At 34.1% G+C, this 249783-nt stretch overlaps 2 protein-coding genes and 4 long non-coding RNA genes across 6 annotated transcripts; 4 read left to right on the top strand and 2 right to left on the bottom strand.

The window, feature by feature from the left end:
* Positions 1–12283: 12283 nt before the first annotated feature.
* LOC106614757 (uncharacterized) lies at positions 12284–102404 on the top strand. The gene is made up of 4 exons (XM_070108863.1): positions 12284–12290; positions 101882–101946; positions 102030–102084; positions 102157–102404. The coding sequence occupies exons 1-4, from the start codon at positions 12288–12290 to the stop codon at positions 102304–102306; spliced, it is 273 nt and encodes a 90-aa protein (XP_069964964.1). The 5' UTR covers positions 12284–12287; the 3' UTR covers positions 102307–102404.
* Positions 102405–102993: 589 nt separating this feature from the next.
* LOC138855653 (uncharacterized) lies at positions 102994–103739 on the top strand. The gene is made up of 3 exons (XR_011396138.1): positions 102994–103229; positions 103299–103344; positions 103416–103739. It is a non-coding gene; the product is annotated as an uncharacterized lncRNA (long non-coding RNA).
* Positions 103740–112132: 8393 nt separating this feature from the next.
* Positions 112133–112726, bottom strand: LOC138857164 (uncharacterized). The gene is made up of 2 exons (XR_011396180.1): positions 112637–112726; positions 112133–112559 (listed from the first exon to the last, which is right to left on the bottom strand). It is a non-coding gene; the product is annotated as an uncharacterized lncRNA (long non-coding RNA).
* Positions 112686–113812, top strand: LOC138857163 (uncharacterized). The gene is made up of 4 exons (XR_011396179.1): positions 112686–112777; positions 112855–113238; positions 113302–113347; positions 113407–113812. It is a non-coding gene; the product is annotated as an uncharacterized lncRNA (long non-coding RNA).
* Positions 113813–114645: 833 nt separating this feature from the next.
* On the bottom strand, positions 114646–115543 carry LOC138856991 (uncharacterized). Its single transcript, XR_011395971.1, has 3 exons — positions 115240–115543; positions 115116–115158; positions 114646–114866 (listed from the first exon to the last, which is right to left on the bottom strand). It is a non-coding gene; the product is annotated as an uncharacterized lncRNA (long non-coding RNA).
* A 41537-nt stretch (positions 115544–157080) lies between these two features.
* stan (Protocadherin-like wing polarity protein stan) lies at positions 157081–242307 on the top strand. Its single transcript, XM_070108011.1, has 8 exons — positions 157081–157237; positions 185946–185971; positions 201810–201887; positions 220376–222345; positions 222436–229708; positions 229798–230337; positions 230497–231960; positions 242164–242307. Exons 4-8 carry the CDS (start codon positions 220560–220562, stop codon positions 242195–242197), a joined length of 11097 nt encoding a protein of 3698 aa, XP_069964112.1. The 5' UTR covers positions 157081–157237; positions 185946–185971; positions 201810–201887; positions 220376–220559; the 3' UTR covers positions 242198–242307.
* The last annotated feature ends 7476 nt before the right edge of the window (positions 242308–249783 follow it).

The raw sequence follows: 249783 nt of genomic DNA on the forward strand, positions 1-249783 counted from the left end.
ACTGCAGTAATTTGTTACACTAAAACAATTGAATTCGCCTCAAAGTAACCTTTAACAGAATAAAAACGAATTGGCCACCTACACATCACAATATTATGCAGGTTACGTATACGCAGTGGCATATATTTATGACTAAAAATACAGCAACTATTAGTAAAATAGCAGAAAAAACGGAAACAAAAATTAATTAACTATAGTACATAATCTTTTAAAATACATTTAATTTTAATACAAATTTATATTACCACTACTTGTGCAATTTTTCTCATAATTTGCTTCATTTTAATCTCCCTGAAGCACTCTAAATGTTATTACTTAAAATATGCAAGCCAAGGGCGCATTTAAAGGCGATATTTTTTCTAAATTATATACTTAGTATTTTTTTCATTTCTTCCAATTCTACTTCTTCAACTTTGTCGAGAAAAAATTGCTGAGCAAATGTGAAAAAGTGCAGGGTCCAAGAAAAGTAAGTACACAATTTGCAATTCTAGTTATTAATGCTACTGAATTGTGGCATTAGGTGGTGAATAGTGAGTTAGCCTTGGGTTGGCTACGCAGCATTGCCGCCAAAGTTGCTGATATCAGGGAAAATTATGCTAATGTGTACATACTAAGTAGGTATATAGTATATTTGTGCAATCGCATTAAAAAAGAGAGTGTGAATAATAAGTAAAGGAAAAAATTTGCTGCAATGTCAGCTACTTTCTAGCGATTTTTTCCATATTACTTTTGGGTTTGGCGCAATTTTTTTTTTTAATATAGAGGGGAAAAAAGATTTAAAGAAATCATAATATTTTAAGCGAATGCAACAATATGAAAGGTAAATTCAAATGACCTTTTTTAAAAAACTGGCGAATGGTTAAATTGCTCATTATAGTTGATTTACGTTACATACATTTTTGTACTTACAACAACAACAAAGTTAAATTATTATTGTACGTTTTTATAAAAATAATAATCAGGATTTTGGCTTGCTTCTCATATAATAAATATTTTTCTCATACAATTGTTAGGTGGTGAATAAATTAAATTTAATTCGAATGAAGCCTTGGTTACACTTTACATAAATTCAATTGACTGTACCTGATGGCCTATGAAATTATTATTATTATTTTGTTTAGGTCATATATAAATGCGAGTAATTTCGAGTCATGTAGACTTAAACTCTATGGGAGCCCAGCTTGATTTTTACATAGAATGGACTAACGAACGTGTATTGTATAAAACTTGCAAACTTTTTTAAGCACACCTAGTGTGAATTTTAAAAAATCCTTTATTTCATATATTAATAAAGTAGATCTTTAAAAAGAGTATACTAAAATCTTAAATCAGCGCTAATAAAATTGAGAGACCATCCTATTCTATTAATAATGTATCTGTGTGCCTAGAATTGATAAAATCGGGAAAAAGCTTGCCCTAGACACCATATAACTAATATTAGGATTTTCAAACATCTAGCTGATTTTACTCCTTATATATTTTATGGTATATGAGATACCTCTATGAAACTTAGACAGCATCTTTTTCTGTTAATAATATGTAGTAATGCCAAAAATAGATACAGTCAGATAATACTGCCACTATCTACCATATATCTAATAAAAGAACTTTAAACTTCCGGTTGGCTTTATAACATATATATAGATCAATATTCATCATCGTCATTGACCTCATAAAATTAAAAAAAAAAATATTAATTGACCTCATAATTTGAACAAAGTGGTTATTGACCCCAAATGTAAATAATGATTTTTGACTTGGCTAAATGTATAGAAAGGTTTTGAACTTGGCTAAATGTTAACAAAGGGGTCATTGACTTCGGCAAAATATAAACAAAAAGGTCATTGACATCATAAAAGGTTAACAAAGCGGTCATGAAGTGAGAATCTTGATTAGAAAGGTTGTCTCATATGAGTTGTACAGCAATATTTCCTAACGATTGATATCTTCGTAGGATCCTATTTTGATAGAGAAATTATAAATCTTTTAATAATCTCAACTGATATGTGATCCGGTAGAGCTGAGCATTACATAAAATATTCGATTTAGAATGTCTTAGAGTTCGCAAATTTCTGCCAAGAATAAGCTTTGACTTTTAAGCGTTTCAACCAGCAAATTTTTGATGCGTTACTTTATAGTTCGTCGTTTTCTCTATCGCTCTCGCATTAAAATAGTAAATATCTCCGAAACTATTTTATTTTTTATCTATATATATTTAAAGCATAACGAACGATGCAGTTAACTATTTGTTAACTACGCTTAAGCGCACTTTTAACAAAGTTTTTTTCTTAAAGTCATAAATCTGGCAGCACAAAAAGTGCGGGTTGAATGAAACGAAATGCAACGCTTGGGAAAAGTTTCACTAAACGACTTTAGACTTTTGCTCGGTTGTCAGCAACAAAGGGATGGCGTAAGTTTGTAAGTACAGTTATGGTTATATTTATAGCAAAGTTGGCCGCTGTTTAAGTTAATGCAGTATATTTTGAATTCTTTGTTATTCATGTCACTTTCATGCTACTGGCTTTAAGAACTTTTAGCTAACTTTGCAGATGTGGTAAAAAACAGGTGTTGACAGTTTTAGTGGGAATTGCGAAGCATGTGTATGACTGTATGTTTATCTGTGTTAAAAGGCGAAATATTGGAGGGTTTGCAAAAAAATTTGAAGCAAAAAGTGTGAACTTCTGTGTATGTATGCTTTCTACATCAACATTGAAGTATTTTTTGAGTATTTTTTCCATCAGAAATCATTAATGCGCCATATTAAGTTAATTACCGCACTAATTGCTCTTTTAAAAGCCAACTATTTTTATGGGTTTATGCGTTTTATAGAGCATTACAAATTAAGCTTATGCATGCACATACACTCATTCATATGTATCGACAAGTAAATAGTAGTACATTTTATTGCAAGCTCAGCGACAATTTCAATTCATTAAATTCATTAGGGATTTTCTATAATCTACAAAAGACTTCAATTTCCTGTAATTTATAGTGCAATTAACAATTCCGCTTTATGGTTGCATTTCCGTGGCAGCAATCAGCGCATCTCCATGGAAACCAATTGACGGCAGCAGCGCCGCAGCCGCAATAATAAAAGCTGAAAGAAGCGGGCAAATATAAAATTGAGCATCAGCGAGTCCAAGAAAAGTATGCAAATTCGTATGCCGCTGATGATAAACATCGTGTGAGTCACATTGCCCAGCAAAGGCCGGACTCACTACAGGGCCGCAGCAAAAGCACAGTATCCACAAATAAAAAAAAAAAAACAAAAAAAGGAAGTAAAAAAGAAATCAGTTTTCTTGCCATATTCGCTGATTGAAGTCATAAACTTCGTTTGCATCGTCGCCACAGCGCTGCGTAGACCACAAAGAGAAAGAGAGAGATACCGAGAAATAGAGAGAGAAAGCGGGCAAATTAAATCAAGAAAAACAAAATGAAACTAAAAGAATATTATGACACAAAGGAAACAGAATACAGGCAATCACACGCCGCAAAGTTCTACGCTGCCGACTTGCTCCCTTCTACTGCTCCAGCTCCTCACTCACCTCCGCGAGAGCACACTTTGTGGCCAGCAACCGCAAACTTTTGGTAATACTAATGAATTGCTCAACAATTTGCTTTGATTCAGTGAATTCCCATTTTTATTTTATTTTGATTATAATCTTTTTTCTCTATGGTAATAAGTAGAATTAATTTGTTTGCGATTTCTTTAGGAATAGTTATGGCGAAAATAAGTTAGTAAGCAAGTGCTAAATGACTGCAGTAAATTATGCCAATTGAGAGCGTGAAAAATGGATAAGTTTATTCTCGAGCGTTTAATTATTGTGTGCGATAATCAAGCCAGCTCAGCACAACTTGGCAGCAATTAATGTGCTTATTGACATCGTCCCCTTACTACTTAATAGTGGAGATGAAACTACATGTTTGATAATTAAGTAATAATTTTCACCGCAGTTGAATTTTTGGAAGCTAAACTTTGGGTTTTTAAATTTTTTGAGTTTAGAATATTAAACTAAAAACTAATCGTCAGCCGTTAGGTGGCGCTAAGTTATTACCAAGAAGGGGTTAAGGTCAGTCTCTCATAAGTAATAGTAATATTAATAATAAAACATAAATATATGAAGATTTTACGAAGAGCAAAATGTAACAGTAAAAGCATAAAAGGAGCAACCTACAAGTTTGTACGATGATCTCGAACCATTGAGAAATTTTATGAAAATTTTTATACTTTGAACAGTGTATATTAATTTTGCCACGAAGTTTGTAACATCCAGTAGAAATTCTCGGAGACCTTATAAAATATATGTAAGTAAAAATTATCACTCTGACGGACAGTGTTGATTTAGTCATATCCTTAGTACATATATACGCGTACTAGTCCCTCAGTTTTTGAGATATCGATCTGAAATTTTGCACACATACTTTTCTTTTCAGGAAGCTGCTAATTTGTTGGAGCTATCAATATTGGACCACTATAACATATAGCTGCCATACAAACTAACTGATCAAAATCAAGTTTTTGTATGGTAAACTTTGTTTTTGACAAGATATTATAGCTTTGATGCAGCTGAAGTTGAGGATTTTTCTTGTTTTATTATTAGAGTCTTTCCATAATGAAGGGGCTGTCGTTATTAGAAAAAGTTTTTTGGCGTTCGTCGGAACAGAGATTGAACTTTTATCATGCCTAGAGATAGAGAGCATCTCTAATCGGTTTTATATACTAGTCTAATATAGTATAATATGCATGCAAATTGATTTCATTTTTACTCATATTCTCTGGAGTTAAACACAATTTCGGTTTTATTAAATTCCAATATTCAATTGATGATTTCGGCAACACAATTGCAAATGATGCGAAAAACGCAAATTTAATTTTGACAATCAAATATCGAAAAAAGAAAACCGAAATAAATAAATGTTTGATTTTAAGTTCCTTTCACCTTAGCGTTCACACAATGCATCTCTCCCCCCGACAACTAAAAGCTGCTATATTTATTCGATTATTTGCTGAGGTGTTCGACATTTAAATAAACACTTGATTTCATGCCAACCTCAACTGGCTCTCCTTTCGGTGCACAGACAGACAACGCTTTTGTTTTTCTTTCTCACCTCTAAAATAACCGCAAAATGGCGTTGCAGAGGAAATGGGGTGAAAGCTGCTGAATGGAAATGAAATAAAATTTGAACACGAATGCCGTTAGAGCATTTCCATTTCCGTTCGACATAAATAAATTCCTCTTTTACCAGCTAACCTGCGCAGGTTGGTGAAAGGTTGGCGAAAGCAGTAAAAAGTGAAAGATATTTAGGTAAGCAAAAACCAAAAAAAAAAAAAAAATAATAGTTTAAGTACATACATATATAAGCATTTTATTTAACTCTCTAGTTGTATACGAGCAGAGACGGGGTTAACTTTAATTCGGCCATTTAAAAGTGTGAGAAACAGAATAGAATAAATTTCAATTTGAAAGTGACAAAACAAATCCAATAAGAATGCTGGAGTAGCAATGCAAATAACAATAAAACCGTTAAGAAAATATTGCAATCCATTAAAATGCCAGTTTTGGGTGATGAAGGCAGTTGGATAAACAAGTGTAGTAGCCGCGCGCGAAAGTCAGCTGAAAGGGGAGAGAATAAAAAAGCGAGGCAACAGAAAGTTAGTTGAAACTGATAAAAGCGACAACAGACAACAACAACTTGCGCTAAACAGCAATAAAGTGTATTAACGGAAGCAAATTTAGCCTTAACCATGTTTATTTCGGCTGGAAGGCAACCGTCAATGGGACTTAAATGACAATGAGTAAACGCTAAACGGTTGAAAGACCCTGCTGGCACACAAACGCCTCACATACATACACACACAAAGAGATACCGCATAAAGTTGCTAAAAAATAGTGAAGAAAAAAGTGTAGGAGTCGCAGAAAGCGAATGCCAAACACACTATAATAAAAAAAATCAAACAGTTACAGCTTGTCAACGATTTCAAGCGAATTTATTATTTTTTTTTTGTTTTGGGAATGCGCTGGAGTTCGCCGAGGCATACACAATTTGGGAGAAATATCGACTGCCTCGCCACATTTATTTTGACCACAAGTTTTCATTGCAAGTATTTTTAATATCAACGCAATAAAAATTTCAAGTTTAACAAATAACGGATCAAAATAATACTAACACAAGGAATTCAGCAGTTTTTGTGCGCTTTCGAAAGCTTGCGGCTAAGTTGACGAAAGGTATATATACAAGTATACATTTTATATATGTATATGTGTGCATAAATATACAATTGATTCGTTGACATGCACTGACTAAATAAATAAAATCCCTTTGCGGACATTTATTTATTTATATTAAATTTCTGTGCCAAAATAAATCAATGCAATTGTAAGAAAGCTATCAACCAGAAAAGTTTTGCAATTCTATAAAATGAATTCGAAGTTTTCTTCTCTTGAATTGTGTGGACTTTGACGATGACAGTTTAATATTGAAGCACTGATGCATACATTGGCATTAAAAACTTTTTTAAAATGAATTAAAAAAATATCCAAATAAAGAATGCAGCAAAACAATGCATTCGAACTTTTCAAACTTTAAATGTTTGTACATAATAGAGTATAATTTAAGCACGCTCAGCTGTAACTTCCGAGTATAATTCTGCCATTAAAAATCTCCTTATTAAAATTTCTGTTTAAAACTCTATCTATATCGAATACCAAGATTATATCACATATAGAAAGAAGTCCCGGCAAGCATTCCGCAGGCAGCCATAGCTAGAGTTAGGTTAAAAAGTCTGATGTGACAACGTGTATATAGCGATAGGATAGTAATACAATAAGTATGCTACGAGCTACTTAAAATTCAACTTAGATTACATTGGTAAAACATAGTCTCGTCTTGTATACAACTCATCACCAGTAATAATGTGTTGTCAAGCATCTCCTTTGCGACCTCTACTCGATGTTGTATTCGTAAAGGATTAAGATCATTTGGTATGAGTGTAACATTAACCAAAATCTGTTGAGTCGATCCATAAGAGATTTTGAGATTCTCTACTTTATCTCTGATTCCAACACGATGATTTTCAAACTCGTCATTTTCAGAGTTGGATGGACGACCCGCTTGAGGCAAGTTTCCGTTGACTTCACGACCTCCACTGCAACAATTTTAACAATTCCGAATCAGTCCTAGTAAAATTTAATCAGTTATTGCTATTAAGGCAGATCTGCTTCTTATAAGCTTCTCAGTTCAGAAAGCCTAATATGCTCGCTTTATATGGCTGAGTGTCTAGAATCTTACATGCTCTTAAACTGTTGAACACCTTTAATTTGCTAGTTAAGGTTTATCTATATGGTGAACTTAACACTAGAATCAATCAATGGTTGAATTTAAAAATAAGCTTAAACTTTGACAGCTGTTAAAGCCATTGTTCAATACAAATTTTATATAGATCATCAGTGAAAAAGGCTGAGTGAAAAAAAAGACGAAGTGAGAAGTTTTTGCCACATTAACCACCACTCAAGCAGCAGACAGAATGCCAATCGCTCAACCAATCCATCAATCAATCTTACAATCAATCACGCCTTACTTACACGCGTATCTGTCATGTAGCTGTCACTTTAATTCAAAACAAATAAACAAATCCCGAAAAAATACAAAAAAGTTAACTGCAAAAGCATACTTTCAGCATTACACCGCGTCCCAGTTCACCTGCGCATGCATAAAACAATATTTGTGGTTATGTGAGTGACAAAGTGTTTTCAACGTAAACAAATCATTTTATATTTGCTGTGTCCACTTTACAAAAAAATTTGTGTGTATATTTGCAAGCGCAAATATTGCTCATTTATTTCTGAGCTTGGGACCCAGCTTATTTGTCCCTTGGTTTATCATCTCGGCATTGATTCATTTTAAGTGTGAATATTTGTGCGTGGGTATTGGAAGAACGTGACCAAAGCTCAAACCGGAGGAATCAATAACGAAGCACGAATTGTGGCAGGTGCAATGTCCTTGTTTGTAACGGGACTATACAAAATAGAAAATTATGAAATTTACATGACGAATTTGCATTTGTTGGTAATAAGTTGGTTTTACTAGAATTATGTAATAAGCTTCTAAATCGTAGTAACCTTTTCATTAAATGAATCAAAAGGATATTTATGCGGTTTCATCGCGGCTGGTTATGAATTCTCATTCGAGATGTCTGATATTAAAGTCAGTTCCGACCTTTCCTTCCTTTCCGACGTACTCATGTAAAAGCGAAGATTTACCACTCCGATTCCCATATTTGACTTATGACTATGAGGCAGTGTGTTTAGAGCTGACTAGCACAGGAAGGAAACCAATCTCAACCGCTCTAACTTTGTGATGTTGGGTTAGGTATGCATTCTGGGGCTTGGACGGAGGCATCCTTAACATTACCCTGCTAATCATGGTCATGCTGGTCATTTTTTCTGAGTGTGGTGCATACTCAGCTGTGCAGCAGAATTTTGCGGCTACCAACCCAGGGATTAATAACTGAAAATCAATGCTCCGTAAGGGTCCTAAAATGCCAAGAAAGCCGTAAGGCATGTAGCTTTGCTTAAGATGCACTACCAGAACCTAGCCGCCTTACATTCCTGAATTTTATCGAAATGGATCCTTATCTTTCTGCAGCCCATATATGTAGGTACATTGATGTCAAAAATGAATGCCGGAAGCTTCTCTTGCGAATTTAGGTGTGATTTCTGTTAGTTATATTTCACTGTTAGAGGGGAATCCACATTTTTAAGAAGAGACCTTAAAAGTGATAAGGTTAATTACAAGTTGTATTATTAAAAAAATTTCTATCGATGCGAACTTCATTAAAATAAGGTGAGATTAATCGCTTTCGAAACAATTGAACTTTACTTTGTTAAAATAACAAATATATTTAGTGAAGTTTATTTATTGAAGAATATAAATTACGTTATTATGAGAAATGGCTAGCATTTCTGTACGCTTTCACTAAAAACGTAAAATCTGTTATTTAATGCAGCGTAATTGGCACTTTTCAATTTATAAGATAATTTGAAGCTTCAACTGCTGTCAATTGCACAAGCGCCATGTTAAACCTAATAGTAAATATTTAACGCAGAATGTTGCTTCCGCGTTTAATTATCCTGTTAATAATAGGATATCTAATTATTTTGTTATACTGCAGCTGTTTACGTTTTTTTCTCAAACTCATATATATATATATATTTTGTAAAACTCGCTTATTGTATTTGTTTATAGTGCAAAACATATATTATCTATAGAATTTGGTTCACAATCAATAGTTTTTATTAAACAACATTTTCATACACGCCTTGTGTTATTCACCGTTCAGTGCGTGACCGGTTTTTTCCCCATTAATTTAACCATTGCAACTCTGTAAATACACTCTTGCGATGTTAATTATTTTTGCTACAAACAACTAAAGCTATTTAAATGGAATTTTTTTTATAATTCAGTGTGTCATTTTATTGATTAATTAAATTCTTTACTAATACACTTGCACTTTTTATTTAAAGTGAAGGCAAAAAGTAAACTGATTTTTGACACCTGCGTCATTCGAAATTCTTCATGTTTTTTTTATTGAAGTAACTCTATTGTATTCTCATATAATCAAAATTGCTATGTCAAACACACCTTTACAAAATACAAACAACAACAAAAAAAATTTACAAATTGCAATGATTGATGCTTCCTGTGTTTTTTTACAGCCACTGTTGTATACCATAGTTATTTTTGTTTGAGCATATATATGTATGTATGTATATATCATATGTTCATTTGTTCACATATTTGTACTGATTACAGCAACAAATTAATAATAAAGCCTGTTACTCACATTGGTTTGATTATGTGAAAGTGTGTTTGTTGAACGATTATGGATAATTACTAAGCTAATTACAACAATGTGTGTGGGATTTGGTTACAAGCACATATACTAATTACACAGGACAACAAAATCATTGTTTTTTGCGCAAGGGTTTTAGTTAATATATTCTGGTTATATAAGCAAATGTATATGGGAAAGGACGATTTTATCGGTTTTCGTATACATTACAAATTCGTCCTGGAATCTGAACCATAAATAACATGTCTCATCAACTTTGAAGACTGATTAAATAAGAGACTTAAACTATCAAAAACTAATGAGTTTTTGATATCACGAAAAATTCAATGGAATTTGCTGAATTCTGATGTTCGCAAATCCTACGAAAGAAAATGACATGAAAAATTTTCTTGTTTCTTCAGTAAGGAAGATGAGCTCTGTTGCCGTCATTATGTGAAAGGTTTATTTGAAGAAATTGGTATTTTTTGTCGTACAATTGAATGGCGCCTTTTTATGCTCTTTACTATACAATCGAAACAAATTTCCATCTATTCCATTGGTACATTCCGTATATCTCATATAATATTATATTACGACAGTATTAATATGCTATTAACGGCAATTACATACTCATATATGAATTATAAGTGGACTGCAAGGCATGGTGGGTATACTAAATACTCCTGTTATCTATGCCTGTGGGATAATAGGAATGATGCTGCTCACTGCTGCCGAAAACATTGTCCAGTACGTACCGATTACGAAATGGGAAAATGCAATATTAAGTGGGAAGCAATTGTCGATCCTCAAACTATATTAATGCAGCCAATGCATCATATTTATTAACAATAGGTATTATTTAATAATTTGTAAGAACTCGTAATCATTAGTCCGAAGTTTACAAATATTTGATGAATTTTTTCAAAGCATTCAGAGTCGCAGGAATCTTTGTGAAAATGTCTCAAAAAAAAAAAATTGTCATATTTTCCTGAAATTACTGAGCAATGTGGAGTAAAAAGCCTGGAACAGTTTTAAGGCATGGATGACTATATGTTGGTGACTATATGTTGGAGGTGACAAGAAAAGTACAATTGTTAATTTTAAAGGAATTGGAATATATTTTAAAATGTTTATTGTAAAATAAATCCAAAACGGATGATCCGTATCTTTTCTATTTTTTATACATAAAAGCGAATTAAAGATACTTTTTTTTCTTATTTTGAGGTGTTCTTACGGAGGTATTTGTGTCTTGTAAATATAAAAGTGCGTTTTTGGCAAATGAGATTGATTTATGCTGAATTGCCAGCCGGTATTTTGTTTTGTCATCGTCAATTAAATCATTAAAATGGCGAATAATTGATCGAAAAATAACAAATAATTGTTATGTTTAAATATGTAAATATTTGGATGCAAGTTATTATGAGTTAAAATTATACTTTAATGCAGTTGAAGAGGAAAGAACTGGTTAAAGTTCGAAACATTCATATTTGGTTCATGCACTTGATGGTTGAGAAGAAAGCGGTTGAGACAATGTATGAAACAAAATATTTATAATAACATGCATATTTCTTAGAAAGGAACCCATATTATAATATCCCTAAAATCTATATATATAGAAAAGAGTTGCTGTAATAGTCTCGCTAAAACTAGGGGACGGCTTAATCGATTTGGCTAATTTTAGTCTTGAAATATGAAACTGTGGAAAAATTGCGAAGAAAATACTAAAATTAATGACATTTTTATTTTCCCATACAAACTGATGTTCATCCAATTACTGTTCGTTAGTCTCACTAAAACTTGAGAAAAGCTGGACCAATATGCAGCTGATTTTGGATTTGGAATATTTATCGTGGTACCCGAAGGTGAATTTTCGTAATAAAGTTGAACAATTTGTAAACGTTGGAACAAGGTTTTCATTTTTATTCATAAATACAACTATACTGTGTTGAATAGTTTATAATTAATGTATACCTTAGCCACAGCAAGAGAGGACGGGATCCTCTTGTAAATAATAAAAAAGACAAAAAGCTAATTTTTTTTGATCTGTCATTTTGAATGGCAGATATATGTTATAGAGGTCTGATCTGAATAATTTACTCGAAGATTGAAACTTAGCCATGGAAAATAATACGTACCAAATTTCGTCAAAAAACGTGTGCTACATTTTATACTGATATCTTAAAAACTGAGGAATGGTATATACAGACGGACAAACAAGACAGATAGACATGGCTAAATTGACATAGCTCGTCGCCTTTATTTGTTATTTATACTTTATAAGTTCGCTGACGTTTTCTTCTGGGTGTTACACACTTCTTGGCTTCTTGGTTGTATTTGATCAGCAGATCTTTAAAATTTAATTCCGGCGTTTATTTTTTTTGTAACGAATGAACTAACAAGTCTGTAAGGTTTTAATTATACAATGACCTTTATGTGAAAAATATAATTTTGTAAAATGGCAGACTTTGAAAAAAATTCGTCAAATATAATCGTATATACAAACTGAACTGTCGAGATATGCAAATTTAAAAAAAATTTGATTATTTTAAATAATTTCACACAAGATGTGCCCTTTAAGTGATTTGCCGATGGCAAATGAGATCTTGCGAAGTGTAATAAAGATCGCACGAAGATCATGTGGCGATAAGAGTGATCTGCTTCCAGCCTTACATGAAAGGTCTATAAGCATTTGAACGATTGTTGAACGAAAACAAGGATATATGAAAGTATTTTTGAATGGAGTTTACTAGAAAAAGTTAGAAAGCGAATAAAAGTCATGTGGGTTACCCTCAATGTATCTATGATGATTTAAACTAATTTTCTTACAATTATTCTTTTTGCATATTTAATTTTCAATTTCCAAACTATGCCGTATGCGGCTCTATTAACTAAACTTATTGAAACAATTTAAATTCGACCGTTTTCTGTTCAAAATTCTCTTTCCGTCTGTCTATGTGCCATATGTCGAGGAAGGTTTTCAATTATCGCGGCGAAATTCGAATATGTTTTACAATTTTTAATTGCCTTCGCGCAGCATTGTCTATTTGGATTTTTTGTTCTCCAAAACTCTAATTGCTCGGAATGAAATGGCAAAAGACGAGGGTAGTACTATAAAGTGGGCAATTTTAAATTTTGTGCTCATAAATATTATTAAAGGAAACTTGACAAGTAAATCGAGAAGGGACAGCTAGTTTCGATCATCTATACCATTATTTAATGAATAAGACCACTTCGAAGACTTGAGACCATTAAGTGATCTGAAAACACCAGGTACAGCCCTCATACCGGCGAAACCCTGTGAGAATATTTTAATTTCAGCTCGCGCCAGATTGAGTTGAGCCAACGCCAACGGTAACAGCAACAAATTGAGCAAAACTTCATTTCATTTTGCTACAAGAGTACAACAACAAAACGAAGAAGCTAGTTTTGGTGTGGCAGTAAACGCGCGCAGTAAACGGCAAGGAATATGATGGGAATTAGGAAAGGCAGAAAGGGCAAACAATGTAATGAAAGTGCTGAGCTTTGCTTTGCTTTGCTGCGCCAAGAAATATATCCATAAACTAAAGTAAACTAATGAGCGAATGTGAGTGCTTCCTAGAGGCTGGAAGTAGAATGAAATACTCGGTTACTTTGGAGCGTAGTTTAGCAGACAATCACTGAATGCTGGTAAAATCGCACGTACCTTATATCAAGCAGCGGTCAAAAGAAACCGTTGTTCGGTAAATGGAAATATCAGTTTGTGTGTATCAATGTACAGACGCAGGCGACAGAAGTATGGCTAGTTGTAGCTTCTGTACATATCTACATGTTTGACAGCTCCTTTCATGTTTTTACAGTTGCTGTCGGCCAGCTTATGCCGGCGATAATGGTATGAGCTGTTGTAAATGTAGACATGATAAGCGCAGCACGAGTCGAAACAATAGCGCTATCGCTACTGCTAACTGCAATCTCTGCACAGCCGAAGCGTCGACTCCCCGTTGTTGGCCCGTGTAATTTTGCTGCGGCACGTTGTATGTTGTTGGTCTCATCGTTTTGTACTGCCTCTTTGGCAGCTTGCGTGTATATCTTTCTTCAGCTTCCGTGTAGTAAATAGTTTTTACTTAGCAGCTCTTCCCTTATTAGCACAAACTTTGCTTTTATATCCATGAACGCCTCCAGTGTTTACAGTGAAAGGTTTAAGGTTTGAATTTCATTAAAATCTGTGTTTGTTTGTGTGATGGGCTTGCGCTTTTAGTGAAAGTGAACTCAAATTAAATTTTAAAGAGCAAGCAACATTTTCGGAAACAAATAATATTGGAAGTTGCACGAGCAGAATTTTTTTGGATATACATATATGTATATTAACTGAAAATTTACAAAAATCTGACTTAGCACAGAAACGTTCAAAAAATAATGATTAGGATCCATTAATTGAGTCTACAGTTTAGGTCATGAACTCGCTTCGTATGATATTTAATTTCTTGGTTCAGAAAAGTAGGAATACATGAGATGATCTACGAAGACATCATTTGAAATGGATTGAAGAGAGAATAATTATAGTTTTTATTCTACAATTTTGTTTTCCATATACTGATCTTTCCTAAAATCAAAATTTCCTAAAATTTTGATAATTAATGGCCTGCCTTCGATTTTTGATAACATCAAAAACGTAGCGCTACAAGTATATATGGAGATCCATATACAGAACATGCAGAAAAAACTTAATATTAGTCGGATCTTTTGCCTACGATAAATCATCATTAAAGTAACTTCGAAAAATTCTGATTCAAGAAAAACGCGTTTAAAGTTAAACTGATGGAGCTGATTAAACTGCGCGGTTACAATTTAGAAGGAACTTAAAAGTATTTGAGATACAGACTTTAAATGTTATTTTTAAATATATAACCTACCGAAATATGAAAACATACCAATTTGTTAAATATTACATACTTGGTGTGCCCCTGCGTAACAACATAAACTCTCCTCCGAGAACTCGCAAATGTAACAGCAAATCAATAAACTCTTTACGTCGAAATGAATGTTGCTTTAGATAAGAAAAATAGTATATAGAATAGTAATAGAAAAAAGGATAAATATAACAACAAGCGGAGCGATGAAATTTATGGCTGACGCTAAAATCAAATCATAATAAAAATGAAACGAAAGTCTAACACATCAGCAACAGCCAAAAAAAAACAACAAGAAGAGTAGCAGTAGCATCAGTTAACAAAACAGAAAATACCGAAGGAAATAAAACAATTGCAACAAGTGCTTAAACACTGAGTTAATCAAATTTCCGCATCATTTGAAGCAACACAGCAAATTGGCTGTGCGAATATGCCAAGAAAATTAATGTGTGCGAATAAATACGAAAATTTGTTTGTGTACATTTTTACAAAAGTGTTAAACGTATGTGCATATGTACGTGGGTTATTTATATAATATATAATACATATACTATTGACATCGCCTCATACTACACATATGTATGTACGTAATGAACACATGTGGTGCACAAATTATTAATGAAAAACTCAACGTAAAACTTAGTTTTATAATTTTACTTGTCGAAATGAGCGTAAAGTAAAGGCGTAATTAATTAGATTGTTGTTTGCACGCATTTTTGCATGTGTGTGCAATCGAATATATATTCATAATAATAGGAAGCTGAGCGTAAATTAATTACTTGTTGGTTTTCATCAGAGTTTGCTTGTAGCGAGTTCATTGGTTTAGTGTGTCTGCAATCTGTTAGCACCCTATATTTATGTACAATATTAAAATCAAATCAGTTTCAAAAAGGGTATTAGCGGTATTTTTAATATTGATGGTATTTGTACTTAGTCATATAACAATTTTTTGTAGAAAATAAATTAAAATTAGTTCATACCCAGAGCTCTACATGTTCTAAGACAGTTCTAATTAACGTTTCTTTAAATAAAAATTTAGATATTTCCACTAATTGCTAAGCCAGTTATGAGTGCAAAATCTTGTAATAATAAATCCATTTTTTTGCTTTAAATTGAAGACTTTATTAAGCATAATTAAAAGGATAGGTTTTATGTCAAATATGTACCCAAAAATTGGGACAGTCGATTTTTAGTTGGAGCTTCTAGCAAAACACTATCGGTGTGTGAGACCTGGCGTTGTCCTAAACACAGTTCCTCCTGGGTAATCCAGACAGTGTTTAGATGACGGTCGGACTTAAATATTACCATTATTTTATCGATATTTTCGATAACTGGTTTTCAGGAGCGTTTATTTTATGTTTATATTAGAATATTCCCCCACATTTATATAATCATCCACATAAGCTTATTCTCATTTATTTTCATGCATTTGCTTCTGATCTAAAGTATTTACACTTATGCTTTACAATATTTCAAACTTTGATTTTACATCTATCCAACACATCAGATTTTATTTGATACCGTCTTTATATATCTTTATATGCAATGCACATACACATATACAACTGCATATGTAGATTTACGAGAACATACGTGCACGCTATTGCTGCAAGTGTCATTGGAGATAAGTGAATGTCATCGATACTATCAGCGTGCGCATGTGTGTGTGTGTGTCGCCCTTTGCCGCTGTTGTCCTGCAAATACTCATGACATGGTGTAACTTATGCTTTGGCAAATGCTAACAAATTGCATTCAATTTATCTGATTCGCTCAAGTTGCGTTTGCTAGCTGCAAGTCAACTTGCCACTGTCCTAAGTACGAAACGCCACTCTAGACTAATTTGCCAGCACTCTCTTGTGATCTTTTTCTACCTTTACACTCGTAATCGCATACATATAAGTGATACATAGTAAGCTGAGCTAGCTACTTGCTTGCGTGCGTGTGCTCTTTTTATGTTTATATCCCCGCGTCTGAGGAGCTTACATTATTTATTCCCCGCTAAGGCGTGACTGACATGCAAATTGTTGTAGATGCTGCACAAGAAGCCTCTGCAACACTCGCTACTATTCTTAGCAGCTCCGTGCGCATGTACTTGTATGTGTGAACCCGCTTGAGTCGCTGCTCATTAGATTCAAAGTAAACGCTCTCCACCAACATTGTGCTTCTTCTGGCACGTCGTCCACCGCCAGGCAGCCAGCCAGCATTCTCAGTTGTCACTCTCAGTAAATTACCATGATAAGGTTTATCATGCTTTCGTCAAAGCTTGGTCTTTACTGAAATTGAAAATGACACAGTGATAAGCTAAGTTGCGCTAAATACACTCATCTGTACATATGTACGTCTGTTTGTATGTGAGCGAAGTGCTTACCATACATTTTAGTGCTGAGATATAAATTTATATTGTCACATCTAATGGTTGAGGAAATTTAATGATATAAGAATGTGTCAGCGTACAATGCCAAAGTACATATGTATGTATATTTGTATATGCAGTCTCATACTTCTACATATATGAATTGTGTGCAATTACATCACTGTGTGGGGAAAGTTGGCGCAAGTGAATGACATAAAGCTGTCGTGGCAAAAATTGAGCTACACTTGAGGGTTCTTAAAGTGCTTTTTCGCTACTGTGGTTTTGTGTTTGTTGTAGTTACAAAGTTGTGGGTATTAATGAGCATGACTTTAGTGCGTTCGTGCAGCGGGTGGGGTGTTGCATGAAATTAATATCAGTGCTAAAGTTTGTTTAATCGCAAGTCTCACTTAACGTGCGGAGAGTGCGAGCGCTGTAGTAGCTTTTAGATAAAATAGTTATTTTATACGGGTATCTGATAGCTATACGTTTTTTGGGTGCAGCTCATATATTTGGCATATATTTGCTTTGAGCTTTACTAAGTGTAGCGTAAACAAGTAATAAAGAGCTAATTTAGGAAAAAAGTGCATCAAAGAATCTCCCAAATTATGAGAGTTTAAGAACTGTATTATATTTAGAGATGTCAGCAAAAATTATTGATTAAACATTTTTTTTTGAAATCAGCAATTTGTATTGAGTACTGACTTGAGACTATATTTCTAAATTAGCTCATGGCGAAGTCTATATGACTTTTCCTTCCAAAAATTTTCTTAATTATCCGAGATATCCATTTTAAAGTGACTCGCACGAGAGATGAAGACTGAATGGACGGAAATCTTTCTATTTATCTAGTATAGCGGAGTTAGTAGGAAATACTTAAAGAGTTTACTCAATTTCAGCAAGAAATTAATTTAGAGTGTTATTTTTTTATCCGTTAAGTTCTGATATCTCTCATTTTGCGAGAGCTATCTGTCATATTCAAAGTCCATTACACATTTATTCAATCTAGTTTTGATAATCCATACGTTAGGAAACTTCTCATACTCTGTCTCTCTCTGTTTCTCTGGGAACAATATTGTTTTCAGCAAAGTTTGCGGAGAAATCTGCAGTAAATTCCTTGGAAAGTAGGGTTAGGACAAAATAACGGAAACTTCACACACTTCTTCCATTTATAATATTTAAGTTTTTAGTTTCATTTGTTCATTAGTAAAATTATATAACTTTGTGTAGTTGTAAATCCTATCCTCTGATCAAATTTGACCCGGAGTGTCCCATTGCATGCGCAAGCCGAACCGATAAAACAAATTTGCTTAGATTGGTATAACCGTTCTCCATGTTCGTGTGAAATTTGTTCTCCATATATTAATTAATGTATGTGGCAGCTTTTTGTTCAAGCGCAACAAGAAGGTCGTAAAGTCTTCGAAAACTTGCCTTATGAGGGCCATCCATCGACCTCTGTTAATAACGAAAACATCAAAAAAGTTTACAAAAAAATGCTTGAATCATGTTGGGATCAGGGAGATAACAGAGGACTTCAAAATATCTATCGATCGAATTAATTTTTATAATTTTTGGTTAATATTTTGAGCATAAAGTTTGTCACTCGTACGAAAAGACCAGAATCTCTTGCAAAAACGACGTCGAGCAGAGGTCATAAAAGCGATATTTGACAACTTAGCTCAGAACCTTACACTCATCAAACTCATAATTGCTGTTGATGAGACATGGGTTTATGAAAATGACAGCGAAGCTGTTTAACAATATATCGAATGGCGCTTAAAAAATGAGCCGAAGCCGAAAAAACCAAAATTCGTTGAAAGCAATGAAGGGCGTCCGAGCCGAGACTTCGAACAAGTGAAGTAAAAAGTTCAGGAGCCTATTTCGAAGAAAATAATAAAGATTTGTTATTAAAATATGTGAAAAATAATTTTTTATTGTCAGTACGGGTCAAGTGAGATGAGATTCTATTAATCTTATATATAACAATTAAACGCTATTTCGTTATGTACTCGCAGAGCGTCCGAACCACAGCACGGAGAGACATAAAAATTTGCATAGTTATTACTTGATTCATGCAGAAGATCCTTACAGAGGCTTTTTCGCAAAATCATTGTCGATTTTGCAATCACTTTCGATGAATGTTGAACAAAACATTGCCATGCAACGCGCCCTTTTCTGCTCCGCTCCTGCACCATTTTACACTATAACTACTATGTACAGTGGATAAGTTATAAGTAAGGCAGGGTGTTGATTTACATTACGCCTCATATATCACATTACGAAAAATCGATTCATGATCGTATTTTGATCGTAATCGTTGAAGTTTGTGATTGTGTACGTGGAAACGTCTATTTATTCGCCGTAATAAATAATATTATATAATTTAAATATATCTTAGAAAAAATATATGTATTCAAGGTTTTAACAAGTTTAGGGAGACCATATTGAGGTTAGGTTTTCTCTTCTCAGGTTTTGATACCTAATCGCAAATTTTTAAGGCACACGAATAGGGCATATTAATTTCTGATATTTTCCGACATTTTTTACATACACTATCTATTGATTCTGTCTTACAGACTTTGCAATTTTAGAGGTTTAATTTACGGAAGCGATCCGAAAAAGCTAGGTGTGCCCCTTAATCATTTATTTTCTGTTTTGCAATAAATTGGCATTTTTCAAGTAATTCGTTGGAATTTGATTTTACTATTTTTATCAAAAAAATCGGCGAAATTCTTTGTGTTCAACTTGTCAACTTTCTCCTACCAAAAATTCACTTTCAACACTGTTATTGTGTGCACTACTGCCAGCGCAGTCACTTTGATTTTATCTTTTTCCGACGGTGAGCTGCTCTTCCTTTTCTTTCGGCATGATAAACTGCGGCTTTTGGCAAATTAAATTTAGACTTTTGAGCGAATTGCAATACATTCAGCCGACAAATTGCCTAACACACACCAAACACACACACCCTTGTGTTGGCTCTACTCGTGTTAACCTTTGTAGGTGGCCAATTCAGCGCACAATGAAGAACTGTGGCGCGCCGGTCAAAAGGAAGTCAATTTAAAAACAAAAATAAAATAAATTAAATGAACTAAGCAAGTGCCATTAAAAAGACTACACTACACAAAAACCATACAAAAACCCTACAAACACACAAATCTTTTGCACTGCACAACAATTTTTTCCGAAAGTTGGCTGCGACTGCTGACCTATATTCGCAGCGAGTTTAGAAAACCAAAAACGAAAACAGCAATGGAACTGTGTAGAATTTATTAGCCGTGAATTTCGCGGGTAATTTTGCACGTTCTGAAACGCTGTGCGCAAATATTTACATGTTTTTGGTCGGACATGTGTGTGTGTGTGTGTGTGTGTGTGTGGGAAATACTTTCACTTAACACTCTTTCGCTTGCATGTGGCGCTCTTTGATATTTGATTAAATTTCTACTAAAATTCTACAAAATATGGATAGTGGGGAATTTCGTTATTGAATATAGTTTTCATTTACAATTCTTCATAAGTATTTTGCAATCTATTTTGGTATTTATCGATTTTCTCTCTTTTTCCAGCAACTAAGCAAATAAAAGCTGGAAATGTAACGAACTCTATTGCGCGATCAACCGTAATCTATGTATCATAGGAGTATGGAGTGGAATCGCACAAAATCCTGGAATATATTTTCTATATTTAATTGGTATTTTTGGTATTGTTTAAGGGATTTTATTTTAGTTTTTACGAATGAAATTTTAAGTTGTTAAATTGATTTTTCAGCTGCAAACTAAAATTGAAAGTTTACTTTTGAAAATATACTTTTGTAGCATCAAAGTATTTAAAATCGAAATGAGAGAGGAAATGTTTTTAATCACTTATTGAATAAAAAGTGTACAGTTCGGATGGAATATTATATAAAGTAGTATAAAGATTATGAATTTTAGTTTTATATGGTAAGGACGACCCATAGTGATTTATTATTACGAGCGGTTCATACAAGGTCATGTGTGTTTTATTATTATAAAAGTACAGATTAGTGAACCTAATTCTGTGTTCGGCGAGAGAGGAACTAGTATGCACCCTTTTATATATTTTATGATTAAAAGGAATATATTGAACCCTAAAAAAATTAATTTTATTGTACTTAAATAACCTCGAACAAAAACATCAAAAAGCAATAATAAACATATAAATTCGGAACATAAGTTTTGAAGCCCACAGATAATATGAATGAATATGTGACCCCAGTGCTCACCTGATTTTTTTAAGAAAATTTCGGCCAATTAGTGAGATATATTAGTGCAAAGAGCTTTTTTTTGGTGTCAAAAAAATTTAAAATCTGATCAATACTTCCCATAGTCCCCATATACCTAATAGTTATAAGGATACACAAAACTCTGGTTATCTTTTTATCGTAAATATCGGCCAATATGTAAGATGTCTTAACGTGATTTTGTTATGATTTTATCATCATTTTACCCGACAGAAATACGTGGGCTAACAAATTAAATCCACTACTACCCTCTTTACTTTTTGTTGCCAACAGGTTTTATCAAAAAATGACCGCAATAGTATTGCCTACATTTGCTAATCTATCATGACATTTATATTTAAATCCATTTAATTTGAATTACCTATAATTCACTTAGAAAATAAAATATTTTAACGCAGCTGGCAGCAGCAAACGTCTCGCTTTTGATTTATGAATGCGTTTATACGAATACTCGTACTTAAAGCACCTAACTCATTGTATACTTTCATGACTCCTACCCTGCTTATTCTCTACTCCCCCCTATTTCCGGGCTTTTCATACCCAACTACTTATACTCGCTCTATGCGTTGCTGAAATTGATGCAGCTCATTGGATTGGAAACGAGCGAAGTGCAAAAGTGATTTATCAAATGATGTTCAACCAGTCAACAAAGAATCATTGCAGTGACCGAACTTAAGGTTAATTTGGAAAACAATAAAAAAAATTAAATTGAATACGTTGGTGTATAAGATCTACTTAAAAAAGGAAAAAGTAATCAAAAGAATTTAAAAGGAGAGTGATACGTTGAATGTTTTTCGACCTTCATCAAGAGTAAACAAGTCGAAACAAAGAGTGTTTAATCGAGTGGCTAAGTGGAGCTTGAGCAGAAAAAAGGATTATAACTATGAAAGCTACTTAGCAAAAGGTGAAGCAGAGACAAATTGTTGCTGGAATGAGTATGACATAATCAACTAAGCAGGCAATTATCTTGAGAAAATGAGATTGCCGGTAACTGAGTGAGTTTAAAATGAGTTTTAAGAGTTTATTTTTTATTTAATTGGACGTATAATTCTCCATCAATATTATTAAAATTTCAATATGGAAAAAAAATGTAATCACTTGTTGACCACGATTTGAAATTAGTTGTTGAACTATGAAAACTAATGGCTTCAACTGTTGTCATATTTTAGTGTTTTAAACTGAAGTGGCGGTCGTTGTGAGTCGGGGTTGCGAATTTTCTAATTAAAAAATTTTGCACTAAATGTAAATAAATAAAATATTTTTCAAATCAAAAATTGGAGTGAAAAGCCATAGACAAGGAAATCAGGCATGTTCTAGAAACCGAATGAAATTGATGTGAAAGCGGTATTTCTATCGCTACCTTAACTGTAACTACTTTAGCTTAAAAAATACTACAGTGGTCTGGTATCCTGAAGCTAATATTAATGGAGATCTCTTGATAGAAAACTCTCCCTCCAACCTTCCTTCGCCCACATAAACCTTTTTGATATGTACGCAGAGAAGAAACCTCACATTATAAGTTTTTCGTTTTTAAATTACATTTAAATTTGTGAATGCGGTTTTCAGAACAAGACTTTTCACTTTTCCAAATTTTATTAAAGAGAAGCTTTACTTTAGTAAAGATTAAAGTTTTATTTTTTTGAACATTTCGTATAAAATTAAATCAATTATTTTTCTTAAATTAGTTTTTGAAAGTATTCTTTGTTTGAAATGCTGATCATTTAATTATTAGATATTGTATATCTGATATTGGCAGAAAATGTCACGTGTTTTAAGAAATTTTTTTTCTTTTGTAGACAAATAAATTTTGTGGACTAGTATATATTACACCGTACAACACTCGGCTGGCTATTGATCAAGACAATTGCTTTTCGCGAGATTCAGTCAAAATTAAAAAAAAATTATTAACTTCGGTTTTCGAAGTTAGCATCTAAAATCGAAATATTTGCCTTAGATTTTCGTAATTGGGCTTATTGCAAACATCATTATTAGTGCTAGTATCCAACTAACTAAAAAAGTAAAAATTTGGGCATGATCCATATTTCTGCTAATTTCAATGGTGTTTACTGTATTTATGGTTAAATTTATATTATATCACAAATATTAATAGTTTTTTTTATTAAATTGAATCTTATTGATCAACATTGAGCGTAAGTATGGCCACGTTTCACACATGTGCATACATTTTCATATACATACAAGAGTATGTTATACCACTACTTAGCAACAATTAAGTCACTCTGTACGTAAACGTCGAACGCATATTTGGACATTTAATATTAAAAAAAAATAATATCTATTTGTATTTACTTTAGAAAAATGACAACCTTAAAAGACTATTTTTGGGAAGTTTTTTATATATGCTTTAAATTGCTTTAAAATTAAGGGTGTGTGTATTTACATATAGTTTAATAATACATTGTAAGTTTTTGAAAAAAAATAATGAATTTTTCGAGTTACACGCGATCTTTGACGGCGCTAAAGAATAGTTCTCCACTGCTGCAATAATTCTAGAATTTTTCGGGACTGAAAAGTAAGAAAAAAATTTAAAATAATATTTTATTGTGGGGCCGTTAAAGAATCGTAATTTGATTGATCCATTTCCAAAAAGAAATTCTGCTATAAAAAAATATATGACCAATAAAGCAGCACACGTACATTAAAAAATATTATATATTTATGTTAAACCATAATTACAAATTCCTTTTACCAGATCAAACTATACTGCTGATATCTTTAAAAGCAATAAAGCGAAAAGCCAGCTAACCGGAAAGAAGGAATAAAACTGTAAGCTTTGCTCTACACACCGTTGCCCTAATTCAGCCAATCAAATGTGTGTACACTAAGGCTAATGCACTCATATTTTTGCGAAGTACGAACACTTAGAGGCGAAGATAAGCAACATCACTGCTTGAGTGGTAGTTGTGGACGAGTGTGTGCAACACTCTTGGCAACACTTGGTAACTGGAGTGCATTTGTGGCACACCTATATGTATGTGTGTATGTGTATGTGCATGCGATGGTAGCAATAACAATGAGGCACATCACCGCAGACGGAAATTACAAACTGTGACAACTGTTGCTTGCAATTTTTATGTTTTCTGACATGCACATCTACATATGCCGTTATGTGTAGGTGTGCACATTAAAATTATGCTTGTAATAGATTTAGCACACACACACACATACATGCATCGCCAAATGGACACAATAGAAGAGCAGCAGCTGCTAGTTAAACCAAATGACAAGAGAAGTGTATATTCCATTTATGTATCAAGTGTGTGTTTGTTGTTGTGCATGTAGTTGTGTGCAAAATAGAATAGAATATTATATTTTTGTTGCTGTTGTAGTACATGCTGACTGCATATTTCCTTTTGCATGTGCGCACACATTTCAGTTGAAGCATCTGAAAATCACTTCCGGCCAGCTGAGGAACGCACATATGCAACGTAGTTATGCAACTAAGCATGTGTGTGTGTGTGTGTGCTCACATAAGTTTGCCAATAAATTGCATTGTAAGCAACTGTAATTTGCAAGTAGAATGCATTTTGCCATTGAACAAGGTAGCTGGCAGCAATTTTTGCAAATTTTTGATTGAAATTGCTCAATCACAGGGGTGCGACCATCGTGCCACAGCACCACAAAAACACAGAGCCACAGTGCCTCATAGCCACAAGTATATTATTTACCATACTCCGGCTGCATGGACCTCACTGCCGGCAGCGCATATTGTAACACAATTCCGAAATGTCGAAGTGCAGGCGAGAGAGGGAAATGAAACTTATAGAATCGTTAGTATCGATTTCGTTGTTAGAGTTCGAGCTTGCGGTGGTAATCTATGTATGTGCAAATGTGTGTGTGCATGCATATTGTCGCCCTCGCTCGAGCATTTATAGGGGCTATTCGCTATTTTCATGAAAAAGTGTTGAAATTTGTGGAAATTCGCTGATTTTTAGCCCGAAAATCATATAGCGGCACATATATGTCTATGATAGTGTACACATGGACAGTTCATGGCTGTTAGCGGGGCTCCCCTTTCGCCACCTTCAAATTTGTTTCGAAATCATATCCGTTGAAAATGCGCGCGCATAAATTCGCGGAAAGCTCGACTGGTTGTTGGCTTGCCAAGTTTCCGCTCATAAATATTCATGTGACAGTGTTGCGTCTTGTTCGCAGCTGTAGTCAGTCAGCTGTGGGTGGTAAAGTATATCTATAGCCCTTCCTTTAGCCAACAGCTTTCGAACAATTTTCACTTTTACACCATTCTCCCTGTAGTTCTCCAAGTGGCACATTTAAATTAAGCGTCACCAATTTGGGCTTGCTTTTTTTTCGCAACGTACGTACTTTGCCAGCCTTTTAGCGCTTTTAAATTGTAATCTGGAATGTTTTTATGCAATTGAAAAAATATTAAAAGAAAATTAAACCTTAGAGAGGTGTAAGGCTGCACTGTAATATGCTCCCAAATGTAGGCAAAATATTTCGAAGTCACAGTAATTTGGTACTTGGTAATTTGGTCAGGTTCGCCGAAGATATGAGTGTAGAGGTGTCTTCTTAGTCTTCCAAAAGATGGACAATAGAGAGGAAAGTGCTTAGATGTTTCCACTTTACATCCCTACATGCAACTTTGACCATTAAGTAACAACTTCTACTTAGGTCAGTACCCAGTTATTGAACAGCGATTGCTAAGCTCGCACAAAGTCCAAAGGTTTGGTGCTAAAACGCAAGAGGAAAACGGATTCGTAGAGCTAAACCTCCTCCCAATAGCTGTTCCATTGTAGTATTAGGCAACGGATGCCTTCCTTACTCTCTCTTCAATGTTTGGCTTTCTCTCACGGATAAAGGATTTCTGTTTTACTTGGGTTTATGGTTAATCCGATTTTATTCACTCAGTTGGACACCACGTTGAGGTAACCTTCGGTTAGCTCGTAATCGATTTTGTCCATGAGAGCAACGTCGGCATCGAAAGCTATCACCCAACAGAACCCCAACACTAAGAGAATAATGTTATCCATGAGGATCAAGCTGTTCTTACTATGCCTTTGGAAGCTGGTATGTGTGCAGTAGTGGTCTTTCGCCGCAAAAATCACAACCTCGAACTTTCTCATACACACATAAGAGCAATTAATTTAGTTCTCAGTTAATTTAGTGCTACTTCTATAAAGATATACGAGTATTCACCGTTATATAGGGTATATTTTCATTTTAGAAATGATGTCGATAATGTCGTCCATTGTTTCTTAAAATTATTTAGAAGTTATAGCAATTAATAAAAAACGTTGGCTTTATATAGGAATGCATATATTTTATAGCTTTCAATCAAACTCAAATTCTTTTCAACAAACAATAACAATTGTGGGCTACAACCGTTCACAGCGGTTGGGTCTAAAACCAATTCATTACAACAATCCTTTCCATTTGATGCAGTTTTCCATACAAATAGCGTCGCCGCTTGATTAATCACTGCTATTTGTCGACGATTAGTCGACTCGAAGCTTTGGCGGTGGTTGCGCGTGTAAATCAAAAATCACTCCGACGGTCTCTGCCCCCCTTGACAACAGTGTTGGTCGTTTAAAACAATATGGCTGAGTATCCTTTTATTCTTTTGTATTTTATTGCGTTTTTTTTTCATTCCTCGGCAAGGAGTGCGGTGTCAGCATCAGCTGCCAAACAAAGCGCTAACTGACAACCCTGACCACTGGGGCTAACCTGTGCGCAACGAGTACACTCCCAGTGACCATCTGCGTGAGCGAGTGTAGGTGTGTGTGTGTGTGAGTGAGTGCAACTGACAACAATAAAGAATATGATTACTTTCACAAGTGGGATACTATGGGGTAAGGGTGCGCTCGAGTATGGTGTTTCTTTGTTTTCAAAATGTGACAATTGCGGTCACGCACACTAAAAGCCGCAAAAAAACGATACAGTTACGATTACAAAGCGGACAAAGCTGCTGCATGAATCCGGACACATACACACACACACACCCATATACATGTGCATGAGTGTTTTTTGTTTAAGCATTGCTTTGTATGTTTTTAGTTACATGCATTAGTGTGATTGTTTGCGTGTATGTGTGTGACACTAATAAATTCAAAGTTTCTGCACATTCGTGGTGAAAAGGATGTGCTGTCGACAACCTCGAGTTGCAATACAATACAGCAACACTTAAACACAAACACACATACATATCTGAGATACAACTCCAGTACAAAGCATATTCAATTTATTATCCTGTCTCTTTGGGGAGTACTCGCCGCCTTTCGCCATTGCTGACAGTTGTTGGCGTTGCGTGACAGTTGTGGGGCAAGTCATTGTGTGTGTGTGCGTGAGTGTGAGTGTGGCGCACAGCAAGACAGGCGTACAACATCACACTTTCAAACGCATAAAAATGCACAAAAACACACGGGTATATGTATATGTGTGTATGTATTCAGGTTGGGGTCCGCTGCAGCGCTTGGTGTGGCCACAAAGTCTATTGCTTACATTTCGCCAGCAGGAAGCAGCAGCAGGAAGTGTGCAGTAAGGTTTGAATAAATGAATGCATTTGTTCCAAGTTGCTTACTCACTCTGCTTTCTGGTGTGCATCGCATGTGGTTATGCTTGTTGTTCTTAGATTTCAAATGCATTTAGGTTAATTAGATTGAAATTTTCAGGCATTGTTGATTGGAAAATAAATGGGAAAATAACAATTGATAAGACAATATGGTTTATCAGCGCTCATTCAATCTACAGTTATGCGGAGGAATGTGAATTGAGGAAAAATATCAAAAATTCCATGCTACTCTTGCTAATTGAAGGAGTGTAAAATGTTTAAAACATTATCATTATATTATATAAATCATTATCTTAACCAAATTTGACATTATTGCGGTAATTAAAAAAAAAGTTGCATCTGATCAAATTTGACTAGGACTGACCCATTTAAACGGCGCGTGCAATACGAATCGATACATTTGTTTGCCTAGATTACAACTAGTTACAGCATTTTGATGTTCGTGTGAAATCTGATCTCCATATGTCAATTAGTGTGTGTTTGACATGTGTTTGTTTTCGTCGCGGCGCGAACAGTTTGTCTGACGATTTTTACCAATGAAACGGAATCGTTGAAAATGCCACAGAAAAGTTTTGGGTGGTCTATTTCATCACGAACACAAGTATTGGAGTAGCACAAAGCATTCAGTGGAGGTTGCGTTGTTATCGAAACTTGTCTTATGCGACCATCCATCTCTGTTAATGACGATAACATCGAAAAAATGAAAGAAATAGCGTTTGAAAATCATCGTGATATAACAAAAGATCTCAACATCTCTAATGCATCGGCTTAACACATTTTGGACTATCAATGCTAGACTCGTACCAAAAGATCTGAATCTTTGCAAAAACGACGTCGAGTAGAGGTTCAAAAAATGATGATGCCAAGGATCATGCATTCATCAAATGCATCATTACTGTTGAAAAGACGTGGATTTATGACCATGACGTCGAAACTGATCAATAATCTGCAGTATGGCACCCAAGTCTGAGACAAAACCGAAAAAACAGAATTTGCTAAATACGCTCAAGGCCTTCTCAACCGAGGCTAATAACAAATGTCTGCAAATTGGATTAAGCATTGGCATGCTTGTGTTCGCTCATAAGGAGCCTATATGAAGGGCGATAATACAAATTTGTATTAAAATACCTGAAAATGTTGGGTTTAGTCAGTCCGGGTCAAATCTGATCAGATAGTATGTTGGTACCAAAATATTACCTATATATTCTTATGAAGATATCTGATATAATTTTTGTGATAAAACAGTATTTTTTTGTGAATAAAATTGAATTATACAAGCAATCGGATCCTGAGAGACATTAAAGTTATAAAGACGTAATATTATATGGATCTATTGATTGCATTTTCAAGCATTGTGAAATTTTTTGTGTTCTTCTAACAAAACTTGCTCACGCTTTTATTTCTAATTTATAATGAAGACCTCAAAAGAATTAAGTCTGTAGCGAAAATTTGGTTGACATGTCGTTATTTAACTGGGCTGATCACGCAGATTAATAGTATTTCTTTAGTAAAGCAATTTTGAATATTTTCATACATTTTTTTGTTTTCCGAATGCCCTCGACGATTATAAAGTTTTGAAAAGTTCTTGGCAAAAGTGCATCAGTTATTCATCCCAGTTGCATAAGAAACTTTGCAACTTTGCACTTCCACTTCGCATGCACACACTTCATATATGCACATAAATGTGTGTATGTATGTGTGTTTACTTGAGTGATACTTTTCTAAGGACACGAATGCAGGGTGACTAGAGGAAATATTTGAATATATTGATTGATTTAGTCTACACATTTTTCATAAATAAATCGTTTATGAATCTCTTTAGTAATTTTATATAATTCCACTAAGACCGTACTTGCCCCTCTTTCCTACGTTGACTTCATTTATTTTAGGTTTTTGAATGGTACACACCACTACATATAAATTGAACTTCGTCCGTTAAAAATCAGTAAAATTAAACCGAAGTAGGGAGATTATTTTCTCCAGAGTTTCAGGCTTAACTGTGAATACATGATACTTAGCCTCACCGCTTTTTCCACAAATTGTTGATTTTATCCTTTTCCTTTTCATTTGCATTCATCGCTGTCAGTCTTTGCTGCTCCAGAAGTTAATAGATTCTACACATTGGAATATATATTTATGCGCGTGTGTCTGAAAGTTGCTTAACTAAAGCGTCCATTACTTTTCATCCAGCTTAACCACATTACCGCTAATTACTCACTTACTTTTATTGTTGCCACAAGTTGTCTCTGCAACCCTGTGACAACAGTTTCGACGATAGCAACTTGTCTCTGACAATTCATTTTAGCATCGTGTAAGTTGTGATTATTTGTGTAATATTTTATGTTTGTTGTTGTCATTTTACACATGCACTCCTAAGTAGTCATAAGCGCGACAGTTACATTGTTATATTTATAGTTTGCTTGTTAGGTTTAAGTGAGAAGCGTGTACTGGTATTATACATTTGTGGAATAGTGAATATGTATATTCTAGTGGTAGAGAGGAAAAATATTTGTTTTTTGCTTAGTCTGAGGGTAAAATCTGTAGATTATAAAAAAAGAACATTTTTGGGCAAAAACAAATTTTTTCTTTAACATCTCACTTTTAAAGTAAAAGTTCGAGCTAAAATTTTTATTTCGTAAAAAATGTTTGATAAGTGTTCTAGAAGCTGTGGAGAGTCCTCTTTCCGGCCAATTAAAGCTTAACAACTTAAAAAAATTTTTGTGGTCATTATTGGAGTTTTAAAAAAAGTCTTAAACGACAACGTTAAAATAATTTTTGAGTCAAAAACTGTCATATTCGGTAATTTTTATAGAAATGTAAAGAGTTTAAACCCAAAATAATTTTTTTTTGTCCAATAAAAATTTTGACTCAAAATTTACAATAAAACTGAGTAGATTATTTTATAATCTACAGATTTTACCCTCAGGCTAAGCAAAAAAAAAAAATATTTTTTTTTCGCTCCATCCTAATGTATATAGTATGACTAAAGTGAGTGAAGTACGAGGGTAGGAACTTTGCAACATTTTTGGTAAGAAAGGTATTAAAATTACCGAAGGTTTATAGAATTTATGTTATACTCTTTTAACATGTTGCTACAGAGTATAAGCGTTTTGTTCACCTAACGGTTGTTTGTATTACCTAAAACGAATCTATTATATCTTGATTGAGTTATATATATATATATATATATGCATATTATACATATATGTATTTTTCATGTAAATTTTTTTTTCGCTACATTTCTTAATATTTTGTCGATACCAGAAGGTATTTCTCTGGCTCTGATCTTTGCAAGTTGCAAGTGTATGAAATGTTCGGTTACAGTCGAACTTAGACCTTCATTACTTGTTTTTTATTAAAATTAGACAGAGAGGAACAAAGAATTGAGGAGAATAAAGTATCTAATAGTTAAACGCGGAAATGGTTTCAGGCAGCATCTTTTTCTAGAATCTATATACTTGCCGCTGAATATGTACAAGTAGTTCCATAACTACTAAATAAATACATCAAAAGTTTTGAACCTTACAGAAAAAATTTGCACGGAATGGTTTTATGAGAGTCAGTGTGAAAGTTCTAATCTCAGGAAGTACTCCACCAATATCAACAAAAGTTAGTGGATAAAATTGCATATCAATATATTAAAAAAATTGTTTGGCAATTGGACTCTCCAAGCCCGCGAAATTTTTATTTTAAAATTCTCGTTATTTTTTGAACACACCACGTATAAGAATTTTCAGACATTCAGTTGATTTTATAATAATAACGGTATGTAGTAAGATAGATTAAGAGACGAAAATTTAGCTCTTCCTCTCTTGTATAATGTTTTTCTTTCGTATTTAAGTTTTTGCTGAAATGTTTAAAATCTAATTCAAATTTTCTTAGAATATTTTAATTAAACCAATAAAATTTCTTATACATATGATATATATAAATGTGTGTGTATTAGTGCTGTTTCAAGTTGGATTTTAAGTTTTAATAACTTCTCCACATTATAAAAATTACTTAACTTTGTCGGCAATTTGTAATGTTTTTTTCAGATACCCAACTGCTATGCCACAACTTTAAGCAGCTAGAAGACGAAATAAGTTTTATATTCTTTTCCCTTAACTATCCTGCCAACTTATGCATATGAATTCATAACTTTGAGATTGCTTTAAATTTTGCACGTTGGCAGCACAACTTAAGGTGTCAACTTCATGAGCAGTCACGCGCAGACACACACACACCTGCAAAATTAACAAGTACAAGTACAGGGTAGCTCTAATATGGCTAATAAGGCTCACTTTGGTTCTTAGAAACTTCAACTAACTGTTGTTGTGGGCTTTGATAGCCCTGTAAATTTAGTACTTGTTCTAGATTTTCTTTTAGAGTTCTGTTAAATATGAAACATTCCTTTGAACTACCTTGTGGTGTATACAGTCAGTGCTTTGTCCTGCAAGTGCTCGCAATTTGAATGAAATGCCACACTGAAGTTGAAGTTGTGCAAAACTTTTGACTTCCACAGACAAACCAAGCACGAACATGCACATTAACAACAACAAAAACAACAACATGTGTACAATATAACGGAATGCATTGGCATAAATCTAGGCGCAAGCAGACATGCATGTAAATCTGCACGCCGACACCTATGGCACAGAGAAGTGTGTATGTGTACACATACATATTTATGTGTATATATATAAATCTGTGTGAATACAGTGAGAATTTGTTGCATGCGTTTGCTAGACTAGCATAGTGGTGTTGCATGCCACAAGTCAGTGGTAAGTGTTAAGAATTACTGTGGCAGTCGAGCAGAAAATATGTAAACTATTTGTTCTTGTTTTTGCTTTTTGCGTAATATATCAACACAAAGGTGTGCTTGTATGTTGCATTTACATGTGAAAGCTTACAGCAGCAATTTACATTTTTCAACTAAATAAGTTAGTTTCTTTTCATTTCATTTCGCATGCTTAAATATGTGCCACAATTTTGCTGCTACAGGCTGAGTCCATCTGTGAAATATATTTGAATTTGAAGGGTTTTTTTTTTGCTGGAATAAAGTTAACTGATGCAGGAAATTTTAGAGAGAAGAGTAGAGGGGCGAAGAACAGATGTTGCGTTTTATTTGAGTTTCCTCATTTGGCTTCTGATTTATATAATATTTATTTCTTGTTTATTTTATTTTTTCAAAATTTTTAACTTGAAATAGATGGAAAATTTTGAAAATTGTATGCAGGTGGTTTATACTTGTATTTAACAAAGTGATTTTTAACACTACATAGAGAAATATTGTAATGGAGAATATGCCTCATATCTGATGGTTTGATGTTTTAGAATTATCAAATACTTTTAATTTGATACCCATGTTGTAGTAAATTTGATTTTCTTGTATGCAATTTTCAGTCACGTGGCAACTTTTAACAGAAATATGTCCGAGCAAATTATTATTGTAATGCTTTAAAATAATATCCATATTGTTATAACTCCCTAACATATTTTTTTAACTTAAATTAATACAAGTGTAAATATGTTGCAACCCTTTGAAAAAATAAATTTGTTTGTTGACTGATTTTATCGAGGAGCAAAATACGGATTTATGTGATACTTTTCATTTGATGTCAATGTTGTAGTAAATTCAATTTGTGTGCTTACGATTTTCAATGACTTGGCCACCCTTAATAAAAATATATCCGTGAAAATTATTTATTGAATTTTTTATGATAATATCCGTATATATACAAATATATCATAAGTGAGGGAGTTCACATTTCATAATTTTTGTTGAATGAACATGTTTAAATAAATCGGGATTCTGCTCAAAAATTCAGCCATTAGCATTTTCATTTAAGGGGTTATACTCGTATCCACTTGCAAGCCAGAAAAAATCGCATTTTATTTAATAAGTATATAAAAATAATGTCCCTTTACAGAATTTAATATTTTTTAATAACCGAAATTCATTTTGAAAAAATTTTGGATTCTCTTGATCCGGTAGCCGATCTGCCAGAGGCCCCCCGAAAAAAGGTGTCTTGCAGTAAAAAAGATTTTTCTGCTGAAAATTTATTCAAATCTAAAAAACAAAAAAAATTATTAATACAACAGATATACAAAATAAAGGTAATGTTCGAAGGAATAGGCCAAAATTTTATTTCTGATAAAATGACAGCTTCCCAGAAAAAAGGTTTTGTTGTGAAGGTTCACATTTTAGAGTGGCTTAAAGAATCGAAAGTATTATTTTCAAATCTGCGATCATTACTTGACAAATATATCTAGGAAGGTTGTGTGTTTATTGGTCCAGCAGTTTAAGATAAATTTTTCTCATAAACTCTGAAAAGAGCGTTTCAATAAAAAACGCATATAAAGCCTTCGGTGCCGATTACACTTAGTTAAAAAATTCTTACAAATACTTGTACGCTCATATCTTCAACACTGCTTGCGGATCACTTTAAAATTATATGGGTGATGGAATTCGGGTGCGCTACACAATTTCATTGCCCAAGAAGTTAAGATTAATAATATGGGTTTAATGAAACTTTAAATTTCTCTTTTTTGCACTAAAACTTCTAATAAAATTTGCTGCTCTTTAACCCCCTAGAAATCCAGCTTTAAAATTTTACATGAATAATTTATGAGCTCATAAGAGGCACAATCTCGGCACACCTGCAGCTGCTGAGACATATGTGCTACATCTTTCTACCCACATAATAGAAGAAGCAAATATGCATGTGAAAGAGAGCGACCACCAAGAGCAAACACTCATATATAACTGCAAAGAAATGTGGTACTAGAAATGGCTAAGGTTAATCACCTCCTCAGGCCATTTGGCGAAAGCGCATTGACATGTCTGTCATTATAGCTGCGCAGTTACGAAAGTGTGTGTGCACATGGAATGTTCTGTTTTCAGCTGTGCCTTATTTTCAAGCGTTTGCGTATGCAATTGGACTTTCTCTAACTTTTAAACTGCAATTAACTACAAATAAACTTTTTACTTAACTTAATGGATATCATAATATAATAATAAAGTCCATATTTGAGGGGAATTTTCTTAAAATATTATGGTCAAAACAAAAAAAAATTGCATTTCTTAAATCAACTAAGTGTATAACTTAGTCTGAAAACGTAATCGGCTAACGGTATATATCCAACGGAGTTGCTAGTTCTTCCTATCCACGTTAATATTTTTCAAGACGAAGTAAGGTTGAAAAAAAATCTTTTATGATGATTTTCGTCTTGATTTTGCTGGGTTAGTTGGTTTGGCAGCTATATGTTTTAGTGGTCCGATCTGAACAATTTGCTTTGAGATTGTAGCGTTGCTTTGGAAAATATTCTATGGCAAATTTCATGAAGACATCTCTTTAAATAAAAAGGTTTTCCATAATTTCTCAAATTATCCTATGAAAAAGATGTGTTTTGAAGGCCTTAATATTGAACTGTTCTGGGGTTGTGGCTGCTCTCTTTGCTGAGAAATGCTTTGTCGCAATACAAAGTTCCGAGTTAAATATCGAAACGACTAATTGCAAACCCTCATTCGATGCGTTATTGATGAGATAAAGTCGATTATACTTGAAAAAAGTGCAAAACTCTGCCGATATGGTTAAATAAAAGAAAAACAAGACCGGAAAATGCTATAAGATTTGCGAACTCGAACTGATGAAGCCAAGACAATGAATTTTCCAAAAATTTTTTTGGGTTTCGTTCTTAAATGTCGCTCTAACAACACCCTTTTTTTTCCGTCGACGCATCGTACAAGTATTTTCGGTTATAATACCCGCAAGCGATCGTGTGCATTAAAGCGATAAAACGAGAACCACGTATCGTAAAAAATGCACAAATATTTATCGCCAATATAGATTAAATGTTTGCAACTGTCAAATTTACACAACCAAATTCACATACAATGTGACAATCATTAAACGAGAATACACTTGAATTACACTCGCTTGAGTTGCAGCCAATTTTAAGCCTAATTTATCACAGAAGAAAGGAGGCATGGCAAGTAGAATGCCAAATTAGCTGCTAACCAAAACAACAGTGATGACAATAACAACTCAAGTAAATTGCAAAATATGTTGAAAGAGTTCATTGTCAAGTCTATGCCTGATAACAGCTGCGACATGCAACACACAACAATGGCGAGCAAATGGAATTGGCAGTCAGCATTCACTAAAATCCGACGCCTATCTTCGGTGCAAGTGTGTGTGTGTGTGTGGGCGTGAGTGTCTATGTGGGTTGACTACATATCACTTGCCATTGGCATAAAGCCAATTCTCCGCTCACTCACTCATCCGATTTGTTCACCCGGCAGCCAAGTATCCAATTCCGGGGCTCATTAAAAAGGAATAAAGCGCACACATATACACACACATACAGACAACCATATGCAAATTATGCAGTTTTTCCCCGGTTAGTTCTCATGTGCCTGCAAATTTATGTGAATTCTGCGCTCTCTTTTTTACTGTCGCACTAGTTTTTTCTGCTTATCATTCCATCATTTATCGCTGACTACAAGGCATTGCGCCAAATTCTGCAAACATGCTCGCATGAGTCAACCAAATGAGCTTGCCAACAGTATAGTGACATTGTGCTGGGGCGGTAATTGCAAGCGTGATTACTTTTTTGTGAGACGGTGATAAAAAAGTTTTGCTTGTAATTTCGAATTGTTATTGAGGGGGAGTTTCAGTCATTTGTGCTTGTGTATTTGTGGAAAACAAATGAAAACTTGCAAAAGTAAATGCATAATTACCAAACAACTGTGTGAAACACATACTGCAGTGTTTGCGTATCATAAGTACTGTTAGTAGATATGTTTTTGTTGGTTGTTTAAACAGGATTAGTTATTGATTTGACTATTATGTAACAGGGAAGGAAAGTGAGCAAATTACGGGATATAAAAACTTGGAGAGAATCATGCATTTTGAAACGGGAAAGAAAAGAAAGGATACGTTGAAATAGGATGCCATCCGACATTGGATGCAATAGGAAAACCTTGCATGGGAAACACTAAAATAGAATAAGATAAGATTTGGTGCGATGAGTTTGAATGTAACAAGATTTGATCTGTTTAGGAAAAAGAAGTATAGGAAAGCTGAAATTTGATGCATAGAAAGGATTAAAATAAAATAATGAAATTATAAAATTAGGTACAATAAGAGAAAATCGAAAAGAACAGGGTGACCTGGATAACATACAAAAAATAATAAAATCAAATAAAATAGAAGAAAATTTGATGCAATAAAATGCGGTAAAAATAAATAATTAATTGATTGAAATAATAAATAAGTTAGAAAACGTTAGAAATGGGGAAATAAAATTTAAGGTTAAGAAAGAAGAAAACACGTTATTTTGGGCGGCACAAAGCTATAATACTGTTCATAGGTGCGGTTTCGATAAAATAAGAAATACTTGAGGAGAAAAAAACATGTGCAAAATTTCAGATAGATATCTCAAAAACTGAGGGAAAAGTTCGCGTATGTACAGATAGAAGGAAAACCGACTCAGTTTATCACTTCAGTAATTATATATATATAAATTATTGGGTCTCCGACATTTCCTTGTTGGTATTACAAGCTTCTTGACAAACTTAATATGATGTGTGACCTGACCTGTGGTTTAAAAAGGTGTATTCTGTCAATCAATTTGGTCGTCTTTGGAGCATAGAATACAAACTTTTATATACTTAGTCCATAAATTCTCCTTGATGGAGAGTATTGGATCTTCCAGCAAGATTCTAAGCAAAAAAACTAAAAGCGGTTGTGAAAGTGAAGTATAGACTAGAGTCCATTGAACTTTGGCTAGAATTTGAGAATATGAACTGTCGTATACCCCACAGAAATTAAGAGGGTGTCAAAAAATCTTTGGTTCGAGCAGCGTAAGCGTCGTCAATCCCAATAGAAACTGTGAGTGCTGCTATTGCTGAATTGCGAAATCTTTTAAGGGCCTGTGTGAAGCCAATTGATGGCAGATGGCATTTCGTATAAATTTTTGCCCATCGCTCATTTAATATATGTATTATGAAATTAAACATACTTTATTAAAAAATGTAAATATTTTATTTTTATAATGGCCTGTGTCATTGCCTTGTAATAGAACTTATGGCAGAACTAAGTATTTACGAAATATATGTATTGAATAAGTTAATTTGTGCTTTAATGATTTTACATTCACTTCACGTTTAATTGTTTGCTTATAAAAGTATTGAGTGTCTAATATAGAGATATAGTCGCATATATAGTCTTAAAAAAATAGTATTTCTGAACTTCGTGCAACTTTCTGACGTGTGCAATTTTCATTGTTTGCAGTAAAACAAATCTAGAATTTCATTTTGAGCAACTTGAGTTGTATTTCAGCTCATAAACGTAGCTCTGTCAATATTTGTGACACTAACATAGTAGAAATTTGACAGGTAGCATGTAACTTCAGACAAGAAACTTCATCAACGTATGGCATATTTGAGCAAACAAAGCGCATTTAATACGAATACGTGTGTGAAAGTGCACTCAGGTGTGTTTGTAGGTAAGTGGGCTGTCGAAAAAATACAGCTTTCAAAGCAATACTGCACAAGAGTTACTCAGCAGCTAAGGCGGCGGAAGTAAGTCGACGGAAGTTTGCTATTAAAGTTTGGCAGCTCCGACTTTACGCACAAATAGAGCGCATATTAAATGGCATAATAGCTAGAATTGGCTGAGTGAAAATACCTTAGAGGCATGCCATGTAAAATGTAAAGTGAGTGGAGAGAGTAGAAAGAAGGAAAAAAATTCACAAACGGAGTGGATGCAAACAGGCGTGAGAGCAAATGTCTTACATTTGACAGCTGGAAAAGTTGTAAACCTTGGCAATGCCGAGGTGGAATATAGAAATAATGAAAGAGATGCCAATGTTCGAATGTGAAACTTGCTGTAACTGTAACTATTAATTTCCAATATGCTCACAATTTCTTCTACATGCTGCAGTTCCATGTGGAATGCCCCCGTAGAAACATATAGAAGCTTAAAAGTATGCGCATACAAATGTTATTGCATTCAAGCTACCACCAGCTGTCTGCTGACTTTGTAAAGCACACGCAACACATACATGCAAATACTTGCTGCCAAATACTGACACGAATACACATACAAACGCATTTGAATGTATGTGCGTACGAGTGAAATCAAATATGCTGCGACATGTCTGCGATTGCAAAAACCACAGAACGCTAGGAAATCGCATGCATAAAAACCTGAGCTGAGCTGGCATAATAGGCGTTGGCACATCCTCCTTACTGCATTGAAATGCATTCACTTATGAAGATTCCAACTGCTGCATGCCACTTGCTTCCTTGCTTTTCTTTCCTCATCGCGCACCGCTGAGCAAATAGTATACGCTGGCACAGAAATGAACTTTTGTTAGGCAAGTGGCGCCTTCGTTGCGGGTGGCGGATTAACTATGCAACGGCGGCGGATTTGCTGCTGCCAATGTGTGTATGTGTGGGTGTGCGTGCTGTGTGCGATAAAGTTGGTAAGCGAATTGCATACAAATCATACAATGTCACTGCATATCGGCAAAGCGTTGAGTAACTGCTGCGAATGCGCACTTTAGCTATCATTTTTCGTATTTTTCTGCAGCAACTTTCAATTGTGTTACTCATACGCCATGGTGCACATTTAAGTGAATATTGTAGACTAGTGCTGTGTGTGTGCTTATTTTTATGCACTTGTTGATTGTTTTTTTTTTTTTTTTTTCAGACACATTTTTTTCTAAGAACGTATATTATGGCTTTAGAAAAGCATAGCGGATAAAACTTTTGCAGCTTTAACTGAAATTAAAGTGTTATGAAAAGTTACGTATACGCAATGAATGTGTTGTTTACTTGGACTCGATGTCGGATGACATGCGAGAAAGATTTAACTGAGACTTAAGGGAAAGTGAATTGAATCATATATAATATCGAGGGATATAAATAGTAATGGTAGAGTATAGAAAGTGGGACCGATTCAGTTATTCTTAATTATTCCCACTGGGCGCATGAGGTTGGTACTGTCAATAAACATGAGCAGAGATCCTTGACCATCACAAGTATTTGTTTCTAGACGATAGTATAAATAAATCTCATAGGCATCCCAAAATTTAAGCGGCTATCTTTCTGTATTGAAGCAATATTTATTCGAACCAATATTGTCTAGACTGGAAGTAGTTAGGAACTTTATAGGCTGTGAAGTGTTGGAGTGAAACAAGCGGTGATAAGAAGGTTTTTTTTTGTTTAATATTGAGTTTTAATTATAAATATGAAAGGTAGAGTAGCAAATAATAAAAAAAAAAATTACTGAATTTTCATGTAAATTATTATACCTTGACCAGGAGATATTAAGTATTCCATGATTTTTGTAACACAAAAGAGGAAACGTCAGATACCCCAGTAAGTGTATCTATATGTCCGTTCGTCGGTCGTCTGTCTGTGTCTATATATGCAAACATATTCCCTCAGTTTGTGAGATAGCGGTCTGAGATTTCTTTTCCGTCCTTTTCTGATCAGGCAGCTGCTCATTTGTCGGAACGGTCGATATTGGATCACTTTCGTATATAGCTGTTGTACAAACTGAACGATATGAATAAAGTGCTTTTATGGAAAACTTTTTCATTTGGCGAGGTATCTTCAAGAGGTTATTGTCCAAGTCAATGGTGCAATTCTCGAAGAAATTATTCAGGTCGAATCGCTATAGCATATAAGTATGTGGCTGCGGTACAATTAAAGTTAACGTCTTTTTATTCCAAAATCGGGAACAAATATTGAAAATCTGCTTTTCAATTTAACTTTTTAAATTTAAAACGTTAATGTAGGTAGGTATTTTAAATATGGTATACCAACTAACAAATTATGGCTTAAAATATAGTAAAAGTATTTCATATACCCACGAGTGTAATTCTTTGGCATTTTCATTAAAATGCTGACCTGTTTATTGTTATTGTCATTACTTCCTTTCAATGTTAATCAAATGCTCTTTTGCCTTGGTGCAAAAGCAATGTTCGCCAGACTCAAAGAAATATATGCTGCCTAACTTTTTATATTGCTTGCTTTCTCTGTTTGTGTTTATTGTCTGCAAAAATATTTTACAAAAACAAAATGGGTTTTCACAAAGCCAAAAGGCGGCAGTTGCTTTTATACAGAAAGGAATTTTTAATTAAAATGAGCGCTGCAATTAGACGCTGAATTCTGTGTTGCTCCTATTGCTACTATTTTTCTTGCTACTTAGGCATTTGTTGGGCTTGATATTGGAAGGGGGGAGGGAGGTGGTTTAATGTGCTCGTGGTGCAGCTACTTCTAAATTAAGACTTTGACAATGACATTGAATGGTTTGTCTAAATAAGCTGTGCTTTTTTATTACTCAAATGTTTAACTAACGGTACATTTTTTGTACTGCTATCACATGACTTTGTGAAACTATTTTTTAAAATAAACTATTTTTCAAGGATGCTAACGGAACAAATATAAAGTGGGCTGTTTGATTTTTTGTTGAAAAGTTAAAAAAAACATGTTTTTTTTTAAATTTAACATTAAATTTCGCATCCTCAGTGAAGATATCTCTTAAGTCCATAGAAATTTATTATTTTTTGCAACAATATTTCCTTTAATTTAGTTGGGAAAATTATGTAGCTCTCTCAAGAAAATTTTTACCTTTCACTCTTCACTGATACTTAAGCCCATTTGTTTCCCATTTGGTTCTTATAATAAGAAAGTACTTCTAATTTTTCCCTTTCTCAAAGCAACTACATTGCCACTTGTCCACCAACAAAGACAGCAGTGCTCGACTAGAAAGACACTGTTAAGTATTTGTTGAGCAGCAGGCGGCTATTTGTCGGTCACTCAACGGTGTCAAGTATTAACTGCAACTGCAATTGTTGCTTAGACTATGGCAAGCCAAATGCTATTGGAAAATTGTAAGAAAATAACGTATGTATATATACTCTTACAAGCGGTGATGCAGTATTTGAAGTATGCGGTAAAGTACTTGTACTTTTCTGAGATAATTTCTAGTTGTGGCTGGTTACAGTGAATGCGCAATTTAATGTAAAGCGAAGCTAGAATATTGTCGTAAATTAAAGCTTACATTTATCGCGACTGTAGAAAAGTACATACGAATGTATAAATGAATGAAAGGGTTGCAGTCTGATTCAGACAACTCTGTAATATATTTTTTGATTTCTTCAACCGTTTTTTCTGACTTTTAAAATCACTAACTCAATATTTTGTTTTCGATGTGCGCACACAGATCTAGCCGTGTGCAAGGTTCTGCGAAGCCCACCTATCGAATGTAGAACGTACGAAAAGATCGGAGCACCGACCCATTCTCATGCTACTAACAGCTAGGCAAGTGTGCCTTTTCCTAAGATTTCGCTGTGGCCTGCTAATCATGCTAGATTTGTCACAAAGTGACTCGATGACATTAATAACGAGGTTAGACATTCCTTAACCAGCCTTGAACGCATGAATAGTGAGCTCAAAGCTAATATTATAACCTCCCTGTTATCAGAGTAGATAGCCTCTTCTTTTAAGGAAGTTGCACTCTGGAGCAGTAAATCTACCGCCTCCTTAATGACAGCACGCCCTTAGTTTGAAAAACGTTACCGCCACTCCTAGAGGTGCTTTTAAGCAGTTAGCTCTATCATGAATTTGATATCTTTTTCGGTCAAAAACATTACTCTGAGCCGATTTGTGAAAGTAAGAAATGTTTTTATTTTATGATGATTGTTTCTTTGTGTTTCCTTCGAATTTTTCGAGATAAACTTTATAACAAAGGACTTTTTTTTTTTTTTGTTTTAGGGAAAGTAGGTGGTTCGGCAGTAAATTAATATTATTCAACTTTTATCAGTATCTTTCAAATAATGAAAATGTTAGCTCATAATTCTCCAGTTTAGATAAAGATTCGAAGCAAATAAGTTCTAGAAAACGTAAATCAAAAAAGTTTATTGTGTGTTTATTTGCTGATTGATATTTGTCAACAATTGTTTTACCAGATTAGTCTTACAAGTATAGATAGACCATCCAATGCTCGTTTCTGGCACCGACAAAATTATTGACCAAATATTAAAGTACATTAAATTCTATAAATGTGCATTATTTTTATTTATTTATTAAATGAAAAGTCTCTTAAAAAATGCACAAAGAATGCCTTTTGTCTGACTTGCAGGTGGATATAACCCCTTGATAATAATTATAAACTTAATAGAGTAAATAAAAAAAATATATACAAATAGAATATAAATAATATTATTACAATACCGAAGATTTAAATAATGAATGAGTGGGTAATTAGCTTCCTTCAATTTATTTTAACAAGACATTTAGAATTCAATTTCTTAAAAAAAAAAATAAACATTTATTTAATAAAAAGGTATCTTATATTTTTGCAATACACACGCACAGAAGTAAGTAAGTCCAAGGCGCCAGCCCCAGCGGGGTTTTAATTAACTCGCCACATCAAAGAATTGGCTCATTAAAATTTAACACGAATGAAAATGTGTTTATTAATTTTAATGACTGCAACTGCGATACCGCCGGGCGAACACACACACATGCTTTTTTATTTACTCATAAAAGTGCATTATATTGGATTTGCATCTGTATGCATGTGTATGTTTATGTGCATCCATACAATTGCGAACGCATGAAATATTTACGTTTACATGTAGATTTATGTCCGCTTATTTTGCCGCTGAGCCCTCATAATGAAATATTTCATCTGTGCACTCCGCATTGAGTAGTAAAACATGCAAAGATTTATGGGCGCTGCAAATACGTTGGACTACGCTGCCTTTGATTGCTGCGTTTTTGCGCGATATTGCCAATATTTGTACGAAAATGCAGAAAAGCGCACCTGTGAGTGAGCGTAAAAGAGACGGCGGCAGAGGCAAAGGCAGAGAGACAACAAGGCTGTCTATCAATGTTGTTGCAACTGTGAAACCTCAGCCGCATTTGTATGTGTGTGTTATCTGCTTGAGTGCCTGTTAATTTATAGGCGCAATTGGTACAGGTGAATTGATGCATTGCACGGTTGGCCGCTCAGCTTGCGGTAACTGTGCGTATGCACTCAACATATGTGTGGGTAATAAGCATATGCGCGTGTATTTGTGTGTTGCAAATGTACGAGCGTGGTAGGAATATTACTACTGAGAATTTTGTTCTCCTGTTTCTCTTCTCTTTTTGAATTGTTGATCAGAAGGGGCTCGAAAATGAATTTATATATTGTATATGAGAGGAGAAGAAAAGAATTATATAATCTAAATTTTATGCTTGTTGAAAATGAATTTTTTGTTCTTTTTGGTCATAAATATAGAAATATGAAAAAGTTTTCTATACAAATGCTTGATTGTGATCGTTCTATTGGTATGACAGCTATATTCTGGAGTGGTCCGATAACGGCGGATCCGACCGATGAGCAGTTTCTTGGAGTGAAAAGAAGGTTTGGAAAATTTCAGCTTCATATCTGAAAAATTGCTACTCTTTCAGTTTGCGTAGTTTTTTGCTGTATATACTGACAGGCAGATGGACATGACTGAATTGACTTGTCACGCTGATCATTTAAACATATATCAACTCTAAAGTATCTCTGACGTTTCTTTGTGTTATAACGGCCGGAAACTATAACCAGAATCTCTACAACGACCTCAAAAATGTGATTGGAATTAATATAAATCGATTTTTCTGGCTTGAAGTCATATGAGGTTGCGTTCAGGAAAAAATTACTGCAGTGTTTTTGATAGTTAAAAGTTAAAGTTAGCAGTCTAAAAAGAGTTTTAATTGCGAGTCTGAATACCTTGAGTCATTAAACGGCAGTGATTTAAAATATTTCCCAAAAGACAACCATTACTATCATTTAAGCATAATAAGTTGTAGACCTTGACTGGGTATGTGACTCCACTAAAACGCAGCCTAATTGTAGGCAACATTTTATGTGACAGTGATTTATATGGAAAAAGGAAGTAATACTATAAATAATAAAAATAAAATTCGTGGCAAACTTTATATGCCCTTACAGGGTATGGAAACTGGAAAAAGTTAAGCTAACTCTCTTTTTCCTTGAAAAATACCTCAAAACTCAGCAGAAAAAGACAAATTTCCAATTATCTATTGTACAAATAGTCCCGTAATGTTTTTAAACCAGCATTAGTTCTATTATAAAATTAATTAAATATGACAATAGAAGAAAAATGCAATCAATAATCTCAGATATAAATATAGAAAATGCTGGTGTAGTGAATATTAATATTTTCATAAAACTCTCGGTACAACATACAAACATAAGTACAAAAGCTGAACTAGATAAATCATTCTTTTCTGCAAACATTTTTTCTTCAGCTTTTATGAAAATTCTTTGAATTGTTCCTTTAACAAATAATAAGGGAAAAAATTTAATAAGAAAACAGATATTCAATCCAATGCAATCACAAAACTGGCAGACAGAATATCAGCAGTAATAAATCCAAAAGAATGATGAGATATACAAATATGTATGAATGCGGGCAAAGACAAAACAGGAAACTTTTATTGTTGAAACTGATATTTTTACCCATACTTCTGCTGCGCTGATTCACTCACAACTCGAAAAGGAAGCAAAATGTAAAAAAGTCAACACGCTCGCAACTGACAGCCAAAGCTGTTGGCTTTTAATGTCCGTTGGAAGTGCTGCTGTTGATGATCTCAACGCCTGCGGGGCGGTGCGAAATATACATATATACATATGTACAAGCACTTGGCACAAAAGTCACAGCGATGCTGCACCACTGCAAACAAGAAAGAAATGAACTTTACGGCGCAAAAATAATTGCATACATTTCAGCGCGGGCGCTACCAAGCGATGTCATTGTTTCGATTTCTCTGTGGCTGTGTGTGTGTGTATTGTGTAGTAGTGTAGATGTGGCAGTAAAAAGATTTAATCCCGCAGGAAAAATTAGTATTGTATTACTTTAATAAGAACTTAGCTCGTAAGTAGTAATATTCTTTGTAATCATACACTGGTTGTGAAACAAGCAAGGTATTTGAATATATTTGTAGTAGCTTAAAAGTGTGCTAATTTTACTTTTTTAAAATATTTAGAAGATTACTTCGCAAAGAATTATTCTCTTCTCACCAATTTAACTTAGTAGTACAGAGTAATAAAGAAATTCAAAACTCTCGCAGAAATAAGCATTCATGTGTTTCCTGTAAAAAAAAACTGATTTTGGAAAGTGCACTTAAGTCGTATTTCGAGGCTTGGGTTATCGTTAGGGTTTGCGTTGGCTTAAAATATTAGTTTCTGTATTAAAAAATTTAAATAAGACAACCATCGTCATCTTCGAATTATGATAAATTTGGTATTTGACACCGCTAAAACGCAGCCTGATTGTAGGCGATGTTTTATGATAAGCGGGTGTTGTCAGCAATAAAACCAAACTAGTGACAGCTATCCCTACAGCTGCATTGCAGTACAAGTGGAAGAAGGGCAGAAGAGCCAACGGTAAAGCATGAATAGGTTTTTTCTCCATTCATAGCTCTCCTTATTACAAGGGTATGTGACTCCACTAAAAAAGAGCCTAATTGTAGGCAACATCTTATGTGAACCATTCCATATGAACCATGGAGAGAGAAAAAACTTGAATAATAAAACTAATCTAGTGACAGTTTTCCCTGCAGGTAGTCTGAAACACAAGTGGAAGAAGTGCCAACGCATTGAAGCATGAATAGTTTCCTCCTCCATTCGCAGTTCTCCTCATTTACGAGAACAAGCGAAATATATTATTATAATAAATGAAAATGTATTTTTATGAATAAACTTAGCTGAGTAAATTAAACAAAAGCGCGAAAGCGGAAGTTTTCGTTGACGGCGTATTGTGTGTGTGTAAGTATATACATTGCTACACAAAAATATATGCATTGTTGCTGTTGTGTTTTTGTTGCTTTCACCACTAGCCATCCTACTAATTGTTATGCCACTTTCTGCACCGGATTTGTTTGCTTGCTTGTTGGTTCATCGGTTTGTTTGGCGGAGTATGTGCGGGTATAAAACTTAGTGGCTGTGCGTGCTCGAGTACAATGAATTGGCGTGAAATCTGACACTACTCATTCACTTGAAACGCTTGAATATAGTGATGGAGTGCACTTCATTTTAACATTATGCGCTGAAATTAAGCGTGTGCGTACCAAAACACAACTGCTAATAAATATATGTGTTGTTGTATTTTGTGTATGTGGTGCTGTATATTGTATATGCGTTTGTATAATATATACTTATATGTATTGTGGTATTACATATATAAGTTGTTGTTGTTTTGTTGTTTGAATGTGTTTGCTAATTGTCGAAGACTTTGTTGTCATGTGCGTGACCTATCAGGCTAATCTAATTAAGTGACTGTGAAGTGAATTTGGGTGTTTTCAGTTGAAGTTGAGCGAAGTGGCTTTTATTTAAGTGACATCGGTAAGGTCAAGCAGTTATGGAGAAACCTTTCAAGTTCAGTTGCGTGTTCAGTAGTAAGTTACTAATATTGTTTACATCGAATATTATTATATATTGTATATGAAGTACAGACCTCGATGGATAACCCTTCAGCCACAGAAGTGTTTTATGTTATCGGCTTATTTTAATAGAATTACCGATTAAATCAATGAAGAATAGGGTTGGTACATGTGTTACTTGGCATTCTGAGGTGGTTGGTATTGAAGACGAGCAAGCTTGATCTATTTTGACGCCCACAATATAGTTTTAGTTGAAAAAGTAATAATAATAATAATGTAATTCGATTTTAAATAAGTGATGAAAGTTAAGAGAGGATTTGTGGTATGACGTTTTTGAAAAGTGGGCGTGGTTCCGCCGTATAGTAGGTTTACGATACATATCACGTAAACTAGCCATATCCACTAAATCTAGTGAAAACACTTCCTTTTAGTATTTCATGGCTCATTGTGAAACTTTGGTAGAACGGGCTAGAGCCATTTCTACTTCTCATATGATAAAATTTATAAACTTTTACTTTATAATAAATAAATCAGATATCAGTGAAAATATTTTAAAAATATTTGCTTAAATAATGTCCTTAATATGTTTAAATTTTCATATTAAAATGAACATCGAAAACTATCCTTACTTTTTCAAGCCCTCATGTACCGAATATATGCCTACGAAAGACTTGATCCACAAAAATGCGATAAATTCCTATATTTTTTTTGAATGATGTCAAGTAAGCATCGTTTCCTGATAATAACGTAACCTGGTGTGAAGAATTGATAAAATCGACTTTGTTAATTGCGAATGCATGAACTGTTTGATTACACTCGAACTTTTAAAGTGGAACGAATTATGCTAGTCCGCCTAAAGGTAGGCAACGGCGAGTCCTTCCCTATATAGGCATTTGAATGGCTGTAAAATTCAAACATCGCAATGAAAAATTGACTCATTCTGACTCATTCCAGGTATTACTTCCTCTAGTATACATGTTTAGTCATGTCGACGAAATGTAAAAAAGCCACATTTTCCAAACCATGAGTAGATTCCTATTAATTTGTTACGCATTTTTCGGTGCCCATCAGAAGCATTCTTTTAACGATAGCCAGCCGAATGCCTCCTTTTTTTGTATCATATTAATGATTGACGTTTGGCTAATTAGAACTATGAGAACCTGCAGTTAGGGCAAATGTATGAATGAAGCCAGCAAATATCGCATTTCTTTAATGGGTGAATAATAAGCCATGAGTAGAGGCTATCGCTTACTAGCCATTACTGGAATGGCAAAGGAGTAAAAATGATCAAAGAGAAATTCTTAACCTTTACGCTTTTAGGTGATTATTATTTACTAATATAAAAATTTATATGAAACCGCGGCCATCAATGATGATGTCGCTTTGCTAAGCAAAAGTATTTCAATTGCAAAAAGCGGTGCATTTTACCTTATTTCCATTTATAAAATAGCTTTTGCTTATTTCTTTAGATATTAATTGCCGCTTTAGAAATGTTTCACTTCAGCAGCTCGTGCATTGTTGAGCAGTCTAGGTAGGAAAAATAAATTTTAGTTTTTACATTTTCCGCAACTATTCGTGCAGCGCTACTCATCGCAAGCTGTGCTCTAGACAAGCAAGACACACTTGAGTATTTACTTAGAAGTTGTCCAACGCTTGTTGGTCACTCAACGGTGTCAAGTGTTGGCAGTTGGCCATTGCAGTCGCCGTTTCAAGGGTGTCAAGTGCAGAGAAAGCTGTTTCTGTCGTTTGTGTTTTCTGTTTCTTGCTCTTTAAATGACTTGCGCTCTTAGGACTCTAGAATGCTAAGCATTTGCTATGCTATTTTAAAGTCTACTGCAGTGTTAAAATAAGGAAATGAAAAATTCTAAAGAAATAACCGCTGGACTGTATAAATATTGATATGTATAGAATGTGGAGCAATTTGTTTTAGTTTTAATTGAACCGAAATTATTTGAAAAAATAGTCTATGCGTAAACATTTAGAGAATTTTTCCTTTGCCAAATTAAAACAAGAAATAGCGTTAACTTCGGTTGCACATAAAAAATTTACATACAAGAACCTGATTTTGATCGTTCAGTTTGTATAACAGTTACATGATATAGTGGTCTAATATAGAAAATTTCTTCAAATATTGTAGTGCTTCCTGGGAAAATATTCCCTGCTAAATTTTGTGAAGATACCTCGTCAACTAAAAAGTTTTTAATAAAAGAACTTGATATTGATTGGTTTGTATGGTAGCTATATGCTATAGTAATCCGATCTGAAAAATTTCTTCGCATATTAGAGCGTTGTTTTTGAAACCAATCAATATCAAATTTCGTTAAAATATATTTTCAAGTAAAATTGTTTTTCATACAAAAGCTTAATTTTGATCATTCGGGCTGACAGCTATATACTATAGTGGCCCGATATCGGTGATTCTGACAAATGAGCAGTGTGCGAAGTTTCAGGTGCATATCTCAAAAACTAAGGGACTAGGTCGCGTATATACAGACGGAGGGACAGTCCGACGGATATGACTAAGCTCAGCTTGTCAGGCTGATGATTTATGTATATAGGAATGGAAAAAAATATTAATAATTTTAAGGTAAGCTTTATATCATTTAAAACTATCAACAAAACTTTCTTTGTCAAAAAAAAAAACGCATGAAAAACATTTCGCTTTTATGGACCAGAGCGCCCTCTATTGACCATTTTTGGCAATAGTAAAATACAGATTTAGACTCTTTGCATCTCAGAATTAATGTTAATAGCAAAATGTGAGCATCGAAATTAATTTAGTTTTTAAATACTCTACCGATAATTTCAAGTTGTGGAAAAATGCTTAAAATCGTTTAGAAAAAAGCCTGGCTCATATTCATAGCCGATCTGCAAAAAATGAAATATGAAAGGATATACTTTCACCTACTCGCAGTTTGGAATATGCTGCAAACTCCACCATTAATTTTCTATATGTTTTGTCGCTTATTTCATTTCCAACTGAGCGGTGTGTGTTTTACACGGCGTATGAGTGACACAAACGCTGGGCGCGTACAAATACAAATTGCAATGAAAAAATGCTCGCTTTTGATGAGAAAATCACATAAACTTTATTATGCAGCGCAAGTATCTACCGTTAGCTGCATACATATTCACCTGCCAGGCGAAATTCACCACTTTGGCTGCTGCAACTGCTGTTGCCTATAATGCTGCTATTGGCAAAGCTTCGATTTGCACTTGTGTGCTGCCGAACGGCAACAATTGCGTGGCATACAAATCGCATTACGTTTTATTGCAGTGCATTTGCAATGATTTTGTGCGAACGCTTCCATGTTGCCAATGCTTGTAACAATATTTGTGTGTGACTTGGCGGGAGATAAAGTCTATGCACATACAAGCAAACAACATGATGCTGCTGTAGCTTGCCTGTCTGCCTGTCTGTCCGTATAGTCGTGGGTGTCATGCCTTTCGTACCGGATGAATTTGGAAATTCATGTGGTCGCTCTGTTCTGCTAGCGCTCAGCGTTAATGACAGCAAACACTCACGTTCTCGAAGGCAAATACTGATTGCTGACATTCATTCTTGCTTTTGTTGGTCGCTCAATGGCAAACGGAGTGCTGGCAACATATTTGAATGCTGCAATTGTTGCCTAACACTGCATATTGTTTGTTTATTTGGCAGATAGTGTGCGGATTGGCTATGTAAATTGGGCAAATTGGTAAGGGCTTGCACTTATTGGACAGCAGGGGATTATTAAAGTGATTTACGAAAGGAGTACTGAGATATTCTCATAGTATCTTTCTTGTATAAAAATATATGTTAGAAGTGTATAGTATTTTAGATAATAATATTTTCAGGGTTGCCGCATTTTTTGAAATAAATGCGTTATAAACAGAGCTACAAATAAAACATTAAAAAACAATTTAACTTACATTTTTTATCCTAATTAAAAATAATTTAAAAATTTTTAGTCCCAATTATCGTACTAGAAAAATTTTTAATTCATTTTTTAATCCAAAATTGTATCAATAACTCTTCCAGAAAATAACTTCCTTTAAGCAGTGTTGCTAATTTTTATATTATTATATAAAAACATTAAGCAATTACAATTTATTAGTTAATTTTTTTAATAATGTTGAATCATTTTAATTTAATAAAGTTTATTTAAAGAAAATCACATGGTGCGATCTAACAAAAATAATCGATCTCTTTGAAGTTGTCTATAATTAAGTAATATATTGAAATATATATTTTTTAGAGTAGTCACATTAAAAAATAAACAATAATTGCATATAATTCGCCGAAATTTTTTCGATCTTAATAACTTTGTTACCATTTCTCTAAGTATTATTTATATTTTCATATATAGTTCCTAGTAGAAAATCAATATTGTGTTGTTCAAATTTAAACATCATTTCTTGAATAGTGGCAACCCTAATTAAAAAGATCTCTAACAAAAATTGTTCTTAAACCTGTTAGTTTGGGACTAATAATTATTAATTTTTTAAATATAATTGAATAAATTTTAAAACAGCTGGCAACTCTCCATCAAAGTATTAATAACTGTGCATCTTCTCAAAAACGTTTAAGTTTAGCACCGTGTTGTGTTATTTGTTTATAATATCTAAGTTTTAACTTCAAACATTCCAACAGGTGGCAACCCTCTAAATTTATTTTCCTTGTATATTTTTAGTATAACGCCGAACAAAAAATAATATTATGATCATGTTACCCTTTACTGTGATTAAACATATTCTGTGTACTGCGAGCGTGATGGAATTTAGTTGCGCTACAAAATCTCGTTGCAATAGATCAGTATTATCATCACTAATAACAAAGTGTTACCTGTAAAACATAATAATCATTGATTGGTATGAGAGTAAAATTCCACAGAAGTTTTGTGGAAAAAAGTCCATATATAGAGTTGCCAACTATTAAGAAAAGTAATAGTTAAAACAAGCTGCTAATATTTTATTATTATTTTATTTTATATCAAGGCTTAAATTGTATACTAATATACAAGAACTTTATGAGCTAAAAACCTTTACGACACCAATTTAAAATTATTAAACCTTTAAGTTATTATTTTATGACGACATTTCTATTAGGACGTGCTTAGTATGCACAGAGCGTGCTATTGTCCAAGCTAAGACACACCTTAACAACTTTCCTTTTTCTTTTTTATTTCCACAATTTTCACCTATTTTATTACGGTATTCGCTTCGATGCTCTCTTTTTGCCTTCTTTGTCTTCGCTTTGCCCCCGGGATCAATACTTTCAATGCACTTGGCTACTTTAGCACCTCGCACGTTTGACTTCTATTTTAAGACAACATTTTTTCCTTCAGCGCATCTTTTGTTGTTGTTATTGCACGAAAAAAAAGAAGTGTGGTCGCTGTGTAGACCTCAAAACCATCGGGACCATTTCAAATGATGGTGTTGCATTCTAAGTCTTTGTGTGCATCGATCTTCTTAAAGCTCACATTGTTGTTGATAGCATTTGTGATATTGGGATGCGGAGGGTGAGTAGCTTGAAAATAGTTAGATTTTTTGCATTTTTTTTTGTGTTTTCCAAATCCTGCACGATTTCCATTTTAACTTTACCAATTCTAACCGGTTCTTCCCGCTACACTTGCTCGGCACGTTCTCGCCCGTTCCACACGCATGCATCTCCTTGCTTCAATTTTGTTTGCCTCGGCTGTTGCCCTGACTTGTTTACCTGCATTGTATGTGCTTTGCTTTCGGCTCTTATTTCTAGGCTCTGCTGTGGCTTGGAAAAATACAAAAAGGGATATTGGCTCAATTTGACAATAGTGGCGAATAATTTGCTGGTCTCTTGAAATATCGTTCGTCGCACTTTTTCTAGTTTCTCTTCTAGCGTTTATTGGCAAATGTGGGTATTTGTTGCTGGGTTAAAAGTGAGAGGTTGTAAAATGTAGTGTCGATAGCAATTTGTGTTTTCCGTTGTTTGTTTATAGGTGAAAAGTTCTTACGATACAAATTCTTGTGGGAAAGTTTTAAAAATGGTTATTCACTGACGCTATTAGGGTAAATGTTTTTCGTTCAAGTTAAGTTTGATTTTTTCGTGCTTTGGAGAGTAGATATTTTTTTTTATTTAAGAATCAGATGGAATTTAAAATTGTGTAATATAGAAAGTTGGCGTGGTTTTTGTCTAAATCCCCTTATTTTTGCACTGCAATATAGAAATGTCAGGATACTATTTCCTGTTGAATTTCGTTGGAATTGGTCGAGTAGATCTCAGGTGCGAAATTGTATGTCTCTGGCGCATTTAGTTGTAGATTTATCGTACTTTATCGTTTTTAATTCTATTTCCACAGGGTGGTTAGGTTTGGTAGAAACATTTGTCCTGGTAATTATAGCTTGAATGGTTTAGAAGATATGTACATTAAACTTATTATAAACATATTTTAAGAATACACAGTAAAATTTTTGAAGAAAAATAATTAAATATTTTTCGGGTAAGACATAATCTCCGACGATACTACGAAAAGGCCTCCCCTGCTGTTTAAGTATCTCTGAACATGTTTATTTTTTAGCATCGACAATGCCAAGGAAGTAAAAGACATACAAGTATATACATAAAAAATTACATAAAATGCATTAACATGCAATACACATGAAATACGCATGCATTCCATTCAATAGTCGATAGTAAAAACCTATTGATTTAAGATAAGAACATGCATATGTTTATATGTACACATTGTTTCCAATTGGTTCTTAAAATACATTAAGGCAATTGCTTGTGTACATCGAAAAGAACCCTTATCACGTAACATAAACAATGAGTAACATACATATTCCCATACACACATACACATGTATTTAGTTAGTTAAGATAGTTTTAAAAATTGTATAAAAAGCCTTCAAAAATTAAATTAAAATCGGAATGAAGTATTTCTCAGCCCAATGAAGGTCTTTTCTGTCCCCCACCAGCGATAAGCTATTTAAGAATCTTCATTGAGTTTCTACACCTGCTGCAGTGAATCCGGTCTTCTCCGTAGATATGACCTATAAAAAACTGTAATGTTTACAATAACCTGTGGTCGAAAAAAATCATAATTTGATAAATTGTTTTTAGAAAAGAGGTTGGCTTTTACCCACAGCTTTGGTCGTTTTTGGCTGGTAAAAATTCGATTTTTGATCAGATTAAATAACTGATAGGTCATTGTTTGGAGAACAATATGCAAAAAATTTGATCAGATCATTCGTCTTCAACAAATCATTTAAGCGAATTTGAAAAACGTAGTTTTGAAAAACTGATGAGGCTGATTGAATTGACCGGCTAGTTTTAAGAAAACTGTTACTCAAAAACACTCTGGCATGTAGTTGTAGTAATTGAATATTTTTGCAATGCTTTAAATATCCGTACGAGTTTCGTCGAATTTGGTCTAAGTTATAGAAATAAAACGTTTCAAACACATGTAAATAATTTTAATGAAAAATACCCTGTCAGAACCTTATATACAATAGCAAGATCCAACTTTTATCCAATATGTATATACCTATATAGTTTATTTTATATTTTAGTAGGTTATTCGTTAACCCTTTAGTATATGGATTAACAGAGCTCTTCTCTTATTCCTATAGGGATTTTTAGTGATTTCTTTGTCGGCTTTTAGTGAGCTATTGTTTACTTTTAGAGTTTCAATATTTTTGCGTTTTTCGTTAAATTTTCTTCACAACCACTGACAGTTATCCTTATTCCTTTGCTATATTATATTTGGTGTTATTAAAATCGGTATTACTAAATAAAATTAACATTTGTATGACTCTAGAGAATATATATATAATATATATATACAAGTATATATTCATACTAACATGTAATATTGCAAGAAGCTTAACTTTTTTCAAAAGAGTCATGATGAATTCGCACGAATGAAACTGCAATTCCAATTATTTGCATTTCACTCATAACACAAGCTTTCGACTATAGCAATAATGCCTGAAGGATATAGTAGATATATATATGTAAATGCATATACATATAATTTAATAAGTCTTCGATCACATGTGGTACATATGTACACATATATATATGTATGTAAATACGTGAAAGCATATGAAAGTTGTGTGATGAAAATGCTGCATTAATTTGACATCCGTCTGTCGGACTTTATTACTATGAATAATTCTTTAGTTAACTATTTTATGAATACATAAATATATTTATGCACTTACTAACCAGTTTATTTTTCCATTCAGCTTAAATTTTTATCATTGTGAATTTCCAACACAACTTACGTTGGCAGATGCGAGTGTGGAACTTTCTTTCCCACAGAAGTGTTGCCAATAAATTCTGAATTGCCAGTTCTGTCCCGTTTAATATGGAAATGTCAGTATATACATAGTATGTATGTTGATTTGCCAAACTTTCACTGCTGACCCAATTTTCGTAAAAGTTGACAGCGACAAGTAATCACTCACTGTGTGTAAGTAAGCTAGGAGAAAGAGTAGATTTGACTACACAACTGTATTTTCGTCTCTTATGCTGTGTGATGTCAAAATGTAATTGAAAGACGATGAGCTTTGCTCTGGCAACGTAAAATTGTTGTATGAGCATAATTTGATTTTGCCGAAATGTACATTTTAGTTAAGTGTTCATAGCTAAGGATGGGCAAGAGAGCAGTAGTGCTTTAGAATTAAGAAATTACTACAGAAGTTAATTAGCGAAATATGAAAATTGTTTTTCAAAGTTATTAGGTTTTATAAAATCAAAACTGAAGAAGTGTTTTCGGTTTTCTCCGTGGATAAAGCCTAAAACAAAATTTTACTAGAAGATGTTATCCGTACCATGAGCTGCGGTCAAAAAGATTCAAAATTTTTCAAAATGGCGGCGTTTTTTTAAGTTGATATCTACCCAAAATCTTGGTAGTTTTTAGCATGCTAAAATTCGACTTGTGATCAGATCAAACTTGTAGGTTCTTGCACGATCATTTTCCTGTGAGCTAGTTACATACCGAACATGCGTAAACATTTTGATTGTAGTCTAAGAGTAATCAGTTAAGCAAATTCGAAAGATAATGTTACGAGAAAAACGCGTTTAAAAATAAACTGACTTATACATATCTTAAGGTATATCAACTCGAAATTCTAGTCTTGCCTATGTAATTTCTTACTTACCTGTTAGTATACATCACTCACCTTAAGCTCGTCCCTTTACTTACTTACTGAAACTTAACTATAGGAAAATATTTATAAACTTTCTGTTTATCACAGATTACATATTAAAGATCTATACTAGGTGGGGTATGAGTTACTCCAGCTTCTCTTCTCAATGTAAGCTTTTTTTTTTGAATTCATATCAATCTTCATATCGATATTTTTAAAGCTCATATCATCATACAAGTATGAGGCTGATAGATAGTTTGTTATATAGTACTAATTAAGATTGTAACGCTATAATGTGTTGCCATAGCCTTATTATATTTTTCAATAGAAGATCGTCAAAATCACGCTGTGTTTTTACAGAACTTGGTCTGGATTGCAAATGACATCTAGTAAAATATTTTTCTGGACTAATGTGAGCAACTTTTTTCATTCACAGCAGAGTAGAGTAGGCTAAAGATGAGCCAGGAGCTGAGCTCTTCTATATTCTCTACCAAGAAAGTATCAATAAATTCAATGAATCCGATTTTTCATGTCCGGAAGATATTCACTTTAATGGACCTCTGTTTTGAGCGCAGGGTAGCTAGTTAGCCTTGAAAGATAACTAGATCAAGGTACATAAATAGTAGATGTTATGATATATAGAGAATAAGTGGATGGACCTCACAATCATAGTAGAATTCAAGAAAAGAAAAAATGAGCTTAACTATACCATTTCTACAAACTTATATTTCCTTTGATGAACAAATTAAATCTACAAATCTATTTGATACTATGTTTCTAGCATACAAAATGTAAAATATATGTGTATAATATGAAATATAAGTTTTGTGCTTGCAAACTTCTTCAATGTAATATATGCCAACCGGACCTGAATGGCTTCTTCACTTTATGCGCCATATTTAGTTCAGGACACTCATTTGCACTAGCAAGGAATCATATTTTTCTATTGCTCGCCTTTCGATTTGCATTTTTCTCACAATTTTCTACTAACTGTTTGCTCAGCGATGCACAAAACGCTGACATTAGCTTCTCCATTTGATTGCTTCCTTGTTTGATCTTATCCTGTGTCGCCTTTGATATGATAGCTTGCTAGCTTTGGCAAAAAGCACAAACGGCTACCACAAAGCTAACTTTGTGATTTGATGCAAATGCCAAGGAGCTGCTGCACTCGCTATAGTCTGCCAAATACCTAACATACAAATGGTAAATAAGTATAATATATATATATGCTTTATATATATAGGAACACAGCATTACAGTTGACAGTCCACTGTAACAGCTTGAGTGCCACTGCCGTCCATTCGTAGTAGTGTGATGCAGAGTGAAGCTGTGCAAGTCTGCAGTTCGTTAAGAAAAATATGCTCACTGGTAGTTATTGATATATCTGTATATATGTATGTATATGCATTTATGAGAAACGTCTGTCACAAGCTGAATGTGCTCGTTGCGCATCTATTTGCTCATTGTCAACATGAAAATCAAACTTCATTGACTTTGGCGTTCATAGCTTTACTTTCGTGATGACTTTTGTGTTCTTCCAGCATACATACATACATACACGAATTTGTAGGGAAAATATTTATATGTCTGCCGTCGAATTCTTTGCTTGTTTTAAAGTTTGCTGAACTCCAGGGCTTTCGGTAGTAAACATATTGAGATTATAATTTCCGGTAATGGCAGAGGTTGCATTAATAAGTTGTCGTATTCGAATTGAACATCTGTTGAAGATATGTTATTCCAAATGATTAGCTTTTATGCAGCGAAAAGTTAAATAAACAAAGAAATGCATGGATTAGACGTTTATTTCAATCATAGAAGAAGTATTACTATGCATTTTTTATGTGGATATATTAATATTGTAGTTATGTATATTGGCAAATTGGTTGTTTAAAAGAAACATATTTTTAAATATAAAAACCCTTTTTAATATTTTTCAACTTCTTATATCTCAATAATGTACTTGGTAAGTAAATTTTTTAATACTTTTTTTTAACAGGTGGCAACATTGTATAACAAAAATGGTTAATTTTAATATTTTTAAACCACTTCAGTTAACTACTCATGTTATAATGTTTCCATATACAATTTATTGCCTAAAGCACGTTCAAATTCTAAAATAACCTTCGAGAAATTTTTTTTTCCATAATTTTTGCCTGAAATTGTATATTATGTGTGCCATGAAGTTTTGTTACACGCAGAAGGAAACGCCGGAGGGCTATAAATTATATACATAAATGATCTGCATGATAAGCTGAGTTGGTTTAGCCATGTTCGTCTGCCTGTCCGTCTGTCTGTATATACGCGAACTAGTCTCTCAGGTTTTGACATAATGATCATAAGTTTTGCATATAACCTTTTCTCACCAAGAAACTGCCCATTTGCCATTATAGCATATAGCTGCCATACAAACTGAACACTCGGAATCAAGTCCTTGTATGGAAAACTTTTTTATTTGACTAGGTATCTTCACGAAATGTAGCACAGATTATTGTCTAAGCCAACGGTACAATCTCTGGTGAAATTGTTCAGATCGAACGGCTATGGCATATAGCTGTCATAAAAATGACATGATGGAAACCAAGTTCTTATATGGAAAGCTTTTTTTCATGACAAGGATATCTTTACGAAATTTGGCATGGACTTTATTCCAAAGAACGGTATAATCTCCAACTTATATATTCAGATGGAATCACCTTGGCATATAGCTGCCATACAACCGAAGTTAACTATTTTGTTTGTTTTTAATTTATTTTGTCATTTTATTTTATAATAAATTTTCAACTAAATGATTTTCAGACATTTTTTCGATTATATGTCTTCTCTTTAGTTTCATAATATTAAATACAATTGCAGATGGCAGTCTTACCCCAAATTGATTTTCAACTGTGAGCATTCGGAATATTTTCTAAATCTCTATTTATAGAATATTGACATTTTTTAATATCAATAAAATAATCGCTATCTTTACTCTATCTTTAGTATATTTTACCGAACACATTCTCAGATACACACTTCTATTTGCTAAGCTCTAATATAATAGGTATATTTTATCGTTTGTGTCCATCAAACATCGAGTTAGAATCTTTAGTCTATGTTTCGCTTTAAATTTTCCGCCACTTTTCATTAATTAACGTATTAAAAGCGTTGCATTTAAATGCTCGCGTATTAAGTAGTGTGAACCGAAGGTGTGCGCACTAACCGAAAGCTCAGCTCAGCAAATGGCACACACACACACAAATACCACATTGTTCCGTTGCGGTTATGGCTGCGGTTGCATCTACTTGCTGTGCGCTGGTATTTTTAATTTCACCCCATTGACACTTGTAGCTTAATTAACGAATTAAAAGCAGATTGCTTTGAAAAACAGCACCACACGGCGTATGATGAACATTTTTTTCGTGTTGGTCATGCAGCTGTGGTTGTGAACGGAGGTGAGTTTTAAGTTAGAGAATAGCAAAAAACTTGTAATATTTGAAACGTATTCAGCAGTGGGTTGCTGGGTAGCAAGATATTTTAGAAGTTGCGAGTACTTTTACCGTTATAATTCATTTATTTTGGAAAACTGTAATATCAAGCAGACAAGAGAAGGCAAATGAAAAAGAAATTAAGTTAATGGATTTCTAAATTGAGATTGTACCAGAATTAGTGCTAATTATAATAATTTATAGAAGGAAATTTGGTATCAAAAGATAACTTCGAATATATGTATAATTTATTTAGCACAAAATCTATTTTTATATATGGACCAGTTTCAACTTTATTATAATTTAAATACTTTGTCTTGTTGGAATAAGTTTTATTTTATTTGCAAAAGAAAGAAATCATTATTACGTGGTATATATAATATACAAATCAAGCACTAGTTTATACATATATCGGGATAAAACGATTATTTCCTTTCAAGCGTGTCTTTTTGTCGAAAATATCGAATAATATAAAGATTTTCGAACTTCCAGTTTACCTTATATCACATATTTCGCTCAATGTGCTAGTTATTTGAATGAAAATGGCATCAAAAATTCTCTATTTTATTTGAATTGGTGGCAACCCTATTAAAAAAAACACATGCAAAAAGATAGTATTATTAATTAAATAATTAAAACAAAATAAACAAGTAAGGAAGGGCTAAGTTCGGATGTAACCGAACATTTTATACCCTCGCAAAGTCAAATGGTATACTCGTTTGAGATTTCTTTGTGGTTTGACTGATATTTTCGGTAGAAAGTCAACTATAGGCACTGGGGTCCACATATTTAGTACTTAGGGGTTTGAACAGTTTTGGTTCGATTTAGACAATTTTTGGCCGCAGGGTGGCATACTTTAATTGCATTATTCACGCAAAGTTTTACCCCGATATAATCATTGTTACCTGATTTGCATAGTGGAAAGTGAAAGAATCAGATGGAATTGAAAATGGTGTTACATGAGAAGTAAGCGTGATTGTAGTCCGATTTCGCCCATTTTCGCACTATGACATAGAAACATAAAAAGAACGTTATGTACCGAATTTGGTTGAAATCGGTTGAGCAGATCTCAAGATATGGGTTTTCACCTAAAAGTGGGCTGTGCCACGCCCACTGACTAATTTTGAACGCGGTTCCTATAAAGCCAATTTATACCATCTCAGAGATAAAATTTAATGTCTCTGGCGTGTTTAGTGCTTGATTTATCGCGCTTTTAGTAGTTTTTAACAGTACCGTTATATGGGGAGTGGGCGGAGTTGCCACCCGATTTCAACTATTTTCACACCGTCAATAGAAGTGCTAAAAACATTTGCTTCCAGTGAATTTTGTTATTATAGCATTAGCGGTTTAGGAGATATGCACATTAAACCTATAAGAGGCGGGACCACGCCCACTTTAAAAAAAAAAGTTTTAACTGCAGATGCCCCTCCGTAGTGTGATCCTGTGTACCAAATAACAGTCTTGTATCTTATTGCGGATCATAGTTATGGCAAGTTATTTGTTTTTTATTAATGGCGTTTTGTGGGCGTGGCAGTTGTCCGATTACGCCCATCTGCAATACCAACCGTCTCACGGCACCAGGAAACATGTCTACCAAAAAGCTATCTCAATTTTTACTCAAGTTAGAGCTTGCACGGACGGACGGACAGACAGTCACCCGGATTTCAACTCGTCTCTTCATACTGATCATTTATATATATATAACCCTATATCTAACTCGATTAGTTTTAGGTGATACAAACAACCGTTAGGTGAACAAAACTATTATACTCTGTAGCAACAGGTTGCGAGAGTATAAAAATAAATAATGTAAAAATTATATTATATTTAACAAATAAAATAAAATAAATTAAATAATCAAATAAAATAAAGTAAAAAAAGTAAAATAAAATAAAATAAAATAAAATAAAATTAAATAAACAAAATAAAATAAAATAAAATAAAGTGAAATTAAATAAAGATTTAATTAAACTTGATTACAATTACTAAATAATTAAAATAAACTAAAATATATTAAAAAAAGAAATAAAATAAAATAAAATAAAGATATAATTAAACTAAATTACAAAATAAAGTAAAGTATTTAATCAAACTATTGTAAAATATAATAAAAAATTAAAAATAAAAAAGTAAAATAAAATAAAATAAAGTTGCTCTTTATATATAAGATTTATATTAATGAAACATAATAAGACATAGCACCGCAGAGCATAAGAAAATCACAATGAAATTTTCCATTTGCTGTTACCTACTAGTCCATACTTTGTTAGGCTCAATACATTAGCAAATGAAAGCTTAGCAACATGCACTCCAGTGTCTACTTGTGTGGAAAACAAGAAATTATACAAAAGCCACATTGTAATTTATTTCATACAGAGATTCATCAGCGCAAGTGCACCTTCACGCAAACACTTGCGCATGTTCGCAGTTTAGTACACAAGGCCATGGGGGTTGGTAGCGGGAATGGCGCGATGGAACATCAAACAAATTCGTATTGCTCCCAGTTAACGTTAACCACAATTCACCGGTGACAAAGGATAAGGCAATAAAAGTAAGAAATTAGCTTTAGTACAACAACAATTACGTTAAGCATAAATATATACATTGTTGAATGTGAGTGTGTGTTTCATATATTTATTTGAGTGGGTTTGTGTGGTCATAAAAAGCATGCATGGGTGTTGGGAATACCATACAAGAGCGTTGCTACAATGTTGTGCTGTAGTCAAACGATAAATGTAAGGTCATGGCAATGGCACACATACACACATACAAATGCACACTGCTTTTATAGATATGCTTGTTTGAGTGCATAGAAACAAATAGCAGGAGTGTAGTAGAACAAGCTGGCAAGCAAAGTTAATTCTTCGTGTCTCTTTTCACAGCCAGAGGCAGTAATAAAAATGGAACATTGCAGATAAGCAGGTAATAAAAACTACAGCTACAAACAGATTGTGGCAGCACAGAGCCAACAGCTGTAGCTCGGCGTGTAATTTCGAGCAATGAATAGTAGAATTACAAATACCTGTCGTATACCATACATATATGTTTGAATGTGTATGTGTGTGTGGGTGTATTTTTATTTGCCGGAAAAAGTAAGTGGTGTAATCAACAAAGCACACCCGCCCGGTGCTGAACTACAGCCATTTGCGCAGTATTAAGTTTAGCAGCAGGTTTACACAAGCAGAAACGACACACATACACATATACATACATGTATGAGTATAAATGTATGTAATTTTGCAATAACTACATGCAACTGCTGTGACACATTAAACTCGGCAACGCTCGCTTAGCTAACAATGTTGGCGAAATTAACCGAGCTGAATTTTGCTAAAATCGGCGACAAATAAACACGCTCACAACACCAATGAGGGGGCTCAACCCCCTTTATCTATAATAAGTGCTTGCTTGCGAGACATTTGACAACCCTAATCCAGCAAGCAGCACACACATACATATGCATCGAGCGAACATTGTGTGTTCGCCAGACGACAATAGGTGCATAATACCGTTACTATACTTTGCTAATGGCTATGAAAAATTCGTTTAGCATTTCATCCGATTAAGTCTAATATTACAAATGCACGAAGAATTCGCTTTTTGGCTCAAACAGCAGTAGCGGCAGCGTCATGCAGCAAACAAAGCAAAGCGCAAAGTCGCAGTTAAAGCTAGAAAAATGGAATGCAAGAAAGACATAAAGTGTAGTCACATTTGCATAGGTAAAGTGCATTAAAATCAATCAGGATTAGAGTTAAGTGCGATGTCCTTGCATGGCTTCCGAGCGGCTAAGGTGTTATGTTGGTTGTTGTTACTATTATTGTTGCTGTTACAAAATATATGCATTTGGTTACAAAGTTGCATTGTTGTTGTTGTTAAAGGATTGGCGCACAAGTTGCTTGGAAATTTGGGTGTGTATGTGTGCGCTGAAATAACTATTTTATTTTTATAGGACGATGTGTGGTCAATACAATTGTTTGTCGTTTTACGGTTTTGTATCAATGATTTCAGGACTGAATGCAAGGTCAAAAAGTTAGCGCTAGTCTACTCTAAACTTATTGAATCGATTATAGGAACTTGATAAACCAATAAGTTTCTGATGCAGTATTTTCTCAGGTTGGCAACTAGTCGTAAGAAAGAAGAAAAAACGTTAACTTCGGTTGCACTGAAGCTAGAATACCCCTTACAAATAAAAAAGTTGCTATAAAAGAGCTTAACTTCAGGTTGTCAATTCGTATGGCATCAATATGCTATAGTGATCCGATTCGATCTTTTTTGAAGCTTGTAGCGCTGCCTGTAAGAATACTCTATGCCCAATTTCGTGGGGACATCTCGCTAAATAAAAAAGTTTTCCATACAAGGACTTGATTACGATCGTTCGGTTTGTATGGCAGCTGTATGCTACAGTAGTCTGATTAAGTCCCTTTAGAGTTTGTAGCGTTGTAGCCATTTCGTGAAGATATCTTCTCAAATTAAAAAAAAAAGTTTTAATACACACAAGGACTTGTTTTGACCAGTGGGAAACTTCAGTTCGGTATCTTTAAAACTGCATATATCTAGACAGACAGACGGACATGGCTATATCCACTTAGCTCGTCACACTGATCATTTTTATATATAGTTCATAGGGTTTTCGACGTTTCCTTCTGAATGCTACAAGCTGCGCTACAATTCTCAAAGAAACCTATAGAATTCGCCTTCACACGGATGTGGGTAGATAGTTCGTAGAGCTCACCTAATTTCCGTCAAAATATTTTTGGGATTTAGTTTCTAAAAAAAACATTTTACCGCAATTGGCATTCATTTGCTCTACTAGTGTAACCTGAGTGCCACGACTTAAGGTAATTCAATAATATAACGCTTGAGGTTTCGGATAAATAAACTAGTTTCATGTTACTGGTAGTTGGAGTCAAAAACCAGATTCCTTAATTTATTAGCAATCAACTCGGAGTGTAATTATTCGTATTTTCATAAACAAAAGAGGTTTTCACGCGAAAACTTGTGTTTTTATCCATACAAAATCTGTCAAACGAAAACACAGTTTTCGCTGAAAACCCCTTGAAAACTTACATTTCACTCATTATAATCGGTGCCTGCTCTAGTTTAATCGATATTATTAGAAGACATATTTTGCCAGCCCTAAATGTCAGTTGACAATTTGTTTACATTCCATAATTGGCTTAAACGTACTCTACAAGAAAGTGCTAATGGGTTCACCAATACGCACACATTTGATATGTCAGTACTGTTAATTTACATTTGCATTTTTAAATTCTATCCACTGATTGGAGAAAGACGTACGCAGAGCTATTGAGAGGAGGATATGGCATCAAGTGAAAATTTATTTTTATATTTTCATATTTTATTATATTTTTTGTTGCATTCCTTTTTATATTTAAGTATATTATTATAACTAATTTTGATTAAAAGTTTGAAATTTATTAAGAAAATTATATTATCTACTGCGCAAAATAATTTTTCACTTCTGATAGCGTTTCAGTCATAACTGACAATATTTATTTTTAAACAAAAAGAAACCAAGGATCTTAAGAAAATGATAGAAACTTTGTTCTGCGCGCTGACAAAATTTTTTCAGCTATGACTGTCATATTACCCATCAGATGACCGTCACTGTTCTTGTAGGGTACATAACAAATGTAAACAAATAGGTGTGTGAACTGTCAATGAAAACTCATCGAAAACACACAATGTCGATCAGAACGCCTTTGGTTCCACAATCCACAAATTGTGTTTTCAAGAGGATTTCAATTCGGTGCGAACATAGTATAACTAACGCATAGGAAAACACAAATTATTACAAACCCAAATAAGGATATTTCGATAGGCAGTGCCTTTAAAATTAAAAGACTAAACATCTAAATATTGTAATTATTTAAAATTTTTTGTGAGTACCAGGCTTCTAAAGTATTCATCTTAATACAAGCTTTTCTCAAAACTACGTTTTTAAAATTTGCTTGAAATTGCTTCCTTGCCTCTAATTTGCTTTGATTTAGTTTGGCTAGTTTCAGGCTTGATTTGATACACCAAAATTGCGTCAAGCACGTTCCAAATTGGGTTTCGATACCTTATCAGAAGAAATGAAATAAATAGTGGCAACTAATAGCAGGACTACACCAGTTGATGAAATTGTAACAATAACTATAGTTATGTGCCACACATGGATTGATAGAGGAGAGTAACAAGTCAGTTATGTTCCAAATTAGATAAGTAAACCAATAATTTTATACGCCAACGAATGAATATAAGTGTATGTTTAAACATATAAAATCTTCAAAACATCAAATTAGTTTAAGTAATACGTTAGTTTTAATATTCAACAGCATTAGTGCTTTCTTTAGAAAAAACACGTTTATCATACGCCCTGTTGTATGCTTTTATTGAAGAACTTTCTTGTGTTAGTGCTAAACTGTCTGCATAATACATTTAGTCAGGTCACTTTAAATTGCAAATACCTGATAATTTTATGTTATCGCTAGACTTGTTGGAGTGTTGTCTAATTTCTATTTCCATCACAATCACAGCCTCCCAAGCTCCTTTCGCTCGTGACCACAAAGTGAGAACTGCAAGAGTACATTTTTATTTAATTTTCGCGCTAATGCCTTTTCATGTTGAGAAATGATGCACAGCGTATGCTTAGCTGGTAATTTAATTAAAAGTGGTGTAGAGTTAAATGGCAAACGCCACTAATTGGTTCGTGATAGCGGACATTCTCAACTCTCTGCCACTCACACTACGCTCGACTGGTGTTAGGAGAAAAGTATTTTAAAGTAATGTGAATCTGAAAAGGTGTATTGTTGTATGTAATTTAACTTGTTATCTGAAAATTAAAATAAAATGGATGGTTAACTTTCAATTAAATAATAGTATAGAAAGGAGAAAACGAATTTTGCTGAACTCTCAATAAATTCGTGAGGTTAAAAAAGTAACACTCAAGTTTTTGATTATATTATATATTACCATATTTATACCTTAAGAGAGTAAACTAAGCCTGCCACGAAGTTTGTAAGACCCAGAAGGAAACATCGGAGACCATATAAAGTATATACCTGGTATATATGTACCATAAATGATTAGCGTGACGAGCTGAGTCGAATTATTCGATTAGTCCCTTAGTTTTTGAGATATCGATCTAAAATTTTGAAGACGTCTTTTAGATCAATTAAGGATATAGCTTCCATGCAAAATGAGCAATGAAAATCAAGCTCTTGTATGGAAAACTTTTTTATTTGAGATATCTGAACGAAATTTGACACAGATAGAGCAAAAGTTGAAAGCTATAATATGTGCACAAATTGCTCAGATCGAATTACTACAGCATATAGCTGCCATACAAACTGATTGCTCAAAATCAAAATAACGATTTTTATCAGTTTTCTGCTATTAAAAAAGCAGCTGTCAAGTATACCTATTATAGTTTTTTTTTTCATTTTATATTTATTTTGTAAGAATACTGAACAGTTGTCATGTATTATTCAAAGATTATTTGAAGTCGATAGTGTAATTCGATTAGTTAAGTTTGCTGGAACTACAACAACAAGATCATCAACTCTTCTTTTACTACTCAACATAATTGAAATTTCCGATTCGAATTCGAGATTACTGTGGTAGCTTATGATTTTTCAGAGGTATTGAGATGAAATTTTTATTAAATTTAGCTTCTATGAAAAGAGAGAGCATATCACATCTGAATGTGAATTCAATATTTTCCGAAAACAAAACAAGCTTTTTGCCGATTTTTATTACAACCGATAAAATATAGTATCGCACACGTCTACAATCCCTTCAAATACTGTAAGCTCAACGACACACTTCAATAACAAAACAAAACTACTTATGTAGAACATAATTTTTGTGGTAGAACAACTTCCTTAATATTATAATCCCAGCAGCTGCTAAAACCAAGTATTGTATTGAAATATGAGTGTTATGTAATCATCTAATCCGACGACGACTGCATTCACTGTGTGTTTAGTATATATTTCTAAGCAAATTCTCGCCAACTTCCAATAAATTCTCACCCAATATGTGCATAACTTTAAGTTCATTTCATGACAATTTCTTGTGCAAACTCCATTGGTCGTTCACAATTGTTACCAAATTCAACATTCAATATTTGTGTCAGCAACGCAGTGAAAGTTTTGGCAAATTTCAACAATTTCAATTTCGAAGAACTAAATTTCACACTATTTAGCTCTTGTTTCTAACACATAGATGCAACTCGTGCTGGATTGCCGGCAGCGGTCATGGTGTAATATCTACTCCTACAACGTAGTAAGTCCACAAAACGTTCTGAAGTTTCGATGAAAATTTGAAGTTGAGTGCCAACAGTTTGCAGTTCGCTGCACATAAGAGACGAAAGAGTTTGTAGGGCATGAGTTGAGAGTGCCAAACACGCCCACACACAATTTACGAAACAGGTACGCGTGTATGTGTGTGTGAATATGCTATCTGAATGTATTTGTTTTAACACACTGCACACATATGTACATAAGTAGATATGTATGCACTTTAGCATGTGGATTTTTGACATTTTCCACAGCTGCATGTCTCTTGACTTCATATGAAGCATGTAAAAGGCTGAAGCGTTGCCACTTTCACGTACCACTTTTCGGCACTTGTATAAATTTTATTCGATGTATAAATTTGATTTGCGCTGAAGTATGTAGATGACTTTGTCCAGCATGGGAAAGTTTTCGTTTGAAGTATTTAACAGCGTCTCAGCTTAGTCCTTTTGCTAGCGCAATGAAAAGTTAGAGAGAAATGTTGTAGCATTTAAAAGCTGAAATTGTCACTCAGAGAGCTAGATTGTTATGGGAGTTTACTTTTACTGACTTGCTGTAAGAACAGAGTATAATGAATGAGCACCGGATTAATATAGTAATGGGGGGTGGGTGTTAAGAGATGAGCACTACTACTACCACGAAGGAGTTGGGCTTCATCAAATAATCGAAGTGGTTTTTCATATCATATACCATTATAATTAGATACAAAGTATTTGGAATACAAACTCGGTAACGAAGTTACCCAAAATGCAAGTTGAAGTCAAGTTATTAAAGTGTAATTTACCGTTACTTTTTATATATATAATTTACCGTTACTTTTTATACATATAATTGATAAAATAGCTAGTAATTGCCATGGGTAAATAATATATAAATTTTAGAAGAGATCAAAGGAGAATGAATAAAAGGCATTAAATATTACAAAAATACCATCTTGTTTGTATGGCGATTTTTAACATGGAAAAAAATTGAATAAAAAGTTTGCTTGAAATTTTTTTCGTTGCAAATGTCGCGAAAGTATTTTTGGGTGTCTACTTTTTCAGGAACATAAGTATTTGATATTGTGAAGACATCGAAAATTTGCCTGATGCGGTTCGTTTATCCATCTCTGTTAATTAGTAGAGCATTTTAAACGCTTTTGTGGATCGACCCAACATATTTCAGTTAATGTTTTGGGTATGGAGCAGGTCAATGCTAGACTCGTAATAAAAGATCTGAATCTTTGACTTAAACGACGTGGAGCAAAGTTAGCAAAAGAGATGTTTGACAAAGTAGCTAAGAATCCTACATTCAGCAAACGCATCATTACTGGACGAGAGGTGGGCTTATGAATGAAACTGTCCAACAATCTTGAGAATGGCGCTCTAAAAAGTAGCCGAAAAAAATCGCTGGTCATCCTTGCTGAAGCTTATAACAATAGCATGCAAAATTAGATTAAGCGTTGATATACTTATATTGGCTCAAGAGCATATTTTGAGGGCAATAATTAAAATGTGTATTAAAATACATGAAAATGGAGTTTCTTTGTCAGTCTGGGTAGATTTTGATCAGACGTACATAAGTCCACCAGTTTATTCTACTTTCTGTTCAATATTGGTATGTTTCCTCCAGACTTTTACGCTAAAATTTTGCCAATCTAGGTCATTAATGTGCATTAGAACCACGTAACAAGTGGTTTTTTTATTATCCCAATTCATGCGCTCGTTAATACTGGCATTAGTCAGATTGTTGAAGTCTTTATTAGCACTCTGATCTGCCAAATAAATATTCACAAATAGCTAAATAACCCTTTGCGCATAACGCTACACAAGCATGTATTTGTGTGTGTGTGTATGCGTGCAAACTATTTGCAATGTGTAACATGGTCAAATTTGTGTAGAAACGCCAAAAGGAGCCTTTTGCTTACTTCTCTCAATGCACTGCGATGCGTTTGCTGTAAAACCAGTATCCAAGGGTCTAGTATTGATGGTCTATCTTAATACGTATACCGAACTGACGCAAAGGCATTTCCAGTTACCCATGACTATTAGTGAAATTCCACGCGCCAAACAGAATGCCAACGTAAAGCGCTCTGCATTCTACGCGGCTCGACTGGGATGCTGTTTATTTGGATGCCGATAACCCTCCATTTAACCAGGCAAACATGAACGAACCAACTGCGACTCGTAGTCACACACATATATGTGGAGCAACCAAACGATTCCATCAAATGAATGTCAATAGTTCGTTGTCGTTTGTGAATGCAAGCGCATTGCTAAGTACCTCCATGCATGTGTGGGTATGTGTGTGTGTGTACATGAGTTTGTGTTAGTATTTGCTGTCATTAGCGCTTAAGCGTACACATTTAGTTGGAATTTGTGGTGGTGAATGCATATGAAAGCACTGCCTCAATTGGAATTCAATTGCATATCAGCAATGATTACGGTACTAAAAGAATTCCCAAGGGATGTGGCGCATGAGTTAGTGGAAATGGTGGGTTGTGAGCTTTTCAAAAAACTTGAATTGATAACATAAATATAATATATTATATAATGATAGACCATTAATGACAAGTGATTTTCAAAAAGTTTATTCATGTGAAAATTTGCGGCGGGGGTTGCCACATTTACATAAGAATATATTAAAAGTTTTAAATTTTTATTGAAATTAATTACTTAGTAGTTAAGTACATATTATAAATAAACTTAATTGAGCTAGATTATTTTTCTGTGCAGGGTTGCCACTTAACATACAATATGTAGGTATATGAACTTTAAATATATCTCAATATGCTTAAAGTTGTGCAAGTGAGTTTTTATAAAGCTTTTCACTGAAATGTTTCTAACGGTGTTGTCACCTTTTTTAAATTAAGTGAAATTTAATGTAGTTTTTTCTAAATTTCATATTGTGTATTTATTATATAATATAATGCATCCCATAGTACGTTTTTGTACATGTTGTTACAGAGTATAAAAGTTTTGTTCACCTAACGGTTGTTTATGTCACTTAAAACTAATCGAGATAGACATAGGGGATTATGTATATATTGATGATCAGGATGACGAAACGAGTTGAAGTTCGATTTACTGTCTAACCGTACTAACGATAGCTTGAGTAAAAATTCAGATATCTTGATAAAACTTGCTACCTAGCACCCAGGTTCGGTCGGTATTGCAGATGGGCGTAATTGGACCACTGCCACGTTCCAAAACTAAGCACTAAATTAAAATACAAAACTGTAGTCTGGCACAGGGTATTACAGAAGCAAGGGACACCTGTGGGGTAAACGTTTTTTAAAAGTGGGCGTGGCCCCGCCCTATAACCGCTAAAGCTACATATATCAACCAACAAGTAATTTTTGCACCAATTACACAAACAACAAATTGTTCAGATCGGATCAGTGTAGCTTATAGCTGGCATACAGACTGACCGATCAAAATCAAGTTTTTGTATGGAAACTGTTTTATTTGTGAGTTATATTACAGTTTTGCTTTTCTGCAAAAAAAAAACTATAATATTATGTTTTAAGCACATTGCTTTACCATATATTAACAAATTTATTTGTAATGCCCTGAATACGGTTTTGTAAAAAAAAATTTATAAAATTTAGTCATAATCTTTATAAAATATATATAAATCTTTTGTACGTGTGTTTGTAATTGAACTCCTTCTAAACGGCTGGGCCGATTCTGATGAAATTTTTGGTGTGTATTCAAGGGAGTTTGAGAGAGGTTTATATTTACAATTCGATCAACTAGATAATGTTTCAACAATGAATTTATTTATTTATAACTTGTTGTTTATGTTAGAATGTTTAAAATAGAAATCCGGCAGACTGCGCTACAGTCATGTCAAATATTTAAAAGTATATTTGAGTTTTAGTTGCGCCTGGTATATGGCGCTGAGATCAGATTCTAAGATAGCATAAGTATAGTTTAAACCATGAAGACTATAGACATGTGTATGGTGTATAGTGTCTAAACATTCATACTGCTATGCTACTATATACGATAGATATCTGAATGAAGATTCAAAAAGGATAATTCGGCTAAACACATTTGTTACTTTGTCGTACATCGATTACTTTATTCTTAAGGATATTACTTAAAACTATTTATTTTGAAATTTGTAACTGTTTTGAAGTACATATTATACATAATTATTTATAAAATTTTCTTAACCTACATAACTATCCTAACACGTCTGTCGGGTCCGCTAGTAAATTATCTTCGTTTATGACGACTGCAGTCAGTTGATTTTAAGTGAAATAGGTAAATAAACTGACAGCGTTTTACTTGACAATTTACACCTTAGGTTACGTATACGCCAAGGCGTCTTTTGTACTATTGCAGACGTGAGGTCAGGTCACAAGGTATTCAAGTTTCTTTTAAAAATGATAATTGTTTAACTAAATAATAAAATGTATATTATGTTTACTACACTCAGTATTACACTCAAAACAGTTTGTTCTTAAAATTTTATTCAAATTAATTTATAATTAATTGAAAAAAAGAACCAAGAGTAAATAAAAATAGGGAAGGAAAATACATTGGCTCTATAAAATGTTATCAATTTATAAATGTTTCTTTGCCATTTGTCTCATTTTGATCGACATGTCGTATGAGTGATATTTATAAGTATAATATTTTATAAACAAGTACAACTAGCGAGTGAAATATAATGACTGGATGCACTCACACTGCCGCAAATGCATGTGAGTGAGAAAATTGAACCTACCTAAGTATATATTAACGTTGGATTTATGCTTTTCGATTGTATAGAATACAATTACACACACAGTTTATTAGTTATGTGATAATGTTTGCTGAGCAGGCATGAAATTGCTCATATACAATTTATTAATTCGCACAGCTGGCTATTTGCATGAGTTAATTTCTTATTACATACACACATATAATTTCGTGCCGAACGCTTCAACCAGCTCATTTCACATGTGCTTTGATTCTGCTTACTCTATTGTGTCAATATTGCACTGATTATTTATATTGTAAATATTTGTATTTATGATTGTGGAAAATCGTTTACATCAATACGTCTATGTGGAGGTATGGTTCGCGGCATATTTGCATACATTTCAATCATAATCTGATGAGAGATTTGTATGCCTCATTAATTTTGCATTTGTATGTGCAAATATATAAGCGTGAGTATGTGTATAATAGCATTACCTCGTGAAAGAACTCGAATAATAATATAACTTAAAATATGTCTACTTTCGTTAAAAATTTCGCAAATATTTTAAATTTGTGTTTTAACTAAATTTATCAATATTTTTGAATACAAATTTTCAAATTCGTGGCAATTTGCACCTATTGTAGCAATTGGTTTGAAGTAGCATTTATTTAATTAAAATTTTTATACAGGTGGCAACTCTGTATACTGATAGATTATCGTATGATGACAGTTATATATAAATACAGTTTTCGTTTACTTCGCCCAGAAATCTATAACTAAAGAGTCTCAAAGTATACAAGTATAAAGCCAGGCTAACTCGCAAATATAGTTTTCTAGACATGGATTGAGTTGTGAAGGAATCGTGAAAATGAAAACCTTCTGCTTAAAATATTATCTCCATGCACTAAGTATTATTATGCCTTAGTCTACATATTAGAAAAAAGCAAAACGAAAATTACTAGGCTTACAGCATTGCCATATAATACAAGTCTATCTTCACATAATTAGTTGCCCCTACTAGATGAGATATGCAAGTGTTATATGTCTAAACTTTGACTTCTTGAAACTTTTATATTATATACTAACCCATATACTGTCGTCTACGTAGGCGAAAATACACTCCATAAACAATTAAGCTAGTTCCTACACCTGTCAACGCCACTCTCGAATGCCTCGCCATTTAATGTCTTCCCGTGCTTGATATGTGCCCAGTGAAATCCATATAAGCACATACAAATTCCTCTGTATGACTTAGACACTACGAATGCTCCAAAAGGTCATACAAGAAATATTCAGTTTTGCTAAAATTTGTTAGCACATATGCTTTGATTGCAGTTTGGCACTGAAAGTTTTGAGCTCAAGAGCACTCCAGAGCACAGTTTGAAGTTAAATTTAATTAAAATGCAAACAAAGCGCTACAAGGACAACGTCAATGTAAAACTAATTTCCATTTATGTTTTATGGTTTAATGTTTGTATGTGAATGAAGTTTTGATTTCCCATTTTCCATATGCGAAATGCGATTTTTTATTGAATTTAGCAGTTGCTGGCAAAATTGTACTTCTTCGGAAAAATATTGTTATTTATCTTTGCATATTTTTTCGAAAATTATTTATTTTTGAGCAATTATTTTCCATGATATTTGACAAATATTTCTTAATAGTTTTACTTAGTTTAGTTTTACTCAGTATTTGGCCTTCTTTTACTACTTCTTGTTGATGAAGGTTATGAAATAAAGTTTTAAAAAAGTGAGAAAAATAGTTCAGAAGTCTCCATGTATACACATACAGTCAAATATTACTCTTTATTTAAAATAAAGTAATACAAGATGAAGACAAAACCTTGATTACTGAGACACTAGATCTCATTGATTTTATGACTTTCAGCCGATGTGACTTAATCTTTTATTGCTACATTACGATATTCCGTATGTTACTCGATCCTCCGAATCACAAAAGTCTTTTTTGTTTTCCTCTATAAATTAAGTTTCTACCTAAGTTTTTTAATGAACCTGATCTACTAGTTTGCTAATATACTATTTTCTTTCCACAGTTTCCCGTGAAACTTTCAGCTTAAGATCTCAGTCTCTTGTCTCTTATATGCAAAAAACTTTAGTTACCTTAAACTAAACTAAGCTAAACAAACAGCGAAGATCCCTTAAAGGTTCAGGGAGTCTGGGTATATGAAAGGGTTCAAACACAAATATTTTGATACGCTCTTCTTTTTCAACTTGAGCGGTGAAAACTTGCTCTAATGCGTCACAGAGTCTACTCCTGATGGCTTTTTCTCTGCTCACATGCCGACAAGAGATATGTTGGTGATTGCAACATGATCGGCTTTTACATTGAGTACAAAGTCACATACACAGTTTTTTCTACGAACTTGTAATATAATATAATGAGAAGACAGACACCTGTATTTCAAAGCGGATTGTGCCACCACTTGGCACACACTGAGATGCACGTAAAACTTTCCATATCACACACACACTTTTTATTTGTATTAGAGAAAAACTATAATTTCTGGCGATGATATATGCTTTTCAACAATCAAAACTTTGTCTGTGCTGAGGTCACAAATATCGCCAGTGCTGCCCAGCAGTTTTGTTATTAAAACGAGTAGAGAATGACTTTTTTATGAATGTGAAATTTTTTTAATATTAAAGCGAAACGAAAAAGCACAAACCCACACACTCACACACAAGTTGCTGACAAAGTTTAATTTGCTTTCCATGACAAGCCGAAAATTTGTCGAAACTTTTATTATCACCTCTATGTAGTGCAGAGGCGATGAATGAGTCAGCCACTCAGTGGTGAAGTGAATGGTGCAAGGTGAAAAGCCAAGCGCTGTGAACACAAACACTTGTTGATCATAAATGCAGCAAGCAGAAAAGTGAACAGACAAAAGGGGGGTAATGATGGAAATGCGCTGAAAAATCTGCCGATGAGAGGCCACTACCTGGCTCAAAGCCAACATGAAACTTGTGTGAAATCGTTAGTGCGAAGTAGTAATTTTTTTATAGCCACTTTTATGAGAGTCGGAAGTGTCTACATAAAATGTTAATATACTATTTAACTGTAAAAAAGTGAAGTGTTTCAGGAATGGCTATGGCTGGGTGAGACAAAGGCAGGATATTTTGAAACTCGTGTGAGATCTTTAACTTTATAACGGTAAGTAATAAATGCGCTGTACACAGTGGCTATTTGGGACTGTTAAAAGTATATGAAGGAGCTGTTAAGTTGTTTATTATTGTTGTGTTGTTGAGGTAAAAAAACAAAAATTGATAACGAAAATAAAATTTAAAACTAACAGAGAATAATAAAATGAAGTATTTTTCCAGATTTGCAGAAAATAATTGAAAGTAAAGAACCAAAAAAAAAAAAATTGTGAAAGCAGAATTATGCAACAGAAATGAAACTGTTGTGAGTGTGTTGTAAAGATAGGGTTTAATATTTAATGTGAAATGTACCGAGCTGAAAAATTCAGTTTTCAGACATTTCAAATATTTCATATCTACATGAAAAACTTCTGAAATACCTATGTAGCTATATTTTACAATAGAATTTGTTTAATCAATTTTTTAATAAAATTTGCAACAGTTGGAAGCCGCCATGAATACCTTTTATAGCAATTCTTTCTAAAATTATTTTGTATAATATGATTTATTTCATAAATTTAATGAGAAAATTTGAAACAGCTGGCAACCTTTTCATTAAATTTTTGCAATTAAAAGTCATATTAAATTGCTTTAGGCGTGCATACGTATTTTAATAATTTACTTTTTATTACGTAATTTTTTTTTTATCTTGATATACACATTTTTAGTAGATGGCAACTTTACTCAAATAATTGTTTCAAATAGTTTTGACAAGCATTGGGAGATTTTAGCGTTTTTATTTTTGCTATTACTTAAAACTTTGAAATAAGTGTTAAAAAAACTTTCAAGAATTATATAGTTGCCACCCATTTTGTAGAAAATTTTTTTAGCGAAAGTCTCTATATATTCTTATATATAATGTATATTGGAATATTTTTTACGAATAAAGTTACAACACATAAGTGATAAAAAATCTGTCAATAATTATAAAGTTGCCACCCATTTCGAAGACAATTTTTTTAGCGAAAGTCTCTATATATTCTTATTATAATGTATATTGGAATATTTTTTACGAATAAATTTACAACACATCTTTCTCTTCCTATATGTTGAAAATTGGTTTATTTAAATTTTTTCTATCAATTAATCGTTTAATTGCCTATTACACTCATATAAAAATAATTTTTTTGTAATAAATGTTTTTGCTCACTTTTTCTTTCGAAAATTTCAATAACCAATTTCCGAATGCCAGCAGCTACATACATTACTAGCATTATGAAAAATACAGCTGTTCCATTTCCCCAATCGCCGCACTTATATAACTTTTTTGCGAAGAAACTTTTTATTTTACAAATATAAACTACGCAAAAGATTTAATTAAAATATTTTCAAATTGCTAACTCATTTTGCGCACTTGGCGTGACGTACACAATATGGCATGCAACACGTAGTGAAGCACGAAAACAAGCTAATTACTAGAAATAGCAAATGAAGTAAAGAAAAACACACAGAAAAGTGCAGAATTTTGAAATGCAACCGAGCAACGAATACAAAACTATGCATTGCGCCAACAGCACATAAGCCACTTTGCACATACATATTTACAAATATATATCTGTAGATATATATATATATAAACATGTTCATATGCAGAGGTGGTTTCCCACAGTAGCATCAGTTTCATGGTTGGCGGAATGGAAAATGTTTTTGGCTAGCCGCTACATTTTTGTCATGGGCAACCATGCGACTAATGAATGGAGCTTTGCTTAGAGCAACAATTAGATACATACATATAACTACATACGCACATACATGGAATGTGAATTGTTAAATTCGGTTGCATGTATAATTAACCATATTTATAAATCAGTGTTAAGTAACATGTTTTAGAGTATATGCATATACATATGTGTATAATAAGTGTATGTATAAATTATAAAAATTTACTTTAGTATAATTGCCACTTGCATTAGTACAAGAAATTATGGTCTGGTTTGCTAATATTTTGTTAGGCAGTGTTATCTTTTTGAAACTGTACATTTTTCAAAAACATTTTCGAATACAAGAATTTTTTAACAGTGGCATAAAAAGGAATAGTTTTTATCTTTGTCCTCAGTTTATCTCTACATACTGTTTTTTTTTACTTTTATCTTTATCTTTCTCTTTATCATTAACTTAATCATCCATCTTCATCTAAATATTTATCTTCATCTTCATCTCCTTCTTCATAGTAAATTTTATCCTATTCTTTATCTTTATTTCTATATTAATTCTTCTTCTTCTTCTCTATATTTATCTTCATATCTTTAACCATTGATATATAAAATTTGTCAGTAGCATCTTAACCGTGACGTGTGTCGATTTATATGTCCGCCGTATACGCGAACTGGTTCCTCAGTTTTGGGAATTTCGATTTGAAAATTTGCGCATATTCTACTCTCCGAGAGAAGCTACTCAATTAATAAATTATTACCCAAGATAAATTTACAATCTCAGAGTACATTATTTAGATCGGACAACTAAAGCATATAGTTGCCATACAAACTGAACGCTTAAAATCTAGATAAACATTTTTTAATCTCTTTTGTTAATATGTCTTACAAGCTATACTATTCCGAAATCTGCTTCATATTGTTATTTAAAGAATTTGTATTGTTATTAAAAGAAAATACTAACTAACTAAATTTATGTAAGAACTGTAAGTTGAAATCATGAAAAACAACAACAACAACTAAACTCCACAAACTCATAACCGCACTACTTTCCTGCAAGTTTTCAAGTTGCCGCTGGAACTGTGTGCCTCTGACAAACAAAAGATTGCCGCACAATCAGCCATCTCTACCAGTCAGCTACGTAAAAAAGCGAGTCAAGCGTGTTGTTATTTACAATAACCATTATCTGCAAATTGTTGCCGAAACAAGGACATTTACTGCTGCGCCGCGCCTACGGACCGCCTCAACAATGACGATCAACAGTTGTTTGACGACACTCGCTGGTCATATTTCGTTTCGAGCACAAGGCGAGTGGCTTAGTATTTATCGCACACAAACAATTGTGAGGCGAAAAAAGTTTTACACTTTCCTTTTGTTATCGTATTTATCCACTCATTATCACCGGAGAAGTGTTTGTTGAAATTTCCTCATGTCTCACATGTTGTATGTGTGTATATGCTGCTATTATTGTACGCTTGTCTTTGCTTTGGCTCAGTTCTTTAACAACACAAAACAAGAAAAGAAATTTAAAAAAAATTTATTTCATTTCGCATGTTCTTGCAACGAAGTTGAGCTTCTATACAATTTAAATGTGTATGTATTCGTGCTGATTGTGTATGTGTGTGGGTTTGCGCAAAATTCATATTTCATTTGCTTGTTCTTAACACTGCTCGCCGCCTCTCAATTGCTTACTCTTGCTTTTATCTCTGCTGGCTCACTTCTCGACATCCTTTTAGTTGCTCCTCGGCGAGTTGGACAATACTTGCCGCCTTCGCTACACTCACGATGTGCGCTTCAGCAGTTGTATTTGTATTTTTGTGTGGGCGTAATAATATAGCTGCTTCTACCGACACACTTTTGTGTGGATGTTTGTGTGAGTTCAACTTGATTATTTAAGCTCTTACTTTCCAGTTAGTCTTATTTGGCTGCATTCATCTTTATGCCTTTTACTTTCATCATATTTTATTTATTCTTCTGATAAAACCCATAATTTTGCCGGCAATTCCTTATTTATGCAGCTTTGTGCGATAAGAAACTGCTGCCAACAAAATTGAGTTGTATGAAATTTTAAAATTCTACCTCCGACTCTCCTTCGCATAAATGTGTTTTGGTACGTGTGCGTCTATTCCCAGCGCAAGCTTACGTTCATTTAGGTGTGAATGTGCGCCCAATTGCTTTGGCATTCTACGAACGTGTCCAAAAATTTTCGAGAATTTATCACGTTTCATCTCCTCAGTACGGAAAATGTGGCATAATTTCAATAACGATCTGTCATATCTGTTGAGTAGGGTCAATGAGACCATTTGTATATTTCCTCTCAGCTGACAGATGATAAAGAGAAAGAAGCACTTAAATAACGCTTTATTTGAGTGCGTAGTCGTAAAATTGTGAGGAAATTTAAAAGTAATTCTTTTAGTGCACTTAATTGAAGCAATTGAAATAACTTTAATGGCTGGCAACTTTAAAGGGTGTTGTGGAGCAAAAGATGGGTTAAGAAATCGGTTAGTACCTTATTCAAAAAATATTGACACAAATAAATTTATATATTTGGTAGAGTTTTTTAAAGACTCGCGGTTTTTTTGTTTTATCAATGTTAGTGAAAATTCTAAATCTTTGAATAGTGCAGAGGATTGTGACGCATTAAGTATAACCTGCTGATCCTGGTGTTATAAGTCTTAATAAGAAAAAATCTTAATTTCGCTTTCACTGAAACTTTAATACGTTTCACAAGTAAAAACGGTTCCATTCAAGAACTTGATTTTGATCGGTTATTTGTATGACAGCTATATCCGATCTGAACAATTTGTTAACAGATTGTAGCATTGCTTTGTAAAATAATCCATGTCAATAAATCCAAAATATAATATTATATATCTTGTCAAATAAAAACTTTTCCATACAAGAATATAATTTAAATTGGTCAGTTTGTATGACAGCTATATGCTTTAACGGTCGGATATCTGCGGTTGCGACAAATAAGCAGCTTTTTACGGATAAAAGAACATGTACAAAATTTCAGATGGGTACACAGACAGACATGGTTAAACCGAGTCAGCTCGTCACCTGATAGTTTATATATATGTTTTTTAGCGACTCCGATACTTCCTTTTGGGTGTTACAAATATCATGGCAAACTACCATAAATATGTATATTTATATCTGTTCATGGTATAAAAAGCATAGAAATAATTTTCTTTTCCAAAAACCTTGTACCTAACTCTCATGAGATCTGCTAGGGAGAGTTTTTTCGGCTTCTCACTCAAGATTTAAGAATATCCGATAACTCGAAAGATCTGTGTCACAGTTTGGTTGCCACTATATATTCATACATAGGGTGCGTTCGTTTTCCTACAACACAACATGTATGTATATAAAGTATATCGCATATCTCTAAAGAGCCAGGCAAAAAATCCGAGGCAGTATTTTAAATAAATATATTTCCTTTAAGAGATATTTCCTTTTCGAGCTCAAAATTATTCGATAAGCAAAATCGTAAATATATCTGCGGTCAACTTATGGAAACAAAAAAATTCAAATTATTAAAAAAAAAAAAACAGTGCACCTGCCAGCCGACTTAAGTGGCGCCTTGTTGCTCCCCTTGACGGGCGCAAGAACTTAAATTCGGAACAAAAATGAAGTTAAAACAACTAAAATAGTTCAGGATTGCACTAGTATTGCGAACGGCAAAGCTTGTGCGCGTCAGTTATGAGAAAGCATACAATAAACATGCTATATTCTTGAATATTTGTGCGTCATACCAAGGCGTCTGAGTGATGCATGGAGTGCCGGTGTATGACGGACAGCAGCTATAAATAAATGCTTGTGTCTGTGTACGAATATTTCATTATAAAACTGTTAAGAGAGCTATGTTAAGTGCTGCATTGAAAAATATCACGAGATTTTTTCATGACTTGGCGCGAATGATTGGAATGTCCTTTCAAATGCACAACGAATTGCTGGTGTTAATGTGCAACTCTGTTTATGTATGGCAAGTAAGTGTTAATTGTATTTAAAAAAAGTTGTACCAAATGTGTTTTTGCTTTTCGCTATACTAAATGGTGATTTAATATTCAAATAATAATAATCATAAATAATCTGCAAATATGTTTTGAAATCCAAATTCGAATTTGTATATGGTATAATTACAGCTGTGAATAATTGAAGTGTATGAATGCAATTAAAAGCAATTTTAAGTGTAATTATTTGGCACTTGTTTGTGTGTGACAATAAATAGTTAAGGATTTCAATTATTAATCAGTAAAGAAAGCAAAGGATATTTATATAATTATTCTAGTTACAATTATGTACAGCTGCTTATTCTTGATTTTGGTAGAAGCGACAATTAGCACTTGTTAAAAAGAAAGAGTTTTTGTTGAGGCAGAGTGAAGATTTTATTATTAAAATTTTATTAATGACTAGCTGTTGCTTATTATACATATACTCAAAGTACCCAATAATTGATGATAACTCTCATAATATGGGTCAATCTAAAATTTAAGGCAGCTATTCTATTTTTTGTCTTAAAAGAGAACTAAATATTTATTTGATATACTCAGAGTCGCTTATAAAACCAAAGAATGGGTTATAAGCACGTGGTATTAATTAATTTTTGCTACAAATATAGATAGTGCGCTTACTATAATTAAAATTTCCAGGTAAAATTTTCAATATTTAAAAAAAAATGTTTGAAGGAGATTTTATAAGGCAGCACTTAATATCAGACTCTCGATATGTTTCAAGTGATCATTCAGCAATGACAGCTAGGAGTTCGCATCTATTCACCATAACTAATATGTATATAATTTTTGTGCTGAAACTTTTCTTTAAAAAAAAAAACGTGAATAATTCTTACACGAGAAGCTTTCTACGCATTGCATTTACCAGTAAAAGATCAAGAATAGTTGTTTTCTGAAAGACTGATGTTGAGGTTTATTTATTATAAGCTGTTATTTGTTCCGAGTGATAGAATATATTATATATTACACGCTAAAATGATTTTTTTAATAAAATTAAACGAAAGTTTAACACTATTGGCACTAGATTTTTCGAAACATAAAATGTGATCATATTTGTCCGGATTGAAAATCCTTTTTTAATACAAAACTCGATAAAAAGCCTTCAAAATAAGCTTCTGAGAAAATATAAGCATTCCAACAATTAATCAGGTTTATATTCATGTCTTTTTTTACGAGTCTATTATTAACACGCTTTACATCCAAAACATTTACCAAAATATGTTGAGTCGATCCATAAAAGATGTTGGGATCCTCTGCTATGAAAATCGCTAAAAGAGCTAAATGCTATTCCGAAAATCGAGTTTTAGAAGCGTTTCGACGATTGAAAAAAGCGCTGGCAAAAGTGCATGATATCGATAGGCAAATTAATAAATATATTTTTTTCAAAAAACGAAAATCTACGCTTTTTATTTAACATACCTCGTTTAATCTTAGTACTGAAATTTTGCTCCTATTAAAACCAATTGGCGATCGATAACGGTTTTTAATTCTAAGTGGCGCAAAACTTTAAACTTTATAATTATATTTTTGCGGTTTAAAAAGATTTTGTTATTAAAACCAAATGAATGCTTATTATTGTTGGCTCTAGATTTGTTGTAACAATCTTACATTATTACATACTTACATTACATAAAAGGAATTTTAATAATTCAAGCTACTTTAAAGTCAAATGGTTACTGAAATCCTGGATATTATATCCATAAGTATGGCTATATTTTTAAATTAATTAATTTTTTATTTTAATTAAAATTTTTAAATAATAATTTATTTTAATAGAAACTACTTTTTTAAACAATTTTTTTTTTAAATAAAACTGGAAACTTTGAATGAAATAACGATTTTTATTACGCAGAACAACTCTAAAAGTTATCAGTTTAATTGTGTATCAGAAACAATGAACATATTAAATAGAATTGGTTTTTCTAGAGAAAGTATAATTACTCCAAATATGGACAATTTATTAAACATATAAATGAAATTACAACATATAAAAAACACCCCAGATTATATCATTTTAACATTCAATAAATTGAAATAACTTTACAAAAAGCTTAGTAAAATAACAAACAAAATGAATGATCTGTGGCCTCCACCAAATATACAGAATTCATTTCAACCCAAATTTATATGGAATTTATTTGATTTAATACTTTTTGTAATTTAACAATTTAATTCAAAAGCAAATATATCTATGACATACATTACACATAGGTATATACCACTTTAAATACTTTGTGTTTTGTGTATTTTGTGTTGGCAATGCTTTCAGAGCAAACAAATATTGAATTTCCATGAATTTCTGTGTAAATTGAATAATGACATAAATAAATAAGTGATGCTTTGGAAAAAAATCTATTTATTTATTAACAGAATTGCAACAATGAAATGTGTATAGTTCGCGCTCAATAAAAAGCTTGTAGTTATTGAAAATAATGAAAGTACTCGATTTTATGATATGGCAACTGGGTAAGGCACGAACTGCCCACACTCACCAAACAGGCGAAGTTGTATGTGTGTGTGTGGGAGAATTGCATGAAAAGGTAAATTGAATGTCGAGAGCAGACAAGCCACATAAAAAGGGCATGTAAGCACACACACACGCCTACATATGAACTTCAACTATTACTTAAAAAATTGGTGCAGCGAAATGCAATGGGCGCATATGTGTGACGATTTTAACGGTCTCAAAGTGCAAAAAGTTGCATGCAATAAAATAAGCTTTTGGTCGCTTGCACAATTATTGTGAACTTTGTCCAACCTTTGAAGGGAATACGAAAAATGCTAAAAAGAACGGAATGACCAACGACAAGCCACCGTCTATGATAAATTGCCAGTAAACTATTGTACATAAATGTAATTTAAAATACATATTGATATGTGCTGAACGCTCACTTCGTAACAATTTAGTAGGAAATTTAAGCAGATGAAACCAAAGGTTGTTGATATATCTCTACAGCAGAGCACACATTGTTGCTGGAACTTTTATTAAAAAAATAAATTTCATATTTTTCGAGTATGCAAAAAAAAAACATTGTTAGATCATTGAAAAGCATTTCTCACAGGGTTGTTTTACATGATGTTATATCCTATTATACACATATAGGGACTTATATTTGCAGTGCGCACACGTAGGCTGCTTCACAATTTTATGGTCAATTTACTTTTCGAATATTGTATTTACGACCTCGTGGCTTCCTTTTTAGGAAAAATAAAATTCAAGAGCGCATTGAGCAGCTCTTTCAGTGATTTTCGATAATTCGGTGCAGGTCAGTGAATTTCAAAGGCCTCTCAACTTGTCTACCTTAAAAGTAAGTGGTTAGTTCACCTGTTTGGCCGCTGATGAATTCGATTTAAAATTAACAAATAAATACAAAATTATGCTTGGATGGAACGACAAAGTAAATAAACTCACACTTTTTCGAATTCATAATTGAGTATTAGTATATTTATAATCATTCACGGTTATATTTGAAGAATTCTTCAGTTTCATGGTCTCTAAAGAAAACTTACTACTAAGCCAATAGTTGTCGCTTTAAACAAAAGCGCTGAGTAAATGAAAAAGAGAGAGAACACAAAGTGGGAGGCTTTTATGCAGATAAAGATTTTGTTGTGGTTATGGATTATAAGATTCGTTTATGAGTCAAAATCGACTTCATGGTGAAGAAAGAGACAATCACATCCAAGGTAAGCCCATAAAACCATGGACAATGATCAGGCTTCCTCTTGGACAGACTACTTAAGTTTATACTCGGAGCTACGTAACCAGAATGAAATCACATTTTTATTCGGCCTCCAGGTACGTTTCCTACAGCTCCAACAACAATAAGATCTATTCAATATGGATAACTGAATGTACAGAGTTTTTTCTTGAAGGGTTAGGAACAAAGGGGATTTATGCATAGACAGTGAAGAAAGCTATTGGAGAATGCAGAATTTTACGAAAATCGCAAATGTCGGTTAAGAAATAAACAAATGAAATCATATAATCGGCAACGGATTTTGATTTAGTCCCATCTCATTTTAAGATATATACCGATTTCCCAGATATGTTGACATAGGTGTTATTTAGCTTTCTAAGCCAGTTTATCAATTTATGTTAATAATTCTTGCAAAATGCCAGCCATATTCAGAATATAATGTAAGCTTCGCCTAAGTTTATGCTTCGAGAGTAGTAAAGAAATGCCGGTCCTACCCCACTTGGTGAAAGAAAAAATGGTGAAAGGAAAATATATACATACACACACATATATATATATATATATATATATGCGAGACCGCAAGTGTATATTTTGTGATTTTGTGACATTACATATAAATGGGGATCCTACCAGACTTGGTTTCCTGTTACCAAGTGGGGTAGGACCGTCATTTCTCTACTACTTTCGAGGAGGCTCAAGAAAATGTAATTGTCATTTTTGTAGCAATATCATATCATATTAGCAGCACATAACATACATTTATATATTGAATATGAAATCTATCACAACAATTCGAAACTTAAAGCGGTTTGATATGAGTGTACAAAAAAACTGTGATTTAGTTTAAAAAATTATTCTGATTTAAGAAATACTACACCAATTAACTTAAATTATAGTAGGTAATGCTGGACCGTTGGCATACAACACAAGGTGTCATATTGTCCAAAAACGTCACTGGCTTAATTTATTTTTCTAATAAGTCACAACACTTCTGCTTAAACAGTTAATAACAAACTAAGTAACGATATAATTCTTTCGTGTTTAGATATATGTATATTAAGACGAATGTACAACAAATAATTGAACTGTATCGGGTCATATCAACAACTCGAAATCATCGTAAATTACAAATGTCTACAAAAGTATGTAAGTATGTGTATGTACATTAAGGTGTCGGTTATTTATTTGCTCGTTTTTTTGCGAACGACGCCTGAAATTTACGTTTTTTGATCTAAAAAAATCTATTATAAACAAGCTTTTTATTTTCATTTTTAAAATTGTCTGAATCATGTTTCTATTCCCATATATATTTTATGGGAGTTTTTGAGCTTTTGCTTTAAATTTTTTATCTCCAAAGCAAATTAACCTATAACTTTGAAAACATAATATTCTATTACGAAATATTATGCTCCGAAAATATTCCTTTAAAAGTTATAACTACACAGTTAATGGTATGCATTAAATGAACTGTTTTCATATGGTGCAGCATGTCGTATGAGTAACACAGAATGCTTAAAGCGCTTGCCTGACTAATAAGGTCATTTGATGTATAAATTTAACTGCAAATAACTTTGAAAGGAATATTTTTAAAGAAAAAATTCTTAATACCTTTTTGTAGAGCAAAAAGTTTTGTATTAGAATATCACTTTTTCAAAGTTTTAGATTTACTTGCTTAATGCAAAATACTAAAAAATTTAATGTTATATACATTTAAAAAGAAATATGATTGGGTACGATTTAAATTAAAAAAAAGAGCTTCTTTACGTTGTATCCATTGTTTTAGTGCAGAAACTGAAATTTCAGCGGGACTTTCAGAAAAAAATCAACCAAAAAAAATCAAAAAAAACCAAAAAATTATCAAAATAACAGATACCCTAATGTATAAGTAAACATGCACATATGTACATAAGTGAAACCATAAAAGTCATTCACATTTGCCAATTTGAAATTGTGGTAGCCATAAATATCCATTACATACAAACATTAACTGCCAAATGGCAGTTACACATAAACTAAAATATACCATTACTTATGTGTATATACTCGATTCTACTTATGTACTTCTGTACTTATGGCTGCGAGCATGTCAACATATGTGAATATACTTGTATATGAAAGGCGAAACTGTGCAGCTTGTCGCCCGAAAGCATGCACACTGACACACATTTAAGTGCGAGTGTTTATATGTGTGCGTGTAAGCGTCAGAGCCGAGTTGAGTTGGAAACATGTCGGCTATTTGCCTTAAGGTAATCGAAAACTTTCAAACTTTATTATCCCTTCTGCTGGCAAACCGTTTTCGAATGACATTAATGATGCATTACTCATTTACATGGATATAAAGTTGGAAAGCACAAGTATATGCAGACAACAACACAAACAAATGCACATAAGAGCGCTAACATATATGCCTATTTGGAGTATATATTTATGTAGCAACACCGTCAAGTAAATACATAAGTACAGCTTATTTAAGCAAGTACTCATGTATCTTAATGTACGAAAACTTTTCCTGTAATAAAAACGCATATTGACTTGGCGAATCGCCATCGATTGCCAGCGGCATGAACGCTGTGGCGCTGTCACTAGCTCTCTGTCTGTCAGTAATTTGTATGCTGTCAGCGTATATAAGTTGACTACAAATTGAAATAAAGTGTTTGGCTGAGGTGTGAGCTGAGTCCTTGTGACGTGTTGCGTTGTTAAATTGGCCTTAAATTGTCATTGTTGTTGTTGTGGTGTCGACTTTTCGCATACTTCGTAATTAATTGTGTGCGTATCACTTTCATATTCATTGATAATAAGATAATATTGACATATGTTAATTTATTCGAAGCATGCTTCCAATGATTATATTTCAATTTCCTTTAAAACTGACAAGCAATTCTTGAAGTTTTTACGAGAGCACTGTAGGCAATTGCTGAAATTTCATTGGAGAAAAAATTGTTGTTCATGGCAGTTATTTTACATACGTAATGCTGCTTGTCAAATTGCGTAAGCTTAAAAATTGAATATAGATGAATATAGTACGCGGTGGAATACTAGAAAACTTTCTCCTACATTTGCTTCCAAACGTTACTTACTCTCTTAGGCAGCATTACTAAATCAAACGATTTTGTCATTCACATTATATCAACAAAATCGACTATTCGAACTATTGTTTTGTGTTATCTGGGTTCCAGAGTCAGCTAGTGAGTCTAATTTTGTTAAAAATCGGCCATTACAATTCGCCATAAGTTTAGGAAACACAAAGAGCCGTCCCGTTATGATGACAATATGTGACTAGAAGAAGTTTGCAAACATGTTGCAAATAATATGATTGTCATTATAGTTAAAATTTTAAAACATGTATCTTTTGTTCAGTTTTTAATATCAGGGGCCAATATATTTAAATGAAGATGTCTGTTTTTTAAATAATTTCACATCTGCTTGCTCTCGAAAAATGAAAAGCGTTTGAAAACAAGGTTCTTAGCGAAGTTAGCAAAGCTCATTGTCCTCGCTAAGGGTTGTTGACCTCGCTAAAGGTAAACAAAAAGGTCATTAGCAAAGCATTAATTAAGTTCAAGAATTTTTAAATAACTTAATAAAGCTACGCTTGAAAACGATATTTTTAAAGTAATAAGAATATAATATGTACTTAAATACGTATATATTGTATATAGTATATTGTCAAAGAAAACTCAGACCGACATTTAGACTGGTTATCTGGGTTAAATAGAAACTGATCATATGATATCTAAAATTTATTCATATTCCTTTACCATATGTGATTTTTAAGAGTTTGTAACGGCATTTATTTAGCCAACATGCCCACTTAACAACATTTTAAGTTCCATCAGATTCTTCTACTTTGCATTATATAAATCAAGCGCCATAGAAGATATAAAAACAAGTCTTTGCAAAAATAATGCCTCCGAGTTGTGCTATTTCAAGTCTAAAATTGGTAAAAATCGATTTGTCGATCTCTCAGTATCTAGGGTTGACTTTTTACAGAAGATATTGGTCACTCTGTGAAGTATCTTACTGAAATTCAGAGAGCCTCTTTCACTGATAATAGTTTGTCGTGATACCTCAATTGGATAAATTCAGGTCAATAAATTATTATATAAATATAAGTTGCTCAATATGTGTGTCTCCGATTTTGATCTTTGCAAATAGTGAGAACCTCAAATCTTCGGATACACTCAAAGTTTTCTTTTGGGACATATATAGGTTGTCAAATATCTCCCTTCCGCTTTTTTGCTCTTCATCTAGACGGCAACTTCATAATTCCTTCCTCGTAGAAGCCCCCCTCCTTATTTGCGAAGAATTCGGACAGCCACTTTTCACAAGCCTCTTTTGAGTTCAACTTCACACCACCAAGGGCATTCGCCATGGACAGGAACAGGTGGTAATCACTTGGCGCTACGTCCGGGCTATATGTTCGTAGTAGATGGTAGAATTAAGCGTCTGGCCATATGGGAGCAGCTCATAGTGGATGATTCCCTTCCAATCCCACCAAACACACAGCAAAACCTTCCTGGCCGTCAATCCCGGCTTGGCCACTGTTTGGGACGATTCACCGGCCTTCGACCACGACCGTTTTCGCTTGATATTGTCGTATGTGATCCATTTTTCGTCGCCAGTCACCATCCGCTTCAAGAATGGGACGAGTTCGTTCCGTTTCAGCAGCATATCGCAGGCGTTGATTCGGTCCAGAAGGTTTTTTTGCGTCAAATTATGCGGCACCCAAACATCAAACTTTTTTTTGTATCCAGCCTTCTGCAGATGGTTCAAAATGGTTTGGTGACTAACTCCCATCTCCTGGGCGATGTCACGAGATGCCATATGCCGGACTAACTCGATGTATTCCATTATTTGATCGGTATGTGTCGTCACAGGTCTTCCGCCGGCTGGCTTATCCATGGTGTCGTTTTCACCGGCTCTGAATCGTTGAAACCATTCCTCCGCGGTTCGAAGTGATATAGTACCATCCCCCAAAACACCATTAATCTCACGGAACGTTTCTCTAGCGGATTTGCCTTTAACGAAGGAAAACTTTAAAATAGAGCGAATTTCGGCGTTAGTGAACTCTATGTTTACACGTCTATAACTGTTGAACGCAATATCCAAACTAATCATGCATAGCGTTGTTTTGTAGGTTATGTCAAGACCTTTCAAATTATGTATAGTGTTGCCAGATACGAGCTCTGTAGCGCTTTGTACATAGCCGCGAAATTCAAAAGACAAAAAAGCGGAAGGGAGATATTTGACAACCTTATATTTTTCTCTCGTTTCTAATACACAGTTTAAAAAATCATGCTCCTAAAATTAGGAAACATACGTTTAATTGCCCAGAAGATTAGCACTGTTGAGAGCAGTGGGAAAAAGGAAGCCATGTAACACTCATATATCACATCACATCTGAATAGAAATTTAATGTACAGTAATAAAAATTTCTGCGCGAAGGCATACTAATGCATTTCACAATGTAAAAAAAGGGAATATCCATCATGCTTACCATGGTGAAGACTAAAATGGTGAAGACATTGATTTATTTTCAAAATGTATAGTTTAATTCTTTCATGGCTTGAAAAGAAGTTACTTGTAGAGTTGCTACCCATACACCCCCGTACACCATTTTGTAGAGCATTTAATGTCCTACAAAATCTAGATATTTTTTCCAGCAGTTGCTAATAAGAAAAAAATGTAAGGCGAAGGACCTTTCCGTTGCAATTAAGAGCTCTTACTTGGAGATACTTTCTTAGAGGTATCTATCAACCGATTTTTCAGTGTACCAAGCGAAAAAACACATTCTTGTTTATTACCCTAATATACATATATAGAATACCTAATGTGTATCCCACACTTGAGATACGAATTTCATATTATTTATTATATTTTTGAATATTTATAGCGGTAATTATTTTTAACTGCCAACAAAATCCATTCAACAGAGTTCCCAGAAATTGCGAATCACTTGAGAACATTAAACATACAAAAGCGTGCATAACGGTAAAGGCGACTTTATGTGTAATTATGCATAAATAATAAAATTAGTTACATTGTTACATTATAATGCACATGATTACATGCTATTCCTTTAAGAGTACGTAAGTCTACGAGTGTTTGAAGACAACTGTGAATGCCGCACACGTACCAAGTACTTGCACAAAACGGCATTAAGGACCTTCGTAAGCATGATTGAAATGAGTTAGCAGTAAAAGGCCACGAAGGCACGATATGCTAAGGCCAACTTGGACGGGTTGTATTTCTGTATTTTATGGGGTGCCAGCGCAAACATATTGTACAGGAAATCAAAGAAATTGCCAAGGAATTGCTACAAGCGGCTGAAATCCTGTCTGCATAGCGGCGAAAGGACGTGAGAGTGCTTGAGTGGGCTATCAGCCAGAAAAAAAGGCAAAGGAAAGTAAAAATTCACGAGTTTCGCCATTTTTAGGCTCTTTCTCTCTCTTCCTGCACAGCTGACGGAATAAATTAAAGCAATATGAATTCCGCTGAAGAACGCCATTAGGGGTGATTAACCTTACATGTGCCAAGCGCGACTACATAAATAAATAAACAGACGTGCACACACTTGGGCTTGCGAAAAAAATGTGGTAATTGCATGTATTTATGCCGGTTACTTTGTTGTGAACGTTATTGTTGTTGTGTTTTGTTGTTAGACGGCAATTATATGTTATTATGCAGAGACTCTGCGCATTGGTGTGTTATACCTATATGTAAGTATGTATTTAGCATATGTGTACCTTTAAATCATTTAAGTCGCTTGTAATTGGATTTCTGCACTGAACAAGGTTTTGTGTAACCAAAATACTAGAATTTTTTATTACGCGACAATTAAAGAATTATTATTAGAAATTAGCTACATAATTTTTAATTACTATTTTCTTCATTCTTCTTAAAAGTCTTCAAATCTTAAATAAGAACAACAAGCAAGCATTGCCTGAAAAAAACGGATTAATGAACCGTTATTGTGGCTACAAGTCTGTATATACATATGTACCTTAGACCTACCCTTTTATAGGTCGGCTATGCCTTGTTAGTTTTACCTGAACAAAGTTTGCTAAATTGGAACAACCTTTATGTTTCACAGCTGTGAAAATGGAAAAAATATTGAATAACGAGTTTGTTTGAAATTTTGCGTTTCCAAAGGAAAAAAAAAAATCTTGAAGACACAGAACCCCTGTAGAGCCCAACGCTGACTTCTAACAAGTGTATAAAAAATTTAATTAATTGTGGACATGCTTCTGCTGTCTCAGAGTATATATTGAAGATGATAATACAGATGTTTTTATGTCAATACGGGTCAAATTTGATCTGGTATATCATCGAATAATATCCGCTTCGAATTCGTTAATAGACCCTCTACTACAAGTATTGTTTAAACTGTTCGAGTAAATAACTTATTATTGATTATTAGTCTTTTTTATTTTTAAGTCAATATTACTTTGGTAGTGCCCTACAGTCCCGCTTATTACTTAGAGGTAGCTTGCCAAGTCTGGCACACAAAAAGAGGGAGCTACATTGGGCTCCCCTAAAAACGCGCTTGTATTCTCACGACACAATCCATTTTGAAGCCGTCGAATTGGATATTTATCGGAAATTGTCCAATATTTACAAATCTAGTGTGTAGGAAGGTATTGTCTATGCTACAATAGTACAGTATCAGCTTCAAACTGCATACATGTTTTAAAACTCACCAATCCACTCAACCTTTTTTTTAATGTTTAATTTTCTGCGAAAATATTGCAAATATTTCGGTTGAAATTGAAATCGCGCAACATGAAATTTTGCGAAGGCATTTCACAATACTGAATGCTTGGAGTATTATCAATAACTCTTTTTGCACGATTGCATGCAAATGAACATTGAACGTTGAAACCCGAAATTGAAAATGGGTGGTGTGGTTGCTTGTGTTTTATGCGTGGTTTAATATTGCTGCGGCAAAATTGGCAGCTAAGCGCAATCAAAGAATATCGATGATTACAGATACCAAATATTTTATACCGCGTGAGTTGAAACATATTATCAGATATGCAAATCCGTAGAAAGAGCAACAAATTGATATGCTTAGAATTTAAATATATATAACTTTGAAATATTTGGAATATATGATATACAACCAATTTACTTTGTATTGCCAATAGTTTGAGCTGATAGGTCTTGGTCGGACAGAATTTACAACCCTTTAGGATTATATAGGGTGTTTCATAAAGTACGCAGTTTTTAAATTGGGCGGGATTTTTTAGTTTGAAGATTGTCAGCACCGTTCTTATCATTTTCATTATCTATTATCATTCCGATTAGAAGATCATTTGACGTTTTTCCATTTTGTAGACATGAAGCGGTTCAGTATCGAGCAACGCATTCTTATTGTGAAAATATATTGTGTATATATAGTCGACTGTCGTGGGAACCTATGTAGTGGTCGATGTAGAATAAATCTATTGAAAGATACGCCAGCTTCCTTTTCCTTGGATACAAGAACTGAAGCAAAATTTTAATAACAATGGACGTTCATGCAACTTTAGTGATGACATGATGACTCGCAGCAAATAAAGCGTGTATACATTTTTATTATTATTTAAAATACGCAATGATTGTTCTGCTCCTATACACAAGTGTATTTTGCCGTATTTTTTAAGTTCAAGTTTCTGAAGTGTGGTACATAATGCTCTACTCGTTAAGCGTTAGCTGACCTACATTCGAGTAAAAATTTTCGAGCGAAATTTTTTGAGTAATATGAAGAATATTCAAGCACAATTACATATACACCTGTATGTGTGTGTTGGTACATGATAGCACTGCTTGTTTTGAAAGCAGCTTTAAGCAATAAACACACTCACACAAACAAAGTGGTCAGGTTGCGTAAATTTTTATTTATATACAAAAGAAACTTTCGTTTTTGTAAATTATATATTTTTATGCGTTTATGAATGCACATATGCGAGCATAGCATATAACTGCTTAAAATATTTCAACCTTGTCTGTCATCAAAATTTACTTAATTTGCAAAAGTGCTAAAAACGAGTAAATATTATAAACACAAAAACTTACATATATGAAATAATGTGTTTGAGTATCTGTAAACACAATTCTATTTATATATGCATGTATATATATATTAGGGTGTGTGTTATTTCTTAAGTTTATGTTGTGCAGACGCCGCTTGAAGTTTCAGGTTTTGCCCTAAAACCGTATTCAACGTAAACAAGCACTTTATTTTACTTTCTCCATATATTTTACATGCGATTTTTAAATTTTTTCTAATAAACTTTTTATCTCTAAAGCAAATAAATCTACAAACTTGAAATTATATATACATCAAATGTACTCAACATTCATATAGTACACCATGTCGTATGAGCAACACAGTATGTATGGTAATCTTTTTTGTAGAGCGGAAAATTTTGTATTAGAATATCACATTCCAAAAGTTGTAGATTTACTTGTTCAATGCAAAAGAACAAAAATTTCATGTTATATACATGGGAAAAGAAATATGATTTACGCACGGCTTAAACTGATAATATTTGTTTGGAGCAAAAACTTAAACTTCAGGCAGTAAGGCAGTAAGGTACACCCTAATATATACATATATATATATATATATGCACATTGCCAGTTTAATTGCTTAGTGAAATCGAGTAGAGTTCACACATTCAATCAGTAATCACGACCTACAACCGTAAATTTGAACCTACAAACTGTAAATGTGTAGTTGTGTGTGTGTTGACGTGAAAACACTTCGCCACAACCATCAATAATGTATGCAATGTGAAAACATTTGAATTTCACAATTGAAAAATTACATTAAAACTGCCATTTCCGAAAGTGTTTGCGGTTCGCCAACCAAATAAATATATTTATGTGGGTTTGTGTGTGTGTCGCTATTTGATTTTTAGCTAAGCAAACATGTAAATTCAATTGAAATTTGTCAACTGCATTGTTAGCTGTCGCTCAGTGAAGTATTACCATTTACCGTTATATGCATGTGTTGGTGCTATAAATAATTACTACAAGGCCTGTTGATGAACGTGTGATTTATTGCACAATGCAAAAAGCTTTAGACAGTAGCAATAAAGTTGTGCAATAATTCATATAAAAAATTATTGGAAATATTTTCCGAATTATTGTGTAGTGGCAACTGTAATTACTGAACAAAATATTTATTTATGGAGACTATGAATATGGTATTTTAAAAGCGTTTTTCGCAATTTATTTGCTGACATATTGATTACTCTGAGCGTGCTTTTTGTTTGCTGAAAATTACTAAAAAATCTTTCCGTATTTATTTAAAGTTCGGATACTCATATTATTGTTGTACCAGACGAGGTGGTATCGAAAGCGTTAGTTTCGGTATCAATCAAATCAATATGTGTTCCTTATAATATTATATTAGCTGTATTCGATTTGCCATTTCTCTGCTCGCTTCTGCTCTCTTGTCAAAAAAGTTGAATTCGTACAAGAAAGTATGCGGATATCTCATTATAATGGTACAGCCGTTATCTTCAATGCAATGAATGCTTGTTCTGCGTATTTTAGATAAGTTTTATTATTGTGAATGGTCCAAATGACAATTTATTTATTTTTCTAAAATTATAGTAAATTATAGAAAACCAAAATGAGGGGTTACAACAACATTTTTTAACACAAATATAATAATTTATCCATTAAGAATAAATCCGAACACTATTGCGCATGCGTCAGAAGACTTGCTAGCGCAGGGTGGCACCACAATAATAGTAATAATACTTTTGTTTAAGGGATTAAATACGGTTGGATTGTTAACTAAATCTATGCCATTAATTTTTGGTACACAAAAGTTGGTACACAAAAGTTTTAAAAATTGCGACTTGTTATATTATTATGAGCTAATAAAGTAACTCCTTTAAGCCCTGAGTGAGACATTTTTTCATACGTGCTATATAGAAGATAGATATATTATATATTAGCGCGGGAATTCACCAAATATTATATTAAGAGAGCGCGCGGGAAGGCGGAAGCAAAGAAACTGAAACATTATACAGCATGAAGATCACGCCAAGAAGCAACGTGGAACAAAAAAAGAAATTAATGCTAGAAGTACTTGATAATAAGCACATTTGACATTTGCTTGCTACACCGTTACCACCGCCTCCACAGGTTACAAACAATTTAGCACCAACTAGCGCTACTAACCAATTAAACAGTACCACATGTTATCCATAAACAGCGCATGCTGAGCCAGGTACAAACAGTTCAAATTTCGCAACAACTACTCTGGACACGAATGTCCTGCCTTGAAAAAAGGTTTGGAACACAATGATATAGAAAAATAGACGACCATTGCAATGTTTGGTTCAAAAAACTTAGAGAAATGAAGGAGAAGCCCAAACAAAAATATACGATTCAAGAAGCCTCATACTTTTTGATAAAATAATTAATAGAAATGAAAGAGAAGCATGAAGATAATATTTTTAAATAAAATTAGTTGTAAACTTGATTGACATTTTATTATATGTGAAGCAAATATGATTTATGTGTAAATTCGATCAACCATTCAGCAGGTAGAGCTCTTTGAACTTTCTGCTTTTCTCCAAGTAGTAGATGTAGTTCTCAGTAAAGATGAATACGGCCAATCAGACAGTCTTCGCCTTCTTCGAGACAGGTTCGTTGGATGTCTCTGCTGCTCTTTGTATTATGATTATCTTTTCTGAATTTGTTTTACACACACATTTAAGAATTTTACAGCAATTAGTCCTAACTACGTAGCATCATCCTCAATAATTTTAAAATATTTTTATACTGTCTATGACTTTTTAATAGCTTCCAAGTAAATAGCTAGTGACCTTTTATACTTTCTTCGTTAATTCTCATCCTTAAACTTGATTTATGTTCTCAATTTTATACACTGTATCTAATGAACTCTCGACGTTCTTATTTTTATTTAGTATAAATTACCAGAAAGGGGATAAAATAACTTATGCATTTTTCTTTCTCAACTTACTGAGCATATGGTTCAGTAGGTTCTAGCTCAGTTTACTCCTTTTTTTTTATAATTTTCACATAACATCAAAGCTCAAAGAGACACAAAAAATTGCTCAAAAAATGTAAGTTTTACGCAAGCCTCGAAAGTCAAATAAAAAGTTTTCTGTAAAAACTCGAAAGCAACTCTTTCAAATGCGTGCATTCGAACATTTATTCATTTGAACTTATATTATATAAGTCGCGTGTTAGTTACGGATGCAAAAGTTTGCTGGCGCCTTTCTACCCTTTTTTCCATATACACATACTTATATACTCAAGCGCTTATCACCAAACTTAGTGGATGGGAAAGTTTCTTTTTCCTTTACATTCATTACAGTATTGTAGCAAGCCGGTAATTTTGGTGCTCAAAATTTTTTTTATCCATTACAATTATGCTCATTAAAGGTATTTAAAGAGCTAAAGTGTAATTCACAGCTTTGCTGAAGTTTTCGTTTTTATTTGAATATTATAGTGGGATTATACACTTGCTTACTTGGTTGCATGGAAAATTTATATGTATACCATACATAATATGGTATAAATATATGTGTTTTAAAATTTTTGGTCTTTGTTGGTACTCAAACTAAGCTAGAGTTTTAAAATTAAGTAGAAACCTAAGGTTATTATATAAACCTAATATTATTCCTAATCTCTTTTCTACTGTAGAAACTCACATTGCGCGTTATGAAACGTATTCTCGTTTGCTTTAATCCCTAATCTACCCTCGCCTGTTGTTATTACGGGTAGCAGGTGGCCTTAGACTAAGTGCACCGTGAAGGATAGAGGACTTGTTTGACGATGAAAAAGTTTGGTTTCTGCTGTTGAATATTTCATTCTGAGCCATAATTTTAACTAAGGTAAAATAAATGACTTTTCAAAAAATTATTAAAAATTACAATGCTTGAGACGCTATTTACATTTATTCTAAATAAATTTATACCCTTATTATTAATTAACTTTGAAGCAAATTGCAATTTGAAAATCAATTTTGAAGGTGTGCCTGAGTAAAACATTATTATTATAGGTTGGAGAGATTTAATATAACAATATCAGATTTTCTTATCAGTTTAAAGCATTGTACCTTAAAAAAAAAAAACAAGAAAAACTTATACAGTAAAATGCAAGATAGCTTACTTACTTCTTCCCTCTTGAAATGCAGCAGTCATTTGGCATGATAAAAATGATTGCGTTTTCAAAAAATTAACCACAAACAAGTAAGCATTAGAGACAAAGCATTTCACATTTCTATTGCGGTACAAAAGCGCCGTTTAGTTTTTATTTGTGCCTAGCATCGCTACTACACTACATATGTATGTATCTAATATGTCGGGATCTGGTGAAAACTCACCTGGGCAAGCCTAACTGATTAAAACACACTATACAATTATGCATGTAGTGGTGCACATGCATGTAAACAATGAAAGCGCTCGAACTATGCAAATTCTGGGAAATGTGTCGGGCGGCTGAATAAGGACACAAAAGTATGAGCACTCAAACAATGGCAAATAATTACGTTGATTTGTTGCGATTTAGTGGAAATGTGGGGATGTTTGAAGTAAAATTGTTGAATAGAAAACACTGCGGTTGGAGCTTTCAGAAGATTCGATTGAAATTAAAGCTAAATGTTTTCTATAGACATATGTACTATACAAATACATATAAAATTGCAGTAATAATAATGGTATGCCATTAGATAACAATTGCGATGGTTAAACGTATGGTTGATGGTTAACATATGTTTAATGAGGGTAACCATACTAATTATTTACGTTGGGCATAGTTTAGCATGCAACTATAAACAGGAAAATTATTATTTTGCGGTATAAGAGAGTCAATAGTTCAGAAAATTGTTTCATGGAAATACGAAGTATTGAATGGAGAGCGACTTTGGATGCTTGAGTACTTTCGTAGGACTCGACTCGCCACTAAAATGATCTGTGAAATATTTTACTCCTTCAAAAAAATATAATTCCTAGAAATCAAAGGTTTGAACACATTTTTCGAATGTTTTTGGTTGTTAGAAAATGTAAGGTACAAACTTGGATCTTTACCAGTTCGAACGTTTGTTGTTCTAAATCAAATTAAATATGAGTCGGAAGACTAACTTTGAAGATGATGAAGGTGGAAGCAACGAATGGGTAGACAATTAAGCGCTACAAGATAGTTGCTTAGAGTAGTGTAATCTCTGTTAACCCTCTGTCTATTCTAAAACAACGCAGTGAAGCTTTCGCAGACTTTTCCAAACGTTGATTAATACCTTACTGACTTTATAGAAAATACAATGTTCCTTAAACAAGAAAAAACGTTAACTTCGTTTGCACCGTAGCTTGAATACCCTTCACAAATAACGAAGTTTTCATACAAGGATTACGATGCCGGAAAATGAGCAGCTGCTTGTTGAGAAAAAAACATGCCCAAATTTGATATCGATATCTCATAAACTGAGCGACTAGTTCGCACATATACAGGCAGACATACGGACATGGCTAAACTCAGCTTATGATGCTGTTCATTTAGATATATATATTTTATAGGGTCCCCGACGTTTCCTTTTGGGTGTTACAAACATCGCGGCAATCTTATTATACCCTCTTCAGGTTATAAAAATCCAACAGAGTCATGTTAAAGTAATAATTAATTATTTTTGCCGAATTACTCTCCACTATTAAAATGGCCACAATAATATTTAATAAGCTGCTATAAAAATTCTCATCAAAAGTATAATTTTGAATTCACAGCAAATTTGTTTAATAAACTTTTTAAGCAACCAAATACATATTTTTACAATACGCGAAACAAGCCATACACCGCCTTGGCTATTAGCTACATCTTTAGAAAATTAATTACGCTACTGTTAACACTTCACCCTTAGAGTGTCGGTTTTTGTCTGCGTATAGCCGCTTCCGCTTCGAATAAAACGATTTCACGCTCAATTTGAGTGATTCGCTTCACAATGCGCTTCTCTTCGCGCAACAGCTTCCGGCACATCCTAACCAACATCTTGCGAGGCTGCGAGCAAGTATATATTACAAAAAAAATTTATAAAGTCATACTCACTTTGCTAACCTCGTTCTTCGGCGATCTCTGGCCCATCATGCAAATATGGCGTCTGTTGAAACGGTTCAGTAAATTAAGGAAGTGAAATATGTTTTTTTTATAGTTTTAATTTTAATACCCACCGCAGCACATCGAAAGCTTTGACGCCGCAGGAATTGTTTACAACTTCCATGGATGGTGATTTCATATTGATTTAATTGACTTTGTTTTTATAAAGCGAAATTTTTATTTTTTATATATTACTATTTAATTTTTTTTAATTTACGAATTTTCTCTATTATTCTTTTGAACTTTTTTTCAATTCATGTGTCGATTAATTTATTTTGGTTGTCAAATTTCCATATTCGTGGGCTGAGACCGAGAACACAGTGTAGAAATTCTTACTATTATTTAAAAGCCATGATGTCTTAATACAGCATTTTATCGTGAAACCTTTCCTTGTGACTTGTATTTAGCAATTCATCCATTTTTAGACCGATTTGAAGTTATTCTTCGGGAAAAACTCCTTGATTCTAGGAGAGAGATGTATAAAGAGAGAGAGATCTACTTTTCTTTAGGATGTATTCAAAAATGAAGTCTTAGTATTTTAAGGTCTTACTTTTAGATTGGATCTTTTAAAAAGTAAGACAGCATTCGATTGAGAACTCCTACATATGTCGCTCAATATCGGCAAATTTCCTTTTGGTTTCGCTCATTGCGTTCACACGAGCGACACGAGTACGAAAATTTGAGCCGGTTAATTTCTGCATTCTCCTTCATATTACGCTTTATCTTTGTGGTGCACAAAAATATTTTTGATTACCTAATTTGTATCCTAATTACCCAGAAATAAATAAGTTCTAAATTTGCGAGTAGCGAACAGTTATCAATAAAAATATAAAGCATGCCACCCTTAAATTTCCTTGTCGTCCCTTGTCTATCAAAATCGGTTTGAGCGACAAAAGAGTCCTCGTGTGAGCACAGTCTAAGAAGTTATGTGATTTATTATTTTCAGCGATTTTCATTTCTAATTGAATATTATCTGCTAAGCTTAGTGAAAATACTCTACTGCTTCAAGGTACTTAATTGATATTTCTCTCTCTCTCTCTTTTTTAGAAATCATCATTTAACTACTAATCTCCTATGTCGTTATGAACTAATCCAAATCATGTTCACAGTTACAAGCTCTTGGAATACTTAAGATCAACTGGTACTACACTACTTTATATTCATTCTCAAACATTAATTATAAAAATTATATCTACGTTTTAGAAAACTGGCGCATCTTTGTTCGTTGGTTTTGATTTCTACCACAGTGTAATATTTACACCATGATTTTTTACGAACAAATTTAGCAGTGACGCTCCCATCAGTTTTCGAAATATCTTTGAACATTTGTATGCATACAATTACAATTACAATATTTATTGGATTTTGTGAAAATTTTTTCGGCAGAACAACAACAAATCTTGAGAAATCGTCGCCGTATGTCCGCGCTAACAGCGCTACAGTAAGTTAAACCGTAAAAAAAGCATATGTATATATGTTCGCAAGCATGAATTTTTGGACTTTAAAACCTTGATTTTTTTTTAGACAGAGAATCACAGCAAATAGTGCTCAGTCAGATCGATTTCATATGGTCAAAAAGGTATATACTCCCAAACATTTTATAAAGTTTTACCGTTAACTATTCCAATAACTGATGTTTCTTTTTTCATAGCAAACTCAAACCTTGCGTGAGTTTTTCGAGGATTTACAGGTGGAGGAAAATCGTATAAAACGGGAAATTCTAAAAATCGCACAAAAAATTAAAAAGCTGGAAAAAGTCGCCGTGGAGGATGTGGAGGAATGTCAAACCGCATGGAAGTGAAATTTATAAATGGTTTTATCGAAATTTTTAAACATATTTATTTTACTGGTCTATGTATAGGAACGAAATAAAATTGTAGCTTAAATTGATGCCACTGAGCTGAGCAGTTCAGCATTGTAGCTCGTTGAGTACTTTGGTGGATATAACTTTTATTAATATCGACAAAGTTAAAGAAGCTCTGCATGAAAATCGGCGTGTTGTTATTAGAAAGATAGTAGAATATGTCTAATAGATTGATTAAAGACATTTTGGTTCACAATTTGGGTAAAACGTGTTAATGCTAGACATCAGTTTGCTGATGGCACTGAAAGCCATTCCATTGCGAAAAAAATTGGTTCAGCGTTGGTACGCTTGTATTGGTTTAGAAAGCTCTTTTGAAGGCGATAATAAAGATTTGAAATGAAATACTTGAAAATAGATATTTATTATGATATATCTAAAGATCAGTTCTAATCTAACTATAAGTCATATAGATGTTTCTTTTTGGATAAAATGGCCATTGCAAGTAGCAAGTAGAACTACCTGAGAGTTCCTTAAATAAGTAGTTGAGGCTTAGAGCCCTCTTCAGCTTAGATATAACGCCTTCACGCACTGTAAAACTTTCATAACACACACTATCTCATCAAAGAGCAGGCATTGTAAATATAAAATACAATTTGTTGTCATGTTTTTTTGACTTATGTACAAAAAATGACTTATACATTTTCTCTTTATTTCTTCTTCAAGCAAAAGTTATACATAAGCAAAATCTTTAACTTAAATAACAAAATTTTTGAACTCGAACGATTTTAGCATTGAATTTAAAGCATATTTTGCACTGTTAAACCTGAGTACGTTGAATACCACACGCTAACACATATGTCACGTATTACGAGGAAAGTGCTGACGAACCAGAAGAATATGGCTTTGTTAAAATTTTTTGTGTAAGCCATAATTATATTTATTGACATTCACTTTTATAAATATACTACAAATATTTATTTAAAATTTAGCCGTCCCATTGCCTGCACAGCGGGGAATCAAGGATACATAAAATCGGTGAAATTGAAATTAAATTTGGTTAATGACAGCAAATTATTCTAAATACTTTATTTTATGATATTTTACAGCAAAATTTGAGACTACGCTGCATGTTCAAGAGCTTACAGGAGGAACAAACTCAAATGAAATTAAAATTTCCGTTTAATTACAGGGAGGCGCACATAATAGATGTGCAGTCCCGCAAATTTCCTTTCTATAGCTCTCGATAGAGGCGTATATTTCTACAAAGCAGACCAATATAATAACAAATTGTGTCATATAGTAGATAAATTTTTATGTAAAAAATTTTTTGGATGGTCAGATTTTTAAGTGTTTGTACAGTGGTGATGAGTGGTGTCGTCATGTGGAAATACTTAAAAGCTTGATCAATAAATAATATGTGCATTTTTAAATTTTTTACCGCGTAATTCTTTGTTATTTTAGAATTTTAGTTGAGTTGAAGAGCAAGCTTTCGGAAGCGTAAAGGCGAGTTTAATGAAAAAATGGTTACAAGCATAATCAGAAGGCTTATATCAGATACCAACCTAAAAGCCAGAACGAGTTTTATATTGAAACTAGCGGACCCGACATCAGCGCCATCTTTGTAAGGTAATTGCTACTAGGCGCAACTGAAACTCAAACATAATTTTGAATATCTGACACGACTGAAGCTCAGTCTGCCGGAATTCTAATTTAAAACTTTCTAACATCAATTTATAGACAACAATTTATAAATAAATAAATTCATTGTTGAAACATTATCTAGTTGATCGAATTGTGAATTTAAACCCTTCTCAAACCCCCTTGAATACACACAAAAAATTTCGTCGTCTTCGTTTAGTAGGAGTTCAATTACAAATACACGTACAGAAGATTTATATAAAGATTATATGATGAGATATAAAAGATAAATATGAAGATCATTCCAATCGATATAAGCAGATGTTTAATCAGCTCTGGGCAGATGTTTTCCAGAGCAGTTTACACATACATATATTTATAGACCAAACAATACCGATTTTGCAAAGATGAATAAAAAACAACTTGCGCAGACCAGTCCTTAACTTCAACTCCTTTGCTCAAAACAATATTTTTTGCTAAATCGCAGGTGCTTCTGCGATAGTTATCTTGTTGATATACCCATTTTAAGGACACTTCCCCTTCAGCAAAAGATAGTAATACATCGCGGATTATAAAGAAAATATTTGGAAGATCTTACAAACTTCTTGGCTTCATTTCCCACACATTTTTGAACACCTGTTCTATCTTCATGACTCTTTTCGAACAACACCCGTTGGCTTCTACATTGTCCTTGTACTTGTATGTCCATAAATCAGCATTTCGAACATTTGCTATGTATGATCTTCTGTATAAAACTTTTTTCAACTAATTTGCTCCTAGTAGTAAGAGAAAACACCTACAAATTTAGCTCATATACTTTTGCTGTATATCATTTAAAAGGATCTGTCGTTTTATTAGACCTTCTTTTTTCGGAATGCAATTTTGTTGGGAATAAGGCATTAAAAAGAATAAAAGAATTTTACTAAATTTACACTTACAAAAAGATACCCTAAACTTAAGGTTTTTAGATAATTCTGGGAAATTTAATTATCGAAAAATGTAAAAGATAGGATAAAATTTCAATATAAAGGTCTTTGTAAGTTAATTGCTATACTTCAAAAAATTATTTTTTTGTTTAAATATTCATAGAACACTGCTAGTATTATAGACTAATCGGTATAAATACATGTACATATATTTTCAATTTTGAAGCTTTACATTTATAATTTGGATTAACGTTGGGCATATATTATGGTCGACTAATATCACTAAACCACTTACAACACTTTCATATTCACTTTCATGCTAATTATTTCAATTAATTTAGCACATAAATAATTAAGTTTCACACAGCAAGAAATAACGTTAACTTCGGTTGCACTGAAGCTAATACCCGTCACAAATACAAAATATTCCTTACAAGAACTTTGATAGGTCAGTATGTAGGGCAGCTATATGCTATAGTGACTCGATCTGCACAATTATTCCAGAGATGGCACCGTTGGCTTGCACAATAACCTGTACAAAATTTTGTCAATATATGTATCTCGATTCCGATCTTTCAGTTTGTACGGCAGCTATATGCTATAATGATCCGATTTCAGCGGTTCCGGCAAATGATCAGTTTCTTGAGGAGAAACGGGCATGTGCAAAATTTCAGATCGACATTTCAAAAATTAAGAGTATAACATATACAGACAGATGGACATGGCTAAATCGACTCAGTTCGTCACGCCGATCATTTTATACATATACTTTATAGGGTCTCTGACATTTTGTGGATGTTACGAACATCGTGGCAAGCTTAATATACCCCATTCAGAATATAAGAAAGCCAATATAAAACTTACGATTTGAATAGACGACCACCAAACCAGACAGCTAAACTGACCGAGCTTCCTGGAAGCTCCTCGTATTCTTCCTCCTATTGGAAGCGCATCTGGTAAGATAATACTGATGTCATTTGAATGCCTTACGTCATAACCTGGAGAAATTATATAATTTACAAATTTGTAAACTATTTCAGCATGCTTTTAGGCTCTAGCTAGTTGAAAAATAAATATTTTTACAAACCTTTTGTTCAAGTTGTGCCTGAAAGTATGCTAAGAAAGATACATTAACTCATATATACGTATAAACTAGTTGAATGGTGTATTATTTGACCTCCATTTTCTTCTCCCCTTCTTTTGTCACTTCCAGTAGGAAGTTCCGTTTGATTAGTTTTGATTCAGCAGCGTTGTGGGTTAAACGTGTAGTTTTCGTGTTGCGCTGGTTTGCTGTCATGGAATGTGAAATTAAAATATTAATGTGTTAAATTAAGTGCATTAATCAGCAAGACAGGAAACACGAAAGTGTTACAAGCATTGAAGTGTTGATAATTAATCTTTACCTAATTGATCTGTGCGAAATTCTAATTCGAATTACAGCGATGTATTGCGTTGTTGTTGAAAAGGAGGAGGTCGGTGAGGCAAATCAAAGTGCGTGGCACATGAAGTTTCGGGTTAATGATTGCTGTGAAGTTTGGGTGTCGAGTAAAATATTTTCCGCTGATACTGTTGGAGTAGAAAGATAGGGTGAGTCAAATTATTTATTTTTATTATTATTTTTTCTTTATTGGTAAAGGATTAATTTTTATATATGTAGTTGAAAGTTGGGTTTTTTAATTAAACTGCTTTATACAAATTTACAAAAACTAGTTAAAATTCTAGTTAACTACTGGTGTATTTTATTTCAGATGCCATAAAAAATAAAAATAATAGTTATACAAACGGCCGTTTATAGGTCTCTTTTTGATTTCAAGACTTTAAAATGAAGAATAAAAACCAAATTCAAGAAGTTTCACGTTATACAAATGTTTCATGAGTGTTTATGAAACATCACTGGTTTTTGACGTGATTGTTTTAATTTTTCAAGTTTAAAGCTAAGAGAATGTTATACCAAAAAAAACAAAGACATTTTGGAAACTGGCTAAAAAATATATTTTAAAATAAAAAAAATATTTCTCAGATAACAATTTACCGTGCGCATTTAATCAACTAAGCGTCTCACTTGTGCACCAGCATTAACTCATAATTTAAGACGCACTGTGCGTGACCAAGTAGCGGAAGGAAGAACGAAATCTAGGTTATGAAATTTTTAATGAGCATACAACTGGGACCGAAATATGGAAAAGTTTACTTGTGGAACATCTTCAGCGGTTAAGATGTGACCATATGAACATGTTTTATGCATGCGGCGCATATGCAACAAATACATATGTACATTTTCGTGTGGGATAAAGCTTAGCGGCCCACTAAGCATCAAGTCTAGTGTCAAGTGTCTAGAGTATTTAAAATGAGAAGCTAACTTTTCCGTAACAGTTCAAGTAACGGTTATATGTGTAAACATGTGTAATCACCGTCAAGTTTTGCCGAGAAAGTTGCCAGCAGTAGTGGACATTTACATAAGTGCAGTTATATAATATATGTATATATGCATACGATATTGTATATACAGTTGTATATGCTTCACTTTGAAGTCAAGCAAGTCTGTCGAGTAGCTTGAGAAACTATGAAAAATTCCCTAACATATTACAAGCGAAGTGAAGTGAAAGCAAAACTAAAATAAATTGCGTTTTGCCTGCGAGTAAAGTATTAATATCCTTTAACGTTGAGCAGTTCCTGGAGCAGCATACTACCATATAAGAACATAATACCCAGCTGCTTCATCTCTTCGCACATTTTATTTTCCTAACTACTTTTCTTTGCTGGTAAATGAATTACTCCTATTTCCGGTTTGTAGATGGCTTGCTGTCTTCGCGCTTATAAAGTATTCTTCAAGGCATGACTTACAAACATACATACACACACATGAATATGTATTTTGTTCGGTTGTGAGTGTGTTTTTGCAGTTATTCTTTGGCACAACAAATGCTGACAAATCTCGCTCTGTACTAATGTTATTTACTCCGTATCAATTTTATCTTCGTTCCATCTTAAAAGCCATTCGTTGCCCTATGCATGTGTAATTTCATTAACTGTTTGTGGATTTAGCCGAAATTCGGTACAACAATGCTTTGCTTTGACACGATGGATGTGAGTTTTTCTAGAGTGAAGTGACTGAGTGATATGCAAATGTGCTCGGATTTCTTTGTTTCTGGCACAAAAAATAAAAAAAATGCGAAGAATGTAGGGGATATGATATGTGTGCTAGTAAAAAATGGCGAGATTACCATTTTATTATTATTATTATTTTTTTTTTTTTTTTTTTTTGAATTCGATGATATATATTATATTTTATACAGCAGATGTTTTCCATAAAAGAACTTGAGTTTCTTGGTGAGAAAAGGACGTGTGCCATTTTTAAGTTGAATATATCAAAAACCGAGGGACTAGTTCGCGTTTATACAGACAAACGGGCATAAATAAATCGACTCAGTTCGTCTCGTTCATCATTTATATTGTATATATCGATTTACATTTACAAATAGGTGTAACATACAGTGTCAACAAGTACAACTAAGTAGACATTGAATATCGCTCTTTACTGTCATATGAATATGTCAAGACATGGTTAGAATCGCTACACAAACTATTAGTAGATACACAAGATAAATTAGAAAAGCAGCTTCAAGTTTATTTTTACTATTCGTGACAAGTATAATTACTAAGTATTTTAAATCCAACAGATATTGTATTCTTAATAACTATAACAACAAAAAACTCAATAAACCGATCTAATCCAAACGTAAAGTGTAAAATTATGTTGTGTTTGTGATATCTAAGCACAACCTAAGTGTACTTGTGACATGCCTAATTGTCAGTGACATGCTCTATCACGCCCTCACGTGTCAAGTGTGACTGGCACCCTTTCCCATGCAGCCATACTCCAGAGTTTAAACGAAAAGCCAGGATGTTGTGGCAAATTAATTAGAAGCCTGTCAATAGTAGCGCCACCACAAAGCTTACGCTTCTCCATTAATTTCACAACACTTGCTCTCGTGAGAGTGCCAATGCATGGTGGTGATGGCGAATTTAATTTCTCCGCACTTTTTCAACTAAAATACTTGAATGCCAATGGCGCAACTCGGGAGCAGCGAGATAACTTTGATATCTTCAGCATAGACCCATTGAGTGGCGGATGGATAAAGTGGCAGCTGACTGCCTTTGTTTGTTAGTTGCCTCAACACTTGACTTTACGCCACACTTTTCCACTGACAAAAGCGAAAAAACGGGAAGTGAGATAGAAATTGCAGTTTGCTATTGGCAGCGGATGAACCTATTGATAGGTCAACTAGTGGGAGCACAAGGAGTGACAAACACAAAGCACCAGCGCACTGAGGTTTAGGCAACACTGAAGTAGAAAGGGGGGTATAACGAAAAAGTTTGAACTAAAGTTTCATTTAAAAGACTACCACTAGTTGGCTTTGTAATGGGTATCAAGCTGTTATGAAATTGGAACGTTGGAAATCGTAAGCGACGACTTCCTGAATCTTTTCATACTGGTACAACGAACGAATAAAGAACAATGCTTCGGAAATTTTAAACTTTTTTCGGTATTTTCTGGTATTTTGTTTAAGAAGTTTTCTGAATTCTGGAAGATAAAACAGTGGTCATAAAGGTTCTTTAAAATATTCGGAAGCCACTTTCATATATTCACTTGTACAAATTTTAATGATTTTGATTTGAAAAATATATGAGTTATGATTATAACCATATTAATGACTGAGCAGTTGTTTTGTTGGATCTTAAAAGTAGATTTTGAACATCTTAATGGCCGAATGATGAACCACACCATACTACTTTAATTAATTACTGATTAATTTGACAGCGAAATTAAGTTTTGCCTTCTCAGCAAATTCACACGTTTCTTATTTAATTAAAAGCTATGATAAATGCATGTATTCAGCATTGTCAACGTTAATTAAAGCTTAAAGACATCTGACACTGACGCTGTTGCACGAACTCAGCATTCTCTGCCGACATACATACGTATATGTAAATAATATTATAAATAAGCATAGACATACAACCGCTTACGCAGTAGTCAGCTACTGTTTACCTAGCGTACTCTAATATTAGCGCCCCACCGATCATCTTTCGTTGCACCAAAAACTCCATTTGCTGCTTTAAACACATATAAACTCACAGACAATTATATATAATGTGTTTTGAGTAATTGTAACGGAGAGATAAATATATAATCATTTGAAAATAAAAAAGTTATCAGCTAAGTCACACTTCTAAGCAATATTTAGATGAGAGAGAAATGAACTTTTGCAGCAGAAAGTTCTTTCAAGGAGCATTATGAGTATAAGAGAGTATGCGGAATGATAGATATCATGTTGATTGGGATCACTACATCAGGCTAAAGGACGTTTCCTCTATATATGGTTAAGCGCTTAACCAGAAATTAATCGACAACATGTCGAAAAATGATTATCTCAATATCTGGTTAGTAACAATCCCTCAGTTAAACTCAAGTACACTTTACCAAAAGAAGGAGTCTCGGTTAGTTTCTAAACAGAATATGAAATGCCAACTGTCAGCTGTTAAATCTATGAGAAAAATCAACTGCATATATAATATTTAGACAGGGATTCTTTTGTCGCTCATTATCATTATATATTATGCATATTAGCATTCATATGTGAAATATTACATACAAACAAAAATAGGGTAATAACGGTATATTTCCGAATATAATGTAAATGTTCTTTTGAAACTGAGTGCTGTTGTAACCATGAAAGGAATTTCAAGCTGCGTGCTGTTACGGAGTAGAACACGAAGTGTGCCACCCGAGTATAAGCGGTTAATGCTTAACTCAAAAGGAAATAATTTTATTATCCTTAGCATTTTCGATTATTTTAAATCACTGAATATGCGCAGTTTGGAAAAGATTATAGAAAATCCTCGCAAACATTTAACGGTGAAAAATTTCATATTCTCAAGAAAATATGATAAAACTCATAGAGCTGTCGCGGAAATCAGTAATATTTGAAGAAAAATATACAAAAATTTATATTACAATTAAGACTTGTCTTGGTGTATTTTAAGAAATAAATCGTAGAAATACTCTTAAACACAAAGTTGTAAAAAAAACCATGCACTGAGAAGTGTGTCATTGCATTCAAGGACTATGGACATCGTTTCAAAATAAAGGGCCATAAAAACGTAGAGATACCGTCTATGCAAATTTGACTGGGTTGGTGCATTTGAAACCGCGCAAACCGATTCGGTATCAATTTTTTTCCTTGATTTGGTAGAACCTTTTTTATGGTCCTGTGCAATTCGATCTCTTTATGTCAATTAGTGTGTGTTCGACAGCGACTTTTACCATGCAAAGGAAATTGAAGAACGAGTTTGATAGAAAATTTGTGTTTTCTATACAATCTCAGATACGGAATCATTGAAAATGTTTTGGAACTATTACGAACATAAGCAGTGCAAGGTCGTGAATTCATCGAAAATTGTCCTTTCTTTTTTATTTCTTATATGCTTGGGTTTATTTATATATATATTTTTTTTAATCCCGTATTTGTTAATTTAATTATGTTTAATGCATTATTTGCAACTCTGTACATAACTAAAAACGACTGGAATAAAAATTGTGGAATAATACCTTATCGGCTGTACGTTCGTAAATTTTGGTTTTTTTAAAATAATTTTTTCTCAAAAAAGTCTAACAAATTTACGGCATTAATTTTAGAATTGTTATATTTATACTTTCATTTACGAAAGTCAAAGTTGTATAATTAATTTTGCTCATACTGTTTTAAAGTAAAATTTGTTATTTTTATATAGAATTCTGTGAAACGATGCAAAAGTGAATTTAATTGCAATATTTGCTTATTTGTTGATTCTTTATCTGAACAAAAAGAAATTTCATTACAATGTAGTATTTTCTCTTTCTCTTCTATACATATAGGTGCATACAAAAGTCCAGGCTACATTTAAAAATATGTGTATGGAAATGCTCAGTTGTCAAAAAATGCATATTTTCTTTGCAATAAATTTCACTTGAAATAAATTTAAGAATATTAAAAGCATTTCATGGTCAACTGAACGCATTCAAAACTAATATTTTAGTTTACGTTAGTAATAAAAGCTTGCAATTTTTTGCGAGATATGTTCTGCATATCTACAAAAACTTCTTATATTCACTATGGAATTCTTTTGATTGAAATTGAAGTTGCAAATTTCCAAACAACTTAATTAAATTCCTTGGAATTTGTGTTGAAATTAATTGTGGCATAAGCCACCCTGTATTTGTAATTGAATGATTTTTTTTATTTTTGTTTACATTATTTTATAGTGTAAATGTCAGAAAACCGAAAATCGAGGAAAATATATAAATAATGAAATAAAAGTGATTTTTGGTATAATTTTTCAAAATTCGAAAACATGTTGAAATCTTATAAGGCTGCGTGCTTGAATGCAACGAGCTGTCAAGCGATGCTATAAGTGGTGATACAACAAATGCGTACAACACCCAGAGTGCTTATTTTTATATTTTGGTTTTCGCGTTGTTGCAATCAGAAGATTTTATTTAATAGCTTTTTTTTCATAAAGTTAATACGATTTTTACACCATACTCTTAAATGTTGTTCTTTTACATATGTCAAAACGGTTCCATCAGCTTCTATTTGATTTCATTTAGTATTTTTACTTTGCTTCATCCATATATTGATTTCTCTATTTGCAAGAAAGCACAGCCATGTAAAAAAGTAAACAAAAATGGTAAAAAGAGTAGAATTAAAAAAAAAACTTACCAAACTGTTTTGGATATTCCGCTTCTCATACTCCCTCAGCAGTTCTTGCGAAAGTTTTGTGCCGGGCAATTTGATCGGGTGTCCGTAGTTGGTGGGATAGCGAAAATTGGTAAAACTTGCTTGCGGTCGTTCAAATGGCATGTTCAATTTTTTTTTGTTTGGGAAAAAAATTTATTAAAAATAAAATTTTGACATTTTTGTGGAAACACTGCAGGCAGCTGAAATCTGTTTTTTAAATCAAAGGCTTTTTCATGGAATCTACAAGAATTTTCGGTAGTTTGTATACTAAGTTAAGTTTATTGTTTTAAGTGTGAGTAGAAAGTAATTTAAGCTAGATGCCAACAAACAAAACCACCTTGAATAACCCAAAATTTCGAAACTTTTTGCTATTTTTCATTTTCAAAATTATAAATATATTTCGGAGCAAACGCACAAACATAAATAAATCAAATTCTCTTGAAGCGGAATCAAAATTTTTTGTTGTGCTTCGTGCTAAATATTTGGCTACAACTAACGGTTCATTTCGCTGTGGGCCACATGCAGTCGATCGGCTTGGAAATAATGCGCAATGGAAAGCGCTACAATATTTTTAAGCTGTTGCGGTGAGCGGCTGCTTTCAAAATATAACTATTTCAAATAATAAAACATAAATCACTATTCCATAGCGAACAAATCTGGGGCAACCGGATACATAGATTGGGCAGAAAATCGGTATGATCTGTACAAAACAGCGTTATTACTTTAATAATTGTTGTTTGTTTGGTCTACAGGATCGCAAGGAGCTCGCGGACATCTATTGGAAGTTGGAGAAAAAGAAAATGAAAATCGAGAAGCAAATCCATCTGATTGAATATGAAATACATAAATTTGAAGAGTTGGCGAAATGTAATCGCCGAAAATCTCTAAAAGTAAATTTTAAGTAAAGCGAAGTGTAGGTCCTTCAAGGGCTATCAGTAGCAAAATGTTTAATGTTAGGTTTCTTGTTGTCAATATTTGTGCGTTTTTGTAATGAAACTAATGCGGTTATGTGATTTGAGAATTTTGCAAAACAACTCATTCGATTCGAATAATTTTAGTAAAAAAGCATAGGTCGATTTAAGTTGTTTTGACAAAAATCTCTATATGTATGTGTATGGAAATATAAATTTTAGTCACTTTTGAAAGTGAATCATGTAATCATCGTTTATTTATTGTTTAAATATTAAGTGCGATGTGATTGGATTTGGATTTTATGATATAATTTGTCATATCTCGAAAATTACACATTTTCAATATATTCATGAAAGAATTCTAACCCTTGGAAAAGCTGCAATTTGTTGCAAGGAACTCTACAGTTTGAATTTATATTTTTTCTACAGATTCTTAGAATAAACCTTTATTTTTAAGGAGTGGTCGCATAACAATAAGTCGGCTAACTACAATTTAGTTAGGTTTGGTATAAGAAAATTCGATCTGGATTCAATATTTAATAGGTATTTAATGTCAGGAAAGTGGCAATTAAATTTATTTAATTCTGAAGGAACTGAAATTGTCAGAAAATAAGCCACAAAACCCATAACATAATGAGGCTAAGCGCGTCCGAAAATGTAAAAACTTGATTTTCATCGATCAGTTTGTATAGCAACTATATTCTATAGTAGTACAATGCTGGTGGTTCCGACTAATGAGCACCTGCTTCGGCAGCAGTAGACGTTAGCAAAATTTCAGATCCATATATTGAAAAATACGTTTATTTCGAGTATAAACAGACGGTCAGATGGACACGGCTAAATCGAATCAGCTCCCCACGCTGATCATTTATATTTATATTTCGACGTTTACTTCTGGGTATTACAAATTTCGGGTCAAACTTAATATATCCTGTTTGAGGTAAACAAAGAAAGGATAATCCAGATTTTTTTTGTATATATTATATTATTCAATATTTCTTCAATTATTGAAAAATGTTGTTATATAGAGTATTATTAGTTTACCCTCATTCTCCATATAAAAATAAAGTCAACCATAAATATTTACAATAATATACCTTTTAATTTTATTTTGACACAAACAATTTAAAACAAAATACAAATTAGGATATAACACTACGACATAACATTACGACAAAGATTATGTTGTGTTAACCATTTTCCAAGTTGTGGATTTCACGTTCCAAATTGTAGATAGTCTTCTCTAGTTTAATTTCCTGCCTTTCCAATATTCTGTACCATTTGAGAAGCATTTTACGTTCCTGGAAAATACGAAATGCAAAAGTAAAAATAATATTACCGCTATGTCTATGGTAATTGTTTTCATTAGGATCAGCCAGTTTTTCAGAGGAAGCTACTGATTTTGTTTCAGCGCTCTAAACTTTTGAACTAAGCAAACTTTATGAGAGCATAGTTGTAATTAATAAATCTTCACATAAGAAAGTTTATTACATGATTCGACAGCACGGAGACACACCCTAATGGTCACGTCAGCAGAAGTGAATACTTACTTTCTCAGCAAACTGTCCACGCTTGCAACCCCAAATGTGTTCACTGTAGTAAGAAAACGGTTTATTTTTTAAATTTTTTGCCTTACTAATATTTCGTTTTCAATACTATTTGTCTTGCACTCACCGCAGCAATTCGAGCACTGTAGTATTGTTAAATCGCTTATCTTTAAGCTGCAGCCCAATCGATTTCATACCAGCTAAGCAATAACTATCGCTTTCTTATTCAAAGACAACTTAAAGTAATCTAGCGAGTAATGTCACTGAGACGTGATTTAGAATTTGCATACAATTTGCGCATAAGCTTTGCCTTAATTGCACTTGAAATTTTGTTTTTACTAAAATTTTACTGAAATATTTGTATTTTTATTGTTTCTAGCCAGCGTTGTTGACAAAACTCAATGAATATTCAGCTGAATGAAATAAAAATCATTACTCAATTATGTAATTCTATTATAATTTGTAAGGGGAAGTCAAAGTTTGTAAAATACAAGGTAACACCGTTATGTAGTTTGTCATTTTTGTTCATTGTGAGTTGTGTGGCAAGACCATTTTTATAAACTTTAAGGCTTATGTAATACCTGTGATCATTTGGCATAGCTTTAGTAAAGGTTAACAATATCGACCATGCACCTTAAGATACGGTTAATAATGTCTATAGAAGAGATGGTCACGTCACTTAATTGTATCTTTTTCGATACTTTGGAGACCTGCCTAAACTGTAAAAGTGTCTTCTTAGTTGTGAGGGGGAATTTCAATAAAAAAATAATAAAAGAATGTGTATTTAAAAATTTTCATGTAGTTTTGGACTCATTTAATCCTGTAGCCGACCTACAGTAGGATCTCCGAAAAAAAGTGTCTGGTGGTGAGCAAGAGTTTTCATCTTAAAAATATCAGAAACCAAAAAACTAAAAAACTTATTGTTATCATAGATGAAAACAGGTAATGATGGAAGGATTGATCAAAATTTTGATTTGTGACAAAATTGCGACTTTCCAAAACAGGTCGATTTGTGCAAAAAAGTTTAGACTTTAGAGTGGCTTAAAAAATCGAAATTACTGCTGGAAAAAAACGTAGTTTCTTAATCAATATCTGACAAATATGAATATCTAAGAAGGTCGTGTAAAAATTAAAAGTTAATGAAAAGACCTATAAATTTTGCATTGAAACTTTTTTTCTTTCACGAAATTTTTTGGAAACTTATTTTCTTTTATCCCAAACACACTTTTTTTGAATTCTAAATATTTACCCCCTTAAATAGCTGAAAAACGATTCAAAACTGCCTTTTATTATTTCATCTGACTAATATTTCGTGGTAGCAGCAGTAAAAAAAGCAGGTTTGAATCATTTTGTGAGGTCTCCTTTTGGACTTGGATTTATATAAGTATTATTAATTATGGGTACTACCACATCTGTTTATGATTACTACAAAAGAAATCTACCTGTAACACCATTTTGTGCAAATTAAATTCCATAATTAAATAACAGTATTTTAATGATACATACATTAATGCTCAAAAAGCTGTGTGCGTGCGCCTAATCTGTATTTGTACGATTTGAAGTCACGAAATGCTCATGCAAAACTCAAATGAAGCACACGAGTGCACTCCCATAACTAATTGTGCCAAATATTATTTTAATTAAATGTTGGGCTTATCAAATTATTATAATCGATAATAGAATTTAGAAAATACTAACACATGCAAATGCAATATCATTGAAATTTATATCGCCCGATTGCCGCTCACATACAACCTGTCAATGATTATTAGGGTGAGTCAAAAACCTATCCAATTTACGGATAAACAATAACCTACATACATACAGATAAGAATTTTTGCTTAATTTTAAAGAGCGTCTAAGAATATTCATAATTTATCGGCTTATTTTGATTTTTTTTTCACTTTTCAAAGCTTTTAAAGATAAAAATATAAAAATTTTTGAATTGAAATAACTCACCTTGCGAAAAAGTTTGAAAGAAATTTTTTGATCTATAAGAATCCGCGATGTACAAAATTTATGTGGGGAATTTTTAATTCTGCCTTGCAAGCATTTTCTTTTCTCTGCACTTATTTAAAACGTAAATTTGATAGGTTAATATTTTGGCTCACCCTAATGATTAATATATAAATATACACATAGTTATGTTGTACATGTATACCTATGTATTGTATGATTTGTGTTCAGCATGTGTATTATGAGATAGTAGGGCATTCTCGATTATAGTAAGCTTGTGCTTATATTTAAGTTGGCTGTAGTAAACATTTTAGAAATGCTAACAACTAATTTCAGATACACTATGCAGCGTGAAAGTGAATTTACATGTGTGGGGGTACAAATATATTATATGCACATATATTGCCCTTAAGTGAAGCATTTAAATAGTAAAAGATAGATTTTATGGACAAAAGATGAACTGTTCCCAGAAAGACCAGATTTAAACCATCTTCAAAGTAATTTATTACAAAAAAGTGTGTTAAGAATAAGTTATATGTTTTAAACTGCATATGAATAAAGTGTGGATAGAGAACAAACTCAGTGCGACTATTTCCCAAAAATTTTTTGAGATTAAAAAATGGATTTATGGTAATTATACTCATAATCTTTTCAGATTCCGGTATTTGTATCAAAAATTTCTCAAATACCTTGCAGTTGATAAGGATACGGATATTGAAGCCTTGAATTTATTAATCAACATATTTGTATTGTATTAATACAAATTTTGAAATAGTTGGCAACATTCCTAAAGAATGTTTTTAAATTTTAAACCGTAAATTTCATTAAACCAATTCAGTAGGAATGTTTTTTCATCTAATAAAATTAAAACTTAAAAGTTTCAAATAGGTGGCAACCCAATTTTTAATATATTTAAATGTATTGTTAATTATTTTTAACCAAATTACTTCCTTGAGAGTTTTTCTTCATCTAATACAATTTAAAATTTCAAACAGGTGGCAACCCGTTTTTAACGCCTTGTTAAACAACTTTAAAATAGTTTTTTATTTTATAAATTTTTTTTGATTTTAAGATTTCAAACAGATGGCAACCACTCGGTAATTATGCATCCTAAAATCTGCACTATGAAGAAATAAACTGGTTTCTGATACTGTTGACTAGTTGTGCGCGGTGTAATTTAGTTTCCAACTAGTTCAATTCATTGCCGGATTGCCACATGGCTAAAGCCGTAACGTACTATAAAGCGCAGATGTTGTGGCAATTAATGCAACTAATTGAAGCACTGCATTTCCAAACACTGGAGCGTTTATAGATTTAATTCATTACTGTTATGAAAAACTTACAGCTTACACACAAATATATTAAAGTGAAAATTTTAATATCTGTAAAATATTATCTTAACATAGTTATACATATTTACAACTGCATTAAAGTTATTTTGCTCAGACTGTTTAACTTTTTGAAAAGGTTTCTCTGAATTTATTTCCTGGAATTCGTTTCTTCCTTCCTGGATTCAATTAATTAATTTCAAGCAAAGTTTCGCTTTTTAGAAATATTCATGCGTATGTGTTTATAGAATAAGCTTTATTAGTTTTCACTGCTTTTCTGCAAATCTGGAAGTTGTCAGAAGTTGCACACATACAGAGACATGTGGTACTACAACTTGAGAGAAGAATTTTCTAGATTTATAAATAGTCTCAAATATATTCAAAAATATAGAGCGCTATTTGAGGATTTATCCTATTAAATAGGACTTCTCAGACGAATAGCTGTCAAAACAGCGCTCAAAAATCATCGAAAAGCTTAAAAATTCGTGGAAATTTATTTTCAAAATTCGCGTTTTGAGTAATATACATATATGCGTGTAGACAATCGTTGTGTAGCAGGATAGGTCGACGAGTTATGGCCAGCTTTGCAGAAAAAGTTGTGTAAAATTTAAACGATGTAACTTCAAAAGCTCTTCAAACACTAATGGCATAAAATTTGCGAATTAATAAAACCGGCATATTTGAAATTTTATTGATATTTCCGTAATAAATATTCATTACCTCTAAGCCTCTGTTAAGCTCCTTCCAACTAAGAAACTTCATAAAGAAATATAAACATATACGTTTATATCTCACGACTTTGACTCTTTCTCTGACCAAATATCAATCGAAATATCTGCTTCCAGCCACTAGAAAATTCCATTCACTGGAATCTTCGATTAATAACCTGTAAGATACAAAAAGTTGGATGCAGCTATCACATAGCTACTGGTACAAACGTACCTACTTACACATCCAAATGTGGATAGCCTTGCCGTGCGAAAAACTTGATTAAGTGGCATTGTGTTATGCAATGCGGTATGAACCCCAGATAGGTAGACACTTGTTGTCAGCGGCATGCGTTATCACTTTTGCATGTCAAGTGCTCTTTGGCGAGACATGTCGAGGAGGGCATAGCTCACAAATTAATTAAAAGGCTGCCAATCGTCGCGTTGATGCCGTGTTATATTCATTCAACATTGCAACATAATGCTTCTTTCCCTTTCACCGTGACTCGTAATTGATGTCTTTATTTTTAGCAGAAAATATAAAAGTGACGAATAGCGAAGGTATTAGTGCTAAATATCAATGGCGTTTATATGTGATTATATATGGTAGATAAACTGTTTTGTTAGTTATATTATTTAAAGTTTATCATTTTTTGTATAAAGTTCTGGGTATTCACTCTTCCCACTAGGTGGCGCCATAAACAAATTGGTACCAAAACTTATATGTATATGGTATGCGATCCAATATTGGAAGCTATCTGAATTAAATACTTGTATTATTCTTCTACGTAGTTTGAAGCACCAGGCTCGATTCAATTGCACAGAGACTTTTCACAGTTTGAAGTTCTCGGCGCCCTATTTGCTCTCTTGACTACAGTTGGAGTCTTACACATAGTAAAGTAATAAAACGCTCAAGAATTAGATCAGGAACTGGGTTCTATGCAAGTAACAATATGTTAACGGTGCAATTTTCTCTCTAAGATTATATTGAGCAGTTTGCTATTCCAAGAGCTAAAGTTTTAAAAGAGGCTGAGATTATGTACAACTTCAGATAAACCTCAAAACTTAAGATAAACCTGAAACTCACATAGCATGAGAGCATAAAAAAGGGAATTTTCGGGAATGTAAACAAAAACTTCTGTATAAATTGTTTTACAATTTTAAGATTATATTTTTAGATTTGTTAAAAATATATAGTAAAATGTTTGAAAAAAAAATGTCATATGTTTCGAAAAAAGGTTCTCCATTGAAGCAGTGATTTCGTCCTGCTTCGAAAAAAAAATAAAAATTTTCGTTGTTTTTGGCCTGCCAAATTTGATTTTCTTAAGTTCAGAAAACTGGTAGCCGGTTGTATGGAGAACTACTATACGTATAAGATTTCGTAATTATCTAAACAATTTCTAAAAATTTAGTCTAGAGAAAAACGTGTTTAAAGATAAATTGTTAGAGCTAATTGAACTGAACAGCTACACTATAGAATGATGTAACTCAAAAACAATTTGAGATATTGAATTTTAGTATATTATTTTTAAATACCGAAATATGAATATAAAATATATTTATTTAAAATGTCATTCTGTTCTACTCTTAAACAATATAATTGTTGTTTTAAATTTATGACTTTAAATTTTCTTCTCCAAACAAAGGAGAAGAGTGTCAGAAATCTGTAAACAGTCAAGGTGAGCTCCTTGCTGCTTTCAAATTTTATTCACAGATAATTTATAAAAACAGCTCGAGTTGCAGTTGTCAGCTGCTTAGTGTAAACAACTCACTAACTGGCAACAACTTGAATCAAACAAACCAAGCAACGGTAAAATAATGTGAAACAAACTCTCTAAGCAAAAAAAAAAAATATTATTCAGATTATTTATTAGGATTTTACACTACACTGGCGGGCACCTCTGGGTGAGTGTGCGAAAACCATCAGTCACTCTGTGAAAGTCACGAGGGCACCGCGGCCATAATTTTGCACAGTGAAAACAGAGAAAGTGTAAGATATGCAAGGCGCAAGGTGCCGTACCTCCATGCAAATGCTCTATTTCTTTCCAATTACTTACGTAACTATTTGCACTTGCTATTTTCTATTTATTCTACCTCATTTTGAATTTGTTTTTGTTTTTCTTCTGCACGGCGCCAAGAGCGAACAATTGAGTTTCAGTTATTTGCTGACTTCCGTTAGTTGTAAGCATATTTGTTTTTGTTGCTGTCGACTTTATGACTATGACTGTTATGGATCTAAAAGTTGACATTCTAATTTAGAATTTAGAGAAACTTTTAAAACGCTTTTCCATATTAAGCTCATTGCTATTGAGATGAGTTCTTGTTGAAGTGGAATACAACTGGAGGATATAGGATATGATAAGGAAAAAGCTATTTTGGAACTGATTTGAATAATATTTCACGACTCTGCTATAAGGATAGGTCTAAATTTGATCTATGTTCCCTTAGAAATATTGTTCAATTGTGTGGTAACATTATAAGCTACTTATAAATTCGGAAAAGGGGATTTTGTGTAGGCAAAATAGTCAAAAAAAGTAGTTAATTTAAAAAATTATCGAAGCTGACGACTTAAACAGAATAAAGTTAATTTCGGCGCCATACACCAATATGTTCGTATGAAGGGTGCAAGGGGAAGGTTTAGACCTTGTGTCACAATTTTTGGTTCAATTAAGTATGTTGAAAGTTGTGGGATTGTTAACGTTCGTGAAATTAAGGTTTACAGTACTACAGATTGGCACAGCTTCTATTAAATTTTTAATACGTATCAGGAAACCCTGCTCGAAAAACTTTTCTCCGTAAAAAATAAAAAATTTTCATTGATCGATACTACTTTTCCATAATAATTAAGAACCAAAAATATCAGAAGCAAACGATTTGGAGTGTCCTTCACTTCGCCACAACTACACACACAAGCATACCGATAGAAACGCGAAATGTAAAAAGTTTCTAGATTTTGAGGATTTATTACAAAGTCACGAGAAGAACTGCGATAAATTAAGTAACGCTAACGCGTTCTACAAGCGTCGAAACTTTGGGCTAAATACGCGCGACACAAAAAGCCAATGCAAGAAAAATTACTTAGTTTTTTTTTTTAATTTTTTTTTTTACTTTTTGCCTGCATTTTCACGAAGTTGCAGCGAGCGCTTAAGTAAAAAACAAGCAGCAATAATTCAAGTGCCTTATTCATGGCTTTAACTTCGGTGAATCGCCGTTTGACAATTACAAGTGCTGACAATTTTCTACGCGAGATTTACGCGAAAACTGCGAATCCGAGCGAAAAGTGGGGTTAATTTGAGTGGTGGATAGTTTGCAAGTAAAATGGAGCGAGTATCAACGAATAGTGAAAGTATTTGAGTTCAGTTAGAAAGATTTGGCTAATAATTTATAGTATATATGGTAAAACATGGCACTTGCGTGTTGCAGTTCTCGCAGTTGAAAATAATATAATATAGTAAGTAATTTATTATATTAAATAAGCTAATTAAGTTTTTGCGTTGCTAATGTAGAATTTTCGCCAAACAATGACATTAACACTAACGTATTTATTGTTTGCGTAACTGTTGAAGCATTTCTACATGATTTCTCTGCTCACAATCCTAATCTAACATTACAACAAAATACTCTCATTTAGGAAGCATTAATTTGCACTCAATTAGCTGGCTAAATAAATGAAGACAATAGCCAACAAAGCAATTCTACAATCCACCGCAATCGGTTTCGCAGTAATCCACAAATATGTTTACTAAATAAGTCATTAAAAGAGATAAGCGGCAAACAAAATATGCCAAGCATTTAGACTGTTTTAAAGCTGGCAAGGTAACAAATAATTGAACCGCAAAATGTGGCATGCAACAAGTGTACTGTTGACTGCAAGATGAACAAAAACAATGTCAGTATTAATATTGAAGACTCCCATACTAACATATGTATATTCGATTGTGATATTTAATAGATAACAAGTTGTAACATTTTACCGTTATCTGATTAAATTTCACACAAAATGTCAAAAAAAAAATGTTCACGTATTTTAATACAAATATTTATTATCGTCTTCAAAATAGGTTCCTGAGCCAATACTTAATCTAATTTTCCATACACTTCCTATAAACCTCTGCTATGATGGCCTTCAGTGCTTTTAGCGAATTTTGTTTTATTTGAATCCGGCTCATTTTTGAAGCGCCATTTGCTATATTGTTGAACAGTTTTGACGGCATATTCATAAATACAGTCACTATTGACATAGTCGAAGCTATTGTCCTAGACCCTTCGGCATTTTCAAACCCAGATGAAGACTTTAAGTCTTGGCGGCATGACAGATATGACTATTGATACAATTTGCTTAGGACATTAAGACATCACTTCAAAGATGAAAAAAGGCAAATACACATCTTGGACTGAGTTGATGAAACATTAAGGTATTATCCAAGTGATTACCTCCATCCCATAAAAAATATATATTATATATTATTCTAAGCTTCAGCTTAACAGGAAATGACTTGCTTTAAGGGAAAAAGTTACAGTTTTCTTAGAGCGAATTACTTAGCTACTAGTGTTTCTTTGGATTACTTTTGCAAAATAAAATTAATGTACTAGTGCCTTAAGTGTCAGCATGGTAAGGAACTGAGATCGAATTAGATAATAATAGCAGCTACAATTCCAATTATATTCTACCTCTGAGCACCGTAGTTTAGTGTTTAGAAGGACACTACTCTTCAAGATTTTAGTTGCGAGAAAACAAAATGCGTTTTTAATAGTGCAATGAAAGTCTTCCAAGCATATTTATTTTATAAAACGACTTTTATAAAATCTAGAGCCGGTAAAACCTAGTCGGTTAGGGGCCGATTTAAAATTTATAGGTGTCTTCATTCACTTGATTTTGTGCATATTGTAGAAATGTGAAGCAAAAAGCGCAGCGTGAAATATTATTCGTAGTAAATATAGCGCCGGGTTAATTTTGAGAGAAGCTGCGGCTAATAAGAAATGTTAAGAATAACTAGTAGCAGGCACCTAAATAAATTAATAATGCAGACCTAACTAACCCATTTTGTTCACTTGTTATTCACACTTCAAATGGTGTAATAAACTGCTTGACAATTGAAATTTTAACTATTTATTGTCGTAAAGAAAACTCAAGCCATCTCAGGTAAAATAAAAAACTTTAATTTTAAGACACCTTATAAACATTTTAATAATACTTCGTAAATATAAATATATTTGTGAATATAAAATTGTGTGAAATGTTATAAAATATATTCGCGAGATATTTCATAAGAAAAGTGCAAAGCAAAGCAACTTTCTCAGATATGAGTAAGAATGCTCGAATTGCCTGAAAAAGTCAACGCAAAAAGCTCGAAAGCGTAAGGGCACAAGAGCGGAAGCGTAAATTAAATTAAGCAAAAGTGTGGGAAAACGCATTCATGCATAAACGAAAGCGAATGGCAAGAAGCATAACAAGAAGAGCCACACACCCAAACCAGCAAGCACACTCTGCCCGTAAAAGTTCAGCAAAAGCACCAAGTACTGCCTTCAAGAAATATACACACACACACAGCAACACAAGCGTAACCATTCTTGTCCCTCAGCGCCCGAGTGGCAGCACTTCGAACTGGCTGAGCGAAAAGTAACACACTCACTCGGGAGTGACAGACCGAAACAGAAGTGAATCTTCAAATCTTCAACAGCATGTTGTAGTTGCTGTAAATGCAAATACATGTATGTGCGTTGTAAGCGATATTTACAAACAAATAAACAAACATACACACCATACTTATTTTGCCACCTTGAAAGCATAAATCTGCGCCACTGCTCGCTTGCGTGCGAAAATTTGCGCCCACTTAGGCGTATGAGTGATGAAATGTGATAAGTTTGCCGAGTTCTTCTGTGCTTGTTCGTTTGCTTGGTTGGTTGGCTCGTTGCTTGGCTGATTGAGCTTTGGCAGCGGTGAAATAAGCGACGGCATGCGACACATGTGCGACCGGGTGCAGTGAGGTGTGTATCTGGGTGAGTGCGTGCGTGGATTATAAAATTGTAACGGGAATATTTTTATTCATTCACATCTTCGTAAGTGTGTGTAGTGGCTTGAATTTCTTCTTAAACATATATTATATATATGTGTGTGTGTGTGGAGTACTCGCGTTTCTAACCGCAACTTCGCAGTGAAGTGGAAAAGTGTCAAGGTCGGTAGTTAGTGTATTAGGTAAGTGGAAGGCTGTCCGTTTATTGACAAATATAAAACAGTAAGTTGTGATTTTTCTGGCAGAAGAGGGAAGGTATTTCGCACAGCAGTGACATTGGTGAAAATATAAATTTTTAAGTAGGGTAGGGTTAATCGGAACAGGAATTAAAAAATATCTCCCAAGCAAAAGTAGAATTGCGAACATAAATGAGGGCCGTTCAAAAATCGTTTTCAAAGACTCTTTGATATTTGTGAAGGGTATTATGGCTTCGGTGCAACGAAAGTTAACGGTTTTTCTTGTTTGTTATACTTTTTTTAAAAAACATTTACTAGTACGTTTCAGAAACATCTAACATTAAAACATTAAGTAGTATATCGTATAACTATTAGGTATCTGACGAATTTTTCCTATACGTTAATATGTATTTGTCAACATACCAGCAATGCAAAATCATGCTGCAATATTTGCAAAAATAATTTATCGCAAAAACTTACCAGTTATCGTGTGCAATTTATTTGAGCAACAATGATTCTATTTACAAGCTTAACATGTGTTGATTTCCAGATGCTAACTTTCATTGCAAAGCATGCGATTTCCCACCATACATATGGTGTTACATATATGTCTCTGCTCATATGTAATGAAGTGTGTATTTTTATTAGCATGCTGCAAGTGTGTGCTATTGATTGTAGTTGCGAATGTGTGAAGTGCTTATGTAACGGGTCAACCGCAATCGACACTTTCCGGCAGTCATATGTGTGTTGCCGATTGTGTTGCTGGCTTTGTTGTCACGTCAAACAGCAACAACAAACAAAATAAAATTAACTACACCAGCTGGGAGCTATGAAAATAAATCCACTAATTCCATTGTGGTCACATGCTGTACGAGTATCCTTTTGCGGAATTTATATGAAATGTATACCACAGCACACAGACACATGAGAGTAACACACTACAAGCGCATAAATTTAATTTATGACGAACTCATAACGAAATATGAACAATTTAGATGGAGAGTTTATGTATGCCAATTTAGTTTTATAATCAAGTAGCCAATACAAATGTTTATTATAATGTTTCATTTGGCGTATTTTGAACTTGGATAAATAATACAAGTGTTTTGTGGGTTTTAAAATAAAAATGGCTGGTAAATTTTATGATTTGAAAATTTTGTAAGCTTAAAATATTTTCAAAGTTTAAAATTTTTAACTTTTATTTATACCTTGGTTTGAAATAAGGCCAATGAAAGGGTTGAACCAGTATGAACTTACTTAATTAACGATTCTTGGTTTAGGTAAGTTTAGGTTAGATTCAGTGGTGAACCGCGAGAAGCCAGTGGATCTTCTACCATTCCCATACTGCAGCAAGTGGGACTGAAGTACCCGACTTAGCAAGCTGACCAAATTTGCTGTTTACTGAATTCCGCTGTGGTCAAGCACCGAAAACAGTATTATAATGCAGTAATTCGATGCCAGAGATAAGGAATCGAGACATCGCTTTACTAGTCTCGAGCGTACTGTCGACTATCATAGTGAATAGCCACTACTTTGAAAGAGGCTACGCTAATGAGCTTTACAGCTTCCTTAATGACAACGACAGAGTCGTTAGATAGTTCCCAATAGTGTCTTTCTCCACCAACTCTCTCCACATGCGTTGGCCTATCTGCACACCACCCCTCTCCTCCAGCAACTCCTTTCCTCCTTAGAAAAGTAGTGAGTAGACAAAACAAAGGAAGTGAGTAGACAGAAACTTATATTGAAATGGGATAAGATAATTGTTGATTTTGGATCCTTAAACTAAACATAGTGTATATAAGTTTATATTCTACTATATACAAGTTTATCATTCGAAACTTAATTGACTTTCTGCCAACGTTCCAATTACCTCTTTATTACAGTCATCCTAACCTCCACCCACAATGTTAATTTGGCATTTCTTGCTGGCATCACGCCATCTCCAATGTCTGGTCGCGGTCCGGTCCAGTCATCGCGACCACATGCTTAGCTCTGTGCGTGCGGTGCCAGCTATATTTGTATATCCTTATTAAATTCTACACCATATACATTCATACTTTGTTACGAGTCGTATATGTGTGCCAAGTAGTGCTCTAAGTGGGCCACTCAAATATTACATCTTTTGGCGCCCGACTCTCTAAAATATACAATAAAATAATGCAAATTTTGCTTGCCTGCCTATTTTTCATTTTTCTCTGACTATACTAGTTGCTGTTGTTGTTATTATATTATTTATTGCTGCTATCTCAGTGTTTTTCTATTCTATGAGTGTCAAGGATTTGTGCGTATATCCACTCAAATGTATAAATAATCCTACGCAGCTGGCTCAAGTGTTTTAAAAATATAAATTAAACTCTGGAACCCTCACATACATTCACATGTGTTTGTGTGCGTGTGTGGGAACACTCACTCTCGTCAGCTGCTAAATATTTTTAATTTAAAACAAAAGCCACATTTATATTTATGCTTGAAAAATGTTAATTTACCTACTTCTTAGCGCGGCAAGCGAGTGAGAGAGAGAGAGATAGAGAATGTGTGGTGTGTTTGTGTGCATCTCTGTGAGTGCCATTTGGGCCTATTGAATTAAGCTGAATTTATTACTTGTGTGGATAAATGTCTGGACTTAGGGTTCTGCATTTAAATAGTCCATGAATTATTTTGTTTTTTGTTGTGTTTTTGTAGGTTATGGTAGTTCAGAGGCCAAAATGAAAGTGATTCTCAACTGAAATGAGTGAAAGTTACGAAATCAAGAAAATGAGGCAAGTGGGTCGCATATGGTTTCAAACCATTGCAATACGAGAGGATTTTTGGAAAACATTTTTAAGCTATTGCATAGCTTCTATCGCGAGCTTTGATCATGGGGACTTAATCAAGAAATTTATGCATACTTTTAGGCGTATTTTCGCATATCTCAAGCGGAACAAATCAATTAAAAAGATAGCAGAGCGATTAAAAAAGAATAATATTTAAGATACAATTTTTTTTTTAATGTCAAATAAAAATATGCAATCTAACAAAATTTAATATTTAAATAAAAGAAAAACAATTGTTTTCTTATCGATCACCACGCTCAAAAAGTGTAACTTATGCTAATATCAAAGAAAAAAATTATTATCAAAGAAAAAAAACAAAACTGCATAAAAAAAATAAATTATTTTAATTGCATAAATTGATAAGAAAAAATGCTATGCCATAGCTTTACCGCGGCAGTCCCGGAGTGCCACACATACTTTTTTATATTTTTAAAAAATTCTAACGGCAAAAAACCAGGGAAATAATGACACATATTTTTTAAACAGCCGCCATTTTGTGAAAAAAATCCTCTCATAGTGACATAGGTTCACCATTCCTCTTTAAGGTTTACTCAACAATTTCCATTTCGGGTTACTGGGAGTCCTGATATCCTGCACACCAAGACACGGCAGTTTTTCATCAGTCCCCACTTTGCCGGCCTGGAATTTTTTGAAATTTTTTTTTCAATGTTTTAATTAATTTGTATTCTTTAAATATCGATAAAAAACGTATACAAAAATGTATGGTAAAAATATTTCTTGTTTTTTTTATCGGGTCCGAAAAAGAGCCTAAAATTCGGGCTTCTAAACTAGAAAACCCCTTAATATTATCTATGTACATACATATTTTAGCGAGGATAACTGAAAGCTTTGGTGCATATTTGCATTATTTCTTATGTGAGCACTAATCGTTTCGAAATTTTATTTTGGTTTCGAAATAAATTCATAATATGAATAATATTTTCGAATCCCGAAACTATAATTTCAAAGTCCCGAAATTTCGGGATTGGTAAAATAATATTCCTCACGCTCAGAACACATTAAGCATAATTTTAGACTAGGTACGCTGGTTTTGTGGTCAAAACCGACGCTCACACTTTTCTTTGTAGTATTATGAATCATATTATATATATCTACAAAGCTGTATAGCTTCCCAGTGCCACACTAGTGCATACATATATTAGACGATGTCAAACGCCATGTCATATCTCAAAAGGTATTATTGCTTGAATATTTTAGTAATTTCCTTTTACTTTAGTACTTATAGCTTAGCGTATTTTTTATGTGCTCTCTCTCCTTCTTTGCGCATAAGTGCATTCCATCTACATAATATTGCACCAAATAAGCTGCCTTTCAGTTCGTTCACTAAAGTCCGTTGCTTTAGCAACTTTTCATTTCGGCGCCGAAAGCGCACACATACACACATACATACTGCTATGTAACTATGTGTTTGTGTTTATATGTATATGAACGAAACATTTGCTTGCCTCCAAGGACCCCGTCTGTGTAAAGGTGAGCTCGGGCAACATTTGTGTGCAATATTATGTTGATTTCCTGCTGTCTTGTTGCCCTGTTTGCCTACTTGCATGTGTAACCTGCATAATTCACATAAATTTTTACGTTATTATTGTTATCCACAACACCCAGCAACACAAATACAATATATTTCGTTTTTTTCCTTTGTGCTTGTCGTATTCGGAAAGCTATTTTTATTAACAAGTATTAAAATAAAAGCACAATAGTTCGAAAAGCTATGAGTCACAATAAAATTGCATTTATTATTTACTAGCATTTCTCTCTTGTATCTAGTAGTTAGGATATACATATACATAGGTATATGAATATAATAATAATAATTTTTTCAGTGACTCACACTAAATGTTTCCTGCCCCCATTAACTAAAATCAATTTTTAGTTGCTTGTTATTATTGTCTGTGCACACACCTTAAAATATCTCAACACGGCAGCGCCTTAGTAATCAAATCGCTGCCGCGAACATTAGTCACACGGCAAAGGCGCTTTATTTGGGTTCTCCACTTGAATATCTAATAAATTTCAAAGCCACGAAATTTCCAAAATTATTTTCCTTGCGCCGCTTGCCATACTTAACGCATTATCGTTGCTGGGTTTCGGTTCAATTTACGACGTTAAACACTTACCGCATAAATAGGAAGGAGTAAAGAGGAATGCTAAAAAGTTCTAAAGCCGGCACGTTCCATCGCCGCAAACGTATTTCCCCAGCCTTTGTCCACAAAATTGTTTACCTTTATTGCCGAACTTGTGCAGACGGTGTCCAGCCAGATGGTCATTGGCCGTAAGCAGTGGCACCAACGCAGATCCCACAATAGACCCCATAACAGCAGCAGCAGAAAGCGAATTTGGTAGAAACTCACACACACTCATGCAAACGCACATAAATTTCATTGAGCGACAGTCACGCAAGAGCGAACACGGAAATGGAAATCACCATAAAAATGGTAAATCGAAAAGAAAACGCAGACACACACACACAGCCATACACATGAACCCACTCCGCATAGTGAAATCCATATCCTTTGCACGGCGTCCTAAAGGACACTCGTTGATGTGCAGTAAGGATGGCGTTCGGACTTCTGCACAGCAATGCCAAAAAATAAGAGCGCCAGTAGAGAGTGGGTGGGAGGCGTCTGGTGAAATTGAGAGGGTTGACTTGCGGAAAATATGCGCAAATTAACAAGAATATTGTATAATGACGAAGGAGCTGAATTTATTATAAGCAACGCCGCGGCAAATGTGCGCTCACCTTTGCAAAACAAAATTGTGACTACGGCACAACAAAAAAAAAGACTGGTACAAAAAAAAATAAAAAATTATATAAAAAAATGGCATACACACAAATATTGCATATATTCAAATAAATTTTCATGTATACAGACGAAGAACGAGTTAGTATAGAACTTCTGACAACTAGAGTGAAATATCGCTGTCTCAGGCTTTTAATAATAGTTTATTTTTTTTTGGTGTTTTCATAAGAATTAGGTCTTAGTATTCAAGCAACGTATTATCAGAAACAACTACTAATATTTGATGTGTAGAGCAAAAAATCTTAGCAGGAGCTGAAAATAGAACATTATTGCTTTCGCAAGTCAAAGTTTTGACCATTTTAGCTTCAACAATCACTTCCTGTAATGACAACATCTCCTGAATCTTGGAGAGTTATAAACAGAAACGGAATAGCTGACGCATTTGACGTTTATGTACAATTTGCTTCATTTTATTTCGACTACGAAAGACATAAAGCTGCATTCGTTTTACTAACACTTAGATAGTGCTGAATCGAACAAACAACTAGTACAAGTATATATGCAATTCGTAATATCCTTAAATACTTTTTCATTGAAGACAAAAATATTGATTTCTCATCACATATAATTTTGGCTCCATTTGAAAGTAAAGTAAAAAAATGCGAAACCTTAGCTATTGCTGGTGTTCAATGTACCCAGAGCTGCATAGATTTTTATCCAACTAATAACCTCTAAGTTCCTGAGACCGAAGCATACTTTTGTGTTATAGACAGTAAATTGCATTTTGAAGCCAAAAACTCGAACCTTTTGGACAATAATTTAAAATCAAAGTGGAAGCCAAAATACAGTAGGATTTTCCCAAGTCTTATTGACATCCAAGAGGTTAAATATGTACCGTGTTTGAAAATCATATCATGTTTCACGTAGATGGCTTAAAAGGACCATTTAGTTTTTTGTATTCAGATTCATAAACCTATGATTATTACCCCAGTAATGTTGCGTTTGGTGAATGTATGTATGTGTAAAGCATTTATTTTGCGACCTCTATTCGACGTCGGTTTTGCAAAAGATTCCTTTGGTACGAGTCTATCATTGACATGCTTCATATCCGAAACATTAATCTAAATGTGTTGAGTCGATCCATAAGAGATGTTGAGATCCTTTGTTCGCTCTCTGATGCCAACACGATGATTTTCAGATACTTTCTTCAACTTTTTCGCCGTTAACATTATTTACCGATTAATAGAGGTGGATGGACGAATCACATGAGGCACGAGTATAATTTCGATGACTTGCCGACCTTCACTGAAGGCTTTGTGTCACTCAAATAATTATGTTTGTGATAAAGTAAACTCCACAAAATACTTTCGATTCCGTAGCCGTGATTCCATTGAAAATACAAAATATCCAGCAAACTCATTGTTCAATATTTTTCCATGGTAAAATTCGACTGACCAACAGTTCGCATCGTGAACAAACAGCTGCGACACACATACTAACTGAAAAATGGTGATAAAACTTCCCACGGATATAAAAAATATTAAGCAATCTAGAAAAAAATAATTGTCGATTCGGTTTGGACACGCAGTTTATATTGCACCAGTCCGGGTCAAATTTGATATTAATATTTTTAGTATTCAGCTCATTGCCTACCTCAAAACTTAGGGTTATATTAGTTAGTCGAAAACCATCTAGATTGTTTGAGAATAAACGAAACTGATTTCTTGAAGTTGGAAAATGTGTGTGTTTCTTATTTTCAAGAGTTCTTACCACATGAAAGGAGTTAATATTTCATAAATACCACATCTAATGGAATCTTGCGAAGACTGCAGAATTTTTCTGACGAAAGGTGCAGGCATTCCTTCAAAGATTTGAAGGACATTCCGTACCCTCAGACATACCAGCACGCAAATGTCAATGGTGAATTGTGACAGAGCTAGCAGCGACATATAATACCGTTATATAGAAATCACAGACGGTTATCACGTCAACTAGGAAAACGTAGAATTGCCGCAAGCCAAACAAGGATTTTAAATTACAAGCAATTGCCGCATGCAAATTGGTGAAGAAAGTCAAAGAGCAATGGAAAACAGAAACGACTTAAATGACTCCAAAAGCGAGAAATTCTCGGAAGCAAAACAGCGGCAAAATGCGCACACACGCGGAGTGTGAGCAACGTGCAGCATGCAACATGCGGCATGTAAACCGTGAGCCGTAAAGGCGACAAATTCTTGTGCTACGTGCCTCGGGCTTGTTGGCCAATGTGCATGAGTGTGCGTGCACGTGTGTGCATTTACGCTGGTCTGCCCGCACAACTATGATGCAATTATTACGCAAGCAAAATACAAACAAACAATCAGCGAATGTTCAACGTGAAAGGGTGTGTGTGTGTGTTGGTCCACGCTCAGCACAATATCAAAGTGTGTGTTTGTGTGTGTGTATGCCGTCAACTGCAGCAACGACACCTGAATGACTCATGATTGGGACTCCTTCTGGAAAATTGGTGGTTGATTTTCCGCATTTTTAAGCGCTGTCGCAGTCGCCGTCTGCGCCGCAGCCACGGCTCAGCTCGCTGCTCAGACTTTATTACAAGGAGTCGACTAACCTTCAACAGTCACTGAAGCTGCAAGGACTTGGTTGGAGGGCCAGCCGGCTGCGCAGTTCTTGTGTTTGGATGCAGTCAAGTGCCGAAGAGGGCTGCAAACGCCCGAGGAGTATAAACAGCCACCACTGTTTCGAGGAACTACCGTCTGCCGGCTGACTGCAGGGAGTGCAAAATGAGTTTTAATAAACGAGTACAAACAACAAAGGCAACCCTGTAAGAAAATTAAGCGTTACTAAATTTTAAGTGGTACAGGGGGCCTGCTAATGATGTGCAATCTATCAGATGTCAATTCTTTGTAGGTGAAAAGCGAGGTTTTATGAAAATAATAATAAGGGTTGCCATATGTGTTGAAGTAGGAAATTGAAAATGAATTCAAATGTTACAAAATTTGAAGCTAAAGTTATAAAAATAAGATTAGAAGGCATGTTAAAAATATTACATTTATAGAGCTGCCACCTGGCTTTAAAAAGTGATTAGTTGAACATTTACAGAGTAAAATTTAAAGAGTGAAAGGTTTAATATTTTCAAAGGTTTCAGTTTAATTATTAGTTGGTATGCGCCACGTATGTACGTATGTGTATTTAACTAGAAACGAACAAAATTAAAAAATCAAGAAAAGATAAAGATAAGCGGAATTTATACCAAAATATTTCAATAGCGTTGCTACCTGGGTCTAGAAAAAAATTATACAATACGATTAAACGTGAAAAATTTTGTTTTTTTTTTCGTTTCAGTTTACTATTACTTGGTGGCTTGCTACTCTTTTATTAGTTAAAAAATAATAGTGATAATTCCAAATAGTTAATGAGCTTATTAGACTCGAAATATAAATACATGCTTTATTTAGAGCACTGTAGTTAGGGATGCATTTAACGTAAAACTTTGAATTTATTTTACATAAAATTATATCTGCAATTCTGAAATAAAGCGTCTGATCAAAAATATGGCAACCAACATAAATGTTCGAAGTCTCTTGCAAGCCGAAATTGTTAGCATAACAAAAGCTTCCAAGTTGGCTTCGGCTCTAACCAGCAAGTCCATTAACCTCCTAGTGGATAGCCAAGCGGCAATTATGGTGCCTAATAGCGCCAAAACTCAGCCTCACAGTGTTAGGTTTTGCAAAAAGGCATTAACTAGACTCTCAGTTGAAAGCTCGTTATAAGGTTATACTTTTAGGAAAAAGGAAGTTTAGTATCATTGTAGGCGTCATCCCAAGGCATATAACTCTAACATCCTACCATCAAAAAAATTGAGACAGGATATCAACCACGGCTCCCAATCTTTCAAAAGACATAAGGCAGCAGAGGTGGTAAATCAATAATTTTACCAAATCCACTGAGTTGCTGGATAAGGCTTAATTGGTTACCACTCGGAAGCATAATGTGGGCCTAATCAACCAAGTGCTTGAAACATCAGACATATTTTTTCTAATATACTTACGGCAATCCTGTTATGTAAAGGCGGCGCTTCTTGAAACCGGTTTTAAAAATGCCAGGGTTTCTGCTTGTCGGATAACATTAAGATCTACACACAAAAAATCACACAAAATCGTGTCTAAGTGTTTGAGGAAACTATTTAAATGCGAAAGCAAGCGTTTGAATGGTAATAAGGATCTAGAGTTTCAAGTAAGGTCGCTGAAAATTTACCTCAAGCGCGTCTCCACCATATCATTAGAGATACGAAAAGAATTTCGATTCAAAATCGTTGTATTAGCATTGAGGAGGAATCCAAAACTCTTAAAGTATCTTATGCATCGAAAGAACTAAGTTACAATTGCTCGAAAATTACTAAAATTAATTTTACAAGTAGTATTATTAAAAAGCCACAAATTTCCGTTAATTTCGCTTTTTCACTACTTTAGGACAATGCCAGCAACCACTGTATATAGAGAAACACATACATAAAGCTCAGCTAGAAAAAACACACCCTTAGTTATCATTATCGTTATGCTGCTGACGCTGGCTTTCACTCACTAGCTTCCCCTCTGAAACTGGTTGGTCTGCCGGCGTCGCTGTTGCTGCAATACCCCGTGACAAGCATGTCTCAATAATCAAATAAATGTTTGCCTTGAATTTGCTGAGGATTTTTCACAACAACAGCAACTGGAGTGTTTCACACATAACAGGATGTGTTAACCAAAAGTGAAGCTCCAAGGCAGCTTAAATATACATTTGCATACTTATCCTTAATCATAGTCACACAGCAGCGAGTGGCACACATATATACATATACATACATTTTATAAATATTTATAAGTGCATATGTAAGCTAGCTGCTGCTGCTCAAAGAGAGAAGCGTTAGAAGTAATGCTTTTTGCTACTTGTCCTAATCCTTGCATGTTTTTCCATTCTTTACTCAGCATTTTCGGTTCTTTATTCTGCACTTTGCACTCTCCACTTTTCGATTTATCATCTGCTCTTTACCGCTACATATGCTGGAACATTGTTAATGCATTTGCCGGACCCTTATGACTTATGCTCGCCTGAGGTTTGTGCGGCATTCGTTTGTTAGTAGCCACCACCACCGCCTCCGCGGCCACCCCCTGCTTGGCCAGCAATGCAGCAAACACTTACATACCCATGTGTATGTGTGTATTTTTTGTAGATTAGAAATTGCAGTCAAACAAATGTTTATATTTCGCTTGTTGTTGTTTCGTTTCCAACAGACATCGGCAGTGTCGTATGTCTGGACCATCTGGCGCCTAATTATAATACGGTCAGGATATGCATTGCCGGTTCTACTTCTACTTCGGCTTTATGCGAATATACTTGCTTACAGAGTTTTTCTTTCCAGCGCGTGCTCGGAGTTTTATGAATACCCGAAGCGGATGTGTTTGTAATTTGAAATTTATTAGGTGCGTGTGCGCAGTTGGTCATTATATACTCAAATTTGTGTACGTGTTCATATATAATATAAGAGGACTTAACCTTTGGATTAAAGTAGTTCATTGTACGATTTCATGTTTATTTATTGCACCACTTTCATATTTTATGTGCTTGTGGGTTAATTGCAATAAATGTTAATTTCTGCTTTCGAATTGTTTACGCTTGTAAATGAATTTTTATGTACACAATGCGCTTACTTCGCTACATACAAATAACCGTAATGTTTGCTTTTGTGGTTGTAGTGAAATTATAAAGGTATATAAGTCGACTTGGACATCTTATTGGGGTTGCCTTATTACACACTGAATTTTCATTTGGTAAATGTTTGATCAAAATTTTAAATTTTTGATATTCATACCAATATTTTATATTCAAAAAATATAGATTATGAATAATATTTCTTGAAAAAGTTTCAACAATTCTTCGTAAACAAGGAATTACTGCTTAAGTCAAGTTACATCATAATGATGCCATACTCAATTTTTTGCCTGAGTACCCCAAATATATCGCTATAGACTAAGACTTGTAATTAAACTGTAAAAAATATGGATATTTGCAGTTAAAAAAAAAAGAATTTATACATCAACATCTAGCTTTAAAGTTCAATGTTAAAATTTTCAAAAATTGAGTTTGCCTAATATTTCTTTGAAACAAAAGTATCGAAAAGATTAATTTATTGTTATAAGAAAGATTTGTCTACTTATATCATCTGATCAAATTTGACCAGAACTATGAAAAAACTACATATTCAAAAATTTTAATACAAAACTTTATTATCGACTTGCATATACATTTGTAGGTTTCTGACCGAATGCAAGCATGCCAACACTTAATCCAATTTTTCATACACTTGTTATAAGTCTCAGCTGGAATGGCCTTCAGTGCTTTCAGCGGCTTTAGGTTTTTTCGTTTTCGGCTCCTTTTTGGAGCGCCATCCGCTAGATTGTTGCTTACGTTGTCAAGGTGGCGTTTTTGCAAAAGTTTTAGGTATTTTGGTGCAAATCTAGCGATGACATGCTTCATACTCAAAAAATTACCCAAAATGTGTTGAAACGATCAATAAGAGATGTTTAGATCTTCTGCTCTCTAATGGGTCGCTTAAGTGGTTGCCGGAATTATACCACATTTTTTGGTAAACACATTGATATTGGTTGTGTTTTGAAGCTTTCACATGATAAAAATACTTTTGATGTTTTGCCATTGGCACTTACCTCTAAACCACGGCGACCAACAGTTGAAATTCTAACAGTAATATAATATTTATATCATAAAGCGGACAGCTCCTAATAAGTTAAATGTGACTGGGTATATGGCTTAGGTGATTTTACAGCGATTCTTAGGAATTTCTTCAAGTATATTCTACTTTTATACGGATATTACCATTATGCATAAAGGGTCTCCTATAAGCTAGTTAACTTTAAAGGCATATGCTTACCTATGTAATACTTTATGACTTTTATATGACTTGATAAATAATTCGCACATGGCATGAATGACAAAAAATAAGTCAAATGTTATTTGGGTCAGCAGATGACAAGATAATAGAAGATACACGTCTTGCAAGAGAGAGAGAAAGATATTTGTACTTCCAAAATGTGAGTCTCATTTCATAAAAACTTCCATTCTTTGAGTTGAACTTGAGAGCATATTTTCAACTTTTGAAATGCTTGCAATTTTCATTTACAAAAATATACAAATAGGCTAAACAAATTTTGCTTTCAATGACACAGAAATGTAAATTTTTTACTTAGAATTAATTACTATACATATGCTTAATACTTATGGACCTACGTTCATATACACATTTCTGCATAGTTTCGATCCTGGCTCCAAAGGCAAGTGGCTATTAACCTTTACCGTTAAATCCAAAGAAGAATGCAGATATCGTAAAACTCTTTTAAATTGTATTAATCTAGTGTATATGTATGCATGTACAATAGTATACACATTGCCACAAATAGTTGTGGCTAAGCAAGACTTACAGCGCATTAGCCGCATTCCGGACTATCGAAGCTGAGGAAATTACAATAAACCAGAAATGGCAGTAAATTCAAATGGAAGCAAATAAAAATAGACAGTTCACATTAGCAGCTACGATTCGTTAATTGTAGTGTGCGTACTAATGCTCTCCCGGGTCGTATTAACAGTTCGCCACAGTTATTTGACAACTAGGAAGGTGGTGTGCGCCATATCAGTAGGTCGGAATTAAAATGTTGGATTAAAACGCCATCTTAGAAAACGCTAAAATACTTCCAGCTTGGTAAATAAACTGCTGTTGACCGGTTGATTCGAAGTGAGGCGCATAAGACAATATGAAAGAAGGAAGAGCTTGCAAATATATTCAACAAAGCAGTGGGTACAGATATTACGAAGAGTGATAAATGCGAAATGTAGGAGTTACCAATCTTTAACTATCGTTGATTCGCCAAGTCTTCGCGAGCAGTGAGTCGAACAAGCGACTAGTATAAATAACATAAACTGGCATAATCGAATTGGTATAGATTAGCAAGCGCTTGTACTACTTCAATGATGATGCGCATACTCTCTTGTATTGTTGTTGCTTTTTCAAAGCCCCAGTTTTTACTATATATTTTATATTCACATTGTACTGTTTATTTTTGAAGCTAGCTGCAAGTTTTTACTATATTCTCCACACATAGACAAAATAAGCACTCGTAGAACACGAATTGAGTGCTAAGGTCAAGTGGTTCGCATTGGCATGTAGCTGATAGCCTGACACACTTAATTGAATCTTCTATGCAGCAAATATTTATCACAGTGCTAAGTGTAATATTTTGGTATGACAAGTTTAATTGACCAGCTGCCTGAAAAATAATTTAGGAGTAGGAATTGCAATTAATTTCTAAATGTCGCAAAAATTCCTAAAAACTAAAAATTCTTTAGCAATTTCAAAATATGTATATATTATACATAGAATATTTGTATAGAATAATAATCAAGTAATCAATATCACAAGGTTTAAGAACAGCAAAATGTTCTACTAACCCATTCAAGTTTAATTTATTAAGAGATAGCTGCGGAAACTGGAAGTAAATGTGCTTTGAAAATGCAAAATTTGCTAATCGGCTGAAAATTATCCGAGTTAATATTCACTCAGTTTCGCCCAGTTGTTGTTTTAAAATTTATCAATTACCCTAAATGTAGGCAACAATATATGCTAATTCATAAAATATTTTTCTACATTACTTAAAAATTAATATATATAAATATAATACCATTACATAACAGTGATTTGAGGAAGTAAAAAAAAACTTTTTTTTTTTGTAAAATCTGACAAAAACATTCTCAATTATAAAAATTATAATATAATATTTTCCAAAACAGAATTTTTTATTTTCTAAACCAAAAAAAAACATTTTATATATAGTTTAATTATTTTATATTTTAAATTAATCCAAAATGCCAAATAAGCCAATAAGGGTACGTTTTTAATTCGGTATACACTACTTACCGCCTCTACACCCAAAAGAATTATGGGTCATAGTCCCCTCTAATATCGCAAATTGTACACTCACTTATTAAAGGCGCAGAGTTGCTTTATTTGCACTTAAATAGAACCATTTATAATCAAATATTTTTCGTTAAGTCATTCCCTTTTGCTTTGGTGATGTAATAATAAAATAACATATTTTATCTTGTCTTTAAGCCACGCTTTTGGTTCTCACACTTTGTTGTTGTTGTTGCTCATATATTATGCTTTTTTGTTTTGATGCCTGGGTTTCTTATAAACTCACACACAAAGCAAAAACAAAACAGAAAGGCTTGTAGAGCAATCAAAACATGAAAAAGAAAAAACAACAATAAAAAACACACGCAAAGCGGGCACAGAAAGATCAAAAGCTAACGCCAGATAGACGTCTGCAGAACGGGCTTTCACACACACACACACACATGGCCAAAGAAGTCTGACAAAGGCAGCACAAGCTGGCGAGAATTCTTCGCAGACAACAAAGTCAAAGACAATAAAGCCAGCGCTTCTGTTGACGATGCGGACGCCGCAAAAACTGCGTATCGCTGAGACACACATACACACACAAAAGCCTTTGACTCGCTTTTTGCCATTTTGGTTTTGTGGTAAATTTGTTGTTTCGTCTGTATGTTTGTTTATTTTTTTGCACAAGTGTTGCTGGCGAAAAACCGGTAAGCCTAAAAGTCAACTTGCCACACTACCATTTGGACACGCTGTTGCACTGTCTACCTTTTGAGCTTGGTTTCTTTGTCTCTTATGCTCTTCATTTTCTTTTATGCTGCTTCACAATCGCATTTTTATATAAATACAGTTAGGTGGTTATTTGTCGAACCTTTTAATTTTCGATATTCATCGGTTTATTTTGTTGCGCACAAATTTTACGTTTCATCCGCAAATCTATGCGCTACACATCCATCCGTAAGGAAAAGTCAACCACAACTGAAATTCATTCAACAATTGGTGTTGGTGAGCGCCGCCACGCTGCTGCTGTGTAGCCAGCAGCGTAAAAACAAGAACAAAAGCAATCTTCGTTAATACTCAAAGCATAACAGCGACGACGACATCGTTAAATGTGCTGTTAGTTAACTGTTATGTGGTTAACAGTGAAGTATTCATTAACATCATTATTGAATGTTAGTTAACATAACTGAGTTTAACACTGTCGCAGTTAACAAACAGGTTGTATTGCTAACAGAGTTATTAACAGCGTGTAGACAGCAAGATGTGCTGAAAACATTTGTAGATAAAGCAAATTCTGATTGGATTTTGAACCGGGAATTTCAATTTATTTAGCAAGTATTTGGAAATTCGAGTAGAAAACGATGCAACCTGAACGGCGAAAGAATATATATTTCGCAGTTATTATTTGAAATGAAACATAAAGCTAGATTTTTCATTCAAATACTAGAAGGTATGGTATAAATTTGGCCTCACGTGCCATAAGAACTTAATGGTGCCTAGTGTGAAAATAGAAAAAAAAATGTGGAAAACGGTTGGCCTCAAGGGCCATCCCTGCAACTTCCCGCTAATTTCATACGCTAACGTTCAAATTTCGCTTTTTTCACTGCTTTTGAGCTCTTCGAAATTTTTCGTTTTCAATATCTCGCAAGTAAATCAACCGATTTTGACCCGGTTTGCGGCAAACGATGTGTTTCTTCAAGGTTTAGAACTGATTAGTTTTTGGTATCGATCGGTCGAGTCGTTTGGAAGAAATTCGAATTTCTCGATTCGATTTTTCAAAATTTTTATTTTTGAGATTTCTCAAAATCTACCCGATTGGGTCCAAACTCACACGAAATTCAAGTGCAATGAAACCCTTTGGAATGCCGTTTAGTTTATTCAAATCGGTTGAGCCGTTTAAAAGTTATAAGAGGGTCACATACATCCACACACACACACATACATCCACACATACATACAGACATACGGACATCATCGTAGAAATGTCCGGGGAAGCTTCCTCGACCCTCAAAACGTCGAGATCTGTTGAGAACTCGATTTTTGCAAAATGGGGTGAAACCAATATCTTCCCGATTTTTAGAAAATTTTCAATTTTCTTAGCGGGAAGTTAAAAATGAACGGTAATTAAAAGAAAAATTTTTTACTCAAACTTCGTAGGTTATTCCTTTAAAACTAACACACTAAAATTCTTTTATTTCGATATCTCACATAGTTTTTGAGTTACAGACTTTTAAAATATAGCCGTTATCTTTAAACGTGTTTTTCTGAAAACTACATTTTTCAAATTTGCTTGAGTGATTACTCGGCGATTTATTCTAAATGTGCTGTACCATATATAGTTATCCATACAATGACTTACCAGTTTTCTGATCTGATTAAAAACTGAATTTTGACCGAAAAATATTTACATTTTTTCAACGAAAAATTTACTGTCTATTCTTAAAATATGTACAAATATACCCTTTAAACGTTAAACAAAACTACTGTATAATTTTTTAGTTGTGCCCCTTGAAAATAGCATATCTACTACGTCATCATATCTTTATTGAAAACCTCTGTGAAGCTCATATTGACATAAAGAATAATATCAAATAGCAAAAACCAGCACATTTTAACAAAAAAATGGTTGAAATCAAGTCTGCCAGCAAATTTATGTACATTAAGGCGGCCCTTAAAAATGTAAAAGAGAAACAATTGTAAGACCGATTTCTTGAGCTTCTACTTAAACCTCGATATAATTATTTTTTTTACAATTGAGTCCAAATATTTTAAAATGTATCCATTTTAGACGTAAAAAAAATTTACATTTTATTTGTGGCTTCTCTAGAAAAACTCACCGCTGGATACTCCTTACACATTCTAAAAAGTAATAATTTGTATAAGAGGAATCTCTAACCATGGTGTTACTGTTTTGAATGGGTAATATTTAAAAAAAAAATATTCATTTATTTTTCTAATAACCACCCTAATGTGCATACAAGTACATGCATGTAATTTAAGCAAGTAAAGCGTTTTAAAAGTTTTTTTGCGTATCTCTAGAAAATAAGCGAGCTGCATAAGTTTATCGGTGGATACGCGCTTACATATGTACAAGCAGATATACAAATATAAATGCGTAATTCATACCACCTTATCTAAACTTTTGCATTCGTGCCTAAGTGGCTGAATAAGCGGATGTTAGACAGTTTTAATGAGTATGAACTGGAAAAAGAATTTTTGGAAAAAGCGGAAAACTGTCTGCACATACTCGATTTAACATATTTATACACATATATATGTATATAATATAAGTACAGTGGTGTGTGTAATTTTGAGCCCAATGTTTTTCAAAATTCTATAGAGAAAGTAAAGAAGAATCTTATTTTATTATTAAAATTTAACTTTTCTGATTTATTAAGTAGTCATAAATAGGAACAGTAAAAATTATTCACTGTATGATAAAAGATATCAGAGTAGTGCGTTCAATTTTCAATCAGAATAATTTTTAAACTAATTTTTATCATGCTTTACTGCCAAGTTACAAAAATAAGCAAACATTTTCCCCCATGTCTTTCATGTGTAAAATGAAAAATTAGGAACAAGCAGCAGAGCTCAATTTAAAAGGCTTAGTTTTTTAGCTCTCCTAAAAGTTTTTAGCCTGCTTTTTAGGTTAAAAAAGTCAGCTAAAAATAACACACCCTAATATTCATATATATATATATATATATATATACTGTGTATATATAGTCATCATTTGTGTAAAATAATAAAATGTCTCATCTCTTTAATACTTCCAACTATATAGTTATGTATTATGTAAAATGTATATATACAACATTTCTATGAATTTATCGAATAAAAAAAAAGTCATATATAAACAAGAAAATATGTAAACTTTGGTGGCACCGAAGCTATATTCATAAATGCCAAAAGTTCCTTAGGCGAACTTGTTTCCGAATGTTCAGTTTGTATGGCAGCTATATGCTATAATGGTCTGATATTAGCCGTTCCGACAAACGAGCAGCTTCTTGGTGAGAAAAAGACAGGTGCAAGATTATTTATTATTATATATTAATATAAATTTTTTAGGATCTCCGATGTTTCCTTCTGGGTATTACAAACTTCGTGGCAAACTTAATATACCCTGTTTAAGATATGAAAAACAAAAAAATATATATTTTATGATTTTGATTCATTATTTTGTGAAATAGTGTAAACAATTTTAATTTAACGATTTAAGATTGGATTTTAAGCGAGTTGACTTGGCAAATAATATTAACTATTATTTTTGGACGATATTTTCATGGTTTAAAGAACCAAATTAAAAAAGAAATTTTTGGTTGACCCTAATAATATTAACAATAATATATATAATATTAATATATATATATGCATATATAAGTATACTTACATGACAGGCTTGTTAAAGTGATTTACTTATAAACGTTTGTAAAGATGTGCTCTGCAACTCTTACACTCTTACGCTTTCATCTTCCATTTTCCGCGTAGATTGATCTAGGGATAGATAGCAAGAGCCAACAATATATGAGTAAAAAAAAAAAAATATTTCGAATCTTGTAAGAATTTTTCATAAAAATTGAAATTCCCTACCACAATTATTTACTTCAGACTAGTTATTGAGCAATTAGAAATTAAGCCGCAACAAAACATGGATTTTGTTATGACACAATTATTTAATCCTTAGTCTCTTCCATAAATTGAAGGCATTTTCAATTAAAAATTCTTATATATACTTGTGAGCAGTTTCCAACAATATGCCATAACCGGAAATTGCAAACGCTGGCAACTGTTACATAAGGAAATCGAGCGTGGTTTACACATCAATAATTTCAATTTACAACCCGCATATAACTACAAGCAGCTATATAGTTCCATATTGTATAGTGTAAGTGCGTGTGTGTGGCATTGAAGGCAAGATGTTGCATAGTTCATGTGGTTTATTGAATGAATATTCAATATTTAACATAATACGGGCACATGCAGTCACACAATAAAAACAACAACACGCCTTATATGACAATGACATCGGCCAGCGTGGTCACTAACCAAAATATAAGCAAACTTTAAGCGAGATTTCGAGAAATTATAAAAGCCATTTAACAATAGCTCAGTTAGCAACTTAATTAAAAGTGAAATCAAATCAAACAGGTAGCCACCAGAGGTTTTAAAATATTCTTTTTTTCTCATTTTTGTTTGCATTCGAATCCTCTTAATTGACTCTGGTACCCTGGAGGCCATTTGTAATTCACTATTTCATTGATAAGTTATTATCTACATGCCTCAAGTGGTGGCAATTTGATTATTTAAAACTCCCGCGGAACGCTCACGCTCGACACCCACACCCACACATATACACACACGCTCATATACTTTATGTATATAGGTATATGTATGAAATTGTGTTTACTGGCGCACTGCTTCGAAAAGCTCATACACCCACGCAGGCAAAATGGCAGGAAACACATGAAACCCATCCGAATGGTGACAGTAGAAATTTGCCTAACAAATTCAATTTGCAACGAAACCTTAGTGGTGTCGCGTATGGAATTTCGGCACACACACACACTAGGGTTGCCAAACGGCTGCTCATAAATATTCATTGGCGTGGATTGCCACAAAAAAATGCGATGAAGTGAAGGAAAGGCAATATAGGACGCTTCAACGCGAACTTTAATATCTGCCTCTGGCGCAGGTGAAAGCACGCAACAGATGTTAACGGGATTTAAATTCAGCGTGGATGCCAAAAATGGTTGTCATAAAATACGAATATTTGTTTATATCATGAACGGTGTAAGTCGGTGCATGGAAAATTGTGGCAGGAGAAATAGTGTCTCAAATATCGAAAATATTTTCACGAATGTAGAATCTGTCAGTTTTGTAATTAAAGCTAATTTTTTATATTACGTTTACAGCATTTGTTGGTTCGATTCGTTTTTTTCAGAATTTTGTTAATCTAAGTACTATTGCTATATTTTCGAAGGCTTACTTTTCTAGGAAACCTGTTTTTTTTTAAGGAAGCCATAAAAGGAAATATAGATTTTAAAATATCTAAAAAGAAGAAGCCTAAAATGTGGTCTTAAACGTCAAGCATGGTTCTCCTCATCACTTTTGTTACCTACAAGGAACAGTGGCCTGGATAAGTTTCACTAGTTTTATATTCACATTTTAAAAGAAAACAAAACGGCGTTCAATCAAAATATTTCTATTTTGATACTATTTTGAATGTTAAATCTTATACCCTGAACAGAATATGATCAAAGTCTGGATAATATTTTTTTATAACTTTTTATGCCATAAGAAATACACCTTTGAAGTGAATTTTTGTTTCAGTGCAGGTAAAGTTAACTAACGGTTTTCTTTTTATTTTGTTTTTGAAATTTTTTAGAAATTTGAGTACATTTCTGTTAAACAACATTTCAACTATTGCTGCCAAAGCAATAACAGTTACTGTTAAAACTCCACAGTTCATTAACAGCTATGTTAATGTTGGCTGCGTCGGCACTGTTTTAACTCTGTACACATAACGGTGGTAGTTTTCGACTTATTGGCGTCAATGCTGCCGCCAACGTAACGTCGGTTTTACGCTGCGCTATGCTCACCAACGCTCAAATCGGTGAATGAGTTTCAGTTTTGGTTGACTGCTCGTGGTGTTCGGACGTGTTTCGGAAAAGTTCAGTGCAACGGCGTGCTCTGTGAACCCAACACAACAATACACTCCACAAAAGGGAGTATTGATAGTGAGGGTGCAACCCTAAAAATGGGAGGAAGTGCGGCATAGTGAAGCAAAACAAAATACAAACGCACATACATACACAAAAACGAGTATGTGTGCATATATACATCTATGTAAGTGTGTGTGAATAGAATACATGTAGAAGCAATAATAATGAAAGCGGTTAGTGCAAGAAAATAAAAATATACACACGCACATAGATAACAAACACACTTAAATGCGGAGTGCTAAAAGTCGACTGCAATCAGCGTATGTGCAACAAAATATAACAACAACAACAATAACAAAGCGACGTTAGTGTGGCAAAGTGGCAAGTTGGCCTTTTCGTCTTACCGGTTTTTTGACATCAGCACACAAGCAAGCAAATCACTACACACACACACTCGCAGTTATCCGTGTGTTTATGGCTTTGTGCACATGTGTGTATAAGTGGTAGCTGCGCTTGTTTGGCAAATATATGTGTGTGAATTGTGCGTCCAAACGCGTTTGCGGCGCCGACAGCGCTGCCAGTAGCAGACGCTAACGCTATTATCGCTGACTTTGCGGTCGTTGTTGCTATTGAGCTAAACATTTTCGAATTATTTCTTTGCGAGACGTTCGCTCTGTCCACACATACACACATACACGCGTATGTTGGCGTGCTGGTGAATGTAACTTCGGTTTCAAGTTGGCTTTTTGATCTTTGTGGGCCGACTTCGAGTGTGTCAGGCTGTCGAAGTTTATTTTTGTGTTTGGTTTTTGAATTATTTTCCACTCGTAAAATTTGTGCGCCGTGTGTGAATTGAAGAAAATTCAAAACTCCAAATATATTACCACACATACATATTCATAGATATGTGTGCTTAGTAACATTACAACAACAAAAACCCAAAATAAACCATCAAGAAGTGACCAAAAAGCAAAAAAAAGAAATATTAAAAAATATATAAAAAATATTAAACGACAGCTCAAACAGTTGAGTTTGGCTTCGAATACAGTTGTGCAATCCATGAGATTATCTTCGAGTGCTTGTGCTGACCATTTCGTGTGGAAATATATGTATATACATATATTTATGTGTATTGCGGTGCAGCTAAATATATGCACACACACATATTTAAATAAAGTATGTTTATATTGTATAAAAAAAAAATTATAAAAAATTGTGAAACTAAATGTACATATATGAATTATAAATATAATTACATAAAAATACAATACATATAAACTAAAAAAATAGCATTAAACTAAAAATCATTATTAAAAGAAATTGCTTGAAAATTTTGCTTACAGTGTATGCAATTAAATAATACTAAAAATCATAATAATTAATATACTAAATTTTGGTGAAACTTGGCAATTACAAACACACAAAATTTATATTTGTAAGCGCTGCAATTCGCTTGGCAACAACAGCACTTTGGCACACATCTTTTAACTACAAACGCCACGAAATTCAAATCATAGTAAGTTGTAAACACTTGAGCATAAAAAAGTGGCACAACACCACCATAAGCTGCCAATATACTCTTATATATATATGCTTAAGTAGAGAAATGCAAAAATATGTATATATAATTGTGTAAAATTGTGCAAAAAATATTTCGCTGTAAATGTAATGGGCGCCAATAGTTCAAAAGATCGTTTTTATTTCTTATCTCAGTGTGCTTCAGTATGATTTAGTGTGATTTAGTGTTTTATATAGTTATTTCTGGGAAGAACTTGAATTCGTTTGCTATATCAGGCATGCAGTGGTGATTTTGATTTGGTAGTTAAAACTAAAAAGTATACTATGTTAATAGAAGAAAAGTATTATTTTGGACAAAAACAAGAAAATACGTTAACTACAGCTGCACCGTAGCTACAATACCCATCACAAGTGTCTCAGACAAAAATCTATGCCAAAGACACCTATCGTATAACGGCGGTTCCGACAAATGAGTAGCTCCTTTAGGAAAAAGGTCATGTTCAATATTTCAGATCGATATTTCAAAAGTCAGGGAGTCGTTCGCTTGTATAAAAACAGACGGATCGACATAGCTGAATCCACTCAGCTCGTCACGTTGATTTTTTATATATATACCATATATTTTATGGGGTCTCCGAGATGTTTTCTTATAGGTGTTACAAACTTCATGACAAACTTAGCATACTTTGTTCAGGGTATGAAATGAAAGAAGGAAAAGGAAACACGTTTATTTGCGTTAGTTAACACAAAGTTAATGGCAACTGTCCTTTAAGTTTTGTCAAAACATTTATAAACTTTTTTTTCTATATTTAAAAATTATTGACTAAAATTTTTATTATTATTTACGAAAAATTTAAGGCCTTGGCTTAAACTTTTTTTTTTCAATGCAGAAATTTATTAAAAGAAGTTCATAAAAATTTTAGAAACATTTTTTTACTGGCACAACTAAATATCTTCTAATTTGGCTACGTCAAAATAATCTGATAATGAGGACGCTAGAAGAAGAACCAAAGGGTTAATTTTGATTTAGTGCAGACTAAACAATACTTCAAAACTAAGACTCTATGTTACAAATTAATACACCAAAAAAACGTGTGATACTAAGCATTATATTATGGTTTTATAATTAAAATATTTCTTGATCTTCCAGCTAATTGCATCAAATTTTTCTAATAAACTTTTGTTGACATTGAGGGCGATTAAGAATTTTGTTCTTAAGGGTTTGTATTCAATTGTAAGTCAGAAAAATTGTTTTTTCTTTGTGAATTTTTTTGAATAATAATAAACGAAACAATGTGTACTTATATAATTTAATATACTTCAATAATCGGTGACTCGTTTTGAAAAGTTTTAGATTCCTTTGATGCCGTAGCAGATCTTCAGAAGGACTTCCGAAATTACTTTGCTTAAATTATCTCAAATTAAAAAACCAAAAAAAATTTATTATTATCAATATAACTGCATATAACTAAAGACAGAAGGACTAGTAAAAACTTTAGACTCAGACTAACTCAGAGTAGCTTAAAAATCGAAAATTTTATTCCTTCGATTTTTGTCTGACAAATATATCTCAGAAATTTTTTGTATAAATTTTGAAGTTGATCAATTCAGCCGTTTCGGAAAACTTTCGCCGATCTGTAAACATCGTTTCGAGAAAAATGCGTTTTAAGTTTGGGACGCCGATGACATCAAGTTAAAAAGTTGTTAGAAATACGCTCATATCTCCGAAACTATTTGCCGAATCGAGGTAAAATTTTCGGAGAACATTCTGAAATATAATATTTATGTGTATTCCGTAGATAAGAAAAATATTCAATTTGTTGAAATTCACACTTGGATGACATATAACCCCTTTAGCAATACATTGGTGAATCCCGTAATCAAGCAAAGACGTTTTTATACTAATTTTCTCATAATTTCCTTAAACGAAATCACTGCATTCAATTAGAATGATTCACTATAAATCCAAACTGTTTACTATCCGATTAGAAATCTGCAAATTTTGCAAGAGAAATCTACTTAACATGTTCCACTTTTGAGATCTATCGGAAATCAAATAATTTAGTGGAATCGATATTATTGTTCAACTAACATGGAAGGCTCTAAACGTTATGGGAAAAATATATATATTAGGAGGTTGTCACAATTAACAATTCTTTTATTTCAAATTTATCTTCAATTATATATATTACTCTTATAAAAATAAACGCCAAAAAAAAAACTTTTTAAAATCTCAAATATCGTATTATAGGTATACATATACATATGTGAACTTTGCACTGGGAAGCTTCGCTCTTGCTCTATTCCATTAATAAAGAAGAAGAATAAAACTCACTTTCTACAAATATTGAGCGCTATGCACTGAGGAAATTTGTTTACTTTAGTGGACTTAGTAAAAATGTTTCAATAATATATATGTATGTGCATGAATGTGTAGAATATTAACCATATTACTTATGAATATTCAATAAAATAGTTTTACCTGCATTTATAAATACATATGTATGGCCCACACTGCTTATTAGAATTTAAAGCTAACTTCTGGAAATGTTTTTTAAGTTTAATAACCTTTAGAATAGTATAAAAAAGAAAATTTTGACTTGTCATCGTCCAGATGCAGCAAGGTGCTAATCAAATTCCAAATATGTGCATGTGTATGTGTGTGTGCGTAAATATTTATTACTTTCATAAATAAATTATAAAAGCTCAACGAAATAGAGATACGATGTAATTGAAATTCCATATAAATACAAGCATACATATAACAGACAAGCACATACATATGTACATATGTACTCGGTTTTACCAATTCTCTTTTAGTGAAGTTCAACTATTTATAAGCAATTATTTATAAGCAGTTAGCTGATCTTTGCGCACGTTTTGTTATTATATTTAAATATGTCCGTATGTTGATAGATTTGTGCGTATATGTATATTCCGCCTACGCCACTATGTGACTTGCATTATTGATAGTGTGTTTTTATATTTATTCAGCCAACGTAAGAAATTCCATTTTACACTATTAACAAAGCAGAGCACATTGCACGCATGCTTACACCCACACACACACATGCGTAAATACCTGCAAGAATTACAAATATACCGCACGAGTATGCCTTCGTATAGAGGTGAACAATAATCGTACTTAAATATTAATGATAGTGAATTGAGTGTTTTAAAACGGTCGGATTGGTTGGTTTCATTAAAATGGTCACTATATCAGGAGTAAAATGTATGTCTGTATATGTGTAGCTTTTCAATAAAATGAATGTATAAGCATGCAGTTGATTTCAATATTGCTTTAATCTTTACAGCGTTTTCAGAACTTATTTTTATGCAATACCATTTTATGCTGCTACAATAAAAACAATCACCGAAGATTTCACAAAACTTTGGTCGACTTCTCTCATGAAATTTAAGGAAACTTTAATAAGGTTTTATAATATTTTGCTAGACTTATGACCTATGAATGTGCCCTTGCTTGCTTTTCTATCCTATAAAACAATAACAAGGTAAAGCAGCAACACAAATTTCCAGTTGAGATCAATGTAGAGGAGTTTCTGCATACTTTATTAGCGTCCTGCAACCTCTTCTCTTTTCATTGGCTTTGGATAGTGCTAGTTTATACGTTTATAGTAGTTGTTTGATCGATTTGTCACTCTCCAAGCTTACACAAATTTAGAACAGCTCGTTTTGCCTTAACTCAAGGAATGTTTTTCTTAAAAGGCACTATAGTTTCGAGGCCCCACCATTGAATCTCGAGATACAGTCTCCACTCAATTGTTAGTCACTAATATTATCTAAAGTCATTACAATATTATTATAAACTACCTAGAAGAAAACTTAATATATATGTATATATGTTATAAATATTATATAAATGATCAGCATAACTTAGGCATATCCGCCGGTTTACGTTTTTTCTTGTTTATTTTATAATTAAAAAAAATGTATTAGAGTTTTAATTGATACTTCCGCATGAAAACATAAAATTTGTTAGACAATAGATGCAAAAATTTAAAGAAAAAAGTATTAATCTTTTAAAATAATAGCTTATGCACGCTTAAAAGTATTCCAGCAGAAAATATCGCGTGCTAATAAATTTAAATAAACAAGAGATGTGTTAATATTTCACACAATTCATAAATCTCTGTTATACTATTTATAAGCACACAATAGTTATGCTGGCGCTTAAGCACGCACACATATATATTGTACATATAGACGTTTATTAGCTTCTAGAATAACACGCTGCCGATAATCTTCCAGCACGCCGGCAGTATTTGTTTAGACCAAATTTTATCCGTTTGCTCATGTTTAATAAATTCAACACTCTGATATATCATTTTCCCACAAAAATACACGTCGATACATATGCATTGTACATATGTATATATGTAATTAAATAACACGCGCAATTATGAACATGCACGCTTGTAGTTGTAAGCGAGCGCTTAGAGCAAATGCATTTTCGACGCACAACAAGTTCGCACAGAATTAATTTTGCCATTTTATGCGTCGGGCCAATAGCCCCGGCTGAAACCCCACTCACTTATTGCTGCGGCAATTACTCGTACACATTTTTATACCCTGAACAGGGTATATTAAGTTTGCCACGAAGTTTGTAACACACAGTAGGAAACATCAGAGACTGCATAAAAATATATATAAATGATCAGACCGTCTATCTGTCCACGTGTACGCGAACTAGTACCTCAGTTTTTGAGATATCAATCTGAAATTTCACGTCCTTTTTTCCCCAAGTTGCTGCTCATTTGTCGGAACCACAAATAGCGGACCAATATATGTATGTAGCATATAGCTGCCATACAAACTGACCGATCAAAAATTATTGTATAGAATCAGTTGTATTTGTGAAGGGTATTATAGCTTCGGTCCACCTGAAGTTAACTTTTATTCTAGTTATACATATATATTAGGGTGGGTCAGAAAAAAAAATTTTTTTTTTAGATACCATGAAAATATTGCGGGAATTGACGTTAAAAATCCTAATAAAGGTCATCAATTGTATAACATAGTAAGATTTAGAATGTTTTTAATACTTCCAACTATTTACTGTTTTTTACCGCTTTTTTGCAATCGTGCTAAATGAAAAACGCAATTTATGCGCCTTCATCGAGGCGATATAATTTATTTTTTGGCTTAAGGCATTATTTTGTGATATGATTTAAAAATAAGCAACAAAACAATTTTTTTTTTAAATTAATTTTAAAAAAAATTAATTATTTTTTACAATTTAAGGTAATGCTTTGACCTCGGACCACTTTTGAGCGAGTTGACTTAGCAAAAAATTATATTTGACCTTTTTTGTCTAAAAAAATTATTAATGGGCCTCCCTAATATATATATGTATATATTTGTCAGCGCCACGAGTTAGCAAAAAAAATAAAAGAAATTAAGCGACTTGTGAATTGCAAAATTGCAGCTGCCTTCGAGCTATCTGCCACACAAAATAAATTCCTTTCGCTAAGCGATCGTTTGTATGCCATTTGACACACACACACACATACATGCATGTCGTTAATGAATGCGCCATCGATAGCTGATAGCTGACTGCTCGTTTTGTTGTTGCCGTCCGAAACTCGTTCAATTTCTACTCGAGCGAAGATATACGAGCGCTTAACATACGTCAAGTGGCCCAGCGAAAAAAATAGATAAAAGATATCGAGTAAGGTAAGCTGAGGAACATGTGGAAAAAGACAAATAAAGTGAGAAAAATATATAAATTTTAATAGCAAAAAGGAAAGAAGTTGCCTAACCGGTTTCGGAGTTAGTGCCACTGCGGCGACTACTGGCATCGCTACTGCCACTATTACAATTGTGGCCAACACCAGCTCATTGGCTAGCTGCTGCTCCGTCCGCTGCATACGTCGCCGCCTCGAACTGATAGTCGTTTGGCAGTGTTTTTTCCTTTCTGCAAATGCCAAGCGCAGTTGACGTTGCAGGAGTCCGTGTGCGGCTGCATAGTTCATAAAAAACACACACATTTGCTTGCATACATATATTTGTGTGCATTGGCAATGGGAAGCCAAGAAGTGCCGCTACATCACTGCCACTGCAGTCAACTCTACTGCACTCACTGTGCTCTTGTTGCTATTGTTATTGGTGTTGTTTTTGCTGCTTTTTGTGTTGTTGCTGCTCGCGCTGATGGACAAGTGGCAAGCCCGTGTTGCAATTGCACAGGTGACTTGGTATTCTGTGCGCCTCTGCTTCTTTTTGTTTGCTGCTGCCACAGCTTGTACTTGTAGTTTTACCTTGTTTTTTTGTGCACTCTTTTTCGTTTTCGTTTTCGCATTCAGCCTTCGCCGGTTTTTGTTCGATTTTCTAGCGCTTTTTAATCTGCATGCATTTCCATATCATTTTCCCTGTGCGTTTTGCTGCCGCACCACTTGTTTTTGTGCGCATTCTTTAACTTTGCTAGTGTGTAGTTGTGTGTGTGTGTGTGTGTGGTTGTGTGCGTCGTCTCACTTTAAGCCAGAATGCGGCTAAAGCCGCGTTAAGTTTAGCTTATCCGCTGAATTGTTGTACGTGCGCCTCTAGCATCAGTGTGCCGTGTTATTCTTAAAGGTCTTACATGTACTTCTTCCCGTCGCCGCTCAGCCTAGCACATAGCCACTCTATGGTACGTATTTGATGCCAGCACTTGTAGTAGCAACTTTTATTGCCGCAAGCAGATTTTTCCGCATTTTTATGCAACAAATTTCTTACTTTAACTTTCAAGATAAGTTTTAACAACGCTCTACTTCTGGCTTCTTTTTTACTATTTGCTGGGCGAAGAGTACATCGAAGAGACTTTTGGATTATAATGAGTTTTGTTTGAGACCTTCTGCTCAACTGAATACTTGTAATATAGTGTAAGAAGGTTTCATCTTGATATTGCAAGATATATCATAAAAAAGTATTAAAAATTGTATTGCATTAAATAAATTGGAAGATTTGAGCAAATAAAAAATCATTATAATAATCTCAGAAAGAATTATAATAATAAATAATGTCCAAACATATATTTAGCAATTCTTCAACAAAAAGCAAGAAAACCCGTTAACTTCGGCTGCACTGAGACTATAATACCTTTCACAGGTGGATTTTTTATAACATCAAAAAGTATAAAAAGATCTTTACATTGATTTTGATCAATCGGTTTGTATGGGCGCTATATGCTATATGAGCAGCTTCTTGGGGGAAAAAGATGTATGTAAAATTTCAAATTGATATCTCTAAAACTGAGGAGCTCGTTCGCGTCTATACAGACGAACACGCAAACTTCGTTCAGGGTACAATTAGGTTGGTTTATATTCAAGCATCTGGATATCCATAGGATTTACACGTTGAAATTCGAATAGTTTTGAAATATGGATAGTAATAGTTTGCGCAATTATTATTTGAACATAAATAATCATTTAACATAATTAAAGTTAGTTGAAAGTCCGCATGAAATTCTTGGAACGACTATAAATATGAAAAGTTTTCTTTTTGAAAAAGTCAGTTGCATAATTGCAGAGCATCATAAATGACAGAAGATGTGTCATGTGGAGGTATTCAATAGAAAGACGCCATTATTATTATTATTTTTTTTTTGTTTTGAATATTTAATTGGATCCCAAACATTGTTTAATACCAATACTAACGAAATATGACCTCGTTTACTCTACATGGAAACGATAGCATAAATGCTTCCTTTGGACGCCATTTTTCACAGCCTCTCTACTGAAATATTCACGAATATTAGCAATGGTTCGTTTAGGACCTCCGATTGTCAATACTTCACGTGTCATTAGGGATAGGCCTAAAGAAGCTACATAACAGACAGGCCATATTTCTTTATAGATGCCACCGTAACTTGTCAAAGAGGAACGCTTGATCAAATACATTTAATTATTCAGTCGTATATGTATCTTGAACCATTTTCGCATATCTAATAATTCGTAGAGCTTAAGAGACCACTAACCTTCTCAATCAGATTAGGTTGAGTAACCGTAACAGAGATTTGTCTTCGGTACTATTATATTTAACATTTGTCATTCGGTCACCAGTTTGCAAATATGATTCTAAGTAATGTGCACAAGATCTTGAAAATAATCTGTCTAATTTAATTTCTACTAATTGTACTATAATGTTTGGAGAAATGCAATTGTCATATATTCAACTTACTTCATTCAGGGGAACGAGCACAAAATAATTTCCTAACAACTCATCAATTTGAGCAAAATGTAGAAATAACCAACAAATTTTCGGATTTACCTGGCATCGGAAGTTTTCGAAAGTGGAAGTGTTCGATTTGACATTTATTTGCCATTCTTGCTTGCTATTCTCTATCTGTTTAAATATGCTAGTCTAATGGATTTATGCCAGCTGTTCTGAATTAATTAAGAAAACTGAAAACAGCTGTAATTACTTAATTAATACGTAATTAATGACAAGAATTTGACACATAAAATATTTATTTAATTATTTCCATTAAGGTGTACACAGTATGACAATGACAAGAACCAATTATCTTATATAATTTCCTGATTTCCCTGTAACATTTACTTCAAATGCGGAATTCAATGATTTATAATGAATTTTGTGCGAAAATTTCGAGGAATTTAAGTAATTGAGTGCGAAACAAAAGTTTTTTCATTTTGTAGTGATTCTTGCTTCGTCGTTGAAGTTGGCTAAAAGCGTTTAAACAATTCGAAAGAGCTCATTATAATAGTATATATATATTTATGTATATACATAAATGAGTAAATATTTGTGTGTAAGCTTCGGATCAAATATGTAAAAGTCAATGCTCGCACTCAATTTATTATACGTACAAACAATGTTGCTTTTGCTAATTTGTTTTTAAAGATTTTTCCGAATTGCTTATTTAAATGCCGGTCATTTAGTTAAAATAGCTCATTCGGTTGGTTAATTTACATTTCTATGTGAAATTTTATGTCTCCATTGATGAAGATAATATGCCTAAATAAATGGTTTTAGAATAGACTAACAAACGTAAGTAAATAGGTCTGATACACATTTAATGTCGATTTTTCTCTCTTTCATTTTAGCTACATTTGAATTTATTTATTAACATCTGTGGCAACAAAAAACGAATAATAAATAGTGTTGATAGTGTGTTGAATGGCAAGGTTGTAACTTGTGGATTAAGTGGAATTTGATATTTTGGAATTTTTTGCACATCATTCCAAGTTTTTAATGTATAATGACAGCATGCTGAGGATATTTCTATGAAAAAGGTAAGTGGCATCCAGAATATGTTATTATATAATTTTTCTCTGGTGTATTTGATTTGATTTTTCTAAAGCTAGAATTCAGCAATATTTTAAAATGAAAAACACTTTTATTAAAAAAATATATAGACAACCACATGTTTGTCGGTTGGCTCATATATATTTTGATTAGTATTTCCCTAAACACATATTTTATAACCACTGTTATTAGTACTTTTTTCAGAATCACTTTTTGTATGTGTTTTTTGGAAACTGATTTCAGTCCACCAAAAGTTTAAAAATGTCGAATCAAACAATCAACTGATATAAATCATATAGTTTAATTAATTTAAACAAAGTTCGAAAATTACAAACAATTTTGCTTTGAATTCAACCTACTGACATGCCTATTACTTGTAATATTTAGGCAAGAGAACAGATCTTAATAACAGAATTTACCGTTAACAATGTAACAGCAGTCTTTCAAAATTTCGCTATTGTGATGTAAAGAGTATTACTGACCATTTGTCTTTTACTCTGTATTGTAATGGTATTTGGTATAAAAAATATAGAATATTAAAAAAAAATTTATTTTCAGAGTAAAAATATGCACATTTGAAGTGGCCTCGAACATCTTAAGGCTGTAATGTAGTCAGTGGTTGAAGTTTTGAGTTCTATTTAAATTTATAAAATATATGAATTGTTGTATTGAAAAGGAAATGTCAGTTTGTAGTAAGTGTGGTGAATAACGACTATTGGATCATACTTAGAAACAAAACATTTCCTAATTTCCCGGATAATATATATAATAACATTTCAATATTCATGCACTTTTTAACAGATTCGTATTCAAATGAGTTTCTCGGCATCAATAAAATCCACACTTGCTAAATCGGGTGCTAGGAAAAAAACTCAATCAAACCCTCCTGTAAAAATTTTAAATATTGATATTTAGTTTAGGATCCTCGTAATTTACGTATATGCTAGAAATGATCAATGTCTGTGTTTCTCAAGAAAAAATAAATAAATTCTAACTCTAACCCTGTCTCCAGTAATGTTTAGTAACCTATGAATGTGAGTAATCACTGTAGCAACAGAGGTTAATCACCTTTAATTATTTTCTACCGTAGGTAGATTGCTTTTTTATTCTTCATAATGTACTCGATTTCTTGCGTTTCTCTTTTGCTACTAGCATCTGCACAGCCTCATATGACAACAAGATTGTAAAATCAATATGTTTGGCTACAACAATTTCTACAACAACTTCCCTTATAAGCATAACTGTTTTATCACATTTTGTGTTCAGGCTCCACACAACTTTGCATGACTTTGTAGATTACGTGCGGCTATTTTCCCAATAAATACTCTGGGTTCTTTTACTGGCCATATGTTTGTTTAATCACCCACCAAAGGCATATGTTACAACCCCCAAGGCGGCATCAGCATGGTGATGCTCATCGCACTTGCTGTGTAAATAAATATTTAATACTCCAAGATAAATACAATATTTTATAAAGAAAATATATCTATGGTGCAGACAAGTAGATATATGTGTGGCATGCGTGTGTTACGTCATGTTTGCTGAAGACAATGTTCTCTTGGAGTTTTGCATATGAAATGAGCCGCATGACATATACTCCTGTCTATTTGTATTCCTAGGATGTATGGATATATTGTGACTATTTTATTTACCTATACGTCATTGTTTCCTGCTTCCTGCTCAGGCTTTTCGAGTGACTCATTTTAAGTATTTACCGCTGTGTAATTAGGAGTCGTTGTTAGAATCGATTTAACTATTTTAGTTCTTTTATTCAATATTTTTTTCAAAAAAAGTATGGTATTTGTATAACCACCTAAATTTATAAATATTTATTAACGATGAAATTGATACAAAGGTTATCGGACTTTTCCAACAAATCAGGCATAATAGTTACAAACAGACTATCAAAATTAATTTAATATTTTTTAACAAAAAATAGCGTTTTTTCAAACTTGAAAATGGATATAAGACCTTAAGTAAAATTACCAAATTGTTTTCATAAATACATATTTATCTTTATAAACACATATCTAAGTAAATTTATTCAGTGCTTAGTCTATTTTAAATATGTCAGTACAGCCATAAATTCAATTTTAGTTAATGTGCTGTGAAGGATATTAGTCACACGCCATAGATTTTTATTGCGCTGTCTGCATAAAGTTTATAAACTATTGGTAAATTCTTCAAAGGATATTTGCTAAACAAGGCAAACACGAAGACAAGGAAATTCACATTTATAATGCTTTATAGCATTTAGACAGGAAACTATAACGTCACTCTAACCTGCACTACATATACGCAGGCACACACACTAACGAATGAAAGCGTTAATAGAAATACATTACAAATATAAATAAATAACGACGACGAAGTTAGAAACGCCAACGAAAAGTAAAATTTTCCTTCCAATTATCAAAAAGTAAACTTTCACCTTTCGGCTAAACAAAATCGAACGAACAGACGTCCAGCCACCCTCGCGGGCATAAATGCAGACAAATAAAGTAGACAGCCCGACAGCCGATACAGGCGCATTTGGACTAATAAAAATATGAGCAGAGGCATATACACACATACATTTGCAGCGGAATTGAAGCATGGCGCACATTGCGGCGAGCGACAGTCACGCTACAGTAAACAAGGAAACGGAAACCGCCATATAAACAACATGGCAGCGACAGGAGCAGCAGCAGCGAAGCAGATGCGAATCAGGATATGCTGGGAAAAATAGCATGCGAATGCAATAACAACAGCAAGAATCAATAGCCATGTATGTGGGTGTGAGTGTGTGTGTGTCTCTGTGTCGTCGGTAAAAGCGTCCAAAGTGAAGTGGAGTCATCATTGGGAAATTGAGAGGGTTGAAATTCGACAAATATGCGCAAATAAAGCGACACGCGTAGCAACATACAAACATGTATAGATGGATGTGCCCCCTTACATGTGACAAATAAATATTCGCCCGCAGCTCTATAGTTCTCCACACAGCTGGTTTCTGAATGGTTTTTCCGATTTTTTTTTTTTTTGTTTTTGTTATATATTCCTCTATGCTGCTGTACTTTAATGCACTTGCTGTCTTTATTGTTTTTGTTAATACTGGCAAAGCTTTTACTTTTGCAGCTCCAACAATATTTCTTTGGCATTCCCCGTCGTCAGCGGGGTTGCTTGCACTCATACCCGGGTAAAAAATATTCCCAGCCGAAATTTGAGCAAACAAGTGCAGCATTCAATTTCATGGATCATTTTTCAGTTTTTTTGCTTTTCACAGTAAATGAATTCATATTGGTCACCGAAGACACGATATTGAAACGAAAAAGCGTAATATCGATTTTTGGAATTAATATTCCGCGGGTGTTGAAGTTTTGTTTGAGTCGAATTTTGCGCAGATTTTGCATTTATGATTGGCGAAAAGAGATTTTTCAAACATATTTCTTTTTATATTTACTATGTAAAGTTTTGTGTCGCATTAAATATTTTAGTTCAAGAATTTAAATTGCTCAAAATTTAGTATCAATAATAAAATTTGCCATGCTAGACATAGCATGCATTTCAGTTTTCCAGCGCTTGAGTACTTTTTTATTTTCTTGACATAAATCTATTATTATCGAACTAGTTGCTTTCCGTCTTATTCTTCGATTTTTTTTCCTACCCTTCCCATTTTCACTTATTTTATTATAGATCGAGATTCGAAAACACAAACCCTAGAAGATCAAATCTGAAAATGTAACCAGCCAACGGATTGCATTTAACAGAAAATATTTTGCAGGTTCTATCTAGCCATGTACCTTTATATAAGCAACTTTCAAGTCGACTTAATGTTACTTGATAAGGAAAATAGATCTGTTATGTTGATTTTTATTTTGTTTGTGATCGGTCAGCTAATATGACAGCTATTTTCAATAGTGGTCCAATCTAAAAAATATATTCAGAGATTGTGTCATTTTCTTATATATTGATTCGTGCCAAATTTTATGGCGATACACCGTTAAATAAAACAGTGTTCCATACAAGGACTTGATTTTGATCGATCAGTTTGTATAGCAGCTATATGCTATAGTGGCCGGATATCGGCGGTTCCAAGAAATAATTACCTTCTTAGAGTGAAAAGAACGTGTGCAAAATTTCAGATCGGTATCTATAAAACTCACAACCAGTTCGATTCAGTATAAACTTCGGGGTAAACTTAATTAACCAGCCTTATATTATACCAAACCTTTCAGAAAAAATATATTTTAGTATTACAGCTACAAGATTAATCTGCAAACAGATTAGATACAAGTTTTTGAAACGAAAGAGGTATTATGTTTCACAAATGTTTCGATTGGTGCATATATATGTTTAGGTACTCAGAGCGTACACAATGCTAAAGGCCAAACTTAGAAGGGTTTACTAAGGTACTTTAAAAAAAAAAGTTATACATTTTTGTATGAAAACTACCAGTCAGACAGTGTGTGTACAAGCTTTTATAAGCGAATTGAGGCACTAAGATCGTTTCTGCATCTAGGAAGTAATGACACTTCTTTGAAATTAGCCACAGCTAAGCTTATCTGTATCTATATATTTGACTTTTAGTATGACCATACCCTTCTCACATATTATAATCTGTATGATATTTTCATGGGCTGGATGAAACGTGAATCAGTTCACCTGCTCCATAAACAACAGCTTACATACTCACCCCCGAATTTTATGTTTTTTATGTATTTACAGAAGTATATACATACATAGTACATATGGTACATACATAACATGTTTCTAAACAAAGCAGTACACCTACATTACATAAGTACAGCTCGTAAATTCACTGCTCGAAAATGCCGCCAAGCATGAATGGCATCCAAATCGCTTGAATGCTGCACGTACACTTTTCAATGCCCTCATATGAAAATGTCAGCGAAAATTGCAATAAAAAGAAAATTTCTGAGGCACCTAAAACACTAAAATCCACAACAACGGCAGCTGCGATATTATGCTGGCGCTTAACTCAAACGCTGTGGAGCCACAGCCGCATAAACGCAAGTTAATTTCTTCCCTGTAGAAAATCGAAGTGAGAGCAAACAAAATAAACAATGGAAAAGGTTAATGAACTTCTTTGCAAGCTGGCGCTAATTTGTTGCCAATTGCTAGACCTCTGACACATTCTTTCGAAGCTGAAACCTTAATATAGATTTGAAACTTTCACTCTAGGTTCTTGAATTACTAGTATATAACTGGTTCCCTATTTAAAAAATTCGAACACCTCTGCTTAAGGTTTGGTCGCATTTGAATTGCTCTACGTGTGTTATAACCTGAGAGGTTCTAAGCTTATAAAGAAAAAAGTTCTAAATTACTTTTGAAATGCTTAAGTCAAAAATAATAAAGTAAATTATCAGCATGACGAGCTGAGTCGATTTAGTGCCTAATTTTTTGTGATATCACTTTGAAATGTTTCACACATCCTTTTCTCCCTAAGAAGCTGCTGATTTGTCGGAGCTGCCGATATCGGACTACTATAGAATATAGCTGTCATACAAACTGGACAATCGGCCTCAAGTGCTTGCATGGAAAACTTTCTCATTTGATGAGATATCTTCATGAAATTTATCATAAATAATTTTCCAAAGCAACGCTATAATATCTGTACACATTTTTCAGTTCAAACTACTAAGGCATATAGCCACCAAACAAACTGAACAGGCAAAATTAAGTCCTTGTATGGTATTTTTTTTCTCTATTTAACCAGGAGTCTTCACGAAATTTGACATGAATTAATGTACAAGATAACGCTACAATCTTTGCACAAATTATATCGATCGCGCCACTGTCAAATTAAAATCAAGTTTTTGTATGAAAAAAAAAAACTGGTTTAATTGTGAAGGATATTATAGCTTCAACGTATCCGAAGTTAAAGTTTTTTTTTGTTTAAAAGAAATTTTGTTCCACTGATAATTGTTTGTCATTTTAGCTTTCAATATATTTACTTTGTTTTAAGTCTTGAGTTCAAGAACGGCTTTTAAATTTTTTCATTGGAGTTTTTAAACGCTAGTTTTTATACCAAAACACGATTCTTTTTCTATGTATAACCGAAAAAATGGTATGTAAGATGAGTTCTGGCAATATTTTACTGTGGTAAACTCCGTTTGTTGGTTGATAGGTTGATTTTTACCAATAACACTGTGAATGAACTCGAGTTTATGGCCCAACATTAACGTGGGACAAAAAAAAAATACCTTTTCAATATCTATCGCTGCAAAAAGATAGAGTTGGTTAGACGATTAAAGTGTACCCAGTCCCCGGTTTCGCTATCGCATTTAACTCTACTCTCTTATTCCACAAACTTCTTTTTCAATATATAATTTAAATTTAAGGTAATTTTTTTATATTCCTGCATATCGAATATGCACATATTTAGAAATATTCTTCGATTGTCTGAGAATGATCGTAAAAATAATATTTTTGATAATAGTTTCGATTTTTTAGTGATTAATATAAGAAAAAGCATTTTTTTTTTTGAGTTGCAAGTGGCTACTACCCCTCAAGACAATTATCTGCGAGTAGTCTAATAATCATCGCTGATTTCGACTAAAATAATCAGCAGTAGAGTTCCTTAAGCCTAAATCACTGGTTAGTCCCAATACCATGAACTCTTCAACGTTTTCACTAATGTCGGAAGTAGTTGATGTACAACTAGTTACTTAATGCTACTATCCTAATATTTACAAAGACTGTGCTCTCAACTAAGTATAAACATATATATGTATGTGAACGCGAGGCAATTATAGCGCCAGCAAAATAAATACGAAACCCGTAGAAAACCTCCACCGACACATTTCTCACACTCAATACCTTGCACACAAAAATACTACCGGTAACGGTGAAACAACAAAACATGTATACATATAAAGTGTGTACATATGTTAGCGCGTAGTAAAAAGGACTCATCGTAACAATCGCACTGGCACTAGCGCCGTGCGACGAACACCTGAATGACTCATGATTGAAACGTAGTCTAGAAAAATGGTGGTGGATTTTCCTCATTCACAAATACGAACGCATACACACACTCGCAATTGCAGTTGATGTCGCGCTTGCAGCGGCCGTTGGCTGCAAAGTTGAGAGTTTATTATAAAATATATAACCTTCAGCTAGTCGTTGGAGTTTCGGTGAGCGTGTTGGAGTGGCTGCCGGCTGGGAGTTGCTGAGTTGGCAGCTATCAAGTGTGCCAAAGGGGATTAAAGTCAGCGCACATGGTGCGTTTGTATTACAAAGTGTTGTTGTTGTGTCATTTTCAACAACCACCCCTATTTGGTGCGCCTGCCGTGCGACGACGTCCAAGTGCAGCGGCGAAAACGTGTTTTAATACAATAACAGAAGTACAACAGAAAAGCATAATCCATGAATTTTACATTAACAACAACAGAGCATGCGCATACAAATAAACAAACGCATAAATAATATATACATATATTTAATACACGCTAATATGTGAGTTGTTTGTGTATGCCGCTCACGTTGCAAAGGACATGTGCCGGTGGAAAAGTATGCGCCAGAAGAAGAAGAAGCAACAGCAGCCTGCATAAAGTAAACATTCTGCTCAGCTAGAAAACCACCCCGATTGGAGCGTCACGCTGTCGGCGCTGCACTTCACTTCCACCCTGTCTGGGCTGTCTGCTCCGCCGCCCGGCGCACGCTGCTTCTAATTTCCCTCGTTTCGCTGCAATGTCAATAAGCAAATAAGTGTTTGCCTTGAATTTGCTGAAGAGCTCGCCTAACAATATCCTTATTTCGCTTTGTCAGCAGCACCGGCAGCGACAGCACGCTGGAAAGGACCTCTAACACACAAATAAATAAATATATTGCAGCTAGTATATGTGAGCTCTATTAAATCACTGCCACATGGCATAGAGTTGCCAACGTTATATTCAAATTTTATTTGCATTTTCCTTGTTGTAGTTTTGACCTATGATTTGGGCTGTGTACACATTAAACTTATATACACGCATGTATATGTATGTTTGTGTGTGAGTGTGTTTATTCATTTAATTGTGTGTGTGTGTGTTTATGGCTTCATAATAATGTTAACACATAACATTCTCTGCGCATTTTGCAATTGTGGTGCGGTTTATGCATTTGTAATTTGCCTGTGTGTGCGTGGTACCCATCACATCCGCAGCCTCACCGGATTTCTATGCTGTTAGGTGGCATATGCCCCTGCGTAATTATATATCCTTAGTACTTGCCGACTTTCCAGTACATTTTGATTATCCGTATGTTGCTCCCGACCATCTGGCGCCTGATTTACATACACATATGCGTTGGGATACGACATTCTGGCATTAAATACTTAATTTAATAGCTTTGGTGAAATACTAACCAATATTGTGACCGACAATGCTGCAACTAGTTAATAGTTAATTTGTATGCATTACTTCAGCTTAATATAAGATATGAAATTGGTTTTCAGATAATCTTCTAGAATCATATGCTGCTCATTTTAGCATGCACTAATGATGCGTCTAGAAGTTTTAACAATACTACGAGTAAGATTTTTTGTAGACAGATTTTTCATGGCAAAACTGTAATATATAAGAGATTATCTGATTATTGTTCATCAAATTCTTGCTCATGAAAGCTTTATCTGCCTCTGAGTTCTAATTCGTATCCTACAGATAGGTACACTACACAACACCAGTGTTTCGTCATCAGCATCTCAACTGCTTAGCTCTTAGTTTTAATTAGATTTTTGTTTCTTCACCAAAATCACTATCCCAAAATGGTTCTAAACCAGCTCACCATCTATAGCCTTACAACTAGTTGTATACATAACGCTTATCATATTTTGCTGTGAAGATTCATCGATGATCTATTTGATCAGCTGATCGCAGAATTACCGTTCGCCTATTTACAATGATGAAAAACGATGAATTTTCCATTTGAAGTGAAAACTTTTTGGTCTCCTTTTTTATTTCTCAAAACCTTTGCTTGAAACAATGAGTTTCAGTTTAAAATTTGAACCAGACTGACAAAAAAAACACAAAATTCTCACGTACTTTAATACAAATCTTTATTAATGCCTTCGAAATAGGCACCTGAGGTAATACAAGCATGCCGACGCTTAATACAATTCTCAACAATTTTCAATACACAGCCTCGGCTGGAATAGTCTTCAGTGTCTTGAGTTAATGATTTTTCATAACAACAATGGACTCATGGCACGTGTGCGAACCTTTGCTATCTCTCGAGTGCTAAGGCGTTAAATTTCAAGAACGGTTTTTTATTTTATCGCCTTTTACAAACTCTCCAAAACCCTTCTGCAAGATTGCAATGCTTGAAATAAAATTCCAAAATACTGATCTTTAAAAACTTCGTAAAAAGTACAGTCATGGTGGCGCCAATCGAATATTCGTTGTCCTGTGTCCGACATGCCCTTAAAATGAAGAGCTTTAATGAGCTTTTACCTCACTGCGTATAAGATTTTTCAAAAATGTGGCTTCATCGAAATATTTCCTTCTATTATTGCTGACTTTGCTATTCTACAAAATATGCTCGCGTTCATTGAAAATACTTCCAAGTATTAGTTTAAAGTTTCGTAGAATTACATATCCTAATTCTATACTTTTTAGCGTCCTCTAGCGTCACTTTTGTGTATACCGAGTATCGAAATAAATATATTTTATGTGGATACGCTGTTCTGTTAAGAAAACAGGATTGTAGTGCAAACATCTCAATAAAAGCTCAATGAATGAATCTTCCAGTTATAATAACAACACCAATAAAATATTAGTACGTATGTATGTGTATAATGTACATAACTGCCACAACTCCGAAAGTATTTTTGACCGCATTCATCGAAAATTCTTCGCTAATTCCGGACACTTCTTTACACCCACTTACTCTCAACATTTTTACCAATTAACAAGCAATCAATTGTACACGCATTTATTGTCGCTTCGCTTTACACACGGCTCCCCAATTGGCAATCAAATCTAATTTTGAATTTGAAAATAATAAACACCAAAAGCAGCGTAATAATTTCCAACTGCTTATTTGTGCAATCGGGCAGACAACTTCGGTTTTGAGCAGCTTCAAATCTGCATGCTCGGCGCACCACCCAAAAGGTGGAGGCGGGCGACCTGCTTACACACAGGCGAGACTGCAAACAACCCTAAATATTTTTGACGTTCGTCCTATAATGAAATCTCGAATTTGTCGGTGAGTGCAGCATTATTCTCGGTGGATTGCGAGCGTTGTATGTAGATTTTACGAAAAGTAGCAAGGAGAGGTGTTTAGGCAGAGGTAGGTATGAGATGTGTAGCGCTGGGTGTTACCGTAGAATTGGAATTCATAGAAATCCAATGAAGCTCTCTGTGGTAAACACAAAAATTTTTGATGTGAATGAGCTTATGTATATGAGTGTATGTGTACGTTTACTTTTTGACACAATAGTGTTGCCAAGTATGTCGTAATTGCACTCAAAAGTGACGAATTTTTTTACTTATTTATTTTTAATGAATTTTTTTATTTATTAACGATTCTTCCAAAAGAGAGCTGCCATATTTATTATATAAAAATTACTAAAGCCATATTTTTGGAAAAAAGTTAAACCAAAATGCTTGTCTCCACGATTTTTAACACATTCCATCTTGACTTCAGTATACTTTACTCCCACGAACTTTGTGCCCCCCTCCCCAACAGTTAACATATAGTATATAAGTACATATTTGGTATGTCTGCATAATTTGCAATGAGCTGACTGCACTTGTAGAATTAAGGGTAACAAATTACAATGTCGGCGAAAATTGAGGGTGAAAATTGGTAATTGAAGTTGTGCTACCCTAGAATGTGGTGAGAGTTGAAATAAAGATGAAAGCAGACTATTGAAAATTATATAAATGTAAAGCAATTTGTCAGCATTTGTAGACGAAATAAGATAACGACAGCCAGTGTTACCAAGAAACTGACTGGAATAGTGTGCTAAATAAAAATATAAGTATGGTATCTATATATACTTCTATAAGTATGTATTAAATTTTAATGCATTAAAGGGTTAATAGAACTTGGTCTCAAATGACAACTCTCAGGGAGCTGAGTGCAACGCTAAAGAGCGCTTTAAATAGGAAATTGAAATCTGGGCAGTGGGAAAGTTTTCAGAATGAGACTACAAAAAATGTATATATAACAAGTAAGGAAGGGCTAAGTTCGGATGTAACCGAACATTTTATACTCTCGCAAAGTCAAATAGTATACTCGTTTGAGATTCTTTGTGGATTGGCTGATATTTTCGGTAGAAGGTCAACTATAGGCACTGGGGTCCACATATTTAGTACTTAGGGGCTTAAACAGTTTTGGTTCGATTTAGACAATTTTTGGCCACAAGGTGGCATACTTTAATCGCATTATTCACGCAAAGTTTTATCCCGATACAGTCATTGTTGCCTGATTTGCATAGTGGAAAGTGGATTATTGATGGAATTTAAAATGGTGTTATATGGAAAGTAGGCGTGGTTGTAGTCCGATTTCGCCCATTTTTGCACTGTGACATAGAAACATGAAAAGAACGTTATGCACCGAATTTGGTTGAAATCGGTTAAGCAGATCTCAAGATATGGGTTTTCACCTAAAAGTGGGCTGTGCCACGCCCACTGTCTAATTTTGAACGCGGTTCCTATAAAGTCATCTCATACCATCCCAGAGATAAAATTTAATGACTCTGGCGTGTTTAGTGCTTGATTTATCGCGCTTTTAGTAGTTTTTAACAGTACCGTTATATGGGGAGTGGGCGGAGTTGCCACCCGATTTCAACTATTTTCACACCGTCAATAGAAGTGCTAAAAATATTTGCTTCCAGTGAATTTTGTTATTATAGCATTAGCGGTTTAGGAGATATGCACATTAAACCTATTAGAGGCGGGACCACGCCCACTTTTTTAAAAAAAATTTTAACTGCAGATGCCCCTCCCTAATGTGATCCTGTGTACCAAATAACAGTCTTGTATATTATTGCGGAGCTTAGTTATGGCAAGTTATTTGTTTTTGATTAATGGCGTTTTGTGGGCGTGGCAGTGGTCCGATTACGCCCATCTGCAATACCAACCGTCTCACGGTACCATGAAACATGTCTACCAAGTTTCATAAAGATATCTCAATTTTTACTCAAGTTAGAGCTTGCACGGACGGACGGACAGACGGACGGACAGACGGACGGACGGACAGACAGTCACCCGGATTTCAACTCGTCTCTTCATCCTGATCATTTATATATATATAACCCTATATCTAACTCGATTAGTTTTAGGTGATACAAACAACCGTTAGGTGAACAAAAGTATTATACTCTGTAGCAACAGGTTGCGAGAGTATAAAAATGTATATACATATGTGTATAGAGAATACTAACTAATGAGAAAGTGCAAGTATCGTGGGATTTGCATTCAGTATTCAACCCTAATTCAAACAATTTTCGCTTAAAACAACGTTAGTGCATTTAGGATACTCTACCACTTTTAATTTGAGAGTAACACGATATCTTTTGCAATACAGGAACGACTCGTAAACCTTCTTAAATGTTTGATTATTAATGTTGACACTCTAGAATAGGCAAATCGTGAAATCAAATACAAATGTCAGCAATCATATAATTCGATATAGTTCGAATGAAATTCGATAGATTACTTTTAAGGTTTGGTACTTGCCATTTGGATTATTAAATAAAACGCTACTCTTTCCAAGGATATCAAAAATGCGAAATAAAAAAAAAAAATTAAAATTATGTACATCAAAGATTTCTCAAATGTTTTTCAACGAATAGTAGCATTGTAGCATTCGATTGGTTTTCAGGTGGCAACTCTTCCCAAAATTTTTTCAACGAAAATAAACAAACATTTAGTTTTAAACATGTTATTGAAATTTAAATGTTCCACAATAATAAAATATAATACAAAGTTTCGTCATGTGGCAACACCAAAAAAAATTATTTTAGAAAATACATTTTTTCAAAACTCTCGAATAAAACAAATGTCAACAGGTGGTATTAGTAGTAAAGTATTTTAAAGAGACGACGTCAGTTATGGCAGTCCCTCGGAAAAATGGTGCTGCCGCGTTGACAGCAGAATTTCTGACAGGATCATCAAAAGTAAAAAGAGTAATTGTAAAAAAAAAAAACACACCGCGACAACACCTTGTAAATTATATATACAAGACCTGCGTCAAATTTCATTAAGATCGGTTGAGTAGTTCGTGAGAAATCATGATAACCGACTTTGAAAACAAAGTTTTGAGAAAAACGCGTTAAGTGACTAAATTTTCAAAGCTGTATTTCCAAAACTATTACTGGTTTCAACTTGAGAATTTAGAACAATATTCAAGAGATGTTATAGAATTTAATAAGATAATAATTTTTTTTATTTTTTTGAAGCCGTGTAACCCATGTAACCCCTCAACTTACAACAGTTATAAATTTAATTGAAACGAAAATTTTTAACTGAGATGATTTTAACGGATTACTAAAAATCTTTTTTTAAGGTGTTTTTTTTTTTTAGCTGAGAATATCTCACAAATATTTTCTACAGAATTCCTTCTTAAAAATTGCTTCATCATTGCTATAAATTTAATTGGAGCGAGAATTTTTAACGGAACGAATTTATATACTCATTGGAAACCCTCTTTAACACTACTGTCGGATTAAAAAAAACAACCTACAGAATATTTATCAAGGAAACTATTATTTCAAGGAATCCACTAGCATTCAAGTATATGGAGTAAGTATATCAAAGAATTTCACTCCGGATATTTTGCCAAAATTTTTGAAGCATATTTTGGTAATCAAATATTATATTTTGTAAGGCTCCAAAAATATACTTTTTCTTTTGTACCCTTTTCTCTTTTCTTTATGAATTATTCATTCCTTCTCAACAATTCCTTCGCCAGCAATTGCAGCAACTATCATTTCAGGCCATTTGTGGCCAACATCACGTCCCTCGGAGTGCCTATCACCATCAGCTGCGTCTCATGAATGTGCGCGTGTGCCGCCGCAGGCTTATCTTTATCCCCATTTAGCGTACCAAATTTATAAATTTATCGTTCTACCAATGTAAGAAGTGGGTCAATTGAAATTTTTTTTTTGACCAAATCGTTTTTTGTCATCGTGTAGAAATTAGATAATCATAAATGTCAATATAAATCGGCATATTGGCGGTCCAGTTTAGTTTTTACACAATTGAAATACAAATGTTTGTGGCTCATTTGCATAATTGTGCATTAGTGGAATAAAATAATAAAATATGTAATAATTTATATCCTATTTACATTTTTTATATTTCAATTTATATTTTTTTATAATAATTTTTGGTATATTTTTGTTGCTACCAATTCGGTTTTAAACTTTCGCTTCACTTAACACTTTGTAAATAAATTCGTTGTATATATTTTTTCACGTAAAATTGACATTTATTTCTACTTCCTGCCTCGGCTATTACAAATTGTATGCTAATGAATGCAATATTTATTTTGTTGTTGTATCAAATTACTTAATTCTAATAATGCCGTAATAAAGTAAATATTTGCATTTATACAGCTTTTGTTTGGATAAGTCATTTTGTTTGTATATTTAAATTAACTGCTCACAGTACAAGCCTAGATATGGCGGTTTTGTGGCACAGGAGATTCATATGTAGTTTATATAGTATTTGTATGTATACAATATGGGCGGTTTAGATATTTAATTTATATATTGGCTAATCGAAGACTGCTAACATTGCAAATTGGGTAACAGAGCTTTTGTCTATCTGGTTAAAAAAGGCTTACCGATGAATATATTTTTGATAAGGATTACCACTCTGTTTTAGATTACTCGAGCAATTATTGTAAAATAATATAATTTTCACATTAGAATACATTTTACATGTGCACTTTAAATTAAATCTGTCCCGAATTCGCTTATGTTCGCCATAATAAAAAAGTTATCGCAGTGTGGTTGATACGAGTTTCAAGTGTACATATGTACATACATACTTGTTTGATTTTTATTCACACTTTGCTGAATATTCTTAGAATATGAAGAATTGTTATAACCAAAACTCTAAATAGAAATATTATTTCCTGCTTAAAATTAACTATCACTACAGCCTACACAACCTCAATGACACTCATTATCTGGCAGAGAATCTGATGAAAGGACTATAATTGTCTATGTGTGTACCTTACGTTAGCCGGGGAAAATTATTGGCATGTCATGAGTGAGTTAATTGACTGTATTATTGACATTAACTACTTTAATGGACATTTATCCACAAGCACATACACACATACAAAAGTATATTTTACAAAATATGCTTAGTCATATTTAGTGATAAATCTGATTACAGCACGTAGGCAAAGTGTCATAAGCTGCGAAATGGAGGGGAACAGTGTGAGAGTAAGCTATTTACTTTTACGTTGCATAAAGTTAATATTATGTATATTCAAGTGTACACATACGCATACATAGTATATATAAATTCAGCTTTATTTATGTTCATATATGTGTATGGGAAATTTTATTATCAAATTGATAAATGACTGCGTAAGTAGAAAAAATCGCTTTGTCACATTTGTTTGAATTAATTAAATGTCCTTTAACGATGATAAATGCTTTCGAATATATTTCGATACATGTTTTCATGTCAGATATATGTATGTATAGGCCAGAGAGTAAGGGAGAGTAGTAAGTACTTTTAATGCTTCCTTTAAATAATGATTACTTGTGTATATAGGTATGTATATACAAGTATGCGTATGCGTATATACATATATAATACTTATTATATTATGTAGAGTAAAAATTGTTTTGAAATTCATAGGCTTGTGTTTCGTAGATAACGAGGCTTTGCAAATTTGTTAGGGAATGACTAAGGTGTTTTTTAATGTCACTGCCGTTTAGACGTTTGAAATTGATGGTGGTTTACTTTGTGCTGCAAGGAGATTAATAATATTTGAAGATTGGTAATAATATATTTTAAAAAAATGTGGTCTATGAATGTGAATGGATATGAAGAGTATATCTTTGTTTGCATCAAACTGTAAATTAATTGAAAGAGAAAATCCAGTTCAAAAAAATTTTATTTTGCACCAAAAATATTCTAAGTGTACTGGCCGTTGAGTCGAAAGTTTAGATTAAGTCTAAATTATGTCTATATAATACGCTGGAATCAGATAATAAAAGTATATATCCGCATTTTAAGTTAAATCTGATTTTTATACTCTCGCAACCTGTTGCTACAGAGTATAATAGTTTTGTTCACCTAACGGTTGTTTGTATCACCTAAAACTAATCGAGTTAGATATAGGGTTATATACAATATATATAAATGATCAGGATGAAGAGACGAGTTGAAATCCGGATGACTGTCTGTCCGTCCGTCCGTCCGTCCGTCCGTGCAAGCTCTAACTTGAGTAAAAATTGAGATATCTTTATGAAACTTGGTAGACATGTTTCTTGGTACCGTGAGACGGTTGGTATTGCAGATGGGCGTAATTGGACCACTGCCACGCCCACAAAACGCCATTAATCAAAAACAAATAACTTGCCATAACTAAGCTCCGCAATAAGATACAAGACTGTTGTTTGGTACACAGAATCACATTAGGGAGGGGCATCTGCAGTTAAAACTTTTTTTTAAAAAGTGGGCGTGGTCCCGCCTCTAATAGGTTTAATGTGCATATCTCCTAAACCGCTAATGCTATAATAACAAAATTCACTGTAAGCAAATGTTTTTAGCACTTCTATTGACGGTGTGAAAATAGTTGAAATCGGGTGGCAACTCCGCCCACTCCCCATATAACGGTACTGTTAAAAACTACTAAACGCGCGATAAATCAAGCACTAAAGACGCCAGAGACATTAAATTTTATCTCTGGGATGGTATGAGATGACTTTATAGGAACCGCGTTCAAAATTAGACAGTGGGCGTGGCACAGCCCACTTTTAGGTGAAAACCCATATCTTGAGATCTGCTTAACCGATTTCAACCAAATTCGGTGCATAACGTTCTCTTCATATTTCTATGTCATAGTGCGAAAATGGGACCGGACTACAACCACGATTACTTCCCATGTAACACCATTTTCAATTCCATCTGATTCTTTCACTTTCCACTATGCAAATCAGGTAACAATGATTATATCGGGGTAAAACTTTGCGTGAATAATGCAATTAAAGTATGCCACCTTGTGGCCAAAAATTGTCTAAATCGAACCAAAACTGTTCAAACCCCTAAGTACTAAATATGTGGACCCCAGTGCCTATAGTTGACCTTCTACCGAAAATATCAGTCAATCCAAGAAATCTCAAACGAGTATACCATTTGACTTTGCGAGAGTATAAAATGTTCGGTTAAATCCGAACTTAGCCCTTCCTTACTTGTTAAAATTACAGATTTTAGAGGCATAGATTTTAAGGTTATGATCTTCCATATACTTATTCCAACCAGCATGACCAAAGAAATAACTTCCATTTGTAAAAAAAAACTCAATTCATGCGAGTTCTCTATACAGTAGCTTCTCACGCAATTACGCAGCACAAACACATGCGCACACACTTACTTACACAAGAACTACTCAACAAATTTGCTTAAGTGCCATAAAAAATTATTGCATCATGACCAAATAATGAGGATGTCAATTATAAAAGCAATATTTATTTTAAGTACATTCAATCATTGTTATTTCGTGCATTTAAAACTGCTAACCCACTTACAGCAGCCACTCACTTGCACACACACGCACACAGACAGACCTGCGCGCTCACACTTGGAAAGTTCAAAGTTGAATTTGCATGGAATGATTGCAACGCATTCTTTTTCAAAGCTCGTAAAATGTAATTAAAACTATTTACTCCACTACTCAGAGCAAATTAGACAAGCGCAGAGAACAAATAATAAGCAGGAGTTTAAGCCTACGAGTATGTTCGTGTATGTGTGTTGCGTCTAAGGAGGTCATTATGGCTTACCACAGTTATGACCGCTTGAGTTGTATTATTTACTCACTCGAAGTTATATATATATACATATATCTATATATGTATAATATACATTGTATGTATACATACTTATGTATAAAGTTAAATATATATTTTTTTCTTATTATATGTTTACTTAATACATATATTTACATACATATGCACAAATTCATATAAACACATTCATAGATACATATATACATAGTATACAATACACTCATATACATTTTCATAGTAAATTGTCTTTTGAAAACTCACTACTTTGCTGCTGTTGCATCTTAAATTGTGTCGACACTCAATCGAGTTTGGAAGTCGACATGCCGTCTTAATATGCATTTAATTGCTGCTGACACTTTAATGAACAGCGCAGAATTGACTGTCTGACACTTAATTTAATTTAGACAGAGCAACTTGTGGATCGCCACAAAGTGTGTTCAAGTGTTTAAGTGTCTTTTGTATGCCACATCATTGACAAATTGTTGTAAGAGCGACTCTTATACTAATATGCAATGTAAATTTATTGCTTAGATATTTGCATCCATAAATATGTATTTGTGGTAGAATAAAAATGATAAAACAGCTGATTTACATAAAACCATAAGTTTAACTTAAACTTTGGTTACATGAGATTAAAAATATCTACCGAATATACGTACATATGTATAATTATTTTTTTAGATTATTTATTTAGATTTAAACATTTTTTTCGTACAAAACATTTTTTTTGTGTTCTTTGAGGCAAAATATTGAACACGTATTTTTATATTTCGACTCGATATGAAAAATTGTGGAGTAATGAATTTAAAAATTTCAAAGCTCGAAAAAGGTAGCTTTAAACATTTGCGGGTAAAAAGAAAAGTATTTCATTATAAAAATAACTAACCGATTTATTGTTTTCGATTTTTTTCAGCTTTCCAATGAGATATATGCTGAATTTTTTCGACTTTTTTTATAAACACATAATTTTTTTTTTTTCAATTTGGAACTATTTTACTCATTTTTTTTTGTAAGTAATAGCGTAAGTGCACGTTAGAGTATGGCTGTGTGAAATACAAAAACTTCATCTAAGTAACTAATCAAAAACAGAGAAATCAGAGTACATTTTGTTGTTTAATTTTATTTGCCAAATAGTTCTGATCTTTTTTGAGAGTTCACAACAGTTAGCCGCTTAATAATCCTGATCCATTCTTGTTACTTAGGTCCGTCGAATTAAGACCTTAGCATTTTAAGGGAACCGACAAGAAAGTTTACTACAGGAGTTTCTCCGATATTCAAAATACAGGTCCCCGAGAAGAAAGCGATTAAGGCCAAGGTTCCATATTCTTACTTGATGTAACACAAGTACAGTACAAGTACAAACAACTCCTTACAAATATCGGCCTATAAGTGCCGCTACATATCAAAATCAGTTTTTAGAGGTTTTTTCCAACATAAGTTAAATTTTTACTCTGTAAATAGTAAATTAATAAGTAGTCGATATAAAAGCTTGAGCAATGTTCCGTTATGTTATTTTCTTAAGGAAACGTTATGTCTTTCGTGAAAATCTAACGTTCATTAAGGGTTAATGATTGTTAACGGTTAGATTCATTAATCTATGGAATTCAAACTGGCTCTCAGTTGCTTCAGAGCTTGCTGAGAAAGGCATATATGGAGATTATAATACAACATCTGTTTATAGATATCCGAAAAAATAACATCGTCACAAGTAAGAGGAACAAAAAGAGGAGCTGGAAAATATTTCTGCTTATTTGATGTGAGTTTTAAGCACTCTTCACAGACCTTCTGCTGTTAATTGGTTAGCGAAAGAATTAGTTTTGGATACATGTTTAGTAGCTGTAGGATCTCTATGCAAATACTTAAAATCGACAAGCACCTCTTGCGTATTGATTGATTTAAACCACGTTGAATGCCAGTCGTTCATTCAGCTCTGTTAATGACGATAACATCGAAAAAGTTAAAAAATCAATGCTTGAAAATCATTTTGTTGATATCAGAGAGATAGCAGAAGACTTTAACATTTTTTATGGATCGAACTAATACATTTTGGTTAATGTTTTTAGTATGAAGCGTGACACTGCTAAACTTGTACTAAAAGACCTGAATGCGCCCTCACATTTTAGTAGGATTGTGAATGACTTTGTAGCCAAATAGAAAACGAGAATCATCGCTCAGTCACCGTTTGCGGCTTTTTCGGAATTTTTTCTGTCTTTGAAACTGAAAATCCACTTCGGGAAATGCGCAATGTGCCCACTAACCCAATATACAAAAGTCACCAGACAAACTTTTCGCGTCGTAGACAAGCAGCTGTCAAGCACACAATATTTGAATATAATTTAATATATATAATATTATATATATAAAATCTAACCTAACTTAACTTTGACCTATATACGACTGTGTGTCCATGAACTAGTAGTTATAAGTATATAGTATTTATAAATATGTATGTATATGGCGCTCGTATAATTAGTTGTCATGAAAATAATTTATGTTTGAGCGACAAGATACCAGAATGATAATTTCACAATATTCATAGTATGTTATAAAATTGCTCCATCACTTCACAGTACATAAACAAGTATCTCGTGTTTATATGTGCTCATTACATCTCCAGCGTCCTTTATATGGTATGTGCTTCTACTATTTAGACCCCAAGCAATTTGCGAACTCAACCAGTTTATGATTATGTCACGTTTCGACTATAAAGTGACGCAATTAAATTCAGAGGGCGGTTGCCGAAATCAACCCAAATGAGTGTCACATGCAGGGCGGGGGAGGGAAGTGGAGGTGGCGAAAAACGCGGTCAGAATTAAACAAATATCAAATATTTCTACTCGCATTTATTGTTTGCATATTGTTTCATCGCATTGGCGTGGACAGCGGGCGGGCGGACGAAAGTGAATGAGATTGAGAATGTGAATGAAACTGAAAATGACAAAATGCCAAAAAACAAAGAACAAAAAAACATACACACTGCAAATATACATAGAAATAAAATTATTCACTTGAAACGTGATACATTTCGAAAACGAGCCGAGCGAATTAAATAGGAGCTCATCGCATGCAAATACAATATATCTACAGCCGACCAAAAATACTTTTTCAGCCTCGAAAGCACTTCAAAATGGCATACAACGATGCTGTGTATTTGTGTGCATGTATATCTATATGTAAGAATATATGTGTCGACTATAAGCATATAAATACAAAGTAACAAACATATATATATGTGTGCGTGTGCAGTTGCAGATATTTTGGGTGAGCTTTGTTTCGTCTGACTGCCGAGAGCCGCTTGTGAACAGTTAATTTGATTTCGTATTTTTGTTGATCCCTTTGCTGCTGTTGTTGTTGTTGCTCTTGTTGACGCCAACAGCCTACCGACACATTGTGAACATTTAACATTGTTAAATGGCTGTCCGGGGCTGTCGATTGTGGTTGACCCAACGCAAACTTGCATATGCTCAAACAAATATTTTCACACACACATGTAAATATTTAAATATACATATGCACATATACCATACACTTGTTATGCCAGAGTGAAGGCTGTGCACATAAGTAGGATCGGCATATATCACATTGAAACCTTTTTCAAGCTATAGTTACTCTTCTATATATGCGAGTATGTATATGTATTAAAATATGTATGTATGTTTTTACATATATGCCTATGTCCTCACTTACACATACGCAAACACTATTACGCAATAAATTTATGTAGATCGCCCCCATGTGTGGCAAGTTCGCATGCAGATTTGTTTTGTTTTTAGTTTTTGTTTTCGTTTTCGAGTTTTTTCGCTCTCTTTTGATTGAGTTGTGTCGGATTAGTTTGGAAAACTGTTTGTATTTGTATGCATTTTTCGCTTGAAAAGTTTTTCTGTTTGTTGTTGGTGCAGAATCAATTTTAAGTTTCCGCAGCAGCTGAAAAATGCAATGATATGTGGATTGAAAACTGTGCTCAAGCATATACACACATATACATATACATATGCATAATAGAAAAACATTTTAACAAAAGCGCAGTTCGATACTCGAAAGAGTTTATGGTAGTAAATAGTGTAAAAATGCGAATTCAGAAGTAACAAGATCTGTTTAAAGCCTTCTCCATCGTAGGATCACCGCAAATGACGACCAAAAATCAATCGCAGTTCCGAGTAATAAGGATCTACTCTCCCGATCCACACTATCTAGCTACGTAAATAAAAGCTGTGTTCGCCAAGCGTTGGAGAGTGGCGAGTCAAACAAACTGAATAAAAAATATGCATCATTCATAGTAGTACTATCTTGCTTTATTAAGGCTTTCCTAAATTTTCATCTGATTTCCAGATAGATCTTACTTTACAGTTTTTGCTGCATAATCATCCCGCTCTTGCCACTGCTACCACTAAGAAGCTTTGAGAACAGGAGCGTGGTACTGGATTTAATGATCATCTATTATGATTGTAAAAAAGATGAAAAGAGAGATATTAGTTTCAGAGCATGGTCTTCTCCCTTCCCTTACCTATATAGTAGGAATGGCAATATATGATGTAAAGAAATCTTTCATGTCAAAATACTCTCAAATATTATACAATATATAGCTACAAGAATATATATATATATATAGCTACGAAAAGATTATACATTTTTTCTCAAAACAAACCTAAAGTTTTTCTTGCAAAAATTGAAGTTTTTTTCTGAAGAAGCATATTTGCATATCGATCGTAATTTCCGATACTCCGACTCACTCAAGAGATCGTTGAGATTGGGAAATTGCGTTGAGAAAATGCTAAATACGCTATACCAAAGGAGGGTCACACGAGGACAACATATGTATGGTAAATGTAAATCTAAAGCAGCTCTGCTCTCAGAATGACTAATATTTTTTCATTCAAAATTCACTAGTTGCTTTTCTCTGCCATGTGGATGTTGTCGATAGACATTCTTAAAGGTCTAGCATTGAGGTGGCTAGACATTTTTTGAAGTTCTCTCACAAGAACAATGCTATGGAAATAATCGAATGAGAGTTCAGATGGAAAAATGAAAAATTGAGAAAGAGGTATTTGAGAGATGTAGCGAGGACCATGGTGATGGAAAAGCGGGAACGTGATTTATTTGAAATTAAGCTCTGAAGATCTAACCAAAAGTTTGAGAGTTGGCTAAGGCTTGAAAAGTTATTCAGGTTCTTGGTTTGACCTTTTGGCAACGGCAATATTAAGTGATAAAGAATTTTTTTTTTTTGCATAAAAGCAAATTATATATACATATATTTATTCATATGAGACCACTTTGACCTTTGCTCAACCCTACAGACACACAGCTATAGGCGCATTCAAGTGAATATCAACCAGCAGCTGCTTCACAAATGAACTATCATGAGCTGGTATTATGTACGGATAACTGTAAGAGTAAGCTCGAACTGAATATAACTGTGCAGTATCTGCTATCGCACATTTGATGTTTACAATTGTAATGGAAATGAATTGCGTTTGCGAAAAAACCGAAATAAAAAAGAAACCAAAAACACCTTTTTTTCAAAATTCATTTATCTCTATTTTTTCGGCTCAGAATTGAAATGGCAACTGTTTGCTTCGTGAGCAGTGTAAACACGCGCAGCGCCAGTGCAGAGGTGCGAAGAGTGACTGCGCATATTCAACCCGGTGCCCTCCCCTTTTCAATGCGCCATGGGTGGTTCTCCACGCACACATGCATACATACACACATGCACGCACACACACATTTTTTATTAACACTTGCTTTTGCACCCTGTATTTGTATGCGCAGCGCTAGTGAGTTATTGACATTTGAAATCGTTTATTTATCGCTGCGATTTGCCAGCGCTTAACGGTAGCTCATTCTATAAGCGGACATGAATAACTTCGCTTTGTTGTGCAGTTTTTGTGAGGTTATGTTTGCATATTTTGGCTGTTAGTTTGTTCACTCGGAATGGAAAATAAGAAAAGTCTGGCAAAAGCGATGCACCTTTTCAATGCGAAACAATAGCTTGCCAGTTATGTTGCACACGAATGTGCTCAATCGCACGAGTGCCTACTTATGTTGTGTAAACATACATATGTACCATATCAATGGCAATTGAGGCATTTTGAAAGGTTCGTTTGTTGAATGCGATGAATCTAATCCCAGATGGAAAACTTATTTTTTATTTTTGTTTTTTTTTTGGTACTTCTAAATTTAAATTTTCAAACTTTCTGAACTCACAAAATTCATGCAGCTGAGTGTATCACTCAAAGTAATATCCAATGATTATATGATTGCGTTTACATAAGGAAACTTTTATTGCTTATTATCGGGAAATTCTCTTTGGGTTACCTACTAAATTCACACAGGCGACCCGAGTTCGGCAACTCAAGGCAGACAATTTTTATACTCTGAAGAGGGTATAATAATTTTGCCACGAAGTTTGTGACACCCAAAAGTAAACGTCGGAGACCCTATAAAGTATATATATATAAAGTAACAACGTGACGAGCTGACACAATTAAGTTATGTCCGTCTGTATATACGCGTAGTAGTAACTCATTTTTAAGATATCACTCTGAAATTTTGCACATGTAATTTTCTCTCCAAGCAGCTGTTCATTTGTCAAAACCGGCGATATCGGATCACTATGGTATACAGCTGCCATACAAACTGAACGATCAAAATAAAGTTCTTGTATGAAAACATCTTTTATTTGACAAGATACTTGTAACTTCACGAAATTAGGCATGGATTATTGTCCAAGGCAAGAATACTATCTCTAAATAAATTGTTCAGATCTGTCCAATCAAAAACAGGAGTTTTTATACCCTTTTATGTTATAAAAATTGCACCTGTGAAAGTTATTATAGGTTTGGTGCCGTCGAAGTTAAATAAGAAATAAAGTGTATCAGCCTTCCTGATCTCATGTTATCACTGTAGTATAGTTTTACAAAAAATTTATTTTAAGCTAAAGATGTCAAAGATCTCTAAATACATAAGTCAATACGTCATTTCGTTTACATTCGCATAAATTATATATACATACTTTATAACAGATTTGTCTATTATATGCATCTGATCCAATACCACAAATGAGACTAAGATATAGTATTACTAGAAATGTACATCTTTGATAAATTTTAGCCCGTATGTCTTATAGAAAAATACACTTTAGTGGCACAATTTGCAAGTAATTCATTTCAAATATAGTACATACTTCACATTTCTAAGCCACAAATTTCTGAACCACATGTCCTAACCACAAATTTATACCCATATAAACAATGTGAAGAGAATTCAACAAATTTACTGTTATTTCAAGTTTCTTCCGAATTTATTTGCATAACTGGAACCAGCAAGAGATGAAAAGAATTTAAATAAAAACGAATTTATGAGCAACAATGGAGGAAATGGAAATTGGTTTGCGGAAACTCGCACTTACCACCTGTGTCTTTTGTTTACAACACAATAACAAACGTACACAAATTTATAAAATGTGTGTATATGTATGTATGAGTGTTTATATAGGATGATACACAAGTGTATGCTCATTTGGTTTTCGTTGCTTTCTGTTGAAATTTGTGTGCAAGCCAAATGGAGTGTGCCGATAAGGCGAACAACAAAATGCTTGGAAATATATATGTATGTATGTGTGTATCGTATTTACTTCAGTTAAAATGAGCTGCTTGATACATGTAGAGGATTCAACAAATTTTAGATAATCGAAATGAAAATTGTAAAGAGGCACTCATTTGAAAAATCAAATCCTTTTATGCTTTGTGTTGTCCCAGCACTTACATAAATTACTTTCGATTAGTAGCAAAGCGATAAGAATGGATTACTATATATGTAGTAAATTTTCTTTGATGTTAAGATTGCAAGAATGCTAGATGCAGGCGGTCAATGGAGAAACAAAATATAATTTATTTTAATAAAAATTACGATACTATCGCTTATCTAGAATCAATTGAGAATAATTTACTTCGGTGATTAAGGCAATTAATATTCTTGGCTACGTTTTTAGGTTCTATTACAAGTATAAACCAATCTTCATAATATAGGCGATTAAAATTATAATCTATATCAATTGAATTTGAAGAAAAAGATTAACTATTTTTCGAGTTACACGCATCTTCGACGACGCCAGAAAAGTAACTGCAATGATTCTGAAACGAAACAAAAAATTATCTACTAGAAGATATTGTCCTTACAATGACATACCGTCGAAAAAACGTCGAATTTTAAAAAATAGATTAAAAAGCTGGTATGTTAGTGTATGCAAAACATGCTGAATAAATTCAAAAATAAGTTTAAAAGTGCATCTTGGCGGAAAACACGTTTAAAATAAAATGCTGGAGCTGATTGCACGAAGCGGCTACACATTAGAAGGCTATATCTCAAGAACTATTTGAGATATTAATTTGAAATTTGAATAGGCTATTTTTAAAGGTTTAATTTTAAGATAAATTTATTTAGTTTAACACTAGTTGAAAGTTTCATGTTGATCCAAGGAAGAGATTTGGGCTTAGCTGCCCATCCTTTCCTAAATGTCGTTGCTGGAGTTAATTTTTTTATAAGTCGATTGAGAAATCAGTTTTCTTAGAGAAATTCGAAGAAAATTGCTCAAAATCAGAGTCGAAAGAAGGCTTATAATATCTGAAAAAGTCCTCAGAGTATCAGTAATATAAAAATCATACTATATGCATTAGGGTGGGGCGAAAAATAATTTTTTTTTGTTTGGCTTAGCCTGGGAGTAAAATCTGTAGATTTAAAAAAGAAAATTTTTGGCAAAAAAAAAAAATTAAACACCTGTCGGCGCCGTCAGTTTTAAAGTAAAATTTCGAGTTAAAATTTTTATTTCGTAAAATTTCTTTGATAAGTGTTCTAGAAGCTGTGGAGAGTCCTCTTTCTGGCCAATTAAAATTTATTAACTTTATGTGATCATTATTGGAGTTTTAAAAAAAAGTCTTAAATGACCACATGCTTTCCTTAAGCGTTAAAATAAATTTTGAGTCAAAAACCGTCGAATTCGGTATATTTTTTATAAAAGTGAAGAGTTTAAACCAGAAAGTATTATTTTTTGTCCAAAAACAATTTTAACTCGAAATTTACTTTAAAAGTGAGTGCCTCTAGGTGTTAAAAAAAAATTTATTTTTTGTCCAAAAGTTTTCTTTTTTGTAATCTACAGATTTTATCCCCAGGCTAAACAAAAAATATATCATATACTAGAATAAAACTATATTAAACAAGTAGTGAGCTATTGAAGTGAGACCATTATTCAAGGCTTTAAGTCTTTAAATCAATAAGAGATATCCCAACGGTTCAATAGTGGTGAATCGAACAATCGTTTCCTTCGTGGGTACGTTTGTTTCTTGTAATTTTATGTTTAGTTCGTAAAGCCTCGGCAGCCAAAATCCGCAAATTACGTGCATTCACTTAATTTCGCTACTACAAGTAATACGCTTTGATTGCCGGCCCTGACATCTTTACACTCTGACGCTTCACCGGACCAAGCGTTTATCTCTTTAGGCTGCAAGAGCTGTGAGAGCGAGCTACGGCACACCAACACTTATACGCCTGGGCGCGCGCCACATTTTCACACGCCACTGACAAGGATGTACATATATAATGTAATGGTATCTACGTATAAGCACGATGTAGAGGCAGATAGATTATTATGCGATATTAGGTACACAGCAGCGGCATGTAAATTTCTGCTTATTACTTGCTACTTATGATGGCATTACATGGAACTTTACCACAAGCCCCAAGTGGCGTGTGCTGCGCGGCAAAGCAGCTCAAACATGTACTTATATACATACATATGTACATATTATGCTCTTCCTTTTAGCTAAAATCCTGCTGTTAAACTCTGCTCTCATTCACCACTGATTTCACGGTGTTACCACCGTTTCAAAATATTTTTTTGTTATATTATTTTTTTTTTGTAATTATTTTGTTCAACTCCCGCCTACTTTTTGTTCTCGTGTTTTCATTTATGCTTGAACGCATTTTCCCACACTTTTGCTTAATTTAATTTTAGTTTGCTTACTTTTCCCGTTTGCACGCTCACAAGCGCTGCATCAACATTTGTGGGCGTTACACCAAAATTTGCCTCACCTTCAGCATTGCTTTGTTTCCGTCTCTGCTTCTTTGCTGTGAAAAGATATTCTGTCGAAAAAATTCTTTGCCGCAGCTGCTTGAGCGTGCTGCTATATTAAGGTGTAGATGATGTTAGGAAACACACACATTCATATATATTTACATTAAACGTCTTTGTTATTGTTTCCGCTTCGTTGTGCGCGTTCGTGCATCTGTTGAGTTTCCTCGCCACCCTGCTGTCTTTTTCTGCTCTGTGTCTTCTATTTTGCATGCGGAAATGTTAATTAGCCTTAAAATTATGCAACGCGTTCGAAAATATTGCACTTAGAATTTTGTGGGGGAAAAAGGCAAGGCCAAATCTCGCAGATCGGCAGAGGGAATATTTGTATAAAATTTTTTTTAATTTGACAAAAAACGCGCTTATTTCGATATAATAAAAAACCACATTATTATTATGTTCTGCTGTTTACATGATATTTTTTACATTTTTACATATGTATGTCAAAATATGGGTATGTCTTGACATGAGCATCCTTATATATTATATGTAACGAGAAGTGTTTAGAAACTTATGACAATTTTGGTTTTGTCAAATTTTACAAATTTATATTTCATTTACGCTTTAGTTCTTTAAATTTTTATTAATATCTGTATTTCTTTATTTTCAGTTTATATTATGCGGCCATAAAAAAGAGTAAGTAAAGCAATATACTACCAAAAAAAATTTATAAAAATTCTTACCTCAGCAAATCGTTTCAAATTTTTTTTTAATCTTAAGAATATTAATGATTTTTCATATTGTAAAACATTTATTGTGAAAAGTTCTACATTAAAGTGGAAAGTGGAATAATCGCTTAGATGAAATTGGTTTTCTTATTTTCTAACACGCCATCTTATCTACAAAGTTTGACGTTTCTTTATTCGCATAAATTCAAATCAGCCGACGTAGCTTTGCAATAAAAGCAGGCACGATGTGTTACCAAATTGAAATTTGACCCGAGCTAAAAAATAAGTATATATTTTTACGTATTTTAATGCAAATTGTTATGATCGCCTACAATATAGACTCCTAAGCCAATACAAGCATGCCAACGCTTAATATAATTTTTTATACACTTGCTTTAAGCTGCAGCCGCGCTTCATTGCCTTCAGTGTCTTTAGAAACTTTTGGTTTTTTTGATTTCGACTCATTTTTGTAGCGCCTTTCGCTATATTGTCGCAAAATTTCGACATCATATTCATAAACCTTCGTCTCCTTTGCATTCATAATGTGTCTGATGAATGTAGGGACCTCAGCTACGTAGTCAAGCATCTCTTTTGCGACCTCTACTCGACTCCGTTTTTGCAAATAATTCAGGTCTAGGTTCAGCTACGAGTCTAGCATTGACACTATTCATACCCAAAACATTAATTAAAATGTGTTGAACCGATCCATAAGAGATGACGATTTTAACTCGTTGTTTCTTTAACTTTTTCAATGTTAGCAAGTGCGGTGGATGTACGATTCTCATGAGCATAACTTACAATTAACTCACGACCCTCAATGAATACTTTGTGTCACTCAAATACTTGTGTTCGTGATAAAGTATACTCCCCAAAACACTTCTGTCTCATTTTCAATGATTCCGTAGTCGTGATTCCGTTGGAAACATAAAATTTCCAGAAAAGTCGTTGTTAAATTTTTTTCTTACACAACGTTTACCCAACAATTGCAAACAAATGGTTGTACAATATATATTATATAATATTAGCACTCCGATTTTATCCATACTAACATAATTTTTAATTAAAATTAGATGAACATTTAAATCAAAAAGCTTGTTACTGTTGTTGTAGCAGTCGAAAATATTCTCTGAATACTTTGAAGAAGTTCTGCCCTGTTGATAGTTCTTTGGTAGGATAAAACTCTGATTACAATTCGTCTAATCGACTAACACGAGTGCTTCACTCGTGACTGTTGGGGATATTACTATATGTTAAGCACAAAAAATAGTAAAATATATAATAGTCATGCAACATGTCTCAGTTACATGGATCTTCCCGAAATGGTACATCATTTATTTATAAAGGCGCATGCCTGCAGAAAAGGGCGGACAGATCGAGAAGGCTGCAAAAAATGTCAAAAGCAAGACAACAGGAAAAAAATTAAGCATCTTTGCGCACTTTGAAAAAGAGATCGTTAGTGATGACACAAAAACTGTTGCAGTTCGCGTCAAGCGCTATCATCCTAAAGCAGGAATACTTCTCATAGACTACGTGACGGCACTCCATGCGGCATCACTAAGGACCAAAACTGGTCTATGCGTGGCTTATTAGCCTACCAGACTAACCGAACCTAAACTATTTATAATGATCTGACGTTCTCGATGCCTCCCTAATCCAGTAGGTCTTTGTCGAATATAGTGCTCTATTACATCAATATTAACGAGTCAATTCCGCTTTCTGCCAGGCTCAATATTTAAACTGACAACATTAATAAACCGCTCACTTCGAGATGTCAAACTTTCTAGTTAAAACGTCAGATGACGCTTGACAGAAGCAAAAATTTCAAGACAAAATCCTTATTTAAGAATCTGGTATGCCTTAAAAAGGTAAAATATGGTAATGCTTTTAGATATTTGGCAACGATTCCTGCCCAAATAATGCATCTCTTTTTTACTTTTAATTGTCTACATAATTGAAACTTGTAGTATTAAAATTAGAAAGTTAATACTAAAAGAAGAAACTCGAAAAAACCCAGGGCTGCATTTACAATTACATTCAAAGAGCCTTCTAATATAACAAATTTAAATATCTCTGCACGAGTTATAGTGCACTCAGTCAATGCATAAAAACTCACTGTATGCAAGAAACGAAAATAAAAAATACATATGTATATACAACAAAACTGGTGCTCATTAATAATGAGTAAAAATTTTGCTGACGGCTACTCAAACTGATGCTGCACCAGGCTCCCTCCGGCCGAGCGCTGTCGATGGTCGCTTGCAAGTGTACAGAACAAAAGCAAGGACGCAAAAGAGCGCAATGCCAGTGGGATTGGCAGTGACTTTGTAGAGTGACGAAAGAGTAGAGAAGATAATTAAAAGTTAATTATCATTTTATTGCGGCTTGGTCAAAAGAAGTTTAGCATGTTGCACGTGTTTTAACAGCATTAACATTAGCTAGAGTGCAACAACAACAAGCGTGTCGTGTTAAAACAACAGCTAATGAAAAAGTTAGCAAGTCGGAAAAGAGTTTTACGAACACAAACAACACGCTACACGCCGGTGCTTATACGAGTATGCGAGCGAGTAATACTCGTGAGCACGCGATACGCAAAATGCCGATGGGAAGTTAAATTTCAGTTTACGAACGCAAAGAATTTACCCAGAGGCAACCGCAAGCGAAGAAGCTTACTTAGATGCTACACGCAATGCTACAGAAATTAATGGCGTCAAAAATAACTAAAGTAAAGTAATAATAAATAATAGCCATAATAAATGCAAAAAAATTCGACTGCACCAAAGCTGTAACACCCTTCACAATTAAAAAATTTCCATAGCTACAAGTACTTCATTACGTTCGGTCAGTTTGTATGGCAGCTATATGCTATAGTCGTTCGATATCGCCGGTTCCGACAAATGCGCAGCTTTTTTTGGAGAAAAAGACGTGTGCAAAAATTAATATCCATATCTCAAAAATTGCGGATATATACAGCTCGACAAACGGACATGGTTTAATCGTTGGATCTGAAGGCTTATCTAGTCGTTATATATTGTTAAAGCTTCAGATTTTTAGGTAACCTTCAAGTGTTAAACAGGAAGCTCTGACGTCTTTAGATTTGTCCTTTCAACTTAGAGTTGTTATTGCCTTGCTATTAACTCTTTGATTTAGCGGAATCTTCGTCAAGCGATAACTTGTAGAACTTTTCCAGAAGTGTCTTCAAAAACTAGACTTTCGCAAAAAAACTGTAAATATTTCGCATTACTGTAACATAACCTAAAATAATGTTACCTGACACTACTTTCGTCATCATATAAGCGAGCATATGTAACATTTCTCCGCAATAGCTTGACTCAAGTGTTTGATCGAACATAAATAATTTCTAAATACTACGACCGCAGCGCCATCCAGCTAGATATTTATGAATCGTTTGAATAAATTTAAAAGAAATAAAGGGTTAAAGAGCAAAATAAAATCATACTTAAATAAAATTTTCTTGCTTACCGACCCATCTATCAGGTCTGAAGCTTTCCTATCTCACTAAAACAATTCCAATATTTTAAGAGGAAACCTAATCAGATTTCAAATATATTTAACATAGTAGTATGGTTGAATAATGAAAGTTGACAGATTGAGTTTCTTAAAAAATTGCATTGAATGCTTGTTTTCGAACCACCCATTAACAATCACATTTCTTATGCCTTCCCACTTTGCTACACAGACAAACCCGTAGTTCATCATCGCAACATAAAACAAGACTGACTATCATTTATAAAGTCGCAACGTCATTTTCAAAAGCATGCATACATCAATACATCCATATACGAGCATATAGACGAGCACGGTCACTTGCTTATAACAACATAATAAACAACGAACGCACAGCGGTTAAAGCGTGTCTTCTGCCGCTCATGTAGCTGTCAATGCGCCGCAGCGGCACTCACTTTGCGTTCGACGGCCGACGCCTCATTGCTTAGGTCACTGACCACAGACACACTGAGCGCTGGACACTGCGCGCCAACTGCTGGCATGATCGGTCGACCAGCCTGCCAGACTCGTCGTAGCGGCTGTGCTATTTGGCTTGACAGCAGTCTGCCTTCCATCGTACGTATGCCTAGACCGACCGGCTTCGCTTCAGTCGCATACACTCTCGTGCTCATAACATTGTGCGCGCCGCATGTTCATTGTGCTGACGCTGCTCCCGGTTGTGCTGGTCTAAATGCGTACGCGTGTGTGTAGAATACGTCCCAGACAACTTGGTAGATGAACCGACATGGCGTCAACAGTTGGACTAGCATGCGAACCAGCGAGGGGGCTTCTTGCCATCTTCACTCGTTTGTTGCTCATTTCCATTGTTGGCCTTTTTTTTTGATTTCTGTTTGGTTTTCTGCGCCTCGCATTCAATCAAATTACTGTTCTTTATTGCCTCTATGTTTTATTCTGTCGTTTCGTGTTGTTTTGCTTATAATTTTTTTGATTCCTTATTAATGGCAATGTAATCATAATCATAATTATATTTTGTTTCCATTTTATTTGCCTTTTGATCCGGTTTTATTTAATGTAGACTGTTTGAGCGAAGTCTTTTTTCTTAAATTATTATAATTTTTATTGTTATGTATTCTGCCGCCATATGGTAATTTAATGCTAGCTTTAATGCTAGCGACACTAGAAATACTTGGAATTTTGAATTAAAATAATTATTTACATGAAATAGTCGTCTAAAAAGCTATTGAAATGTTTTTTGCAACCATTAAAATTATGCAAAAACAAAATACTAACTAAACTTGTCAAAGGTTTTCGCTTTTTAAATTGATGCATTGTATATGTGGTATTTGGTAAGTGGTAATCGGCCTCGTTGGCTCTGCTAAGTTTCAAAAAACTTTTAAATATCAACCTATTTGCTTTGATGAACTCTCCAAAATTTATCGCATGCTGTTTCTTTTTTTTTTTGTACAAAGTTAGCTCGAAATAATTAATTGACTTTCCGCTGAGATTTTCTTCATATTAAAGTACTAAAGAAGTACTCCGAAAAACTTTTTCAGACACAAAAATGGACGCATTCGATTGGAAAAAAATTATTGTTGTTTATGCTTCAAATGAATGACATAATCTGAAAAAGACGCACAAGAACTGTAGCTTTTCAACGTATATTGCGTTACGCCATATCTTGACACACCGCATGAATACTCGTATAGTTATAGACCCAGTACATAATCTATTAATTTAATGCACTGTGTTAAGATTTTCTATCGGCGAATAACGAAAAGTGTGGTAGCTAATTTTGGTAGTGAATATAGGTCCATAAAAGTAGATTTTTTTTTATTGGACTGATGAGACGGACGGTGGAGCTAAGAATGCGGTCATGTTCGACGCGATATTTCAAACTCTGGAGTTCATTTGTGGCATAAGAAAAACTTTTAAAAAATACAGATTGAAACGTTCGTAAAGCACTATTTGTTGGTTAAAAACCAGACACACATTACAGATAAGAGCAGAAGCTCGGTCAAACATTTAGCAGAGGTGTAATCAATCCACTTTTACTAAACACATACTTACATACACAAAGGTATATTAGGAATACGTGCGATATACCTTTTCACTAACTGCAGTACAATAGCGACATATGTACATACACATATTCATATATATTTACCGCTATAAGCGATAAAGTGACAAATAGCGCCACTAAACTTGTTAGGCGGCATGGCATGTGGCGAGTTGATTGAGCCTAGGTGGCAAGTGGCAATTTTTCGCTAGCTAAATGTACAGCATAATTGCAGGCGTGCAGCATATACATGCAAAGGAAAACAAAAACAGCAAAAAAGCTAAATTCAAACTGCAACGAAATATAAAAACTCACTACGAGAATTCGAATATATGAAAAAGTGGTCAATAATACCAAAGCGCAATCCCATGAATGGCCGTGTGCGCGAGCATGTGTACGAAAACTTGTTAAAATGGCGCCACACGACACCAACACATGCACGCCAATGGTTTAGTGTCACCACAAGCGCTGCTTTACGGCGTTGACGTTTTTGTTTAATTTGCACTTCGGCAGAGTGGACAGAGAAAATGCATAAATAGCGAGAGAAAGAGAGGGAGAGAGGAAGAGTGGCAGTAGCGCAGGGAGCTGTTAAATGCATGTAAATCCGCTACTATGGCTTTGGCTGCAGCTTTGTGGCTAGCTTGCGTTATGCGCATTTTTGTTATATTTTGTTTTTGGTTTTTCTGGTTTGCTAGCTTCGTTATTTGAATAGCTGTAAGTTGGTAACGGCAAATTGTGTTTTATTTATTATTTGCAGTAGTTTGCAAAGCCATTTGCGAAATGAGTCGGCAAAACAAATAAATTATGGGCGGCATTCAAAAGGTGGACAACGAAATAAATGAAATAAAAATGAGAGAAATAAATATAAATAAAATACAAAATACATCAAATAAAAATAAATGCGAGAGAATAAAAATAAATAGAATTTACCACAACAATTTGTTGTTTGCAAAGATTAAACCGACCGACCAACCGTCAGCGGCTAAGCGAGAAAGCGGGCGCATATGGCGTTCGCTGTACAGCAACAAAGCTGTTTAATTAGTCAAAAAGCCACAGCATAAATTCATTGCAAAACCACCAAACGCATTCAACAAGTTTACTAAATAGCCAACCACCAAACAGTCTGCCAACAACCACAGCAACCAGGCTGTGATCCCAATGACTTAATTTGAAAGCAAGCGAGCATAGGCTGTAAGCATTGAGCTGATTGGCAGCCTGCAAGCGGTAATGTTTATAAAAATATTTTCAAGTACTAGATATATTTAAATATACATATATACACATACATACTTATATATGTATAACGTTTTAGCAAACACTCTCTTCACCTTAGTTCCTTCTTGTAGACTACTCTCCACTAAAGTGGAAAGAAATATGTATATAAACTGAAAAAAAATATAACCATTCGTCATTATCTGGCATCTTAACAAGCTTTGTTGCTAGTTTGGGTTTTTGCTTTCAACTCCCTGTGGTGCCCACCAATTGCGTGCCTATTTAACAATTTTAGACTTGATTAATTCATCAAAGTGTTGATTTTAATCACTTGTTGTGGGGCAGCTATTGCGGAACAGTACTAATATAATTATAAATAAAATTATTTGATTAATTGAAAGTTATTAGCGCTGTTTGCCTTTTAGTAGCACTGACTTTGTGCAGCTTGGAAAATAAATCGAGTAGTTTAATCAGCATAAAATCACTTATTGCGCACTCTTGTGATTAGGTTACTTCAATATAAGCTGTGGCTTTTCTTAAGCTCGTTTTACCCAAGCATTCTTTAACTGTATATTGGGGTTTGAAGAACAATGAAGAAGACTTTTACGAAGTAATAAATACCAATCAAGAAATTGAAACTAATGAAATCATCAGTAAAGTCAATATTAAGTCTCCGAGTTGTATCGTTAGTCTCTGTGATTATTCTGTCTGAGATCTGCGCGTAGCAACGATCAGTTACTAGCTACTTTAATAACAGTGAACTTATGTATCGTTTAACTTAAACAATATCACATATTGCTACGGGACGAATACCTTCAAGTTCATCTGTAATCATTATGTTCTCGAAAATCTCTTTATTATTGTACAATTTTGATTTCAAACCGAGGCAATTACAAAAGAAATTGTAAGCATGCAAAACACTTCCAAGCAAATAGTCTGCTATTACTACTATCATTCCCTAAGTGTAGCGTAAAAAGATGAATTAGGCATAATAAATCTAAATCTGTTTTCTAGAATGTTCCGACAATTTCAATCATATTCAATTAGAGCAGACGGTTCATCCTTCGTGAAAACTCTCATGTTACAATTGTGACCTCAAATAGTTTCGCTCTGTCAAGAGTAAGATGCGATTTAATGGTTTTTTTGAAAGCAGTAGAAATAGTTGCTTTGTTCGATTCCTGCATTTTTGAAGTTGTATGAAGGGTGCTCAAAGTATTTTCCTCCTGGAAACGACATTGTTTTCTCGATTTTATTGTTTTTTTCACAAGAATCACTGTGCATAGTCACTGAAGGAAACTGCGTTTCACACCTTTTTGCTCCAGTTGTTGTTTTTAATTTTTTTAATACACAAACTTTTATATTATATAAATAACAAGAACACTTGAACGATTACATATTTTTATGACACGAAGATTACAAAAGATATGCAAATTAATATCACAGAATAATAATAAAAGTGATAGAAAATAAATTGAGCGGAAGTTCTTACAGGCCAAGCCAAGGTTGAATGGTTTTATTGCCACAAATTGTTATTGTGTGTCTAGAGTCATTTATGCTAAAATAAAAATGGTTTTAAAGGCGCTTTTTCAACATTTTTTTTGTTTTTGCAGTTGTTGTTTTTGTTATATAAAATTAAATATAAATTTGTTTAATGTAATTAATATATTTGTGATATGATATATATTTTTTATTAGAATTTTAAAATCATAACGAAAAATATTAATTTATTGTAAAATATGTAAACTTTAAAATTTAAGCAATCTTTTAAAAATATTAATTTGAATTTCTTTCACTTTGAATATTAAACAAATTTAATTAGTCAATAAGAGAATTGCCACTAAAACGTAATACTATTTTAATTTCCATTTATTCTGGTGTATTTCAGTGCTGCTTCTTACTAAGAATTAACCTGTTCCTTTCGACATAACAACAACAACAAACTGCATTCACAAATAGCATATAATAGTGAAGTGCTTGAACGCGAGAAGAATGCAAAGAAAACTACAAAAACAAAACCCAAGCGCTGCGCGTCGAGCACGTTTTGCCACAATTATTCGCCATTCTTGTTTTTGTCGCCATTCTCCTTTTTCATTGTTCCTCATTTGTCTTTAAATTTTTTCCTGTTAGCGGGTATTTTTTATGCGCGTCCTCCGTCGGCGAGTTGGCCATTTAAGTGGACATTTAAGTTAAGCAACTTAACTTTTTTGTTATTTCCCTTTCTTTATTTTTATTTTATTTTATTTTACGTTTTTTGCTTTCCAGGCAATTTAGTAAACCCCCTTGCTAGCAAAGTGTAGTTTAGTGGATGCAATTTGTTTTGGCGCATTGCAGGGCGAGTCATTTAAAAAAATTAGTGGCTTCCATTTTGAAGTAAATTCTGCAATTTTTTGGTCAGCTTATTTTTTATAAAAGCGGATAATTTTTAGAATTATGTCCAATATAATATTAGAAATGTCTTGTACTTTTCCTTTTCTGGCTACAGTTTTTTAAATCAACAATTTATGAGTCTAGTATTGGATTTCATTTAGTGAGGAAGCTTCTGACAAAATAAAAATGATTTATAATTGTATCGATATCAGCGATAAGTTGTAACTTCTGAACCAAAAATCCCGAAACTTCGGAATTAACAATTTTCAGATCTAGAAATTTTGGGATTCATTAATAATAATATAAGACTTTATTTTGTTTTTAACGGTTTTCAAAATATATGAATAAATAAAATATACTTTTCATGAAATTTATTTACTTATTTTCGAAATATTGTGGGCACTCAAAAAAAAAATTTTCAAATATCTCAAATTTGACTAGTCCCTAGATAATTCAACTATAGTAATAATAAATTTGGTTTTGAGATCATTTTAAGCAGATAAATTTTCTTCGCCGCCAGATATTTTTTTTTCGGAGGTCCTCTTGAAGGGTAAAAATAAGTTTCAGATAATAATTTAATTATATGATATACAAACCAACTAAATGCCCATAATTTTTAAAAGCACTCGGTATTTGCCAACACTATTTATGTAAACTACAAACAGACTTATTAATGCATATACATATATGTGCCCACGTAAGTAATTGATTAAATATCACAATCATGCTCCAACTAGGAATATGCACTGTCAGCTTGACAAGTCTAGGCTGGGCTAGATAAGCCACATTGATTATAAATAAATCGTTATACATGACAGTTTCGACAAGAATTAATTGCACTACACAAACTGCATTACAAGCGTTGCAGCAGAGGTGGGCAGAGGCGAATGGGCGTGACAAACGAACTGAGAAAACCTACCGGCTAGGTGATCTTTCTTCACACACATACATATACACAAACTAACACTGCCACAACAGAGCACATAAATATGCAGTTTAGCAGGTTGGGCATTTGCAAAAAGCCCAAAGGAAGATGCCAAACAACAAATAAAAAAGACAGCAAAACAAATGCAAAAAATCAGCCTGAAGAAAACGGTTTCAGCAGTGCAGAAGCTAAAAATCGCTAAAAAAAAATGTAGACTATAAATCAGTTGAAACACTGCAACTGGAAGTGGCGGCTCAGGTGGAAGCGATTGAGTGAGAAATTAGAGAGTAGCAAGAAAATCAGTGCGTACTTAAAAAAAAAAGTAGAAGAAGAAGTTGAAAGCTGGCAACAACAACACCTATGACGAAGGCCGTTCATGTCTTTACTGTGGACTAAACTTGTCTTCAGAAGTGAGACTATTTTTTTGTCTTTAAAGTAGAGGCTCGATTTCGTGGGCATTGGTAGCAAAAATTACGGATTTGAAGCTGTTCGAAAATGAAAAAGTTTAATGCAACATTTCCTTTTTTTCTGTTGAGCCTAAAGTATTTGCCCAAATTACTCGTAAAGTTCTAACAACAAAAATACTGAGATGACACAGGTGAGCAATCAACAATACCCAATATACATACATATATATACATACATTTTTAAAGTAAATGTACAACTTAGTCGAAGGGCTTTCAACGAGCAATGACACTTCATCAGTGACTCTAGCTCAGTTTTTTGCACTCTCCATCATTTTTATCACCCGAACATGGTAGTTAAGCTCAAGGAGCTGCAGATAGTGATGAAATGCAGATAGTACAAACAAAACGCTTAGTAGATACAACTGTTAGCTCTATCGTAGGCTAGATGAGGAAATACCAAAGCAACAAAGTTCTACTTCGGAAAAACAGGCATTTGGAAGCTATAAAATTGATAAGATTAATTGGGAATCCGCACTTGGTCACCATAATATCTGTATATAACAACAAATTAAGGAGCACACCTAGAGCGGCGGCCTAAAAAGGCTATTTCTGGGAATTAAAAAAAAAAACATACAGTATCAATTGTTAAGAATATATTTACATATATACATTTTAGCAATCCACAGTTAGATTTTTGAAGACAAAAATTAAATATTGTTCGAGTTAAACGTGATCTCGAACGGCGTTCAAAAGAGTCCTCTACTGCTGCACAGATTTCGGCCTACTTCGTGGATGCGACCCAAAACTAAAAATGCTCAAGTATAAGATGATGTTCGTACAATGACCTGCGGTCGAAAAAAGCGGTTAAAAAATCGTAGAATTTTAATCAACATTTTGGAGAATTAATTTCATAAATGTTGTTTTGAGTAAAATGCATTTAGAAGTAAACTAACGGAGCTGTTTGAACTGAGCAGTTACACTGTAGAAGGCTGTAACTCAAAAACTAAAACTTTTTTTTTACATTTCACTCTAGATATACCCCTTAACGCATGACTATCTTAACTTGTAACATTTATAAGCAAATGACAGGGAGATGTAGACTGTTATTTTTCCGAACTCCCAGATTCTGGACTTTCGATGTAGCTGGTATTTAAGGTCATGGTGAATGAAAAATTGTTCAATATTATGCCATATTTCCCGCTTGACTTACTTGTCAGACTCAAGCCAGCTAACTGGACTTCTACAAGTGACACAGTTAATTTTTAGATCCGCGCAATTACCGTAGGTCTCTATTCTTTCATACACTACTGTCATTCTTCAAAACTTCTAGGACGGTGAATCGAACGATCAACTGGCATAAATTAAGCAAGCGCCAATACCACTTTAATCGGATATCCATCTGCTCTCCTCTATTGACGAGTTAACTGTAAAAATTTTAAAAATGTGAGCTTCAATATGACGTGCAGAGAAGTGGTGAAACCAAAATGTCTATAGTTGTATCTTCACAAAATCGTTTAACAAGTAAATAAACACTATACCTATTTCACTTCTTCGTTGCTCTCATTGCCAGACTGGTCACTCTCAAATATACCTCGTTACTTTGTGCGAGCACTTCTAAGCAATAAGTAAGTTCTGTACAAAAATTATACTAACCAGTTAAATTTTATATACTCCAATATTTAAAGTTGTTCAGCTAAGCTCATACTATTTACTTTATTTGGCATGTTTCGTAAGGACTTTTGTTCGGTAAGCTACTTATTTCTAGCACGATTGTCCTACTTGTGCTAACAGGCACAAGGGTATTATAATTATGGAAGAATATTATCTTCAATGTTAAATTTTTTTCTTTTGAAAAGCATTTACACTTTAAGCTGTTTTCAACAAAGCAGCTTTTTAATATCCAAAACGGTAACCGAAATGCAACTTAAGGAAAAATGGTATCACTTATTATTAAAATAATGTAATATATATGTATATTGAGGCGACTCAAAAATATGCCAGCGAATATAAATTTCATATTCAAGTGCGACTTCAAAGCTCCTAAAACACACCAAAACTTTTTACAACTTTTTTTATTTTCATTTGCTGTGCATACTTTGCACTCCGTTTTGCTTTATTGAAAAAAGTAATTCTGTAATCTGCAATGAGTCAAAGGAAATGTGTTGCACAAAAGTACACAAAATAACTGTAAAGTATGAAATATTACGCCAAAAAAAACAGGATTTTACTTAAATCGCGAATAATATTCAATGCACATTTCCACGTTTGTGTCTGTGTGCGTGTGTGTGTGTATGCGTGAAATCAAGCAAACAAAGTGCTCATTGTAACACTCATTATCCGCCTTTAGTTGTTGTGCAACGAAGCGGCACAGCGCCACAGTGCCTTTGTGCAACGCGCGCCACTGGGGAAGTTGGTTGAATGGGTACGCGCCTCAGGAGGGTTGCGAGCAAGTGGTAGCTGGCTGGTTGTCATTCCACAAACCCACCAAATAATGCCAAAGCCACTTTGATTGATTGTGTCTATTGTGTTTTCGCAACAGCACTGCAATCGTGTGTGTGTCTAGGTGTGCGTGTAAAGCATACATAGATAAGTGCTGGTAGGGGGCTGGTGGCGCGAAGAATTTTAGCAAAATTAAAAATAGGAAATTTCTAACAAAAAGTGCACACGTGGTTAAATGTATGGAGGTACTGAGTGTGTATGTGTGTGTGTGTGTATGTGGCTATGTACACGCAAGTGCTCTGTCAGTGTGATGAAAAATTATGTCCTTTTCAAAATTGAAAATGATGCAAACAGTCTTGTAGTTATAAAGAAAAATATATTTATTTGAAGTTGGGCATGCAATCATTTTCCATTATGCAAGTTAAGTGCCTGACAAATATGGCAAAAGTCATTTTTCAATTTCTAGCTCAATGAAATTGCAAAAATTCTTAATGTTTTGAAAAAACTATATACAATATGTATATGGTATATGTATATATTGTACATATATGTAAACTTGTGAAAAAATTTAAAAAAAAAAGGAAAAACGTTAAGTTCGGTTGCACCGATGTTATAATACCCTTCAGAAACAAAAAATTTTCATACGAGAACTAGATTCTAATCGGTCCATCGGTATGGCAGCAAAATGCTATAGTGTTCCGATCTGAACAATTTGTTTGTAGATTAAATCATTGCCTTGGACAATAATCTATACCAAATTTCGTTAAGATATTATATTTTGTCAAACAAAAAAGTTTTCCATAAGAGGACTTGATTTTGAGCAATCAGTTTATATGGCAGCTATATCTTATAGTTGTCCGATAACAGAGGTTCCAACAAATGAGCAGCTTCTGGAAAGAAAACCATGTATGCAGAGTTTCGAGTCGATATCTCGAAAACGGAGAGACTTGTTCGCGTATATAGAAAATCTGCAAAATTTTTCAAAACTTTATTTAGAAACTCATTTGCGTGTCTAAACTAATCTTTTTTTTGTTCAAAATTGTAAAATTTCTGAAGGTTACAACATTAATATCTCATTATATTGCTCAAAGAAAAATGTCAACTGTTGAATTCACAAATAAACAGTTAATTTCCAGCTTTAAAAAAATGTTTTCTAACTTAACTTTTGCATTATTGACATGTCATTTGATAGATTTGGGTTTAAATGTATATTACTAATCTAGCAGTGTAAGCTTCTCAAATTATTATATACAAATTTGTCAAAACTTTCGACATAAAATTTGATTTCTACGCTTTCCTCACTTTTTCGACGTCATAAAAGTAATTACTTACAGTTCATATCAGACATCTATTTACCCACATGCCAAACAATATTGACAATTTGCATGTCATTTAAACGCAAGATTACACAGCAATATTATAATTTACAAGCGCACACACTTTCATACAATATTCTGAAAAACCACTTACTCACACAAATCTGCTTGTAAATAAATTGACATATGCGCTTGTGTCAATCGTAAAAGTTTGAAAGCCGCCCGCATGCTGACGCCCTTGGGAAAACATTGAACTTCCCACGAATATATTCCCATGAATTTCCATTGCTGATATTTATACATGTATGCATACACATATGTATATTATATACATTTATGTATGTGTCTGTATTAAAAGCGAGAACTCCTCCCAGCAAATTGCTGATGCCTATTTTAAAGATACTTTTGTACTTTTGTTTGCATGTATTCGTTAGATAATTTATTCACTCTCTCCATTGCTCACTTTCTGGCGCAACTATACTCCAATTAAAGTAAAAGTAATTTAAGTCACTTGTTTTCTATTTCAACTTCGAGTTGCGTCAGCAAATGTCAAATGGTATTTGGTTTGCAATTATTGGAGCACATAACCAAAATGTTGAATCTTTATAATCCCTTTGATCTACTGAATTAAAATGTAAGCTGAAAACCTTGTATAACCTTCATAGTTGGCTTCAAATTTTGAAATGTATATGGTTCATAAGAAACCCTCATCCAACCATCACACAGTTTATACTCTCTTCTTACTTTGTTTTTGAATCACCCAACTGTCACACAATTTAACTAAATAAATCTTTTACTCAGCTGAAATACTATATTAGCGAACACTAACTATTTCGTAGCATGTATTTATTTTATAATCTTCACATTTAATTTAACTATTATCCTAAATGTATGCAACGATTTCTTCTTAGAATATCAGTGTTATTCAATTTAACCTACATTTGGGTAATGCTGACATTTACCAAAGTTACGCACTTTTCATATTGCCAAATAATGATTTGATTTACTTTACAAGATTCGTTGGAAATAATAGTTGGGAAAACACCATTTCTTAGAAATATTCGATTCGATTACAGTCTGCTTACTTTATTTATTTTTGAATAGTGTTATTTGAAATAAATTGTAAAAAAATATTTATTTAGAAATTATTACTAATTTTAAATGTAATTTATAAAACAGTTTATTTTTTAAATTTTTAATTATAAATCTGAAATTAATAATTTTTTTTTTTGCTTTTCAGTCCATTTTTGGGTTTATAAATTTTATTTTTATGTTTCAATCCCATAGTTTGGTAAAACATTTTGTCTTTTTCATTCCGGTATTTATAGTAGGTCCAAAAATTTCTTTTTTAATTTGTAATCAGATTTTTGAAATTAAATTTTTTGTATTTTCAATCCGGTTCTTGGTATTAAAAATGTATTGATAATTTATTTTAAAGAGATTAAGATTTAGATTTTCGGAATTGCAAAATTGAAAAAAAATGTTAAAATGACAATTTAATTATTTTTTACTGGATTATTTGCAATTTTGCTTTTACTTATATCTTTTACAACAAATTATTTCTTCCTATAAGATTTATATAAAATTATTTATTATCACTTCCATTTTCTCTCTTACAGATTGGCCACAATATGTTCTCTTATACACAACAAAAACACTGTGAATTACTTGCGGTCAATATCAGCATAAAAATTAAGGTAAGGCACTCAGCTACTCAACTATTTTCACTTGAAAGAAATGTAAGCCGATTTAGTAGAAACTTAAAAATAAACGTAAGTAGTTTCCTCTAGATCTTATGGCTTTTTCTGATATATAATAATTTATGGTTTCGTCTTGCATTCTATTTACGTCAATACCCCTACATATACATACACTATGTAACAGTTTGCAACTGTTATGGGTATAATATTACCAGCGAAGTAAAACACCTCGTTTAATATATAAAAATAGTTCGTAACGCATTTGTTGTGCACTTATCTCTAGCAATGAAAGCGAAAATACATTTTCTCAGCTTTGGAGTTTTATATTTTTCATACCAAGACGTACTCTTTTACCTTATCTCCTCGTTTACCTTTCAATTAGTGTATTAAATATAACTGTTTATCTTCTGCTCTTCATAAGCAGCTGCGAGTAGCGAGTGGCGACAAGCAAGGGTGGCGACAGCTGTGGCTTTTCATTGAATGAGCTGCAATTTTATAATTAAATAACACTAATAAATGCTAAAGCATTTAGTGAAATTTAAACATTATTTTCTTCATACAAGTTTTCACTAAAAAGTTTTTAATGAAGGAAAATATGTGTTTATATATATTTTAGAATATAGTTTCTGATAGATATGAATTCATATATTAAAATATGGAAACGTAATTTTCGATGGCAATATTCCACAACACATTGGTCAGAAATCATGACAGCATTATAACAAGAATGCGACATATAGTCTAAACTGTTCATGTTTTATGAAACGCTTTCCGAACCAAACATTAACTTCGAGTTTTTTTCTATGTATGATATAGAACATCATATCTTTAGAATCTACATGCAATATCATAGCAACATATTATTTGTTTACTAAAATCAACAGCAGTTGTCTCAACCACCTATCGAACTCATATCTCTCAACAATGAACCGCACTTTTGAAAAACTCATAGAGCTTTTTTAACAGTGAAAGCCGCAGCGGTAAAGTAAATGTAATTATAGGTAAAAACAAATAACGTCATTTTGTTAACAGAATGCACTTACGCTCACAAAATTGCAACTAATATTGCATACACGTATTTATTTATATGGCATATTATGGCAAAGTGAGCTTAATATCCACACATACATGCGTAATGTCTGAAGGATGTTCGTACGAATGCTTGCAAGTAAAGCAATTCAACTCAAAGCAGAGCGATGATAAGCATGCGTTGCATAAATTTGCATAGAAGGAGATATACTTATTTATGAATATGGGTACATATATATATATGGCGCTGCAACTGCTGTTGCTACATAGCATCACTGCTATCAGCAAACATTAAGCAGCAAGCAGTTGAGCGCTAAAATATAATATAAGCACTGCAAAAGTTTGAAGAGTTTTTCCCGACGGTGGTGGCGTGAATAAAAAAAGAGTTTAGGAAAAAGAATACTTTTGTAATGAAATTATATAACAAATTTATGGGTGGCGGCTGGCAGAATGCTTTATGATACGGGAGAAGAGTGCAAATGTTGAACATTGGAGCCCTCAATTTACTGTAGTCAAGTTGGGCATATAACCGTATCAATAAAATAGAACTGAATATATTTCTATGAGTTAACTAAATATAATATAAATTACTTATTTAGATTACTTTTCACTCCCCTTTATATAAATAAATATATATATATTGTATATAAGTATTTTTGTTAATTTTTTTAGACGAAAATTACTCAAACGAACGGCGATTGCACTGATTTTTCCAACTTTCTCTAATTAACTAAAATTATAAATAATCTTCCCGCTTAATCTTTTTACCTACCTTAACTTTTATTCAGTACAAGCATTTTCTCGATTAATAATTTGCTCTCTCCTTTACTCTCTCCGTCTTCTGTAGATTTGATCTCTTATCTCAACTTTTTATACATAAAAAAAGTTAAGTATTGCTTAACAGTTTAGCAAATGTATGGTTCCCTTGAAATAATCGTCTTTATACCCTCAACAAGGTATATTGAATTTGCCACGAAGTTTGTTACATACAAAAGGAAACGTCGCAGACCCTATCAAGAATATATATAAATGCTCAGCGTGACGAGCTGAGTTAATTTAGTCATGCCCGTCTCTATGTCTGTATATACCCAAACTAGTCTATCAGTTTTTGAGATATTGATCTGCAATTTTCCACATATGCTCTTCTCCTCAAGAAGTTGCTCATTTGTTCGAATTATTGCCACTGTCTTTTCGGTCCACAGTCTAGCCCATCAACTATTGATGCGTCACTCACCACCACTTGCCATCGACGGCCGTTGGCGTTTGCGTCACTTTAGGGAGGAATTTGCATTTCTTGCAACACTTCAAAATGCTGTGAAGCAACACTTGTGCCGTGTAGAAGAAAGCAAGGAATAAAATCAGACAAACAAATATCTGCCACCGCCTGTTAACTCGCAAATAAATGTAATTTCTGTTTGTGCACACTTTTCTTTCTGTTTTCTCTTTTTTTTTTTTGTTTTTTTGCACCACAGTTTCAACTTTTTTGCACAAGTTGCATTGCATAGAACACGAATAGCCAACGGCTGCTGCTGCTTTGCTGCTTTATCTACACACTTATTTGATTTTCTTCATGTCTCCTTTTTGCACCTCCGTAAGCAGAAAATGTTTTGCATTTGTGGTTGTTGTATTGTTGTTATGTTTTCATTTCATTTCTCTGTTGTATCTTTGTTAAGACTTCAATAATCTACACGGCTCCACATGCGTCCCGGTGTGAGGCAAGCACAGCTGAATGCAGCAAATCTGCCATGAGTTTAATTGCATGCGGTTTTCCTATGTCAGGCCCGCACGAGCACTCAAGCATAAACAAAAAAAAAAGAATAATAAAAATGAAATAAAAAATTGTAAAATTTATAAAACCAACTCAATGCTTGTGCTATTTATGCAAAGGTTGCAGCATCACGTGTTAACTCACACACACGCACACAGAGCCACAAACACAGCTGCTATGCTTTTAAGCTTTAAGTAGGAATTTCATGCTCATTGCATGCATCGGAACTTCTAGGCGCAACGCATGGCAGCAACGTAATATTTATGCATGTGAAATATATATATGTGATATATCCATGTATGCATATGTGTTTATATATGTGGTTTTGCTTGTGTAGGCCGATAAACACTTGTATCCTGCGACTTATCTGCCGGCATTACGTTTGCATTTGCGTGCCAAATGAGGCAACTGGCATAGCTGAAGTTGCTGCTGCCGCTGTTGCAACAACTCATGGCCATATCTTTGCGCCAACCAAGCAGTCAGACAGTCAGCAAGCCAACAACAACCAGCTCGGAAGCGACGAAGTCAACTCGTTGTTGTTAAATTCATAAAGCTGTCACATTACATAGCTGTGCGCCTGTCTTAGCGCTGTGGCATGTGCCGGTTGTGTTGCAAGCACATTACTCCACAGGCACATACACGAATAAGCACATATTTAAATGTGTTTGTGTCGACACAATTGTGTTAAAAAAGTACATCCTGCTGCAGCGACATCTCCGCATCCTGTGCGATGCCAGGCTATGCAATGTTGTATACTTGGCTGCATCTCACTGATGAGCTGCCTTTGCGGTGTCCTCCATTTATGACAACCGTGTTGTTCGTTTGCGCAAAAGGACATTGCTATGCGCATACTTCATGTTGCACAGCATCGGCGCGCTCTCACACCAGCTTGCGGCGACGTGTGTGTGCATGAGGAAGGCGAACAAAAATACACAATTCCTGCTTACCACTGTAATGTCATTTTCTTGACTTCACCTTTATTCCACTTCTTTCCATTTCATGCCATTCCTTTACAGCTCGCCTGTATCCTTTGCATCAGCATTTGCATTTCCTTAGGGGTCTCCCTCCCCCCATTCCAACAGCAGCGCATTATTTATATGCTGTATGCATGTCGGCGTCGTTGACTCTCAATTTCTCTCCACTGCATCGTTTCCGTCTGTCATTAACACATCATTTGCCATCGTTAACCGCTCGGCTGAATGCTTAAAGTACTTCCTCTCTTTAATTGGCGCCGCTTTCGTTCTTAAGTAATTTAAATCGTAATGGCTGAAATTGAATGTTATGCACACATGCATATATCTGTATATATGGTTTATGCTCTTACATATATGTGCGATGTTATGTTGATAATATGCACTTTCGCTTATGAATTTAATTTCCGTTCTTTAGTAAATTTGTGATTTCTTCTTTTTAAATGACAAATTTACGATTGATGAGAAATTGCATAATGATGCATTCGTATTGTATTCTTAAAATCCTTAAATAATGGTGAGAGGAATTTGACTACTAGGCCACACAATTAACTATAACCTGTTATCCTGATTTAATTTTTTCTCCGATCTAGAGCACCAGGTACTAACACTTCGGTGGCTCTTGGGGTTATGTCCACTTTCAAGTCAGAAAAAAAAACTCGTTTTTTGTAATTTTTTTTGTTGTAGAGACACTTTGTTTAATACATTAATTAAAAATAATGTAACATACATTAACAGAATTTAATATACTTTAATAATCAGTTAATTATTTTGAAAAATTTTGGATTCCCCACCGAAAAAATATGTCTGGTGGCGGGGAAGATTTTTGTGCCTAAAATTATCTGCAATCCAAAAGCAAAAATATTTCATTATTACTATAAATTAATACAGGTAGCGATCGAAGGACTAGTCCAAATTTGAATTTTGACTTCAGAAATAAAAGCAGTTTTTGTGAAAAAATTGCACTTCAGAGTAAAAAAATTCTTAAAAATTGAAATGATCAACAAAACTCTTATTTCTTTGACCATTACCTAAATAATATATCTAAGAAAGTCGTGTGAAATTTTTAAACCGATCGCTCTTGCAGTTTCGAAAAATATTTTTTCACCGACTTTGAAAACTGAGATTCGAGAAAAACTTTAAATTTGCAGAGAATATTCTGAAATATATTTATATTCGAAACATGCTCGTTTTTAACAAAATTGAGTTGTGAATATGACCCCTTATGCCAATAATATCAATCTCATGAGCATACTCCCAGAATCTTAGTATGGCGTGTAGCCCACTCGAGGATACTGTTTTAGGATACGTCAAAGCTTGCAGGGAGATTCGGTAGGAGAGTCTATTATCGAAAACTATCTATTAGCCTATTAAAAAGAATGAAATAAAAAATTTATTCCTCAACTAAGACCTCGTATATTATTTTGAAATTAACTTTTTCCAAATGCATAACTAAAGGCTTACTCATAGTTCCACATACATATTAAACACATGTGTGAGTACAACTGGATTACTTACGCGCTCTAAGCTCATCCGCTTCTAATTGGCACTTGCCACTTCAGCTCTTCAGCTGTTCTTCACCACTTCAGCGACAGTTACTTCGGCTTTTTACTAGACAGTTAACTCCGAAAAGTGCGCAGGTAAAATTAGTTGCTTACTTTATATTAATATGCATATAACGGTATGTAAATTTCCATGTATTTGTTGGTTTTAGTTTTAAGCTTTAATTCCATTTTATTTGCCAGAAGTATGCAAATATTCTGCTATTAATTCACTAAACTGCGGCATTTTTGCATACTACACGGCGTATACGTAACACACGCGGCTACCACTCTTGCAAAGCGGTATGGACGCTCCATCATCGCGCTGCGCAAACGGCAACTTCAAAGTGCAGCGGCGTGAAAGGAAGTTGTATGCCATGGAGACAGTTCAAAAATGCAAAACTTCGCCTCAAGCGGCATAATAAAATGCATGAAAAGAAATAAAACAAAAACAACAAAAATGCAAGCAGCTGAGTTGCACACACGCGCGCATAAATGCTAGCGGCATGCGGCAGTTGCAAGAGTTGCTGCTGTCGTCGCCGCCGCACAACACTAACTATTTTCCCTCAGGTGCGCCACTCAAGCACCAACACACATACACATACACTTGCATGCATGGGCCTACTGGCATACAAGTATACTGTGGTCCTTGTACTTGCATAATCAAATCGCTCGTTAGTTGCTTACTTTACTTTGCTTTGGCGCTGCCTCGCTCTGCGCACTTTGTAGGCCTAAAGGATGATTTTAATTTGTTGCAATTGTGCACACAAACCGCTGCTAGTATGCATATGTGTGTGTATATGCGTCTTTGTGTGGGTAGGCGTATATTTGCGCTTGGTTTGCGCGCCTTCATTACCACCGCTGCCACTAAACCTGAGCGCTCGAGTTCATTTATCTTGCGAGCACTTGCTGCGGCTCTAGAAGAGTCTGTGTGGGTGTGTTTGTTTATGTGGGTGTGCACGTGGCACGGCAGTTGAGAAACAGGTGACAACGACAACAGCGGGCGGGCCACGTAGTGTCAACAAGCAGCGCGAAAGCAGTAGTAGGCTCTCTCACTCTCTCGCTCATGTATATATATAAATATATATGTAAATATATACATGTGTAAAAGGAAATGTATAGATTTATAAGTGTAGGATGGATATACGCTTGCACTCTTACACTTGAGCATAACCACCTCGATTTGCTTAGCTGCGTGTTGGCGTTGTTGGTCGCTGACGCTGTTGAGCTAAGTGCAATGAATTTTTAATTAAATTTAGCGGTAAACAAATCAAAAGATAACAAATGAAATTAAGAATCAAAGGCGATGGCTTAAAATTTCAAGTCGTTGTTGTGCTTTGCTTCAAGAGGGATGTGGGTGAATTTGTAATTAAGGTACGAAGCCGCAGACATTTATACGTGTTTACACGCATTTACGAGGTATGCGACTTGTTGCCACTTATTTTTAGTTATCGGATATAATTGTGGAATAATTATAGACAGATATATATGCAATCTATTACTATATTGAACCTCGATTTGATTGCATCCCTATTCCGATATCAAGAATATTTTTATTCCACATTAAACTGCTCATAAATTCGGAGTCATAGTATAATTAGTGTCTCCAATTGTCGGACAAAAGACTCACAGAAGAAGCTTAGTGCTTAGCCAATCATCTAATAGCGATATTAGCGGCGATTATGTTATATTAGGTCTAGTGAAAGTAAATCTATTATTTTTTCATTAACCAGAAGGTTTTAATTAGCACAGCAAACTCTTAAAGAGAATTTTTCACTAGCAAAACCGTTCATCATAGACAAGATTTTTCTTCCAATCTCACTAAATACGTAGCAAAATGTTTCTAACCGTCAATTTGTATTGCGTTATGGCATTTATTGAGTAAAATTTATACAAATGTGGCGTATTTTTTCCTTAATGGTGTCTATTTTAGACGTATGATCAAAAAATACTGAGTCGCTGTCTAATAAGTTTTTTTTTATCTTCTTACCCACTATTCGTGACTAAATGGGTTGCTGAACTGGAAAAAAAAACCTGAGAAAAATTCATTGGCTGGTTTAAGGTGTATTATAGTCCAGCAACAAAAAAAATAGATTTTTTTTTATATTTTAAGTAAAACTATTCAAGAATACGTCTACAAGAGGTTGTTTCGAAATTTCAATTATTTGCGGAGATATAAGTATTTTGGTGAACCGGCATCCAAACTGATTCGGCCGTCACTGAAACTTTAAAGGCGTTTTCCTTAAAACTGCCTCCTTCTAAAAGATACCTACGATTTCTAAAGTTCTAGTTCTTAGAGAGCATTTTTCATAGACTTTTTTACATCTAGAACTGGTTTTCCAAGTTTCAAGTTTTACTATTTTTAGAAATTCGAAACAGTCTAAAAAGTGCTACAAAAATAATTTTTTTAGGCACTTGACGTGAAAAAAAATTTCAAACTTTTCCGTAGTTCCAGACATTTGCCAATGTTTTGAGACCCCACACTTTATCAGCTGCTAATTTTTAACTTTATTTATTTTTTCATCTATTTTTATAATGTTAATTAATAACTAACATGGATAGTAAAAATATTAATTGCTTTTCCTACGTCATCTAAAATTCATGAATCTAGACTAGGAAATTTCGAACTAGCTGTATCCCTCAGTTGTGGAACCACTTCGCCACCCTGTATTACTGCTAGAAATTTCATGAAATTGAAGTGCCATTAGATTCAATATAGATTGTTCATATATAGTTTCTGTTATGTCAGAAAGTACGCTTAACGCTAAATTTACTAAATTTCAAAATGCCAGCAACCTTTTTGTGTCCGACTCTTAATTGCTGTATATTTATTTCACCAGTTTCAATGTATGCGGTATGCAATATAAAAATTACTTTGTCTAGACAGGAGACAAAGTAGGAAACGACACGCGATGTTCTACGAATACATGTTGTGGCAAGAGTATATCAGCAACACACTGCAATAAATGAACATGGATGTGATTGTAGGTATATATTTGATGTCACCCAACCGGAAATAGTATGGCAAACATTAACGTGATTTTAGATGGTAACATTACTCCGGGTGTATATTCGTCAGCATGATAGTTGGATCTTAATACTTCGCGCGAAACTAAGCTTTTAAAATTATTAGAAATCTATTCAGTCTGGTTATGATGTTCGTTGAAGGAGATAACTTATTCTGAATAATGGTCGAAGTCCAGCCGTCCTGCTTACGAATCTGGTTAAAATTCTTATAACAACGTGATTCAAAAAAATTAACCTTGTTAAACTGAACCTTCCTACATTCACTTCTTAAGCTCGTATTTTCACATATTAAATATATTTTTCCTTTAAATATTGGTGTTTCTTTCTCATTTCACGTATATATCATATTGTGATTTAATATAAGTAATATTTCCTGCTGGGTATAAAAGCTTCAAATATAATTGTTTCTCTAACGACCTCAGGGACATCGCTGTCAGAAAATAAACACAGAGTAAACAATTTCAACAAGTTAAACACATATCTGTGAATACAATCAAATTTCACCAGCACAGAGATGACCTGTCGCAAATTGAGGTATTTTAAAGATTTCTCTCAGATATAAATTATTTGAAAACTTACTTTAAGGCATAGTAACTTTTTCTCTTTGCACTATCTACTTCATTTAATTATAAAATTAAACAAAAGAATATCTAAGTAGTAACCCATTAAGTTGCGAAATCTAAAAAAAATTTCTAAACTTCAATCCATGCTTTTTCATATTTTCTAGCAAAATTTAATTTTTCTCGATAAGTTTTTTAACTGTATATATTTTAAGCCAATTTTTTAAACTCTTCAAAACACTTAGAAATTTTTTGCATTTCATTAATGCTTCAAATATTTCCTACAGGGTCTTCTCTCATAGCCATATAATAAACACAGTCGCATGCTATTCACTGCCTTGTACTGTTTTTTCAATTTTGCTCCCCTTGAACTCTCATTCACCACTCTAATATCACGCAAAGTGCTCGTGTGACAATGTGAAGAAAGTCTCTCACATTCAAACTTCAGGGCGCAAGGATAATGACTCTACAGACTACGCAAAGTTATTTAATCTAATAGTTAAAGTTTCTGTGCTTCACCAAAGGCAAAAATCTATTTAAAATTTTTACGCGTTGTTGAAAAGTCAGCAAAAAATGTGTAGATTACGTTATGCAAGTACTTGAACTTAATGAAAGACTCATAACTGCATACTTTGCTCTTTTGCTTGTTTGCTCATTTCACTGCCTTTGACTTTTGCAGCTTTTCCTTTTGCTATGGCTTTTAATTAGTTTGCGATGTAAAAACAGGTATTTTCATAAATTTTAGTGAGTTTCAGCATGGCAAAATGCAAAATAATATAAAATAAAATAAATTTGAAAAAATTTTAAGTATGTGTGACCTTTCTGCTTTTAGAATGCTTATTTACTACTTATTTTGGGCGAGTATTTAGAAGTTAACTGCAGATAGTATATGAGCGAGCGCGAGAGAGATACAGATAGCGAGAAAATAGAGGAGGTTCAAAATTATTTTTAAAAAAAATTGTGCTGAGTCCTTAGAGTCTATAGAGGTCAATACTTTAAGTAAGACGGGTCTTAAAACCGTTTTGGAGGTGAAAGTTTTTGATGGCAGCCAGAAAGGGGAAATGCTCAACAGGAAACTGATGAAGATGGAGAATTATTCTTGCAGCAATGGAATGTAACGGTAGTCAATGAAGGAGTTTAAAGTAAAAGCGGATAAGCGACAACTGGGACTCGACCGCAAAGAGTTGTTATAAACAGGCGATAACCGATATTTAAAGAATATGTTTTCTATAATAACTACTAAGTAGTTTTAAGATTACCTGTTGAACCATGAAAAGTTGTATAATTCTACTTAAAAGTAACTTTTTACTAAAAAATTATCATTTCCAACCAATTTAAGTTCCCACAAACACATACACACACATAAAAGCATTCCTATATGTGTAAGTAGGCGCTAACGGTTAGTTTATTTATGTTTCTTCTTACATCAGCATCATACAATCTTTCGAAGTTTATTTGCTTAACTATGCCAAGCACATAAGTGAAATTATCTGCTGATTACACGCTCGCCGACAAATCATTAGCGCCCAAGAACGCTTGGCAGTAATTAAAAGCTAAGCGCTTGCGCTGAGAAAGTGTTACGCCGGTCTGCGAGCAGCCGTGATAGATAATCAAGGCCAAATGCATTACTGTTTTATACACTTAATACCGTTAGTACACACATACATGTACACGTAAGTTGTTTAGCATCTGGAGGTAGGTGTGTGCAGCTTCTAATTGTACTTGCAACTTGGCGGTGCTCTACTCGCATTATCAACATTTTAATTGCTTTTGCAGAGGAAAGTGTTGGAAATTAGCGTTGTGCTTGTTGTGCTACTTTTCTGCAAACCTGTAATAGATTCTACGCGGTTTTTTTGCGTATTTTAAAAAGTTGTATTGTGGTGGTATTTTTGATGTCGACACTTACACGTGTGTAAATTCATTTTCTTATATAATATTACCTTACAATTATACTACAACCTAGTAAGTTGAAATTTTAGGGAATATGCTATAGCTGAAAGGTTAGCTCTTGTTGTCTAATTTTTTTGCAACAGACCTTCTTTGCAAAACTGCTAATAATTTCAATGATCAATGTGAAATCTAAGTGGGTTTACTAAACTTTGCTTGATTCGTATCTGTCGATCAATATATACAAATTTTCAGCAATTTTAGTTTAGTTTGCATATCCAATTTCATAGCTAAATCGCTCACTTTTCGGTTCTTATTATTTCTACAGCTTCATTAATTTATTATTTGCATAACTAATTGCATTGCATTAAAATTTTCCAATATGTGACAACACTTCTCAAAAATATCTCCAACACAATTTCATAGCTAAATCGCTCACTTTTCGGTTCTTATTATTTCTACAGCTCCATTAATTTATTATTTGCATAACTAATTTCATTGCATTAAAATTTTCCAATATGTGGCAACACTTCTCAAAAATATCTCCAACAGAAATCTGGCATAAGCTTGTTTAGTTTGATGATCATATTGTTGTACTTCAATTAGTTTATTAATTCAATTGTTAAGAGAGTTGGAATAGGTGGCAACCCTTCTCAAAATATTATCCACTCTTTTATTTCATATAATATCCACATTGTATTATTAAATTTATATTAATAATTTCATTTTTTGAACAGGTGGCAACTCTTCTAAAAATATTTCCAACAGAAATATTGCTTAAACCTGTTTAGGTTATATTGTAAAATATTATTTACTTTTTGAATTTAATTAAACAGGTGGCAACCCTTCTAAAAATATCAGCTATTATATTTTCTTTAATATCAACATTGAAATATTAATTTATATAACTAATTTCATTGCTTTCAATGTTTCAAAACGGTGGCAACCCTCTCCAAATAAATATCTTCAGCTCTAAGCTTGCTTCATAAGTAATAAAAAAAGACCGTTTTTGGATATCCTTTTTGCAGTAATTATTTAACTTAATATTTTTTATTTAAGTTCAAGTACTATACTAAACAATTCCTAAAACAGTATAAAACAATGTCCAATTATAGTTTTTTTTAATTAAGATTTTCTTGTTGTGGCAGATAACTATTTCTCGAGGAGTTCGTTAAACTAGCGGACCTGTTGTTGCGATTAAAATTCCTGCCTGCCGGAAATTTTTAAATGTTTATAGAAGAAATCAGACTCTGATAAGTATCCAGCTCATGGACAAATATCGAGACTTTCTGCGATGACAAATTTGTCCAGTCTTGAAAATTTTAAATTAGAAAATACCTTTTGATTTTAAGGAATTTTCAGCTCTTCCAAGTTTTTGCTTTCGCAGTTTTCGGCGTTAGTTAATATAGATAGTCATAAGCTAAAGGCATTAGAAAATAGATACTTTAGCGTGACTAAATGAACTATCATATCTACAGTTTCATTAACAAATCCATTTTCTTCCAATTTGGCTCAGTAATTTATTTTAATGTTTTGTCAAAAGCTTTTTAGGTCGATCCCCCAACAGATTTTACATATTTGATTTTGTTTAGAAATCCATTTAAATTTGCATGCCGATATTACGAGCATGCCACTTATTTCCCTAAAGAAAAATCCATTTAAACGAGCGCACATGAACTTAACATATGTCAAGGGAATAAAAGCAACAACAAAAAAACAAAACAATTTGTAAACTTTTTAAATTTGACAAATAAAGTCGAGGAAAGCAAAAACTAAGTTAGCCAACTAAGCAGACAAGCATGTCATAGCGCTGTTGACCCAAACCTTTGTACTAATTTAATTTCGGTGTTTTGCTTTATTCACTTATTCTTTTTTTTAATATGAATGAATGCAAAATAAAATAAAAATTTAACGAAGAGCAACTAAATAAAACTATAATTTGGTTTCGGTGACAAGCCGAAAATTTGTTCAAACTTTTAAAACTCATAACCGTTATACTTAAATGTGTTCGTATATATACAAGTAGTGCATATGTACACGAAGGCACGTGGAAAGTTCGTTGCTGCAAAGCGGCTGAAAGCACACAGTTATGAAAAACAAAAACACAAAAAGAACAAAGTCAGAAAGAAATGACAAACTGCACGAGTAAAGCATTTAATGAGCGACATAAAGTTTTCGACCACAGAGCCACCAGACAGTAAAGCCTGCTCGTCGACCACATGCAAGTTCTGCCACAATTGCAAAGATAGTGTGGTCTTTTGGAAAAGCGCACTACTTGCACATATAAATTTCACTTCATGTAAATAAATTACGAATTATTCAGAGAGATTTCTTTCATTGACTATAATTTGTGAAAATCGATTTTTTTTTCAAGTTATTAATTATAATCGGACTAGTCAAATACGAAGTAACCAGTTTCGGACGCTTAGCAATACCATGAACTTGATAATATTGATTATTTTATCAGAGTTTAGTTCTACAGCAGAAAAGTTAACATTAGCGCATTTCTGTAATTTTCGATTCGAACTTAACCCAGATTTCACCCACAAACCACCAGCTGATCATACCGTCCACATAATTAAAGAAGTTCAATGCTTTAAACACAAAAATTTTCCGTGAAATTTAGACAGTTTCAACAGTTCCGCAAAGCGCTATGGAAAAGCAAGCATTTTACCATATAAAATCACCATTAATTTATCGCACTTCAGAAGACTTTATTTAAAATTTTAATGAAATTGTAAAATCAATGCATCAATTGTCAACGACTCTTCACCCATTAACTTTTGCCATTTTACTAAATTGAATTACGGTACACACACACGCATACACATACATAACCGCCCTCGACAGCGCAAATGAACTCGCAAGCTCGCTCACTTAATTGAACGATTGAACTGTTGCATGCCACATGGGCAGCATGATAATGCAGCAAACAGCAAAATGTACATTGGTAAGTTATGCAACAAAAGTATCTGCATGTGTGTGTGTGTGTGTGCGTTCCGGTGCACATTGCGTGTTAATTACGTAGCATGAAATTGAAAAGCGCACACATGAAAAAAAAAATTAAATTAAAAAGCTCTATAAAACTATGTATTTAATTAAATTCCTTTTCAAATCGCGGTGAGCGCAAACTGCAAGTTGATATATTGTATGCGTGTGGCATAAGTCGCGTGCAACAGCAAGCGACGCGCAAAAAAAATGCAAAACGAGAAAGACAATAAAAACGGAATTAACCATAATTCACCTGCAATGCACATATTGAGCGCATTGCTGTTGTTATTGTTGTTATTTTGTTGCAGTTCCCGTGAACATTTGCTGCTGCTGCTTCTTCACACTGGTCGTCGTTGTTGTTTTTGTGTTTATAATATAATTTTTTCCTCAATTTGAAATTCGCTCGTTTTGTTCACACCGGCAAAAGCGTTTTCATGGTTCGTTGAACGGAAAATATATGCGATGCCATGTACGGGTGTGTTGGTGTGCTTGTAGCCGAAGGTGTTTAAAGTGGGCTGAAAGGTGTTCAAAGTGGGCCGGAAGGCGTTGGCAAGCAGCGAACACTATTCACCACTACTTTGATGCGATAGATGTGTGAGTTCCTTCTGTAAGCGGGAAAAAAATTTTAAATGCAACATGCCGCATGCTTATAAGCACATGTGCTTACTGCATATTCAACTTAGTAAAGTCTCAGCGGGCTGCCCTGCGGCGCACATATGGTCTGATGATTGCCGAAGGAAACTAATAAATTACTTAATATCGGCAAACTTATGTGATGTCATTTGACGCAGTATGTGGCGTGCATTGAGACATTCACATGCGACATATGCGAGCAACGTTGCAAAAATGTGGTCTTTGGGGGTTCTCTCAAACTTCGATAATTTAAATTGAATTCCAATGATCATTAGTTACCCGCCAGCTGCACTTCTATTACCATAGACCCAGGGGTTTAGAGATGCCCTGACGTTTTCCTTGTTGCACTAAGAACTCCTAAAACCATTATCTATACGTTCTATTTAATACGACCAGAAGAAATTACGATATTTACCGAGTTATTACGAGATAAACCTCTTGATTATTTATCTCCCGATTTTCCCCAAAAGCCAGCTTTGATCATACACAAAAAAAATTTAAGACCTAGATAGAGTAATATTGTAAAATTTGCAAATTCTTAGACTGGTTTGGGTGCCTGGCCGCAGCGGTGTTGCAGTAAACTCCAAAGCTGATGAGCTTGCTAGGACAGTAACTTCAGTCTTACTAAATGCAGAATGGAAACAGTTAGAAGCTCCGTTGGCTTCTTGTGGTTCACTACTGGATTTTTGGTCAAGTACTAGCGGCTGTGAAGTGGCAAGATCCTTTTTGGGCCAGGGTAAATCGTTTAAGGTCTAGTATAAATATTCGCTTTCAGCAAACTCCATCTTTCAATGGTTATAAGAGTTCTAAATGCAAACTATCCGATTGGGATTCATGCGTTAAAAACTTTACCGGTTACTAGTTGCATCTGCTGCTTGGAAGAAGATAAGATAGAATCATGTCAATTCTTTTCAACCCGAATGTCCCGCCATATCAAAGCTAGAATACCTCGGATCTCATACTTTTAGACATCCGGTTGAAATACCGGAAATACCAATAAATCACCTAAGCAGATTTGTGATAGGTTCATGGCGCTTTGCAGATAGCTGTTATCCAACTACAGGATTTTTTGATCTGGACTGTACGAAACAAGGACTGTACAAAACAGTCCAAGTGTGATCCTCTGCCATGTTGAGGAATCAGCCATCTAAAATAACCTAACATAACCTAACTTAACAAGCATGCATGATTTACTATAAGAAAGGTCGTTAGGCGTACCAGAGCAAAGATGACTAAAAGAAATCTCAAGAAACCAAACTTCCGTACAATTGTGTTCTGGACATAATAATAGGTTGAGTTTTTTCTATCCGGACTTGAAGCCAACATACATGAAGCAAAAAATCGTTCATTTTGAATTTCACGCCATTCAACTCCACCAGCACTCTCTTCCTTTTGCTTCACACTTGAAACAGTCCATACTCAGAACCTGCTTTTCAATTACATTGAACTCTTACCAGGATAAGAGACTTAAGCCACCTCCAAAATAACAACAAAAACAAAGACTATATTAGTTATTATCCATTCTCCTCTAGTATCTCGAAGGATACTCATAATCTAACTTATGTATATATAATAATAAATACATTTAATGTAGTAGCATGATACACTTAATTCGTATGTGTTGCAACATATGCATGCCGCCGCCTTAAATGGTGTCAAACTTTATAAAAACATTCTCATATGAACTTGTTGGCGCGCGATACTTAAGCTTTCGCGTTGCGCTTGCCATTCGTTGTTGTTGTAATTATGTTGCGGTTTGCCACCACAACAATTTGGCTGTTTGTTGTTGTTTGTGGTATTTCCTTATTTTCTTGTTACCTTGATTTATGACACATTACATTAATCGTCGCCGTCGTTTGCCAAAAACTTATTTTTCACTGCCGCCTCTGCTTCTTTCCGCCTTCCTCATGTGTATTTGTGTAGGCAGCGTTGCACTTTGACTCGCCTTAATTGTCTTCTACCTGTTTGCTTCTTCCGAATTTGGCGTTGCCTTCGCTTTTTACCAGCTCCTACTTACCAAATATGCTTCCTACAATTTAATTGAATTTCCTAAATTTTCAAACTTTTGACAAGTGAATTTATCGCAACTACCCTTGGGGAATGTACTTGCATATCGTTACCTAAAATGCAAAATAACGTAACATCAGTTTTCATAAGTTTACAGGGGAAAAAAACGGATATAAAATAGAATCAAAACACCTCTTCACCCACTTGTAGGGTTTGAAATAATCATTGTAACTCGTTTTCGAGCAAAATTTTTTAAAGATATAAAAGTATATGCTATATCTTCTGAAGATCTGCTGAAAACATAATACAAAGAAAACTCAAAATATTTATCAAACTAGTTGACCTGGTGAACTTTGTACCGCCAGACAAAGGAATGAATGGGACAATTGCTGGTATTTTTATTTTTGCTTACAGTTGGAACCAGATTGTAAAATCATTATAAATATAACAATATATGTAAGTAAACATATTTAAAGCATTGATACAAAAGCATATTAAAAGTTCACGTGATACGACAAAACATTTAAAACTGATAATTGTTACTGTAAGTCAGTCTATTAATCACCCTGCCGCAAAAAGCATTTGTAGACTGCTGTAATAGACGAATTGTTTAAGCTAATTTCATTACATCAATTATCATGTTAGTTGCTTCAGCTAATTGAACCATCTAAAAATAATAAAAACAATGCATCTGAAGCTTCATTCAACATATTGATTCAAAACTTTTAAATTAAATCAACAAAGCACTAATGTTTTTTTTATAGAAATATCACCTTAATAAAAATCTTTACTATCGCCTTTAAAAAAGGCTCATGCGCCAAAACAAACTTGTCATGCCGTTTAATTCAATTTTCCATACACATGTTATAAGCCTCGGCTGGGTTGGCTTTTAGTGGCCTCATGGCACCCAATTTCAGGGTAAGCCACACGTTGATTTTTGCCCGATTTTGTCGTGGTTTCAAATTTCAACCTTCACACGACCATAAAAAAGGTTTTACCAATCGAAAAAAAAATTCGCTTTACGCTGCACCTTAAATGGACCAGTCCGAGTCAAATTTATATAAAAATTTTGTTGAACGATTTTCATGGACTTTTTTGAATAGAAAATTTCTAAAGATAATAAAACTACGTTCGCCAAAAGTGTAAAATTCAAGCCAATAACCTTTCTTTAGACAATAAGTCTACGTATCTTAACAAAACAAGCGGCTTAGTAACCAGCCAACAACTTTTCAAACAAATCTAAGATATTTTGTTAGAGACTGCAAATTACAAGTAATAAATAAAATTATATTATTATCAATAGCATCGAGTCACTTTGTAATAAGACTAGCATGGTTGCCAAGCCACAACGGTATCGCAGATAACTGTAAAGTTGACGAGCACGCAAGGGAAAGCACCCTAGCTCCGCTACTATATAGTAGAATGAGAACGGGGTTTCTTATGTTTTCTACTATTGGATAGCTGAACTTCACAAGATCCTTTTGGCACATAATTGACCACACGATATCCAGCGAGCTCTTTGCTCTCAGTAAGGCTAGCTTCTTCCTAATATGTAGGGGTTCTAACAGGTCATTGCCCTATCGGCGTCCACGCTTGTGAGGTGTGTGGTGAGAATCTGCCAGCTGGAGAAGCTGTATGAAAAAAGACGAAACGGAAACATCTCAACATTTTCGTCTTGATGGCCTCACGTTATTTTCTTAACTATATCAAAGAATTTCAAAAATCAAAATGTATACATATGTACATAACATCCAATAAAATAATTCATTACCCCCATTAACCTATTCGAAATGCGGAGTAGATAGTTCTGCATAAACTTAAGCGACCAACACCAACAGCAACAATAAATGCTTAGAACATACTTAAATTTGTTGTTGCTTTTGTAATGTCATCCTACTGTAACTGTGGGCAGCCATCTCCTTAGGATATACCATAATGTGTTATATTAAATACGTAAATTAGTATAATTGCTCATACACACACATACACACAAACATACTGTCATTTCACCCAATTAAGTAAATATGTAACGAATCCACCTGATTTGCTTATTCTGCTCTGCTCATTTCAGATGCCACTAACAACAACACACAGCACACGGCGAGTGCGTATTTAATAAACGCTGTGCAACTGTTCGGTGCGCTTGATTGCTGAAACGCGAACCACAACACATATCCACCCACAAATTGGGTGTTTTGCATACGCCGACGGCGTGTAAACATTTAAAACAAACACAAACACACAAATAACGGAAAATGTTAGTTGTAACAGCGAGCCAACGGAAGAGTTGGCCCAGCAGTTGTATAGTTAGCGGTTATAGTTGTTGTAGTAATGAAAATATGAAAGGTAGCAAAGGAGACGACAACAACTATGGCAACAGTTGTTGTTGTACACAAGAGTGTTGCTGTAATGTGAGTAGTAGTGGGAGTGATATCAGTATTGTTGGTGGTGCGTCCAGCAGTAGACACGTGCCACGTGTCACTGCTGCTTCCTGGCTACACACATATCTGCTCCTCTTTCTGCTTGCCACCACACAGCTGTTGCACGCAGCGCACGGCTATTTAATAATCGTACACGAGGACGTGCCATCAGGTACGGTGGTCTTCAACGCGTCGGTCTACAAACTGGGCTCGGAGCGACATTACAAAATAAATGCACACAAGTCGGCGCATTTCGTACATCACCTGGTCGCCGTCAACCACAAAGATGGCCAGATACAATTACGCAAACAATTGAAATGCGATGGTATCTATTATCCGAATCTGTTCACCTTCTATGTGGACTCGACGTCGAATCGGCTGCGCAGCATTGATTACTATAGCCTGCCGGTGCGTATATTTGTCACGGGACGTGACTGCAACGAGGATCGACGCATAGAGGAGGAGATGCATAGCAGACACTATGAGGAGGAGGAGACGGGCTATTCGAAGCGGCGCAGACGTTATATCGATACTATTGCACAACCCGATTTACGTTACTTCGGCGCCTATTTGGCGCACACGAGCAACAGTGTCGAGCTGACGCCGAGCAGCACGGATGTAGATGTGCTCAATCACAATAATAGTCGGCGGGAGTTCCGCGATGGCGACCTCATATTCGGTGATAATTTCGATAATGAGATGCGTCATCGTATACTTAGTCGTAAGCGCCGCGCGAAGGAACCGCTACAGCTTGAGCCGTCGCTGCATCGGCGCATCTCAGATGCGAAGCAATGGATCTCGGAAACTTATGCCTCCTATGCCATACACACAACGGATAAATGGAATCAAATTTGTCTGCGGCGCTCGCAGTTTATTAATAATCTCAATGCTTTTCTGCCGAAATCGATTTGTCAGTATTGCAAGGTGAACTTTTTGGATGTGAATGATGAGCGTTTTGCGATCGAACATCAAAATCATGATTTGGTGGCTAGCCGTGATGTGTGCATACACGAATCCATGTGGAAGGTTAGCATCACCTTCAATATACGTTGCAACCGCAATGAGATCGTAGATTCCGATCATCGTCTCAAGATCGTCTATCACTATCAGGAGTTTAATGACACCGATATAGCGAAACGCGTGCGTCGTGAGCTGCGCAATCAGTCGCCTTACTTCGAACAGGCGCTTTACGTCGCATCAGTGTTGGAGGAGCAGCCGGCCGGTTCAGCTGTGACGACTGTACGTGCGCGCGATCCTGAGGACTCACCAGTGGTTTATTCAATGGTTTCGTTGTTGGATTCGCGTTCGCAATCGCTATTCAAAGTGGATTCACGCACCGGTGTGGTCACAACATCGGCGAGTTTGGATCGTGAGCTTATGGATGTACACTATTTTCGTGTAGTTGCTACAGACGATAGCTTTCCACCGCGTTCGGGCACGACAACTTTGCAAGTGAATGTGTTGGATTGTAATGATCATAGTCCCACTTTCGAAGCTGAGCAATTCGAGGCAAGCATACGTGAGGGTGCTACTGTAGGTTCGACGGTGATCACTTTACGCGCTACAGATCAGGATATAGGGAAGAACGCGGAGATTGAATATGGTATTGAAAGTGTAACGGGTGAGTAAAATAAAGTTTTTGAGAACTTGACTTCAACCATCATATTAACCGAAATCTATTGTAATATTCCTATTTCATATCTCCTTACAGACGGCACAGGCACCTTACAAGATCAAGAGTTACCAATTTTTCGCATTGATGCCCGCTCAGGTGTGATATCAACACGCAGTACACTGGATCGCGAAACTTCGGACAGCTACAATCTTATTGTGACTGCCTCAGATATGGCTTCGGCGCAGAGTGAACGCAAAACCGCTACTGCAACAGTTATCGTGAAAATATTGGACGACAACGACAACTATCCACAATTCAGTGAACGCACCTACACAGTGCAAGTACCTGAAGATCAGTGGGGTGATGATAACGTAGTGGCGCATATACGTGCCACCGACGCCGATCAGGGCAATAATGCGGCAATACGTTACGCGATCATTGGCGGCAACACGCAATCACAATTCTCGATCGATTCAATGAGTGGCGATGTGAGTCTCGTCAAACCGTTGGATTATGAGAGCGTACGCAGCTATCGTCTAGTTATACGTGCACAGGATGGAGGAAGTCCATCGCGTAGTAACACCACGCAGCTCTTGGTGAATGTGATCGATACGAACGATAATGCCCCACGCTTCTATACGTCACAGTTTCAGGAGTCGGTGCTAGAGAATGTGCCGGTGGGTTACAACATCATTCGCGTACAGGCTTATGATGCGGATGAGGGTGCAAACTCAGAAATCGCTTACAGTATTTCAGAACGTGATGATAATTTTCCGCTCGCCGTCGATTCACGCACCGGTTGGGTGCAAACGATCAAACCATTGGATCGCGAAGAACAAAGTCGTTACACATTCCAAGTTGTTGCTAAAGATGGTGGTGTGCCGCCGAAATCTGCAAGCTCCACAGTGGTTATAACAGTGCAGGATGTAAACGATAATGATCCCACTTTCAATCCGAAATATTATGAGGCGAATGTAGGTGAAGATCAGCCACCGGGTACGCCTGTAGTTACCGTCACCGCCACCGATCCGGATGAGGACTCACGTCTGCATTATGAACTTACTTCAGGCAATACACGTGGTCGTTTCGCGATTACTTCACAAAATGGACGCGGTCTTATTACTATTGCACAATCCTTAGACTACAAACAGGAGAAACGTTTTGTACTTACTGTAACAGCTACAGATTCAGGTGGTCGTTCCGATACTGCCACGGTAAATATTAATATTACCGACGCCAATAATTTCGCGCCCATTTTTGAGAATGCACCTTACAGCGCTTCAGTTTTCGAGGATGCGCCCATAGGCACGACCGTCTTGGTTGTCTCGGCTACTGACAGCGATGTTGGCATTAATGCACAGATCACGTACTCGTTGAATGAGGAAAGCATAAATGGACTAGGCAGTCCAGATCCCTTCTCGATCAATCCACAAACTGGCGCAATTGTGACAAATGCGCTTTTGGATCGTGAAACCACTAGTGGTTATTTGCTTACTGTCACCGCCAAGGATGGTGGTAATCCATCGCTTAGTGATACCACCGATGTGGAGATAAGCGTAACAGATGTGAATGACAATCCACCCATCTTCAAGAATCCACTCTATCAAGCATCGATACTGGAAGATGCACTCGTCGGTACCTCGGTCATACAAGTCTCTGCCACCGATCCTGATATTGGATTGAATGGTCGCATAAAGTATTTGCTGAGTGATCGCGATGTCGAGGATGGTTCGTTTGTTATCGATCCCACATCGGGTACAATACGTACCAACAAGGGTTTAGATCGTGAGAGCGTAGCCACGTATCATCTCACTGCTATTGCTGTAGACAAAGGCTCACCACCGCTGTCGAGCACTGTTGAAGTCCAAATACGTTTGGAAGATGTTAATGATTCGCCGCCGACATTTCCTTCGGACAAAATTACGCTTTATGTGCCGGAAAACTCTCCTGTTGGCTCAGTAGTTGGTGAAATACATGCACACGATCCGGATGAGGGTGTCAATGCAGTGGTGCACTACTCTATTATTGGCGGCGACGATTCAAACTCATTTTCTTTGGTCACACGGCCGGGCTCAGAGCGCGCACAGTTGTTGACTATGACTGAGCTCGACTATGAATCCAATCGCAAACGTTTCGAGTTGGTCATACGTGCTGCCAGTCCGCCGTTACGTAACGATGCACATGTAGAGATATTGGTTACCGATGTTAACGACAATGCACCGATATTGCGCGACTTCCAAGTAATCTTCAACAATTTTCGCGATCACTTTCCTAGTGGTGAAATCGGTAGAATTCCTGCGTCGGACGCTGACGTGACCGACAAACTTACCTATCGTATACTGTCTGGCAACAATGCGAATCTTCTGCGTTTAAATACCACCTCTGGCGGTTTAATTTTGAGTCCACAATTGAATACCAATGTGCCAAAATTTGCAACTATGGAGGTCTCCGTCTCGGATGGCATCAATGAAGCCAAGGCCATTATGCAGCTCTCTGTGCGTTTGATCACCGAAGACATGCTATTCAATTCCGTTACAGTACGTCTTAATGAAATGACGGAGGAGGCTTTTCTTTCGCCGCTCTTAAACTTTTTTCTCGATGGTCTAGCAGCTATTATTCCTTGTCCAAAGGAAAATATTTTCGTTTTCTCCATACAAGATGATACAGATGTGACAACACGTATATTAAATGTGAGTTTCTCCGCAAAACGTCCCGATGTGTCACACGAAGAATTTTATACACCACAATATCTACAAGAACGCGTCTATCTGAATCGCGCTATATTGGCACGACTAGCCACAGTTGAAGTGCTACCCTTTGATGACAATCTGTGCGTGCGCGAGCCTTGTCTTAACTTCGAAGAGTGTCTTACAGTGCTAAAGTTCGGCAATGCCTCAGAATTCATACACAGCGACACAGTGCTTTTTCGACCAATCTATCCAGTGAATACTTTTGCTTGCTCATGCCCTGAGGGTTTTACGGGTAGCAAAGAGCACTATCTCTGTGATACCGAAGTGGATCTCTGCTATTCAGACCCCTGTCGAAATGGCGGCACATGTGTGAGACGCGAAGGCGGCTACACTTGCATTTGTTCGCCAAAGCATACGGGCGTTAACTGTGAAACGGATATTTCGACGCTGAAGCCATGTATGTCCGATGCCTGCGATGGTGGTTATTCTTGCATGAACTCATTTTTGAGCTCACAGCCACCACCTTACACAGCGACATGTGAGCTCCGCTCACGTTCGTTCTCTAAGAACTCTTTTCTCACTTTCGAAAGCCTTAAACAGCGGCATAGATTCAATCTTAAGCTACGCTTTGCAACTGTGCATGAGAATGGCTTGCTGCTTTATAATGGACGGTACAATGAACTGCACGACTTCATCGCGCTAGAAATACTTGAGGGTCATGTGAGCTTTTCATACTCACTCGGCGACAACAAGCAAAGTGTGTCAGTCGTACAACAGGCGAAGGTGTCGGATGGGGAATGGCATGATGTGGAGGTGATTTATCTTAACCGAACGGTGACACTTGTGCTCGACAAATGTGACACGGCGATAGCTTTGGCTGGTAATCTAGGCGATCGTTGGAGCTGTGCTAATCAGACGACGCTTAAACTCGACAAACGTTGTGCGCTACTCACAGAAACCTGTCACCGTTTTTTGGACCTGACTGGTCCGCTACAACTTGGTGGTCTCCCACGTATACCTGCACACTTTCCAGTGGAGAATCAGGATTTTATTGGCTGCATTTCCGATTTACGTATTGATGAACGTTACATAGACCTGAACTCTTATGTAGCAGATAATGGCACAATATCTGGTTGCCCGCAGAAGGCACCACTCTGCTCTTCGGAGCCATGCTTTAACGGCGGTGTCTGCCGTGAAGGTTGGAATACCTATACTTGCGAGTGTCCGGAGGGTTATGCCGGTAACGCTTGTCAAGAGACTATACCAGCACCTTGGCGTTTCTCCGGAGATGGCAGCCTCAGTTTCAATCCGTTATTGAGACCGATACAATTACCCTGGGTCACTTCACTCTCTATGCGTACTTTGCAATTGGATGCATTTCTGCTGCAAATTCAAATCGGGCAAAATAGTTCGGCAGTACTTTGCCTGAAGAACGGTATACTCTACTACATATACGATAACGAGCCGATGTACTTAGCTGGCGCCTATCTCTCTGACGGCAACTGGCATCGTATCGAAGTTAAATGGCTTGGATCTGAAGTACAGTTTTCTGTAGATTACGGCCAACGAACTGGCGTCGTGCCAATGTCACAAAAGGTGCAAGGCCTATATGTTGGTAAGATTGTGATCGGTAGCGCAGACGGTTCGATAGGTGCAGTTGGTGATATGTTGCCTTTCGAAGGTTGTATACAAAATGTACGCATTGGCGCTTCTCAATCCGTATTATCACGTCCTACTATACGTGAGAATGTTGAAGACGGCTGCCTGTCACGCGCCGAATGCCCCGAAAGCTGTCCACCGCATTCCACTTGCACAACGACATGGGACCAATCACGTTGTGAGTGCTTACCTGGTTATGTCGGACCCGACTGCTTGCCTATCTGCACTGTTAAACCTTGCACAGCAGGTGTGTGTCGCGCGAATATTAGCGAACCACGCGGTTATAAATGCGAATGCAATAGTTCCTTGCAGCATGGAGAATATTGCGAGAAGACCGTGCAGCAGCCCTGTCCTGGCGGTTGGTGGGGCGAAAAAGTGTGTGGGCCATGTAAGTGTAACCTAAAACAAGGCTACCATCCGGATTGTAATAAGACCACCGGCCAGTGTTATTGCAAGACAAATCATTATCAACCACCAAATGAGACTGCGTGCATACCTTGTGATTGTTACTCAATTGGCTCCTTCAGCAGCGCGTGCAATCGATTGACTGGACAATGTGAATGCCGTGAAGGTGTGATTGGACGACGTTGTGACTCCTGCTCGAATCCGTATGCTGAGGTAACACTTAATGGTTGCGAGGTCGTCTATGACGCATGTCCACGTTCTTTCGCGGCAGGTATTTGGTGGCCACGTACACCGCTTGGCAGCACAACTATTGAGAACTGTCCCTCGCCAGCTAGAGGTAAAGGACAACGCACGTGCGATGGTATGTTAGGTGGCTGGAATCAGCCGGATATGTTCAACTGTACATCCGATCCATTTGTCGAACTACGTAAGCAACTTTCGCAACTAGAGAAGCTGGAGCTAGAACTGAATTCATTCGTTGCCATCAAAATGGTGGAGAACTTGCAATTGGCCTGCGAAACTGTTGATCGCTCGAGCGCAGTAAAAAAGAAGTTGGTCAAAGACAGTCGTCGCTACAAAATGGAATCCTCCTTCTTGATAAACGAAGGCAATAATATGTGGTCAAATGAGCTGGAGATGGACTATCTATCAGATGAGCTTAAATTTACACATGATCGTCTCTACGGCGCTGATCTGCTGGTTACCGAAGGCATATTGCAGGAGCTGATTAACTACGAATTAATGCAAAATGGTTTGAACTTGACGCATAGTCAAGACAAATACTTCATTAAAAATCTAGTAGATGCGGCAAGTGTCATTTTGGATCGCAAGTATGCTGCCGAATGGAAGCGTGCCACGGAATTGATACAACGTGGACCCGACGATCTGGTTGACGCATTCAACAAGTATATGGTAGTTTTATCTAGTTCGCAGCATGATACGTACACTAATCCATTCGAGATAGTGCAACGGAATATGATATTTGCTTTAGATATAATTACTACAGAATCACTTTTCGGCTACGAACCCGAACAGCTCAGCGAATACCACAAAACTAAGCTGAATCTGAAACCGAATGCGTACACCACGGAGAGTGTGATATTGCCAGACACCAGCGGTTTCCTTCAGCACTCTTCTAAGCAGAAACCCGTTATCATTTTCCCCAAATATAATAATTATATACAAGATAAGACGAAGTTCGATAAGTATACAAAAGTTTTAGTGCCACTGGACATGTTGGGCATTACACCACCTGGTAGTAATGAAGTAACCTACGACACTAACGACTATCGCGCCATTATCTCATACGCACAGTATAAAGATGTAGGACAACTTTTACCCGATATGTATGATGAGACGATCACACGACGCTGGGGTGTCGATATTGAAGTCGCTTCCCCTATACTGTCCCTCGCCATTTTAGTGCCATCCAGCGACACCGAGGAGAAGCGTATAGAGATACCTTACCGCAAAATTTCATCACAAAAAACTGATTCCAACGAACAACAATTCATCGAGGTATTCGACGTGCCGAAGACGAGCAGTAGTGGTAGCGAAGAGCATATGATTGAGAATATACGCATTACGGCGCATGAAATAATGCCTCCGGCGACAAGTAACTCACAAGAAACGTCCGCCGAGGTGTCAAGCAACGAAGCAGTAGAAGTAAGTGATGGTGATGAGGAACCGCACATTAGCGTACGCTTCGACGATGAAAACATCGAGTTCCATGGTGATACTGGCGAAGAGGTCGTAGATTCACCAGAAGTAGGTAGTCCACATTTCGATGTAGGTTCTAGTGAACAGCAGAAGGGTGAGAATGAAGCCATCTACCGCAATCGCAGACTCGTCAAACGTCAAGTGGAAGTTATCTACCCATCTGAACAGCAGCAAACGCAGAAGAATGTAATCTATCGTTCACTTGGCTCACCACATCTTTCACAACCCATAAAATTGCAAATGTGGCTAGACGTAGAACCAGCGCGTTTCGGACCACGCTCCAATCCACAGTGTGTGCGTTGGAACTCATTTACCAGCCAATGGACACGTCTCGGCTGCCAAACAGAAGTACCCGATTTTGATGAGTTGCCACTGGATGGTCAACCAATTATTGTGAACTGTACCTGTACACACGTCTCTAACTATGCGGTGATTGTGGATATTATTGACCCCGAAGATATACCTGAGCCTTCATTATTGGTACAAATTACTTCGTATTCAGCATTTATGGTCTCACTGCCAGTACTGTTGAGCGTGCTCATCGCTTTGGCACTGCTGCGAGGTCAACAAACCAATTCCAACACCATACATCAGAATATTGTGCTCTGCGTTTTCTGCGCTGAGCTGTTATTCTTCGTAGGCATGCAGTCACGTCGCAATCTGCTCGAAAATGAATTCCCCTGCAAGCTTATTGCGATTTGCTTACATTACTTCTGGTTGGCGGCGTTCGCTTGGACCACAGTCGATTGTGTGCATCTGTATCGTATGCTCACCGAGATGCGTGACATCAACCATGGCCCGATGGGATTCTACTTTGCCATGGGCTATGGTGCGCCGGCCATTGTGGTCGGTTTGTCAGTGGGCGTACGAGCGCATGAATATGGCAATAGTTTGTTGTGAGTATTTTCCGTCCAAATTGGCAATTGAACTTTGAATTGTTTTGCATAATTAATTCGTCTCTTTTTCATATTTATTTATTTCACAGCTGTTGGCTCTCTGTTTACGAACCGGTTGTTTGGTGGCTAGTCGGTCCCATTACGGGCATGTCAGTGGTGAATCTTCTCATATTGTTTGTTTCCGTGAAAGCCGCCTTCACGCTCAAAGATCACGTACTCGGTTTTGGCAATCTACGCACGTTGCTTTGGTTATCCGTCGTCTCGTTGCCGCTTATGGGCGTTATGTGGGTCTTGGCCGTTTTAGCTGCTTCAGAGAATTCACAAATGTTAAGCATTCTGCTATCGGGTGTAGTAGTGCTACATTCCATATTCTGTCTCATTGGCTATTGCATTATCAACAAAAGGGTTAGAGAGAATCTGCAGCGCACTTTCTTACGTTGTATGGGACGGAAAGTGCCACTCTTAGACTCTTCTTTGGTGGTGAGCAATAGCTCGCATAATGTAAACGGTACAACGAGGCCCAATAATTTCCTAGCGGGCAGCTATGATACAGCGAGAAGAAATGTGGGTATTAGCGTCTCGAGTACGACTTCGCGGAGTACGGCTAAAACAAGTTCCAGTCCATATAGGTGAGTTGTTGAAATTAAAATCAAAAATATATTATATGCTTTTGTGGCATAGTAAAAAGAAGTTCAAACTGTGTCTGTCTACCTTAAAGTCCATTTTATTACATAACTGAATCCTTGTGTTAATTATTTTCTGTTTGCTCCTTCATTTTTCCCTTACAGTGACGGTCAGTTGCGTCAGACCTCTACTTCTACCTCCAATTATAACTCAGCAAGCGATGCGCCTAGCTTTTTACGAGGCTTCGACTCATCTACAGGCGGTGGTGGTGGTGGTGGTGCACGCAGGGAAGAGAAATCACGTCGTCACCGTAAAGACTCTGACTCTGGCTCGGAGACGGATGGGCGTTCATTAGAGCTCGCCTCGAGTCATTCAAGTGATGATGATGAATCCCGCACTGCACGCTCCTCGGGTACACATCGCAGTACCGGTGTCAGCGCTACACCTTCATACCTCCCTAATATCACCGAGCATGTGCAGGCAACAACACCACCTGAACTGAATGTTGTGCAAAGTCCGCAACTCTTCCCGAGTGTTAATAAGCCTGTGTATGCGCCACGTTGGTCAAGCCAATTGCCCGATGCCTACTTGCAGTCACCGCCAAATGTGGGTCGTTGGTCGCAAGAAACTGCGTCGGACAATGAACATGTGCATGGTCAAAAAGTGACCATCTCACCAAACCCACTGCCCAATCCAGATCTCACCGACACATCGTACCTACAACAGCACCACAACAAAATTAATATGCCACCATCGATATTAGAAAATCTGCAGAATGTACGTAATGATAACGGTTATGACACACTCGAACATGAAAACCTCTATCGACGCAAAGAGTATCAGGATAGCTATGGACAATTTGATACCCTACCTGTTGCAGGCAATTATAAGCCACCGAGTCACTATGGCAGTGAGAAAGACTATAATGGCAGCGGTAACGGCAGCACCGGTGGTGGTGGTGGCGGCAATGGTGGCACTCAAATCGTGAATCACATGCGTTCCTTCCACCCTGACGCGGCTTACCTTAGCGACAGCATATACGATAAACAACGCACGCTCGGCTATATGGGCCCCAAAACGGATTCACCGTATATGTCCAAAGAGCGTATTGCACCCGATATATATGGCTCACGCGAGAATCATTATAGCCTGAAGAAACCACATATGTATGTCGGTACCGCTGATTCAATGCATTCGGTTCATTCGTTGTTGAAGAATGACTATCAGGCACAACAACAGCGCCAACATCACTTGCAGCAGCAACAACAGTTGCAACAGCCACATCAACAACATCAATCGACAGTAACGGACTATCACTCCGATCGCATGTCGGAAGGTTCGGACAAAAACGGTTATCATTTTCCATACACGGCCGAAGAGGATCACATACCGGGAGCGCGTAAACTCAGTCATCAACATAATCCATCACCTTCGCTGCACAGTTCGCATCAGATGCTGAATGGGCATGGGCACGGGCATGCGGTTAACGACATGAACAATCCCGGTATGCTGGGGCGACACACCTTGAACTCTAGTTCGCGACATGGTTCACGCGCCAGTTCGCCGCCCTCAAGAATTGTGGCGCCGATGCAGCCCTTGGCGCCGCTCACCAGCATAACGGATACAGAGTGAGTAATCAAGTTTATCAAAAATCTAAACATAGACACTTTAGTTACTCGTTACAAGTTACTGGTTACTCGGTGTTACAATTATCGTAGTATTTGGCATTTTTCTGGGCACATTTTTTATTTCTCAAATTTTTTCTTTGCACAGGCATGTGAAACGATTTTCTAATGTTGAAAATAATGGCAAGTTATGCATATATTCAAAATGTTCTAAAATAAAAGATAATTGATAAGTTTTGATAATTTTTGGAAAAAAAAAATATTTTAAAAGTAGCATTTTTGTATATACTGCATCCATAACAATTAAGACAACACAAGTAATGTCAAAACATACAAATTACTAAAAATTCGCCTGACATACAAAAAATTCCTTTTCTCATTATAAAATTCAAAAATATATATTATTTTTTTGAAAGAACCAACATACCCATTATTTAAGGAACAGATCTCCTTTCGCGGATTAAATTGGAATTCAAAGCTTTTATGATGATTTCAGGCTTTATAACACGAATGGCGAGTTTCATATTTGCTTACAAAGTCTGAAACGACATCATCTAAACATTTCAAGTTGTACAAATGATGTTTCTTACTACATCGATCATATCACGGCCTGTGTTAACCCTCAGAAAACTAAGACAGACAAATCCTGATCTTAGAAAATTGTGAAACAGATCTCGCTAAGGCTTGCCTTCGACCAACATGGAGTTCGGAGCACCAATTTCAACTAGACTGTTACTCACTGAGAATGCATTGAACTCTTCTAAGTTAAACTTCGAATTAATTAAATACTTCAAACAAAAAGAAGCATATATCTTTCAAAATATCGATTTTTATTAATATTCCATATCCCATTTCTATACTCTTGTTATAAGCTTTGGCTGGGATAGCCTTCAGTGTTTTCAGCGAATTTTGGTTTTTTCGGTTTCGGCACAGTTTTGGAGCGTTATTCGGTGGAATGTTGAACCGTTTCGCCATCATGTTCATAAATCCACGTCTCGTCAGGAGTAATGATGCGTTTGATGAAGCGTCCTATGCTACATTAACACGCATCTCTGCACTGAATGCTTTGTGCCATTCAATACTTGTGTTGGAGTTGATAAATTAGACACCCCAAATTACAAAACTTCCAGCAAATTCTTTGTTGAACTTTTTTCCATGCTAAAAATCGCCAGACAAACCAATCGCGTTTTTAACAAATATATGCCAAACGCACTTTAATTGACGTGTAGAGATCAAATTTTACACGAACATAAAAAGAGGTCACACCAATCTAGAAAAAATGCCTTATCGATTCGTTTTGATCAAATGATATATTATATGAACGCGCCGAAATGTAGGATAAACTTTTTCGTTTCCACATATTTTAAAGCGCATTTAAAGATAAAAAAAGTTATTTTACGAAACCAATCAAAAAAATAACTTTAATGCTCGATTAATAAACTAAATAATTAAATAATTAATTAATTAAAATGTTATGAAATTACCTATCGAAAAGACGTCAAGTTATTGTAAATCAACTTAATAAACTGCTAATTTTTTAATATATATATATTTTTTTTTAAATCCCTTTAATATGTGCTAATCAAGCGCACATTATAAACTGTGTATTACAGTTATTAAGCATTCAAATGACGAATCATTAAAAAATCGTTTCACTTCTTGCCTTCCGCAGCAAAATTTCACGCTTTCAAAATAAATTATAAAAAAATATTTATCGTAAAACATTTATTATTACAACAGTATTTACTATCGGTGTCTATTTAAGCAATAAAATATTTATTAAAGAATTAATCCCAACATAAATCATGACTATATATATTATATATATAAAAACAAATCCTTCACAATAAAACTCCTTTAATTAATACAAATAACTTCTCATTCTATTTTTTCTCCTTTTTCCACTAAAAAATCTCACATACATACAAACAACCTCACTATCAAAACGCAACAACAACTGCAAATGACTTATAAAACGAACGATTCACAACAAAAACTACAAACAAACGAAATATATGAAAAAAAAATCAATTCAAAAAATCTTACAAAACAAAAAAATTTTAAATTTATATTTGCTTTAAAAATTATACCTGACACTCACTACTACATGCACACAAACGAACATCCATCTATATTTTTTTGCTTACACTCATTACATCAAATGCATTTGTAATTCACGCCCATATGCTTTGCAATCCCCAAAAACCCATTTAATCACCAACAACAACAACACCAACTACAACCTTGGTCAAAATCACATTTACCGCAATCCTAATGTTTGTAATTATGCTACCAAAACTAAAAAAAAAATTATAAATTACATGCTTAATTTGAAAAATAAATACAAATTTGCACGACAATATTAAATGACCGCAGGTGGTCATGGGAACGCCTAAAGAAAATCTAATTACAATTTTCTGTATTTTCCACACGCAAATAAACGCAAATTTGGCGAAATGCAAACGAATCGCAAATGGCAACGCTGCAAATGCAATGCAATGAAATTTAATGCAAATATATTCATATATAACAACAACAAAAAAACAACAATTGGTGAACGGCCATGCGATAACACAAACAACTAACAAATGTCGAACCAATAAAACTGATTGACACGAAATGCCATGGAATAAATATAAAAAAAAAATATTCTGAAAAATATTTTATAATAAATCGATGCGAAAAATGATACACGATGGTAAATATACAACAAAAATATTAACAAAAAAATGAACGAAAAAATCATCGCTGAAAATGCAACTCTCTCTGCCTAAATATGACCATAAATTGCATACTCAACCGCCAATTTGCGCCAACAACAACAACGTTCACACACTCCATTGCCTAAATTTACCAAAAACGTAAACGCGCACATACACATACATACAAACACGCGCGCTAAGCGAAATTTCGTTTCAAATGCATTTCACACCACATGTCCAAACTGCCGCTGCACACGGCAACTAACACCAACACCAACTAACAATGCTAATAACACAAAAACAACACATTCTAAATAAAACAAAAACCACTACAACAATTGCGACAACAACAACTACTACTCGCTTAAACGAAAACAATCTATGCAAAAACCAACAACAAAAACAAAAACAAAAAAATGCAAAAACTTTCGCATTCTCCTGTACTCTCTACTCTACTCTACATTTTCATTCAACCACAACAACAATCAACGCAGTTCAGAGGTAACAAACAAGCATCATTATTCATGTTCTAACAACAATTACAATAACAAACAGTACATTTATCTAGACTTCATTAAAAATCACTTCATTTCCGCAACTAATTGTATATATTATGTTTACTAATATTTTGTAATGATTTCCATTTACATGCATAAATAATAATTAATTTTACGTTTCAACCTTGTTTTTGTATCTGTACTTTTTTTTGGATTTGTGTTTTTGTTTTATGTGCGTGATATGCATTTTGAAAATTGATTATGTAAATGCACTTTGATTGTTGTTGTTTTTACTAAGTTTCGGTTGTTTTTAATTGCACTTTTCAATTTACTGTAGTTTTGTGTGATGTGACGTCACTTAGTATTTTTATATTTTCGATTTTTTTTTGTGGGAATTAATTCTGAATATGCTGGAAAAACGCTCATTTGCATAGCTTTGCATTTTCATGTGAATAACTCCAGCCACATACATATTCATGTTATTAAATTTCCATTGGGTTCAATTATTCCGACTATTACAACAATTTAAGATTTTTTATAAAAAAAAATACTGAAAAATTATATTGTAAACTAAAATTGTTTAACTCACCAATGGACGCTCCATAATAATTTATTTACTGATACATTCGCTCCTTGCTTCTTTCTTTTCGCTACTTGACGCCATTTTGCAAAACCAAATGGAAACTAGTTCTTATCCTATTTATTTCTTCAAAGAATAGAATGTTTAACTCTTACACCGTCCCCACCAGCTGGTACTGACTACTTTCGGACCTAAAGACTTTACTTCTATTCATTGAATATATCCTAGCTAGCAAGACAATAATGTTAAACCATTGTTTGTTCCATCTTAAGAGATATTCACCATTGACAGGACATAAAGATCTCTAAATCATTCACAAGGTATTTCTCTCAAATTCTAAATAAACGCTCTAATCATAAAGGTCTGACGAGATACTTTGTTTGTGAAAAGAGAGAAAACCGGTTCTTTTATGATGACATTAGTCTTATATTAAAACGAAAGCGAATACAACACATGCGATCAATTATATAACCGAAATTTATTAAAATCAAAGTTTCTGAAAAACTAACAGCAAACCGGAGGCTATTCTAAAACCATTCGGAACTTTGTTTAAAGAGCTCCACTTTAAAGCATCAGTATTTAAGGCTAAAACTACTTAATGGTTGGGCCTCAGGTGAGTTGGGCAACAGCTGGGCGTTTACTACCCACTGTGCAGTCACCTTCTGATCGAGAAAAAAACGTAAGAGGTCAAGCGAGCTCTTCACCCTCAGCAAAGTTCACCTTTCTATAGTTGTAGGAGCTATAACTAGATACTTTCCGATCAGGATTCATGGATGTATCATCTCAACACTTCCTTCTCGAATATCCCGCCTTTGCCAGATCAAGACTACCTCGAATTTTACACTTTTAGACATTCAGGGTAAATAGTGGAAATGAAGATAAAGCATCAAAGCAGATTTCTGATAGGTTCAAGGTGCTTTGTCGAGAGTTGTTATGCAATAATAGGGGTTTTCATCTGGCTTCACAAAGAACTGTATATAGCAGTCTAAATGGGATTCCTCTGCCATCTTGGAAAATTATACCCCTATCCTAATCTTAATTCAACCTATGTTGAGCTAACAACCACTATTCCCGGAAGTTATTGCAAAATAGTATATATGCCGGGGCTCTGAAGCGCATACGACACAAAGCTCTTTAACCTGTCTTGGTTGCTTTTGCAAATAACCAAGTCAGTATAACTCCATCTCAGTTTGTTCAATTTCCTCGGTATTATTTAGATCATCTCTCTTGAAAATTAAGAATGACAATGACTTGGTAAATGTAAAATATAAAAGTTTTGAATCGTCTGTGGAAATTCAAAAAACGAAACCAATGTGCCCAAAATTCAGAGTATTTTTAAGATGTTTTTTTTAATTTTTTATGATATTTGTAAAAAAATTTTAATGTTAAATAATTAAGTAATATTTATTTAAAGTTTTTATAAAAGTTCCTTACATCTTCGACCATTTTCTGATTTACTGCACATGTATGATTTCTAATACCCCTCAATTTTCTAATAACAACATTTGAAATACACAATTTCAACACAGATTACAAAAGTATATACGAATTTTTTGCATTTCATATTTGAAACCGAATCACATTGTAATTATTTTTCATTAATTTTAAACATATTAACACACAAATTTACAGTTGGACATTATTTGGCTGCATCGCTGGCGTCGCCGATATCCCTGGTCTCTAACAATCTGGTACACGTAGTTAAAGAGAGACAATTTTGAAATTTCTCACTTAAAAAATCTTCTTTACTGCTAGTGGAAATTTCTTATCTTCTGCACTTTTCGAATAGTTTTCAAATCATTTTCTCTAAATGCACTAAATAATAATTAAATAAAAGCTAAAAAGATATTAATATTTAATAATAGAAAGATAAATATATATATACAAATGTTTGTAGATTATGAAAGTAATATATAATCGAAAGAAATTTAGTGCAAATAAATAGTTAGTTTCACATTAAATTTACCAAACCAAAATAAACATATATCTATCAATATAATAAACATAAAACTATTAACCTTAACTCCCATTTACTTAACGATAGATTTTTTGTGTAATTTCCCAATAATAGCATTGGCTGTGCTCGATTCGTCAAGCGTTGGAGAATGGCAATTCGAACAAATAACTCGTCTAAGTCACTTAGCATAGCATAATCAATTAGACCGCGCTCACACGCGAACTATTTTTATTTAGTTAATTTTTATCCATATTCATCCTTTGCTAAAACATTTCTTTTAACTATAGTATTATGCATATTTGCATATTATAAACAAAAACTTAAAAATAAAATTCGAATTTCCGAACAAAATGTAAATATTCATCTGAAACCTAGCGCCATTGCAACCCTGAAAATGAAAAGGAATGCCGAATCGCTTAGCAGCGAACTGTTATGAACAAGAACACAAAGCGTGCCACCTAACGAAGAGCAACACGGTCCTTTCGTCTTTACACTTCGTCCCCCGTCTACTAAATACCGATTTGGTCGACAAAAGAGTCAACGTATGTGTGTGAACACAGGATTAGAGACAGACAAGCGAGCATCGAAATAATTATGTCGAAGTTTTCAAAGACTCTTTTTTTTTATTAAGTTCGATTGGATATATTGGTTTTGCTTTCAAATGAAAAATTTCTAACAAAAAAGTAAAGCTCAAAAAAATATTTTTAAAGTATAATCCATAGATTGAAAATATTTATTTATGGGTAATTTGTTGTAACAAATGCTTTGGTGAAGGCTATCACTAATAGTTAGCGAAGTTCCAATATCGCAAAGCTCGTTCGATTAAATATTGAAGTCATAAGTGCGTGCTCAAATTATGATTTGAAATGAAACAAAATTATGCTTTTATACCATTTTATTAGATAAAAGATTTTTGAAGCCTTATAGGTTCTAGACATTTTGATTTTGCAGCTTCTGCTATCAATAATCCGATTTCGTATTCGAAATGCAATTCTAATTTGAAAAAAGTACAATATTTCTTCAAATGGTATTTTTAAAAATTTCCGTTAAGTTTAATATAATAAAAAGTTTTTTCAAGATTTTTGAAGTCAAATTAGTAATTTTCTCTAAAAGCAGTTCAGGTTTCCTAGAAGCTTAGTAAAAACTGAAAAATTAATTGTTTAAAAACAATATTTTCAGAGTAAAGCTAGTTCGAATCAAACAACTTTGCTTAACTGTTACCTAAAGTTCCTTACAATGGAAGCAATCCCCGTACAAACTAAAGCTTTTGAGTTTTAGTAGTTCAATGCATCGATTAGGTGATTAAATTCTATACAAATTACCCCACTAACAAAAATTACAATACGTAAATGTATTTTTTAACCTAAACTAGATACAAAGAGTATAGTATAAATTAGATATCGCTCCCAAGCACAAAGGCTTCACAAAAAATACAAAACACACACATACATTTACATATGCACTCACACAATAACAACGAAAATACGAAAATTGCTAAACAATCAAGCCGTTCATATTCACACATACATATGTAGATTTGTTAACATTTTCGAACACTATCGCTGCATACTTTCAAGTGCTTGTACTCGTAAATTTTAATTTAAACACATTCGTAGAAATTTCCATAATACATTATCAATTTCCATTTATTTTCATCTCATTCATTAAATTACAAGCAACCAACTAAAATTGTAGAAGTTAATAATTTTCGGCATGCAATTTTTAGTTCCCATATAAAGTATATATATATACAATATATAAATAAAGTATCAAATAGCGTATATACATACATATGTACATACTAGGTATGTTTGCATGTAGTTGCTTGTACGTCATCAGATAATTAAAATTAATAAAGGTTTAAAGTTTAAATACATATATAAATTATTTCATAGATTTTTTAGGGTAATATGAAATTGGAGGGCACAAATTCGCACAAAGCGCAATTAGGATAAGTGCAAATACTACCACAAATTTTAGAGAGTAATTTATATAATTGCTTTTAAATTTGTTAATGTGTTAGTATTTGAATGAGTTTATAGTATTATTTTTGTTTATCATAGGCTAGGTATCAAAGGTATAGATATATTTTTGAAATATTTACATATTCATGAGCAAACAATTATAATTCACACAAAACTGTGGTGTATGATCAATTTATATGGAAATCTGCATATTGATTAAAAAAATATTCCAGAGTAATAAGTACAACAGTCGAACGGCCTGTTTGGCAGAAAAGCACACGGGTCCTAATTTCTAAACTATACCGAAAATTTTCTGCACTAAACAGCTCCAGATATCCACTTTATACCTTCAAAGCATTCATATTATTACCCCAAATCGTCAAAACTTCAAAGGAACGAAGACTATTGCCTAACCCCTAAATCTGATCACTTTTAACAAAAACTTTATTAATCAAAAAAAAACTTCTCGGCCGCAGCTATGAATATCAAATTGCTGGTCAAAGTTTTCACAACTTTTTTCCAGCATAGCCGACCTTATCTCGTGTCAAAGCGACCAGTCTCCAACGGCATATGGTATATGATTGGTTTTTAGGAAAACGGAGTGTAGCACATAACTTTCGTTGCCAATTGCCAATAAACCTCATGTTTGAAAAAAAATAACTATAAATTTTGCGAACAGAACGCAAGTTTTGGAAATATAGGCGTTGTCCAATTTGTAAACTGTAACCTGTAAACCGTACATAAAACACATGTATTTACTTTCACGGCTCACATGGTTTCCATTCCGCTAGGAAATTCTAAACCTCTCAAGAAGTGCTTTGACACAAACACAAAATATATAGACTCAACGCTAGAATGTCAATAAGTATTAAATAAGTATTATATATGTATTAAAATACATGTTAATTATAAGAAAGAATTGTTTAAGAGTTGAGTCAGGTTATCTATCAGCTTCTGCTCCCACCTTCAGGTGTGTGTATGTATATGCTATATATACGTATACTGACGAGAATCTCAAATTGTACTCGCTTTTTAAGAGAAATTAAGTATATATTACCATTTTATTATTTTTATTTCGAAACCTCTTTTATGTTATACAAGATGCGCTTAAAAATTGTTGTTTTGCATGATATAATTTTTATTAGAATTTTTGACTTTAATGACTAATATTTTAAATTTTCTAGCTTTCACTTTAAAAAACGACATAAAATTGTCCAAAAATGTTTGGATTATTAAATAATAGCTTTCATGAAATATTGTGCGAAAATTTTTCGTAGAATATAAATAATATCACACAATATAAATAATATCGAACCATTTTTACTAGTATCGGTACTGATATCATCACACAAGACAAACTATTCTTTTAGAACTTTGTTTCTCGTTGAAAAATCCATCAAAAAAATTGTAGAATAAAAAACAAAAAGAAAAATTTTGGAAAAAAAAATTTTTTTAACAACTCACTGTTAAAGCAAATTTCGAGATAACATTTTTATTTCGTAAAAAAATGTTGATAAGTGTTCTAAAAACTGTGGAGAGTTCTCTTTTTAGAAAAAATTTTTTTTTTTAACATCAAAAGTAAACTCACTTATAAGTAAATTTCGAGTTAAAATTTTTTTTGGACAAAAACACATTTATATAAAAATTACCGAATTTGACGGTTTCTGACTCAAAATTTATTTTAACGCTTAAGGAAAGCATGTTTTCATTTAAGACTTTTTTTTAAAACTTCAGTAATGACCACAAAAAATTTTTTAAGTTGATAACTTTTAATTGGCTAGAAAGAGGACTGCCCATAGCTTTTAGATCACTTATCAATTTTTTTTTGCGAAATAAAAATTTTAATTCGAAATTTACTTTAAAAGTGAGTGGTTTAAAAAAAAATTTTTTCCCAAACTTTTCTTTTTTTATAATCTACAATTTTTTTTTTTATTATCTACAAATTTTACCCAGGCTAAGCAAAAAAAAAAATTTTTTTCGCCCCACCCTACTATTTATCTTTTCCAATGCTATGTATAATATATTTCTATTATATTTTTTTAGCAAACCCGCCGAACTCGGTAAATGTAGCTTCTAGTCGCTTAATATGCAATTTATTACTTTAGCGAGTATTCTCTTGGCTTCCACTCACAACAAAAGAAAGAGAGTAGGCAGCGTTTATTGTAACAATTATTGCCTTTACTTTTTGATATCAGAACCGCCGACTGACATTCGAATTTTATATGCTGAATGCTGAATATATATTCTTCAACTTCCACTTTTAAGCATTTTAAAAAGAAACTTAAGCAATATAAGAATAAATTTCAAATTCATCCAAAAGTATCGTATTTCATGAAAAAGCATATTTTTATACCACAGCACAACTGTTGACATAGCATCACCGCTAGCTTTTACTTACTTTTTTTTACCATATTAATTAGTATTGATTCAACCAGCACTAATCTGAATCCATTTCACAACTGTTTCTATTTTACTTTAATTTGTTCGTGTTTATGTGTGCGTTTAGGAGGAACATTGATGATGATGAGACGACCGTGTGACCACTTCATCAACAACAACAACAACAGCAGTCGCAACAAATGCAGAATAACACAATAATAAATGAACATAAACTACCGCTAATGCAACCAGAAGTGTCATTAAAATCAAAACAACAGCAACAACAACAGCAGCGACAGCAGCTGCAACAACAACCAAATCGAGTGTCCGCACAATTTACACCACTGCCAATAACAATATTGCAACAACCAATACCAGTGCAGCTTTGGAAAATTAATCAGAAAATGTTGAAAAGCGATACAAATAGACAACAAAACCAGCAACAACAGCAGCGAAAGCAAAAATATCAACAAGAGCAACCACAACACTTCGCAACTATACGTCGTGTGCCATCGCCGCACTACAGTGGCCGATGTCAGTAGAAAAGCAAACACAAAAAAAAAAAAATATTGTTAAAATAAAAAAGAATATGTTAAGTATGTAAAGGTAACAGTATATGTGCTATATATGTATGTAATTGTATATGTCTGGTATTTGTTAAGTTGATCATTAGTGTTACTCGAGCGCTCCTTAATGTATATGCTTGCAAATATTGAGATGAGTAAATTACGAAAAACAAAAACAAATACCCATCAAGCAGTTAAGCTAAGTATTTGTTGTACCGCAAAAATAGCTGGAGAACAGAAAGCTTATATAAAGGTGTAAAAAGAAAATTTTGTTTATTGTAAGAAGCAGCTGAATAAGGAACGAGTGTGCTCAGACAACTAGGGAACAAGTTTAACAATAATGTGGATGATTTGGTGAGCTTTCAGTTTATTTTTTTTTTTTTGCAAAATTTTCCCGCTTCTACTTTGAAGAGATACATCTCAGAGGGCACACAGTATAAAAAAGGCGATTTTTGTGTATTAAACAAAAAGAACAACTACTACATCAACTATATGTTTCAAATATAATATTTGTAGAGTTACCCGCGATTTCCGACGGCGCTGAAAAGGGTTGTGGACTTCAGCTTTCGCCGTGAATACAATATAAAAAATTCTCTACTTAAAGATATTGTCCATAAAATGAATTGGGATCGAAATACAAAATCAAAAGTTGACAAAATGGCGGCACTCTCTAAAAAAAAAAGTTGAATTTTTTTAAAAAGTTTGGTCGTTTTCGGCCTGCCAAAAATCGATTTTAGATCAGATCCAAAAGCTGGTAGATCATTTTAGGTAGAACTATATATATGATCGGATAATTTGACTCCGAGTGATCGCTTAAGCAAATTTAAATAATGAAGCTTTGAGAAAAACATGTTTAAAGACTAACTATTGGGGCTGATTCAAATGAGCGGTTACATTTTAGAAAACTGTAACTCAAAAACCATCTGAGATATCGATTTAAAATTTTAGTATGTTATTTTTAAAGCGATAATCTATCGAAATATGAAGAAAAATCGTTTTTTTAATTCCACACTAGATGTGTCCCTAAAAGCTCCTTTCAGACGCTAAGGTTGGACATGGCTCCGTATGACTTTTTGTACTTTAAAGTGGCATTCTTGATTTAAATTCGATTTTTCTAGCGGTCATAATGAAAATCTTTTTGATACATAAGATTTGCTGTCATTAAAATCGATCTACCAATCGATTCGGTGAATCGAATTTGAGGTAACTAAAGCACTAAGCAATTCACGACGCCCAGTCCTCAATATATAGTTTTCTTTCAGTTCTACTTCAAGTTAACTGTGGTAACAATATATGCCTTCCAAGAGAGGTATAAAGTCAGAGAGAATTAAAATAAAAAAGTGTCTCTTTATAAGAAAATTACATTTCAAATTCTCTGTATAGTTTTCCTAAAATTTCAAGTCGATCTGTCAATTGACATTAAAATATGAGATTGCTGAACTCATAATATACTCGCTTTTCTTAGATACTCCCTACAAAGCTACTTAATTCAAAGTGCGAGTGCAAAGTCACGGATAAACTGAAAATTCACCAGATTACCAAAATAGTATGGAAGTTTCCTATTATTGCTAAGACAACACACTTTTCGGTAAACCAAAAAAAAAAATAAAAAAGTAATCTATTTAAACAAAGTTAAAGAGATATTTTTAGGAAAATGCTACCAAACTTGCATTTATTAATTAGCGTGTGAGAAGCAGCAACAGCTGAAGCCACTTTTTGTAAATATTTAGTTGTGTAAGCAAAAGAGAGATTGAAAGGGACATGTAAATGTATAGGAAACACTGGAAAAGATAGGTGTACCGAAGAGAGGTAAAGCGAAGAGAGGTGTAGCAAAGATCGCTTTAGAAGTTGGACCTTGAGAATAGTTCGTTATAGACTTTCAGTAAAATTTTTCATCATTATCAGTAAAACTCGTTAGATTGGATCTTACGTCACTTTGGCTAACATTACTGACTTCTATAACCCATAAGAGCTTTTCGAACGGTCTAAAGTCAATGTACGTATTTAAGGCATCAATATGGAACCTGAGTTAAAGTGTCTGTAACATAGAAAAAAAATACAACAACAACATATACTCTTATGAAAGTAAATATTGAAAAGCTACGAAAAACTGTTAAAGCAAGAAAAACAAAAAATTTAAATGGACTACAATATTAGCGATATTAAATGAAAGTATTGATATTTTGAAAAAATAAAATAAAAAATTGCATAAACCGTTAAAGCGTCGATTGGAAAAGCGGTGAGTTGACGAAACATTTTTTTTCATTTCTTTCAACTCGCAACTAGAAAGATATCCTTTCGAAGTTATAAATACGGAGAATTCTTTCCGCTTCATTAGCATAGATTTTTTGTATGAAATGCATTTAATTATAAGATGAAGTTAGTATAAGTTAATTTACTAATATCTACTTTCGTGTATAAAATATATATAGTAAACTCGTTTAAAGGCTATTAAAATGTCGGAAAGCCGAGAGGATAAAAAAAAATTTATTTCGTAATTCAGACTGAACTTTCCAAGTAACCATGTACATGAATTAAGCAAATGTTAAATATTAAATTGAACCAACGTAAAAAGACAAAACATATATTTTAATATAATTAATTAAAAGTGTTCGTGGACAACAAATTAAAAACCTAAACTACAATATTCTTTCACCAATCATAATCGAATATTAATTCAAGTAAGAAAATAAAAAGGCTGAAGAGAAATATTTGAAACACAAAAATATTCTACGGTAAACTTCCACTTTTGTAAAAGTCTTCCAAAGTTCACTTATAATGCACTTTTAAGGTTTTAGGAGGACAGGATATAAAAGGTTTAATGGCATATGTACAAGTATTATACAATATTTGCATATTTAAATAATTTCCCAACATTAAAACTATCTAGATGTGCACAAATAAATCGAGTTGAACTCAAATATTCTTCAAAAGCTTTCAGAAACCAAAACTGTCAGTGAGGTTAAGATTTTTTATATACAAAGCATTTGAGCTTATATGCGATTGTCTTTTGCTCAAATAGATAAACACTTCTTACAAAATTGAGAACTATAGCGTTTTAGTTCAATTCAAAGAAATTATGTTAAAAGAAAAGAGAACGCTGCCTTGTATCGTCACATTCTACAAATTTCTTGTAACCTTAAAGAAAAAGCTTTCCACATTTGGCCAACTTCACAGGAATTTGAAATAAACACAAGCTTTTTATAAAACTTTGTTAATGTGGAGTTGAAAACTAATATTAGATATAATTTTATGTTAATGTGAGCTTTTTAAAGAGCTGTTCAAATTTTAGGCTTTTTCTAAAAGCTTTGTGGTCTGTCTGTATATGCTCAGCAATCAGTTTTATTTCAAATCACAACAATCGCTTCATCTAGTTCTTAGGTTAAAAAAGCTCTGAAGCGTAACTGGGCAAAATTATTGCTTTTGTATATTTAAAACTTCAAAATTCTCACATAGGACATAATTCTATAATACAGTTGCTTTAGGATTTTTATACATACCTATCAATATATGTAATTCCATTTTTACAATTATGCGCAAACGCTTTTAGGGCTTTTAACATTTAAAAAAAATGTTTATATATAAAACTAAGCATACAAGTATACCAATTATCATAAGTTATGGCGGCCAAATCCAACGCTACGCCTAAGAGCTTTTTAAAGCTTTTATGTGCATAGCGCAAAGCTTATTTATCACACAGTAGAAGACAATTGATTGAAATTCTTGCAGTAAATTATAATAAGGCAATTTGAAATGAAATGAAAATTTTTCAAATATTTCTCTTTAGCACATAAAACTTACTATCTGAATATCTTGCCAGAATATCGTATCAGCTGCATTTTTAGAAGTTTAAGAATATTTTACATAAATTACTCATTTACATTTACATAACCTCCATTATAGCTTAATTTGCATTTTGATTTCAACTCTTCCGAACCACCTTATCTAAACGTAAACGTAAAGAGTGCCTCGACCATAGTTTGGAGCTTATTCGAATTTAGTTGGAGAAAAGTAAAGTAAAGGAAAGTAAAGTAAAAAGTAATATAGAGAAAGTAAAAAGAAACTGAGGGGTAGTAAAAACTAGTTTTATGTAAAATATTGACAGAGCAGAGGGCGTCTGCAAGTGTGTAACTCCATTCAGCTTCTTATGCCATACTTTTAGTTAAAATTTAGATCAACTTTGATCATATGGAATTATAAATAAAATAAGTGATATATTTAGAATTGTTTTTAAGACAAAAGAAATAAAAAAGGAAAACATTAAATGACATCGAAGTAAAAAAAGCGAAGCATTTAATATGAAATTTTGCACAAAATTCGGAGCACATCAGTAATTATTTAATTAAAATTAATTTATTTATTAGTTTATTGTACGAAAACAGGTTAATGTATATACAAATATAAAAATCTTGAATCTCTCGAACCGCTGGCATTTAAAATTAATTTACAACAAAAAAAATACTCAACCAGTGATTGCAATTATTGTTTTACTATTATTTTGTTATATTATATATTATATTTAATTTATTCAAAGAAACTTACTTTTCTTGAAATTATTGTAGTTAGTAGTTATATATTTAAAAGAAATTTGTATATTATATATACAGCATACATACACACGGCTATATTTAAAAAATAAAATTAACTAGTTTATAGGTTATCAGCACACATACACACACATATATACACATACACATAAACAAAACTCGATACGACATACTCCTACCACTGTTTTTCCGTAAGAAGAAGATACAAAGCATAGGTTAATTAAACAATACTTTTTTTAAACATTAAAATATGTGTATACATTGTAGTTTAAGTTTAGAAAAAAACACAAAATCAACAAAATCATTTAACGCTAGTTGTTTTTTTTTTTATATGGAAAAATAAATATATTATATATAAATAGTTATATGTATACAAAAATATATCAAACTTATCGGAACAAAGCGAAGCATAAATATTTACCCATATATTATCTGTGTATATTACTTACACTTCCAGCATTGCATGGCTACAATATCTGGAAAATTATTGTACAATAGGATGCCGTAAATAATATTTAATTTAAACACAATGAAATTCATAAATAAATGTAATTAAGAATTGTGAAAAAACATAAAATATCTAAATTTTTTATTTGGATTTGAAGGTAAAATGTTTAGATGCTAGAGAAGTATGAATATGATTTAGGATTTTTGTTTTTTTAAACGTGAATTGACCTTTTTGATAGCTGTTACTTGAGTTATACCAAGTTTTAACCCGGCCATAATGTTACACTCAATGGGGAACGCTTTAAATCCATGATTAATGACTTTTTCGTGCCTGAATTGATGGCTGTTGATGTGAATGTACATGTCATACAGCCAACGAAACAATCAATTTATTGAAGAAATCGAATCTAAAATATGAAAAGATGATACATTGACTATATAAATCTAGCACAATCGACGGCTCCGCCACAATAAGACCATTTCATTTCAACTTTATTTGGACCTTAGATACTTCGATGTTTAAATTTCTTCTCCAGGTTAGAACAGGCCGGCCATTCTGTTGGCTACCTTGAGGACTTCAGTCGAAAGTTCTAGTTGATTGTGTCTGGATCTCACCTCAGAATATGCCCGAGCCAGCCCCACTTTCTTTTCAGAGTTTCGACTCACAGGCTGTTGGGGCCATGCGTGACCATAAGAGACAGTGACGGACTAGAAAAATGTGTAAAATATTGCGATGGCACCGGTTTAAGAAAACTTGCATCTTTTGTTTGCCAGAGGCTACGAGATTCCATGTTTTGCAGCTATAAGTTCGTACTTAATATTGGAGTTGAATATTTTTATTTTGGTACACCGCGTAACGATCGAGGAGCTCCGCATTTTGGACGCCGAAAGCTTGGTTGGCCTTCATTTTACTTATGTCAGCCTTGAATCCTCCATTTGCAGATATAGTAATGCCTAAGTAACAGAAGGTTTTCACATTTTCGAGTTCTATATTGTCCAGTTGAACGTTCTGCGTATTGATACGCATTTTTTTGGTGTTTTCGACGTTAATTCTGAGACCATAACTAGTTTTTTTTTACCATGTCAGCAAAGGTGTGTGTCATTAAACATATATTGTCTGAATGAAGTCTAGTTCTTCGAGCCATCAATTTATATGTACTCCAGCTTATTCATTGTTAAAGAAAAAGCGGTGACAGAATGCCGCCCTGACGACCGCCTTCTTCTACTTTTAGTCGATTACTGAGCTCCTTTTTATATCAGTTCATAGCACCCTTATATATTCAATTAGTTTTGAAGGGACCATTCTACAAACTATAGTGTTCCAAAGTGTTGTGTGAGATTGAGAAAGGAGTGCCATTCCACTGATTGCTTCACTATAACACGTAGGTTATTTATCTGAACGAAAGCCTATTTGTTCTTTTCACAATTTCGATGCCAAAGCACTCGTTCGGCCTAATACCTCACGAATTCTTGTACCCCGACAAATCGCCTTTACTAGGAAGATTGATGATAGCACGTTCGTATAGCTCCAGAGTTAGATGTCCTTTGTCCCAGAAGTCCGTAATTATTGGACCGATGAGGCGAACCGTGGTTTCATAGTCTACCTTTAGAAGTTTTGGTGTAATGTTGTATATTATATCATATAGGCGTCCAATCTACCGCATTTTATTTTCTCTTTAAAGGAGTTTATGGTTCAAATATAACGTGACAGCACTCTAAAAGCAACTTTTTCAAATATTCCGTATATTAGGCCAGTGCAGAAGCCCTTGAAAATGGTAAAAATTAAAAAAAAGCATGTAGGTTGAAACCCATTGGAAAATAAATATAAAATATCAAAAATGAAAACAAAAATAATTTACGGACGATCTGATGTCGGGAAAAGGAAAGAGCAAAACGGTTAATTTCGTTTAACCGCAAAACCACGAGTACTATATAAAAACGTAATGAAACCTTTTTCACACAACCTCAAAATTTATTTAAAAAAAAAAATTAAATAACCCAGTCTTATGTTTTTTATTGTTGTGTTTAAACAAATAAAATCCTTTCATGAAATTTGATGCAAACTCGTCATCTTATGACCCAAACACACTATATTTTTTATTTGTTTTAAAAAACTAATTTATCCACGTCATTTTGACTTAATATCGAGAAAATCCAAATTCACGTCAAAGTACCTGCTATTTTTAA

This window comes from Bactrocera oleae, chromosome 4 (genome assembly GCF_042242935.1).
Source record: "Bactrocera oleae isolate idBacOlea1 chromosome 4, idBacOlea1, whole genome shotgun sequence".
Classification (NCBI taxonomy): domain Eukaryota; kingdom Metazoa; phylum Arthropoda; class Insecta; order Diptera; family Tephritidae; genus Bactrocera; species Bactrocera oleae.

Excerpts from the sequence above, each read along its gene's own strand:
- stan (XM_070108011.1), top strand. The coding sequence starts at position 220,560 with ATGTTAGTTGTAACAGCGAGCCAACGGAAGAGTTGGCCCAGCAGTTGT. Across the intron at positions 229,709-229,797 it reads GAATATGGCAATAGTTTGTT|CTGTTGGCTCTCTGTTTACG; the intron begins GTGAGTATTTTC and ends TTTATTTCACAG. Across the intron at positions 230,338-230,496 it reads ACAAGTTCCAGTCCATATAG|TGACGGTCAGTTGCGTCAGA; the intron begins GTGAGTTGTTGA and ends TTTCCCTTACAG.
- LOC106614757 (XM_070108863.1), top strand. Across the intron at positions 101,947-102,029 it reads TCCGCGCTAACAGCGCTACA|ACAGAGAATCACAGCAAATA; the intron begins GTAAGTTAAACC and ends ATTTTTTTTTAG. Across the intron at positions 102,085-102,156 it reads GATTTCATATGGTCAAAAAG|CAAACTCAAACCTTGCGTGA; the intron begins GTATATACTCCC and ends CTTTTTTCATAG.